General features: G+C 42.8%; 1 protein-coding gene and 1 pseudogene across 1 annotated transcript; one reads left to right on the top strand and one right to left on the bottom strand.

The window, feature by feature from the left end:
* Positions 1-58458: 58458 nt before the first annotated feature.
* Positions 58459-280393, top strand: LOC126424533 (uncharacterized). The gene is made up of 8 exons (XM_050087271.1): positions 58459-58590; positions 144112-144251; positions 170140-170170; positions 227998-228249; positions 236535-236921; positions 242609-242774; positions 260767-260868; positions 279717-280393. Exons 2-8 carry the CDS (start codon positions 144114-144116, stop codon positions 280303-280305), a joined length of 1665 nt encoding a protein of 554 aa, XP_049943228.1. The 5' UTR covers positions 58459-58590; positions 144112-144113; the 3' UTR covers positions 280306-280393.
* On the bottom strand, positions 145145-145262 carry LOC126425589 (5S ribosomal RNA; annotated as a pseudogene).
* Positions 280394-288358: the final 7965 nt, after the last annotated feature.

Raw genomic sequence — 288358 nt, 5'->3', positions numbered from 1 at the left:
AAATCTTCAAGATTTTTCGCATAAAAATTCGGAGACATTACTTTTCAGCATGTCCTGGGGTTTTCTATGGCGTTAATCACAATGTTCCTACGTGGTCATAATTCACGTTTATCTTCGAGGGTTGTTTTTTAAGTAAGGGTCGTTCGCGCGTATAGTCCCGTAGTTCGCGCGGACGCCGCAACAAGCCAGCGCGCCACTTGCCGGCATCCTTCCCGCTCACACTGATGCAAGTTGCAGCTCTTTAGCTGACGTGTACGCATCGCTGTGCTACTTTATAATGTTTACGATTATTGAATCGCCCGCCGCGTGTGAGATACGGTCAGTGATACGTTTTTTGACCGCGAGAAGCCTATCAGCTGCAGAAATTCATCGTCAGTTAACAGAAGTTTATGGCTTGAATGCAATGAGCGAAGGTAAAGTGCGTCAATGGGTTAGAGAGTTTAAAAATGGCCGTCAAAACGTCCATGACGAAGAACGCTCAAGCCGGCCCTCTGTGATCACTGATGATTTGGTGGCTGCAGTCGAAACAAAGTTTCGTGAGGACAGAAGATTCACAATTTCCACTTTTTCTTTGGAATTTCCAAAAGTTTCAAGATCGGTTTTGTACAAAATTGTGTCTAAAAACCTAAACTTTAAGAAACTGTGTTCTCGGTGGGTACCCAGACTCCTCACAGAGGATCACAAAGGGAAGAGATTTGCCACTTCATTGGACTTTTTGATTCGTTACAAGGAAGAAGAGGATGACATGTTGAGTCAAATTGTCACTGGAGATGAAACATGGGTATCCCATATCACTCCCGAAAGCAAGCGACAATCGATGGAATGGCGTCACACAACCTCACCCGTCAAGGTCAAAGCCAAACAGACGCTGTCAAAGCGCAAGATTTTGGCAACTGTGTTCTGGGACCGGCGCTGTGTTTTGCTAATGGACTTTATGCCACGAGGAACGACAATCAACTCAGATGCCTACTGTGCAGCTCTTAAAGAAGCTCCGCAGAGCAATTCAAAACAAAAGGCGCAGCATGCTGACAAAAGGAGTTTTGCTCCTGTATGATATCGCTAGGCCTCACACCTCTCAAAAGAATCGGGATCTGATTGATTCTTTTGGCTGGGAAGTTTTGGACCATGCACCATACAGCCCCGACCTTGCTCCTAGCGATTTTCACCTTTTCCGGTACCTGAAACACCATCTTGGCGGGCAGCGCTTCAATGACGACGGTGAAGTGAAAGCGGTCGTGAACTCTTGGCTGTTGGAGCTGGCGGCCGAATTCTTTGAAGAGGGAATTAAAGACTTAGTTTTACGGTATGACAAGTGCTTAAATAAACAAGGCAACTATGTAGAAAAATAGGTAAAAGTGTGTAGAAACAGAAAATAAAAGTTTTTTTACAAAAGTATTTGTATCTTTTTTTAAAAATAAAAACGGCCCTTACTTAAAAAACAACCCTCGTATGTTTGGTTATTAAGAATAATCTCTAAACTTAGCATGTTTTGTGGACATAATTGCACCTACTCACTAAAGAAGAGAAGTTTCTACCCTGAACTTTGAAGTTACACGTGTGTATCTTCATTTATTGTACATGTCATACGTTGTCGTTTGACATCCTGGCTGTGTACTTTTGTCCTTTCTGCACTCATTATTCTGCCTCTGTATCTGCATATGTATAAAACATTCGGCTGTCTCCTACTACGCAAGACCACGCTCATCCGCTATCTCGCCCCGAAATGAGATAACGCTGTAGAAAAATGGCGGGGAGGACGTGTTGCCTCGTTCCTGTAAAAGACACGCAAATAACGTTGGTCTATGGCGCAGCACTCGTAGGCCCTATTTGTTGTGCGTCTGACAGTCCGCTCCCGAAATACTGCGCACAATGGTTTTCTCTTTCGAAACCTGCTTCAGACTGAACAAGGAAAAATTGTTGTTCAAGATGTGAAGGCAACATTTATTATGGTATCGGAAAACACTATTCCATGGTGAACACTTTGTAATTACGTTAGTGACCGTATGTTTTTGGTGACGGCTAACTGATATTCACGCGTTCACGACTGCAGGAAGCGTGTTATATTACACTGTCCCAATCGTGAACTGTGGATTGGACAATCGTGCACGTGTAACTAGCTAGCTAAGCATTTGAAGCAACGTCAAGGCAATTTACAGACGAAAGGGTGTAGTTTTTTAAAGCTATTTCCGTAGCAAGTACGAACACATATGCTTTGATTTTCCTGCTCTATGTCATATCACCTGTTCTTGGCTTCCTCCAACAAAAAGTGATGCGCAATACTACAACCGTCTATTTATTTGTTGTAATACTCCGATTACAGACTGTAGGATTTGTATATGAATAGGAGTACAAAAAACGCATTTGCACTTCGCCTACCACCCTCCTCAATTTTACATCTTCCATTAACATTTGCATTAATTTTTTGTTACCCTGCCGGCCGGGGTGGCCGAGCGGTTCTAGGCACTACAGTCTGGAACCGCGCGACCGCTACGGTCGCAGGTTCGAATCCTCCCTCGGGCATGAATGTATGTGACGTCCTTAGGTTAGATAGGTTTACGTAGTTCTAAATTCTAGGGGACTCATGACCTCAGAAGTTAAGTCCCATAGTGCTCAGAGCCATTTGAACAATTTTTCTTTTTTTTGTTACCCTGTTTTCCCCCCCATGAACCAAGGACCTTGCCATTGGTGGGGAGGCTTGTGTGCCTCAGCGATACAGATGGCCATACCGTAGGGCAACCACAATGGAGGGGTATCTGTTGAGAGGCCAGACAAACATGTGGTTCCTGAAGAGGGGCAGCAGCCTTTTCAGTAGTTGCAGGAGCAACAGTCTGGATGATTGACTGATCTGGCCTTGTAACATTAACCAAAACGGCCTTGCTGTGCGGGTACTGCAAACAGCTGAAAGCAAGGGGAAACTACAGCCGTAATTTTTCCCGAGGACATGCAGCTTTACTGTATGATTAAATGATGATCGCGTCCTCTTGGGTAAAATATTCCGGAGGTAAAATAGTCCCCCATTCAGGTCTCCCGGCGGGGACTACTCAGGAGGATGTCGTTATCAGGAGAAGGAAAACTGGCGTTCTACGGATCGGAGCGTGGAATGTCAGACCCCTTAATCAGGTAGGTAGGTTAGAAAATTTAAAAAGGGAAATGGATAGGTTAAAGTTAGATATAGTGGGAATTAGTGAAGTTCGGTGGCAGGAGGAACAAGACTTTTGGTCAGGTGATTACAGGGTTATAAATACAAAATCAAATAGGGGTAATGCAGGAGTAGGTTTAATAATGAATAAAAAAATAGGAGTGCGGGTTAGCTACTACAAACAGCATAGTGAACGCATTATTGTGGCCAAGATAGACACAAAGCCCATGCCTACTACAGTAGTACAAGTTTATATGCCAACTAGCTCTGCAGATGATAAAGAAATAGATGAAATGTATGACGAGATAAAAGAAATTATTCAGGTAGTGAAGGGAGACGAAAATTTAATAGTCATGGGTGACTGGAATTCGTCAGTAGGAAAAGGGAGAGAAGGAAACATAGTAGGTGAATATGGATTGGGGGGAAGGAATGAAAGAGGAAACTGCCTTGTTGAATTTTGCACAGAGCATAACTTAATCATAGCTAACACTTGGTTCAAGAATCATAAAAGAAAGTTATATACCTGGAAGAATCCTGGAGATACTAAAAGGTATCAGATGGATTATATAATGGTAAGACAGAGATTTAGGAACCAGGTTTTAAATTGTAAGACATTTCCTTGGGCAGATGTGGATTCTGACCACAATCTATTGGTTATGAACTGCAGATTGAAACTGAAGAAACTGCAAAAAGGTGGGAATTTAAGGAGATGGGACCTGGATAAACTGAAAGAACCAGAGGTTGTAGAGAGTTTCAGGGAGAGCATAAGGGAACAATTGACAGGAATGGGGGAAAGAAATACAGTAGAAGAAGAATGGGTAGCTCTGAGGGATGAAGTAGTGAAGGCAGCAGACGATCAAGTAGGTAATAAGACGAGGGCTAATAGAAATCCTTGGGTAACAGAAGAAATATTGAATTTAATTGATGAAAGGAGAAAATATAAAAATGCAGCAAATGAAGCAGGCAAAAAGGAATACAAACGTCTCAAAAATGAGATCGACAGGAAGTGCAAAATGGCTAAGCAGGGATGGCTAGAGGACAAATGTAAGGATGTAGAGGCTTGTCTCACTAGGGGTAAGATAGATACTGCCTACAGGAAAATTAAAGAGACCTTTGGAGAGAAGAGAACCACTTGTATGAATATCAAGAGCTCAGATGGCAACCCCGTTCTAAGCAAAGAAGGGAAGGCAGAAAGGTGGAAGGAGTATATAGAGGGTTTATACAAGGACGATGTACTTGAGGACAATATTATGGAAATGGAAGAGGATGTAGATGAAGACGAAATGAGAGATAAGATACTGCGTGAAGAGCTTGACAGAGCACTGAAAGACCTAAGTCGAAACAAGGCCCCGGGAGATAGACAACATTCCATTAGAACTACTGATGGCCTCGGGAGAGCCAGTCATGACAAAACTCTACCATCTGGTGATCACGATGTATGAGACAGGCGAAATACCCTCAGACTTCAAGAAGAATATAATAATTCCAATCCCAAAGAAAGCAGGTGTTGACAGATGTGAAAATTACCGAACTATCAATTTAATAAGTCACAGCTGCAAAATACTAACGCGAATTCTTTACAGACGAATGGAAAAACTGGTAGAAGCCGACCTCGGCGAAGATCAGTTTGGATTCCGTAGAAATGTTGGAACACGTGAGGCAATACTAACCTTACGACTTTTCTTAGAAGAAAGATTAAGAAAAGGCGAACCTACGTTTCTAGCATTTGTAGACTTAGAGAAAGCTTTTGACAATGTTAACTGGAATACTCTCTTTCAAATTCTGAAGGTGGCAGGGGTAAAATACAGGGAGCGAAAGGCTATTTACAATTTGTACAGAAACCAGATGGCAGTTATAAGAGTCGAGGGGCATGAAAGGGAAGCAGTGGTTGGGAAAGGAGTGAGACAGGGTTGTAGCCTCTCCCCGATGTTATTAAATCTGTATATTGAGCAAGCAGTAAAGGAAACAAAAGAAAAATTCGGAGTAGGTATTAAAATTCAGGGAGAAGAAGTAAAAACTTTGAGGTTCGCCGATGACATTGTAATTATGTCAGAGACAGCAAAGGACTTGGAAGAGCAGTTGAACGGAATGGACAGTGTCTTGAAAGGAGGATATAAGATGAACATCAACAAAAGCAAAACGAAGATAATGGAATGTAGTCAAATTAAGTCGGGTGATGCTGAGGGAATTAGATTAGGAAATGAGACACTTAAAGTAGCAAAGGAGTTTTGCTATTTAGGGAGTAAAATAACTGATGATGGTCGAAGTAGAGAGGATATAAAATGTAGACTGGCAATGGCAAGGAAAGCGTTTCTGAAGAAGAGAAATTTGTTAACATCGAGTATTGATTTGAGTGTCTGGAAGTCGTTTCTGAAAGTATTTGTATGGAGTGTAGCCATGTATGGAAGTGAAACATGGACGATAACTACTTTGGACAAGAAGAGAATAGAAGCTTTCGAAATGTGGTGCTACAGAAGAATGCTGAAGATAAGGTGGGTAGATCACGTAACTAATGAGGAGGTATTGAATAGGATTGGGGAGAAGAGAAGTTTCTGGTACAACTTGACTAGAAGAAGGGATCGGTTGGTAGGACATGTTTTGAGGCATCAAGGGATCACAAATTTAGCATTGGAGGGCAGCGTGGAGGGTAAAAATCGTAGAGGGAGACCAAGAGATGAATACACTAAGCAGATTCAGAAGGATATAGGTTCCAGTAGGTACTGGGAGATGAAGAAGCTTGCACAGGATAGAGTAGCATGGAGAGCTGCATCAAACCCGTCTCAGGACTGAAGACCACAACAACAACAACAACAACAAAAACAACAACCCTGTTTTCTCTGTGGAGAAGTTAAGCGTTTATTGCGTTGGACTCCACACCACTGCTTTGAGATTATCGTTGTTGTTGTTGTTGTTGCTGTTGCGGTCTTCAGCAGGAGACTGATTTGGTTCAGCTCTCCATGCTACTCTGTAATGTGCAAGCTTCTTCACCTCCGATGACTTACATCGTTTTGAATTTGCTAGCTGCATTCATCTCTTGGTCTCCCTCTACGATTTTTACCCCTTCCCCCCCCCCCCCTCAATACCTCCCACTCCGCGCCGGGCAACCGCGTGGTTTGAGGCGCCTTACCACGGTTCGCGCGGCTCTCCCCGTCGGAGGTTCGAGTCCTCCCTTGGACATGGGTGTGAGTATTGTCCTTATCGTAAGTTAGTTTAAAAAACATTGTGTGTAACCCGAGAGACCGATGACCGCAGCAGTTTGGTCCCATAGGAACTTACCATAAATTTCCGTACCTCCCTTCAGTATTAGTGATCCCTTGAAGTCACAGAATGTGTCCAAGCAGCCGATCCCTTCTTATAGTCAATTTGTGCCATAAATTTCATTTTTCCACAGTTCAATACGCCTCTCGTTAATTATGTGATCTACCCACCTAATCTTCAGCGTTCATCTACAGCGCCATAGTTCAAAAACCTCTATTCTCTTCTGGTCTAAACCGTTTACAGTTCATGTTTCACTCCCACGTGTTACTACACTCCATACAAATACTTTGTGAAACACTTCCTTACACTTGAACCTATAGTCGATGGTGACAAATTTCTCTTCTTCAGAAGACTTCTCTTGCCATTCGCAGTCTACATTTTATATCCTCTCTACTTCGTCATCATTAGTTATTTTGCTGCCCAAATAAAAAAAAACTCATCTTCTACCTCAAGTGTTTCATTTCCTAGTCTTATTCCCTCAGAATCACCTGATTTAATTCATCTACATTCCATCCTTATTTTACGATTGTTGATGTTAATCTTGTATCCTCCTTTCAAGACTTTGTTCATTCTATTCAGCTGCCCTTCTACGTCCTTTGCTGTTTCTGACAGAATTACAAACCTTAATGTATTTGTTCCTTTTCTACTCCAAATTTTTCTGCTTTCCTTTATTGCATGCTCCATATACAGATATAACAACATCGCTGGTAGACAACATCCCTATCTCCCTTCTCAATCACTGCTTCCCTTCATGCCTCTCGATTATTTAATTGCAATCTGGTTTGTGTTTTTCAGACACTTTCTGTTGTGTACATAGTTCCGCGTAGTCAGCGCGTGCATAACTTTCCCACTAGAGCGCGTCCCGCTAAGCATAACAGCGCAGGTGCAGCGCTCGTCCGTCTCCGCACTACGAGATGGCGCTGTCTTAGAGACGGACCAAATTCTGCTTCCGTCGATCCGAGTATTAACATGTAACGCAGCCAATGAGATTCTTGCTGACGTAGAACCTTTTCTCCTTGCAGATCACACTCGCGCAGTGATACCTGAACGCGCGAGGTATTATAATGAGTGTACAGACCTCCGATTAGTCAGTCTGCATTAGCCTGTACCAGTCCATAGTCAAGTTTCAGTCTGCGCCTAATAAGATTATCATATTCCTGTACATAGCCATGAAGAGAAATGTATAGACACTTTGTCAAGTATCAGAGATAAGTGAGAATAAGATTAACGTACCAAGACCAAAGGAACTTCAGATTGTCAACTGTAAATAGCATCCAGAACCTAGTTAAATAGTTTTTAGGCTTGTTATTATTTTAATAAATGTGTGTGAAAATTAATCAAGTTCTGTTTAAAGTTTGTCACCGTCAATCTGCTACTCTAAGCGTGCAAGTGGCATTTCTATCGTCTGACCTAACGGCAGAAGATAAACATGCCACGATAAGACCACGAGACATATTGCTGACACTCGCCTACTTCGTTAGAGCGACAAGTCAAATAATCTGATGGTGTGTGTACCGAAGGTACACACTTTCGCTCCCCATATTTTACCCCTGCTACCTTCAGAATTTTCACAGTTTTCCACTCAGAATTGTCAAACGCTTTGTCAGTCTGCCAATGCTGTAAACGTAGGCGTGTCTTCCTTTAACCGACCTAAGATAAATCGTAGGATTGACTCCCATATTCCTATAGTTCTCCGGAATCTATACAGATCTTCCCCGAAGTTGGTTTCCACGCATCTTTCCATTCTGCGGTAATGAAATTTTGTTAGTATTTTGCAACCACTTATAGTCCGGTAATATTCACATCTACCAGCAGTTTCTTTGGAATTGGAATTATTATATTCTTCTCAGAGGTTGAGGATATTTCATTTGCCTCACACATTTTGTACATCAAATGGAAGACTTTTGTCATGCCTGGCTCTCCCAAGGCTGTCAGCAGTTCTGATAGGACGTATCTAAACAAGGTTCTTGTTACGACTTAGGTCTCTCAGTGGTCTGTTAAATTCTTCTCGTAGTGTCATATCTTTCATCTCATCTTCATCTACGTGCTCTTTCATTTCCGTAGTAGTGCCTTTAAATTCATTTCCCTTGTACAGACCCTCTATACGCTCCTTTCATCATTCAGCTTTTCGTTCTTTGCTTACGACTGGCTTTTCATCTGAGCTTTTGATATTAATGTAGCTGCTTCTCTTTTCTCCAAATACCTCTCTACTTTTCCTGTAGGCAGCATCTGTCTCTCCCCTAGTGATACATGCTTCTAAATCCTTACGTCCTGCTTCGCTATTTTGCACTTCCTGCCAGTCTCATTTCTTAGACGTTTGCATTCCCTTTCGCCGGCTTCATTTACTGCCTTTTTATATTTTCTTCTTTCACCAATTAAATATCTCCTTTGCTATCCTAGGTTGTCTACTACGCCTTGTCCTTCTGGCTATTTGAGTCCGCAGCTCGTGATCTCGAGGTCGCGTTCTCGCTTCTCGGCCACGGGTTCACGGGTTCCATTCCCGGCGGGGTCAGGGATTTTCACCTGCCTCAAGATGACTGCGTGTTTGTGTTGTCCTCATCATTTCATCATCATTCATAAAAGTGGCGAGACTGGGCTGAGCAAAGGTTTGGAATTTGTAGCCGACCGAAGTGGCCGTGCGGTTAAAGGCGCTGCAGTCTGGAACCGCAAGACCGCTACGGTCGCAGGTTCGAATCCTGCCTCGGGCATGGATGTTTGTGATGTCCTTAGGTTAGTTAGGTTTAACTAGTTTTAAGTTCTAGGGGACTAATGACCTCAGCAGTTGAGTCCCACAGTGCTCAGAGCCATTTGAACCATTTTTTTGGAATTTGTATGGGCGCTGATATCTAGATCTACATCTACATCCATACTCCGCAAGCCACCTGACAGTGTGTGGCGGAGGGTACCCTGAGTACCTCTATCGGTTCTCCCTTCTATTCCAATCTCGTATCGTTCGTGGAATGAAGGATTGTCTGTATGCCTCTGTGTGGGCTCTAATCTCTCTGATTTTATCCAAATGGTCTCTTCGCGAGATATACGTAGGAGGGAGCAATATAGTGCTTGACTCTTCGGTGAAGGTATGTTCTCGAAACTTTAACAAAAGCCCGTACCGAGCTACTGAGCGTCTCTCCTGCAGAGTCCTCCACTGGAGTTTATCTATCATCTCCGTAACGCTCTCGCGATTACCAAACGATCCTGAAACGAAGCGCGCTGCTCTCCATTGGATCTTCTCTATCTCTTCTATCAACCCTATCTGGTACGGATCCCACACTGCTGAGCAGTATTCAAGCAGTGGGCGAACAAGAGTACTGTAACCTACTTCCTTTGTTTTCGGATTGCATTTCCTTAGGATTCTTCCAATGAATCTCAGTCTGGCATCTGCTCTACCGACGATCAACTTTATATGATCATTCCATTTTAAATCACTCCTAATGCGTACTCCCAGATAATTTATGGAATTAACTGCTTCCAGTTGCTGACCTGCTATTTTGTAGCTAAATGATAAGGGATCTACGAGGCCTGTTCAGAAAGTAAGCTCCGATTGATTGCCAAATTGAAACCACAGTGAACATCAGAAATGTTTTACTTGTAACAATTAGCTACACCTTTCAGCTACTTCTCTACGTAGTCGCCGTTCTGACTTAGACTTTTGTCATAGCGTTGTACCAACTTTTCAATAGCCTCATCATAGAAGGCAGCCGCCAGTGCTTTCCGCCAATTCTCCATGCTGGCCTACACCTCGTTGTCTGTGTCAAAATGTTGTCTTCAAAGACAGCGGTTCATGTGACCAGAGATGAAACTCAGGGGGAGACAATTGCGGACTGTATTGTGGGTAATCTAACATTTCCATTTGAAAACGATGCAGGAGCATCTTCATTGCCCCTGCAGAATGCGGCTGAGAATTGTCGTGAAGACGAAACAGCACGACAGTTATGTAATAGCTTCAGGCGAAATTTCTCACCAGGCCCTCGTACTTGGCGGCAGACACTATTTTCTAGACATCTTTACGCACTCATTGCGAGCTCAGAAATGAGAAGAGCGACGTGATGCTAACTGGGGTTATACTAGAGACACTACCCAACACATCTGTGCAAAGCTTTATCGGATTTTCATAGTCGTTTCCATTTCGCGACCGATCGGAGCTTACTTTCTGAACGCCCCTCGTATCTTTCTATGTATTTGCAGCACATTACACTTGTCTACATTGAGATTCAATTGTCATTCCCTGCACCATGCGTCAATTCGCTGCAGATCCTCCTGTATTCCAGTGCAATTTTCCATTGTTCCAACCTCTCGATACACCACAGCATCATCTGCAAAAAGCCTCAGTGAACTTCCGATGTCATCCACAAGGTCATTTATGTATTGTGAATAGCAACGGTCCTATGACACTCCCCTGCGGCACACCTGAAATCACTCTCACTTCGGAAGACTTCTCTCCATTGAGAATGACATGCTGCGTTCTGTTATCTAGGAACTCTCCAATCCAATCACACAATTGGTCTGATAGTCCACATGCTCTTACTTTGTTCATTAAACGACTGTGGGGAACTGTATCGAACGCCTTGCAGAAGTCAAGAAACACTGGATCTACGTGTGAACCCGAGTCTATGGCCCTCTGAGTCTCGTGGACGAATAGCGCGAGCTGGATTTCACACGACCATCTTTTTCGAAACCCATGCTGATTCCTACAGAGTAGATTTCTAGTCTCCAGAAAAGTCATTATACTGGAACATAATACGTGTTCCATAATTCTACAACTGATCGACGTTAGAGATATAGGTCTATAGTTCTGCACATCTGTTCGACGTCCCTTCTTGAAAACGGAGATGACCTGTGCCCTTTTCCAATCCTTCTAGAGACCTACGGTACACCGCTGCAAGAAGGGGGGCAACTTGCTTCGCGTACTCTGTGTAAAATCGAACTGGTATCCCATCAGGTCCAGCGGCCTTTCCTCTTTTGAGCGATTTTAATTGTTTCTCTATCCCTCTGTCGTCTATTTCTATATCTATCATTTTGTCATCTGTACGACAATCTAGAGAAGGAACTACAGTGCAGTCTTCCTCTGTGAAACAGCTTTGGAAGAAGACATTTAGTATTTCGGCCTTTAGTCTGTCATCCTCTGTTTCAGTACCATTTTGGTCACAGAGTGTCTGGACATTTTGTTTAGATCCACCTACTGCTTTGACATCAGACCAAAATTTCTTAGGAATTTCTGCCAAGTCAGTACATAGTACTGTCAGTACTTTACTTTCGAATTCATTGAACGCCTCTGGCATAGCCCTCCTCACACTACATTTCGCTTCGCGTAATTTTTGTTTGTCTGCAAGGCTTTGGCTATGTTTATGTTTGCTGTGAAGTTCCCTTTGCTTCCGCAGCAGTTTTCTAACTCGGTTGTTGTACCACGGTGGCTCTTTTCCATCTCTTACGATCTTTCTAGGCACATACTCATCTAACGCATATTAGACGATGGTTTTGAATTTTGTCCACTGATCCTCAACACTATCTGTACTTGAGACAAAATTTTTGTGTTGAGCTGTCAGGTACTCTGTAATCTGCTTTATGTCACTTTTGCTAAACAGAAAAATCTTCCTACCTTTTTTAATATTTCTATTTACGGCTGAAATCCTCGATGCCGTAACCGCTTTATGATCGCTGATTCCCTGTTCTGCGTTAACTGTTTCAAATAGTTCGGGTCTGTTTGTCCCCAGAAGGTCTAATATGTTATCGCCACCAGTCGGTTCTCTGTTTAACTGCTCAAGGTAGTTTTCAGATAAAGCATTTAAAAAAATTTCACTGGATTCTTTGTCCCTGTCACCCGTTAAGAAAGTTTGAGTCTTCCAGTCTATATCTGGCAAATTAAAATCTCCACCCAGAACTATAACATGGTGGGGAAATCTACTCGAAATATTTTACAAATTATCCTTTAGGTGATCAGCCACAACAGCTGCTGAGCCAGGGGGTCTATAGAGACATCCAATTACCATGTCTGAGCCTGCTTTAACCGTGACCTTCACCCAAATCATTTCACATTTAGGATCTCCGTCAATTTCCTTCGATACTATAACCACGCACTGGAGCGCCCCACAAACCAAAACCAAAACATTTGCCTATTTGATCCTCAACTGTCATCACTATGTCATCTCTGAAATCTACCCTTCCGTCTTCTTCTGTATTCCTGTCCCCTGTTCTAGTCAAGTCGTTGCTAATCTACACCTACATTATACTCCGCAACCCACCTACTGGTGTGTGGCGGAGGGTACTTCCGGTGCCACTATCAGATCCCTCCAACCCTGTTCCACTCGGGAATAGCGCGTGGGAAGAATAATTGCCGGTAAGCCTCTGTAATGGCCCTAATTACTCGAAAGCTCTTCTCGTGGTCATTATGCGAGACGTATATGGAGAGAAGTAATGTGTCCTTCGACTCTTTTCGGAAAGTGCTCTCTTGAAATTTAAATAGCGGATCTCTTCTTGATGCAACAATGCCTCTCTTATAACATGTGCCAGTGGAATTTGTTGACCATCTCCGTAACGCTCTCTCGCCAGCTAAATGATCTCGTGACGAAACGCTCCGCTCGGCGTTGAGTGTTCTCTATCAGTCATACCTGGTATGGATACCAGGTAGATGAACAGTACTCAAGAATCGGTCGAACAAGCGCCTTATAAGCCACTTCCTTTGTGGATGAATTACATTTCCTTAAGATTCTTTCTACAAACCGGAATCTGACATCTGCTTTACCCACTATTAGTTTTATGTCGTCGTTCCACTTAACGATCGTTCTGGATTACTACTCCTAGTTATTTTAAGGTAGATACTGTTTCCAGAGGTTTGTGATTTATAGTGCAGCTGTACAACAGTGTGCGCAGTATGTAACATTTATTTACGTTTAGTGTCAACTGCCAGAGCGTGCAACATTCTTTAATTTTCTGGAGGTCATTCTGCAAATTGTTAGTACCTTCTGGCGTCCCAGCTGTTTTACAGACATCCGCATCATCTGTCAACATCCTTAAAGAGTATCCGACGCTTTCTACTAGATCATTTACACATACTGTAAACAGTGACGGTGCTACCACTCTTAGTTGGCATACACAGGAAATTACCTTTGCATCTGTCCATTTTGTTCTTACTGTACGAGCGATGTGTTGAGTTCTATTTGCAAGGAAGTCTTGAATCCAGTCGCAAATCTGGTCCGATACTCTGAAGCTCTTTCTTTTCTTCACTAAACGTGAACGTTATCTAAATAAATAAAAATATTGCCTGAAGTACTCTGTTTCTGATTGTAAGCTCAGCTATGATAATAAATCCACTGTCGTATTGTGAAAGCAAAGCTGCACTGTAATAAATACTATCGTAATGAAAAGGAAAGTTTTTCATACTGAAAAAGTTAGCAATCTGACTGAAAGAATTTTGAACAGTATAAACTGCCTGAATAATTAACTTCGACATGAAACCTAGAGTCATTGGCTTTGCAAAATTTGATCGAAAAAGATTTCTCTGAATAAGTTGGGCCTGATTGAATAAATAAAAAAAGTCATAATCTTATCTCCTTAACTCTGTTCTACGCATATATGGATACAGCGTTGCAGTACTGCTCTGTTTTGCGCGCCGCTATGCTAAAGCTGCAGATTACTGTATCTGCACAGAGAGACTCGAGAGGTGCAATGAATTCTCTGTTAATTGCAAATCGAACAGTTTATCGAACATACTTGGTTGGATGAGCCATTAAAAAGAAGTGTAAGAGAAAGGGTGGTAAGAAAATGAAAAGTGCCCATAAATGACAACACTATGATTTTTGGTCTACAGGGTGGTTCATTGATTGTAAGCCAAATATCTCACGAAATAAGCGTCAAACGAAAAACCTACGAAGAACGAAACTTGTCTAGCTTGATGGGGGAAATCAGATGGCGCTACGATTGCCCCGCTAGATGGCGCTGCCATAGGTCAAACGGATATCAACTGCAATTTTTTAAATAGGAACACCCATTTTTTATTACATGTTCGTGTAGTACTTAAAGAAATACGAATGTTTTAGTTGGACCACTTTTTTCGCTTTATGATAGATGGCGCCGTAATAGTCACAAACACATGGCTCACAATTTTAGACGAACAGCTGGTAACGGGTAGGTTTTTTAAATTAAAATACAGAAAGTAGGTACGTTTCAACATTTTATTTCGGTTGTTCCAATGTGATACATGTACTCCTGTGAACTTATCATTTATGAGAGCGCATGCTGTTACAGCGTGATTACCTGTAAATACCACATTAATGCAATAAATGCTCAAAATGATGTCCGTCAACCTCAATGTCTTTGGCAATACGTGTAACGACATTCTTCTCAACAGCGAGTAGTTCGTCTTCCGTAATGTTCGCACATGCATTGACAATGCGCTGACGTATGTTGTCAGGCGTTGTCGGTGGATCACGATAGCAAATATCCTTCAACTTTCCACACAGAAAGAAATCCGGGGAAGACAGATCCGGTGAACGTGCGGGCCATGGTATGGTGCTTCGACGACCGATCGACCTGTCATGAAATATGCTATTCAATACCGCTTCTACCGCAAGCGAGCCATGTGCCGGACATCCATCATGTTGGATGTACATCGCCATTCTGTCATGCAGTGGAACATCTTGTAGTAACATCGGTAGAACATTACATAGGAAATCAGCATACATTGCACAATTTAGATTGCCATCGATAAAATGGGAGCCAATTATCCTTCCTCCTTAATGTCGCACCATACATTAACCCGCCAAGGTCGCTGATGTTCCACCTGTCTCAGACATCGTGGATTTTCCGTTGCCCAATAGTGCATATTATGCCGGTTTACATTATCGTTGTTGGTGAATGACGTTTCGTCGCTACATAGAACGCGTGCAAAAAATCTGTCATCGTCCTGTAATTTCTCGTGTGCCCAGTGGCACAACTGTACACGACGTTCAAAGTCGTGGCCATGCAATTCCTGGTGCATAGAAATATGGTACGGGTGCAATCGGTGTTGATGTAGCATTCTCAACACCGACGTTTTTGAGATTCCCGATCCTCGCGCAATTTGTCTGCTACTGATGTGCGGATTAGCCGCGACAGCAGCTAAAACACCTACTTGGGCATCATCATTTGTTGCAGGTCGCGGTTGACGTTTCACATGTGGCTAACACTTCCTGTTTCCTTAAATAACGTAACTACCCGGCGAACGGTTTGGACACTTGGATGATGTCGTCCAGGATACCGAGCAGCATATATAGCACACGCCCGTTGGGCATTTTGATCACAATAGCCAGACATCAACACGAAATCGACCTTCTCCACAATTGGTAAACGGTACATTTTAACACGGGTAATGTATCACGAAGCAAATACCGACCGCACTGGCGGAACGTTACGTGATACCACGTACTTATACGTTTGTGACTATTACAGCGCCGTCTACAACAACGCGAAAAAAGTAGTCCAACTAAAACATTCATATTTATTTACATGTTGTTGTTGTTGTGGTCTTCAGTCCTGAGACTGGTTTGATGCAGCTCTCCATGCTACTCTATCGTGTGCAAGCTTCTTCATCTCCCATTACCTGCTGCAGCCTACATCCTTCTGAATCTGCTTAGTGTATTCATCTCTTGGTCTCCCTCTACGATTTTTACCCTCCACACTGCCCTCCAATACTAAATTGGTGATCCCTTGATGCCTCAGCAGTTATGTGATCTGCCCATCTAATCTACAGCATTCTTCTGGAGCACCACATTTCGAAAGCTTCTGTTCTCTTCTTGTCCAAACTATTTATCGTCCATGTTTCACTTCCATACATGGCTACACTCCATACAAATACTTCCAGAAAAGACTTCCTGACTCTTAAATCAATACTCGATGTTAACAAATTTCTCTTCTTCAGAAACGCTTTACTTACTACACGAATATGTAATAAAAATGGGGTTCCTATTAAAAAAAAAAACGAAGTTGATATCCGTTTGACCTATGGCAGCACCATCTAGTGGGCCAACCATACCGCCATCTGGTTTCCCCTTTCAAGCTAGAGAAGTTTCGTTCTTCGTAGTTTTTTCGTTTGATGCTTATTACGTGGGATATTTGGCCCAGTCACTATCAATAACCTAACCTAACCTAACCTAACCTAACCTAACCTAACCTGACCACTCTGTATTGAGAAAAAAGACTCAAGCCAGATTTTTAATTTAATGAACTTCCCATCATCCAAACAATACACTTTCCTATTGAAACGTCCCCTTAGAAAAATTTATGAATGACAGTGCTGATAAACCTCTTACGTCATTTGATTTTCAAGCAGCTGAGCAGAACTGAACGTACTCAGACATTTTTGTCTTTACTTATTCTGATCATCACTAAACTGACACACAATGTATTTAGCGCAACGGAAACTTTCAATAATCCCTACAAAAGAATGGCCCTGACTAACAATAACCTATACCTTTCATGAATCACTCGCCTCACAAAAATCTTCGTTACTCGAACTACTGCAATAAAAAAAATGGTTCAAATGGCTCTGAGCACTATGGGACTTAACTTCTGAGGTCGACAGTCCCCTAGAACTTAGAACTACTTAAACCTAACTAACCTAAGGATATCACGCACATCCATGCCCGAGGCAGGATATGAACCTGCGACCGTAGCGGTTGCGCGATTCCAGACTGTAGCGCCTAGAGCCGCTCGGCCACCCCAGCCGGCCACTGCAATACAGCGAGCGCCAATACCGCTAGCTAAATAAAAGATTCTAACTACTGAAGGCACTAACTACTGAAAGGCATAGTTAGCAAATGAAAGATTTTGATAGAGAACAAGCAATGTATTTACCTTAATAATATTCAAAAGTCATCGTATGTATATATCAGTTCACGATATCCAATATTACAAATTTTGTCTTTCTGATGGACACATGTCCAGATCGTCCGCTCTCAAAACTCTGCCATCTCTCTCTCCACATCCACCACTGCTGACGGCTCACCTCCAACTGCGCAACGCTATGCGCTGTTCACATCCAACTGCCCAAAGCTACAATAGCGAATATTCCAACAATGCAAACAGCCACAGACTGTACACAGCACAGTCAGTGATTTTCATACAGAGCGCTACGTGGCGTTACCAAAATATGAACCTAAACAGCTCCCCACAAAAAATTTACAAACTGTTTTGGGCAGTGGCCAATAATGATTTGATAAAATTTTTCATAATTACAATAACAAAGATATCAAATGCACACACTTATCGATGCAATGTTTGTAAAAAGCAAAAATTGTTCTCATAAAGACAGTCCTCATCATTCATCACAACAGTAATTACATTTTTCTTTTTTTTCTCAAAGTCTGAGCAGTAAAAGAAAATGCACACGTAAGTAGTGGATTTCCATGCAGTCTTGAAGAAGTACTTCCAACGGAAACACAGTACTGTCTCTTGACATGCAGACAAGTAATGGGCCACAACAGAGCAAACCCACAACAGTATCAGTTTTGAAGAATATTGGTAGGTAGGTCATCACAGAGCAGACCCACTGTAGTCCTGGTAGAGAATATGGTATTGGTGGGACATCAAAGGTGCAGACCCACTGCGATCCTTGTAGAAACGGCCAGCAGCCATCTGTTGCGACTGTGCAAGTGCACAATCACCATCGAAGAGTCTTGCGAACAATATAGCAAGTCCATAAACCACCACTTGTGCACTCACAAAGAGCTCGAACAGAAAGGTTTAGGTGTTCGTTTTTCCTGCGCGCTGTTCGGGAGTGGAATGGTAGAGAGATAGTATGATTGTGGTTCGACGAACCCTCTGCCAAGCACTTAAATGTGAATTGCAGAGTAGTCATGTAGATGTAATGTAGATGTGGAATAAAGTCATCTACCTCAAACGTACTTCAAAAATCATGATCCCTTACCAAATACGACATTAAAAGCTCTCATAGTATCACAATGGTTCCGAAAAAAATATGAACAGTTCACAGACAAAATACAATTTCATAAGTGTGAAGTTATCCAACTGCATAACTGCGTAAACATGTCTCACTGACATATTAAAAAAAATGTTTGTCTCACTCAGTTAAATAATCAGATAGCTGTGTAATTCTGTATTAGAGAAATATGGTACCGATGTGTAAAGTTGTATAAGCAAATACCATATTAGCTAGTGTAGCGCTCGTCAAACGCTTAGCACGCAAAGTAGGGGTGTACCCCCTGAGGATTAATGTACTTATAAACTCAGGTGTTACAGATTACAGCAATGGAATGAAATGTATCACGGAAAACCTTTGTAGTTCAAAAACCTTTAACAATAAATGTTTTAAATACAAAAATTAATCACTCAAATGTATGTCCTGTAGCGCTAAACTGTGCGTCTTGCTGTAAGAAATTCTGTCGAAGTGTCGTAGTTATCGTCCTCCATAACGAAAGTTCTGCAGAAGTCAATTTACTTACCTCATCATAAACAAAAGTTAAATGTTTTGTGTATAGATATCGTAGTTATTACGATTATTGCTGTGATGAGGAAAGTACTGTACTGTAACGTATTGTTGTGCTACAGAAGAGGCTGTGGTAGCTATACTACAAAGTTACTACTAAAACATGTTTTACTTTCCAGAATAATACAGAAAAACAGTGCAGATATAAAACAGATGCAACCCAAAAGCAATAACATAAATTGTGTAACTCATTGGTAGCGTCATGGTATAATCGTGTAGCTGTCAAATAAACTAACCACTGTGTCATCTGGTATCTCTCAGAAAGTACTTTAAATATTTGATTTTCAAGTATTTGTATTTTCAAGTAAACCAAAATGGTACATTAAAATCTCATTAGCAGTATCGGTATATGTTCTAAGTTTGTAAACCGTATATTCATTACATAATCGTGCAACTAACAAGCAAGAATGTACAAATAACAACACTGTGCCGCATGTTCACTATAACAATGCATTCGTAATTACTGTCTAAATAACTTCCCTACGTTCTTGCCTGTATAGTTGGCTTCAAAACATTGTTGCATATTAACAGTTTCTAAGTGTGACAAAGCATACTAGTAACGTGAAGTGAAAAATTTCATGGCAAAGACTAAGTTAAAAAGCAGATTATCTCTCAATAAATGGTTTTATATGTGAAATGTGGTGCAATCTTTTACCCTTTCTAGTGCACAGAGTTTCAACTTCAAAGCAGTTATCATGCTGTATACGTCGGTAAGGAATGCTAAAATTTTTCTCAAGGTTAGTGTCTATGTTATTTCTCTCTGAGCCAGCCGGCGGACATGGCTGCCTTCGGTGCGAGTCATTGTCTGTCTCCTTGTTGGCGTGCTTCGTTATTAGGATTAGGAGACCTAACCTCTACAAATTCACCTTTTTTGAGGTGGCCCTGCCCTGTTTAAATCTCGCCAGTTCTGATGAAATTCAGGTCTGTCGTTATGTTTATATCTTCTGTCGTCATGTCGGTAATTTCTTTTTTGTCAGTCATGTGGTGGAGAACTTCTCCCTGAGTCGTAACTGCACAGCGGGCCGTTGTGTCTGAAGTTATTCTGTCTCCTTTGATAATAATTGTTTTGGTTCCCATATTGTCTGTTTCTATGGTTGTCTCTGTCACATTCATTACTTTGGAAATGCGATCTTCCTCTGTAATTATTTTTACTCTGTCAACGGTTGTCATACGGGTAGTGTCTGTTTTGGTCACGATTTGCGTTGTAAGAATAGACTTGTCGTGTCCAGTTATTATTTCTGTCATCGCGGAATTGTGACGGATGTGACCTGTAGCTGTTGTGTTCTTGTTTTCACGTCCCGCGATTGTCAGTGTCAATTTGCAACTCTTGTAACAGTCCCTGAAAAGCTTCAATGTCGTCTTTGCAACGTCCTGCCAAAATAATACGTCTTAAATGTTCAGGCAATTACATTAAGCAAATGGGGATGAGTTCTGAGGGGCTGTATGGGTTTGACAGGTACTGATTCTTGTGCAACATATCTTCAAAATATTTGACAAGACTGGAAAATTCAGATTGTTCAAAGTGTTTCATCATCATGGTGCTATGTTTTACGCGATATTGAGTAGCTTGAGACCAATATGCTGAGAGGAAGTCATGATAAAATTCTCCTTCACTGTGACAATCGCGAATGACCGATCGCATTCTTGCAACTGGCTCATTCTCTAAGTAGCCACACATAAATTCTAACCTGTGCTCCAATGACCAGTTGGGAGGAAAACAATGAGAGAACTGATTAAGCTATGATTTGGATGAATGTCGTTGCCAGAGTTCTTAAATGTTTTGAATTTACGTGTAATAATGAACAGCTTATAGACAAAGTCATCGTGTAGGCGAGTCGCATATCGGTCGTTGTTACGTCGTGTCGGCAGTTCCATCTCAAAATTCGGAGCAGCTTGCCAATTTTTTTCATAATTTCCGAAATGCCCTATGTTATTATTTTGCGGCTTTTCCGTATTTCTAAGTCCCTCTTCCCGTGTTGGAGCGCGAGTCTCCTCTGAAATATGTAATTCTTACATTACTTGTGCCAACTGATCTCGTACTTCCCGGATTTCTCTTTTGTGTTGCGTATTGATTTGATTCTGGTTTTGTTTGAGTTTCATAATTTGTTCGTACTCTTCTGTGTCAGCCGGCCGCGGTGGTCTCGCGGTTCTAGGCGCGCAGTCCGGAACCGTGCGACTGCTACGGTCGCAGGTTCGAACCTGCCTCGGGCATGGATGTGTGTGATGTCCTTAGGTTAGTTAGGTTTAAGTAGTTCTAAGTTCTAGGGGACTGATGACCACAGCTGTTAAGTCCCATAGTGCTCAGAGCCCCCCTCTTCTGTGTCATTAAAGACTTCCGGTCTTGTGTCATTCAGATTAGCATCTACCTTCGTAGATATTTAGCTAATTCGAAAGTTCGACTACTTTCTCTGCTAATGAACTAATTTGCTCCATGAGTCTTTCTGAACCAATTTTCAGAGTATCTAGTGTGTCCTTTACGTTTTCCTGAGTTTTTGCAAGTTGCGTAACCGAATCCGTAGATGCAACTGAGTCAGTTTTAGCCCGCAAGGTCTCGTGGTTTTCATGAACAATAGTTTGTGGTTCTTTTATGGCTGCTTTGTGATTCTGTAATGCATTTTCGTGCCGCAAAAAAATAGGTTGAAAATGCTGACAAATTTGTGTTTTTACGTCATTGCAGACTTTTTGACATTTCGATTCGATGTTATGTAACTCAGTAGTTAAATCTTCACGTGTTTGTTGAAGTGTTTCTTTAATTTGTTTCTGATTTTGTTCCATTTGTTGCTGTGACTGTTTTCGATTTTGTTCCATTGCCTCTAACTGTTGCTGTGCTTGTCTTTGGTGTTGTTCCATTGTGTCTAGCTGTTGAAGATTTTGTTCTATTTGTTGCATTAATTGTAATAGCAATGCACTGGCGTCTGAAACATGTTTCTCAGTGCATTTGAACCGGCAATATTCGCATTTTGAAAAGCAGAAAATGTGTCTCGACTTATTTGAGAAAACGGTGAGGACGCAAAACCTGAATCTACAGTATTTGCAAGATTGTGTCTTTCGGAATACTGAGGCGAGCTGTTGCCGACCGATCGATCGATAATGCCTCCCTGTTCACTAATTGTTTCACTGTCTACACCATTATTTGCGCCCGCTCCATTTCCCTATGCACAATTACCAAATTACTACTTCGAATGTCTGTTAATTCATTACACGGTGGCGCAGATAAGCTATGCTCGTCGTCACTATCATTTCTCAGTTTACTTTGGAACCTAGTGTTACGTTTTTCACACACCATAATTATTACGTATTTCACACGATAACAAGAAAAGCACAATTTGAAGAGCAAACACATTAACATAGCAATGAAAATAATATCTACTTGGTGCAAATCTACATGCATGCCACAACTGTTTTACTGTACAACAATGAAAAACTACAACTACAAAAAAGATTCTTTCTACATTTACGCGCTAGCAATAAACAAAAGCTACACTAATTACCCAAACTACAAGAAAAAAAACCAGAAGATTCCAGTGAGGTATCCTCGGCTAAGGGTCGACATATGAAACGTCCCCTCAGAAAAATTTATGAATGACAGTGCTGATAAACCTCTTACGTCATTTGATTTTCAAACTGCTGAGCAGAACTGAACGTAGACATTTTTCTCTTTACTTATTCTGATCAACACTAAACTGATACACAATATTTTTAGCGCACCGCAATCTGACTTTCAATAATTCCTACAAAAGAATGGCCCTGACTAACAATAACCTATGCCTTTCATGAGTCACTCACCTCACAAAAATCTTCGTTACTCGAACTACTGCAATACAGCGAGCGTCAATACTGTCAGCTAAATAAAAGATTCTAACTACTGAAGGCACTAACTATTGATAGCCATTGTTATCAAATGAAAGATTTTGATAGAGAACAATCAATGTATTTACCTTAATAATATTCAAAAGTCATCGTATGTATATATCAGTTCATGATATCCAATATTACAAATTTAGTCTTTCTGATGGACACACGTCCAGATCGTCCGCTCTCAAAATTCTGCCATCTCTCTCCCCACATGCACCACCGCTGGCGGCTCACATCCAACTGCTCAACACTACAATGACAAATATTCCAATAATGCAAACCAGCCACAGAATACACACAGCACAGTCAGTTGGTTGGTTGGTTTTTGGGGAAGGAGACCAGACAGCGTGGTCATCGGTCTCATCGGATTAGGGAAGGATGGGGAAGGAAGTCGGCCGTGCCCTTTCAGAGGAACCATCCCGGCATTTGCCTGGAGTGATTTAGGGAAATCACGGAAAACCTAAATCAGGATGGCCGGACGCGGGATTGAACCGTCGTCCTCCCGAATGCGAGTCCAGTATCGAACCACTGCGCCACCTCGCTCGGTCAGCACAGTCAGTGATTTTCATACAGAGCGCTACGTGGCGTTACCAACATAAAAACCTAAACAGCCTACTTACATAAAACCAGCCACAGACTTCACACAGCACAGTCAGTGATTTTCATACAGAGCGTTACGTGGCGTTACCAACATAAAAACCTAAACAGCCTACTTACACTATTTCTCAAATATAACAACTTTCGGTAGAATAACCAAGCGAAATTTTAATTTGTTCTTACAAATTTAAGGTTTTCATTTGACTCACCCTCGTAGGTACAAATCATTGCTGGATATAAACATACTGTTACAAGTACAGTATTTGCTAAATATTAGGGTACACTCACAGTAGTGCAAACTGCATTACACGTGTAGACTGTTAGTACAGAGAGCCACGTGAATACATATATGCACTGCACATAGTAGTGTCCTAAGTACAAAGAAAATGTTCATCACCACCCTAGACTGCAGCACAAAAAAGTGTCCTGAGAACAGTATAACCTGTAAATAACTGCCAGCCATAAGTACGTAGGCAAACTATATGACACACTGAGGGAAAATCTAGCAGTCCCACAGACAGTTACAGTACAAGTATTATTTGAAAAGCACCGTGAGACAATCATGCAGACCAATTGGCACTGTCATGAGAAGTATTTGTTAGAACTGATCAGTGCGAGACAATCTACCAGTCCCACTAGCACCAGCAGACGTATGTGATAATGGCACAAATGAGGAGGTAGTAAGCTCAGAATGTGCTAAAAAAAATAGTCCATCCGCACTGTAGCAAGAACCTAACCGCTCATTACAAGCATGTCTGCATGAGACATCCACAGTTGTATAGTCTTAAGTGCAGTAGAGGCTAATCACAAGCCTGGGTATTATCCAAATATGAGAGCTAACAGTGCCTCCCAGTGAAAATATTTCAGTATCTGTGCAGTCTGCAAATAAAGTGCAAATGCTTCATATAAAACAAGAGGGTATGTCCAGGCAATGAAATAGAATGGTGAACTAGTACACACATTACATAGAGAAACAAAATGAGAAAGATATTACTTAAAGGGCAAAAAAAAAAAATGAAAATAAAAAAACAGAATACAATACACCTTAACACTGACGAAATGGCTTAAAACTAAGCAAATAATCAGTTTTTAAAAAGTATTTAGGAAGTCCATATGTCGGTGTAATGTTCGAACTTAGTCGCTATGTGGCAAGAATTTTTGATCTTACAGAGCAAAAATATCAGAATACTTAACACTAGAGAAGTGGCTTAAAACTAAGCAAATAATCATGGTAGCAATATCAGCAAGAAAAGAGTATACACAAACTCCAATATGAAACTTCCTGGCAGATTAAAACTGTGTGCCCGACCGAGACTCGAACTCGGGACCTTTGCCTTTCGCGGGCAAGTGCTCTACCATCTGAGCTACCGAAGCACGACTCACGCCCGGTACTCACAGCTTTACTTCTGCCAGTAGTAAGTAAAGCTGTGAGTACCGGGCGTGAGTCGTGCTTCGGTAGCTCAGATGGTAGAGCACTTGCCCGCGAAAGGCAAAGGTCCCGAGTTCGAGTCTCGGTCGGGCACACAGTTTTAATCTGCCAGGAAGTTTCACGTCAGCGCACACTCCGCTGCAGAGTGAAAATCTCATTCTGGAAACTCCAATATGTTATAATACATACAAATGGCATGGGAACACCCCGTTACATTTAGTGTAATGTGCAAGCTTAATTTCAGTATGACCAAAATCATTGCACACCAAGTTATAGTGGTGGCACGTGAAAAATTAGTTATCGAGAGCAAAGTATATCACATTCGGTAACTTGAGTAAATAGTTGTTCTGTACATTCAGAGAAGTGTGCAAAAATAGTTGCTTTATGACAGTATATTTTTTCGTATGATTGCAAGAACATCTCTATGTTTACATAAAAACTATTTATACTAGCATCTAGTCTAACTATCTCTGCAGAGTAAACGCACACAAGGTAAAAATAGGAGCTCCCTTAAATAAGGGATCAAATAGTACATGAGGAGAAAAAGGAAGGTTTGTATAGTGCACTAGGCATTTTGTACCTGTGGAAAGAAGTAATTTAAAGTCATTTTTTGTGCTTCAGTCAACACAGTAACAAGAAGAAATTGGCCAAAATAATGAATATATGTCAGACTTGACAAGATAAATATCATCACATAGCAGAAAAGGAGTAAACATCAGGCAACAAGAAATTTCTTTGAGAAGGTACTACTTTGAACACTCTGACAGGTGGCCACGTTTAGAAAAGAAGGTTGCACAAGAGCAGTGCTATACTTGTTCTTGATTGACAGGAGATTCAATGTTGAACATGGTTTTCACCAGTGGCATTATTAATAATACTGTAAAAGAGTTAAATGTTGTAGGGTCTGCCAGCCATCTATGCCACGTGATCATCTTCTACAAAAATCAATATAAATTCCTTAACAAAGATCTTTCTAAGCTCAGCTCGCTCTGGTCGTTCACGAGTTCTACAGAATCGTAGGCGAAAGCGCCCTTGGCCTCAGAAAGGCACTTCACACCGCCCTGCACTGTCATTCAGTAAAAACAGAAAAGAAAAGGAAAACGAGCTTGCCGAGTACCGGAGCAGATTTGTGACTTCATTCACGACTTCCTTGGAGATACAACTCAGCAACTCGCTCTTAACGGAACAAAATGAAGGAATGTAAAGGTAGTTCAGAAGTACCGCAGGGATGCGTTACAGGACTGTTACAATTTACAGTAAAAACATACGTGGTATGATGTGTAAGGTCAGAAGCTACACGAGGCTCTTGGCATGTGATGAGGTTGCCTGTAACAGGGCAGCAACGCCAGAGGACTGGTGAGTGGTACAGGATCGACATAAAAAAACGTAGCGCACAGTGGAGTGCGATTACACTGTTGCTGACAAGTCCCTGTAAACACAAAGTACTGTGAAATATCCAGGGGTAACAAAATGTTGTTACCGCTCTCCATGCTACTCTATCCTGTCCAAGCCTCTTCATCTCCGAATAACTCCTGCAACTTACATTCTCCTGAGCCTGCTTACTGTATTCATCTCTTGGTCTCCCTCTACGATTATTACTCTTCATTCTTCCTCCAGTACTTAATTAGTGATCCCTTGACGCCTCAGAACGTGTCCTACCAGCCGGTCTCTTCTTCTAGTCAAATTGTGCCACAAATTCCTCTCCTTCCCCAATTCTCTTTTAGTACCTCCTCGTTAGTTACGTAATCTAACCATCCAATCTTCAGCATTCTTCCGTAGCACCACATTTCGGAAGGTTCTATTCTCTTCTTGTTTAAACTATTTATCGTCCATGTTTCACTTTATACAAGGCTACACTCCATACAAATACTTTCAGAAAAGACTTCCTGACATTTAAATCTATAATAACAAAATTCTCTTCTTCCGAAACGCTTTCTTTGGCGTTGCCAGCCTACATTTTATATCCTCTCTATTTCGAGCGTCATCAGTTATTTTACTCTCCGAACGGCAACACTTATTTACTACTTTAAGTGTCTCATTTCCTAATCTAATACTCTCAGCATCACTTGATTTAATTCGGCCATATTTCATTATCCTCGTTTTGCTTTTGTTGATGCTCGTCTTGTATCCTCCTTTCCAGACACTGTCCATTCCGGTCAGCTGCTCTTCCAAGTCCTTTGCTGTCTGTGATAGAATTAAAATGTCGTCGGCAAGGGTCAAGATTTTTCTTTCCTCTTCATGCATTTTAATTTCTACTCCAAATTTCTTTTTGTTTCCTCTACTGCTTGAATAACAATGGGGTTGGCTGCAGTTCTGTCTCACTCCCTTCTCAACCACTGCTTCCCTTTCATACCCATCGACTCTTACAACTGCCATCTGCTACCTGTACAAATTGTAAATAGCCTTTCGCTCCCTGTATTTTACTCCTGCCACCTTCAGAATTTGAAAGAGAATATTCCAGTCAACATTGTCAGAAGCTTTCTCTAAGTCGACAAATTCTAGAAACTTAGGTTTCCCTTTCCTTAATCTAGCTCCTAAGATAAGTCGTAGGATCAGTACTGCCTCGCGTGTTCCAAGATTTCTACGGAATCCAAACTGATCTTCCCCGAGGTCGGCTCCTACCAGTGTTTCCATTCGTTTCTAAAGAGTTCGTCTTAGTATCTTGGAGCAGTGGCTTATTAACCTGACATTTCGGTAATTTTCGCACCTGTCAATACTTGCTTTCCTTGGGATTGGAATTATTATGTTCTTCTTGAAGTCTGTCTCCTATATCTTGCTCACCAGATGGAAGAGTTTGGTCACGGCTGGCACTCCCAAGGCTATCAGTAGTTCTAATGGAATGTTCACTCCTGGGGCCTCCTGGGGGTAAGAATATAGAGAAATGACTACAGAAAGCAAAGCAGATACCAGTGCGATATTCATTAGGGGACTCTTAATGAAATGTAATTCATCCACAAACCAATTGGTTTACAAAACATTTGTTCGATTGTTCTTTGATATTACTCATCAGTCTGCTACGCTAGCTAGGGTGGATTAGTAGAAGAGAGAGAGAGAAGAGAGAGAGAGAGAGAGAGAGAGAGAGAGAAGACCCAACGAAAAGTGGCGCGTTTCCCCATCGGATTTTCTCAGTTGCTCAACAAACCACAACTTCAGAGGCTACAAGGTAGCGTTATGCCTCACTAAGATGTTTTACGTTAAAACTGCAGGAGAGCACGTTCCGGAGAGATATGGCCAACATATTACTTCCTCCAAAAACGCGTGTCGCGAAATAACAACAATGAGAAAATCCTGGAAATTACAAGTCAAGTTTACCGACAATAATTTTTCCTCCGCGCCATTAGCGAATGGAAGAGGGAAGGGGGACCTGATATTCGTACCAGAAACACCCTCCGCAATACACTGTAAGGTCAAATGCAGACTATAGATGAAGATGTAGATGTGCAGATGAGGATACATGGCAAGAAAAACACGAGTAGGTTACTTCCTACTAAAAGAAGAAAGTTTAGGTTGCAGTTCTTGAAGGTTACAGAATATGTAAACTATGTTACACTGTGCATCAACTTAGAAATTTTTGTCCGTTAATCGGTCTGTCTGCGTACCTTATAAAATAAAGGAAATCATTCTTATAACGGTCCTGATTTGATTTTGTAGTTAGCGTAATAACTTTTTATGCTTTTTTTCCCGAATTTTCATCCGAAAATCTGATTCGTACGGCCAATGACTATTAATTTCATCCCAATAGGTTCGATGTAGTCACCCTTTTCCGCAAAAGGCTTTTTAGAACTTTTAAACAAAAAAAGGAGCTTTCGTAACTAACCTTCGGAAGGGTCTTTTCAGAAATTTTGCGACTATTTTTCGAGAGAGAGGACATTTATAACATGTTAAATTCCAATGAACGAGATAAGCAAATTATAATAAGTAGAATGCCGAAAAACAAACGCAAAACCGTCAAGGATAAGTTCAATTTACTAATAAGTGAGATGACAGGTTGTTCATCACTGTAGGAGTACGTGATATCAAATCCGGACCAAATGAAACACACGTGTCACACAAAAGGCTGCCCAAGCAGCCTCTCCTTTTCACACCGTACCCCCCCCCCCCCTTCCGTACACCCCTCAGGCAAAGATGCCGAATGACACCTTGTGACAGACTGCCCCAAGCATCTTGCGCTTCGGCAGTGGTTCTTGCAGGCCCTGGAGAGCGACTTAATCTCCCGCTGCATCGTGTCCTGTACGCGTTCAGTTGGAGACACCTGGTAATCTCGCTGGCTAGGCCAGTGGTTGTATACTACGAAGAACACTTTTCTTTGCTATAGCAGTACATGAAATTGCATTATCCTGCTGAAAAAGCACTTCAACTTCCTTTTGAATAAATGGCGGTATAACGTGGACAACAGCCTATGCAATCAATATGGTACCCTGCATAAACACGAATGCGACCGCGAGGTGGAACTGACTGGCCTCTACACCGCATAGCCTGGAGTCCGACCTCTGTGTCGTGGGCGAATGCTCTCGGAATAGGCTGCTCACAGCTCTACACCATACAGTGCACGTCCCTCACTAGCGTACGGACAGAACCTACCCTCATCACTGGAGACGGCAGAGCGCCATTACACTCTCCGGTCAGCTCTAAAAAAAATGGCTCTAAGCACTATGGGACTTAACTTCTGAGGTCATCAGTCCCCTAGAACTTAGAACTACTTAAACCTAACTAACCTAAGGACATCACACACACCCATGGCCGAGGCAGGATTCGAACCTGCGACCGTAGCGGCCTCGCGGTTACAGACCGCAGCTCCTAGAAAAGCACGGCCATTTCGGCCGGCCGGTCAGCTCTGTCACGACACCACATGAGCCGTGACTGCTAGTCTAAATTAGTGGTAGCGCGGCCAGACTGACACGTGTTGTTAGTTCTGATGCAACCAGGCGGTTCTGAGAGGTCGCTGATGACGCAGCAGGTGGAACACGTGCCGAAGTTTTGTCCCTGGATGATGTTCGGTCGGCTATGCTGTTCACATCGTGGGTCGATCTTGACACGCGTCAGAACGCAGAGCACAGCTGTGGGAGTGTTCCACAGAGCTGCGCCGATACGCTGTGTCCCATATAGGCAGCACTCCTTCCATATACACTACTGGCCATTAAAATCGCTACACCACGAAGATGACGTGCTACAGACGCGGAAATTTAACCGACAGGAAGAAGATGCTGTGATATGCAAATCATTAGCTTTCCAGAACATTCACACAAGGGTGACGCCGGTGGCGACATTTACAACGCGCTGACATGAGGAAAGTTTCCAACCGATATCTCATACGCAAACAGCAGTTGACCGGCGTTGCCTGGTGAAACGTTGTTGTGATGCCACGTGTAAGGAGGAGAAATGCGTACCATCACGTTTCCGACTTTGATAAAGGTCGGATTGTAGCCTATCGCGATTGCGGTTTATCGTATCGCGACATTGCTGCTCGCGTTGGTCGAGATCCAATGACTGTTAGCAGAATATGGAATCGGTGGGTTCAGGAGGGTAATACGGAACGCCGTGCTGGATCCCGACGGCCTCGTATCACTAACAGTCGAGATGACAGGCATCTTATCCGCATGGCTTAACGGATCGTGCAGCCACGTCTCGATCCCAGAGTCAACAGATGGGGACGTTTGCAAGACACTGCATCACAGACAGGAGCGCCTGCGATGGTGTACTCAACGACGAACCTGGGTGCACGAATCACAAAACGTCATTTTTTCGGATGAATCCAGGTTCTGTTTACAGCATCATGATGGTCGCGACATCGTTGGGCGACATCGCGGTGAACGCACATTGGAAGGGTGTATTCGTCATCGCCATACTGGCGTATCACCCGCCGCGATGGTATGGGCTGCCACTGGTTACACGTCTCGGTCACCTCTTGTTCGCAATGACGACACTTTGAACAGTGGACGTTACATTTCAAATGTATTACGACACGTGGCTCTCCCCATCATTCGATCCCTGCGAAGCCCTACATTTCAGCAGAATAATGCACGACTGCATGTTGCAGGTCCTGTACGGGCCTTTCTGGATAAAGAAAATGTTCGACTGCTGCCCTGGCCAGATCTCTCACCAACTGAAAACGTCTGGTCAATGGTGGCCGAGCAACTGGCTCGTCACAATACGCCAGTCACTAGTCTTGATGAACTGTGGTATCGTGTTGAAGCTGCATGGGCAGCTGTACCTGTACACGCCATCCAAGCTCTGTTTGACTCAATGCCCAGGCGTACCAAAGCCATTATTACGGCTAGAGGTGGTTGTACTGATTTCTCTGGATCTGTGCACCCAAATTGCGTGAAAATGTAATCACATGTCAGTTCTAGTATAATATATTTGTCCAATGAATACCCGTTTATCATCTGCATTTCTTCTTGGTGAAGCAATTTTAATGGCCAATAAAGTATCCATCCAGCTTCCCACAGGTCCACAATGCGCTCACATTGAAATGTCTGAAGCTGTTCAGCAGAAGTCTGTACTCGTCGGAAGGGCACGGTTGTATGCTGGAACGAACGTAGCGAACACCGTTCACCCCTATTCACAGCACAGTTACTTTCTGGAGTGTCAAAATAGGGGATGCATGGACGGCCCTCCTGGGCGCCACCCGGTCGCCGATGGCCGTCACAAGGGAATCACTAAGATTAAAACCCCTCCGTATGCACATATAACAAGCTGCTACCACTCAACACACTCACCCCTCTGTATGCACATATAACAAGCTGCTACCACTCAACACACTCCTTGAGTGTCTCGCATTTTTTCGGCAGTGTACAAGTGAATTCTAGCTCCTGTATTTTGGTAGTTTCAAGCAATGGATTGGGGTAGTTTCTACCGTTACAGTACTCTTTTCTAGTTTTTTAGCAACATACTTGACAGTTTTACCAGAACTCGGCAGCTATACATTTAATGTTTTCGGCTGTACACAAAAAAATTAAAATGAAGTTAAGAGATAAAGACATTGTTTGGTATCAACAAATGACGATACGGCTCTAAAACGAATATATATGTCCGGTACAAATACCCACACTACTCATACTTCGCTCACGTGACCCATGGGACACTGGGATTATAGATCCTGGTTATGAAGTAGAGAGAGCTGTTCATATGTGCATAAGGCTCTCCGTTCAGTTTTATAAAGTTATTGAGTTGCATGGAGTACTACATGCCATATGATGATGCATTATCTCACAGAATGTGTTAGGTAGTTTTCAATTAATAAGTCTTTTTTCATCAGTCTTCTGAATAGTTTGGTGCAGTTCGTTGTGTCTAGGAATTCTGCTTACTCGGTTCGCTAGACAAATCAAACAACTCGTATTAATGAGTTTTATTGCAAAAGACAATTGCAGTACTTAACTTGGATTACACGGATGTGTCGCAAGCAAAGGGTGACATACAAAATAGTCTTCTTCAGAATATGTAAATATAGGTCTGTGCTATACAGAGATTCCTAACGAAGTGGCTAACGTAGACGCTGCTCTCGAAGTGGGCTGCCACGTTTAAGTCCTCTTCACATAGGGGCCACTGCTGTCGCATTGTCGACCTGGAAGGGAGGTCCGGTCAGCGTGTGATTGGCTGACTTCTTCTCACAGCCTTCCCTTCCCTGTTGTTTCCGACTGGCGTGTCGGCGCTGACTTTACGCCGTAACACAGTCCACCACGAATTCCTTTCCTTCACTAACCTCTTCATCTCAGTGTACTGTTTGCAACTTACGTCCTGAATTACTTGCTGAATTTATTCCCCTCTCCGTCTTACTCTACAGTTTAATCCTCTACAGCTCCATCTAGTACCGTGGAAGCTTTTCCTGATGCCTTAACACGCATCCTATCACCTCGGCTCTTGTTCTCGTCAGTGATTTCCTCTTGTTCCCCGCTTCACCACCCCGTGGCTTTTCTTCAGATTCCGTATGTTACCGTTCCACGTAATTTTAAACATCCTCCTCTAGAATCACATCTCAATAGCTTCGAATCTCCTCCTTTTCCTCATTTCCATCACCCCACGATTCACTACAACGCCATGCTGTGCTCCACAACTAAATTGTCAGAAATTTCTCCCTCGAAGTAAAACCGAATTTTGATACTAGTAGACTTCTTTCAGCCACGAACGCTCTCTTCATCTGCGTTAGTTAGCTTGTTATGTCCTACTTGCGTCACGTGATATTTTGCTTGGAAGGTAGTGCAATTCCTTCAGTTCGTATATTTCGTGGTCTCCTATTTTTATGTTAAGTTCATCGTCACTCTCCCTCCGGCTATTCCTTGATTCCTTGTAACCTTCGTCTTTCTTCGTTTCACTCTCAAATCATACGCTGTACTCAGTAGACTTTCCACCGACCGCTCTATCGTCTGAGCTTAACACTGCTATTCCAATTGCGCTAACAGCACTGACGTCCTTGCTTTTAATTTGACTGAGAATTATTATCTGTCTGGTGATTTGGTGTTTCTACAACCGTTCCTCTTTCGATTTCTTCCGTTTTCGTGCACCCATTTCAATTTGGCTTCCCTGTTATTCCTAGTTATTTCATTCTTAAGCGATTTACATTTCTATATTCCCAACTTATGCTGAACACTTTAGCAATTCCTTCTTTCTTCAGCCAGATGAAGTAATTCTTCCATAACCCAACGTTTCTTCGCAGATACCTTCCTTGTAAATATGTTTCTCTGTTCAACATCTGTGATTTCCGTTTTTATTGATATACATTCATCTTCGACTTAACTGACTACTTTGGTATTCAGTATGGCAATTTCTACCGTCTTCCTTAATCATACCCCATTATTCCTCAGTATCTTAGTATCCCATTTCCTTGCACAGTGATTCTTGTAGACGATTGTCTTAAACTTCTGTCAACTTTCACTAAATTGAATATATATATATATATATATATTCCTTACGACTTATCTTAGAAGAAAGATTAAGGAAAGGCAAACCTACATTTCTAGCCTTTGTAGACTTAGAGAAAGCTTTTGACAATGTTGACTGGAATACTCTCTTTCAAATTCTAAAGGTGGCAGGGGTAAAATACAGGGAGCGAAAGGCTATTTACAATTTGTACAGAAACCAGATGGCAGTTATAAGAGTCGAGGGACATGAAAGGGAAGCAGTGGTTGGGTAGGGAGTAAGACAGGGTTGTAGCCTCTCCCCGATGTTGTTCAATCTGTATATTGAGCAAGCAGTAAAGGAAACAAAAGAAAAATTCGGAGTAGGTATTAAAATTCATGGAGAAGAAATAAAAACTTTGAGGTTCGCCGATGACATTGTAATTCTGTCAGAGACAGCAAAGGACTTGGAAGAGCAGTTGAATGGAATGGACAGTGTCTTGAAAGGAGGATATAAGATGAACATCAACAAAAGCAATACAAGGATAATGGAATGTAGTCTAATTAAGTCGGGTGATGCTGAGGGAATTAGATTAGGAAATGAGGCACTTAAAGTAGTAAAGGAGTTTTGCTATTTGGGGAGCAAAATAACTGATGATGGTCGAAGTAGAGAGGATATAAAATGTAGGCTGGCAATGGCAAGGAAAGCGTTTCTGAAGAAGAGAAATTTGTTAACATCCAGTATTGATTTAAGTGTCAGGAAGTCATTTCTGAAAGTATTCGTATGGAGTGTAGCCATGTATGGAAGTGAAACATGGACGATAAATAGTTTGGACAAGAAGAGAATAGAAGCTTTCGAAATGTGGTGCTACAGAAGAATGCTGAAGATTAGATGGGTAGATCACATAACTAATGAGGAAGTATTGAATAGGATTGGGGTGAAGAGAAGTTTGTGGCACAACTTGACCAGAAGAAGGGATCGGTTGATAGGACATGTTCTGAGGCATCAAGGGATCACCAATTTAGTATTGGAGGGCAGCGTGGAGGGTAAAAATCGTAGAGGGAGACCAAGAGATGATTACACTAAGCAGATTCAGAAGGATGTGGGTTGCAGTAGGTACTGGGAGATGAAAAGACTTGCACAGGATAGAGTAGCATGGAGGGCTGCATCAAACCAGTCTCAGGACTGAAGACCACAACAACAACATATATATAACAGATCAGAACGCGTTACGCTCCATTATCTGATTTCGTAATTTCCACGTGTCCATTATGCAACCCAGCTGGAATCTTGCAGTGCCCCTGGGTCTTTATCAAGCAAACATATTACACTTCTGAATTTACAACAGCTTATCGTGAAAATGCAAAATTTATTGTAGAACTCACTTAGCCTTTCTCGTTTCTCATTTGTCCCACCAAGCCGACCCGCTCTGTGTCTTCTACTTCTTCCCATACTACATATTTTTTCGATTATCATCTCCCTTTACGTGCTGTATTACCTGTGTAATATCCTTATATACTCTCTCCATCTCTTCACCTTCTACTTGTGACATCGCCATATGTATCCGAAATATTGTTGTTAGAGTTGTTTTGCTACCGATTTTGTTCAGAAGGACCATATCACTCAACTGTTCACAGTAAGTCTTAAAGTTTTTGTAAGCTCTTCGAATCCTTTCTTCATCTGCTACGAAGTACGTTCTTGTTTCCAAATCTAATAAATTCGCTTCACCGAATTAGTTATCTGCGAATAAATCTCATTACAACGGGTTATAGTGGTTCCACGATATAGTTGTTTTGCAAAAATAATTGATTCTAAATTTTGTTTCTCCGTGACGGCTCAACCGCAACGCTTGTAGTGTTGGGTAGATTGGAGATGTATGAGATAAAGTTAATTAGTCGTTTGGGAGAAACATTGCATTACCACAGATTCAAATCGGAATTATTATGATACTGAGCTTTGATTATTTTGCGCTAAAGCATACTATTCTTGTGTACTTTCGAACGTGTCGCAAAATTGTAATTACCAATGTCATTGACAGAAGAAACCAGAAGTAGCAGGAAATCTAAACTACTGTGGCGCAAGCAGGATAGAAAGCGGGAAGCAGACGTGGAGCCAATACGAGCAGAATCGCGTCCAAGAAAACACTGTTCGAGGAAGAGGTTATCTTGGGGTTCACGTTCGCAAATACACTCAGGGTCACCTCCTTCCTCTCCAGCGAGAAACTGTGGGACGCTTTTTACGCGCTTCACACTTGACTAGTACGAGGGACACTCCAAAAGAAATGCACACTATTTTTTTTAAAAAATTCATCTTGTATTCTACATATTTGAAAGTTTTACACTGTGTAGATACATCCTTTACGAACAATATTTTCATTTCTCCACATAATTTCCGTCCCTCTCAACTGCCTTACGCCATCTCGGAACGAGCGCCTGTATACCCGCATGGTAAAATTCTGGACCAACCTGTTGGAGCCACTGTTTGGCAGCGTGCACAAGAGAGTCATCATCTTCAAACTTTGTTCCACGAAGAGAGTCTTTCAGTTTCCCAAAGAGATGACAGTCACATGGAGCCAGGTCAGGACTGTAAGGCGGGTGTTTGAGTGTTCTCCACCCGAGTTTTGTGATCGCTTCCATGGTTTTTTGACTGACATGTGGCCGTGCATTGTCGTGCAACAGCAAAACATCCTGCTTTTGCCGATGTGGTCGAACACGACTCAGTTGAGCTTCAAGTTTCTTCAGTGTCATCACATATGCATCAGAATTTATGGTGGTTCCACTTGGGATGATGTCCACAAGCAAGAGACCTTAGGAATCGAAAAAACACCGTAGCCATAACTTTTCCAGCAGAAGGTGTGGTTTTCAATTTTTTTTTCTTAGGTGAATTTGCATGATGCCACTCCATTGACTGCCTCTTCGTTTCTGATGAAAAATGATGGAGCCGTGTTTCATCACCTGTCACAATTCTTCCAAGAAATTAATCCCCACCATTCTCGTACTGTTCCAAAAGTTCGCTGCATACCGTTTTTCTTGTTTCTTTGTGAGCCACTGTCAACATCCTGGGAACCCACCTGGCACAAAACTTTTTTAACGCCAACACTTTCAGTATTCTGTGAACACTTCCTTCCCCTATGCCAACGTAGCGTGACAATTCGCTCACTGTGATGCGTCTGTCAGCAGTCACCAATTCGTTAACTCTCTGCACACTGTCTTGAGTGTGTGCAGTACGAGGTCTGCCGCTGCGAGGACAATCCTCAATATTGCTGTGCCTGCTTTCATCACGTAACCTGCTTGCCCGCCGACTAACTGTACTGCAATCAACAGCAGCATCTCCATACACCTTTTTCAACTTCTTGTGGATGTTTCCCTCTGTCTCGTTTTCACAGCACAGGAATTCTATGACAGCACGTTGCTTCTGACGAACGTCAAGTGTACCAAGTGTAAGTGAAGCAGAAATTAGACATTAGAAAATAAATGAAAAAATTAGTTTAGTTTAACACTGGCAAACAGCGGGCAGAGCAGCAGAGGCAATGACCGTGAAGCCAGCACGTTCAGGAGAAGCCATCGCCCTCCCCACATAAGCGGACGCTGTCGATTCAGCCGTCAGGGCATCGCCCGACCGGCTCACATGCTTCTAAATTATCACATGTGATCAAAGGCCCTCGCCTACATTTCAAGAGCCAATTACCTACGTTAAGAAGATTCTTCGAGAAGCTATTCAACGTGGCAGAAGAGGCAATGACTGTGAAGTCGTTCACCTCCAGTGAACTGAAGTGAATAAATACGCGAGATGCAATGGGCCCGACAAGAGTAGTTTTCAGTTGAGTTTCGGTGCTGAAGACCGTCATGCAGGAAGAGACTACATCGTACACAGAAGCACCAAGTCCGTCGCTGTAATGGAATAGCAAGCAGCAGCCTCGCCGCCAGAAGACAGAAGTTAGAAGGTATTCGAAGACTGATTTTTACGTACCCAGGTGACTCGAGAGGACGGGAAGGAGACGGCCTCACATCAGCAGTCACCTGTGAGCTGGGATGAAGATATGACAGCCGAAGACTGGCAAACTGGAGTCCGTTGTTCGAGTCCGGGACACTGGCCTTCCTCCGCCGCGCCGCTCTGCTGGCCGACGCACAACACACGCGGCCTCATAGAGAAGAGAAATACTGGGACGCCACATCCAAGGTATCACCATCCGATTCACGACTTCATTCTCAATAATTAAACGGGCCACTGCATGGGGCGCGTCTCCAGTCAACTGGGCGAAACGGCGACACGAGATACACACTGCCACGCGTAACCAGACGCTGCCGCTGCCGCAGCAAAAGGCTTCACAGACGACACAGCTACCGCTCTCCCAGCCAGAACAATCCAGTAAGGAAACCGTTGTACAAAACTTTCAATAAAAGTTATCTTATGTAAAAATGCTGTTTCATTCTACCTCATACCCGAGCCGAGGAAGAACCCACCCTGCAAACATGTTGTTAAGAGAGAAAAAGTAATTTATTTAGTGTTTCTCACCCTGACATACTGCTTTAAAATCAAATGCCCTTTGCAGTAATGCTTATCCTGACAATTGAATAGCATCAAAAGAGGTTACCCAGTTACAAAAGCTTTTTCTAAGTGTACAAATACTAGAAGCCTAGATTCGCCTTTCCTTAACCTATCTTCTAAGATAAGTCGTAGGGTCAGTGTTGTCTCGCGTGTTGCAACATTTCTACGGAATCCAAACTGATATTTCCCGAGGTCGGTTTCTATCAGTTTTTCCATTCGTCTGTAAGGAATTCGTTTTGGTATTTTGCAACAGTGACTCACTAAACTAATTATTAACGTGTTCCATATATTCCATGAATAATTCAAGAGGTACAACCTAAATGGAAGAGGACACGAGCCAAAATATACATCAATAAAGGACAAGAAAATCACAGAAACTTACTGTATTAACAACACAGTGCACAATGCCATTCAGCATTATGCAATCCAAATCGAGTAAATCAGAAAGGAGGGTCCTACTTTGGAAAGAGTTTCAGACTCCTCGGTTCACTAGATATTTTTTTTCTATCTGCCATTCATGAATTAATATTTGCCTCATTAGAATGTTCTTTTTTTCTCAAAGAAAATATTTGTGGCTCGGTGTGGGTACTGAGTTCTGTTTGCAGCACATTACTACTTCTCGTGCAGCTGGACAACGAGAACTCATGAATATGGCTATTTCGATAACTTGTGGAAATACTGGCAAACGAAGGCTGTACTGAAATTTCTTTTTAACTGCTGGGGACTCCCAATATTCTGCTCCATGCTAGATGGAAGCCCGTTTAATATGTCCCTGTGAGTACGCATAACTACATTCCGAAACAAGGACGTTGAGGCAAAGTCTAGAAGAACGCCGTCTTCGTATCATGTATTGTAGCTGTGGAAATCCCAGTTCATCTGAAACTGGGTTTTATTGCCAGAGACGAAAACCATTAAGCACTAAATGTGATGGGAAATATTTCCGATTTCCTTATAAAAGAGTTCTGCAAGACTGTCTGCTAGACAACATTCTTATTGCTCGCTCCTCCTGAATGAACATTTTTGTTTACTGTAGCACAGCCTCTCAACGTAATTCCGTAAGGGAGCGAAAATACGCAAGCCAAGAACCTTGACTTTAGGTCAATACAACGAGAGACACTTCTAAGCACAAAAATGCTGAATAGAACTTCTTGATTAGTTTACCAGTCTGCTGACTGCTTTTCAACTTGTTATCCACTTGGACGCCAGCGAAGTTTACTCTCTTTTACTTATTTTATGTCCATTAATGCTTACTTGTGTTGCCAAATGGTCATTATTGCATGTTTGAAATCACATAAAGTGAATCATTGCCAAATACATATCGCTGTGGGGCGTCATACGTTACTTTCAAGCCATCCTGAGTTTAGTTTCGTGCCTGTGACATCCTGTGATTTATGTTATCATGTTGAGACTCCATCTGTGGAGGATGGGTGCCGTTAATGCCACAACTCGTTAGTTTGGCAAGTGGAACAATGCGATCCACACAATCAAAGAGTTTGGCAAGGTCACAAAATATACCAGGAGTATAATTTGTATTACTTTGCTCAGCATCCGCTTAAATTGTGAATTGCTGTACTCATTTCTCTGTAGAGAAATGTTCACGAAAGAAGTTTCGGTCAGTTAAATGAGTTAATATCCTTTCACATCCACTTTCTCGAATTTAATAGGTCTGTAATTAAATATATCTTCCCTATATGCAGTTTTATAAAGCACTGTTCCTACGCACATTTATATCTGTAATCATTTCATATTCACTTCCTATATTGTAGTCAGTCCGCCGTTCGTGGTCTCGCGGTAGCGTTCTCGCTTCCCGAATACGGGGTCACGGGTTCGATTCCCGGCCGGGTGAGGGATTTCACCTCCCCCGAGATGACTGGGTGTTCTTGCGTCGTTTTCATCATCATGATTCATCCCCATTACGGTAGAAGGAAGGCAACTGCAAACCGCCTCCATTAAGACCTAGAACGGCGGTGTGGGTCTCCTGTATCGTTCCCCTACACTTTGTAAAGAAGCATTGGAAGGCATTCCAGATATGCTCAATAATGTTCATCTCGGGGGGGTTTGGTGGCCAGCGGAAGTGTTCAAACCCAAAAGAGTGTTCCTGGCGCCACTCTGTAGCAATTCTGACGTGTGGCGTGTCGCATTGTCGTGCTGGAATTGCCGAAGTCCGTCTGAATGCAGATTGGACATGAATGGATGCAGGTGATCAGACAGGATGCTTACGTACATGTCACCCGTTAGAGTCGTGTCTAGGCAAAGGTCCCGAGTTCGAGTCTCGGTCGGGCACACAGTTTTAATCTGCCAGGAAGTTTCGTACCAGCGCACACTCCACTGCAGAGTGAAAATCTCATTCTGGAAACATCCCCCCGGCTGTGGCTAAGCCATGTCTCCGCAATATCCTTTCTTTCAGGAGTGCTAGTTCTGCAAGGTTCGCAGGAGAGCTTCTGTAAAGTTTGGAAGGTAGGAGACGAGGTACTGGCAGAAGTAAAGCTGTGAGTATCGGGCGTGAGTCATGCTTCGGTAGCTCAGGTGGTAGAGCACTTGCCCGCGAAAGGCAAGGGTTCCGAGTTCGAGTCTCGGTCGGGCACACAGTTTTAATCTGCCAGGAAGTTTCATATCAGCGCACACTCCGCTGCAGAGTGAAAATCTCATTCTGGAAACATCCCCCAGGCTGTGGCTAAGCCGTGTCTCCGCAATATCCTTTCTTTCAGGAGTGCTAGTTCTGCAAGGTTCGCGGGAGAGCTTCTGTAAAGTTTGGAAGGTAGGAGACGAGGTACTGGCAGAAGTAAAGCTATGAGTACCGGGCGTGAGTCATGCTTCGGTGGCTCAGATGGTAGAGCACTTGCCCGCGAAAGGCAAGGGTCCCGAGTTCGAGTCTCGGTCGGGCGCACAGTTTTAATCTGCCAGGAAGTTTCATATCAGCGCACACTCCGCTGCAGAGTGAAAATCTCATTCTGGAAACATCCCCCAGGCTGTGGCTAAGCCATGTCTCTGCAATATCCTTTCTTTCAGGAGTGCTAGTTCTGCAAGGTTCGCGGGAGAGCTTCTGTAAAGTTTGGAAGGTAGGAGACGAGGTACTGGCGGAAGTAAAGCTGTGAGTACCGGGCGTGAGTCGTGCTTCGGTAGCTGAGATGGTAGAGCACTTGCCCGCGAAAGGCAAAGGTCCCGAGTTCGAGTCTCGGTCTGGCACACAGTTTTAATCTGCCAGGAAGTTTCAAGCATTGCACTTCATTTACATTTACGTATTGTAGTCGTTACTATAACTTTGTATACTTACCCATTGCCCACGTTGTTCAAAATGGTTCAAATAGCTCTAAACACTATGGGACTCAACATCGCCGGCAGCCGTGGTCTAGCGGTTCTAGGCGCTCAGTCCGGAACCGCACGACTGCTACGGTCGCAGGTTCGAATCCTGCCTCGGGCATGGATGTGTGTGCTGTCCTTAGGTTAGTTAGGTTTAATTAGTTCTAAGTTCTAGGCGACAGATGACCTCAGAAGTTAAGTCGCATAGTGCTCAGAGCCATTTGAACCATTTTGAGCAGAATTCGTTTTAGATACTAACCAAACCAGAGGTAACAGTAGATTCTTTCGAATGGCCATCTTGCAAGCGTAGGGATGGAGCCCCCCCCCTCCCGCCCACCGCCCCTCCCACTTAATATTCGCAGAAAATGTGAGCCCAGGCTATAGTAGTTTATAGCGGCACTTCCCCTACGGCGGCTGCGCGAAGCCGCCACGCGTGCCCTACCAACTGCGCATCTGCGCGACCTCTTGTTCCACGTGTGTGACGCAGCCGACACCACGGAAAGGGCAGCACTACTGACGACCAACAAACAACAAAAGCGTTGATTTCGTAAAGGTCAGCCACTTGTCCACGAAAATTCAGTATTTGTAGAAAATTTGCGATTTTTCATACCTAGCGTGTATTTAGATATCACTGTAGGTAGTGGGAAGCGGGCGTGGTAACTACGACGATAAACAATCACTCGCACTCCCGTCACTTACTATGAATACTTTTATTCTCACAGCCTGTAGCATACAGCGCCTACTACAAGAACTGATCTGGCAAGGAAACATTTGTTCTTGCTACGGTAGGATAGCCATAGTATTGAGGAAGGACGGGAGGATGTGGTTCTCGTCCCTTCAAATATTACCTGAGAAAGTAGACATGATAACGTACAATAAAGTAGTTGGTTTGGTAATTGCTATAGACAGCAATGCGAGATCTACACTACTGGCCATTAAAATTGCTACACCACGAAGATGACGTGCTACAGACGCGAAATTTAACCGACACGAAGAAGATGCTGCGATATGCAAATGATTAGCTTTTCAGAGCATTCACACAAGGTTGGCGCTGATGGCGACACCTACAACGTGCTCACGTGAGGAAAGTTTCCAACCGATTTCTCATACACAAACAGCAGTTGACCGGCGTTGCCTGGTGAAACGTTGTTGTGATGCCTCGTGTAAGGAGGAGAAATGCGTACCATCACGTTTCCGACTTTGATAAAGGTCGGATTGTAGCCTATCGCGATTGCGGTTTATCGTATCGCGACATTGCTGCTCGCGTTGGTCGAGATCCAATTGTTAGCAGAATATGGAATCGGTGGGTTCAGGAGGGTAATACGGAACGCCGTGCTGGATCCCAACGGCCTCGTATCACTAGCAGTCGAGATGAAAGGCATCTTATCCGCCCCTGAGTCAACAGATGGGGACGTTTGCAAGACAACAAACATCTGCACGAAGAGTTCGACGACGTCTGCAGCAGCATGGACTATCAGCTCGGAGACCGTGGCTCCGGTTACCCTTGACGCTGCATCACAGACAGGAGCGCCTGCGATGGTGTACTCAACGACGAACCTGGGTGTACGAATGGCAAAACGTCATTTTTTCGGATGAATCCAGGTTCTGAGTACAGCATCATGATGGTAGCATCCGCGTTTCGCGACGTCGCGATGAACGCACATTGGAACCGTGTATTCGTCATCGCCATATTCGCGTATCATCCGGCGTGATGGTATGGGGTTCCATTGGTTACACGTCTCGGTCACCTCTTGTTCGCATTGACGGCACTTTGGACGTTACATTTCAGAGGTGTTACGACCTGTGGCTCTACCCTTCATTCGATCCCTACCAAACCCTACATTTCAGCAGGATAACGCACGACCGCATGTTGCAGGTCCTGTACGGGCCTTTCTGGATACAGAAAATGTTCGACTGCTGCCCTGGCCAGCACATTCTCCAGATCTCTCACCAATTGAAAACGTCTGGTCAATGGTGGCCGCGCAACTGCCTCGTCACAATACGCCAGTCACTACTCTTGATGAACTGTGGTATCGTGTTGAAGCTGCATGAGCAGCTGTACCTGTACACGCCATCCAAGCTCTGTTTGACTCAATGCCCAGGCGTATCAAGGCCGTTATTACGGCCAGACGTGGTTGTTCTGGGTACTGATTTCTCAGGATCTATGCACCCAAATTGCGTGAAAATGTAATCACATGTCAGTTCTAGTATAATATATTTGTCCAATGAATACCCGTTTATCATCTGCATTTCTTCTTGATGTAGCAATTTCAATGGCCAGTAGTGCAGCCTGTGGCATCGTGTAGCAACAAACTCCAGAGGAAAGGAGATCGGAGGATTTTTGGCTTGGATTAATCTGTGCCTTCTGGACGACTGGAATCGTAGACCAACTTTTGAAAACAGTAAAGGGAAGGGCAATATTGATTTAACTATCGCCACCTATTACCTTACCTACTGCCGGCGCTAAGCCAACGGACGAGCGGTGAAGAAGAGAGCTGCACCGACCGTAAGATTATTACTTTTAACAAGCAGTGTGGCCAACGGCACATCCTGGAAGCATAATTCAAACTAAAAAGTTTGTTGTCAGAGACAAAAACCTGAGATACTTTGAGCGGTACTTGTTGGAAGAACTTGAGCACAAATATCTACCATACACGGACCTACACATCATGAAGAAAATAGATCACAATTTGACAGAAAAAGTTCAAACGGAAATAAATTCTGAAACTCTTATCACAGAATGTGGTGAAGTTCTAGACGCTTTATGCAATGAAGCGTTCCCCTGGTGGCAATCTGAATTAACTTCAATGAGAAAAAAAGAGCGCATTAAGGTGAGTATTTTAAAGGACAACGAACTGCTGAGGGAGCCACGAAGGCAACAATAGAGTAAAGAGAAGAAGGAATACAACACAGCGACACAGAAAACAAAAATTCGGTCCAGGAAGCAATACTGCAGCTCGACCCAACAAATAATTCTTGGAAAGCAACCTATCCAATCGATCAGGGAAAATCAGAAGTAATATTCCCATGACAACTCTGAGGACAAGTGGTAACACGACAACGACGGAATCAACCGAACTGTGTCCTGTATGGCTGAACAGTGCGTGAGGACCATCAAACTCAAGACACGGAATACCATAAGCTAGTAAGAACTCAAACGCTACGCCCCCATCGGAGCGGTAGATGATGTAGCCTTCACACAGGCAGAAATAAAGGAAATAATAACGAACTAGCCTGCAAACAAGTCTCCTGGTGAAAATGGTGTTTATACTAAGATACTTCGTCGATTGCATAGCGATTTTCCCAAATATCTTACCGCTTTATATAACAGTTGCTTAAAGAACGATTGCTTTCCGAGACTGCGGGAAAGAGCCAAAAGAGTTCCGATTCTCAACCCTCGTAAAGGAAACAGAGTGGAAGTGTCGTAATTTCGTCCTATCAGGGAAAAGTATTGGAATAGCTATTAATTAACAGAATTATGCATCAAGTCTTCTCTAAGGATCTACTACGCAATAATTAGTACGGATTTGCTCCACAGAAAGGAACAATCGATGTATTGTTGGCTGTTAAGAACTCCGTAGAGCAAGTCATAACACAGGAACAGTACGTAATATTCGTTAGTTCTGATGTTCAGTGAGCTTTCGCGCACCTTGGTGCCCCTGCATCCTTAAAGCGCTACAAGAATTCGAATTTCCTAGGAACTTGTATAACGTAGTAAAGACTATTTCAGTGACAGAATAACAGTCTTGGCGTTTAACAGTATGGAACTAGAAAAGAAGGTGAGGGAAGCGTGCCCACAAGAGCCCTGCTGTGGTCAAGGTTTTTGGAATATCCATTACAATTTTCTGCTGATTTTGGACTACACAACTATCACAAAAACGGTAGTATTAGCAGATTACCAAATCGCGTTGATTAAAGCAGATACTGTCATTACTCCTGAGGAGCTCTATGGTAGAGAAATGGAAAAAATCATAGCTTGGACCCAAAACAACAAAATCATTTTTAATGAGCAAAAAGCGAAAGTAATACCAAGGAAAAAGCGTAAAGACAAAGCAACAGTCAGTATCGTTATAAACAATAATGTTTTGCACCAAGCTGCCCGATTAAAATACTTGCGTGTAGTTATTGATTCTAAATTTAGCTTTAATGAACATGACTGAAAAATGCACGAAACTTATTCATTCTTTATCTAAATCAGCAAAGCTCAATTGTTGACTTGGTCCAGGAGCACTGAAATGCAGCTCCTCTTTGGATTAGCGCACTAAGAACCGACTATAATTGTATGAAGATTTGAAGAATCCAGCGCTTGATCAACATAAAGATTGCTGATGTTTAAAGAACGACGGCTAATAAAGCGTTGTACATTCTAACAGGCCTTACACCAATAATTGCTAAACTACAGTCAATAGCTAAAGAACACAAACTTACAAAAACTGAACACACGTCCGTTTGTAGATACTCCGTTAGATAACTTTAGTAGAAAATTACGAACTGAAGGAATATCACATTCAGGTTTACACCGATGGGAGTTATTCAGATAAGGAACGGGTTCAGAAGTGGTAATGATCATTAATTGCACAACTGATTATCAGTTGCAGTACACACTAATGAATGGGTGAACCATTAACCACGCAGAACTATTAACAATCTTGCGAGCCTTAGAGAAACCAGAGAACTCACGAGAACTAAAGTGGCAGTTGTAATATGCACGGACAGTCGAGTCACGATGGATTCGTTAAGAAATTCTAGGACTCTTAAATATTTGATACAAGAGATCAGAAACAAAATTAGGGAATTGCATAGGTGGAAATGGCCTGTTAACTTCGAATGGACGAAAGCACGATTAGGAATAAGTGGGAAAGAACTGGCAGACAAGCTTGACAAACAAACAGCTCTAGAAAACGCAACAGAAAGCTACAAGAGAATCCCTTCGTCTGTGATCACAAGCAAGTTAAGATGCACCCGAAAGAAGGACAGGAGAGAGAATGGGCTGAAACTGCAAAGCGGGCTATCACAGAAGATATTTTTCCGACTTGTCAGCATCGTCTTTCCGTAAATTTACGGCAGTCATCTAATCTTACAACAGTGTTTACCGGCATGAAAAGCTGACCTCTTACTACTATCCGCTCGCGCTAGCCTCAACTGCTGCCTGTACGTGCAGAGAGGCTGATCAAGCAGCAGATGAGCTGCCGTGGGTGTTTCGCGAGGGACGCCCTAAGGAGGAGTATTACAGGAAAGGGAGGCAGCTGGCCCGTCCATAAACCAGTGTTAATAAAGCTATGCGGGAACGAATTTCACAAATTTCACAATTCAATAACATTTCTCAGGACATGAATATTTATGTTACTAAAAGTTAAAACAATATTATCTTTATATCGATCATACAGAAGTTCACTGTTGTGAATACTTTTCATTCACGCTATTGTATCTGGTAATAATTAGACTTCTTCTTCATGTATCTTGGTGTCTAAACATCTAGTATTATACAGGGTGTTACAAAAAGGTACGGCCAAACTTTCAGGAAACATTCCTCACACACAAAGAAAGAAAATATGTTATGTGGACATGTGTCCGGAAACGCTTACTTTCCATGTTAGAGCTCATTTTATTACTTCTCTTCAAATCACATTAATCATGGAATGGAAACACACAGCAACAGAACGTACCAGCGTGACTTCAAACACTTTGTTATAGGAAATGTTCAAAATGTCCTCCGTTAGCGAGGATACATGCATCCACCCTCCGTCGCATGGAATCCCTGACGGGCTGATGCAGCCCTGGAGAATGGCGTATTGTATCACAGCCGTCCACAATACGAGCACGAAGAGTCTCTACATTTGGTACCGGGGCTGCGTAGACAAGAGCTTTCAAATGCCCCCATAAATGAAAGTCGAGAGGGTTGAGGTCAGGAGAGCGTGGAGGCCATGGAATTGGTCCGCCTCTACCAATCCATCGGTCACCGAATCTGTTGTTGAGAAGCGTACGAACACTTCGACTGAAATGTGCAGGAGCTCCATCGTGCATGAACCACATGTTGTGTCGTACTTGTAAAGGCACATGTTCTAGCAGTACAGACAGAGTATCCCCTATGAAATCATGATAACGTGCTCCATTGGTGGAAGAACATGGGGCCCAATCAAGACATCACCAACAATGCCTGCCCAAACGTTCACAGAAAATCTGTGTTGATGACGTGATTGCACAATTGCGTGTGGATTTTCCTCAGCCCACGCATGTTGATTGTGTAAATTTACAATTTGATCACGTTGGAATGAAGCGTCATCCGTAAAGAGAACATTTGCACTGAAATGAGCATTGCCACATTGTTGGATGAACCATTCGCAGAAGTGTACCCGTGGAGGTCAATCAGATGCTGATAGTGCCTGCACACGCTGTACATGGTACGGAAACAACTGGTTCTCCCGTAGCACTCTCTATACAGTGACGTGGTCAACGTTATCTTGTACAGCAGCAACTTCTCTGACGCTGACATCAGGGTTATCGTCAACTGCACGAAGAATTGCCTCGTCCATTGCAGGTGTCCTCGTCGTTCTAGGTCTTCCCCAGTCGCGAGTCATAGGTTGGAATGTTCCGTGCTCCCTAAGACACCGATCAATTGCTTCGAACGTCTTCCTGTCGGGACACCTTCGTTCTGGAAATCTGTCTCGATACAAACGTACCGCGCCACGGCTATTGCCCCGTGCTAATCCATACATCAAATGAGCATCTGCCAACTCCGCATTTGTAAACATTGCACTGACTGCTAAACCACATTCGTGATGAACACTAACCTGTTGATGCTACGTACTGATGTGCTTGATGCTAGTACTGTAGAGCAATGAGTCGCATGTCAACACAAGCACCGAAGTCAACATTACCTTCCTTCAATTGGGCCAACTGGCGGTGAATCGAGGAAGTACAGTACATACTGAAGAAACTAAAATGAGCTCTAACATGGAAATTAAGCGTTTCCGGACACATGTCCACATAACATCTTTTCTTTATTTGTGTGTGAGGAATGTTTCCTGAAAGTTTTTGTAACACTCTGTAGATATTATAGTGGAGAATGTTGAACAAATGAAGTAAAAGAAAACTGTATTTCTAGATTTACTGTCGATTTGGTGCACGGCCCCACATATAAGACAGATATGAGTGTCACATTTTCACTAACTCATGAACAACTATTGTGTGATTTGTTTTTCAACTTCATTTATGAAAACAGCTGTCCATTGCACTTATGCAATGAGGAGCCAAAGAAGCTGGTATACCTGCATAATATGGTGTAGGGTGACCGCGAGCACGCAGAAGTACCGCAACACGACGCGGCATATACTCGACTAATTTCTGAAGTAGTGCTGGAGGGAACTGACATCACGAATTCTACAGGGCTGTCCATAAATATGTAAGAGTACGAGGGAATGGAGATCTCTTCTGAACAGCACGTCACAAGGCAGCCCACACATGCCTAATAATGTTCATGTCTGGGGAGTTTGGTGGCAGCGGAAGTGTTTAAACTGAGAAGAGCGTTTCTGGAGCCACTCTGAAGCAATTCTAGACGTGTGAGGTGTCGCAATGTGCTGCTGGAAGTGGCCAAGTCCGTCGGAATGTACAATGGACATGAATGGACGTAGGTGATTAGATAGGATGCTTACGTACTTGTTACCTGTCGCATCTAGACGTATAAGGGGTCCCATATCACTCCAACTGCACACGCCCCACACCATTGCAGAGCCTCCAACAGCTTGAACAGACCCTGCTGACATGCAGGATCCGTGGATTCATGAGGTTGTCTCCATTCCCGTACACATCCATCCACTCGATATAATTTGAAACGAACTCGTCCGACTAGTCAACATGTTGTTGTTGGTGTTGACGGTCCTAGGCGAGGCGTAAGGCTTTGTGTCGCGCAGTCATCAAAGATAGGACAGTGGGCCTTCGGCTTCGAAAGCCCATATCGATCATGTTTCGTGGAACGATGTTGCACACGCTGACACTTGGTCCAGGATTGAAATCTGAGCAATTTGCGAAAGGATTGCACTTCCGTCTCGTTGAAGGTTTCTCTTCTGTCGTCGTTGGTCCTGTTCCTGCAAGAACTTTTTGCTGCCGCATCGATGTCGGAGATTTTATGTGTTACCGGATTCCTAATATCCACGATACACTCGTGAAATGGTTGTACGGGAAATCCCCATTTTATCGGCACCTCGGAGATGCTGGGTCTCATCGATTGTGCGCCGACTATAACACCGTGTTCAAACTCACTTAAATCTTGATAAGCTGCCATTCTAACAGCAGTAACCGATCTAACAACTGCGCCAGACATTTTTGTCTTATACAGGCGTTTCCGAGCGCAGCGTCGTATTCTGCCTTTTTACATACTTGTATCTCTGTATTTGAGTTCGTGTGCCTATACCAGTGTCTTTCGCGCTTCAGTGTACAGTATGTATGACAAACAAACATCGAAATACCAATGGATGACGTAAATGAAAGAGAGGTCTAAATGCGAGATTAACATTCAAGTTGAATGGACGATATTGCCGTCCTCATTGAAACTTAAGAGTAATGACATGATCTACTGAATGGAATCACCAATTTAATGAGTACAGAATATGGACTGAGGTTAAATCGAAGAAAGACGAAAGTAAGAGAAGTGAGAGAAATGAGAACAGAGAAACATAACATCGTGATTGATGGCCACGAAGTACGATGAAGTTAAGGAATTCTGCTACTTAGGCAGCAAAGTAACCCATGATGGATGGAGTGAGGATGACATAAGAAGCAGATTAGTACTGACAAAAAGGGCGTTCCTTGCCGAGAGCTGTCAACTGGTATCTAACATGGGTATCAAACATTCAGGAAGGAATTTCTGAGAATGTACGTTCCGAGCACAGCACTGTATGGTAATGAAACATTGACTGTGGGAATTTCGGAAGAAGGGAAATTGAAGCATTTATGATTCGGTGCTACAGAAGAATGTTGAAAATGAGGTTAACTGATGAGGTAAGGAACGATGAGGCTGTCCGCACAGTGGGCGAGGAAAGGAATATATGGAAAACACTGACAAGAAGAAGGGACAGAGCGGTAAGACATCTGCTAAGACATCAGCGAATAACTTCCGTGGCACTAGAGGAAGCTGTAGAGGGTAAAAACGGTAGAGGAAGATAGAGATAGGAATATATCCAGCAAAAAATTGATGACGTGGGTTGGAAGTGCTACATTGAAACGAGAAGGTTGGCACAGGAGAGGAATTTGAGAGAGACCGCATCAAACCAGTCAGAAGACTGATAACTCAAAATAAAAATCCGGATCTTAGTTAGTGTAGCTTCGCTCCTTCAGTGACTTACGGCGCACTGCTGCTGGACGAGTTCATTCAGATACTCGATGTAGAATTGTGTTGGTATCCCGTTAGAACGAGTGGCCTTTCGTCTCTTGAGTAAATTTAGTTGCATTTATATCTCTTATTCACTTATTTTGATACCTGCAATTCAGGTGTTCGTGTGACGGTTTAAAAGAGAAAACACAATACGATCTTCCTGAGTGAGGTAATTTTGGAAAAAAAAGGTGACGATGTTTGGTTTGTGGAGCTCTCAACTGTCAGCACCCGGGCAAAGTCCCAGTTTTTCCCAGTACAAGCTCGCCACTGTCACGAGTGCTTATAATTAGATTTTCGCCGAGACATTTAAGTCTCATCTTCATCTACGGTAATGGTAGAAGCTGAAGAAACGAATTAAAATTTATGACACGGCTGGGACTCAAAGGCAGTTCTTCGTGCTCAGGAGACAGAAATGCTAAACCTTACGCCACCGCAGCACTACAGTCAGAGCTGCTCACGGACACTAGAAGTCGATCATTATCGTAGATAAAGACGAGACTTAAATGTCTCGGGGAAAATCTAATTATAAGATCTATGAGATCGCGTATGGTATAGGAATTCCCCGTTACGTCCATCGCTGGGCCGTTATTCCAATGTCGGAGAGCCCTGGCAATAGTGACAATGTAGGGGGAAATGAAGGTATGAACTGAAGTTTGTGTTGGAGAGGCCATTGGACTTGACTAGTTCGTGCCGAAGATCTGGGCCCGTGTGCCGGCCGTGGCAAAAAAAATTTGGTTCATTCCTTCAGCTTCCGTCATTATCGTAGAGAGAACTTTATTTTCGAATTTGTTGAACTCCTTGAAAGGTAAATCTTCTTCGTGTCGTCAAAGTATAAAACTTCGTATTTCGTTGATTTTGGATGAAGCACCCTAGTAATTTATTTGCTGGTCACTGAATCACTAAAAAAATTAATTGAGTTAATACATCCAATATGAATAATAATGTTTATTAATGCAGTAATATAGAAATCCACATCTAATAAATATTTATTGATATTATACAGATATCACTACGAAAGTGCACCTGCAAACATCCAGACTCCAGCAGCACTGTTCCTTCACTTATCCCGACGTCATATACGGCGACATATAATTTACACTAGCTACTTTCCTCTATAGATTGTTGAAAGAAAATGAGTTCTATGACTGTATTTATTCACAAAATTGCAGGTTGCTTAAGAGCGTGCGAATACTGACGATATTTGCCGCGATTAGTCAAAAACAGTTGTCTACGTCCATTGCTGCTTCGCTTCTCGCTAGTGCAAATTTAAATTACAAGTCACTGCTCAAAATCACTCACTGAGGCTGCGTTGAGAGTGTTTCTAATCCTGCTGAAAGCGACGATGTGAGGCTGAGCTCAGTTGAATTACGCCGAGTTCGACGCTTCGCACACGGGAAGCGCTGCTGTCAACCCGCACAGCCGCCTCGCGGCCCAGACACTGTCTGCAGGATTACCGCGCGTGAGCTGCCCCCGGAATGACTCGCCGCCAGGAGACACCGCTGCCGAAACCCGAACGACGGGAAGACACGGAAAGCGGAGAGGACGACGGTCTGCGGCTGTCGCTGCCCTCCGTCACGTCTCACACCGCTGCGTCCCAGTTTGATTCCGAGAGAAACACTCAAAATTAAAGCTTTCCTCTCAAGTATACATCACATTACAATAACTTTACATTCATCACTGTCATTTTGCGGCCTCTCTAGACGTGAACTATGTAACGTTCCCTGGCAGCACACACACTATTAATCAACTGAAACGACATGTAATTGTACTATGTACGCCGCTATGAAGCAATTCGTATATACTGTAATTGTTTAACAAAAAATATTATTTAATTTTGTATAAAGGACGTTGGTTATTATTGTAATATTTTCTGTAATAATATTCTCGATGTATTTGTGATTGTATTATTTCTATACTCGTAATGTAATTACGAAATATGTTAATATCTGCGATGAAAAAATGTAAAATATAGCCACAGAGGGAAATAATGTTGTAAGATTACAAAGAGATATGAATAATCAGCAATAATATAAATAGCACTACATAATGTGCATTCTTTGTCGTCTTCCTCGAGAGCTGAGAGAGAGAGAGGAACCTGTGACGTAGCATTATATGAATGAGTAGACTTCTTTTGTCTGTATCTATCTTTAGCCGCCATTAGAGGAGAAATTATAAAGGTGTGTAATTTTAATTACTGTTATGGTCTAAATACATTATAATTTATCAAAATTGTGTATTACTAATGTAAATTACCTTGCCTATGTTATCTATAATATTTCTTTAAAGAATTTTCAGCATTTTAACGATTATCGTTGGTGTTGCTGGGCTGTGCCGCGACCCAACGATTTGCAGCGGCGGCACATTTAAAAAATTATTCCGCTATAAAATTAACCAAACCCGTAAATCGGGAGCAGGTAAAATTAGCAGTGAATTACGAAATATTTTTCTTTTACAGCGATCCTGAGGCTGACTGAATTTATTACTGGTTTTACATTTGTGCATTCATAGGCGAATAAGTAACGTTGAAGTTGTTAATCTGTTGGTTCTTTCAATTTCTAAAGCAAATAACTTAAACGTATAGTGAAGTGTGTTTTGTCAATGATAATTAAACGTTCAGGTCGGCTTGGCAATATTTAACCATTTTATGGTAACAGAGACAGTCTTGTGTTCCATAGCTAACGCCGGGAAAGAATTCAGTAAATATTTGAAAACCCACTACATCTAGAAAATATGTGCCAAGGCCGAAATACGTAAAAAAATTGATTTAAATAATTTTCAAAGTCATAAATGTTATTAATCAGTTAGTTTGAATTTATCAGCATGAGAGGGTTGCTAAAGTTCACGTAATTTTAAATGTGCTTAATTCTGTCTAAATGAATTTTTATTACCACACGTAAAAAAAGGGGTTCTACAACAAAGTTCGTACTGAAAGAGTAAATAACGAAAATATTTAAAGCCATTTCTTCCCCATTTTCATCCATTCATTTTACATAATAAATATTAATTTATATATATATATATATATATATATATATATATATATATACACTCCTGGAAATGGAAAAAAGAACACATTGACACCGGTGTGTCAGACCCACCATACTTGCTCCGGACACTGCGAGAGGGCTGTACAAGCAATGATCACACGCACGGCACAGCGGACACACCAGGAACCGTGGTGTTGGCGGTCGAATGGTGCTAGCTGTTCAGCATTTGTGCACTGCCGCCGTCAGTGTCAGCCAGTTTGCCGTGGCATACGGAGCTCCATCGCAGTCTTTAACACTGGTAGCATGCCACGACAGCGTGGACGTGAACCGTATGTGCAGTTGACGGACTTTGAGCGAGGGGGTATAGTGGGCATGCGGGAGGCCGGGTGGACATACCGCCAAATTGCTCAACACGTGGGGCGTGAGGTCTCCACAGTACATCGATGTTGTCGCCAGTGGTCGGCGGAAGGTGCACGTGCCCGTCGACCTGGGACCGGACCGCAGCGACGCACGGATGCACGCCAAGACCATAGGATCCTACACAGTGCCGTAGGGGACCGCACCGCCACTTCCCAGCAAATTAGGGACACTGTTGCTCCTGGGGTATCGGCGAGGACCATTCGCAACCGTCTCCATGAAGCTGGGCTACGGTCCCGCACACCATTAGGCCGTCTTCCGCTCACGCCCCAACATCGTGCAGCCCGCCTCCAGTGGTGTCGCGACAGGCGTGAATGGAGGGACGAATGGAGACGTGTCGTCTTCAGCGATGAGAGTCGCTTCTGCCTTGGTGCCAATGATGGTCGTATGCGTGTTTGGCGCCGTGCAGGTGAGCGCCACAATCAGGACTGCATACGACCGAGGCACACAGGGCCAACACCCGGCATCATGGTGTGGGTAGCGATCTCCTACACTGGCCGTACACCACTGGTGATCGTCGAGGGGACACTGAATAGTGCACGGTACATCCAAACCGTCATCGAACCCATCGTTCTACCATTCCTAGACCGGCAAGGGAACTTGCTGTTCCAACAGGACAATGCACGTCCGCATGTATCCCGTGCCACCCAACGTGCTCTAGAAGGTGTAAGTCAACTACCCTGGCCAGCAAGATCTCCGGATCTGTCCCCCATTGAGCATGTTTGGGACTGGATGAAGCGTCGTCTCACGCGGTCTGCACGTCCAGCACGAACGCTGGTCCAACTGAGGCGCCAGGTGGAAATGGCATGGCAAGCCGTTCCACAGGACTACATCCAGCATCTCTATGATCGTCTCCATGGGAGAATAGCAGCCTGCATTGCTGCGAAAGGTGGATATACACTGTACTAGTGCCGACATTGTGCATGCTCTGTTGCCTGTGTCTATGTGCCTGTGGTTCTGTTAGTGTGATCATGTGATGTATCTGACCCCAGGAATGTGTCAATAAAGTTTCCCCTTCCTGGGACAATGAATTCACGGTGTTCTTATTTCAATTTCCAGGAGTGTATATATATGTATGTATATATATTCATAAAAACTACACAGTATTACATGAGATGTTCACATCTCCGTCCTCCGCGTTTTACGAGAGTGTTAATCGTGCTTCTGTTCGGGTGGTGAGGTGGCAGTTTGTGCAGGTGTCGGTCCACATGTGTCGGTATTCGATAAGGCCTCTCTGCCATACAGTCCCAGAGTGACGGACAGAATATAGCGCAGACGCGGCGTGAATACTATTTGTAAACCGACAAGGAAGATCAGAGAGTGTTTTAGGTCGACAAATGAGAAAAGGAACCGAATTACAACATCGGGAATATATCGCATACCATGAACATGAGGAAAAATTTATGTTGCAGGAACTGGACGATCGATCGACACCAGCTTCACAGAACATAAGCGGCATGTGCTGTGTGAGAGCGACCACATAGCAAAATTCGCTAACACGAAAGTTCTGGCTGTAGAGAGGAGCTACTACACTCGGTTGTTCTCCAGCTGGAATACGCTGACGAATAACTGGAACCACGCAGGGAAGGCGTACCGTACACTGCACGCAGACAAGCTCCACACATCCCCCACACAGTGTGATGATCTATGGCCGAACTCCCACTACTGTATAACGATCTTGATTGTTCCAGGAATGTAGCAGCTGCAGCAGCTGGGATACATCGCCATCGCTTGCCACGGTAATGATGCATGATACCCATACTAACAAATCGAACCTTGCATGAACTATCGCAGCTAGTAAGCCACTACTGCTCTTACTACCCATCCCACTGTCGCAGAGGTTTTTTTCCCACGGCACGAGCCATTGCACTTTTTTCCCTCTGCTCTTCAAATCGCTACGCTCACTCGCGTTTCGTCCACTAAAAACTATCACCTGATGGACCGTGTTAATGCGTAGTCTTACCCAGACGCACAGATAACATCACAGCCCAGCATCCTGTGATCCACTTACTAGATAACTAACATGTTTACGGAGGTGACAGTAGAATTTTTGGTTTGGTCACCACGTTGGTGCGGGTGTGGAGGGGCCCCATCTCTAAAAAAAAAAAAAAAAAAAAAAAAAACTCGGTTGTTCAGAGAGACTACAGAAGTACACAAACATGAGAATAGCTTCAACAAGCAAGTAGAAAGTCTCAAAGTGAACGGATCCTCAATTCCCGTCCTGTGGCCAACGAGCGTTGCATTGTGGCGGAGAAGCCCTCGGACGTTGGCGCGTCAGGTACATACACTGTGCGACCGCGAACCCGACTCCAGTCCACCACCAGCAATGGAGGGTGCAGCTATGACAATGCCAGCCACTTGTCAAACATCGGCCGAAGAACTCGAGACAGAAGCCAGCAGGCGGTTTGTCAACAAATGCCCACGAAATCCTCAACAATTTTGTATTGTTAAAAAATGTTCTCACACCACACTCCGTGTCCGAATGCATAAAACAAGTTTCATTTTGGTAATACGCACCGATGCATCGAACCAACAGGCTGAAAAGATGTTTTCTTTAGTTGTTCAATGCTTTACTAAAACTGACGGTATCCAACAGAAGATGTTGAAGGTTCAACCGTTGAATACGGAAACTTCAGAGACACTTGCAAAATCCATTAGATAAATTTATCGGTTTTTGTGGAGACAATATCACTAGTAGCTTCGGACGGCTTCATCGCAGCGGCCAGCGGAATGTGTTTCACCAAAAAAAGAACTTGGAAAAAATGTAGAAGGAATTGAATGTCCTGCCCATATTCTCCACAACACCATATCAAGCGCTGGTGGAGTCTTAGCAGCCGACACTGAAATAATCGTCATGAAAATATTTATTTTCCGATATACACGGCAAGGGCAGAGAAGCTGAAAGAAATGTTATAGGTTTTCAGTCATCAGACTGTTCTATCTCAGTCAAAAACAAGATTGCTGTCGTTAATGTCCGCAATTGGGAGAATTCTTAAGCTTTGGATTCTATTAAAACAATATTTTAGGTGGGCTGCCTTCGCCGTCATTTCATTGAAATTTACTTCATGTGTCTGCAGTCAGACTTGGCTGTTTGAAAAAAGTAAAATAAAAAGGGGGAGAAGAATGAAGTCTTGGTATTTGAAATAAGAAATATACTGACTATCAAAGATGTCTGAATGAAAGTAAGACCGGCAACTTTATTGGCATGCAATCCAAGATGAATTTGAAGAAATTAATAAATGTCATTTAATTAGATGACACTATGTGTTGCCCCAGTTGGATGGTAACTGAAAACACTTTTATATACCTTACTAAAAAAAGTTGGAGATTTTAGGCGGTAATAGTTTTCAGGAATACGTGTATCTGAAGAGCTTTTTAGAAACTACTCGTGACTCGGAAGAACGGAAGTCTGAAACCCCCGCTGAAGAAGCATGGATTTACATTCACAATAAAATCGAAAGTCCTGAACGCAGATGCCAAGAGCTAAAATTATGAGAGTATTTGATTTCTATTCCTGCACACGACGCCACTGTGGAAAGAGTATTTTCGCTGATGTCGGCCCAATGGACTGATGAAATAAGTCCACTTCTGTCAAGGACTGTGGAATCAATCTTACAGTTGCCAGTTTAACTACAAGCTGACTTGCATGGAATTTTATGAGTATCTAAAAGAGATAAAGAAAGACTTTCTGAAAAAGGTGAACAAGTTTCACGTAATTGTGTTCTAAACAAAACATAATTACATTGAATAACATCCCAGAGTGTTCTGACAAGGTCCCAGCTGTACATGGCAACCCTATGTAGAGGTTACTTTTTTATGTGCCGATATCTCATCATGCGCCATTGTATTTTAAGATACCGTACAGCGAATAGAAATTTTTGACGGCTTGTCTACGTTGCATGTAAGTTTTGATGCAAAAACCGCTAAATATGAGACAAAAATTTCGACAGAATGTAACCAAATAGTCGTCTGCGCGATCTGTTCCTCATGACTCAATCACAGAAGAGGTAACTGCCACGTACTTGAAGCCGTTAAAAATGAAAGGCACTAAAAACTGCGATAACTCCCGTCGAAAAATACCCATTCTGCTGACGTCGACACGATTGGAATCTTTGTACTTGCCGTTTCATGAGGGAATCGATGCGAAAAGCCCGAACGACACTGACAGTATTCGGCCTTGTGACGCAAGAAGTTTCTGAGAAAACGAAGTAGCGAAGGTCAGTCGCCTCGCACGTTCTTCGGACGTCTCGGGCTACCGACAGCGGCAGTCACGTGACCACAGCGCAGCGGCCGCGGCTCTTGAGGAAGTCAGTTGTTCGCGGTGCGTCGCAGTGATCAAGACGCGCGGGAGCGGAGAAGTGTCGCCTCTCTCAGCAGGTAGGAGCGCCGAGCCAGAACGGCTGTTACTCGACATCTTCCTCGGTTCTGAGCTCAGATTTAAAAGACACGAATTATGAACTGAAATTTCAATGTACTAACTACTGGAAAAGGCGACTAGCGAATTGGTACAACCAGATAGGAAGTGAGGGTTGTCTGCCCATCTCCAGTGTCTCCAGGTGTGGGTGGCTGTATAGACACCCCGCCCCTCCCCCCCTTCTTTGTGTGCGTTGCCCGCCAGACTCGGCTTCTTATGTCAGAGGTCTTCAGTTGTAATGCAAATCCTACTCGCGGAAATTAAACAACAGGGCGTGTTTGATGTCGAACTTTTTTCAAAGTGTGAACCATTCCAGACAAGGATGTGCTCACGAAGCAGAATGTCCTGTTGAGATAGAGACGCGACTTTGCTCTGATACAGGGGCGAGGACAACTTTTCTGATTCTGAAAAACAGCCATGTTCCGTTTCATTATGGCCTTTTGTGGCGGACAGCTGTGGTAAACTCTTCTTGGGAAATCAGACGAGGGCTGTGTTCGTGTAGCCGAGAGATAGCGAGCGAGAAACTTGTCGCTCTGAAATCAACATTTTAGTGGGCATATATCAGGACAAGAAATCATGTGTGGCAATTTCTTACCTCATCCAACGTGTAAACCACCTTCTCAAACCACAGAAAACTATGCACTGGGTGTATCACAAGGAATAATCCCATTTAAAATAATCATAACTGTTATGGTATTTGACATATGTGCATGAACAACTTACTGTTGGAAAGAGTAAACTAGCGAGTTTTACATGGTTCCCGCTAGATAGCCACACTATCATTTGGAAGTGCGGAAATTTTTAAGTGAAAGGATTACTGAACGATGGATCTGTCGCACTGGACCAAATCATTCGGCTTACATTATTGGCCTGACTGTCTGTAATTATTTCTTGTGCTGGTTTATAAAAGAATCTATTTACATTCCTCCGTTACCAACAACAATGAACGAACTAAGGCATCGCGTAACAGCAGGTGTGGAAGCTGTAACTCGAGACATGCTCGATGCAGTGTGGAAATGATTCGAATACCACATTCACATATGCCGTGCACTACAAGAGAGGCATATTGAACACCTAAGAAACGGTATAAAAAAAAAAAAATTTTGAGATTCCCATAATCATCAAAAAACAAAATTCATTGTATATGTTTATTAGTTTCAGAAATACAGACGTGGCAAATCAGATGATTATTTTCTATACGCCGTGTATGTCTATATGTGCCTGGAGTGCCGAAGTGGATCTTCCACAGTCAGTCGCTACTGCGCGTCTGACTTCAGACAGTTCGTGCGTTTGAGCGTGTGTGTGTGGGCATGTGTCCGTTAAATACACGGAGGCATTAAAGAATTGTCAGAATACTTAGACTAAACTGTTCTGCTAAAAAACCGTATTATAGTCTCGCTTGACTATTTTACAATGAAGTAGTTATATTCTCGTTGTCATTCATAGTTATTACGATTCTTGAAATTTATGGAACCACTTGTCTTAAATTTGTAGAGTCTGAGTTTAAGAATTGGTCGCTGCCTGCTCTGTAGCCGGTGCACTGAAGGTCGCATAGAAACTGTCGCTGATACATCGAAATTACTTTTGTAGCTGAAAGCAGTCTCATTTCTATTTCCAGTCTTGACTAAACGCGATCAATTGTACAGACTCAGACCACCTCACGCCCAGTGTCTACGTCTACTTCTATATCTCTGCTCAACTACGTGAGGTGCATGACAGAGGGTACATCTCATTGTACCAGTTATTAGAGTTTCTTCTTCTTCACGGGAAGAGTGATTGTACGAATGTCTCTGTGCTTGCAGTAATTATTCATCTCATTCTTACGATCCCTGTGCCAATGATACGTAGCGGGTTGTAGTATACACCTAAAGTAATCGATTGAAGCCGGTTCTTGGAACTTTGTTAATAGACTTTCTCGGGATCTGTCGCTGCAGCAACAAAAAAGCGTTATTTTTTCACCAGTCGCGTTTCGCTTTATTGAGGTAAAGCATCATCAGTTCTCTACATTTTGATTTGCTTTTAGATCGAAAAACAGGTCGTTAAGAATAAGTTGATTTCTTACATACATCGGGAAATGCCGTCTCGCAGCACATCGTTGCTTTTCTGCGTTAGGCACCGATAATTCTGGTCTAATATTTAGTTGTTCCGCAGCACTATGCATTTCTTCCGTTTTTCACAACACACTTTTATGCACACTACTGTATTTAGTTTGTTTTTGTACTTCAAGTACGTATTGTGGTTTGTGTTTTGTAGGGTTGCCAAAATAACCTTTCCACTAGTTTTTCTTTGACCTACGACATTTTTTAAAAAATTAGAAACTCCTCTGGTGAAAAAAAATGAAGCATTTTTGTAGCTGAAACGACAGAACAAAAATATCCTCAAGGATTATAAAGCAACTACAGACACTATGGCCACACAAATGAAGAATTTATCGGGATAGCCGGCCAGAGTGACCGAGCGGTTCTAGGCGCTACAGTCTGGAACCGCGCGACCGCTACGGTCGCAGGTTCAAACTACTTAAACCTAACTAACCTAAGGACATCACACACATCCATGCCCGAGGCAGGTTCAAATCCTGCCTCGGGCATGGATGTGTGTGATGTCCTTAGGTTAGTTAGGTTTAAGTAGTTCTAAGTTCTAGGGGACTGATGACCTCAGAAGTAAAGTCCCATGGTGCTTAGAGCCATTTTATCGGAATAGTTTACGTCTGTCCTCAAGAATCTACCATTTCAGTTCCTTCAGTATCTCTGTAATACCCTCACACTGATTAGACAAACCGATGACCTTTCTTGCTGCCCTTCTCCGTATACGTTCAATATCCCCTGTTAGTTCTATCTCGTACGGATTCCACACAGTTGAGCAATATTCTAGGATGATTCGCAGGAGTGATTTGTAATCGATCTATCTTGTAGACTGATTGCGCTTCTCCAGCAATAAATTGAAGTCTTCGACCGCTTTAAATATTATGAATTCCCTCCAGTATTTATGACTTTAAGAACGATATGGCAAAATTTAGGATTTTTTTTAAATTTTTGGTGATTTGTAAGTGTAAGTGTATAAAGTGCTCAAAAGGATGCACGAAGGAAAATCATTCTTTACAGCTTGAATACTCAACGATATTTCTTTTCAAACTCTTAATAAACTATTGGTATACTTGTCCTTTTCTGCCACTCATAGAATTTTGATTGCACAAAGTAGCATGTATGGTATGTAACTTTCCTCCTCGTAACGTATAACCGAGTACGTAGTGCTGTATCCTCCGCAGTTGTTCTCTTTGGTGGTTACATAATGACTGTTACTGGCGAGCTCCCGCACAGGTGTGTTTGTTTTGTTGTGATGACAAATCTGGAGTGAAGCTCTGTGTAGTGAATAACGTGCGCTGGTTTAACATATTAACAATCGTTTATCGCACTTACAAATTAACATAGAATGTCCTTCTAGTTAATACTAAGCGTGCGTCGAGGAAATATTTTCGAAAGATTTTGAAGTAAACAATGAAGCGCTTTCTGGTGCACCAGATGTGTGTGGTGACGGTACTGGGATTAGTGACACTGGTAAGAAACCAAGAATAGTTCAGAAATGTAGGGAGGAATACTCGAAAGCATGGCCCTGTTTACTGCACTCCACCAAATCTAACTGACATATGTTTTGTACATCTACATCGATATTCTACATATCACACGTGTCTGTCAGAGGGTCATCGAACCGCCTTCACAATGATTCTCTATTATTCCACTCTCGAACAGTGCGCGGAAAAAACGAACACCTATGACTTTCCGTGCGAGCTCTGATTTCCCTTATTCTATTATGATGATCGTTTGTACCTAAGTAGGTAGGCGTCAACAAAATATTTTTGCGTTCGGAGAGAACGTTGGTGATTGAAATTACGTAAGAAGATCCCGCCGCAACGAGAAACGCCTTTCTTTTAAAGATGTCCATCCCAGATTCTGCATCATGTTCGTGACGCTCTCTTCCCTATTTCTCCGTAATATGAAACGTGCTGTTGTTCTTTGAACTATCTTGATGTACGCCATTAATCCTATCTCGTAAGGTTCCCAGACCGCGCAGCAGTACTCCAAAATAAGGCGGACAAGCGTAGTGTAGGCAGTCTCTTTAGTAGATCCGTTGCATCTTCTAAGACGAAGTCGTTCGCTTCCCCGAAACAATTCCTGCGTGTTCTTTCCAATTTAAGTTGCCTGTGTAGGAAGGATTTTCCAGTTGCTCATTGTGGAAGAAACGATTACCATAACCACGTGGCTAGCAAAATTCTTTCATACGGATGAGAATTTAACCATTTTTCTAAATCCTCGGAAGACGAAAGTATGATAACAAATGCAGAGTTGTCATTTACGACATTCCTTGTAGAACACAACAAACGCGCTTCCGCCTCCCTCCTACCCACGCCGCCTGCACTATCTGACACATTACTAATTATTTTTCTTGAAAGTTGCCATCTCTGCGTGCTGTTTACTCTGAAACGAACGAGTGGTTCTCTCTCCCTTTTAGCTATAACAAAAAGAGAGAAACGTGTTAGACATTCTTTTGTTGACGGCTTCTGTGTGCTATCAGTTCATTTCGCGACTAAGTCACGGAACAAAAGTCTAAGGAAATTATTATGGGTTCGCTCAGAATGGTCCTTTTGTCTAAGAGTAGGTATTACACGTTTAGAGAACAAACGACAGATAAAAATTTTCTTGATGAATTAAATACCACAGTGCGAACTGATTGAAAAATATTTCATCTTAATCAGTAGCCTTTGTTACACTAAAAATGACACAAGCGATATCTCAAGAGCCTATACATAGTTTGAGAGGATACGACAACAATAGCGAAACGCCATGAACGCCGTTGGCTGGTGGAAACAAGCAGCAATGCAGAATTACTGACTTTACAAATGAAATGTATGAAATCATATAGTGGGCCTACTGTACTTGTGCGGTCAGGAAATGAGAACCAACTGCAGTTTCTAATCTGACTGCTCTAATCATTAAAACAAAAAAAACCAACCTTTGGTTATGTCATGTGATACGTAAACACATTTAATTTGTAGCTGGAATGAAAAGTTTGGTAGTAGATGTCGTTTCATTTCTGGATATTGTAACGTAATGGACAGTGACTTGTATGGCGTCTTCTATTCGCAATAAGTCGTATTCAGTTTATCAGTGCAACTAACGAGGTTCTGAAGCGAGCAATCGCTAGCCAGTCAGAGAAATCTAACGTTCGCTAAGCGGAGAACAAATGCGGATCCGAAAAGAGGTCTTTTTATTGTTCACGTGAAAAATAAAAGTTTTACTGAAAAACTTCGTTTAGATAAAACAATTATTTTAGAGGCACGGCAGCAAGGACGTAACGAAAGACCCTACCTTCCACCAAAGTGAAATTACTCACAACCTAGTTGCGATATAGCGACATTGAAAAATATTTTGATTTTCAGTCTCATTTCGAGGAACAGATACGCAGTATCGAAATCAACAACGTCATTGATATATTTAAGTTATGGAGATACATTGATACAACTGTCGCTATCGTCCAGCTATACTTGAGCCGTGGCAAATAACGGTACATTGTTTCCCTTACCTCAGCTCAGTTGTTGTCTTGCTAATCATTTCAATACTTACTCTTTACTGTCTAAAATGTAAGTGCTGTTGTTTATTGCATTTGTGCTGTATGCTGTTGTGACAGTTTCTAGTTATGGATAAGTTTGTGACAAGAAAATAGAGGAAAACCGAGCGTACTGGTAAGACAATTGTTTGTATGCACCTAATTACATATCTATTGCAGTTTAATGTTAGGACACGAGTAGTTATTTGGAGACTGGTAGAACTTTGGTGTTAAATTATTTCAGGATTTCACAAGGCAGCAGAGAGTAGTAGGGCAACGAGGACAGCAGTGCACTCTGCACTGTTGGCAAATTTATTCAAGATGGCGGTGATAAATGTGGGAACGTCGCAGTGACGTCCTGGCAAATTAAAATTTGGCTGGGAAAATAGGTCAAATGTGCTACCTCCACTAACACAACTCCCTTCCTTCACCTACCACCCCCTCCCCTAATGTCCCAAAGAAGATGGAGGGAAAATATTGGTGGGAAAAAAAGGTCAGTTGTGCTACCTCCACTATCCTATGTCATCCAACCACCACCTCTTCCTTGGAATTCACGGGAAAAGGACTCAGTCTGTGCTGCACTGTTGGATAGGATGGATGTAAGTCCTTATTTTGCATCCAGTGCTCATTTAAACAATTTGTCATATGCAGTAGCTCCATCCAGTGTGCTCACCATGAGGTCTGGAGTCTAACTGACCTAGTACACCATTCCGCCACTGGAGGGTGCTGTAATCCAAGATGGAAGTCTGGGGAGAAATTGTGGGAACAGGACTCAGTCTGTGTACAGCTGCTGGAGAGCAAGGAATGTACTTGATTTTCGGTAGGAAGTGGGAACAATTTATTTATGGACGGATTTCATATGGTTCATTTACTATGCTGATATGAAACACTTAGCCTGACATGCTTATGGTCACAATACATAGCCTACAGACCTGCAAACTGCTCGTAAATTACCGAAATAATGCAGTACACTGACGTAACGTACAGAGATGCAAACAATTAGTAAATTGTCAAAATAATTAATGCAAAATGCTCTGTAAACACGTTCACTAATGTAAAATGTTGAAATAAAGCATTGTACAGCCTACAGACATGTTCCCAAAATAATGCAGTACACCAATGTACAGACATGTTCACTATGCGTAAAATTGTCAAAAAAATGCATGTATAATGCTCTACAACAGCCGAAAATAAGGCAACAGTCGAAAATAATGCAGAGAACAAACTCTCAGTGCATGTAAAAACACTTTCAAACTGTCAGTAAGAAATTCGACTGCGACACACCAGCAAACTGTTCCCCACTGAGGTCCAAGGCGCCACACCTGTCCCACATGCGAGATGTCTCTCGCCACGTACACGTGTTGACCATTGCTGCTGCACTTGACGTGTAGCCTTCACACCTGCAGGTCCAGCGCAAAACTAATCGCCGAGCGGGATTTTTGTCTAGCGATTCGGCCCTGCAGGTGCAGCTAGGAGGTTGTCAGTGTTATACTGATGCCTCATGTCTGTGTAAATAAAAGCAAAGTCTCCCTCTGGACGCTCTGTGGAAATCTTTCATTATGCTTTCAGAAACTGTTTACAAAAAATATTACATAATAACACAGGAAGCCTTCTTCCTAGCAAACCTACTGGGACAGCCCATCTGTCACATGTTATGCTTCCTGGTAGTCGTATCGTCCTGCTTTCAACATATGTCTCAGAAACGGTACATGTTCACCCCTGTTCTCACTGCTAAAAGCCTTCATCATGTCTGCGCATGCTTGTGGAAACCCCATTAATCATAAAAGCATTCTTTTTGTTTGGAAAGAGAGCACTGTCTAAGCACAGACGGGAAAATGAGAACAATTCGCAAAAATTATTCGGGGTACTGTCGTACAGGAGAGGAAAATGGCTGGAATTTTCGGTGTCCTACAGCTGCTGGTCTGGAGATGTCCGAATGCCACAATGGCGGATCTAGGACAGCATCCCACCAGAGATGGATGACCTGCTTCAACTAGTCTTTGAACACTTGAACAAAGAAGACATCACGTTACTCTCAGAACTTTGTATAGATACCTTTGATTCAAATGGTTCAAATGGCTCTGAGCACTATGGGACTTAACATCTATGGTCATCAGTTCCCTAGAACTTAGAACTACTTAAACCTAACTAACCTATCACACAACACCCAGTCACCACGAGGCAGAGAAAATCCCTGACGCCGCCGGGAATCGAACCCGGGAACCCGGGCGTGGGAAGCGAGAACGCTAGCGCACGACCACGAGCTGCGGACTATAGATACCTTTCCCCCATCTTGTTCGAACCAGTCTGTAGAGACCCCTACACCCCTCACAAAGGACATCTTGTTAATGAATAGTGCATTCTGACTGACCCTGACTGAATTTACTCACCAAACTGCTGCTGCTGCCAGTGTGGGAGTACTGTCCGGCATTTTTTTTTCTGCAGATGACACTTTCAGCAGCAAACTTATTTTCTGCAGATTACCATACTGCACTGACACTTAAACCCTGCAAAAGTAGTCTACATATCGTTAAATATTTAAAGAGACTTCCTCAATCACACTGCTCTGCTACTGTCTAGGAAAGCTTGAATATTTCAGTGTGAAGTCAATCTCAAATCTGGCTATATCATCACATACCATATCGATGTAGTAAACACACAATTCGTATCCTGCGCCATATAAAATCACTACTTCTGTATCCTGAATATAGCTATCGACCACCAGACACTCGCACATGTACCACAAAGACAGATGGCATAAGCACATGCACCGTATATACTCCACGCAGCACTAGATATTTCCTGTGAGGTTGGGCGGTCACGCACCACTGTTGATGGTCACAAGTCATCTGACTTCGCACATACGCTGGCACAATGCATGACCAGAGCACCCTCAGCGGACCGAACTGTTGCACAAAGACTGGTTCGTTTCCCCTTGGCACAAAGGAGTTACTGTTTCTGACCCAGACCTGGTTACTTTCTACACCCAGCTCCAAACTCTGTGATTACAAGAACATACGTGTTTTCACATGGTTTGCCAGAATATCATACCATTTCCGTGATACTTCTCGATATCAAGCACGTGGCAATATCGTTCGCATAGCAGTATCGCTTGCGCAGTATAAGTCCGAAGATAAAGACCGGAAATTGTCTAGAAATCCGAAACTGTAGTGGGATGTAGCGAGGTGGAATGTGCCACAAACCAATGAGTAACTAGATACTTATCTTTTCTGCGTTCTCGTCTGCGAAGGCCTTTACGTGAAAAAAAAAGGAGGAAACTGATAATTCCACTCACGAATAACGATGTCGATGATATAACAGATTCCAAATTATCCTTGTAATTTACAAAGTCAACTAAGGTGTTTTTCATGTCTAGAGAACCAGCAAACATGTCTTCCACCCGTATTTCACCTGCTACAAGCACACAACAAAAACCACAATCGATGTTCTCTCAACGAAATAATGACGGGAAATGTGCAGAAGCGGTCAGCTGGACAATTTACATGGGAGAGAATAATGCTAAGGCAGAAACACACGTCCATATTGAATCTTCTCAAATTTCCATGGAGGACACACGTGATTACGAAGGCTATCCAACACATACTATTCATCCATCTAGAGGGCGACGCAGTTTGGTCAGCTACATCCTGTACCCCAACAGGCTGTTCCATTTAGATAGCTCCCTCTGTAAGCCAGAAACGTGAATCGTTTCTGCGACAGGCCACCGCCACTGTGTAACGCACCCCCAGACAGAATCGTCCTAGGAAACCGGCAACATATGTGCCTGGTCACTGTACTTACAATTAAATATTACGATTTCAGCCTCAATCGGACGACATCCGATGATGAACGAAGTATCGGAAACACCCCTTCCTGACGACTGTGGCTCTGGACATAGAAATATCTGTACCATTCTTATGACTTGACATAATTTTCCCTTTGCAGCTATCACAGTATTCCACACCAAATCCATACGTTCCCTCACGACAGGAGGTACCCATTTTTTTGGGACATGACGGAACATACACACTTCATAAGCCTGATGCTCAATCCAAATCTATCACGCAGCCCCTAGTACTAAGTGTAATACGTCGCCTACAAATGAATGCTGAAGATATGAAACAATACTGTGCAAAAAACAGTGATAGGATGGCATGTCTCATAAGTTTTTGTTGTGAGCGGTACCAATGTGTCTTATAAAAAGAGGAGTAATCGTTTTACAAGCCGCCAGATGTTAAAAACACGATCGACCATGTTACTGTCACAATCGGTCTTGGTTCTAAAAGTGCTCTCAAGTATCGCTAACGATGTCCATGTCAAAAAACTATACAAGCCTTATAAATCGAGGTATGGCATTGCCTCCAAATGTAGTAGTTTTTCCACAAAAATGCCGAGACACTGAATATAGACCAGAGTGTATATTATCAGACCAACGGTGCAGTTTCACATCGCCGATGGTGTGAGCTCTTAATAAAATCACCGAATTTAGAAGGTTATTCGGCTAAGGAACATGGTATGGAGCCAATATTTGCAACACCCTCGTGCCGTCACTGGACATTTCTCCAATATCTGTAACGCATTCTGTCTCGATACCACGTCAGAGGTTGTGCGATATATCCACTGAGTTATAGGTGATGGTTGATTGAGAGTGATCACATACAGTAGATGGTGTGCTCATTAAGGTCGCAAGAAATGTATACAGGCTTTTCAGATCTCTAGTGCTCCGGTAGAAATCCTGTCTGCGATTTGGAATCAAGTCTTTCCATTCAATCATATACCTGCGTTGGAACCTATGGAGAAGGCTTTTAATGCTTACAACCACTAGTGAATCATATTTGTGGCACTCTAATATCTCGAAACGAGTCACCTTTTTCGAACCTGTCAGTTACAGTAGTCCCTATGCATCTTATAACTGCTCCTCAGACTGCCCTGCTGTGGTGTCATCGCTAGACACCACACTTGCTAGGTGGTAGCTTAAATCGGCCGCGGTCCATTTAGTACATGTCGGACCCGCGTGTCACCACTGTGTGATCGCAGACCGAGCGCCACCACAAGGCGGGTCTCGAGATACGGACTAGCACTCGCCCCAGTTGTACGACGACTTTGCTAGCGACTACACTGACGAAGCCTTTCTCTCATTTGCCGAGAGACTGTTAGAATAGCCTTCAGCTAAGTCCATGGCTACGACCTAGCAAGGCGCCATTAACCGTATCTGAAGATAGTCTTATTTGTATTATCAAGAGCGATGTACCACAAGGATAGAATAAAGTTAAGTATTCGAGGAGCTGCATACTTTTCTTATTAGAATTCACTACTTATCCTGTTCCAGAATTCACGCCCGTCTGCGTTAGATAGCGTGCATTTAGGCCGCCTCTATCTACAAGGTGTTGGCACATTTACCAACACATCACCTGCCATCTCTGCAGCTTTGCTCATGTAAGCATTCCAGTTTAAGTCGGAAGTGAGCAGAAGTCAGAGAGCTGTATCTACCACATTCTACAACCCTTGTAGAAACAGCCTGAGTTAGTGCCACATGGCAGTGTTTTGACCATTCGATGGAAACAGGAACATGTTGTCGTAGCTCCGCCAACTGTGTATGATGTGTAAGGTCAGCACCAAACGAAGCCTGCTCCTGCAGCTCGAGGCAGTATAAAAATAATACGAATAGTTATGGTGATGTTTCTTATCGGGAAAATGAGGACGACTCATCACCGGGGTACTGCAGTCCAAAGCAGATCCACATCCCTCGGGGTCCATTCAAGTCTATGACTCCAACGTTCTATCATTGTTATTCTCTACCATTCATCAGAGAAAAATTGAGAACTATAAATGCTCCGCTAACTTCACTTGATACAGAACTCAGTAAGATTCTTAACGCATCTCTCTCTTCCGATATTTCAAAACAAATACCGTATCCATACCGGCATCATGCATATGTGGCATTAAACATTCAGGTATTGATCCATTGCATGGACCAGTGTAAAGTGTCAACTGTAGGAGGATGAGGACCATATCCGACAGACTATCATTCGCAAGAGAGGCTCCCTGTGACCTTGTGTCGTTGTTTGAAACATTGCTTTTTTCTGCTCTAACATGCTTTGTACACTGCCACACATTCTGTTTTTTCCACTATGACTTCGAGGTCTGTGTCAGGTTCAAAATTCCATTTCGATGCCTCTCACAGGGAACTAGACATCGCACAGTGTACATCATATTGTTGCTGCTGCTTCGACAAAACACACACACACACGCACACACACACACACACACACACACACACACACTGGATAATTGAAATGAAAGACAGTCATAACATATCGAAACATGAAGAGCATTTCCAAACTGCTGTCCAAAGGTGACTGACAGTCTCTACATTTAAACTCATCTATCACAGTGACAGGATGGTTGATGGCTCTGTGTTCCATTTCCATTGGTTCCTCCTATCGCAGTCATGTATGCGATCACTGTTTCCGTGCTAGCCGTCCCCAGAAGGTGTAGCCCCTCCAGCAAGACTCTTTCTCCATCTCACACAAGCGATGTCAGTCAATCATTATGTGGTAAACAACAGCGTACCAGTGGATGGATGGGATGGAAAAGACACCGTCAGTTTACTGTAATAATAAGCATCACAATTGATAGTGTGAACAATTTAGCAATTTTACGATAATTTCAACACCGACCAATGACACAGCAGCATGCATTCCAATTTCAGTATCATCGATAATCCATCCCTCCTCTACTTTGCGAGTACCATTGCGAATGTAGATAGGTGACTCTGCAGTATGTCCATGCATTGTTAATTGTCGAATATATACATGAAAGTATACCAGACAGCGATCTACATATTTCTAGCACTTGGTGAGTAGTGTGTAATTTACAATCTTTCTGTAGGGCATTATTGCGCTCTTAGGATAATGTTAGAGACTGCAAGATCCTCTCTCGCTGTCTTTGAACAACCCGCCCTGCAGCACTGTACTAATTTAATCTGGAACTGACCAGATGTAGACCGCTACATTCCACGTCTCATGCGAGAATGGAGGGTACCAAGTCCGTAACTGCTGTTGCCCACCCTTCCAAATGCGCATGGCTTCTCCAGATACACACATGTCGAGGAGGTCAGCAGCCCTTATCGGTGTTTAGTAGTAGTTATGAAAGTGTTGTGATGTAATAGCAGTCGGTTAAGAAGAAGAGGAAACAAGCGGTTTTTATGCATGTTGGAGCTCCAGACGGACGGAGTTCAAAGCATTTTATGTAAATCAACTACGCTATCAATATTAAAGTATTGTTCTAGTGTCTGAGATCAGTACCAGGAGGGTGTTGGTAAGACAGAACATAAACACACGCATTCCTAAGGCTACACGGTTCTGCACTTAAACAGACTGTAATGATAGATCGCTTTTGTTTCCAACCTATGAGTCATGTGGAAGGCAGCGCTGTTAACATTCCAATGCAAGACATACACTCCTGGAAATTGAAATAAGAACACCGTGAATTCATTATCCCAGGAAGGGGAAACTTTATTGACACATTCCTGGGGTCAGATACATCACATGATCACACTGACAGAACCACAGGCACATAGACACAGGCAACAGAGCATGCACAATGTCGGCACTAGTACAGTGTATATCCACCTTTCGCAGCAATGCAGGCTGCTATTCTCCCATGCAGACGATCGTAGAGATGCTGGATGTAGTCCTGTGGAACGGCTTGCCATGCCATTTCCACCTGGCGCCTCAGTTGGACCAGCGTTCGTGCTGGACGTGCAGACCGCGTGAGACGACGCTTCATCCAGTCCCAAACATGCTGAATGGGGGACAGATCCGGAGATCTTGCTGGCCAGGGTAGTTGACTTACACCTTCTAGAGCACGTTGGGTGGCACGGGATACATGCGGACGTGCATTGTCCTGTTGGAACAGCAAGTTCCCTTGCCGGTCTAGGAGTGGTAGAACGATGGGTTCGATGACGGTTTGGATGTACCGTGCACTATTCAGTGTCCCCTCGACGATCACCAGTGGTGTACGGCCAGTGTAGGAGATCGCTCCCCACACCATGATGCCGGGTGTGGGCCCTGTGTGCCTCGGTCGTATGCAGTCCTGATTGTGGCGCTCACCTGCACGGCGCCAAACACGCATACGACCATCATTGGCACCAAGGCAGAAGCGACTCTCATCGCTGAAGACGACACGTCTCCATTCGTCCCTCCATTCACGCCTGTCGCGACACCACTGGAGGCGGGCTGCACGATGTTGGGGCGTGAGCGGAAGACGGCCGAACGGTGTGCGGGACCGTAGCCCAGCTTCATGGAGACGGTTGTGAATGGTCCTCGCCGATACCCCAGGAGCAACAGTGTCCCTAATTTGCTGGGAAGTGGCGGTGCGGTCCCCTACGGCACTGCGTAGGATCCTACGGTCTTGGCGTGCATCCGTGCGTCGCTGCGGTCCGGTCCCAGGTCGACGGGCACGTGCACCTTCCGCCGACCACTGGCGACAACATCGATGTACTGTGGAGACCTGACGCCCCACGTGTTGAGCAATTCGGCGGTACGTCCACCCGGCCTCCCGCATGCCCACTATACGCCCTCGCTCAAAGTCCGTCAGCTGCACATACGGTTCACGTCCACGCTGTCGCGGCATGCTACCAGTGTTAAAGACTGCGATGGAGCTCCGTATGCCACGGCAAACTGGCTGACACTGACGGCGGCGGTGCACAAATGCTGCGCAGCTAGCGCCATTCGACGGCCAACACCGCGGTTCCTGGTGTGTCCGCTGTGCCGTGCGTGTGATCATTGCTTGTACAGCCCTCTCGCAGTGTCCGGAGCAAGTATGGTGAGTCTGACATACCGGTGTCAATGTGTTCTTTTCTCCATTTCCAGGAGTGTATATTTCCCTCCTTCCTGTAGGTTTCTCTACGATAAACCACGGTAACAAACTATAAAATGAAAATAAATACTTCCTTAAAATATCGATTCTGTGTGATACGTGCACAACATAGCTTTCCAGAGATGTACAGCGCCCACTGTTCACATCCAATTGCGGTTCAGAAATTATACTATGCTCTCATCAGTCCTATATAAAAATGATCGTTAGTAACGGAGAATAGCTCTCACGAAGAAACAGATAAACGTATAGCAGCGGCCTCCGACATGTGAAATTACACGTCATGCCACCACTAACTCTATAAAAAGGGCATCTGTCAAGCGGAAGAATACACGGGGCTTACAGTACCTCACAAACATCTGCCGCTAACTTAAAATCACCGTAGTTATGAAACTGGAGAGTTGATTTTACACCCAAGATGCTACAGGGGAATGGAGTACGTCGCATAAATGTTCGTTCGTTTAGAGGAAATAGGATGGTCACTTTTCAAGACACATGAGATGCAAGTCCTTTGATGACTGAGAGGTTTGCTGTTGACAATCGCAAATAGACAGTGCTCTACGCCATGCACACAAGACGTGGTTGTATGTGGGTCGAACGCAGACTGTCACATTATTTACTTTTATTGTATTAGTTTTATTTCCTATCAGCCCAATTCTCTGACAGCCGAGCCGCACTGTATCAACGGCCTCGTCCCCGGACAATACATGGCTATGTGACCTTTGTGTGTATGTGTGTTTGTGTGTATGATTGTATGAATGTGTGTGTGTGCTTCGCTTCCTTTCTGAAAAAGTCTTTGGTCGAAAGCTTAAGTGAACACTCATTTCGTCGTACATGCCTCCTGCTAGGCGTGTGATAAAATCTATCCGCTTCACAGTACAGCCATTCCTTGATTTTTGGTGTGAATAATCCACTCGAAATTCATCCTCTGGATCTGCAGCTCTTGTTGTTCTTTCCGTGTTTGCAGATAAATTATAGGACATAGGTTTACAGATGACAAGCAATCAGTGCAGAACATCATAAGATAGTCTTCCAAAGCCATATAATGTAAAAACGAATCAAAATTTTTCGTTAGTCGTCACTTTGTTAGATCTGTTACTACCTAAAGTATGTTCGCTTCTTACACTTTTCAATAAACAAAACCCACTGATGATGTCACAGAGGTGATGTTTGCGTAAAAAACAGTGTTTTTGCATAAAAGGTAGACGGTGTAACCTATAATCCATTCAACAGGCACGATGATGTACATAATTACAATGCCAGAAGCAAAAAAGAAGAAAAGCATTCATTACGCCCCGTGAAGGTTGTCTGTAGCACAAACAGTGGTTCAAAATACTGAAACCAAAAGTTTTGCTCAGTTACCCAGTGATATAAAATGCCTTATACACAGCAGAGTAAAATCTGATACTAAAGCCGCGGTCCGTTAGTATACGTCGGACCCGCGTGTCGCCACTATCAGTGATTGCAGACCGAGCGCCGCCACACGGCAGGTCTAGAGAGACTTCCTAGAACTCGCCCCCAGTTGCACAGCCGACTTTGCTAGCGATGGTTCACTGACTAAATACGCTCTCATTTGCCGAGACGATAGTTTAGCATAGCCTTCAGCTACATCATTTGCTACAACCTAGCAAGGCGCCATATTCAGTTACTATTGATATTGCTATTGTGAATCATGTACCGTCAAGAGCGACGTTCATCATGAATGGATTAAAGTTAAGTATTCCACCAGCTACGTCCGTTTTTCGGAAGTCTAATACCTTGTCATGCTCCAGACGTCAAGTCAGTATATTGCTTCCCTCCTTACGCTCGCCTGCGTGAGCTAAAACGCGTGCATTTCTGCCAACCACAACAGATAGAAGATTTTACAGTTGACCATCACAAACCGTGGAACTTAATGATTCAATAAAGTGGATATCATCACTTCGCAAGTTTTCACGGTTAAGTTTGCTTACCTCACTATTTCTGCATTGGAAGGAGATTTTTTGAGTTTCACTTTCATATTCTACACATATGGCGTAGTTAGAAGATTCCGTAAACTGGGTGCACTCCATTCGCGAGTTTTCACTGTTACGTTTGTTTACAGATCTGTTACTGCTTTTGAGATGGTGTTTTTCATTTTCGAATTTTTCACAATTACTGTATTCATGTCTCATCAGCGCACTATTTACTTCTTTCAGTAGTGCTATTTCTGATTTTAGATTGTCTATTTTAGTTTTCAGAGATTTAATAACTCGTTCTTTTGTGTTCACTGATGTCTCTAACGTTACGTTTTTCGTATGTAAACACTCCAAACATGAACATTGAAAATCGTCGCTGATGAATTTTAAACACGTTTTCCCACACTTTTAGTGTAGCCAGTAGTTGGACATCACACACCTGATTCATTTTATACCATGTTTTTGACATTTTTTACATTCTGAAGTATTTAACTTATTACTTTTAAAGAGCATTGTGTCACTGCACTTTTCTACTGCCGCCATCTTGATAGCGTAACACTGAAAACAGTACTGCTACTATGCCTCAGGAAGAGCTGCTGTACATGTCTTGCAGCTAAAATAATTGACCATAGCACAGTATCGATATGAATGCTGCCCATTTCTGGCATTTTCTGTGACGTTCATTAAAGGGGTTAATCCTGTGTTGATCCTACACCTCACAGTATGGTTTCATATATTGGATCTAATGGCAGCATAATGACCTGATCTCTTTATGTATGTCCATATGAGAACTGGAATCAGTGACCATAACGCGGTTGTGGCAACAATGGTTACCCAACTAGAAAGAATAAGTAAAAGAAGGAGAGAGATCTTCGCGTTCAGTAAACTAGACAAAAAATCGGAAGTGTCATATTTCACTGAGAAACGTGAAGCTTTCGGCACAGGACAGGAGCACGTAGCACAATTCTGGCTTAGAATAGTTGATAGATATGTACCCGGTACAACTGTCTATAATGGTAGGGAGTCTTCATGGAATAAAGTCACTATAAAGAATCTTCTTATGAAACAGAGATTACTGCATATTAGACGAAAAACAAAGCGTAAGGCTGTAGATAGAGAGATGATGAATGAAACTCGTTTGGCTGTCAAGAGCAATGCGTGATGCATTCAATGAGTACTGTAGCAGAAATTGTCAAGTGAACTTTCACAGAACCCAAAGAAATTCTGGTCACAGGTAAAGGCTGTTAGTGGCAGCAAAGTCAGTGTCCAGTCCCTAGTGAATGAGAAAGGACCTGTAACTGAGGGTAGCAAAGCAAAGGTTGAAATGCTTAAATAGATTTTCAAATGTTTATTACAAAGGAGAACGGAGGAAAATTCCCCCAATTTAATCGTCGTACCACGGAAAAGGTGAATGAAATTAGTATTGGTGTCAGTTCTGTTGAGAAACAGCTGAAAACGTTAAAACTGAGCAAAGTTGCAGGCCCTGATGGAATGCCTGTCACATGTTATACCGAATTTATGGCTGAGTTAGTCCAACTACAGTGTATCATAGATCCCTCGAACAAAAAATCGTGGCTAGTTCTTGGAAAAATGCACGGGTGACACGAGCACAAGCATAATCAGGTATCTTGAACATAATGACCTTCTACATGCCAACCAACATGGATTTCGTAAACATCAATCATGTGAAACCCAACTCGCACTTTTCTCACATGACATACTGAAAGCTTTGTTTTGGATTAAGGCAATCAGGTAGATGCAATATTTATTGATTTCCGAAAAGCATTTGAGTCAGCACCGCACTTACGCTTATTGTCAAAAGTACGTTCATATGGGGTATGAAGTGAGATTTGTAACTGGATTGAAGATGTTTTGGTAGGGAGGACACAGCATGTTGTCTTGGATGGAGAGTCATTGTCAGATGTAGAAGTAACTTTGGGTGTGCCCGAGGGAAGTGTGCTGGGACCCTTACTGTTCATGCTGTATATTAATGACCTTGCAGACAATATTAATAGAGAATGAGGCTTTTTGCAGTTTTACAGTTATCTGTAATGAAATACTATCCGACAGAAGGTGCATAAATATTCAGTCAGATCTTGATTTGAACGTAGTGCAAATATTGGCAGTTTGCTCTTAATGTTCAGAAATGTAAAATTGTGCAGTTCACAAAACGAAAAAATGTAATGCCACGTGACTACAATGTCAAAGAGTCATTATTTATTTATTTATTTATTTATTTATTTATTTATTTATTTAACCTGGCAAGATTAGGGCCATCAGGCCCTCTCTTACATCTAACCAGGCATTCTACTTATTTTACATTCATATGTTTTAGTAGGCATGTTAAACTAAATCTAGTACAAAAAGTGAAATAAACAATTTGAAAGGTACAACTGGAAGAATACATACATATAGAGTTTATAATCTTAGGTCACAAGTACTGTTATAATTAGACATTATTGAAGAGACAGATTTTAGATAGGAGTGCCGGCAGCAGGGAGTTTGAGGGAGACTCATGGTGAAGGGAGGAGAAGAATAGAGACATGATGAAACATAATTAAGGAAATATAAAGGAAAAGAAGATTGCGTGGCTAATAGAGAAAGATGAAGAGGAAGGCATCTCAGGAGCAAGATAGGAGACGCTAGCTTTGCTATTTGACAGATGAGGGGATTGTCCTTGTACATTAATTTTGTGGAGAACTTTGTGAGGATGATAGTAGGAAATGCTTCAACTTCTTCTTAAAAGCAGCAGGAGATCGAATTTTGCGCAAGGTAAGGGGCAGTTTGTTCCAGAGGCGGACAGCGGCAACTGAGAAGGAGTTTGCAAAAGTTTTTGTTTTGTGAGTGGGCACAGTTAGGATACCAAATAAGAGTGACCTCGTGTTTCGATTATGATGACATGACAGGTTTTTAATCTCTGAAGCAAGGTACTGGGGTGCTTGCGCGATGAGGCCAACTCATACAAATACCTGGGTGTAACACTTTGTAGGGATATTAAATGGAATGATCACGTAGGGTCAGTCGTGGGTAGAGCAGGTGGTAGACTTCAATTTATTGGAAGAATACTGGGAAAGCGCAGTCAGTGTACAAAGGCAATTTGTTAGATACCACTCGAGCAACCGGTTTTAGAATATTGCTCATGCGTATCACAGAGATACTGAAGAAACTGAAATGGCAGTCTTCTGACGACAGAGGCAAACAATCCCGAGAAAGTCTATTAACAAAGTTTCAAAAACTGGCTTGAAATCATCAGTCTTGGAATACAACCCCGGATATATCGGTTACCTAGGGATCGTGAGGATAAGATTAGTTTGAATGCGTTCAGTAATTATTCTATCATTCTTCTCGCACTCCATACGTGAGTGCAACAAGAAGAAATCCCAGTAACTGGCACAATGGAATGTATGCTCTGTCACGCACCTCGTGATGGTTTGCAGACTGTAGATGTAGGTGTCTTATTCGTAATATCCTTGTAAAGTGAGTGCAACTGTCAGAAGTGTAAAGTATTTGTAAATAAATGTCGTACAAACAGCAACGTATGTTGTACATCGTAGAGGTATTTAAAATCAAAGACTGTATAACCATATTATCACAGATAAATAGTAACTCGTTTATGATGACACATGGGTTAGAAGTCTACTTGTAATCAGTCAGTGTTAAGATTTCAAAATTGTAGCCACTTACTTGTGTCTTTTGTTTTGTTTTATAAATGAATAGTCCGCCTCCGTAGGCGAGTAGTCGTCGCGACTTCCCGGTGAAAGGACTGGACCCTGGTGGACTCGGCCCTCAGCCTCGTGATGCCTTTTGCTTTATAAATTAATTTTGTTGCCCTAGTCTCAATCTGACTGCAAATAATCATTTAGAAACAAGTTATTGCTCACTTAAGAAAATTGAAGAATTTTAATGAAGTGATACTTTAATAAAATTTAATACTGGATTGAGGAACTTGGGGTGTTTAGCTGTGGTGAAGGAAATCTGATCTAGTTTCTGGCAAGTCATAAATTCAAATACAAGGTTGCTGAAGGAATAGGATAGTATTGTCAAACGAGGTTTGAGTCCGTGTAACTTTATAAGCTATTCCAACCAACGTTACGAATCTGTGCTCTGCGATAGTTAACCGTATGTTAGAATTCTGACCTGTGTTTTGCTTCCAAAGAAGGAATACATTATATTAGAAATTTGATTCGTTTGGCAGTAAGTGGAATTGTATTGCCAAATAAAACCCACAACTCCTTCAAAAATCACACATGAGATTTTTCATATTCTTTTACTCGCTACTTGCGCACACACTTTTAGTTCTACAGAAAAGATGCACAGCACGTTTCTGTACAAAATTTTATGTACTTTAACTTTGTGCGGGGGTACGTTCTTGCTGGAGAGCACGGTTTTTGAGTTATTCAAGAAAGACGTATTTGAAGATCACTTGTATTAAGTTTTCTGGAATAATTCGAGAACAACGGCCTCTAGCGAAAACGTATCCCCTTACAAAATTTACCCGCATTAACCATTAACTCACGAGGTGTAGTCTCTGAGACCACGCCAGAGTTTCATTTTCCAACTCGTAGGTCAGTTATGGCGGAATGGTTTCATACACCAGCTACGCTCCTTTAATCACCAACCCTACAAATTATTACTGTTAGTTGCGTTATCGCCTTATTTGATTGTTGTTGACATGTGTTGTTGACATGCGATGGGGGGTCTCCCAGACCGCGTCTCGTGAATTACGCATCTCTTTTCGCCAATTTAGTACCAAAAGTGTTCGCAATAATGTGACAATGTTACGCACTCTAAGTTCGATTAAAAATTTTAGTCGGTGTATCGAGAATGATGTCAATGACATAGAACAAGAAGTAGACCAAGAAAACAACGATTTTTCAATATCCAGATTGGAATTCTGCCACCGAACAAGACGACCATTCAGAGGAAGAACTTGAGGAAAATGGTGATGAACTTCTTTCTGTTTCTCTAGTAAGATACTTACAGTGTTAGTTAAAATTAAATGAGTTCTGAGTGGTGGTAAAGAACGTAAAATACAGTTCTCCGACAGTTCGTTTGTGTGTACTATTGAAAACACTTCACAAAAATATGTGATTTTTGCGTGATGCCAAAATAAAAACTACTGGCTTTATTTCTGCGTGCGAACAGGACTTGGAAGGTCCAAGGTTACCGACTGGCCGCCGTGTCTTCCCAAGACCACAGGCGTCACTGGATGAGGATATGGAGGGGCATGTATGTGGTCAGCACACTGCACTTCCGGCCGTCTGTCAGTTTACGAGACCGGAGCCGCTACTTCTCAGTCAAGTAGCTCCTCACTTTGGTTCACAAGGTCTGAGAGCACCCCGCTTGCCAACAGCGCTCGGCAGACCTGATGGTCACCCATCCAAGTGCTAGCCCAACCCGACAGCGCTTCACTTCGGTGATCTGAAGGGAACCGATTCTGGCTTTATTTAGTGCAATAAAATGAACGAAGAATATTTAAACAACACTTACATAGTTGTAACCATATATGTTATACAGCAAAAATTAAATTTTCAAATGGTTTACAGCTTAAAACTTGGTTTAAAGCCGCGCGGGATAGCCGCGCGGTCTTAAGGGTATCGTCAAGGTCCGTGCGGCTCACCACCCCCCCCCCCTCCCCTCCTTGTCGTCGGAGGTTCGAGTCCTGCCTCGGGTATAGGTGTGTTGTCCATAGCGATGGCCTCAGCAGTTTGGGCGCATAAGACCTTACCACAAATTTCCAAAATTTTGGTTTCAGAGACGACGTCTCGTAGTATACGTTACAGAAAAGTCACCTCGTGAGTTAAGAGTTAAAATTCCTACAAAAAAGTCATGTTTACTTGTTTAAGACAAGATTTTCTTGTTTAATTTTATACACCGAATAGTATTGATTGGCGACTCCATGGAGTGTTCTGTGCACCACGACCAGATAATGGATATACTTGGAAGGAGAAACAGCATTGGTCGTATTTTTTTGTTTGTTTTATTATCCGCAAAATCGATTTTCGGTCACTTAGTGACCATCCTAAGTGCTGTAATATACAATTAAATTTGGTAGGCACTGGTATCAACAAGCTTAGAGCGATCACATAAACTCTAAGCTTGTTGATACCAGTGCCTACCAATTTTAATTGTATATTACAGCACTGAGGATGGTCACTAAGTGACCGAAAATCGATTTTGCGGATAATAAAACAAAAACAAAAATACGACCAATGCTGTTTCTCCTTCCAAGTATATACACCGAATAGTGTTTGTATGTAGGCCACCCAAAAGCCAATTGCGCAAATAAAATAAAAAAATTTATTTTCAGAATAAATGAAAAACACGAGCCTCTTTTATACTCCTCTCTGACAAATGTGGTCCCCCCGCCCGCCCGCTTTGACAAAATCCTGGCTACGCGCTCGGCGGCAGACGAGTGGATATTCGGGTTTCCACATACCGCTCCTCAGCCGACTGCGTGGCTGGCTGCCGGAATCTACGCGTCGCCGCAGCATGCCTTCCGCCTCGGAAACACGGGGCTCGTTTGCCGCGGCAGAGGGAGAGGTCAGGGGCGTCCGCGGTCAAGGCGCTGAGCGGTCGAGGTCGGCCGCCCCAGTTGAGCAGGCGGCGTCTACCTAACCAGGCAAGCCACCTCGCAGCTGCCATTCCCCCCGCGATCGCTGGGAAGCGGCTGTCGATGACGGCGAGTGGAGCAATGCAGACGTGACAGCAAACGTAACGACAGCCTCTGTCAGCCACCGCGGATACAGCCGGTTTGCGCGTAGTGTTGTTCGTTAAGCAGATGAAGAAATACCCTCAAACATGGGACACATCTCAGAAGGAGTCTGAGGGTGGGTTAACCCTTAACTCACGAGGTGACTTTTCTGTAACGTATACTACGAGGTGTGGTCTTGGTTCAAATGGCTCTGAGCACTATGGGACTCAACAGCTGAGGTCATTAGCCCCTAGAACTTAGAACTAGTTAAACCTAACTAACCTAAGGACATCACAAACAGCCATGCCCGAGGCAGGATTCGAACCTGCGACCGTAGCGGTCTTGCGGTTCCAGACTGCAGCGCCTTTAACCGCACGGCCACTTCGGCCGGCTGTGGTCTTGAGACCCCTATCTTTAAACCACGATTTAAGCTGTAAATCATTTGAAACTTTAATTTATGTTACACAACATTTATGGTTACAACTATAGTAGAGTTGTTTAAATACTCCTTATTAATTTTATTGAACTAAGTAAAGCCAACACTATTTTATTTTTGTATCAAGCAAAAATCACATACTTTTGTGAAGCTTTTCAGTAGTAGACAAAACGAACTGTTAGAGAACTGAATTTCACATTTTGAAAAATTATGGCATCTCTGTAGAGAGCAAATTTTCACATAAAACTAATTTCCGGGGTTTAAACTTGCATGTAAAAACTGAGCTCGATAGCCAGAAAAAGAAACGCTGAGAAATTAATAATCATTATTGAAATCTACATCTTTCTTTGCCACCACTCAGATCACATTTAATTTTGACTAACGCTTTAAGTATTTTGTTGGAGAAACAGAAAGATGCTCATCACCATTGTCCCCAAGTTCTTCGTCTGAATGGTCCTCTTGTTCGCTAGCAGAATTGCGATCACTAGCTATTGAAAAATCGGTGTCTTCTTCGTCTACTTCTTGTCCTGTATCATTGACATTATTTTCTCCATCCACTGGCTAAAAATGTCATCGAACTTAGAGTACGTAAAATTGTTACACTCTTGCTAACACATTTTCTGCTGAACTGAGGAAAGCAGATCCGTAGTTCACTAGGCGCGGTCTAGGAGAGCCTATCACATGTCAACAACACACGACAATCCAGTAAGGCGATGACGCAACTGACAATAATAATTTGTAGAGTTGGTGCTTAAAAGAGGGTAAGTGGTGTATGAAAGCATTCCACCATTACTGACCTACGAGAGCGACTTGGAAAATTCTGGCGCGGTCTAAGAGACCACACCTCGTTAGTTAAGGATTAAGAAGAAAGTTACATAGTTTCGAGTGTGTGAAGGAACTGTTTCAAAGAGTATATCAATGCCTGTATGCAGCTAGGGGTATTCATTTCATTGTATTTTTAGAGAGTTTTGCTGGGAAACTGGTACAGGAGAAAAATGGCATAGGTGTCGCTGCTAAACTTAACACTGTAAGTTACCTTGCTCCTAATGGTGGTGTTTTTGCTCCAGTGCAGACATTCAAAACTTCAAATAGCGCTAAGCAGCAAATGCTTTTTCCCGGTTTTCTCCCGGATGAAAAAAATCCCAATTTTTTTCCAGGATTTCCCAGTTGTTTCGGAGCGTATACATCCTATTTGAACAGAGTTTATTTTTAAACTTTCGATTTGTTCATTCAGCAAACTGTGTCAAAGGCTGTAGGACGATGGGTACGCAATACGGCGCATGCGCAGAGCTGATGTCCCGCACGAGCAGCGCCCTCTTCCACTTCTCGAGTTAGCGGTATAAACAGTAGCAGCATGCAACCAGATGATACCGAGAAAAACATTTGTAGTGTGTCCAAGCTGCCACATTGATGTATGCGCAGAGCAGTCGGAGTTGTAGTTGCGGAGCGGAGGTTGCCGTGTGTATCTTTCGTGATTTGCTATTTTCTCTTCGTTTACAGTTCTTACGTCAAATGAAAACAAAACACATTTCTGTGGCTGGGGAGTATCAGGCGGATTAACAGATTTTACTCTTGTGAATATAATTTATTAGTTTCAGTTTTCTGATTTCACTTTATTCCCACACTATTGGCAATCAAGCATTAATCGTCTAAATTAATTTTTCTGAAAATTTTCTGGTTTGGCAGAAAAATATAAACGCTAAATATCTTTTCCACAGAGGGAGCCATTTCATTTGAAACTAAGTATTTCATGCAACGCTTTTGGATAGTTTCAGCTGTTCGCTAAATTTCGAGTGTACATATTCATTTTCTGACACGTATGTCATAATAAAGAATACAATAATACAGAACCGATACTTCAAGAAAATTAGCATCCAAAAACCACACTGAATAGCTTAATATCAGGTATGGGCCTACTTCAATGTGAATCTGATCATACGAATGTGCTCTTTAATCCGAATTACGCATTTTAGTATTGTTCATAAGAATCAGATGCTCTCGGAGTATTCTGAGGTCCTGTTTCTTTTGCGACATGATGTAAGGTCTGTCAATGCTCTATATGTACGAACATCCGTAAATGCTCACTTGAAAATGACTAACCAGGCTAATTTGGTCAGTACTACTGAATAACATGTTTTGTTTCAAATATATTGACAACTTAAGCAGAATGTTACGAATCTTCCTTCCGTGTAACACAATGTTTTTCGATCACAAGACATGTTCAATCTCTAGCCTTGACATTATTTCTTAATTTGTGTTGTTTACTTCTTAAATTTACAGAACGCCATTCTTCGGTAAATGCTTTACTCGTGGCACACCGTGTTATATCATTGTAACTACCCACAAGGTTTCATATTTACTTCTGGAGATGAATGTGAACTGCCAGTTATACGGATTATTGGTTTCACAGGAAATCTTGTTCATTTATTATATTGTTTGAAAAAGTCATGAAAAACTTATCGTTCCTAGTTTTGGGGTACACAACAACCTGTTTTTCATGTTTTTTCAAGAAATTTGTATTCCTTATTACAAACTGTTTGCAGTGCTGTGTGGACGCAAACCTGATTTTAAATGCTAGATGACACTATTGCAGAGTTCCAATAAAAAAGAAATTTCTGTTTGTCAGAACACAGGAAATTTTTGGGGTACTTTGACTTCTGATGTCTAGTTTTGAAATGAATATTATGCCAAGGACTGCTTATTTTTTTCGATTCCTTATGTGGGTAGGGTATTCTAAAACAGTTGCCCTAAGTACAATATCTCCGTATGTGTCGTCCGAACAAGCGATACACAAGGTCACGTGATGCCCCAGGACGCACGAAATTCCAAACAAAAACGCGACGAAATCCGTATGAGCAGAGCAAACTCAAAGAAAGGGCTTTCTATATCATCGTAGCTGCGCATGCGCAGTAACGCTCTCTGGCAAATCTCCAGACGAACCTATTCCCAACACTTCGCAGGAAAATATTGGGAATGGTGGTTTGAGAAGCATTACTTCCAAAGTAAATTACTTGTTACGCAGGATGAATTACGTTACGTGTGAGAATGTGCGATTAAATCAGAGATCCGGCCGGGGTGCCCGAGCGGTTCTAGGCGCTACAGCCGGAAAAAGATCCTGCAAGAACGGGGCCAACGATGACTGAAGAGAATCGTTAACGTAACAGGAGTGCAACGCTTCAGCATATTGCTACAGATTTTCATGCTGGGCCATCAGCAAGTGTCAGTGTGCGAAACATTCAACGAAAAATCATAGATATGGGCTTTCGGAGTCGAAGGCCCACTCGTGTATCGTTGATGACAGCACGGCACAAAGCTTTGCACTTCGCCTGGGGCCGTCAAAACCGATCTTAGACTGTTGGTGACTGGAAACATGTTGCCTCGTCGGACGATTCTCGTTTCAAATTCTATCGAGAGGATGGACGTGTACAGGTATGGAGACAATCTCACGAATCCATGGACCTGCATGTCAGCAGGGGACTATTCAAGCTGGTGGACACTCTGTAATTCTGTTGGACGTGAGCAGTTGGTGTGATATGGGTCCCCTGATACGTCTAGATACGACTTTGACTGTGATCACCTGCATCAATTCATGTCCATTGTGCATTCCGACGGACTTGGGCAATTCCAGCAGGACAATGCGACGCACCAGACGTCCAGAATTGCTACAGCGTGACTCCAGGAGCCCTCTTCTGAGTTTAAACCCTTCCGCTGCCCACAAAATTTCCCAGATACGAACATTATTTAGCTCGTACTCTTACGGATTTATGGACAGCTCTGCTGGATTCATGGTTTAAATTCCCTCCGGCACTACTTCAAACATTAGTCGAGTCCGTGTCACGTCGTGTTGCAGCACTTCTGCGTGATCGCGGGAGCCGTACACGATTTTAGGCAGGTGTTCCAGATTCTTTGGCTCTTCAGTATATGTTAAGGGGTAAAAAACGCAAAAAATGGCCTATATTATATTTGACAGCTTGGCTTTGCTTAGAGTTGTACTATATGTATATTAATTTAAACTGTTAACTTTGCTTACTTATGTGTTCGCGCCACTTATCAGTGATGTTGCTATTGGATAACTACGTAACGTGTGCTATGCTCTGACCGTCTGCTCTCAATGACTGTCAAAATCACGTGACATGAGCTACGACAAAAGCACATTAAAATCTCGATTTCAGTGCTTCGGGAACTAATGTCTGTATTTGGTCTAATTCGTGTTTATACTTTCAGAATAAGAAAACATGCAGTGTACATGTTGCTGTGCATCAAAGATCTTTCAAAAACACGTTGGTTTTTTTGCTGTATTTCGTATCCTTTAGTGCAGGGAAGTTCGACGCCGGAGTACAAAACATTTACCATTCAAAGGATTGATATATTTTACAGTTCTGAGGGAAAGATATTGTCACTTAACACGGAAACAGTGTATTTTTGCCCGCGAAAAGTATATTTTCGCCCGGGAAAAAGTGTACCTTTAAACGGGAAATCCGGGAAACCCGGGATTTTTCTTTCTTGTCTACATACATACCAAACTTCACTGATTTACATGTTTTATTCTAGAGCATCTACAAAATGAATAATTGCACATTTTGCAATGCTGATACGCACTGAATTAACAAAATTCCTGGTATCCTCCCTAATATCTTGTCGGATGTCCTTTTTCCCGACCAAATGCAGCACGTCGACTTGGCACGCAGTCAACAAGTCGTTGGAATTCCCCCGTAGAAGTACTGAGGCATGCTGCCGTCCATAATTGCGAAAGTGTTACCGCACAGGATTTTGTACACGAACTGGCCTCTCGATTATGTGCCGTAAGTGCTGGATGGGGTTTATGTTGGTCAATCTGAGTGCAAAACATTCATTTGGACTGTGCAGAATGTTCTTCAAACCAGACGAGAACATTTGTAGCGTGGTGACATGGCGCCTTGTCATTCACAGAAATTCTGTTGTGGTTGGCTGAAGTGCCAACACCGTGTTACTAGAGGAGGCCGAAATGTACGCGTTTTAGCTCACGCAGGCTGGTGTGAGAAGGGAAGAACGATAATGACGTGAGGTCTGAAACATGACAAGGAATTTGAATTCAGAAAGTGGTCGTAGCTGGTGGAATACTTAACTTTAATCCATTAATGATGAACGTCGCTCTGGACGGTACATGATTCACAATATCAATAGTAACTGAATAAGGCGCCTTGCTAGGTCGTAGCAAATGACGTAGCTGAAGGCTATGCTAAACTATCGTCTCGGCAAATGAGAGCGTATTTAGTCAGTGAACCATCGCTAGCAAAGTCGGCTGTACAACTGGGGCGAGTGCTAGGAAGTCTCTCTAGACCTGCCGTGTGGCGGCGCTCGGTCTGCAATCACTGATAGTGGCGACACGCGGGTCCGACGTATACTAACGGACCGCGGCCGATTTAAAGTCTATCACCCAGCAAGTGTGGTGTCTGGCGGTGACACCACAAATTCCATTGTCTTTTGGGAACATGAAGTCCATGAGTGGCTGCAAATAACGGTCTCCAAGGAGCCGAAAGTAACCAGGTGGTCCATAGGATCCAGTGCACTGCGTGTGAACACAACACGCTCCACTGTGGAGCCACAGCTTGCTCAGTGGCTTGTTGACGTCCTCCCTCCATGGCTTCATGGGGTGTTTGCCACAGTAGAATTCTGCCTTCAGCTCTTACTAACTGAAATCGGGACTCATGTGACCACGCCACGGTTTTTCCAGTCGTCTAGTGTCCAACCTACAGTCACGATTCCAGGAGAGCCGCTGAGCACTATGGGACTTAACTTCTCAAGTCATCAGTCCCCTAGGACTTAGAACTACTTAAACCTAACTAAGGACGTCACACACATCCACGCCCGAGGCAGGAATCGAACCTGCGACCGTAGCGGTCGCGCGGTTCCAGACTGTAGCGTCTAGAACCGCTCGGCCACTCCGGCCGGTTGTTAATCCGGCTGTGCGGCCATAATCACTTCGGAAACCTTTTCACGTGAATCACCCGAGTACAAAAGGCAGGTCTGCCACTGCACTGCCCTCTCATATCCTGTGTGCTGCCACCTGTATACGAGCGTGTTGCTGTCCCATGAGTTCTCTCATCTTAGTGTAGATTAAACAGTACTTCATGTTTGGTAATAAATCGATAATTGTTACATACCATATTTACAAATATTTGTCTGGTCATGGTACTTTGCCAGTATGTCTTTAAAGTAAGCATTACATCTACTGTTACATGAAGTTCTGCCTTCGCTTGATGGGATTTCATTGTCAAGAGTACATAGTCCTTGTATGGTTAGGGTGTGTTCAAAGTTACGAGCATGTCTGCAATGGCAGTAGTTATGAAGGAACAGCAACATTTGATAATGTTCAGCTCGACAGGTCTCTGAAATATTACCCATTCATTCGTTAGAATTCTAAACGCACACTCCACATGTCTCGGGGCTCGACTTACATGGTAGTTAAGGATCCGTTTCTTGTAGGCGAGGAAAATCCCGGTGCACAGTCTTGTGGCAAAATGAGACAGATTATATTAAGCGCTAGTGAAAACCTCAGCGCATAGTCCCTTTTGGTGGGTGATTGGAGTTTTACTGTTAATTCATCAAACTATTGCACACTTATTTGAGCATAAAGAACTTTTGTCTACTCTTAAGCGTATAAAGAGTGAATGAACGCTCCTTTCAGAGCTGTGAACTAGCCAGCGGGCGAGTCCAAGTCCCAGTGCCGCATAAACGAGACGAGCAGACGGTGCCTGATTTCCTCTTCCAGTCCTATACTGCCTCGATGCCACCGTGTGAGTGGAGGGGAGGGGATTCCTGATACTACAGAGAGGCCCCCTCTGGGTACTCCTTCACACTGCTCGTTCTAGCAGTACCTGTGGTAAGGACCACTAGAGTCGAGCAGTGACTCAAACATAAAACCGTTTGGTAGGCGGGAGGAGGAGAGGCAGAGAGATGTGGAGAATGGGCATAAAGTGCCCACTGCCGCAGACGTGGTTCTTCTACTGCGACTGTGTTTCTATGTTTGTGAAGAGTCTGCCTATTTCTTAGACTGATAAACATTCAGCATAGTTTGTAACATCTTAAGATAGCTGTTATCTATCCGATTTGAGGCTTGAATACTTTCCATACAAATCAGTCCACACCTCTTCATTGGGAACTCTGCAGTGTAGCTTATACCATGCTAAAGCTTTCGACACACAAAATTTATGGAGCGTGCGTTAGATTCATACTGTGCTTCTCGGCGTGTCTGAAGCTGTGTTGTGCGGTGTGGGTGGATAGATCTGCTGCTAAGGACTAAACTCGAACGTCCACTGGTGACGTTTTCGTCTAACATTGTGTCAATACAGTCATATGACTACAGCTACGATTGTAGCGGTGCAAAAACAGTTTTGGCACACATTCCAGGTTCACGTGCAAAACAATTTTTTTCTTTTGGTTGACAGGTCCTTAACGTATTATTCTGCTAAGAGGATTATGACGCTCTGGAGATAATCTGTCCTTTTGATTGATAGGTCCCTAACCTATTGTTTGGTTGTTTCCCATGTTACCCCCACACCTTGACCTACCCTTCCCTCTCCCCCTCCCCCTCCCCCTCCTCCATCCCTTCCTCCTCCTCCACGATCCCTCTGTGAGCTCCCTTCACAAATACAAGCTCACTTTTGATATAAATTTGTTTGAGCAGTTAATTAGTCCGCCCCGATAGCTGAATGGTCAGCATGACGGACTGCCGTCCTGAGGGGCACAGGTTCGATTCCAGACTGGGTTGGGGATTTTCTCTGCTCAGGGACTGAATGCTGTGTTGTCTTCATCATCATTTCATACCCATCCGGAGCGCAGGTCGCTCAATGTGGCATCGAATGTAATAAGACCTGCATCCAGACAGCTGTACCTGCCCTGTAAGGGGCCTCTGGGCCAATAATGCCAAACGCTCATTTCTATTACCAGTTAATTAAATCGATCGATTAATCAACCCCTTCCCCTTGGAGAAATTACCCAGCCCTCCAGTTCCCCTCCCCCACCTGGAAATTGGAGGGAAAAAGACTCAGTTGATTCGCCATTTGTCGGGAAATCGACTACAGTGGATAAACACTGTTTAAACAATTTAGACCATTTGTGGAATATTATTTATTTAAACAGTTTATGAGATATAAGGTGACGGATGGACTATTTCAACAACTGTGGCGCTTTTTTATTCTGATCACATAGGAAATGTGTAATTACAGTGACTCAGACCACTTAAACACATCTGAAGAACTTTCTCAAGCCTCGCCGCCCACGCAGGCTGCCAGGAGTCAATGTGCACCAGAGGGCATTGAAAGCACCACCAGGATCACTGTACTGCTGTCAGCTGTCTGCTGCTATTTCATGTGGTCTGTACGTATGAACCAACTTGTCAGATACCAGTGCATGTAAGAGATGCCTTCCTTCCAAAGGAAGTATCTGACAAGAAATAGGTCCAGAAATACTGCTGAAGTGAATTAATAATTTCTGGTCACTTGATCATGTTGTAGGAAATATAAGACAAATGAGGTGGCTATTTTACACACACAAATTGACAGTGTCACAAAGCTAGTGGTAGACGGAATTAATATATAGTTTAAAAAAGATTCTTGCATACAGACAGAGAGAGAGAGAGAGAGAGAGAGGGAGGGGAGGGGGCGAGAGCTGTAGTTTGCTTTGCAGATGATATAGGAAATAGCATGGGGTATTTCATTCTGCCTTTGGCTCTAAACTGCCTCATCTTCCTGGCACACTTCCTTGTTGTGGTATTCCGCACCAGATTTAATAACTCCTGAAGCAGTTTATGAAATACACGTCTTGAAAATGTCACAAATGCGTCGGGAGATATGACTTCGGAAATATTAATTAAATCGACTTAACATTCAAACAATTTGCTTCCCGCAGTTTAAAACTACTCAAAATACAAAAGATCGACAGTGCACAGTAGTTTGCAGGCATAAACAACAGTTTTATGTTTTGATGAGAAATTTTATTGAATAATCCAAATATATTATTATTTGGCATCATGTTTGAAAGTGGTGATATATGGAATTGTAACTGGAATTTCAAATTTCGACCTTAATTTATACTGTCACGTTTATAGAGTTTTCTTTTCTAAAGTGCTATACGATTCTTAAGTTCCTTCCACTACTGCAGGACCAAGAAGAATGGAGGAAAAGGTCTGCCAGAATGGCAACAACAAGTACCTCTGAAAGACAGAACCCACTTCAATATATTGAAAAGCACTAAACATGGCACACTTAAATTGCGATCCGATCTGTAGTAGTAAGTTTTCATTGCTAGATGTCAGAGATTGCTTCAGTCTGGATTTTGACGTTGCGATTGCGTTTTTAATTCACTGTATAATTCCTAAACTGGTTCTCTCCCCTACATTCGGAAGCAGGAAGGCCTACTGTACGATAGGACAAGACAAAAGCAAATATCACTGCAAGACAGAGTCCACTGAAACATATTCAGAAGCACTAAACACGACACACTTATACCACAATCTAGTCTGTAGCAGTAGTTGCAATGGTTAGATGTCAGAGATCGCTAAAACACTCATACATCCCACGCACTCATGTTACAAGGTCTACATGCAGCGTGTCAGACCCCTCACTCGCATTCGGGAGGACGACGGTTCAATCCCACGTCCGGCCATCCTAATTTAGGTTTTCCGTGATTTCCCTAAATCGCTCCAGGCAACTCCCGGGATGGTTCCTTTGAAAGGGCACGGCCGACTTCCTTCCCCATCCTTCCCTAATCCGATGAGACCGATGACCTCGCTGTCTGGTCTCCTTCCCGAAACAACCCAACCCCAACCCTCAAACCCCTCATATGCCGCCAGCGCCAACGCTCTGTGGTTGAAGAAAATTACCTTGCCATTGCAGCTAGAGCCGTGGACGCATGTGTATGCCCGAGTGCACCACCCCCAGCCGTTGTGGGCATCCAGCGATGATTGGAATGGTAGGAAGTCAGATGTTATCAACACATCCAATGCAAACATCAGTCATTTTTGATCTCTCATGCAACACACAGCCATCCGCTTCTGTCGCACTCACACAGCACACTGGTCATTTCGCCAGCCCTCACTGCCATGGGAAAGACCTGACAGGTCAGTGCATTCTTTGTAACCACCACACACTGAGCTAATATACAACATCTGATCGCTCAAGCCTTGCGGCCGCCCTTGCAGCCAGGTGCTGTGAACAGCAAAACATGCAGCTTCAGCTTGGACATCTACAGTAGTTCTAAACAGTTCCACCCTGACATAGACCCACCAGTTTAAAAAATCATTCCGTGGCAGTGATGTTCAACAAACATCTCGAATTTCTCACGTGAAATGTAGATTCCTCCCGTTTATACAAATTATTTTCGAAGACAGAGGAAACCAAGGCATGCACGCGTTCTCACTTGACTAAAGTATCATTACTTGTTGTGAAAACCCTGTAACAGTATGGTATAGGCTTCATTTCCTCTAAGTATTTCCTCGTCGTGCACCACAGGGCTAGAACATTAAATCCATCTTTGACTCATGACGGAGTGCTAAGATCTACCTCTATCACAGGACACCTCTTAACTATATATGAAGTCTCTTAAGGTTCCAGCACAGAGAAGTTATTTTTATCAGGTTTATACTACGTATCCCTTTATAAACTCGGCAACACATCTGACTTTATTACGATGATCGTCTCTCCCTGTGCAGGTGAAAGGTATCACCACAACAGAAAAAACGTCTGTTTACTGCTACAAACCAAGTCAATGTTTGCGTGTCAAACGTGAATGAAAGCTGGGGGACGCAGCTCTCCTTGAGACTGCAGTACCTGTACATAGTTTGGAGACGCGTTGCAATGCAGCAGCAAAATTCTCATTCTGTATCTGTTCCACCATAGCCATCATTTTCACCCACCAGACGACATGTTACTGATTTGAAATTGACAGGCTAATTAATTAAATTGGTCATGAGAGTAACTTTGCATGGCGATTAAGTTTCTTCCAGCAGTCAGATTACACTCACCAGGTAGCTGAAATGGGAATCCCTGGAAGGGAGACGACGTGTTTTTCGAGGAACACCATTGAGAACCGTCATTTGAAGCTACTGAAGAAGGGTTCTACGACTATGAACAAACATTTCAAGTAAGGACTGCCCTATTAAAAATCACAATGCCTATATTACTGTCACACTGCATAAAAAGCAGTCATGGTTCTACAGGCACACACAAGAGTTGCTGATAGTCTTATGCTTTCTGGTAGAAATGCTGTTCATGATTTGGAATCATGTCTCTCCATTCAACTACATACTTGCGTTCTTCGTATGGAGACCTTTTATAATGATTACAGCCACTAGTGAATCATATTCATCAAATGCTCATATAACGAAACAAGTCACCTTTTTCTAACGTATCTGTTGCAATGAAACGCCAGCGTGGTATTTTAGACGATCCCTCTGCATCTTTTAATTGTTCCTCAATCTCTGGCCCATAGCTTTGTCCATGTGATCGTTCCAGCTTAAGCTGAACCTGAGCAGAAGTCAGAGAGCGCTATATCTAAGACACACCGCATCCCTGGGAAAAAAGAGTGAGTTGAATTAATGTGACAGGGCCGTCTTTTTTGACTACATGGTGGAAATGGGAATGTATTGTCCTAGCCCCACCAACTGTCTATGATGTGTAAGGCCATTGCCAAATGAAGCTTTCTCCTGCAACAGGAAGTAGTAGGAAAGATAATACAAGCAGTTGCTGGAAAAGGAAGAGAATGTTTCTTCTGCATTGCGATGCGTCTCCAAACTACATACAGGAGATTTGCATCTCCCAGGTTGCATTCACGTCCATCACCAAAACATTCTCTGTGTCATCCTTATTTTGTGCCATCCAGCGAAGAAAAAACAACTAAGAACTATAAAAACTCAGCAAATTGGAGCTGACAGAGAACTCAGTAACATTTTACCACTTCAGTCTTTTCCAATATACTCATATATGTATCGAAAACAAATACCATCTGTGTGCTGGCATCGACCATATTTAGCGATCCTATGAAATATACAGGTATTGATCCATTTGCAGATATTGATCCACTGGAGCAGGTGGCCAGTGATCAAAGTGACCTACACAAACCAATGTAAAGTTTCATCGCCTGTACTACAAGAGGATCATATGTCGCAGACTATCAGTCACAAGAGTGGGTCTCTGTTTTGTTGTTTGATACATTGTTTTTTTCGGCTGTAACACATCCAAGCAGTGTGTGACTGCAGTTTTGTACACTGCCATTTATTTTGTTTTTTCCACCTACCACAGGTTCAACGTCTGTATCAGGTTCTAAACTGACAATAACACTTTTCGATCCATTGGCTCACTGAAAGCTGGCCATCACATAGTGTAAATTATGGTGCTACTACTCTCACAACACACAGTGTGATAGAAATAAAAGATACTCACAACATAAAGAAATGGAAGATTTTTGTGGCAAGGGGGACTTTTTCCAAATGGTTGTCCAAGGGTGATTGATGACCTTTACTTTTAAAGTCACCTTTCACAGTGGCATGATAGCACATATCTAGGTGTTTTGTTTTGATTGATCCCTCACATTGCAATAATGTATGTGATCACTGTTTTGGTGCGGGCCACCCATGGAGGGTGTTGTTCTCACTAAGACTCTCTCTCCATTTCAATCAAGTGATGTCAGTCAATCATTATGTGCTAATCAACAGTGTAGCTGCGGACAGATGGGATGGAAAAGATACCATCGATGTACTGTAACAAGCACCACAGTTGATAGTGTGATCAATTTTAGCAATTTTATCAGTATTTCTGGAATTTCAACACCGACCAATGAGATGCCTGTATGCTTTCTAATTTCTGTATCATCACTAAACCACCCCACCATGGCGAGTACCATGTACTAGATTGCAAATGTAGGTACATGCATGAGCAGCATGTCCATTCATTGTTAATTCCTGAACGTGTGTATACCAAGGTATTCCACACAACATCCTACATCGCTCTACATGTTTCTAGCACTTCGATGATAGTGTATAATATACGATTACGATAGCCTACCTTCCCCTATGCAAGTGGGAGTCGCAGAGCATTCTCGCATTCATAGGATAAAGTTGGAGATGGAAAGAACTCCCTGCATTGTCGTTAACCAACCCTTCCTGCAACACTGTCACCAATTTCATTTGCAACTGAGTAGAAGCAGGAGGCTACTATATACCCTATGTTCCACATCGCGTAAAAGAACAGAGCAATCCATGTGTGGAACTGCTGTTCAGCGAAGACTGTTCCACACCAGTCTTATTCACAGCACCCATCCAAGTGTACAAGGTCTTTCCAGATGTGTGCATGTTGAGACTGGCACCACTTATTGATGTATAGTTGATATGAGAGTGCTGTGATGATATAACAGTGATTATGAAGGAGAAATGTATAGATTGCACGACGGGGTTTCAGACGGATGTAGTTCGAAGCATTTTACGTAAATCAGCGGCGCCATCAATTCTGAAGTATTGTTCTAGTGTTGGGGTCAGTACCAAGAAGGTAATATTAAAAGAGAAATGCTCATGGGTCACAAACAAATCCATTCCTAGGGCTACATGGTTCTACATGTAAAGCTCACTATAATGCTAGAGTGGTGTGCTTTCCAACATATTCGTCGCACAGAAAGCTACATTGTTAATATCCCAATGTAAGAAATACTCCTAGCACGTGACATACATCCTCAATGCAAGTTTCTCTACGATAAGCTATGGTGACAAACTGTAAAGTGATAAAACTCCTATGTTGTACACCAAAGAAAACATCCATTCGTTGTAACACAAACGCTACATAGGTTTCCAAAGGTGTATGACGCTTGCTGTTTACGAAGTTCAAGCTCAGTTACAGTTGGGAGATTATGATATGTTCACAACAGCCCTATAAAATGTTCACCGATAGCTGGAGATGCATACAAAGAAGCAGAGACATCTTACAAGGAAATAAACACCACAGTCAGTAGCCAGAGAGCTGCAACAGTCTTACTACAGTCTACTACTGCCCCTGGTAACCTTCATCTAACACACATTTTTAATGATTTTATTCAGTACTCTTTTAATGGTATTTACCTCATAATTTATGTATTCTCCATCAGTTTCTGCGATTTTACTGCGTTTTCGCGATTTTACATATTTCATGGTATTTTCCTTAATTTTTATGTACCTCACTTCAAATTTTCGTGATTGCACCAGGTTTCTCACGAATTTTACAGATATTACGTCATTTTTAATATTCTTTCCAGTTTTCCATATGGATATGGTCATATTGCCGACATACCCATTTGCTGTTTGGTGTGTCAGATGTGCAGATATTCTTATATAAAATCAACCTCCTAAAAAAAATCCCGAGACATGCCCTCTCTCTGATGGTCCACTTGCATGCATTTATGATAGGATGAACATGAAAAGTATAGTAACAGTCACTTCATACCTATGCGAAACTGAAGACTCAATTTACATGCAAGATGTGGCAGAGAAATGAGCTACTTCACATATGTCTTCATTCGTCTAGAAGAGGATACCGTAACAGGTGTTTCATCACACATTAGTTGGAAGTCCTCTGATGATTGTGGTTTGGAGAGGTTTGCTGTTGACGATCGCAGATAGTGCCCAAGGTCACAAATGCCAAACACAGTTGTATGCGAGTCAATCGCAATTTTGCACAACTGATACACCCTGACAGAACAAGGGAGAAAAATGGTTACATGAGTGATAAATGACCTGGAGCCACAGCTCCTTCTCTCCTTCACAACTGATCACTCCATCCACTTTCTATCATCCTTTAACACAGATCAATGTAAGTTTAGAAGCAGATGGTTCTCTTTGCCAGGAGATCATCAAAGACACCAGTTAACTTGCACACATCATGATTGCCTCAATAGACAGTCAGTATAATGTTGAAAGAACTGTACAGCAAGTGTTTGTTAACTGACTACACAAGGTTGTGACTGGCAGGGAGTACAGAGAAGCACATTCTAGATACTGGAGGTTAAGGTTTCAAACACACAATCAGTTGTGTAATTGTATATTGCTAGCTGGTAATACAACACTCTTTAAGTAAGGACACTTGATAAAAGTTTATAAGGTGATTGCCAATAACTTTGCGGTCACACCTGGACTTTTGATTGGATATATGAGAATTTATCACTCTAAATTTGGTTGTCATCCATCTTAAACATTCTATTCCAACCATCTTATCACTGTTGATGAAAAGTGTTTTCCAGATTCCCAGTGCTTCCATGTCAACTTTTTCTCATACTCCTCATGCTGTCACATACCCATTACTGTGTACAAGAGTTATCCTATACCAAGTAGAATACTTGCAAGTACTCACTCAATTTCTCATCATTTAGGCGTATTTTCCCCCAATTCATACGTATTTTCCATAATTTTTCGTAATTTTATTAATTTTATGTCACTTTTGCCCATGCAGTCATGCCAGCACTTCTTGTTTTGTATTCTAAAATTGCTTGTAAATGCAGTATAGTAGCCAACACCTCGTGTAAACACACCACTTTTCTGATCAGATGGCATAGTATAGCACTGTACTTGAATGCATCCAATCACCTCCAACCACATTTTTTAAAGTTGCAGTGCATTTACTCTGTTTTCTGTATGTCTGTGTCTGTGCATGCATCATCCATGCATCATCCACATCGAAATTTGGAATTCCAATTATCATTTCATGGATCACCACTTCCAATCATGACATCAGACAATAATAAATTTGGATTATTTAATGAAATTTCTCATCTAAAACATAACACTGTTGTTTATACAAGCAAACTACTGTGTAATGTCGATTTTTTATTTTGTGTAGTTTTAAATTGTGTGAAGCATATTGATTGAATGCTGTAATAATGTTACAAGTAACGTGTCCTGTGGCACATCTTCTGAATCATCATTTGTGACATTTTCAAGATGACATATTCCACACCAAATTTAATAGCTCCTGAAGCAATTCTTGAAACACACCACAAGAAAGTGTGGCAGGCAGGTAGGTTTAGTTAGTTTAGAGCTCATGGAAGAATGAAATATCATGTACTTGTTCGTATGTCATCTGCAAAGTAAACTACAACTCTCTCCATATCTCTCTCTTTCTCTCTCTCTCTCTCTCTCTCTCTGTGTGTGTGTGTGTGTGTGTATAAGAATCTTTTTTAAAGTGTATTTCGACTCAGCCATTACTAGCTTTGTGACACTGTCAATTTGTGTGTGTAAAATAGGTACTGAATCTTCGTTATATCCCCTACATCATGATCATGTGACCAGAAATTATGTATTAAGCTTAGCAGTATTTCTGGGTTGATTTCCTGTGAGAAATTTTCTTTGGAAAGAAGGCATCTCTTGTGTGCACTGGTATCCGACAGCCTCTGGCACCCTGTGCGGCTGGTGACACTTGAGAAAGTTTTTCAGGTATGTTTAACTGGTGTGTGATGGTGTAATTATGTGTTTCCTTTTGTGGTCAATATGAAAGTGTGCCCCAATTGTTTAAGTATTCCATATACCATTCTGTATCTTGTAAATTGCTTAAATAAACAATATTCAACACAAATGTAAGTTGTTTAAACAATATTCGACACAAGTGTAAGTTGTTTAAACAATATTCCAAACACTGCAATCGATTTACTGTCAAATTACTTAAATAAATTAATAATCAATATTTCATACACTGCCTTATATAATATAAATTGTTTAAATAAACGATATTACACACCTTTTTTAAATTGTTTAAACAAAATTCCATACACTGCAATCGATTTCCCACCAAATGGCTAATCAACTTAGTTTTTGCTACCAACTTCAAGGTTGGGTAGAGGAGGGCGGGGGCTAGGTGGCTTCTCGAAGTAGGATGGGTTAATTAGTAGATTGATTTAATTAATTAGTCAATCAAGTTGATATCAAAAGTCTGCTTGTATTGGCGAGGGGTTTCCCAGATGGATGGGGGAGGAGGAGTGCGAATGAGAAGGGTGTGTGGGTGACGTCGAAAAACACTTAACTGAACAATAGGTTTCGGACCTGTTATTCAAAAGAATTGATTATTGATAGGGAGTGATAATCTTCCTAGCAGAACAATAGGTTAAGGACCAGTCAATGGAAAGAAAACAATATGTTTGTCTCTGAATGTACGCTTGCCACTATGTGGGCACCCCACAATGTGTGCCAAAACTCTCTTTGCCCCACTACTGACAAAGCTCGTTCACCACAGCTGAGTAACTAAACGATACACAGGTTGCAGCCAGTGATTCAAGAGCCAACTGGAGTTTCATTTGACCAGACCACTATCAGTGTCAAAACTTGGACCAGTGCAAACAACGTTCAATAGATGCTTTTCTAAGACTCTATAAGTGATACAATGTGTGTTTGAAGTAGTGATTAGTAAATGGAGATAGCTGCAAAAAATAATTGAAATTCATAAACCTGATAATGTCGACATTGTACTGAAATGCATATGCTGGTTACGCAACATAGCAATTGAGGAGGAGGGGAAAGAACCAGCAGGTGCATTTAATCGCCGGCTAACGGAACCGACAAAAAGATACGCATCTGTTGGCGGGAACCGCTGTATTGGAGATGAGTATATGACGTTATTTTGCGCGTGAGACGTTAGCATATGAAATCGGTTTAAGTACTTCAGATAATACTAGCTATGCAGAGTGAGCGTATAATTGAACGAAATAAATTCTGATTTTAAATTCATTTTCCCGAAAGTTTTAAACATTCTTATTGAATAGTGTGTTTGCAGTTGGTCTTCGTTACACAAAAAGTGCAGAGAATTCAGTTAAAAAATACCACAGGATGTACTTTTTCCGAGACCTGTAATGTTTTTGTCACCACTCCGCACTAAGACGATCTGACAGAAGTAGCTAAGACAGGATTGTGGTGCGTGTTTATTTTCTTCTCAATTTTGTTTCTAAATTCAGTTTCTAGAATTGTTTCAACAGTGTTACTGAATGTACACTGTACGTTACGTACTACATCCATACAACTATAAAAATGGATGTCTGTATGTATGTATCATATATCCTTCTAAACCACTAGACCGATTTCAGCTAAACTTGGTATGAATATCACTTAACTGCCTGACAGGAATGTGGTTCTTACCCCCATAGCGACGATTTGCAAAGGCGTGGCGGTAAAAAAGCAGTGCGGCCCATGACACGCGAACAGCCGTATACGAGTAATCCAATGTTTAAGAATGAGAGCACTTGGTGACTTGGAAAAAACTTAACAGATTATTTCAAACCTTCACAAAACTTTTTCTCGTTGACAAGCCCCACAAAATGATGAAAATGAAAAAGTTTGTCGTTTACTACATCTTCGTTGATCATGCAGTAACGCTGCAGCACGAGGCATGACGTTTTAGTTTACTATTTGCTACTGACTTTGTTCACGATACATTTCGCAGACAGTAGCCACATGCACCAGTAGATTTTCCTCCAAAATTATATCATTGTACAGCACATAGATGAGATGATATGTCTTAAACAATAAGCTGCGCGAAAATAAAACTGCAGGTCAAAATCGCTGGAGATACTGGTAAAGTAGGGTAAATATGTGTGAAATACAGGGTATTTCACGAAGATCTGAAAATATTTTAATACGTTATTCTAGAAGTAAAACTAAAGAAAAAAGTTCATGTAAACATAGGTCCGCAAATTGTTAGTAACGGAGTTACGGCTAATAAAAGATTTTGCCTGTGGTGTAGAGACTTCACTAATATGAAGCCATCACAGAACTGTACGAGGTTAAAGTAAAGCACGATTTCCATTTATGTTGCTGTTACTGATCTGGTGATACTAATGAAACATGTCCCAATCGTGTATCTGCGGTAGTTTTCCAGAACATCTAGAGAAACAAAGATTATTATACAAGTAAATTTGTTTACTTCCCATTAAGAATGTAGAAACGTTTATGTCATTGTTGGCAACCATTAGTGAGTTGTTACAGTCGTTTCCTAGCCTTGTATCCACACTGTACAACTTCCTTAACACTGAGCTTTGTTTTTTTTCCGGTTTAACATGAATTCACATGTGTTATGGTATTAATAAAAGTAGATTATCTGACACATTCATACAGTTTCAGTTAACATTATTACCATCATATTTACAAAATTAAATTCTCTACAACTTATGTGAAAACTGTGTGCAATTGTCTGAAATTAAAAAAAAATGGATGGGGCCAGGTAGTTAATAAATTAAAATTTTACATAATTACTTCTTTGCTTCTGTGGATGTTCTGGAAAAATTACTGCAGATAAAAGTCTGGGGCTTGTTTTATTAGATTCACCAGATCAATGACAAGAAAATAAACGGAAATCGTTTTTTTTTAAACTATTACAGTTTTCCAATGGCTTCATATGAGCTAATTTACTAAATTTCAGGCAATATCTTTTATTAACCGTAACTCCGCAACTAAATATTTGCGGACCTATGTTTATCTGAATTTTCTCCTTTAGTTTTACTTGTAGAATAACATGTTAAAATATTTGTAAATCTTCATGAATCATCCTGTGTGGTTGACGTGTGCACACGCGGACGAAGCCACGGGTAAAAAGTTCATCCTGAACCCGTGGAAAATTTTAAACCAAATGTGGTACAATTATTAGGTACGATCTGAAAAGAAATATTGTGGTGTAAGGACCAGCAGCGTCCTGTTGGGGTGAGCGTGATAACGTGGAGAGGTAGGAAGAAGGAGGAGATGGACAGTGAGAGCAGGGGGAGGGAATAAATAGAGAGAGGGGGGAAGAAGAATGCAACATATACAAACCTGGGCAACGCCAGGGTCTCGTCTAGTACTGACTAAACCTGGTCACAGAGTACTACATTTTCTGCTACGTCACGATGAACGTTTTCAATTCTTTGCAGCTTTCATAGTTTCGTCAATCAGTCACGGTGGTGATGTCTCTCGCATATTCCGTAGTAACCTCATTCACAAATCTAGCAGGCTTCTGTACGTCCACAGTTGGTAATTTGGTTTGCAACAAGCGCAGACACAAGCAACAGCACTCACTTCCACCGACTACGTCCAACCAGTATCGTCTCACTGGGATCCGTCCGCCAGCCGGCCGAGCAGGGCCGTCATGGGACCGACTCGATCGCATGCAGTGAAGGTATGCCAGTGCCGCTTTACTGTCTCGGGATTAGCTGACGCGTGCGGTCGTATACGACCGTCTTACTAGTAAACGAATGCGGTTCCAGTTAGGTTAGGTTCAACTGCTCGACATGGAGCGTTGTAAAACAACAGGTTCAAAGTCTTGGTGAGCGAACTTTTTAAATTTTTTCAGTCCTTTAAGATTTCGTCCTTTATATCCCGATAATGGACAACGAACATCCATCGTTCTCATATTCCTTTACTGATAATTACACATCTCATTATGGCAGTAGCCGAAAACACGTTATAAATCAAGTAATTTATTAACTGATATAGATTGTTTCCTTCACAAAATTTCCACAACGATCGCAGACTCATTCAAGATATTTATTGCTTTAATTAATAAGGATACAAAGGTGCCCCGGAAATCGAGAGCCGTAAGTACCACGACCGTTACTGTAGAACGGGAAGTCACCATGGTGAAATTAGCCATTGTCAAATTCAGCGTGTGGAACTTACGGCACGCTGAATTTGTTTTTCATCCACGTATGGTATCTGATGATGAAACAGTATTGACTTGAAATCTTCTGTGGACGAAGTAAACATCTAAACAAATTGTGTAGTGAAACTTTATGGAACAATGGACAGTAATACCGGAATAAACTGAACAAGAAGTAATAAAAGCTTTGTGGATGTTCTGCTCCCAAAAAATCTTTGCGAAATAGTGTTTGCTTTCATACTTACGAGGGCTGTTCACAAAGTAAGGTACGACTGGGCGCGAAATGGAAACGACAGTGAAAACCTGATAAATCTTTACACAGATGTGCTGAGCAGTGTCCCTACTCTCTAGTATGCCCGTCGATCGCGTCACGTCGCTCCTTTCAGTAATGAGCGTACAATTAGCACATACAGATACCTAGACAAATAATGTCTCCTGCCAGGTATGAGGTCGGATTGCGCCTTGTGATGCAGGCGGAAGCAAATATTCTCTCTGCAAGTCTGGAAGCCGAGACCAAATGTGTTGGCCCTGCAAAGCAGCTGTTTGTCCTCAAGAAGCGGTATCTGCAGCTCGGCGGCTGAGGTCATTAGAGACCGGGGCTTCCCCGTGGGAGGGGGGGGGGGGGGAGGTGTGCTCCAGTGCGGCTGGCGCATCGGCGGCTGCTGCAGGATGGCCTTGGCGCGACACACACCTGCGTCACACATCGTAAACTGCCCGAGAAGTAGAAACGTGATTGTATATTTATTTTTGGAACATGCTCCACCACGATATCAATTATATAATACTTCATGTTTAGGTTTGATTTTTATACACGATATTTGACGCAGAAGGCAAAACATAAAGAATTGCGATTTTTGTGGATGAGAGTATACTGTTATATTTATAAAAGTACGTTGGCGTACACTTCATATCGTTTTATAGTGATGTGTCCCGCTTATACGGACACTTATATAGGCAGTATTGCAGCATAAAAGGTAACAGTGCACGCCAAATAAAATTTTCAGGTAGAATAATATTTCCAAGTTAGGACACCTTAATGTTTCAGATCGTATGAATTTTTGACATTGTATAGTCGTAATAAAAGTTTTTTGTCTTCTCGTGTGCTGCATCCCTTACATGTTATTCAAGCCGTCCGCTGTGGCCGAGCGGTTCTAGGCGCTTCAGTCCGGAACCGCGCTGCTACTACGGTCGCAGGTTCGAATCCTGCCTCGGGCATGGATGTGTATTATGTCCTTAGGTTAGCTAGGTTTAAGTAGTTCTAAGTTCTAGGGGACTGATGACCTCAGATAGTGCTTAGAGCCTAAAATATACTTTGTTACTACGCTTTTCTCGCTGTTAAGTTTGCGACATATCCGATAATGTACATCTGTTGTTACGCTACCTTCTGCAAATGCACAACCAGCACTGCAGACCAGTTCGAACAGCCGTTAGATTAGACGGCAAGGTAACTGTACTGAGAGGCGTCGTTGAACGGACGGAAGATTTTTGACTGCCATCGAATCTAGAACGGTTTCAGACCATTCTCGTACCATTCTTTTACAGCAGTACAGGCTAACTACCATTTCACTGCAGACGCAGGACTTCTGTCGTAACTTTCTATTGCCCATTCTGGATCTGCGTGCTTTTTTCAGGACCTTGTCTGCTATTTCTTTCGGAGGAATTCCTACTTTAACTTTTTTTTACATTCCACGTTAAGGTGCCATTTCCTCTTACACGATTCCAAAATTTTCTTTCTAATTTCTTCTGAAAAATTTTTCCTGGAAATTTTTAACGAATTCAGCGTAACTGGAGTGCTAATAGACGTGTTGTAACTGCTACTAAGCGCATATGGAGGTATGTGGAACACGTAGCGTTTTGTTAATTGCATTTTTAAATTCCAAAACTCCTTTTCTGTTACTTTGCTGAAACTATCTCGCTAATATAGATGCGGCTTCCATTTGATGTCAACGAATATTCACGTTTGTTTACAGAAATATGAGAAAACTATTGAAGTCTGTTACTGATGGATGATCATCGCAACTTACAATAGCGAAATCAAGTTCAAAACGAGACTGATTAAATCTATGTCATGACACAGCTGAACATTCTTTTCCAGACCTGATGCGATCCTCTTAAGGCATTTTAAATAGTTAGTGTTGAGAACTGGAGAGTTCTTACGAAGCAATGAAGTTATGTTTAGAATGTATCAATATTCCATTAACATCTCGTGAATCTGCATTTTCATGCACAGCGTCGTCAGGGAAAGAACACCAGTGTGCTCTCTAAGTCACTGACATACCTTGTAAGTGGTGTTGTTAACGCACTACTTTAGGATCCTACAGGATTTATGTCGCTGAACACTTTTATGCGCTTGGCTACTGAGCTAATAAACCACTACAGGGCTGACCTTGTGTTCATTGACTGAACTGATGTTCATTGATTGGACTGACGTCAGATACAGTACAATGGAATTCTGAGTAGTTATTCTATTCATCAGTTAGTCAATAAAAATTATAGGAGACCATGTCATCATCGTAAAGTGCATAAACTTTGTTATAATTTCTTATTCAGACTGTTGGATGCATGGCTGTAGAAAACGCCCTATTTGAGTGGTTTCCTTCAGTACGATTTGGTGTAGAGGAACTAACTTTATTTTTTACCCTCCTAATTCCTAGAAATTTCCTTATTCTTATTCTAGCTTGCTCTTGCTGGGTGATAAATTATGATGGAACGAGAACATGAGGCGAGACTCGCACACACAGGAAAGTCAGTCCAGTTACGCAACAGGGGAACAAAAATAAACTGTAGGGCAATATTCACACTTGTATGAGTATGAAGTGTATTCCCATGTATTAAAGACATACTTTACTTTCAGTCAACTTTTGTTCAGCTGTCATTCTTCAATCTTCAGCGTAGTCAGAATGTTGTGTATGAAAGTGTACCCTATTAATCATCTTCCAAAAAGTAGTTCCCGACTGCTTCCACAGTGTGTGTGTTAATCTGTATCGGCTTTTCAGATCGTGAACTGAATTACGAAAATATACACTCCTGGAAATGGAAAAAAGAACACATTGACACCGGTGTGTCAGACCCACCATACTTGCTCCGGACACTGCGAGAGGGCTGTACAAGCAATGATCACACGCACGGCACAGCGGACACACCAGGAACCGCGGTGTTGGCCGTCGAATGGCGCTAGCTGCGCAGCATTTGTGCACCGCCGCCGTCAGTGTCAGCCAGTTTGCCGTGGCATACGGAGCTCCATCGCAGTCTTTAACACTGGTAGCATGCCGCGACAGCGTGGACGTGAACCGTATGTGCAGTTGACGGACTTTGAGCGGGGGCGTATAGTGGGCATGCGGGAGGCCGGGTGGACGTACCGCCGAATTGCTCAACACGTGGGGCGTGAGGTCTCCACAGTACATCGATGTTGTCGCCAGTGGTCGGCGGAAGGTGCACGTGCCCGTCGACCTGGGACCGGACCGCAGCGACGCACGGATGCACGCCAAGACCGTAGGATCCTACGCAGTGCAGTAGGGGACCGCACCGCCACTTCCCAGCAAATTAGGGACACTGTTGCTCCTGGGGTATCGGCGAGGACCATTCGCAACCGTCTCCATGAAGGTGGTCTACGGTCCCGCACACCGTTAGGCCGTCTTCCGCTCACGCCCCAACATCGTGCAGCCCGCCTCCAGTGGTGTCCAGACAGGCGTGAATGGAGGGACGAATGGAGACGTGTCGTCTTCAGCGATGAGTGTCGCTTCTGCCTTGGTGCCAATGATGGTCGTATGCGTGTTTGGCGCCGTGCAGGTGAGCGCCACAATCAGGACTGCATACGACCGAGGCACACAGTGCCAACACCCGGCATCATGGTGTGGGGAGCGATCTCCTACACTGGCCGTACACCACTGGTGATCGTCGAGGGGACACTGAATAGTGCACGGTACATCCAAACCGTCATCGAACCCATCGTTCTACCATTCCTAGACCGGAAAGGGAACTTGCTGTTCCAACAGGACAATGCACGTCCGCATGTATCCCGTGCCACCCAACGTGCTCTAGAAGGTGTAAGTCAACTACCCTGTCCAGCAAGATCTCCGGATCTGTCCCCCATTGAGCATGTTTGGGACTGGATGAAGCGTCGTCTCACGCGGTCTGCACGTCCAGCACGAACGCTGGTCCAACTGAGGCGCCAGGTGGAAATGGCATGGCAAGCCGTTCCACAGGACTACATCCAGCATCTCTACGATCGTCTCCATGGGAGAATAGCGGCCTGCATTGCTGCGAAAGGTGGCTATACACTGTACTAGAGGCGACATTGTGCATGCTCTGTTGCCTGTGTCTATGTGCCTGTGGTTCTGTCAGTGTGATCATGTGATGTATCTGACCCCAGGAATGTGTCAATAAAGTTTCCCCTTCCTGGGACAATGAATTCACGGTGTTCTTATTTCAATTTCCAGGAGTGTATTTTCGAAGGCGTGTGACAATAATTCAAGCTTCATACAATGTCTACTACAAGTTGAGTTTTAATATAATGTGTTCTGAAGAAACTGCTTATAAAAGCGCATTCTTGTATTGCTTTCCAGATGGAACCTTTCTAACGTTGTCCCAACTATTATTTCCACTTTCCCACTGCGTTTATAAATGACCAAGAAGATCATGTCCGTCTGTTACACTGTTTTGATCTGCTTCCGCTGCGGACAGATTTCCGCACTGCCTCTTCTCAGTTTATTTCGTAATCGCACGACATCTGATTTATTACACTTCAATGTTCTTTTTAATGAAGCTGTTGCTGCATCCGGTACCGACTCGTTCCTTAAAGATTTTCGTTCAGAAGAGACCTTCAGCTTACTCACCTTTCCTGGCACAAATTCTGTTTGGCTAAGGCGACCAACTTTATGAAAAGTCAGTACGGGATATTTTTCGATGACGTCGGTAGGGAATGAAGATAAATAATTGAAGGTGTCCGTTGCCCTGAAATTAGGAAGGAAATGTGCGCTACTGACGTATTCGTTTATTTTTAAATTCATGTTTCTGAGACGTGTGACGTTTAGGTTATTAATTCGGGATTTTGGTTTAGAATTTCTTGTACGTTCCACACAACTGCACACATTACTTTTCACAACGACCACAGCACGTAGTTTGCCACATAAACGAAAATACCCGCTCGGCTGACGCTCTCGTCCTTGCACTGCACGACAGCCAGAAAGGTACTTCAGTTACCTGCCGTCCATTAAGCTGTCCAGACACCACCATCCGTTTGGCCACTGGCACCCTGTACACTAGCCCGGTTGAGTGTTTGTATGCAACTGCCAAACTACCACCATCCTATCACTTTAATTTTCTCCTCAGCATATATGCGTGCTGTTTGTCTGCAATGCTTGGCCACGCATCCTTTGCCACCTCCTTCAATGAATCATTTCATAACCAGTATGGGGCACGTCCCTCTTCTCTGTTACCTCCTGGAGTTCGCTTTCGGCTATTGCTTTGGCAGCTTAACGTCACGCTACCTGCCACATTTCCAGTGGGTGTCAACGCGTCACCACCTTGGCTTTGTGCGGCAGCCTGTGTTCACCTTGGATTTAATTAGCTTGCTAAGGATGTTACTCCAGATTCAAATTATCGCCGCAAGTTTCTCGATCTTTGCACGTAACTTGACTAAGGTACCTTTGCGTACACATATGGCTCTCGGACTGACTGTGGTGTCGGATGTCCCTTCGTCATTGGCGCCGACCATTTTCGGCATCGGTTTCAGAACACTGCTCAGTATTTACAGCGGTGCTCTTTGTTGTAGTTGGCAGAAGAGCCAACACCGTGTTACTAGAGGAGGCCGAAATGCACGCGTTTTAGCTCACGCAGGCTGGCGTGAGGAGGGAATAACTATACTGACGTGAGGTCTGGAACATGACAAGGAATGAGAATTCAGAAAGCGGACGTAGCTGGTTGGATACTTAACTTTAATCCATTAATGATGAACGTCGCTCTTGACGGTACATGATTCACAATATCAATATCAATAGTAACTGAATATGACGTCTTGCTAGGTTGTAGCAAATGATGTAGCTGAAGGCTATGCTAAACTGTCGTCTCTGAAAATGAGAGCGTAAGTAGTCAGTGAACCATCGCTAGCAAAGTCGGTTGTACAACTGGGCGAGCGCTAGGAAGTCAGTCTAGACTAGACCTGCCGTGTGGCGGGGCTCGGTCTGCAATCACTGATAGTGGCGACTCGTGGGTCCGACGTATACTAACGGACCAAGGCTGCCACCTAGCAAGTGTGGTGTCTGGCAGTGACACCACACTCTTCGCCCTGTATTAAGCCACGCAGTACATCCGGTGACACAGGCTTTTCAGTTGTGTCATCTGCTCCGGCTCTCTCAGTGCGCTTGAGAGCCTCTGCGTGCTGTACACTGTCCATCCCTTAGTGCAACAGGTGTAAGAAAGCTTTCACTTGCTCACTATCGATGAAGCCACTGTGGTGTTTCTGTGGTTTCCTGGTAACGTCGCTCTGATGGGAAACGAGGTTGCTGATGCTGGTGCCAAAGCTGCAGTCGTACCTCGGCCCGCTAGTTCTTCCGTCCCTTCTGATGATCTCCGTGTTGCCGTCTGTCAGCACATGGTGTCACTTGGACATCGCCACTGGTCCTCTCTTGATGGGAAGAAGCTCCGGTGAGTTAAACCTCTGCTGTTTGGCTGACCTCCTCTCGACCTCATGCCGCTGGGAGATCATTTTTGCAAGGTTGCGTATTGGGCACGGTCTTTGTAGCCATAGCCTTTTATTAAGGGGTGATCCCCCACCACATTGTGCCTATTGCCATCAACCTTTGACGGTTCACCATTTCCTGACCGAATGCCCTTTCTTTATCCACTTACTTTCTATTGCATGATTGCGGTCTGAGTTACCGGCGTTTTTAGTGACCGGTTTTACTTTCTAGCCGTCGTAGCAATATGACGAAGGATATTTAATCTTTATTTCACGACCTTCGTTGCCTCTACGGCGTATTTTGTGGACCTTTTGAAAGGTGTGTCTTATTTAAAATTCAATATATTTTTAATTATTATTTCTTCTGGCGAAGGACGTAATTAAATGTGTTACGTTCCATCTCTGACAATATTAGAACTATGATTGAGAAGAAGAAAAAAACCAGAGATTAATTACTCCTCCCACGAATCATGAAGAAATCAAGTCTCAACTGTTTGACTGCGAGTTTAAAATATTCTTTAACAACTCCCTACAACTATTCTGAAATGCTCCTGTGTATAACAGACAACTTACTTACTTCGCCGCGCGGGATTAGCCGAGCGGTCTTAGGCGCAGCAGTCATGGGCTGTGCGGCTGGTCCCGGCGGAGGTTCGAGTCCTCCCTCGGGCATGAGTGTGTGGGTTTGCCCTTAGGATAATTTAGGTTACGCAGTGTGTAAGCTTAGGGACTGATGACCTTAGCAGTTAAGTCCCATAAAATTTCACACACATTTGAACATTTTTACTTACCTCGTCTTGCCGCTGCAACTGCGTGATGAGCAACACGCAAAAATGTTTCAAAAGCAACACTGCGACCCATTCAGAATGAAATGTATGGACTAATTGCAACAATTACTGCCATATTTTTATACATAGAAACTGAATAATCAGGAGGGCTTTGCTGAACTAATCTTAAACGATGTAAAGAAAAATGAAAGATACCAATAAAGTCTATATTCTATCATATTTGGAAAATGTTATTGAGACACTGACAAAGTTTACACAGACGTTTAATTATTCCACAATGTCTATACTCAATAGCAGGCCAGAATGGCCGAGCGGTTCTAGGCGCTTCAGTCTGGAACCGCGCGACGGCTACGGTCGCAGGTTCGAATCCTGCCTCGGGCATGGACGTGTGTGATGTCCTTAGGTTGGTTAGGTTTAAGTAGTTCTAAGTTCTAGGGGACTGATGACCTGAGCTGTTAAGTCCCATAGTGCTCAGAGCCATTTGAACCATTTTTTACACTCAATAAACGGGTTCCTGCCGACAACCAAGATACTCTCAATGCATGGCTACACGAATCTGACAAAATCCGTCCAGTGCGCGAGCAACCAACAGCTACTTGCAGCAAAAATGCAAATTACCAAAAAATCCAAAGTTAATGCCAAAGTCTCCTCTGGCGCTACTGGCAACGGTCGCGGTAGGCTGGTGCATCTCGTGCCCCGCGGCTCCTCTCCTCCGCATGCTGCATCCGACCACATCCGACTCCTCTCAACAACTGTTCGCTCTTTACTACTCGCGATGGTAATATCCCAGACTCAGAATTTGTGTATACACAGCACAGGAGAATCATTGGTCATGTTTCCAAAGAAATATTAACGCCAGACTTTCACTTTCTCCAAGAGTAAATCCTTGTTTTTAGCTGTCTGTCTTTCCGACGATTGGACTTAGCGTGTAGTGGCATTTAACTTTATTCTTAGTTTTCTAAGGTCCTGACATGGTCGCGTATATCCTTGGTTGTTTTTTCGCCGTAAAAAAAAAGACTACGTTCTCGACTACATAGAAAGTGCTTGTATTGCTACAGTTCCTTGTTCAGTTATAAGGCTGGTTTACACCCTTATATTTTTCGATTGGTTTCCTACTTCCCGGATGATTCTGCAACTAGTTACCGAAAAGACGCACCGTTACATTCATGATACACTTAAATAAATCAGTCGAAGTAGTACAGATTAGCCGATGTTTAAGATAAGCATCACTTGTAGATCAGCAATCTTTGCATTGAACACTGACTCTTGCTGAGTTATTTTACGTACACTCTGTCATCAAAAGTGTCCGGGCTCCCCAAAAAACACGTTTATCATATTAGGTGCATTTGATGCCACCTACTGCCAGGTACTCCATGTCAGCGACCTCAGTAGTCATTAGACATCATGAGACAGCAGAATGGGGCGCTCCGCAGACCTCACGGACTTCGAACGTGGTCGGGTGATTGGGGGTCACTTGAGTCAAACGTCTGTACGCGAGATTTTCACACTCATAAATATCACCTGGTCCACTGTTTCCAATGTGATAGTGAAGTGAAAAAGTCAAGGGACATGTACAGCACAAAAGCGTACAGGCCGACCTCGTCTGTCGACTGACAGAGACCGTCGACAGTGGAAGAGGGTCGTAATGTGTAATAGGCAGACATCTATCCAGACCAACACATAGGAATTCCAAACTGCATCAGAATCCACTGCAAGTACTATGACAGGTAGGAGGGAGATGAGAAAACTTGGATTTTATGGTGGTGCGGCTGCTCATAAGCCGCACATCACGCTGGTAAATGCCAAACGACGCCTCGCTTGGTGTAAGGAGCGTAAACATTGGACGATTGAACAGTGGAAAAATGTTGTGTGGAGTGACGAATCACGGTGCACAAAGTGGCGATCCGATAGCCGGGTGTGGGTAAGGCGAATGCCCGGTGAACGTCATCTGCCAGCGTGTGTAACGGCAACAGCAAAATTCGGAGGCCGTGGTGTCATAGTGTGGTGGTGTCTTTCATGGAGGGGCTTTCACCCCCTGTTATTTTGCGTGGTACTATCACACTACAGGCCTATATTGATATTTTAAGCACCTTGTTGCTTCCCACTGTTGAAGCGCAATTCGAGGATGCCGATTGCATCTTTCAACACGATCGAGCACCTGTTCATAATGCACGGCCTGTCGTTACACGGCAATACTATTCCTGTAATGGGCTGGCCTGCAGAGAGTCCTGAACTGAATCCTAAAGAACACGTTTGGGATGTTCTGAAACGCGGACTTCGTGCCAGGCCTCACCGACCGACATCGATACCTCTCCTCAGTGCAGCACTCCGTGAAAAATGGGCTGCCATTCCCCAGGAAACCTTCCAGCACCTGATTGAACGTATGACTGCGAGAGTGGAAGCTGTCATCAAGGCTAAGGTAGGGCCAACACAATACTGACTTCCAGTATTATCGATGGAGGGCGCCACGAACTTGTAAATTATTTTCAGCCAGGTGTCCGGATACTTTTGATCACATAGTGTACATGGATTAACATCGAAGGATTGGAGGTATGTGCTGTCATTGTATCATAAAAATGTAATTGTTCTCTCACAACCCCTTTCCAGTTCCACGACAAACACACAGGGGTTAAATGTGGTTGGCCTTATTTTCCAGCTCCAGACTGGGTTGACAGTTTTTGTCTTGAACCACTTCCGTAATTACCAGAGATTGATTTAGCTAGTGTTATTAGCTGGTGTTACTCGGTTGCAATCTTCGGTGACTCTGCCACTCATTATTGTTATTCAATGGCAGGTAGCCAGATTGTTGATGTCACTTAATCTTGTGCCGACGGTTGTTTGTACTATATACTTCACCATTTCCTACATGATTGTTTCTGAACTTTCTGGTGCATCATTACGAACACCACGATCTTCAACAGAGCCATTGAATCCTCTGTTGTTGCTATACCCAGCTACCGATCACTGATTTGCTTATTTGCAGTTCTCGACCTTACATATTCATGGATTATGTCTGTTAAATCTGAAACTGACATATTCTCTTCGATGTAGGATTCGGATACACGCATTAACTTTTCGTGATCTCGGTTGGCAATATAGCCTTTAATATCCACGAAATATCTCTGCACAACACAGATTTATGCCAATACCAGGTTTTGTTAGTGTGTTTCTAAAGTATTTTCGTAAGCTTCCGTGCCTGAAGTGGAACTGCTTAGGGATGAAACTTTTCTTTCCCAACCGCTACTGTACTCCACAGGACCAGTATTTCGCCAAAAGTGCTCTCCCGATTTCATCATTGGTTTTGCAACTTTCAGTGTATTCTGCCGCCAATGTGTAGCAACTGTCGTATCCAACTTTTTTCGATTAAGTCAGTACCGCCATTAGACTGCTGTTTATTTACGGTGTTACATTTGCACTAAATATAAATATAACACTGTAAATAAACAACTGACTTTAAAGAAACATATTATGACTGTGGCCCCGCATTATGAGAAAACTGTTAAAGGTCGTATGTATGTTTCTATATTTTACCCTAGGATCGACACAGTGCGCCCCTAAAACCACGAATGAAAACTAAGGCATGTACCGCTTTCTTGTCAGAAACAAGAACGTGAAATCGCCTCTGCTTGAAGAGCTTTTCTTCCACCAGCGTAGTAGCGTAACTGATTCGGAGGTGACACGTTCACATCTGATTCATAGTTCAAACGTCGTGATTTATATAATAATGGAGCAGAGACTTGCGGCCATTCTGATTTCTAAGCTGTAGACTGATTGTCTTGTGGTGCTTCTTTGACTTTGGCCAACTCTACATGTTCACATATGGCAACTTGCCACTGCAAAATACTGGTTTCTAGTGTTACGTATTCCATGAGTAAGGTCTCGCCCTACACTATCCACACAGACGATATGTCATCAACAGCCACCTTCACTCCATCCTCAATCTGACTGGCAAGCTGCACATCTTTTGTAGACGTCCAAGTTACTAAGTTGCTGTTTCCATTTGTTTTACAATTCGCTCACAAATTTTTCGACACATCCTGACTAGCTTTCTATAACTCGAAAATCTCACAAACTCATATTCACCTCACTAATCTCTCTACGTAACGCTTCTTGCCCTTCAGAAATCTCGCTGCGCAAGGTTGCGTGCGATTGCTTAGTCTCTGCGTGAAGCTACTTGACAATAGATATCTTTTGCCAAAATGTCAATGGTTGGTTAGTATCTTTGTGTAAGGCTGTTAATTAGTGAGGCTAGCGTGTTTGTTCAGTAGTTCTTGTTCTTAATTTTGTTTTTGTGTTGAGTCACAAGCTCTAAAAGTTTTATAAAAGAAAACATAGTCCGTAACATGCTGTAATATTCTTAATTGTGCGATATGCCGCCATCGATGTTTTTTCATCTTCTAGCACATATGGATAACCATCAAATGATATATCACATTAAATGTGGCCCATAAATCAAATATGAGGGGTAGTAAATCGATTTATGTGCCGTGTCAAACGTGAAAAATCATGTGATGGTTACCAACATGTGCTTCAAAAAGACATAAACATGGTAATCGGCCGATTGCACAATTAATAAAGAATATTACAGCCTACTACGGACCAGGTTTTCCTTGATAAGATATTGTTGAGTTGGCGTAACCTCCTGTTTTTCGGATATAGTTTCTTGTTTTCATTTTTTAAAATTTTCTGTTTCTTTTCTGAAATAGTGACCACCTTTTTAAGAACGGCTTTCAGAGCTACGCTAATTCTGTCGATTTGACTGAATAATACCATTAATGGATCGCTATCCTCTATATGCTGAGTTGTGGGTTCTGTTTTTTCCACAGCGTCTTGAATATTACTTTCTTGTTGGTTATCCATTCTGGCTTGTTTTCGAATTTTTGCTATACTACACATAGATCCGAAATTATTAAATTCACATCAGTTTACTAATACAAGCAATTAACTGCAAACGCATTGAGTTATACGTCTACATATCTACATGTATACTCCACTACCCACCAAGCGGTGTGTGGCGGAGGGCACCATTCGCACTAATGTAATAGTCCCCCCCTCCCCCCGTTCCACTCGCGGATCTTTGAATGGTGATCATTGCATGATATGAAAGGTGGTGGTAGTAATAAATGCTCTACAGCCTCAGCGAAGATCGGATTTTGGAATTTAGTGACCAGCCCCTACCGTTTAGCGCGTCGTCTATCTGTAAGTGTGTCTCACTTCAAACCTTCTATGAGATTTGTAACGCTCTCGCGATGGTTAATGTACCAGTCACGAATCTTTCCCCTCTACTTTGGACCTTCTCAATCTCTTGAATCAGACTCAACTGGTAAGGGTAACATACAGACGAACAGTACTCTTAGACTGGACGAACTGAAGTATTGTAAGCAATTTCCTTCGCTGAAGGACAGCATCGCTTCACGATTCTACCAATTAACTGCAATCTAGAGTTCGCCTTACACGTTACTTGGGTAATCTGATCGTTCCATTTGAGATCATTTCGAATAGTGATACCCAGGTACTTGACGGATGTTTTGTTGTTGTTGTTGTGGTCTTCAGTCCTGAGACTGGTTTGATGCAACTCTCCATGCTACTCTATCCTGTGCAAGCTTCTTCATCTCCCAGTACCTACTGCAACCTACATCCTTCTGAATCTGCTTAGAGTATTCATCTCTTGGTCTCCCTCTACGATTATTACCCTCCACGCTGCCCTCCAGTGCTAAATTTGTGATCCCTTGATGCCTCAAAACATGTCCTACCAACCGATCCCTTCTTCTAGTCAAGTTGTGCCACAAACTTCTCTTCTCCCCAATCCTATTCAATATCTCCTCATTAGTTACGTGATCTACCCACCTTATCTTCAGCATTCTTCTGTAGCACCACATTTCGAAAGAGTGTATTCTCTTCTTGTCCAAACTAGTTATCGTCCATGTTTCACTTCCATACATGGCTACACTCCATACAAATACCTTCAGAAACGACTTCCTGACACTTAAATCTATACTCGATGATAACAAATTTCTCTTCTTCAGAAACGATTTCCTTGCCATTGCCAGTCTACATTTTATATCCTCTCTACTTCGACCATCATCAGTTATTTTACGCCCTAAATAGCAAAACTCCTTTACTACTTTAAGTGTCTCATTTCCTAATCTAATTCCCTCAGCATCACCCGATTTAATTTGACTGCATTCCATTATCCTCGTTTTGCTTTTGTTGATGTTCATCTTATATCCTCCTTTCAAGACACTTTCCATTCCGTTCAACTGCTCTTCCAAGTCCTTTGTTGTCTCTGACAGAATTACAATGTCGTCGGCGAACCTCAAAGTTTTTACTTCTTCTCTATGAATTTTAATACCTACTCCGAATTTTTCTTTTGTTTCCTTTACTGCTTGCTCAATATACAGATTGAATAACATCGGGGAGAGGCTACGACCCTGTCTCACTCCTTTCCCAACCACTGCTTCCATTTCATGTCCCTCGACTCTTATAACTGCCATCTGGTTTCTGTACAAATTGTAAATAGCCTTTCGCTCCCTGTATTTTACCCCTGCCACCTTTAGAATTTGAAAGAGAGTATTCCAATCAACATTGTCAAAAGCTTTCTCTAAGTCTACAAATGCTAGAAACGTAGGTTTGCCTTTTCTTAATCTTTCTTCTAAGATAAGTCGTAAGGTTAGTATTGCCTCACATGTTCCAACATTTCTACGGAATCCAAACTGATCTTCCCCGAGGTCCGCTTCTACCAGTTTTTCCATTCGTCTGTAAAGAATTCGCGTTAACGCTTTCAAATACTGGGTATTTATATTGTTCTCGTACATTAATGAGATTCTCGCTTTGTTGTACGCACTAGGTTACACTTACTAATATTGAGAGATATCTGCCAGTCATTACACCACACATTTATTTTCTGCAAATCCTCATTGATTTGTTCACAACTTTCGTGTGGTACTACATTCCTGTAGACTACAGTATCATCGGCAAACAATCTAATACCGCTGTCAATACCATTAACCAGATCGTTTATGTAAATAGTAAAAAGGAGCGGACCTATTACCCTGCCCTGGGCGCACCTGATGTTACGCTTGTTTCTGTTGAAGTCTCACCATTCAGGACGACATACTGCTCTTTGTCTGTTAGAAAACTTTCTATCCAAACGCATATGTCATCGGATAGACCGTAAACGAGCACTTTTTGGAGCAAGCGACAGTGCGGAACTGAGTCGAACGCCTTTCGAAAGTCGAGGAATATGGCATCAGCCTGGGAGCCGGTATCTAGAGCCTATTGTATATCATGCACAAAGAGGGCCAACTGTGTCTCGCAAGACTGCGAGTCTAGAAAAGTCATTATGTCTGAACACAACATACGTTCAATGATTCAACAACAAATCCATGTCAGTGAAATTGGCCGGTAATTAGGTGCATCTGATTTTCTACCCTTTATATAGATTGTTTCTGTCCCGTGGAACTTTCCGCTGTTCCAATGTTCTTTCATAGATGATGGATAAGAATGGTGCTATATCTGTAGCATAGTCAACATAAAATCTTACGGAGATACCGTCTGGTCCAGATGCCTTCCTGGCGTCTAAGGATCTTAACTGTTTTACAATCCCAGATACACTAAACACTATCTCAGCCATCCTTGCGTTTGTTCGATGATTGAAAGAGGGAATGGTGCTGCAGTTCTCTACCATAAACGAGTTTTTGAAAGCTAGCTTTTAGATTTTCGGCCTTCTGTTTATCATCATCCGTTACATTAGCCGTACTGTCAGCAAGAGAAGGTATTGAATTATTTGTAGCGTTCATAGCTTTTACGTACGACCAAACGTTTTTGGGGTTACTTTTACAATCTGTAGATAAAATATTGCTTTCAAATTCATCAAAAGACTCTCTCATTGACCTTTTGATATCTGCTTTCATTTCGCATAGTTTCTGTTTGTCAGCGGGGCAGTGACTACGTTTAAAACGACTGTGCAAAATTCTCTGCTTTCTCAGCAAGGTGGATCCTTTCCCTCCACTATATTTTTGTGAAGCACATATTTCTCTAGCACCAAAGATGCTCAATATCTTTGTTTCCCGCGTTGAATGCTTGAAGCTGGCTATGAAGATATTCATTAATGACACTTTTATTTGCTTTCCCAAACAAGGAAACTCTACGTTTTTTTCCCATCTTCCACAACGACATTATGTTCGCTAATACCTTCTTCTAGATTAACTTCCTTAAAAATGTCAGGTCTGTTTGTCGCCAAGATATCTAATACGTTCCATCTCCAGTTGGTTTTGTAACCAATTGCTCAAGGTTGTATGTTGAGAGCGCTCCTAGAATGGCTTCACACGAGTGTTTGCTTCTGACCCCTGTGATTTTCCCAGTCAATGCACGCCAGATTAAAGTCTCCACCTATAACAAATATTTAATTTGGATATTTATTTCCTATGTACTCAAGACTTTCCCTGAAACGTTCTGCGACGTTTGTTGCGGATAGTGGTGGTCTATAAAAACATCCTAATACAATGGTCAATCCCTGTATGATTGACAGCTTTATCCAAACTATTTTACAATCCGACCCAGTATCGATGTCAACTGCGTTTAACAGCTTTTAACTGCAATGAACACACCACATCACATAGCATCAGTCCTATCGTTCCTAAACATTGTCCAATGCGAGTTCAAAATTTTACTGTTATTTATGACTGGTTTCAACCTGCTATCGGTGCCTAATGCACTATTGGTATTACTACTGTTTATTTCGGAGAGTAACTCGGGGATCTTGCTACTCTTCGACAATTTACTAACATGAGAGTTAGCATATTTAAATCCTTCGGAATGACCTGTTTAGGAGAACTAACAATTTTCACTGTTGGCATACCCACATTAGTGTCATGAACTGCTAATTTTTCAGATGAACGGTTTCTTTCCTGTGGGGAGGAACTTAATCTAAAAAACAACAAGTACTGTGTGCTACCCATGTAGCTGCTTCCTGTGTGTAGTACACCCCTGATCTATCGACGGGTGTCCTACAACCTTCCACCCCATAGCGTAGATCGAGGAATCTACAATCATTTTCGCCACAGAGTCGATGTAGCCTCTGGTTTAGATTCACCAATCGAGGGCCCTGGTCCACTCTGGGTACGATGCTGCAAATCGTCAGCTTGGCTTCCACTCCTCGAGAGATGGAGGCCGCCTTCGTAAATTTAGCCAGATGTCAAAAGGACCCAAGAATTTGCTCGGAACCCCGATGACTGGCATCGTTGGTGCCGACATGTGCAACAATCTGCAGCTGGCTGCAAGCCGCATGCTCGATAGCCGCCAGAAGAGCCTCTTCCACATCTCGGACATGGCCCCCCCAGCAGGCACACCGAGTGAATGGTGGACTTCTTCGCCGCCCTAGCAGCTATGTTCCTGGGGGCTCCATCACTAGCCTAACGTTGGAGCTCCCAATAACTAACAGCCCTGCATCCCCAGACCTTGCTGAAGGAGCGGCCACTATCCTGGCAGAAGGTGCATTCTGATCCAGCTCAGCCTACCCCTAGCATCAGATATCATACTGAATCTATTAACAAAGTGCATGGGATTTATCAGGAGCCTGCGTTCCCCATGCAGCCTTCGCCTTGAGGCTGGAGACCTCGACACAGTCCGCCACCCACACTGAGGTGAGGGTGAGACAGCCAGCTCAGTCGCACCTGAGGTCGGCTCAGTGACAGGGAGCTGTGACATCTCTGCCGCCCCCCCCCCTATCCCTCGTATTTTCAATATAAATAAACATTTGAATACATGCGGAAATGATCTAAGAAGCTGCTACCCTCAATGTTTCGAGTCTAAATGACACTAATAAAGGTAAATACTGAGTATTGTAAACTGACAATACAGGTGCAAAACAAATCCTTAGATAAAAAAAAGAGTTCATAATGTAAAGCACAAATATGAACTCTATTTTATAGGAACCGATGGGCTTACAGTACACAGTCACTAAAATCCACAACAAACTAAGGAATTTAAGCAGACGGCGAGGTGTGTTATAGCTTTCTGCTAACTAAAACCGTATGTAAGAAGGACTCAGAAGTTATATTATAACACTGATTTACTTACATATTGTAGTGTAACACTAATTTACCACGTATTTTACGTTTGCTTAACTATTAACCCTCGCAGGTTGCGCTAGTCAAACTTATACAAGTGAGGTTAGAATTCACTGTCAGTTTCACTTTTCCTAATAAAACGTATAAAAACTGCTACCTTCAATGTACCGAGTCTAAAGGACACTAATAAACGTATTTTAAGGAACCATTTGCACTCGAGCACAGACAATATTTAATTTACTTAACTTAGATGATATGTATCGATTTTTTAAGACAAGAGAATGCAAAATAAAGGAATTAACACCACTCTCTTGACACAGCCACTAGGAATCAGCACACTCTTATGTCATTCGTTGTCCTAGAAGGACGTAACATTTTGTGTGGCTCCACAGTCAGCCACATTGATATTTATTTGCAGAAAAGAGGCGCAGAATTAATAAGTCGCCCTCATTTGTGAGTTATCTGCAATTATTTAGATAGAATTTTACGTGCGTTTCATTTATATCGTAATGTGTATGTTGTAATGAGTATATGTTTTATTTAATAGTATGCTTTTCTCTGTTTTAGTCACCCCATTGTCATAATTTAAGCTGAGGTCAACTATCAGATGTTGTCTACAAAAAATATATAATGAGCCCTGGCTAGGTTCCGTACATCTTCGGACGTACAAAGCTCGATAAAATTACGGCGTGAATTTAAATCTCTCAATTACTTATCCAACCAAACAATAATTATTATTACTACAAATTATTATTATATGTGATTATTTTATTTGTATTTGTTAAAGTATATACTGAGTATTGTACACGGACTTAATTCATAATCCCGCGTATTTAACGTCAGTTAAGAATGTAAACAAACGTTTGCGTACACACGAAACAGTCCTAACCAGGAACTTCGCTTTTCCTGTTTAGACGCAAATAAAAACTGAAACCTTCAATCTATCAAGTCTATCTGACACTAATGCACATAAATACTATAGAATATACAGCAAAAACAAATTACTAGATGAATTACTTATCTTGTAACACAGCAAGCGAAAAGCGCTCGTAGCCGGCGTCAGGGCTGCCAACTTCGCTCCCTCGAAACTGTATTCAGGATTGGAAAGACTTGTGCTCAGGTTTAGAAAAAGAAACTCTATAGGTGTAATCGGTTTATTTGTTATGGGGGATTACATGAAGAGGATTATCATGAACACGAGAGAATATAAGCCATCTCGAAGGAGAATGGAAAAATTCAAAGATGAAGGAACTACACCAATTTGCGTCTGTTCTGAACAAAAGTGTGTGTGTGTGTGTGTGTGAAAGAGAGAGAGAGAAATTTAACGTTTGCAGCTCCGGTAGCCCTCAATCTCAACAGTCACGTGATCTGGCGACGTGATTTGATTGGGAAGACGGCTTTGCTGGCGACGATTCGGCCTGTTCCTGCGTGAATAAAATTTAAGTAATAGAAATTAGTCGTGTTTGAGGCCTAGGGACGCCTTGTAGATTTCAATAATCAAAAAATTAAAAAAAAATAAACTAGGCATGCATAACTCTTTGGCAGTGTTCCCAAAATATTTGTCTGACTGAACACTTTGAGAATTGTGATACTTTCACGGAACACCTTCTTTGTTTTTAAGGCTAATAAGATTTTAATCCTTTAGCATAACTTCTTTTATTCGGTGTGATTACCTCAATTTTAAATCCTAACAACACAGGAATCGTTATGAAACTAAAAAAAGTAATCAGTACTGTCAAAATGTCCAAAAAGGAAAACACCTTGTTATTAATGATTTCCCATAGAGAACTTATTCACTTGCCACAGAACACAACTTGAGGAATCGTAGTCTGTTGCTAAGGGAAAGTGTCTCTTTGGTAAAAAATAATTTAAAGTTATACAAAAAGCTACAAAAATAGTATTGAATGTCTTCAGTTGCGTTTTGAATGGTTAATAGTGGGAGTGGAAAAGAAGTATGGCCCCTGACGACCGAGTCCCCAGAATTTATGTATCCAGCATTTGAGAAAAAGAGCTCTTGCAGCAAAATTGACACAACTTCCAACCTGAACGAAACAGTTTCCCACTGACAGCCCCCACAAAACGTTGAAAGAAAAAAATGTTATCGCTCACTTGACCTTTTAATTTATTATTTCTTCACTACTAACTATGCTCATTACAAACTTAACAGACACTACTCACATATATCATTAAATGTACATTCAAAATTACATCTTTGTAGACCATAAACATTGAAGATGAATGAAAAACTATCGCATTATGCACGATGTTTAAATTTATTAGTTGTTTGCAACTATATTAGCTATACAGTTTCCAGACAGTATCCACATAAGCTGCTAGTAGTAAATGGGTACGTTGAGCGCACTATGGGATAATTTAGTGAGCAAACGTAACCCACCCAAAAAAGCAGGATATAAAAACTAAGATAAGATTTAAGAAAATGAAATTATAAAAAAATTTATTCAAGCAGTGAACTCTAGATTGAGAAAATCATTATCATTATTGTTGTGTACATAGTTCAGCATAGTCAGCGCATACACAACTTTCCCACCAGAGCGAGCCCCCCCTAAGCACAACAGCGCAGGCGCAGCGCTCGTCCGTCTCCGCACTACGAGATGGCGCTGCATTAGAGACGGACCAAATTCTGCTTCCACCGATCCGCGTATTAATATGTAATGCAGCCAATGAGTGGATCACACTCGCGCAGTGATACCTGAATGCGCGAGGTATTATGACGAGTGTACAGACCTCCGATTAGTCAGTCTGCATTAGTCTGCATTACTCTGCATTAGTCTGCATTTGTCTGTACCAGTCTATAGACAAGTTTCAGTCTGCGCCTAATAAGATTACCATATTCCTGTACATAGCCATGAAGGTAAATGAATAGACACTTTGTCAAGTATGTGAGAATAAGATTAATGTACCAAGACCAAAGGAACTTCAGATTATCAATTGTAAACAGCATCCAGAATAAAGTTACATAATATCTATGCCTTTTATTATTTTAATAAATGTGCGTGAAAATTAATCAAGTTCTGTTTGAAGCTGGTCACCATCAATCTGCTGCTCTAAGTGTGCAAGTGGCATTTCTATCATCTGACCTAATGGCAGAAGATAAACACGCCACGATAATACCATGAGACATATTGCTGACACTCGCCTACTTTGTTAGAGCGACAAGTCAAATAATCTGATGGTGTGTGTACCGAAGGTCTTATAGTATGCACACCACAATTACTTTTAATTTTCTTCATTCCTTCATATTTGAGTTTAATATCACCATATTTAAAAACTAAAAGTCCCAGTTACTTACTATTTTATTAAATCTGTCAGGGAAAATAAGTTTAAATTTACTATCAAGCTCTATACACATTTTCTACCCCACATCTAGTTTTTAAAAATTCGCAATCAGTAATGTAATACAATTCATTTATTTCCAGCTCACGAATCTTTGTAAACAAATAAGAATTGCTTGAATTATTTAGCTTCTTTAGTAGAACCTCCATTTATACAGTAAAAATTTAATAAGATTATAAATTTTGATCTTATAAATATGACTAATGTCTGGGAGCAATTTAAATTTGACATTTTTGTCGATATAAATAATAAACCACAAGAGAGACAAGTTGAATGTAATGTTTTCAAGTATTATTTTAAACAATCTTTAATTATAGAACATTTGAGAAATCAGAACCATGATGTAGAAGAATATGATGAAAGTGGTATAGAAATATGGTGAGAAATACAAAATTCAGACTCTCTTTTTTATGACTGGAAAAATAATAGCGTAAAATAATTTACCTACAAATAATTTACCAACAAAATTACAAAATTACATTAAAACCATTATTTTTAAACTATCTCACTCTGCAACCAAAAATTAGATAACAATTAATACAACAAAAGATAACTAACTAATTTATTCTATTTATATAAGGAATATGGTATAATTATTTTATTAGAGATCCAAAATCCTTAAGGCACCATATCAAAATTTTTTAGAACAACTCTTTTATCATATTGAAATGAGAATTCGTTCTTAACTTGCTTGTTGACTAGGTTTTTAGTATCTGTATCTCTAGTTATCTGATTGTACTCTAGCTGTATCTTTTGTTTCACTTCACTTTCAATTAGCCTTATCATAGATTCGCCATTCAACATTTGAATATTCTTGTAATTTAGAGTAAAGCCTTTTACCTTCATCACACTACTCTTATCATTTTTCTCATAATAATAGCTTTTCGGTTCAGGGGAAGCCCAATTAGTAGTCCATTTATTTTTTCCCAACTCATCAGTCCATTCACTCATCATACAACCATTCTCTAAACTGGCTATGCCATCATCGATATATACCGCAGAATCAGTATCGAAATATATATTTTTTCCCAGTTTATCTAATCTATCATACAACCTAATTCTTGCATTTGATGTAGTAAATGCAGCTATAAATATATTAGTAGCTGTGTAGTTTTCCACATAATAATAATTGAAATTATATCTCATTTGAACCATATTCTCCATAATTAAATTCACATCAAAATTATGTAAGCAATAATCCAATAGTATCTTGTGAAATCACTGCAAATCTGTCATTAACTCATGTTTTATTCATATCTTGTCTTTGTCCAAAATTTCCCCATAACGAGTTAAGATATATCTTAGCAATGGCTCGTTTTCCAGGATTTTCCTTTATTCTTTCAGGATATAAGTCAGTCTCCAATTTCTGTTTAACTGTTTTGATATACTATTTATCAGTTTCAAAATTACAGGAAGATACAATCCTCTAAGAGCTAATACTTTGCATTTTATGAATCCATACCATTTCTTAGTATAGTATTTTGGTCTACAAATTCTTGTTTCGTGTTGTGCAGATAATAGTCATAATACAGTACTGTTGGATAAAGTCTACAGACATCATCATACTTAATTTTTGTTTGAACACCATCAGCTATAGCTCTTAATTTTATTGCATTTGTTCAAGAACCATCAAACCCGTCTCACAGATTCAATGGTTCGACAATTTCTGGCAATTTCTGGCAATTTTTTCAGAGCTTTCTACTTTTGCAAGCTAATCCAATTGCATTCCTACATCTCCCATAAATTATATCCAGTATTTCGTATTTCTGCACTTCTTTTCAGTCTTTTCATAAAGGTCATCCAATGTCTCCTTATTTTTATAATTAATCATCTATGCCAGAAACAACCATGGTATTGATAAACAGTATTACTTTCCTTATCAAATCCATCTACTTTTGCTCTAATTATTTTTACTTCTCCACCATTGAGAGCATGCAAGATATTATTATTGTTTCAACGGTTTAAACAAGCTATCGAGTGTTTACTGAAATTCGCTTTCTGTTCTTTATCTAATACAGCAACTGTATTTTCAGTTTATTTCCTGTGTAGATGGTGTATGACTTTATTGTATATAGCCATGTAAACTCCACCAATGGTTAAATGACAGAATGGATAGGTGTTTGCAATTTCTAGAAATTGTTCTCTTAGTTTCAATAGCCTATTCTCAACATATCTGCACCAGAATCACAGTACCTATTAATTTCTTTCTCCATATTGAACACATAATTTTCTTTAACTCTGGAACTACACTATTCAAGAAATGATTCTCTATCTTTTTGCTTCGTAGTGTCAGTACAGTAATATTCAGTATCAGGAATTGGTCCAATATAATTTTCATTTTCTGGTGTATTGAATAAATGTGGAAAGTAGCCTTTCCTCAATTCTTGTAAAACAACAAAGGGGGCTTTGGATGAAGTTCTTGCTCTCTATAATTTTTATGCCTAACTGTTTGATCTCCAATAACATCAGTTTAGTTCCTGTGTAGATGGTATATGGCTTTATTGAATTTCAGCACACTACTTCTAAATAAATTGTTAACCATTACCTATTGTGTAGTTAGCTATGAATGTTTTTTTGAGATAACATCCATCTACAGAATTCATCATTTGTCTTAAGTTTATAAACAGTATCACCTTTAAAATAGTGAACGATTATGAGATTTAGAATATGTGTTCCAGATTCTTGAGTTGCTTCATAATCAAACCACATGTATCTCTCAGGATGGGTACAATTCACTCTCTTAGGGAATCCATCTTCACAGCATTTAAACTGTTTACCAGCAACTATTTTATTGCATTCAAACCAATGGTAAACATAACAGTCTTTAAATTCTCCATTAATGTAACAACTATCTTTGGGGACTGATGACCATAGATGTTAAGTCCCATAGTGCTCAGAGCCATTTGAACAACTATCTTTATTACAATTTGGACAACCTTGGGCTATAAAATGCTTACTAAATTCTCTTTTACAAATACCACCCTTTTGCAATACAGATCACATATAACATTTATGGTATTTAATTATAACTACTTGTCTACAGTTGCTGCAAAGTTCAAAGTCACATTTATGTTTTTCAGATATAAGACAAATCCTATTACATTCTGTACATTTAAGAGATGTAGCACAAACTTGTTCATGATTGTTTCAGCATTCTTCATTATAACAGTATGTATTGCATTTGTTATAACAAACCTTATTTTCTTCACTTTTGTGTTCTGAACTTTTGCATAATATGCACACTTTTCTCTCTATTTTGTATCTGTGTTCATTCTTGTTGTTGTACAGTTTCTTACATGTACTGCAGAAATATACTGATCCAAGGAAAGCAGTCATACTGTTAATCAGATCGAAATCCTTGTGATCTTTATAAAAATATATCTTCATTTCTCTGGGCCACTATAGATAACTGCATTGAAATTTTCAGCACATACAACATTTACTTGAATATCTAGTAGTTGCTCTAGGTTTTTAATATCATCTGCAGAAAATCCTTCTTTGTTGTATTCACCGAACTGTTCACATAATATGTCAGTTAACTCTGTCTATTAATGTGTATTTATCTCCTTCTCTAATCTTCTTAATCTCACCTGTAGTTAATTCTCTTACCAAAATATTATTTGTACAGTGTGTTAAATCAACAATTACTGCTTTAGGACAATACAAATTATCACCAACCCTAATTCTTGTGAAACAACCTTTATTCTTTTTGTCTTAAGATAGATTTATTATTTTTTACCTTTACCTTACCTTTACCACCTCTAGGAATTGCTATCATCTGAATATTAAATGAGGTATCTGCTATATCAATAGTCTCATTAGATGTTACGATATCTCTCATTTTATTGGATAAAGTGTGAACAGATTCTCGAGTATTATCTGATGCTTGGTAATCTGTGGAAATTGGATAAAACATTTTTGGGTTGTTGATTGTTAAATTCAACTTATCCCGTTTTCTAAGCTACTACTAACAGCATAGTGAATGCATTATTGTTGCCAAGACACACACGAAGCCCACGCCTACTACAGTAGTACAAGTTTATATGCCTACTAGCTCTGCAGATGACGAAGAAATTGAAGAAATGTATGATGAAATAAAAGAAATTATTCAGATAGTGAACGGAGACGAAAATTTAATAGTCATGGGTGACTGAAATTCGGCAGTAGGAAAAGGGAGAGAAGGAAACGTAGTAGGTGAATATGGATTGGGAATAAGAAATGAAAAAGCAAGCCACCTGGTAGAATTTTGTACAGAGCACAACTTAATCATAGCTAACACTTGGTTTAAGAATCATGAAAGAAGGTTGTATACCAGGAAGAAGCCTGGAGATACTGACAGGTTTCAGATAGATTATATAATGGTAAGACTGAGATTTAGGAACCATGTTTTAAACTGTAAGATGTGGACTCTGACCACAATCTATTGGTTATGAAATGTAGATTAAAACTAAAGAAACTGCAAAAAGGTGGGAATTTAAGGAGATGGGACCTGGATATACTGAAAGAACCAGAGGTTGTACAGAGTTTCAGGGAGAGCATAAAGGAACAATTGACAGGAATGGGTGAAAGAAATACAGTAGAGGAAGAATGGGTAACTTTGAGGGATGAAGTAGTGAAGGTAGCAGAGGATCAAGTAGGTAAAAAGACGAGGGCTAGTGGAAATCCTTGAGTAACAGAAGAAATACTGAATTTAATTGATGAAAGGAGAAAATATAAAAATACAGTACATGAAGCAGGCCAAAAGGAATACAAACGTCTCAATAATGAGATCGACAGGAAGTGCAAAATGGCTAAGCAGGGATGGCTAGAGGACAAATGTAAGGATATAGAGGCTTACCTCACTAGGGGTAAGACAGATACTGCCTACAGGAAAATTAAAGAGAACTTTGGAGAAAAGGGAACCACTTGTATGAATATCAAGAGCTCAGATGGAAACCCAGTTTTAAGCAAAGAGGGGACAGCAGAAAGATGGAAGGACTATATAGAGAGTCTATACAAGGGCGATGTACTTGAAGACAATATTATGGAAATGGAAGAGGATGAGGATGAATATGAAAAGAGAGATATGATATTGTGTGAAGAGTTTGACAGAGCACTGAAAGACCTGAGTCGAAACAGGGCCCCGGGAGTAGACAACATTCCATTAGAACTACTGACAGCCTTGGAAGAGCCAGTCCTGACAAAACTCTACCATCTGGTGAGCAAGATGTATGAGACAGGCGAGATACCCTCAGATTTCAAGAAGAATATAATAATTCCAATCCCAAAGAAAGCAGGTGTTGACAGATGTTAAAATTATTGAACTATCAGTTTAATAAGTCATGGCTGCAAAATACTAATGCGAATTCTTTACAGACGAATGGAGAAACTGGTAGAAGCCGACATTGGGGAAGATCAGTTTGGATTCCGTAGAAATATCGGAACACCGGAGGCAATACTGATCCTATGACTTATCTTAGAAGCTAGATTAAGGAAAGGCAAACCTACGTATCTAGCATTTGTCGACTTAGAGAAAGCTTTTGACAATGTTGACTGGAATACTCTCTATCAAATTTTGAAGGAGGCAGGGGTAAAATACAGGGAGCGAAAGGCTATTTACAATTTGTACAGAAACCAGATGGCAGTTATAAGAGTCGAGGGACATGAAAGGGAAGCAGTGGTTGGGAAGGGAGTGAGACAGGGTTGTATCCTCTCAGCAATGTTATTTAATCTGTATATTGAGCAAGCAGTGAAGGAAGCAAAAGAAAAATTCGGAGTAGGTATTAAAATCCATGGAGAAGAAATAAGAACTGTGAGGTTCGCCGATGACATTGTAATTCTGTCAGAGACAGCAAACGACTTGGAAGAGCAGTTGAACGGAATGGATAGTGACTTGAAAGGAGGATATAAGATGAACACCAACAAAAGCAAAACGAGGATAATGGAATGTAGTCGAATTAAGTCGGGTGATGCTGAGGGAATTACATTAGGAAATGAGACACTTAAAGTAGTAAAGGAGTTTGGGTATTTGGGGAGCAAAATAACTGATGATGGTCAAGCTAGAGAGGATATAAAATGTAGACTAACAATGGTAAGGAAAGCGTTTCTGAAAAAGAGGAATCTGTTTACATTGAGTATAGATTTAAGTGTCTGGAAGTCGTTTCTGAAAGTATTTGTATGGAGTGTAGCCATGTATGGAAGTGAAACATGGATGAAACATGGACAAGAACAGAATAGAAGCTTTCGAAATGTGGTCCTACAGAAGAATGCTGAAGATTAGGTGGGTAGATCACATAACTAATGAGGAAGTATTGAAAAGGATTGGGGAGGAGAGAACTTTGTGGCACAACTTGACTAGAAGAAGGGTTCAGTTGGTAGGACATATTCTGAGGCATCAAGGGATCACTAATTTAGTATTGGAGGGCAGCATGGAGGGTAAAAATCGTAGCGGGAGACCAAGAGATGAATACACTAAGCAGATTAAGAAGGATGCAGGTTGCAGTAGGCACTGGGAGATGAAGAAGCTTGCACAGGATAGAGTAGCATGGAGAGCTGCATCAAACCAGTCTCAGGACGGAAGACCACAACAACAACAACCCGTTTTCTAGAATTACTTCTCTTTTTATCTACGTTTACCATAGAATTAAGTGCTTTCGTTATATGATTCGTTTTCTCACTATTGGTGTAGAGGTTGGCAATATTAGTATCGTTAACAGCAGGTTTTAGTCCACAGACCATGCTTTAAATTTTTTATAAAATCTCCATCAAATTTCTTTAATCTCGAATAATTTATTTTTAAATGGTTTAGCCTTCTTTTCTTGCTCAAATACCTTGCTACTGAATTTGTAAATTTGATCTAGTCTCACTATTTTTCTTCTCTTGGCAAGTGAGGCTTTTCAATAATGTCATCATGAAATCTGTAGAAATAATTTATATTAGGTACAAGATGTGGTCTTGGTCTTGTTGCTTTGAATACTCCTGGATGAAATGTAAACTCTTATAATCCAATGGCATTAATGAACTGCGATTTCCCTAATGTAAAGCTTCCTCTAATGGCAAGATTTTTATATAGAGTTTTGAGTTCCTTTACTCTCAGATTATCGAGAGTTCTTGTAGAAGGAGGCAGATTATTTGAAATAATTAAGTTAATTAAAGCAGCTTTTCTAAATCCACTATAAAGAGGTAAATTATTCCTTCTGCAATAATCACGAAGTTAGGCGACTGTAAACTTTGTCAACAGAGCAACAATAAGCCCTAAAAAACAAATAGCAAAATTAAGCTTCTTCACCTTCAGTTAATTTCTTGTGCCTGTTTGACTGTAAATGTCTTTTGAAAACGGTGTTAACTATTTCTTTTCCACAACACACTATTTTGTTTTTTCGCTTCCCTTCCAGTAGGCAAATCTTACATTTGCTAGAGAGCTTGTTCTTAGTTGAATGGTTAAAGCAAAAACAATCAAAATCCTTAATTTTTTGATAACCAATACATTTTTTACAGTCTGTTTGTTGTTCATCATCATAATCACACAAAGTTCTATTACTTTTATTTTTTTATTCATAATAATCAGGAATATAAATCTATCCCCTACTAGATAGTTTGCTTTTAGATGTAGGATTCGAGTAAAAAATAATTAAAATCTTTATTTCTGCAAGGTTCACAGGAGAGAAACGTCCCCCAGCCTATGGCTAAGCCGTGTCTCCACAATATCCTTTCTTTCAGGAGTGCTAGTTCTGCAAGGTTCGCAGGAGAGCTTCTGTAAAGTTTGCAAGGTAGGAGATGAAGTACTGGCAGAAGTAAAGCTGTGAGAACGAGGCTTGAGTCATGCTTGGATAGCTCAGTTGGTAGAGCACTTACCCGCGAAAGGCAAAGGTCCCGAGTTCGAGTCTCGGTCAGGCACACAGTTTATAATCTGTCAGAAAGTTTCATATCAGCGCACACTCCGCTGCAGAGCGAAAATCTCATTCTGGAAACATTGCCCAGGCTGTGTCTAAGCCATGTCTTCGCAATATCCTTACTTTCAAGAGTGCTAGTTCTGAAAAGTTTGCAGGAGGGCTTCTGTAAAGTTTGGACGGTAGGAGACGAGGTACTGGCAGAAGTAAAGCTGTGAGAATGGGACGTGAGTCGTGATTGGGTAGCTCAGTTGGTAGAGCACTTGCCCGCAAAAGGCAAAGGTCCCGAGTTCGAGTCTCAGTCTGGAACACAGTTTTAATCTGCCGGGAAGTTACGTCCTAAGAATTCAATTAAAGATCATGTTAAACAAAAATATTGTCAATCTTTTGAAAAATTTGGTTGCACTGAAATGTTGCTAGTTAAATTCAACGGAATTCGTCAATGAACCTGCCATATTTTCTTTAGTTACGAAATCCAATATGCCTTTCGTGGAAGATTTTCAAGATTGGGTTTATGAAGAAATTTCAACAGCCATTCGAAAACATGGAGAGTGTAAGATAGAGTTTCACGTAAAACAGCTGTATGAAAGTCAAATAAATCATTTAAAGCAACTCAATAAAATTAAGGATATCTATGTAGAAAAACTGGATGAAGTGTATGGTAGAACTGTTGAATTCTGCATGAAAGAAATGAGCAAATAAATACATTACTGCCCCATGTTGTTCCACAATTGAATGAGCAAAATTTAAGACCAATTTTTGTTGTTCTAAGGTGAAATAATTCTTGTTGTGAATACTATGATATTCGTGCACAATTTAGAAATGAACAAAGGCAAATAGATATCAGAAATGTGCACTAAACCAGTGAAAAAATTTTAAGAATTGATTATGTGGCGAATTCAATAAATGTATATCATCGAATGAATGAAACATTAAGAATTGTTTGCTGTCGAAATTATTTCAATGCTTTGGATAACTATACACAAGAAAAATTGATTAATGAATCTTTGCCAAAATTGAGTAAAAAATAGGTGGGCTCTATGCTGTCCCTCCACAAAAATTCAACTATTTCGATGGTCGATTTTTCCGACCATCATTATTTTCTGGAATTCTAGAAGGGAATAATTTCCCCTCTGCAAACCTTAAACTAATAAAAGTCAGCATGGCAATGTTTGCTGCTCTGATGCTGTGAACTGCATCTTTTCGTCCCCTCACAAAAATTCATCTTTCTGTATGGAATTTCAGGGTTTTCGATACAGTACCCTGTAAAATTAAAAAGAATTTCGTGCTTTATTCATTTTTGGAGTTTCAGAGGATCTGAGCATATCCTCTGAGAAAATAAAGCGAATAAAAGGAACACCTCTTCTGCTGATTTAAAAAAAATGCAAAGGAGATTATCTTTGGAATACCAGAGATTAAATATTTAATCTTTGCACAAGAAATTTTCTGCTTTTGTTCATTACAGAATTCCAGGGCCTATGAGCATTTACCCTGAAAATGCAGTCCTGGCTGAAACAATTAAAAAGTCTCTCATGCTTTATTCATGTTTCGAATTACAGGTCAGAAAGATTTCCTGTCTGTAGATGCAGGAATTTCACAGGAATTTAATTATTAGTCGAAAACCAGTGGACGAATTTTATGACTGCTGAAATAAAAATGAGAAAAGCCAAAGCCTAGAGAGCAGGCTGAATTAATATAAGAACTGAAAATTTCAATAAAAATAGGTGGGGTCTATTCGGTCCCTCCACAAAAATTCAACTTTTTCAGTGATCGTTTTTTCCAATCGCTGAATTTTTATAACATTTTTTAAGGTATTCATCAACAATACAAAATTTCATCTCCATTGTGATTGCATAAACAATTCACACTTTCATCAGTTAATTGATTTATGAATGTGGAGATTATATCTCCACCATCACCATCATGATCAGCATCAGGATAACATACAGATAGAATGAAAGTGTTAGTTTCCTCATTCGCACTATTTGGTACATTTATATGGAAAAATTTTATGTAATGATTATAAAAATTTAAAGGGGTGGGAGGACTGGCAGTTCCCTCACAAAAGTTAAACATTTTTGGTTGTTGAATTTTTATTTATTATGGCAATTCCGTGAAGAAATTTTTAAACCTCTTCACAATAGAGGTCTGACTTATAATGAAAATAGATCAATTTAAGGGGGGACTGGCTGTAGCCACACTAAGAGGCAATGAAAAATTCAACAAATATATAATAGTGGTCAATCACCAGCTATTACTTTACCTTTATTTACCCAACTGTTGTGTGAATTTCCAAATCCCAACCACTTAAGATAAACTTTATCTCCTTACTTTCTCAAAACTTTTTCAATGAGATCCACATCTGGATATTTCGTTTTCTGTAGCTCTTGCTCATAAATATTTCACCACAATATATTTCAGTGTATACGTCACTGGATTAGAATGGATAACATCTTTAGTTTCAAACATTTCTGTCGACCAATTAGCAGGGTATCCTTTTTCAAAGAGTCCTTTGAGTTTACTGATCCTCACTTTATCACTTTTTATAAATTAGGCGTAATGAACCCTACTTTATAGCTCTTCTCATTAACTTCTATTGCCCTCATTTTTATAGTTCAATGAACTGTGTTATTGTATTCATCAACTACACTTTTAGCTAAGTAATTTCCTTGAAGTGCAAATCTTTTCCACATCATTTCTTACGGTGTTCTCAGCAGTCTTTCGACAACTGATGCTTTTAGTTCTGTAAAAGTATGATAGGGATTAATGTTGCATTTTTTCATCAGTTCTTTAAAGTCTTTACTATAGAATTCTTTTCCATATCTGTTTGCAAATTTTTTGGCTTATGTCCATTTATAAATATTTTATCAAATGAATCAACTACATCCTTACCTGTTTTATCTGGAATAGCCCAAGCAAATTTAGAAAAGACATCAATAACAGTCAATAACTATTCATATCCTTTATTTATTTTCTAAATTCCTTTCAACTTGATGGAATCGATTTCGACTAGATTGGCTTGCCATTGTTCATCTGTACTGACAGAAATTTTAAGGGGAAGAAATGTCTTTATAAAATTTTTTCTCATTGGCTTATGTAGTTCATTTATAATTTGTTCACGAATATGATTTAGACCTTAGCCTACCAAATTTATTTAGTGAATTTACTTTTCTTCTTTTTACAAATTGTACAAATACTTTCAATTCTTTGTCTTCCATTGCTTGTGATAACTCTGTGAGGTTCATGAGTATTGGTAAATCTTTTACACTTCAAACAGATGTGTTTGACCATTTACATAGATAAAAAATTTAATAAAGTTTAAATTAATCTAACAACCTCAATACTTCTAGATCTTTGTCGACTTTTTTGTCCAAGACTTTATTAACTTATAAATATAATGTAAGTCACTTGAATCTAAAGCATGAAGGAGACTTGTTTTCGTTTTGCTTATTTCTTTATTACGATGTCCCATGATACCATTAAAAATACCATTTCTTTACCTTCAATCTGAGAGAATCTTATTGTGTTCGTTTTTTGTGACAAGATTTTTTAATTCTTCTTTATTGGCATAATTACTGAATTGTGTTAGAATATTGTATAGTCAGTTTTGTAACATTTTATTTCTAAACATTGTTTAGTAACAAAACCATAACCATTTACTGGATCTTTATATCTATGATTCTTCGACCTTTAAAATCAATATAACCTTTAGTTGCTTTAAAAAAGTTTTTTAATTCTTTCCAAAATTGTGTGATTGCATTATTAAGTTTTGGATTTATTTTTGATTGAAAGCCTTCAAATTTTGGTCTGATGACTAGAAATTCTTAACGAGTAAATATTATTAAACTTATAATAAACAAACACAAATAACCACAAATAAATTCATCAAAATTTTGTATTCTCTTGCTATTTTAGTACAAATCTTTTTCTCCAAATAGTTAATGATCTTTTGGGAATATTTCCCCCACATGAATAAAAAACGAATTTTTTATTCATATTCTTATAATAGCAAATCCAATGGGTGCCAGCATGGTCACAAATTTCTAAATGAATTATTCTACATTCAATTTTAATGGTTTATTTGGCAATTCATCAATCGTATATATACCTCAAAAGTATTTAATTTTTAATTGTTTAACTGGTTTTCCTATGTTAAAATTAGACAAAGGATTATAAAAATTTTCGATAATTTTTTGGATATTTCTTTTTTTAATCAGGCTCCTGCTTTCTTTTCCATTTCCAAATTAGGTCTTTTTTGTTCCTCTACCTCTTTATCAGCTTTCTTCTTGTCTATGACTGCAATTGTGATTGCTACAGATTTGCCACCAAGTGTGCTAATTGTTGCAAGAGAAGGTAAAACTGCTAATAGTAAAGGAAGAAAACCACCTTTCTGTTTTATTTATTTCCTTTTCATTAGATATTCAACGATTTTTTCACAACTGTAATACTTAATATATTAAGCAAATTTCGACCTTTTTTTTCTCTTTCTTTAAAAGTGGCTCAATAACATTTAATTGTTCATTATTAAAATTAGGTTTAATCGGTTTTTTCTTACTTTTGCCACTAAGTAGCGAAATATAATCGATAGAAAAGTTGACTGTTTGTACAGATAAAAAATTTAATAAAAAATGAACTCCCCAACCATTGTCATCCACGCCTAAGTTGGTGACAGCTGAAGCATTCATTGGAATGAGACCCATTCCTTATTTTCGTTTTCTGTACATTATTCCTCTAACTCCCGCTGCAGCTATTTTTCGCCAGTTGAAGTATCACTTGCATCATTATTTCTTTTGTAGGTAATTGAAGTTATTTATCTGCTTGGTATCTTTTTCCTAAATCTTTATTATACTGTGTTTTTTACATGTGTCATTTAGTTGAGTAATTCCTTGATCTCCCCTAGCTAATCTTTCTACTAATTTGGTTCCTGGCCCACAGTACACACAGCCTGGAAGATGAATTTCGAATGGTAATTTGTTAATCAATGTGTTTACTAATCCTATTCTATGTTTTTCACTTTTAAAAAATGTGTGTGGTAAATTATTCAAAAATCAAACCAAATGTGGAATACCTTTCAGATTATGGGTTATGAAATCTTTAACTTTATTGGTTAACATATGTGTTATTCCAATTTTCTAATTATGATAATTTTTATTTCCTGTGTGTTCTTCAACATGAATAACTGCTCATCTATCGATTAATTGATGGATGTCATCCAACCAAGCATACTCAATTGGTTTTTCTGTATATTTTTTAAATACACCTTCACCACTTTTTTCATCTGTATCTGAATGTGGTAATTTTTTGGAAAGATAAATATCGACAATTAATTTTATGAAATATTTGTGTTCATTAACTTCATTCGATTTTATTTCGTTTGGATTATTATCAGAATATAATGCTCCTGAATGAATCAATATATATGAATAATTTGACAAATCTGAACTAGTAAATAATGTATTAATATCATCCCCAGTTACTTGTTTTCTAGATAAAAGATTCATTAATCAGTCTGTACCTTCATATGTCCTATCACCAATAGTTAATTTATCTCCATCAAATTTTACTGGTAATTGACCAATGTATTTAAATGAACTAAAAGATCTTATTTATAAAACTTTATCTTCACTATGATTAATATATTCTAACAATATTTCACTTATATTTGTCTTTTAACATTTTTATCCTTTTTTCTTTCTCTCTCTTCTCCATAGTTCATTAATAAATCTTGTATTTCTGATTCACTTAAGGTACTGCCACACTGTGGTTCTTCATATTAATTGGTGGTACATCATTAAATACTTCTTAACTGATAATGAGAATAAGGAACCATTTGCTTTTCAACTTCTCTTTCAAAACATTATCACCTAACCCATCGATCCCTTGTTTAACTTGTTCAATGGCATCGAAAAATGGTTGATCATCTTATTTAAATTTTTTGTACTCAGCTCTTGGTCGTTTTTTTCAATTTTAAACTCTTCTTTTGATTGTTCCTTTCATATTTCGTCTGTTTCTTTTTAAACCTGCATATCATATTTTGCAAACATTTAATAAAGAAGAAAAAGATAAGTGTTTAGAAAAATTAGAAAGATAACGCTTTCTCATTATACACTTTTCGAAATACTGGCAACCACATGTATACAGACCATCTGTAGTTTCATCATCAGACCAAGGACAATTAGTATAATGTTCATTAACATTTTCTAAATTTTCATATTCTGCTATGTAATCAAGAGTGTCTTTAAATTCGCTTTTATGTTCTGTCAAATACCATCAACATGATCTAATAGACATGCAATGTCATTTCTTAAGCTGTCCATTTATATAGAATAAAAATTTAATAAATGCTGTATTTTATTTCTTCCCATCATTCAGTTTCCTTGTCATATCTATTGTAATAAAACCAAACTTTTCATTCCAACATTTACTACATATTTCTTTAAATTCATCAAACTTCGAAATCGCCTCCAACAAAGTCATCGTAAATGTGATTTAAATTAGTGTCATCTTGTCTAAAGATATTAAAAAAAAGTTTGAGCCAAATCAAAGCGATTTATTCCTTTATGTCTTCCCCCTTGTGAAATGTTCTTGAACTAAATCTTGATTTTCTGGAATGATGTCATCAAAAATAACAACTGATTTATCTTGACATTGATCTAATAGAATGATTTCTTCACTGTTTTCAGTGAAAGTGGCGACTACTCTTTAATTTTTTCTCATCTTCTTATAAATTGCGAATATTTTGGTTGATTGAACCTTTTAGAATAAATGTACCAATTATTGATTCTATTCCAGTTTAACCATCCTGGCACAAGAATATAAGTGTCATTCATTAATGTAGTTTTTCCACAACCACTTGGTCCTATTATTGCACATCAGATCGAATTTAGTAAGTTTACCAAGTTAATTTTTTAATTTTTTCTGGAATTCTTATTTTTGGTTCCCAATCAGTTTTCGTTTAATTAAATAAATTTTTAATAATAAATGAGTAGGTTATTTCAATTGAGTGGTAAGTAATTTGTTCTTAAAAAAAGATTGACTGTACCTTTATGAGACGCCTTTAGTAATATTATACTGGTTGGTTTTTATTCAACTTTTCTAACTCCAAATATTACATTAAAAATGATTATTTTTATGGAGAAACAATAGAATTTCCAATGGGTCAGTACTGTCTGAAAAACTTAGAAAAATTTATTCATTCGAAAAAGTCTAATATTCAGATTAAAGCAGATGAAATTCTAAATAGTCATTGAGAGTGATATAAAATTGTATATAGATATAAAAGATAGTATTGGAAGTGTGCTTGGTTTTAGTAACCAGGTTGCTGAGGCTAATAAACGACTGTTGCTAACAATGTTCCTAAAATTATTCCATTTGAATTAATAAATACAAATTTTAATTTGGCTCATGGTATGTTTGTGAACATTATGAGAATTTTCATCCAGAAACTAATATTATCGCTTCATTCAAACCTAATGCAGAATTTGGCAGACCGATCATTCATGAGCTGCATTATCTGTAAATATTCCAGTTTTTGATCCAATTTAAGATTTAGAAATTACTATAACAGATGAAAATGATAATTTGATTGATTTTAATGGTGATTGTGTAACAGTTATTTTAAAAAAAATTTAATTTTTTTACTCTTAAATAAAGTATGAACAAAGTCGAGAGTTTGAGATTTTTGGGTTCATCTTAATCATGCACAATTATGCATGAACTTCAGTATTACTGGAACTGATGGTACATATTATCCAACTTATGATGGAAAATCGACAAAAAAATTATTGATAATTATTTAGCAAAACTGTTTGATGTTATCATCATAAAGAAAGGAAACAATATTTTGTCTAGAATACAATTTCCATTTATTTCTTCATTAGCTCTTATTCGATTGACTTCGAGTCTAGCCAGTGTCCTAACCATGGAAGGATATGTTCTTAGTAACAGAATGATAAAATGTAAGAAAGATGAAGTGCTTTATCCATTACAGTTATTTGGCGGATTTCTTAATGATTATAAAGAAACAATCTGGGAAAGAGAGTTAACAGCAATTTTTACATGTTCATCAAGTGCTGGACATTGTATTCTTCACTGGGCAGATCCTACCCAAGCTGCAGTTGAAGATATGACAACACTTCCAAATGAGGGTAAAATTGTCGTAGAATCGATAGAAATTCGTGTTTTGTGGATAAATTTGAACCATAATATTCACTTGAATTAGAACTAGACAGACTAAAATTCCCATATATTTCTTTGAAAAACAAACTGTAGAGATTTCTGGTTTGTATATTAGAAATTTCTGGATTAGATATTAAAAATTTCTATAACTCTGCAGTATTTGATATGCCTTATTTCATCTTCGTTGTTTTCCAGACAAAAAGGAAAAATAATCAGTTAGTTGACACTTCCTTATTGGGTCATGTTAAATTACAGAATTTCTGCATTAAAAATGGAAGAAACGAAGTTTTCCCTCAAGTAATGTGTGATCTAGATCCATGAAATAATTATCTAGAAGCATATGATGCTTTCCTAGATTTTGAAAGAGCTACAAAATTGAATGGTGCTGTTAATGTGGAAGAATGACTGTTAGCTACACAGGAAACAACAATGAAATTAGTTGCCAATTTGAATGAAAAAATTCCGAAAAACGCAATTGCATATTTAGTAATGTATGGTGAGAAAAATTTGACATACGATTCATAACACAGAATTTTGGCAGAAAATTTTTAATTTTTACTTCTTTATAAACAGTGTTAGCGGCAGCTAAACCATTCTTTGACTGCTCATGTCAGCATTTTGAATTTTATAGAATTGGTTAATATTTCGTGAGTCATTAACGAAAAATCGAAGTATCACGAAGTATCGGCAGCCGCTGACCGCTGAATGCGCGAGAAATTGCGTAACTCTTATCCGTATGAGATCGTTAAATCCAATAGCCGCTAGAGGAAACAGCAGCCTGTTGTAGAGCAGCCGGTGCGGCCTTCAGATAACTAGCTCCACCTCCTTATCTCTGTCACTGTCGATCTCAGCTACACCTGTCGTGCAGCAGTTGAGAAAACTGTCAGTAGATGCCTGTAACTGCGGAAAATTAATATCACGATAATTTTGCTACTTCTAAACCGATTGTGATGATTTATACTTTCAAATGAAGCTGACACAATCTAAGATTTCTTCAGCAGTCACTGAATTAAACAGTTTCCTATAGTTTGTAAGTGATTAAAATCGATTTTAGTGATCATTATATGTTTCGAAATTTTTTTGCTCTCGTACCAACTTTGTCACTCAAATACCAACTACATATACAATCTTCAAGCCTTTTTACTCTGTCAAGCCTCTTAACGAAGTATGTAGACAGAAGGATATTGGCCAAGGAGACATTTTCTGTCCTCATTTCTCTATGATTTATCGCCATCGAGGAAGGCTTAAGGCCTGTCTGTTGGTGAGATGGCATGTTTCAGCCCGAAATAATGGAGCACTCTGTTAACTCAGAGGCATTTCTCTGTGATGGGCTGACATACAGAAGACAGTGATCACTGTGTGAAAATGTTCGATAGGAGATGTTTTGCACTTTTTTCTTACATTCCCCTCTGGAATGCAAGAACAAAATTTTTATTGATTTAATTTTCTTTTGTGGGTGGGTTTGGTTTGCACACTAAGTTACCCCTGAGTGCGCTAACATACCCACTTACTACTGCCGCTGACGGCAGTAGTTCCGATGATGTGACGTCATAAACATTGAGCTGGATGAAAATGAAACTGCAGAGTGAAAATCGCTGGAGATAAAGGCGAAATGTGTGTACAAATTTGTATGAAATTCTTTAAATATATGTGACATATGTGACATGTGGGAAAAGTTATTGGTAAAAAACCTCCTCCAATGGTGGCTCGATCGATTTCAACCATACACGGTACACAAATTAATTAAAGTCTGGAAAGAAATATTTTGAGGGTAAGAAAAACAACCTTCTATTGGGGTGGAAGTGGCAATGTGGAGAAAGGAAGTGGAGAGGAAACGTGGACGAACAGACTGGGGGATGATGGACACAGATATGAAGAAACAGAAGGAAATTTACAGAGGGAGGAAAGAGGACGAGATTGTCAGAGAAAGGAATGAGGAAGAGACGAACAAAGAGTTGTGGGGGAGGGGGATGAGATGCTCAGAAAGAGGGGGAGGAGGAAATGGAGAAAGGAAAGAGGCGAGAGATGGAGAAAGGGGGAAAAGATGGACAAGAGGTGGGAGGAGTAGGTGGACTGAGAGAGGAGGAGATGGACAGAGAGAGCGGTAGAAGGAGATGGACAGAGATAGGGGGCGGAGTAGGAGGACAGAAGGAGGCAGAACGAAGGTATGGACTAATAGAATTGTAATAGGTACAGACCTGGGGCCTCCAGGTTCTCCACTAGGTATATCATGATAAAATTGAAGATAAATGTATCAGATCCTAGGGCCACTAATACAAAAGTACAAATCCTATATCATAATTATGGACTGTCACTAAAAGGATCCGAAGGTTCATCGAGCAGTCAACAATGCATTCTTGACTTGCTCCTCTTGGTGACAACATTTTAATAGTCCGTCTTGTATCAGTATTCACTTTTATGCCGTTTCCACTTTTGTACCGTTAAGCTTGACCGTGTCCGTGCAAATGTGAGGAAGGGTGAGAGAGAACGAATGTTATCTTATGTAGCACCCCATGCTGTAATTGTATAGGCGTCGATAGCCACGATGTTGAACCCGCTACACAACAACAAAATCAAAAACAACAGCAGCCTAAGGATCACGCTAATAGCACGAAAAATAACATTTTGGGTACAAACAGTGAAAGCGTACTCTGGAGCAGAGTTAGACTTTTCGTCCAGCATGTAAAAATGTATATCGCAAAGTTACACATTAGTCCGTCTCCACAAACGTACCTGAAAGCACAAAAAATTTAAGGTAGGAGCAGCATAACAGATGGTGTCAAACGGTAACACAGAATACTCGTCACAACTCAATTTAACATAACGACCGTAACACAGTGGTCCAACGTACAGGTAAACAATAGAAATCGCTAAAACGACGTTAGACACCTGCTAGTGACCATCGAAGTTTATGACATTAGGTCACATGACGAGCATCACAAAGCCAATCATTTCTGCAAATCATACGACAAAAGCATCAGAGACATCTCTAGCGACACTGCCGCTAGTCACTATGGTCCAAATAAAAAATGCGACTATAAAAATTGAGAATACTACACTGAAGCGCCGAAGAAACTAGTTTAGACATGCGTATTCAAATACAGAGATATGTAAACAGGCAAAATACGGAAATGTGGTCGGCAACGCCTATACAACACAACAAGTGACTATTGCAGTTGTTAGATCGGTTACTGCTGCTGCAATGACATGTTGTCAAGATTTAAGTGAGTACGAACGTGGTGTTACAGTCGGCGCACGAGCGATGGGACATAGCATCTCCGAGGTAGTGATGGAGTGGGGATTTTCCCTTACGACCATTTCACGAGTGTACCGCGAATAACTTGAATCTGGTAAAACATGAAAACTACGACATCGCTGCTGCCGGGAAGAGATCCTGCAATAACGGGACTAACGACGACTGAAGAGAAACTTTCAACGTGACAGAAGTGCAACTCTTCTCCAAATCGTCACACATTTCAATGCTGGGCCATCAGCAAGTGTCAGTGTGCGGAACATTCAACGAAAAATCATCGATATGGGCTTTTGGAGTCGGAGGCCCACTCCAGTACCCTTGATGACTGCACGATACAAAGCTTTACACCTAGCCTTGGCCCGTCAATACCGACATTGGACTGTTCACGACTGGAATATGTTGCCTGGTCGGCCGAGTCTCGTTTCAAATCGTATTGAGTGGATGCACGTGTATGGGAATAGAGACAACCTCACGGATCCATGGACCCTGCATGTCAGCGGGGGACTGTTGAAGCTGCTGGAGGCTCTGTAATGTTGTGGGGCGCGTGCAGTTGGAGTAGTATGGGACGCCTGATACGTCTAGATACGACTCTGACATGTGTCACGTACGTAAGCATTCAGTCTGATTATCTGCATCGATTCACGTTCATTGTGCATTCCGACGGACTTGAATAATTCCAGTAGGAGAATGTGACACCTTACACATCCAGAATTTACACAGAGTGGCTCCAAAAACACTCTTCTGAGTTTAAACACTTCCGCTGGCCACCAAACTCCCCAGACACGAACATTTGTGAGGATATCTTGGATGTCTTGCAACGTGCTGTTCTGATGAGACCACCACCCCTTCGTACTCTTTACGGATTTGTGGACAGCCCTGCAGAATTCAGGATGTCAGTTCCCTCCAGAACTACTTCAGACTCGAGTCCGTGCCACGTCGTGTTGCGACACTTCTGCGTGCACATTAGGCAGGTGTACTTGTTTCTTCGGCATTTTAATGTATTTTAAGTTAAACCATTTTACTGGATACAGCGTCGGAGAATGGACGAAAGATGGCGAGTGATATAAACACGTGATCGGCTGCTGAAACGTTGAGAGTCGGTTCGCTTTACTTACACACGTTTCACGTGGACATGGCCTGTTGCAGGGATGTGGGCTGTGGCGCTGGTAGCGGCCCTCGCCGCTGGGGGCTTGAGCGGGTGCCTGGCCGCCGGCCACCTGTCGTGCGACTGCCGCCTGTGGCACCTGCGGGACACCTCCGTCGCCATCCACTGCACCAGCGGACAGGTGCGTATCTCCACTTGGAACGCGTTCGTCAGTTTAAGCCGTTCGTGTAGAGACAGTCCACTGAAATCGAATCTGAATGTCAAGCGATGCCTGTCAAATGTTTCGTTCCACCTACTTCCAACATCTACAGTGTGTTTCGGAAGATTTTTTCTAGTTCACTAGACTACACCACCACAAGAACGAAGTTACAAACTTGTACATTTTATCTTACGTATAAGACTACAAAATTTTTATTTACAAAACAACCAATGATTCAAATGGCTCTGAGCACTATGGGACTTAACAGCTGAGGTCATCAGTCCCCTAGAACCTAGAACTACTTAAACCTAACTAACCTAAGGACATCACACACATCCATGCCCGAGGCAGGATTCGAACCTGCGACCGTAGCTCTCGCGCGGTTCCAGACTGAAAACCAATGATTATACTGCCATGTTGAATCTCTTGTAATTGCCTTTCGAATCGAAAACACTTTTCACATTAACTGCTGTTGCTATGTGGCATCAGACTTTACTCAAAGTTCTTTGAATGGGAGGCAAATACACTGGTTCTACCAGAACCTCACCCTCTCTGCTCATTCCCCTCCACCACCCCTCAACCCCGCTCCTCCCCCAGAATATTCACATACTTTTTCTAAAACCTTACCACACTCATTAGAATCTGAGACAACATATACTCTCCGTACTCTATCCGAACAGGCCTTGGAAGGCCCAATGGTAGCGTCCAGCCGCCGTGTCATCCTCACACCACAGGCGTCACTGGATGTGGATAAGGAGGGGCATGTGATCAGCACACCGCTCTCCCGGCCGTATGTCAGTTTCCGAGACCAGAGCCGCTACTTCTCAGTCAAGTAGCTCCTCAGTTTGCCTCACAAGGGCTGAGTGCACTCCGCGTGCCAACAGCGCTCGGCACACCGGATGGTCACCCATCCAAGTGCTAGACTAGCCCGACAGCATTTAACTTCGGTGATCTGACTGGAACCGGTGTCACCACTGTGGCGAGGCCGTTGGCAAGACAACAAATACCTATAACGATATCACATAGATCAGTCACTAAACCTTAGTTGAATAAAACGTTTTGTGCATAAGGGATTTCACAATAATATGTGACATCCATAGTCATAACTAGAAATATTGCTGGCTAAATGGTTTACCTACCACCTGTCACCGCTTGGCGAGTGGTTTCGAATAAACTGGTTAATGAACTAACCAATTAGAAAAACCACGATCAACAGTGGCAAGCACTCTATGAAAACATCAACAGCGTTTCACTTCACTCTTATTATCTAGCGCTTGGTGATATTCAGTATCTAAGGTATTCGAGGAAAATTAATAGTAGACGTCTGAACTTTCAACTGGCACAAAAAACTGATTTGTTTTCAATAGAATTCAAATCCAGCACCTGTACCTAATGCCAACTAGGCAAAGCTTTCGTCTCTAACCGAGACACTAATTGCCCTGTAACCACAAATATGCATAAAATATCTTTTTTTCTAGTATCAGTTAGATAGCCTCAGTATGAAATTACGTGGCTATATTTTTTTTAACTCGACCGGTACTACTGTCCATCACGAAAGATGTTGATGGCTCTCATTATCAACTAAGAAACTGTTCGCAAGTTCAGACTTGAAATAATGTGATGTACGGTTTCGTGACCGATATGATTAGAAATAAATCCGACATGATTAGAAATGAATCGTACTTCTATGTAAGCACATTAAAGTGTTAGATATAACAATTTTTTTTTTTCCACTGGAGATGCCGAGACGAATAATTTGTGCCCACTGGGATTAGAATCCGGCAGTTACCGCCGTTTCTTTTTGCAGCCACAAATAGACGTTAAATTTCCTTCGCGTGCCTTTCACCAGTACAGAGATGAGCGCGTGTTTGAAATAGAAACAACTTGACGGTAGGTACTATTATGACTTAAGAGTTGAACCTCACACGTATCTTCGTCGTAGACTACTCACAAAGAGACTGTAACTATCGATTTCCTCCTGTAGCTGGGACCGACATGTTTGCACTGTAAACGATGTGACGGAAATCACAGAGTTACATAGGCAGACCGGCACCTATCTTTATTGCTGATAACGCATGGTGGCGTGTTAAAAATTAAATATTTTTTTCACCAGAAGTCAGCCGTGCACTTGTTAGAGCTTGAAGTGACACAAAGTTTTTGTGCCAGAAGAGGATTCGAACCCAGAGATGCGACTTTAGTGGAGACCTTGAGGTGTTTGGAATTCTACGAAACAACGAAATGATGGCTCTGTATCGTTATAAACGGGTCAAATCCCATGGAAAGACAGATTCCAGTTCGAATCCCATTCCAGCATAAATATCATCGACATATCATGTTCAGATAAAGTAAGAAATAAGTTCCCTGTTACTTTACCCACTGGCATTGGCTGCTTGAACAAAATGAAGTTTCTTGTGTAAGAAAGTTTGCTCATGAGTCAGTTCCTACTTGTCACGATTTACACATTTTACATTGGTAAACCTAAACCGACGTTTCTGTGGTATGGATATCACATTGAATATGGACCTGCAACCAGGTGAAGAGGTCTCATACAGACTGTCGTCTGGTCCTGATAACCGATTGTTTCAGGCCATTGCAGAACCTCCACCCCCCCCCCCCTCCCCACTCAAACACACTATTATCTGAGTGTAGTTCTCTGTTTTAGCTATGGTGAAGATATATTGAAAACAGGGCTTCTCATTGGTAACTGAACGAAATTGGTTATTTCAATCCTTGAACGGTTCGACATGTGTGAAATCAATGAAAAAGCCGGCAGACCATTAAAGTGGCAGGAATGAAACAAGACAGGGAACAACGCGATAACGAGCGGATACTGGCCGCCTGATCGACACGCTGTAGCACGTGCGCAACACGTGGGAACGACAGACGGTGGAGGTGGAGCGACAGAGTAACACGTGCAGTGAATAAACTAAGGTGTCAAACTGAGGCGTAGAGAATCCAGAACGAAGACAGAGAGTATAATACAATAGCACAGAGAAACCACTACTGCCAGTGGATCCAGCGACGCCAACCGCTGAAACTCAGAAGTCCCAACCGAGTACTTAAAATATACCTTTTGTTTATAAAGTGTCTCATGTTAAAGAAAAACAAGTGATGCCTACAAAAAAGGAAAAGAATGCAAAGAGAGAGAGAGAGAGAGAGAGAGAGAGAGAGAGAGAGAGGGTATAACGAAAGAAACAATGGACAACGATTCCACATGCAACATGATAAACTAGTAGCAGAGTTTAGGGTGTACAACTACAATATTTGAAACCACATTTCCAATTCTACAGAATAAAATGCAAAATTAGGACATAATTCAAGTGCTTGCTTTTCCATTCAGTAGATAAAGATTTCCTTTTGCAGAAATATTACTCCAGAAACACATACTCCTTCCTGTTTTAGTCTACATTGCACGCTTAAACTTTCATTTAAGGGGACATTGTACATGAAATTCGTTGAAATTTGACACTTTCTGTTTTCTACTCCATAATGTACTTTGGACTTTCCTGAACATTTTGGTATATAATACATTAAAATTAAACAATTGTGAGACCTTCAAATAATATTTTGAATGGTGATGTGTGACTGTCAAATTTTGCGGCTACGAATATACTGCCACAGTTGAGCAGTCTTATCTTGGTAATTACCAAGTGTATTAGGCTGTGAATTGCTTTGTTTTGTGGCTACTGCAACGTCTCACACGTCGGCATTACGAATAAACAAATCAGTCCTCTTTTCTGATACTAGCTTTCATTGAAAGTAATGTGATTATCTGATGGCAAGACAATAAAATGTGCTGGAAGACTAAAGGACTAAGTAACGAACTGCAGGAATATGATGGCAAGGCCATTAGAGATAACTGTGACAATTTAGAGAAGATGAAAAGAGCTGTGTGGAGCACTTTCGTTCATCGAAGATCAACCAATGAAAAGCCATGTCATGCTTTGTGTCCACCTCCACGAAAAACTCGGTGTAAATACAGGCAAGCTGAATTTTCTGGCACCCTGCATGAATTTACACATATACATTATCTTCCTTTGGCAGTAATGGAGGTAATCAACCTGTTTATAGAGATTTGGCAAATCCTGAGCTACTAAACAAGTGTTTACATAGGAAGACCCAGAATGTGAATGAGTCCTTCAATAATGTTATGTGGTGCCATGTGCCTAAAAATGTATTTCTTGGCCTTATGACTCGAACGTTAGGCGTGTCTGATGCTGTAATAACATTTAATGGTGGGGACTATGAAAGACAAAGTTAGGGGTAAGATTTGGACAGAACACAGCTAAAGGATTGCGAGAACTGGAAAATTTTAACTTGGTGTCTTAAAAATTTTCCAAGATAATTGTTCACAAAATTAGATAATTTAACATTGGCAGCATAGGACATATAATGTTCCCTTAATACAAGCTTGTGTTATTGTGAAGACCGAGATGTTTTGTTCCACTTCATGAGTTGTGCAGTCTATTCCGTTTGCTTCAAATGAAGACCTCACGAAATATGGAATTTAAGTTCTCATCTCCAGTTCTCTTCCCATTTTCTTGTTTTTACAATAGAAAATATTCTTTCGGCTTCAGCATTAGAATGTGGAAGTGAAAGAAACAGTTTAGCAAGTTTACTGATAATTTGATAACACTGCTGATCCTGGAGGTCTTTGAGATTTCACTACACATACAATGCAAGTCCATTTATAAAAGTGCCTTCTTACTATCCTTAGGCACAAGTGGTAGACTTGTTCATTCAACTGGTAATGTATTTAGATAAAATCCTCCAAACATTGATTAAACACTCGATATGTCCTTTAACTGGGACCTTCTGTCAAGTGGTAATGCAATATTTGGCTCAATGAATTTTAAGTTTCCAAAAAAAATTATGCCATATACAGAGACGTTTTTTTCATTGCTTTGGCTGCTGCAATATAGAAATCAAGGCATATAAGTCTTATTTGATGAATTCCCTTTCACATTATCTACAGAGAGTTTGTAATAACTGTTCACATTTGGGGCCAAAATAACTAATCCTTATAGGTGATAATGGCATGACTGAAATGTGTTAATCTTGTGTGTTTTAGTGAGTACACCAGACTTTAGAAAGTTGTGACCAATATTCAAAACAACAGACCCAAAGAATCTTCCGATAGATTATGAATTAATGTTTTCCTAGGAATAGCTCAGTAGACAGGACAATTAAAAGGACTAGACATCTCTACAAAGGGAGGTAACAGGAGTTGGAAATGAAAACATAGGTACGAAGTAAGTAACTGTGAATAAACCACAGGTAACAAAAGAAATACCTCAGTTGATCGATGAAAGGGGGAAGTGCAAAAATGTACTGAGAAACTCAGGAATACAGAAATACAAATCGCTGAGGGATGAAATAAATAGGAAGTGCAGGGAAGCTAAGACAAAATGTCTGCATGAAAAAGTCAAGAAATCAAAAAAGAAATGATTGTTAGAAAGGCAGATTCAGCATACAGGAAAGTCAAAACAACCTTCAGTGACATTAAAAGCAAGGGTGGTAACATTAAGAGTGCAATGGGAATTCCACTGCTAAGTGCAGAGGAGGGAGCAAATAGGTGGAAAGAATACATTGAAAGTCTCTATGAGGGGAAGATTTGTGTGATGTGATGGAAGAAGAAACAGGAATCGATTTAGAAGAGATAGGATATCAGGTCAAATAAGGCAGAAGGAATAGATAACATTCCATCAAAATTTCTAAAATCATTGGCGGAAGTGGCAACAAAGCGATTGTTCACGTTGGTGTGTAGAATGTATGTGTCTGACGACATACCATCTGACTTCTGGAAAAATATTATCCACACAGTTCCGACGACTACAAGAGCTGACAAGTGCGAGAACTATCAAACGATCAGCTTAACAGCTGATGCATCCAAGTAGCTGCCAAGAATAATATACAGAAGAACGGAGAAGAAAATTGAGGATGCACTAGACGAAGGCCGTTTGGCGTTAGAAAAGGTAAAGGCATGAGAGAGACGATTCTGGCGCTGCAGTTGATAATGTAAGTAAGATTAAAGAAAAATCAATATACACTCCTGGAAATGGAAAAAAGAACACATTGACACTGGTGTGTCAGACCCACCATACTTGCTCCGGACACTGCGAGAGGGCTGTACAAGCAATGATCACACGCACGGCACAGCGGACACACCAGGAACCGCGGTGTTGGCCGTCGAATGGCGCTAGCTGCGCAGCATTTGTGCACCGCCGCCGTCAGTGTCAGCCAGTTTGCCGTGGCATACGGAGCTCCATCGCAGTCTTTAACACTGGTAGCATGCCGCGACAGTGTGGACGTGAACCGTATGTGCAGTTGACGGACTTTGAGCGAGGGCGTATAGTGGGTATGCGGGAGGCCGGGTGGACGTACCGCCGAATTGCTCAACACGTGGGGCGTGAGGTCTCCACAGTACATCGATGTTGTCGCCAGTGGTCGGCGGAAGGTGCACGTGCCCGTCGACCTGGGACCGGACCGCAGCGACGCACGGATGCACGCCAAGACCGTCGGATCCTAGGCAGTGCCGTAGGGGACCGCACCGCCACTTCCCAGCAAATTAGGGACACTGTTGCTCCTGGGGTATCGGCGAGGACCATTCGCAACCGTCTCCATGAGGCTGGGCTACGGTCCCCGCACACCGTTAGGCCGTCTTCCGCTCACGCCCCAACATCGTGCAGCCCGCCTCCAGTGGTGTCGCGACAGGCGTGAATGGAGGAACGAATGGAGACGTGTCGTCTTCAGCGATGATAGTCGCTTCTGCCTTGGTGCCAATGATGGTCGTAGCGTGTTTGGCGCCGTGCAGGTGAGCGCCACAATCAGGACTGCATACGACCGAGGCACACAGGGCCAACACCCGGCATCATGGTGTGGGGAGCGATCTCCTACACTGGCCGTACACCACTGGTGATCGTCGAGGGGACACTGAATAGTGCACGGTACATCCAAACCGTCATCGAACCCATCGTTCTACCATTCCTAGACCGGCAAGGGAACTTGCTGTTCCAACAGGACAATGCACGTCCGCATGTATCCCGTGCCACCCAACGTGCTCTAGAAGGTGTAAGTCAACTACCCTGGCCAGCAAGATCTCCGGAACTGCTCCCATTGAGCATGTTTGGGACTGGATGAAGCGTCGTCTCACGCGGTCTGCACGTCCAGCACGAACGCTGGTCCAACTGAGGCGCCAGGTGGAAATGGCATGGCAAGCCGTTCCACAGGACTACATCCAGCATCTCTACGATCGTCTCCATGGGAGAATAGCAGCCTGCATTGCTGCGAAAGGTGGATATACACTGTACTAGTGCCGACATTGTGCATGCTCTGTTGCCTGTGTCTATGTGCCTGTGGTTCTGTCAGTGTGATCATGTGATGTATCTGACCCCAGGAATGTGTCAATAAAGTTTCCCCTTCCTGGGACAATGAATTCACGGTGTTCTTATTTCAATTTCCAGGAGTGTACTTTCATAGGATTTGTCGAAATGAAAACAGCATTCGACAATGTAAAATGATGGAAGATCTTTTAAATTCTGAGAAAAGACTAGTAAACTATAGGGAGAGATGGGTAATATACAATACATACAGGAGCCAGAAGGGAATAAGAAGAGTGGACGACGAAGAACAAAGTGCTCGTATTAAGAAGGGTGTAAGACATGTAAGTAGTCTTTCACCCCTCATGTTCAATATGTATATCGAAGAAGCAATGATGGAAATCAAACAAAGGTTCAGGAATGGAATCAAAATTCAAAGTGAAAGAATATCAATGGTACGATTCGCTGATGACATTGCTGAGTGAAAGTGAAGAAGAACTGGAGGAGCTGCTGAAAGAATTCTGCTACCTAGACAATAAAGTAACCAATGATGGACAGAGCAAAGAGGACATTAAAATGCAGACTAGCAATCGCAAAAAAGGTCATTACCGGCCAAGAGAAGCCTACTAGTATCAAATATAGGGCTGAATTTGAAGAATGTACGCCTGGAGTACAGTATTGTATGATAGTGAAACGTGGACCTTGGGAAAACTGGAACAGATGAGAATCGAAGCATTTGAGATGTGATGCTACAGATGAATGTTGAAAATCAGGTGGAGTGATATGGTAAGGAATGAGGAGGTTCTGCACAGAATCGGAGAGGAGAAGAGTATGTGGAAAATGCTGATAAGTGGAAGGGGACATGATGTTAGAGTACATATTAAGACTTCAGAGAATGACTTCCATGGTGCTAGAAGGAGCTACAAAGGGCAAAAACTGTAGAGGAAGGGAGAGACTGAAATGCATCCAGCAGATAATTGAGTACATAGGTTGCAACTGCTAATCTGAGATCAAAAGGCTGCCACAGGAGAGGAGTTCCTGGCAGGCCACATCAAACAAGTCAGAAGACTGATGACCCAGAAGGAGGAGGCTTTCGATCTTGTCTTTATAAATGGCTTTTTTATCATTATGAGATGACAATCTGACTTAGACTTCAGCACGGTGTACACCTCCTGACATCGCGATTAAATACTAGTTCGTCATACCATATGCGAAGATTGCGGTGGAGCACTAAAAACACCTCCATAAATGCACTGGAAGTAGTCTTTGATCATGGGGACACGTGATGCCACATGTCACACACCCTTAGCCCACCTCTGGGTGGCCCCATCTGCTGTACGATGTGCATACATTTTGGATCTACATTTTGTAACTACAGACTCCACAATCGGCAATCCGTTCCCCACAGCTTTAATTAAGCTGATAACTTTCTTGTTCTGAGGAACAATACTGCAACTATTACCACCTGCATATCCAGATTTGTCGCATTCATTACTGTGATACCTCATTACTTCATAAAGATTGCAGTTTTTCACCCAATAGAGGAAGCTATCTGTAGCCATATAAAGTAACTTTGGTTCCATGAAATGAATTTTGGGAAACTCTTAGTGGATGTGGTACATGTGAAGTTTGGAGATTTCCAGTATACACAACCCCAAATAGATAGGATTCGTAAACTATGCTGAAACCTTCTATATCTCCACAGCAACAAAGTTCTCATTGAAATTAACGACCAACTTCAAAGTTGGTCTGGCGATGCAATTTCTTATCACATAACGTCACTACCATTTGGTCCTAATCTAAGTATCATGTCCATTTCTTATATCCTGGATGGTTTTACCAAAATGGAATTATTGATTACTATATAAAAGTCTTTTTCGAAATCACTGGTCACATCCACTCACTTTTCAGTGTTTAGTTCCCCCTTCAACCAGGGGGACTGATTGAAGGAGATATCCCTGGTGACTCTACCTAGATCCATTCCTAAGCTGAGACACTACTAGAGATTATGACAATGAATTACATATCCCTGCTTGTGCCCACCAATTCAGGGACAGTGTTTCCTTATGGAACTTCTTGGTCTGGACATAAAGGCTAGTCACATGTATACATTTCATGTATACTGACAGGTATGTGAGGTCTAAATCCATCACATACCCTAGATCAGAATCAGCTGCCACATCCACCTCATCCCTCTAATTTGTCTTTGGGCACCCACTGAAATCCACCAACTGGCAATGGCTGCATCATGGCATGTCCATATATGTTATTCACATGAAAATATAGAATATAACTTAAAGCAAAGAATGTAGTGAACCCCACAGCCATATGTGGATTATTTCCCTTGCCTTGTCTATGGACACACTGGCAAACTGCCCAACGGATCTTGCACTCAAAGAAACGAAACATTTCGGCATCCATCAAAAGTTCGAAGCTGCATCTCATTTTCTTCAGCATTGTATCCCTGGGCAACGCAGGTGCTCTGTAATAAAAGGAGGGAGGTGTCCAGAGAGTATGTGACTGTGCATAAACTGTGGAACTTTTCAAAAAGATCTGCAAGCAACTGTGCATTGGAGTCCATGTATAGTCAAATTGGGAATGTTGAATTCTCGCCAGAGAGACATGGCATGCTCATAATCTGCACTAGTTATAGGATTGCCTGTGAGAGTCCTGTAAATGCAGCTATGTTGGATAAACTTGTTTCATAGGGTTTTGCTTTACTATATGGATACTCATAATGGAAAACACCTTTCCTAGTCATAATTTGAAATTTTTCCTCATTGGGGTATGCAGATCAGGTAATGTGAATATCCTCCTGAGGTAGAGTGTCAACAAGATTCTGGAGTGAAGTCTGCATAAAACATAGAGTCAAGGAAGAGGATCATAATTTCTGGAGTCATTCGTTTTGAGAAAGAAATATACTTCTCTACACTCTCAGGTAGGACTTTCCTCATACCGAAATTATCCAATTGCTCAACTAGAAAGTGAGCATCAAATCCACTAAAATTGTGAAAGAAGACGGGTATGTGTCATGATAAACTTCTACTTGCAAGCATTGTAAGCTGCACTACAGAACTGCCCCATAAGATGACAATGATCTCTATGGGGAATTTTAACTTTTCTGTCTAACGGCAGCCCACAAATATGACAATTAACTCTATCATTGTATAATTTTTTATCCTCAACTAATGCTGTCATGGGGATGTTGGTGCTATAAATCCTATCAAAATCTCATGAAACTTGTTAGAGCTCAGTGAAAAACTATGGGATTATCCCTGCTGTAAGTTTCGAAGTGGTTAAGACTTGAACGATATAAGCATACAAGTTGGTACACTGTCACATACATTATGTGTTTTTGTGTGAAGGTGGTATGTAAGGCTAAGGGGTTTCCTTCACTGTGGGTGATAGGAGCAAGTCAGCATATAAAACAAATGGACGTCATTCCTGGTGGTGAGAATTTCTTAGTTAACTGGTTTTCTTCTGTAGACATAACAACATGTACCGGTTCCTTGGAAGTGCACTCTACTAGAAGCGCTGTTAGTAACTTGTCTGAGGAAAAATAATTCAGATGCCTTTAGCAAATATGCTTTAAATAACTATCAGTTGACAACTGGGAGGAAAGGAGTTGGGCCATGTGTTTGATCCAAACAAAATGATAATTGTATCTCTCCTTACATTTCTCAGCGGAAAATAAGAGCATATTTACATCCATCTCAAGCTCACTGACAAATTTTGAGAAATGGAGGGGTCGGACAATGATATGTTCCGCACATTTGATTTGCGTTTCTTCAGACCATAAACGTGAACTGATACTCCAGCATTTTGTGCCTCAAACTAAAGTATATTCTGAATCTTTACGGGGAACTCGATACTGACAAACTTATAACATCCACAAATGTTAAGGCCTATTCCCTTTCGAGATGTGCACTCCGGATTCTGTTTAATTTTTCTTTCGGAAGTCAGGACTGACCATACAGAACAAGCCTGATCATTTTCATTTTGGACATTAATACACACCTGCTTATCAGCTATATCCTTAGGGAATTTTTATAACTGGACCCCCATTTTAATGGATGTCTGTGAATGATGAGGTGTTGTATTTGGCTGAGTGCTTTAGCTGACCCACTTACTTCTATCTCAGAAAAGTTGGCCAGTATAGTACCCATGGTGGATTCACGATACCCCACGGTGATTGATGTGCTCCGAGATATGACCCAATTACGGCCCCAGATGTAGTTCAGGCTTTTCTCTTCAGCAGCACCATGCTGTTGGGGGGGGGGGGGGGGAGGGGGGGCGGTGAGTCAACTTGCAGCAAAGTACTGCATCACATTTAATGGTCTGGTAGGAAATCTCAGATCATCTAGACCAGCACTGGAAGCCATGCTTCTAGAAACTGGGTCACAATACCCCCTGACTGGATACTCAGTTCTAGTGAAAGAAATACAATCCTCAAATGCCTTACCAACAGTCGACTATTCTAGAAGGGTCATGATGCCACTAATCTCATGTCCTTCACTATCAGGACAGGAGAGAGCACTATGGCTAGCCACAGATTCATTATCATTAATACTGTGTCTGGGAAATGAATCTGATGACTGCATGCAGCTAGTGGATGATGGTACTGGTGAGGAGGCTCTTGCTGGGTGGGGGGGTGGGGGTGGGGGGGAGTGGTATGTGCAGAGGCACACATACCTTTCAGTCAGAGCTGGAGTAGGAGGTGGTGGCGGTGATAAGGTGCAGTGGGAGTTATCAAGTTGCTTTGATGGTGTCTGGCAATGTGGCTGATGCTGCTGCTACATGCTAAAATCTCCACCACCATCAGCCTGGGGGGCGGGAGATCATTGCTGTTCTTCTTCGACTGATCTGTCCACAGAGGGTACGCAATGGTGTGGCGGCGGTGGGTTGTTGTCAGGAGCACACTGCAGCGACTGCGGTCATCTCTCTTACAGCCACGAGTAGTATCTTGCCCAGTGGTGCACGCTGCTTAGGCGTGTGTTTCGATCCTGCCTCCGCAACCACCACTCTAGACACCGGGTGCTGTCGGTGACGCCTCTGTAACAGATGAATAACAAAAAAATATTAAGTGCAATGCCAATTTTTTTTAAATACATGCTGTAAGCAAATAACAACAGCAATTACGTACACCAACATTTCATAATGGTAATTACATGTTCCAATGACAATGGTTGCATTATAATCACCTTTTACGCACTGGGTCCAAGGCTTGAACAGTTAAGTCGGGCTTTCTGGTAGTTCCCCCCCCCCCCCCCCAATCCAGTATTTCCTCCTCCTCATCCAAAAGGCGAGATGATGCTGCCTTTCAGCATAGTCAGCAGCCGCCATCTCATGCACCGTTCAAAAGCCCGGTAGTATGGAGGTATGCCTCTGCTGACTACTACCTAAATAATCGCTGTGAGAGATACTGAACTTATTGGGCAATCAGATACATTGAATAATAGAACAGTTAACTTACATGTCAGGCTACCCTGGCAAAAGCGTTTCCTGCTACTACCACTGCTGATCTGTCATTGGAATCTGAGTGCTTCTTTTCTCCCATAAAAAAAAAACTAATGCAAGGACACAAGCGAACACACAGGTGAACTGATGATGGCAGAATGAGAGGGACTGCACAACGATGAGGGTTTATATAACCTCTACCACCCGCAACGACCATTACACCGAGGGAAGCAATAGGAGGATGACATTCCTCCCCACCAGATGATGAATACTGGTCTGAGTACAAGAGACAAGTAGGTCACGGAATTCGCTCACGTTTGCACGTTCATTCTGGCGCACTCTGGAAATACGTACTCGTTCCACTGATCCATTCCTTGTGATGGACTCGCTCGTCAGTCCGGCCAGAGATCCCACCTCCAGTCACTGGTTCACTCTGTGGCGAGCTGCGACTGCTGACAGATGTGTCGCTTTGCAGGTTCCAGGTTATGACAGTATCTCGTGTAGCAAACTATTTAACAATATTTTTGCTTTATGTAGGATCGTTTCTACAGTTTCGATGTGATGTATTTGAGCTCATCTACTTTAGTTCCAGTTGATAGAGAATACTCCAGTGCCATGTATCTTCGAGTGTATTAGCAGTTATTTACTTTTAAGCGAAATATTTCCCTTTCACGTGCACGTGTGTAGACTGCCACGTTTGCAAGCAATGACATGAAGTAGGTACCGGATCTAAACACTTGAGAAGGCCGCCACTCTTTCCGAGATGCTTGGCCGTGGCTCGGTGCATTGCGCCTTCGAGCATAGGTATGCAACACTTGGCAGTTATAGTGCAGTGCTTTGTGCGCAAGTGTATTTGAAGAAAATTGTGTAAAGCTACATTTACAAGTTCAATTTCTTTATGCACAAATTGTTTACCGATTTCTTACGACACATCTTGAAGCAAACTACTGTGCAGCGATCTACTTGAATGTGTATTCAGAGACATATTCGATTGGAATTAATATCTTGTTAAGCAGTTCATGCTCAGAGACAATAGAAGGTTGGAGTATTTCTCATAAAAGTGCTCGAAGTCTCAGGGAGAAAGGCTGAGCGAAGACGGAGGCTTCACAAATGAGCCAGAACTGGCCACAATTTTCTTAGAGTCTGTGTTCAAGTGTGGCAGTATTCCTCGAAATAAAAACTATAATAACATCGCAAATTGTTTACATCTGTGCATCATGTGCAAAGCGCTCTCTCTCTCTCTCTCTCTCTCTCTCTCTCTCTCTTTCTCTCTCTCTCTTTCTCTCTCTCTCTCTCTCTCTCTCTCTCTCTCTCTCTCTCTCTCTCTCTCTTTGTGCAATGTTATATTTAGTTCATATGACATATTCAGTGTATAAACTGTGTGAAATGTTCAGCATAATGCTCAAATTGCTTAAAGAACACACAATCTTCCATAAACATTATCACTGAAAACTGTTTCAGTACTCCATGCAGCATTTAATTCAGATCTTTTTAGTAAGCCTGCTACTAACTGTGAATTTTTTTATTCCTTTGAAACAATATTCTGCATAAACAATATCCCTGCAAACAGTTTAAACTCCAGCAAAAATTTCAAGGTGTATTAGAAATAGATAATATCCATGCAAATTGTTTAATGCATTGTGATTGACACTATATTAGTCTACCATTGTGAGATCCTCTCTGTCCAACGTCCAAATGCAGACTGAGCGACTTTTCCTGCTATTTTTTTCCTGGGGTGCCATTTGGGTTACATCTGGATGGGGCAGAAAGGAGAGGGGGCTGGAAGTTCCCTGAGGGGGCTCATGTGCCAACTGGGGAAAATCCACAACATCATCCATGGGTGGGGGTAATTAATTGATCAACTAATTGATTTGCATATCAATTCGATATCAAAATTGCACTAGAACATATGTTTCTCCACTACTTAATGTCACCTCTGAAGCAATTTTGGAGTTGGGAAAGCATCTTTTAACACAGGAACAAGATCTTCCACTGTTGAAAATGCAACATTATGCTCCATGAAAAAAGTTGCTAATATTATTTTAGCTGCCTTCACTTTTTCACATTGTCGCTTTTGTCATACATTGTGGAAAAACAGTCCACAACAGTTCTATTACTTTGCACATTTTTAAAATTTTTGATGTGTTTAATTCGAGACGTGTGTTTTTTGAGTTCGCTTTTACCACAAGCAACAATCACGTTACACTTTTTATACTGTGCCTTTCTGTTGTCACTCTCAACGACCTCCAACCACCCTTTAAATTGTCAATTGATAGCAAGAGTATTGGAAAGTTTTAGTATATTTTTCCACATCTAATTCATTGCACTCAGATTTCGATTTCTTTGCACTTGAAGGACTACAGTCTGACATTCTTAAACAAGCAATTCAGAAACATTTATTATTTAATAAGATCAAGATTAACACAGAAGACTTCAAGTGACAAATGATGGGTAAGAACTTCGAGTGAGAGTGATCTGAGCAAATCAAACCACTTCAGACAGTACCGTATAATAATAATTGTTTACATCTTTGCATCATGTGCAAAGCCCCCCCCCCCCCTCTCTCTCTCTCTCTCTCTTTGTGCCTCTCGACTTGGCCTACCACCGAAATTTCACTGTGAGATGCAATGTTCATTGGGAAATTCGACAACGTTTCACATGTGTCACTCATACATAAACAATGGTGCTTTTAAGTCATACATATGAAAGGAAATTTGAACTAACGGTAGCTACTAAACTGGGAGTGCTGACTGCTGGTTGAATAAATGACAGGCTATGGGTGTCATACAGTTACTTCTGTGTCCTGTTTTACCTTATTTTCGCGGCATGTGACGATCATACCAATAACAGAGCAGGTGTTTTACTGTTTTGGAAACAAACCTATTTTGCCCCATAGTGAGCCGGTCACTGTGGCCGAGCGGTTTTAGGCACTGGAGTCTCGAACCACGCTGCTGCTACAGTCGCAGGTTTGAATGCTGCCAGGGGGATGGATATGTGTGATGTCCTTAGGTTAGTTGGGTTTAAGTAGTTCTAAGTCTAGGGTACTGATGACCTCAGATGTTAAGTCCCATTGTGCTTAGAGCCATAGTGAGAGTGCTAACTGCTGGCTGTGCAAGGACTGTTGGCAGATGTCATTTATTTTCGTGAAATGTTTATATTTACTGTTGCATGTTCTATAACCATTACTACACTATGTTAGAGACAGGAATTACCTTTTCCAAGAAAATCCGTTTGTACCTTCTTGAAAAATATCTGTCAAAATGTCCCACAATATGGGACAAATCCAACGTGTTGACAACACTGTGTGTAGACACTTTGCTGCTGGCTCTAAAGGGAAATCACGGGCGCCGGTAGACCGGCATGGTAGGCGTTTCCCTCGCAGCCACCATCACAAGGGCGGCAGCAGCGCTCGCAAATTCGGTAGCACCACCTACGGGCCGTCAGCCATTTCATACCGTCTGGCGGGCTTTCAGACTCGACGGGCTAGGACGCCACAACCCTTCCCCATCAAATGGACGCATAGGGTCGGTATCAACCGTAGATGCCGGCTTCGACTTTCAGGAACACACAAAACTTTCTTTGTAACTCTGTAGATCAGAGAAGCTGGTTCTAGTTGCGTATGCAGAATTCGATGGTTGCTGTTTCTTTGTGTATAGTCAACAACGATAGTGTGTATGGGATTTGTCTCCAGTCAGCATTGCACTTCATAACACGTTATTTACAGTTCAAACATGCGCCCACCGCGCTGCTGGTGAAAGAAACTGAAATTTAATATCTGTCTGTGAGTAGGAAACCGGTGGTTGGTGTCGTGTGCAATCCCAGTGAAGCAAAAATTTTTCGTCTCGCCGTTTCTGTTTCCAATGCCTTGCCACTAGTGAAACAATGCGATATCTGAATTTGATTATGCTTTCTAACAATCCGATTAGTCCCCAATCCAAATCAAAAAACTGTGACGTCGTTTCAGGTCTGACAAGGAGCCCCTCGAGTGCTAGGTCGCAAGTTCAATCTTTAATAAGGCTCGTTTGTAAGTATTGTGTTAACAATTACGTCAGGAAAAATGTCAGCTGCTAATGACTCATCACGTACATCAGAAGGACGAAAGAAAATGAACATCCGGAAGGAGCAGAGATCAACCTTGTATGAGGTGTATTTATTACACTTCACAGACTGGACGTCGTCGACATTCAAGTAAATTTGGAACAAACCATTAACTTGTTCTATGAAAACCGAATGTAAACCGGTGTGCCACAGTGAAAGGTGAACTCCTTGAGAGTTACAAAGCAAGCAGAAAGTTCACCTAGGTATCTACTCCTATCAAGTGCATGTAGAATCATATTGGTGTAGGGGTGATGAGAACTGATTGAATGTAACGGCATGCAACCGAATGCAAAACAGTCATGGAGCTTATCGCGAAACTGACTATCCTTTAAGGCGTAGCTGCAGGTAGTGCGATGTTGGTTTTTATACGCAAACCAGAAATCGAGCAAAATCTAATTATTTTGACCAGCTGTTAGCAAAAAGCAGTGCTCGTACCACAGTTGTAGTCCTCTTACGCCCACGTTCCCACTCTTTCTTGCTGTGACGTAAATATTCCCTACTGCCCTGGCAACGTCACGCACACCACAAACGATCGTAGGGGGCAGAGCACCTCCCACTAATTGCAGCACAATAAATAACTCTCCAGCCAATTTAATATCCAGATCAACAGTCGGCATAATTGTACACGAATTATTTAAGGCATTGACGTTAGTTGATCTTGATAACAACTGTCCTGGTACCTCTAATTTCCAGGGTTCCTTTAATATGCGTTTCCTCTTCAGATTCCGATTGGTCGGAACTGAAAAACAAATTCCTTACAGAATTATAGGATAAATTTTGTACATCTCATCTACAGATTTTCGCGCCGATTCTGCATTTTTTTGTGCGCCGTCAAGTTGGCGCTTTGTTTGATATTTCATTACCTTACATCTTCCAATTTTGTAGCACGGTTCGAAGTTATGTAACCATCCACTGCTTCCCTTGAAATAACTAATCTATGTTGCTTCCTTTCCGACAAGGATGGTAAACTATGTGGTTCGATACCTGTTCCAGTATCACTTCACTTGTTACACACGTATCATGATCATTGTACTCCTGACGTACGTTCTCTGCATAGTCGAGCATACACAACACCACACATTCCACGCACTCGTCTTGCAGGAACGCTAATATTTCGTCTATCGCTTCTTTCTCACTTCGCGAAATCCCTTGAGTTCCAGCCGGCCGAAGTGGCCGTGCGGTTAAAGGCGCTGCAGTCTGGAACCGCAAGACCGCTACGGTCGCAGGTTCGAATCCTGCCTCGGGCATGGATGTTTGTGATGTCCTTAGGTTAGTTAGGTTTAACTAGTTCTAAGTTCTAGAGGACTAATGACCTCAGCAGTTGAGTCCCATAGCGCTCAGAGCCATTTGAACCATTTGAACCTTGAGTTCCTTTCCGACGAAATGTCAACTTCGGCAACTGTTGTAGTAGATATAATGCAATGTTTGCTTTGTTTACCATTGCCATTGCTCTGCTTTGTGTCAACACCACCAGCATTGTAACAGTGTCAAAAAAAAAAAGTTCAGATGTGTCTGAAATCTTGTTGGACTTAACTGCTAGCGTCATCAGTCCCTAAGCTGACACATTACTTAACCTAAATTATCCTAAGGACAAACACATACACCTATGCCCGAGGGAGGACTCGAACCTCCGCCGCGATCAGCCGCACAGTCCATGACTGCAGCGCCTCAGACCGCCCGGCTAATCGCGCGCGGCTAACACTGTCCTGAAGTTACTAGTCGACTACGCTCCACAGCCTCACACTGCACTCACCACTGGAAACCCACTGTCCCACCCCCTGTTGCCATTAGCAGCCAACATTGTGATTGCCTGGCATACAATATGTGCGATATCCAACGCCGTAAACGTCATTGTCCTTTCGCGTCATCGCACTAAAAGGATTCATTGTGCGTATGTGAAGACTTTGTTACCTGTTTAAGAAACCATGTTCAGTGTCTTTCTTGGTTAGTTAAAATTAACAGTAGGCGATGAAGAAGACTCCAAATTCGAAAGTTTCTGCCGTGCAAATTTAAACTGAGTCTTGCTAACTGCTAGTGGCCAAAAATTAGAAATTTCATGTGCCTTCTCCATAATCAGCAATGACGACCGGTGCCGTGCTCACGCCTCTGTTAGGCACGGAAGCGTTACGTAGTGACCAGTGGTCATAGGTGCTGGGTTACATTCTATGTCCGAAGGAAATTATTCATCACATTTGAAGTTCACAAAAATACATATCTAGTTGATCATGTACACCTTGTATACTGAATGCCACTTGTGCTCCACAGCAATGTGGATAGATGTTCTCCGAAATTCACGTAGGTGAACAAGCCGTCACAAATACAGCGAAAGTAGCAATGATAAACTGTTGATATTGATGTTTACATACAGCGCTTGACGACGTTAACAGCGGTTTTTCTAACTGGTTACCTCAATAACCAGTTTATAAAAACCCGCTCTCCAAGTTACCGACAGTTGATGGGTGGTTAAGAAATCTTTTAGCGTGGCATTCTACATTCCTTTTGGCAGCCTAAATATTGATGAGATATCTGTTAACCAAAACAAATTGTGATCAGATTGAATGGTAATGAGAATGGTTACAAATGGTGTATCAAAAAGAATTATCCGATTAGGCACATGTATATTTCTGAAACTAATAAACATGTACAATGAATTTTGTTCTTCGATGAACGGGAAGCGCATAAAATTTTTTTTCTTACCTTTCCATAGGTGTTCAATACGCCCCACTTGAGATGCACACAATATGTAAATGTTGTTGTTGTTGTTGTTGTTGTTGTTGTCTTCAGTCCTGAGACTGGTGTGATGCTGCTCTCCATGCTCCTCTAACCTGTGCAAGCCTCTTCATCTCCCAGTACTTACTGCAGCCTACATCCTTCTGAATCTGCTTAGTGTATTCATTTCTTGGGCTCCCTCTACGATTTTTACCCTCCACGCTGCCCTCCAATACTAATTTGGTGATCCCTTGATGCCTCAGAACATGTCCTACCAACCGATCCCTTCTTCTAGTCAAGTTGTACCACAAACTTCTCTTCTCCCCAATCCTATTCAATACCTCCTCATTAGTTACGTGATCTACCCACCTTATCTTCAGCATTCTTCTGTAGCACCACATTTCGAAAGCTTCTATTCTCTTCTTGTCCAAAGTAGTTATCGTCCATGTTTCACTTGCATACATGGCTACAGTCCAAACAAATACTTTCAGAAACGACTTCCTGACACTTAAATCTATACTCGATGTTAACATATTTCTCTTCTTCAGAAACGCTTTCCTTGCCATTGCCGGTCTACATTTTATATCCTCTCTATTTCGACCATCATCAGTTACTTTGCTCCCCAAATAGCAAAACACCTTTACTACTTTAAGTGTCTCATTTCCTAATCTAATTCCCTCAGCATCACCCGACTTAATTCGACTACATTCCATTATCCTCGTTTTGGTTTCGTTGATGTTCATCTTATATCCTCCCTTCAAGACACTGTCCATTCCGTTCAACTGCTCTTCCAAGTCTTTTGCTGTCTCTGACAGAATTACAATGGCATCGCCGAACCTCAAAGTTTTTATTTCTTCTCCATGGATTTTGATACCTACTCCGAATTTTCTTTTGTTTCCTTTACTGCTTGCTCAATATACAGATTGAATAACATCGGGGAGAGGCTGCAACCCTGTCTCACTCCCTTCCCAACCACTGCTCCCCGCCGGCCGCGGTAGTCTAGCGGTTCTAGGCGCTCAGTCCGGAACCGCGGGACAGCTAAGGTCGCAGGTTCGAATCCTGCCTCGGGCATGGATGTGTGTGATGTTCTTAGGTTAGTTAGGTTTAATTAGTTCTAAGTTCTAAGGGACTGATGACCTCAGAAGTTCAGTCGCATAGTGCTCAGAGCCACTGCTTCCCTTTCATGTCCCTCGACTCTTATAACTGCCATCTGGTTTCTGTACAAATTGTAAATAGCCTTTCGCTCCCTGTATTTTATCCCTGCCACCTTCAGAATTTGAAAGAGATTATTCCAGTCAACATTGTCAAAAGCTTTCTCCAAGTCTACAAATGCTAGAAACGTAGGTTTGCCTTTTCTTAATCTAGCTTCTAAGATAAGTCGTACGGTCAGTATTGCCTCACGTGTTCCCATATTTCTACGAAATCCAAACTGATCTTCCCCGAGGTCGGCTTCTACCAGTTTTTCCATTCGTCTGTACAGAATTCGAGTTAGTATTTTGCAACCGTGACTTATTAAACTGATAGTTCGATAATTTTCACATCTGTCAACGCCCGCTTTCTTTGGGATTGGAATTATTATATACTTCTTGAAGTTTGAGGGTATTTCGCCTGTCTCATACATTTTGCTCACCAGATGGTAGAGTTTTGTCAGGACTGGTTCTCCCAAGGCTATCAGTAGTTCTAATGGAATGTTGTCTACTCCCGGGGCCTTGTTTCGATTTAGGTCTTTCAGTGCTCTATCAAATTCTTCACGCAGTATCATATCTCCCATTTCATCTTCATCTACATCCTCTTTCGTTTCCATAATATTGTCCTGAAGAACATCGCCCTTCTATAGTCCCTCTATGTACTCCTTCCACCTTTCTGCTTTCCCTTCTTTGCTTAGAACTGGGTCCAAAGGTCTCTTTAATTTTCCTGTAGGCAGTATCTATCTTACCCCTAGTGAGATAAGCCTCTACATCCTTACATTTGCCCTCCAGCAATGCCTGCTTAGCCATTTTGTACTTCCTGTCGATCTCATTTTTGAGACGTTTGTATTCCTTTTTGCCTGCTTCACTTACTGCATTTTTATATTTTCTCCTTTCATCAATTAAATTCAGTATTTCTTCTGTCACCCAAGGATTTCTACTGGCCCTCGTCTTTTTACCTACTTGATCCTCTGCTGCCTTCACTACTTCATCCCTCAAGGCTACCCATTCTTCTTCTACTGTATTTCTTTCCCCCATTCTGGTAAATTGTTTCTTTATGCCCTTCCTGAAACTCTCTACAATCTCGGGTTCTTTCAGTTTATCCAGGTCCCATCTCGTCAAATTCCCACCTTTTTGCAGTTTCTTCAGTTTTAATCTATAGTTAATAACCAATAGATTGTGGTCAGAGTCCACATCTGCCCCTGGAAATGTCTTACAATTTGAAACCTGGTTCCTAAATCTCTGTCTTACCATTATATAATCTATCCCCACCTTTTAGTATCTCCGGGATTCTTACATGTATACAACCTTCTTTTATGATTCTTGAACCAAGTGTTAGGTATGATTAAGTTATGCTCTGTGCAAAATTCTACCAGACAGCTTCCTCTTTCATTTCTTATCCCCAATCCATATTCACATACTATGTTTCCTTCTCTCCCTTTTCCTACACTCGAATTCCAGTCACCCATGACTATTAAATTTTCGTCTCCCTTCACTATCTGAACAATTTGTTGTATCTCATCATACATTTCATCAATTTCTTCATCCTCTGCAGAGCTAGTTGGCATATAAACTTGTACTACTGTAGTAGGCGTGGGCTTCGTTTCTATCTTGACCACAATATTGCGTTCACTATGCTGTTTGTAGTAGCTTACCCGCACGCCTATTTTTTTATTCATTATTAAACCTACTCCTGCATTACCCCTATTTGATTTTGTATTTATAACCCTGTATTCACCTGACCAAAAGACTTGTTCCTCCTGCCACCGAACTTCGCTAATTCCCACTATATCTAACTTTAACCTATCCATGTCCCTTTTTAAATTTTCTAATCTACCTGCCCGTTTAAGGGATCTGACATTCCACGCTCCGATCCGTAGAACACCAGTTTTCTTTCTCCTGATAACGACGTCCTCTTGAGTAGTCCCCGCCCAGAGATCGGAATGGGGGACTATTTTACCTCCGGAATATTTTACCCAAGAGGACGCCATCATCATTTATCCATACAGTAAAGCTGCATGCCCTCGGGAAAAATTACGGCCGTAGTTCCCCCTTGCTTTCAGCCGTTCGCAGTACCAGCACAGCAAGGCCGTTTTGGTTAATGTTACAAGGCTAGATCAGTCAATCATCCAGACTGTTGCCCCTGCAACTACTGAAAAGGCTTCTGCCCCTCTTCAGGAACCACACATTTGTCTGGCCTCTCAACAGATACCCCTCCGTTGTGGTTGCACCTATGGTACGGCTATCTGTGTCGCTGAGGCACGCAAGCCTCCCCACCAACTCCAAGGTCTATGGTTCATGGGGGGCGGAATATGTCAATACGGTACTCAAACTGTTCCCACACTACAGCGAGTATGTCTTGAGTAACAGCTATGCGATGTCTCACTTGATTCACTGTTGTTTGTAGCGGCGGCACATAAACGGAGTCTTTTATAAACCGCCACCATAATCAATCACATACAGTCAATGTAAGCCTCAATCATTTAGTCCAGTGCGACCGATCCATCGTTCAGTAATCCTCTGATATAAAAATTCCCTCGCTTGCAGATGCCACAATGGCGGTGCCCCATCCTGTTGGTAAAGGAAGTCGTTCGAATCAGTCTCCAACTGAAGGGAAAAGGAAGTTCTCTAGCATATGCGCCTCCTGTAACAGTGTTCTCAGGAAAGAGAAATGGACTCTACAACTCTTCCCGCGAAACCGCACAAAACACATTAAATTCTGGAGAGTCGCTCTTATGTTTTACAACTTAATGTGGTTCTTCCCTACCACATACTCTCACATTATGACGGTTCACCTTTCCATTTAAATGGAATGTTGCCTCGTCACTAAACACTAGGCGTGGAAGAAAACTGTCATCATCTCGCCAAAAACGAAATTACTCCACACATTGTTGTTTGTCACATTCAAAATGGTTCAAATGGCTCTGAGCACTATGGGACTCAACTTCTGAGGTCATTAGTCCCCTAGAACTTAGAACTAGTTAAACCTAACTAACCTAAGGACGTCACACACATCCATGCCCGAGGCAGGATTCGAACCTGCGACCGTAGCGGTCTCGCGGTTCCAGACTGCAGCGCCTAGAACCGCACGGCCACTTCGGCCGGCTTGTCACATTCACGAAGAGCTTGCAGTAGCTGAATTTTGTACGGTTTGATGTGTAAACGTCGACGAGGCACACGCCAGACCGACATCGGGGGCACGTTGAGCTGTCGAGCTCCACGGCGAACGGATTTCTGCGGCCTCCTTGTGAAACTATAGCGGATGCGTGTCTGTGTCAGACACTCGAGGACGCGCCGCCGGTTTGCCTTTGCAGAAGCAACCTGTTTCTCGGAATTGTTCACGCCATCGTCTAATGCTCTGTCCTACAGGAAGATCCACACCATACCTAGTACGAAAGTCACGCTGAACAGTTACTACTAACGCGCACTGCCCGAAACATAGAACACAAAACGCTTTGTGTTGTCCCGTCACCCTTTTTATTAGAACTGAAGTGGGCGCACACTGCTGCTTCCTAGCGGGAACCATGTAAAACTCGAGAGTCTGCTCTTTCCAACAGTCCCTTGTTCACGGACATGTCTCAAATAACGTAATAGTTATGATTTATTTTAAATCGCATGGTTCTTTTTGATACAGACTGTATTTTTGATATGTCGCCGGCCTGTGTGGCCGTGCGGTTCTAGGCGCTTCAGTCTGGAACCACGTGACCGCTACGGTCGCAGGTTCGAATCCTACTTCGGGCATGGATGTGTGTGATGTCCTTAGGTTAGTTAGGTTTAAGTAGTTCTAAGTTCTAAGGGACTGATGACCTCAGATGTTAAGTCCCATAATGCTCAGAGCCATTTGGACCATTTTTTTGAACACTAGTGGGCTCCTTTGAAATCATTTGTCGTTGTCAGATTTGTATCTAGAAATGAGGCGAGAAGAGGCACAGGACAGTTTCGTTATGAGGGGAAACGCAACAAAGGTCGTTCGGACGTCTTTGAGCGTGACAGTACGCAACACAGTGTGCGATCTTCCACGGCCGTGCGAAGAGTGTGTCAGTCTCCCAGGCCGCTGGGTTCCCGCCCGCCTGCCACTCCTCTACACTCAGTTCCCTACGTGCGCGTCAGCGGTGAGGCCCTGAGAGCCCCGGGCAGTGCTGGAAGACAGGACAGGACAGGACAGGACAGAGGGCCGCAGCGTGGGTGGGCCGCGGGGCATCTACCTAGGTTGCAGTTGGGATTCCCCAGCCTTCTTCAGAATATAAGTAACTACCGTTTGTCCACAGTGGATATCGTCAAGCTAAAACTGCAAATCCATAAATTATCGTCAGACTGTAAAAACGTATCTGAAACTGCCTCGGCCCCACTTCGCGACCGCGATGCGGCAGCCACGAGTGCTGTACTGGAACTCGCGAAGAGGGGCCGACGCAGTTTCAGATAAGTTTGTACAGTCTGACGATAATTTATGGATTTTTAGTTTTAGCTAGATGATATCCACTATCGACAAACGGTAGTTACTTTTATTCTGAACGAGGTTGGGTTATCCCGACAGAAACCTAGGTAAATCTAGGTGACCTGTGCAACTGAGGCTGTTGATTTTTAAAATCAAAATTAATATTCATACAGTTGCTGACATGGCCGTGAAATGTTGAAAATACTGTTACTCCTACCTAAGCTGTGATGTAATAACCATTTGCATATCCGAGCACACATATTTAACGATTGTTCCGTGGCGTATCCACGGTTCTACAATTCCAACGGTCAGCACCGTATATCGCATAGTACACACGGTGCCTCTTACTGCACTGACCGTTAGTTCAACAGCGGTTACCGTGCGGTGTTGTTATCGCGCCTCTGCGTTTGCGGGAGTCAGTGAACTACCGCACGTCTGTTAAATAGCGCACATTGAAGAGTGCAATTCTTTATCACTCTTTTTTGCAGATGCACAGTAACGGCAAGGATCCCGACACTGTCACCTACACAAAGTTATAACTGCTTTCGCTTTAAGTATGTGACACAACGTAACAAACAGCCTGTTATTTCTTAGTTTACGTATGTAAACAAATTTACAGTAGAAGGGAGTATGTAATATACCACGATCTTTTTGTAATTTTTCAGGATGGAGTCTCTGGGGTTTCATGCCAAAAGGGTGAGTACACTTAGAGACCAGTAAGAATATTGAAGAGAAATTCACGATTGTGGGCGTGATAAGTGAGATGCGTTGTCAATATTTTCGGAGCCCTACAATGTTTGTCAATAACCACTTTCAGCGTTACTCAAATCATTTCTCAACAGTGTCTCAGAAAAACACATTTTATCATGAAATATCATGTCACAAACTTTCCTGGTAGGAATAATATGATAATTAGAATTCCCCGCCCGCATGAACCATGGAACTTGCCGTAGGTGGGGAGCCTTGCGCGCCTCAGCGATACAGAAAGGCGTACCATAGGTGCAACCACAACCGAGGGGTATCTGTTGAGAGGCCAGACAAACGTGTGGTTCTTCAAGAGGGGCAGCAGCCTTTTCAGTAGTTGCAGGGGCAACAGTCTGCATATTAACTGATCTGACCTTTTAACACTAACCAAAACGGCTTTGCTGTGCTGGTTCTGCGAACGGCTGAAATCAAGGGGAAACTACAGCCGTAGTTTTTTCCCAAGGGCATGCAGCTTTACCGCATGGTTAAATGATGATGGCGTCCTCTTGGGTAAAATATTCCGGAGGTAAAATAGTCCCTCATTCAGATCTCCGAGCGGGGACTACTCAGGGGGACGTTGTTATCAGGAGAAAGAAAACTGGCGTTCTACGGATCGCAGCGTGGAATGTCAGATCCTCTAATCTGGCAGGTAGGTTAGAAAATTTAAAAAGGGGAATGGACAGGTTTCAGTTAGATATAGTCGGAATTAGTGAAATTCGGTGGCAGGAGGAACAAGACTTCTGGTCAGGTGAATACAGGGTTATAAATACAAAATCAAATAGGGGTAATGCAGGAGTAGGTTTAACAATGAATAGGAATGCGGGTAAGCTACTACAAACAGCATAGTGAACGCATTATTGTGGCCAAGATAGATACGAAGCCCATGCGTACCACAGTAGTAAAATTTAAACGCCAACTAGCTCCGCAGATGACGAAAAAATTGATGAAATGTATGATGAGATAAAAGAGATAAAAGAAATTATTCAGATAGTGAAGGGCGACGAAAATTTAATAGTCACGGGTGGCTGGAATTCGATAGTAGGAAAAGGAAGAGAAGGAAACACAGTAGATGAATATGGAATAGAGATAAGGAATGAAACAGGAAGCCGCTTGGTAGAATTTTGCACAGAGCATAACTTAATCATAGCTGACACCTGGTTCAAGAATCATGAAAGAGGTTTCTATACATGGGAGAAGCCTGGAGATACTAGACGGTATCAGATTATATAATGGTAAGACAGAGATTTAGGAACAAGGTTTTAAATTGAAATTTCTAGGGGCAGATGTGGACTCTGACCACAATATATTGGTTATGAACTGAGATTAAAAGTGAAGAAACTACAAAAAGGTGGGAGCTTATGACATGGGACCTGGATAAACTGACAGAACCAGAGGTTGTAGAGAGTTTCAGGGAGAGCATCAGGGAACGATTGACAGGAATGGGGGACAGAAATACAGTAGAAGAATGGGTATCTTTGAGAGATGAAATAGTGTAAATGGACGAGGGCTAACAGAAATCCTTAGGTAACAGAAGAGATATTGAATTTAATTGATGAAAGGAGAAAATACAAAAATTAAGTAAATGAAGCAGGCAAAAAGGAGTACAAATGTCTCAAAAACGAGATGGACAGGAAGTGCAGAATGACTAAGCAGGGATGGTTAGAGGACAAATGACAAATGTAAGGATGTAGAGGCGTATATCACTAGGGGTAAGATAGATACTGCCTACAGGCAAATTAAAGAGACCTTCGGAGAAGAGAGAACCACTTGTATGAATATCAAGGGCTCAGATGGAAACCCAGTTCTAAGCAAAGAAGGGAAAGCAGAAAGGTGGAAGGAGTACAGATAGGGTCTATACAAGGGCGATGTTCTTGAGGACAATATTATGGAAATGGAGGAGGATGTAGATGAAGATGAAATGGGAGTTATGATACTGCGTGAAGAGTTTGACCTGTCGAAACAAGGCCCCGGGAGTAGACAACATTCCATTAGAACTACTGATAGCCTTGGGAGAGCTAGCCCTGACAAAATTCTACCATCTGGTGAGCAAGATGACGAGACAGGCGAAATACCCTCAGACTTTAAGAAGAATATAATAATTCCAATCCCAAAGAAAGCAGGTGTTGACAGATGTGAAAATTACCGAACTATCAGTTTAATAAGCCACGGCTGCAAAATAAAAACAAGATTTCTTTACAGACGAATGGAAAAACTGGTAGAAGCCGACCTCGGGGAAGATCAGTTTCGATTCCGTAGAAATGTTGGAACACTTGAGGCAATACTGACCCTACGACTTATCTTAGAAGCTAGATTAAGGAAAGGCAAACCTACGTTTCTAGCGTTTGTAGACTTAGAGAAAGATTTTGACAATGTTGACTGGAATAATATCTTTCAAATTCTGAAGGTGGCAGGAATAAAATACAGGGAGCGAAAGGCTATTTACAATTTGTACAGAAACCAGATGCCAGATATAAGAGTCAAGGGGCATGAAAGGGAAGCAGTGGTTGGGAAGGGAGTGAGACAGGTTTGTAGTCTATCCCAGATGTTGTTATATCTGTATATTGAGCAAGCAGTAAAGGAAACAAAAGAAAAATTCGGAGTAGCAATTAAAATCCATGAAGAAGATATAAAAACTTTAAGGTTCGCCGATGACATTGTAATTCTGTCAGAGACAGAAACGACCTGGAAGAGCAGCTGAACGGAATGGATAGTGTGTTGAAAGGAGGATACAAGATGAACATCAACAAAAGCAAAACGAGGATAATGGAATGTAGTCGAATGAAATCGGGTGATGGTGAGGGAATTACATTAGGAAATGAGACGCATAAAGTAGTAAAAGAGTTTTGCTATTTGAGGAACAAAACAACTGATGATGGTCGAAGTAGAGAGGATATAAAATGTAGACTGGCAATGGAAAGGAAAGTGTTTCTGAAGAAGAGAAATTTGTTAACATCGAGTATAGATTTAAGTGTCAGGAAGTCGTTTCTGAAAGTATTTGTATGGAGTGTAGCCATGTATGGAAGTGAAACGTGGACGATAAGTAGTTTAGACAAGAAGAGAATAGAAGCTTTCAAAATGTGGTGTTACAGAAGGATGCTTAAGATTAGGTGGGTAGATCATATAAGTAGTGAGGAGGTATTAAATAGGATTGGGGAGAAGAGAAATTTGTGGCACAACTTGACTAGAAGAAATGATCGCTTGGTAGGACGTATTATGAGGCATCAAGGGATCACCAACTTAGTATTGTAGGGCAGCGTGGAGGGTAAAATTATAGAGACAGAGCAAGAGATGAATACACTAAACAGATTCATAAGGATGTAGGTTGCAGTAGGTACTGGAAGATGAGGAAGCTTGCACAGGATAGAGTAGGATGGAGAGCTGCATCAAACCAGTCTCTGGACTGAGGACCACAACAACAACAATTAGAATGAACTATTTTCTACCAGAAAATTATGTGAACCTTATGTAACTGAGTAGATCTTTGTGACAAACAAATTATTTCATTTTCCAGTGTGCAAAAAATGTTCAAATGTGTATGAAATCCTAAGGGACCAAACTGGCGAAGTCATCGGTTCCTAGACTTACAGACTACTTAAATAACTTATGTTAAGAACAACACACACACCCATGCCCGAAGGAGGACTCGAACCTCCGGCCTGAGGGGCTGTGCAGTCCGTGACATGCCGTGGCGTCTCAAACCTCGCGGCCGCTTCGCGTGGCTTCCGATGTATATTTCTCATGTCATTACAGAAGGTGATTTGAGAGTGGCACATGTACAGCCTGTACTAGTACTGTGACATTAGACCCCTGATACAAGGGTAAAGCATACGTTCTGTTACTAGCACTATTGTTAACAAATACTATTCCTGCAAAAAATGACGGGACAGAGCACCGAAACTCTTTTGCGTTTCAGTCAAAGAATGTGGTGTATTTGTCACCAGTGATGTGCAACAGGTAAAATTGAAAGCAATCAGCCGCCCAATATTTTTCTGTAATGTACAAAAATTGATATGTTTTTATGTGCAACTCTTATCTCCAGTTTCCGTTCTTCTCTAAGGATAAGTAATGCTAGGAAGAAACACCCAAGGCTTGAATTTATTGCTGAGGACAAATAAACAAGGCTGTGGCGAAAATGCGAGTGTGACTAGAACTCTTCTCGTTCATGATGACTGGATAGGTGTGTCTGCTGTAGTAGACACAACAGTAGTTGTTACCTGTCCTTTTTTCAGTAGCTTCACAATCTGGAGCTCCAATCTACCACAGTTTATGAATGCTTGTGACGTGTCATGGAACAGCCGTCGAAGGTAATGGCATCTTAAGTGCCTTCTTAGTTAGTATTGGTTTTCTGTCTTGAGCTCACTGCAATTTAAGTAAAGAGAACTTCACGGCAGACGCATTCCGCTTTTATTTGTGTAGCATCTTCCACGGTTATTCTGCAAATAATTATAACCACATTCAGTGTAAAATTCTCTTTAAATTAAATTGCAATAAGCTCAAGAGAGAAAACCAATAATAACTGATTTCAGCAGCTAATGTGGAAGATGGCCATGAAAGAAATGTAGTAAGTGTTGTGTCGGTATCTGGGCCGACACCGTGAAGTTGAGATGGCTGAAAAGGCAAGCTAGACTAACGCTGTAGCCGATAGGGCACGCAAGGCTAACGCAGACGGGCGTGAAGTCTGGAACATGAGAACTTATAAATGAATAAGAAGAAAGTATGTAGATGCTTATTACTTATCTTTTTATTAGTCCTTGGAATACATCTCTCTTGAATACTCGTAAGCTATAGGCACTGATACAAATGGCGCCTTGCTAGTTCGTAGCCATTAACTTAGCTGATGGCTATTCTGTCTCTCGGCTAATGAGAGAGAAAGGCTTCGTACATCTGGTCGGTAGCTAGGTTCTCGTACAACTGGGGCGAGTGCTCTCTCGTATCACGAGACCTGCCTTGGTGGTGGCGCTAGGTCTGCGATTACACAGTGGCGACACGCGGGTCCGACATGTACTAAATGGACCGCGGCCGATTTAAGCTACCACCTAGCAAGTGTGGTGTCTGGCGGTGACACCACATTCCTCCCCCGCAAATCGGCGAACGGTCGTGGGATAAGGCTTCCGCCCGCCGTGGGGAGGACCACATGTTGACGTATGCGATGAGGTGGGGAGCCTAACAACAGGCGAGGCTGTGCCACCCGCACCCGGCCATTCGGTCCGAGGGGAGCTAGGAAACGCCTGAAAAACTAGTCCAGGGTGCACGTCAACATGCGGTGTATGCGCCCGTAAAGAGACAGGAGGAACCGAAGGGTCAACCTCCATAGCGTCGGGGTAGCCGACGCGCGATGACGTCATGTGGTCCGGAGCGGGCGGGAGGTCCATGGCGGAGGACAGCTGGTCACGGGAAGCGATCGGCGGCGCGTGACCCTGGGAGGCGCTTGGCGGCTGCAGCGAAGCGTCTAATGCGGGCGGCGCCGGCGGGAGAACAAGCGGCGGCGGCGGCGGCTGCTGCTGCTGCGGCGGCGGCGGCGCGTCGCCATCGGGCAAAATGGAAGGCATCGTCGGTAACACCTGGGGATGAGGCGAGCCAGTAGATGGGTCCCCAGGGCGCTGACCGGACGGCACCGTCGCTGAAAGCAGACGGGGAGCGGCAGAACCCGAGCGACGACAGAGGCGCAGCTGATTGAGATGCCGACGCACCTCACCAGAGGCCCCCAAAACCAAATACATCGCGCGGCCGAGGCAGCGAAGAATGCGCCCTGCGAGCCAACGCCGTGAACCGCGATAGTTGCGATAAAATACAACGTCGCCTGGAGCAAAAGCAGGAGTCTGCCGCTGCACAGGAACCTGATGCGGCGGATGCAGCAAAGACATCAAGGTGCGATGAGGACGACCGTGGAGCAACTCAGCCGGCGAGCGACCATCGCGGGGCTGAGAGCGATACGAAGACAAAAAGAGCAACAATGCGTCCTCCCGAGAATGCGACTCTTTCAATTTCAACATCTGTGACTTGAAAGTCCGGACCATTCGTTCAGCGGCACCGTTGGACTGAGGCGAAAACGGCGCGGATGTCAGATGTTGAATACCATTGGCCTGGCAGAATGACTGAAATTCTGCGGACATGAATTGTGGGCCATTGTCGGAAACAATAGTCTGCGGAAGACCTTCAATGCAAAAGATAGCAGACAACGCTTGGATGGTGGCGGAGGACGTCGTGGAAGACATCCGGACAACAAAAGGAAAAGTACTGAAGGCGTCAACCAGAACCAACCATCGAGCATTCCAGAATGGACCAGCAAAATCAATGTGCAAGCGTTGCCAAGGGGAAGTGGCTTTTGGCCACGCAAAGACTTTCCGCGGCGGTGCGGACTGTTGTTCGGCACACGCCGGGCACGAAGAACACACATTCGTAATCGCAGCATCGATTCCGAACCAAGTACAGTGCTGACGAGCAAGTTGTTTCGTTCGCACTATACCCCAATGTCCTTGGTGAAGAAGCCGTAAAACAGAGGACGGTAACGAACGTGGGACCACGACTCTGGACTGATCATTATCAGAACGCAACAACAAAACACCACGTCGAACAAAAAGTCTCTCCTTGTGAGCAAAAAATCGGCGAACCAACGGATCCTCGATCCGAGACTTTGACAAAGGCCATTGCGTAGCAACAAAACGTAAAACAGTAGCAAGGACAGGGTCAGCAGCTGTGGCTGTAGCGACACGACGAAAATCAATCGGAAACGATTCGACCACTTCATCGGTTTCCGAATCAATGAACATGCAAGCAAGTTCGGAAGAATCGAATGCTTTATCCTCAGCAACAGGCAAACGGGACAACGCATCGGCGTTTCCGTGCTTAGCAGTGGACCGATACAAGATATCGTAGCGGTACTGCGAGAGGAAAATAGACCAGCGAATGAATTTCTGCGCTGTACGTGGAGGTACAGGCTTGGTCGGATGAAAAAGCGATGTCAAAGGTTTGTGGTCTGTGATGATGGTAAAGTGACGACCATACAAGAAATCATGGAACTTAGTAACACCAAACACGAGAGCCAAAGCTTCTTTCTCTATCTGTGAATAATTTCTTTGCGCAGACGAGAGCAATTTGGACGCAAAGGCAATAGGGCGATCATGTGAGCCAACTTTGTGCGCAAGCACAGCACCGATCCCGAAATCCGATGCATCGACCATCAACAAAAGGGGTTTCCGGGGATCGAAAGGCGTGAGGCAAGTATTAGAAAGCAACGCCGATTTCAACTGGCGAAAGGCGCGTTCGCATTCCGTCGTCCAGACGAACGGAACACCTGTACGGCGTACGCGATGAAGCGGAGCTGAAAGAGAAGAGGCATTGCGCACATTCACTCACACCTTGTGATTCTACATTGTTCAATGTTCTTGCGACCTCCTGACGCAATGCGTGGGGAACATTGCGCGCTCTGAAAAATTTCAGTTGCGCGTGTACCTTCAGTTCTAAATGTGCTTCATAGTTTTTAGCGCAACCTAAGCCCGGTGCAAAAATGTCTGCAAATTCGTCACACAGCCGAGAAACACTGTCTGTAGGCACAGTCTGATTCACTGATAGGACCTGATTTACAATAGACATGTTAAACAACTGAAATAAATCGAGACCAAACAAGTTCACCGCAGAAGAAGAACGAAGAACGTAAAACGACACAAGTTTTGTTTGTCCCTTGTATGTTGTAAGAAGGCTGCACTGTCCTAACACAGGAATTTTCTGTCCGGAATAGGTAGTTAGCGTAACATTTGCGGAACGCAACGGAGGTTTGCCCAGTTGTTTGTACGTGTCATGATTGAGCAATGAAACTGCAGCTCCGGTATCGAGCTGGAATGGTATCACTTTGCCTTCAAAGTCTAAGTCCACAAAAAGTTTATTGTTCTGCTGACGACAAGAGCGACTGTTTTGTGCAATTGGAACAGACACTGGTACAATCACTTGCTAATTGACGTGATTTCCGGCGACGTCGACGCACAGTTTTTGTGGGACGAACACAGTTACTGTTAGAGAAAGTGTCACTGGACGAAGTGGAATTAACGACATGAATGTCCATAGGCGAAGGTCCACGAGCCTGAGTGTCCTTGGTTCGATGCCGGCGCGAAGCAAAGGGCCTGGAATGATTGTGATTGTCTGATCTGAGCTTTTTCTGGCAAACACTTTGAACATGTCCTTTCTTATTGCAGAAAAAGCAAATAGCTTGGCGTGACGGGCAATGCTCACGCGAATGTCTAGTAGCACACCGCGGGCATGATTTCACTACATTTGTGGGCTGGCGCGGCACACGTGGCTGAGCGCGCGGCGGCAGCTGCGTTTGTTTGTGCGATGGCAGTTGTGCGGACGTGCGCGAGGCCCGGTGACCGGGCCGCGCAGCGCGTCCAGCGGGCCGGTTAATGTTACACACGGCTGGCGAAGTTTCAAAAGATTCCTGAGCACAGTCAAGTGTGTCCTGTCTGTCCAATATGTCTATCACTTGTTGAAGGGAGGGATTAACTAGTTTCAAAATTTGCTCCCGTATGCGAACATCAGAAACGTTCTGTGCAATTGCATCACGCACCATTGTATCGGAATAAGAAAGACCACAGTCACATTCAAAGGCACAGTCCCTAGTAAGTCCTTGCAATGTTGCTACCCACTCCCTATTAGTTTGACCGGCCGTACGTTTTGTACGAAAGAACGTATACCGTTTTGCAACCACATTAACTGTTTCTTTGAAATAGGCATCTAATGCAGACAAAATTTCCTCGTAGGACAGAGTTGCTACGTCGCGTCGGGGAAACAATTTCACTATCACACGGTATGTGGACACAACGACACAAGAAAGCAAAAACGGCTGCCGCTCATTACCTTGAATTCTGTAGGCAGCTAGATGAAAGTTGAACTGGCGAGACCACTCGTGCCAGGTCTCATCGGCTGCCACGTATGGTCGAAAGGGAGGTGCAACAGCGTTGAGTGGCAGCGGTAGCGAGGAAGCGGCGTCGGCCGCATCGGTTTGAATGGTACGTTGACCCTGGACGAGCTGTCCAAGGGCATCCAGTAACGCCTGCGTCTGCTGATTCTGCAAGCGATAAAATTCGGACAGTACATCTGGAGAATGTGGCGAAGCCATGACACAATTAAATGTAAGCAAGCAAAGAACTCTTTTATCTCGTCGCCAATGTTGTGTCGGTATCTGGGCCGACACCGTGAAGTTGAGATGGCTGAAAAGGCAAGCTAGACTAACGCTGTAGCCGATAGGGCACGCAAGGCTAACGCAGACGGGCGTGAAGTCTGGAACATGAGAACTTATAAATGAATAAGAAGAAAGTATGTAGATGCTTATTACTTATCTTTTTATTAGTCCTTGGAATACATCTGTCTTGAATACTCGTAAGCTATAGGCACTGATACAAATGGCGCCTTGCTAGTTCGTAGCCATTAACTTAGCTGATGGCTATTCTGTCTCTCGGCTAATGAGAGAGAAAGGCTTCGTACATCTGGTCGGTAGCTAGGTTCTCGTACAACTGGGGCGAGTGCTCTCTCGTATCACGAGACCTGCCTTGGTGGTGGCGCTAGGTCTGCGATTACACAGTGGCGACACGCGGGTCCGACATGTACTAAATGGACCGCGGCCGATTTAAGCTACCACCTAGCAAGTGTGGTGTCTGGCGGTGACACCACAGTAAGTGCTTAATGTTCAGTGATCTTCCTTCTAACAAGGAGTTGAACATTCGTTTTAAATAAGTTGCATCGAATCCCTCATCCACATAATTACTTATCCTGACATTTTGTTGGTGGTCGCGTTGGCTTCTGTGGGATAGCATGCTGGTCTCGGACGCTATTTCTGATAAGAAGAAAGATTAACTGGTGAAATGATTGTATTATTCAGCCTGCTTGCAATGATTATTCAATGAAGTAGTGTCTCTGAACTTTTAATCGGCTGCACAGGAGTGGGGAGAGGGACATTGTTGCATCCCGCTTATGGCGGCATTGTATCCAGGTCAAGCAGTCAGGGCTTGACGGGTGGGTGTCCAGGACTGACCTTAAGCGATAGAACCGGTAATTTGGTCAAGCAAAGAAAATATGGGGTGTATCAAAAAGAAGCAACCGATTTAAAAAAACTCGTAACTATTAATTTATCTGAGATACGTGCGTGAACAAAATACTGCTCGAAAGAGCAAACACTCGAGTTTTACATGGTTCCCGCTAGGTAGCAGCAGTGTACGACAACTTCACGTCTACCAAAAAATGGTGTCGGGACAACAGAAAGCGTTTTGTGTTCTACGATTTACGCAGTGCAGGTCAGTAATAACTGATCATCGTGGCTTTCGTACTAGGCATGGTGTGGATCCTCGTACAGCACAGAGCATTAGACGATGGCATGAACAATTCCAAGAAACAGGCCGTTTGTGCAAAGGCAAATCGCTGGGCCGTCCCCGAGTGTCTGACACAGACGTCGAACACATCTGCACAAATCCGTTCACCGTGCAGCTCGACAGCTCAACATACCCCTGATGTCCGTCTGACGTCTATTGTGTTGACGTATACACATGAAACCGTACAAAATTTAGCTACAGCAAGCTCTTCGTGAAGGTGACAAACAACAACGTGTAGAGTTTTGTAATTTCGTTCATGGCAAGATGGAGCATGACAGTTTTCTTCGGCTCTTAGTCTTTAGGTGTCGAGGCAACATTCCATTTAAATGGAAAAGAGAACCGTCATAATGCGAGAGTGTGGGGTACGGGAGAACCACATGAAGTTGTACAACATACGAGGGATTCTCCAGAATTTAATGTGTTTTGTGCAGTTTCACGGGAAAAGATGTATGGTCCATTTTTCTTTGCTGATAACACTGATACAGTCCTTTCATATATCACGATATGCGTCAGAAATTTCTTTTTCCACAGTTGGAGGCTGATTCGAATGACTTCATTTACCAACAAGATGGGCATCGTCACAGTGGAATCTGGCAGTGTGGGAATTTTTAAGTAAAGGGTTACTGAACGATGGATCGGTCGCAGTGGACCAAATGATTCGCTCTTTTATTACTGGCCTCCAATGTCGCCGGACCTGACTGTATGTGATTATTTCTTGTGTGGGCTTATAAAAGACTCCGTTTATGTGCCGCCGTTATCAACAACAATGAATGAACTTAGATATCGGATAACAGCATCTATGGGAGCTCTAACGCAAGACATGCTCGCTGCAGTGTGGGAGCAGTTTGAATACCGGATTGACATAGCCTATGCATCTCAAGGGGGCCGTACTGAACACCCTTGAAAAGGTATGAAAAACAACTATTTGAGTTTCCCATTCATCAAAAAACAAAATTCATTGTATATGTTTGTTAGTTTCAGAAATATAGACGTGCCGAATTGGATGATTATTTTTGATAGATCCTGTATATTGCAGTGTGTGAAATTCACAGTGCACGGCTAGAATAGGAAATTACCAGGTGTAAGCCAGTCTAGGAGGTGGCGATGGAAGGGGAGGCAGTTCATGTTAAGTTCTGCTGGCAGCCAGTCAGGCGGTGCTGAGCCAGGGGATCTGTCTCCCTAGACGAGGTCTGGATCGCAAGAGAAAGAAGCTTGTGTGCACTGCCCTGCAGAACTCTCCAGCGCCCACACACGTGACTTGCCCCTCCGTTCCGGCTCTTGGCTAAACCGATGGCTTTAACTGGCCAGCATACTTGAGCAGAGGGCTAAGGGCATATCTCGTCAGTAGCTTTAACTGGACAGAACTGCCTCGGTTGTGAAAGGGAAGGAACTTGTGTCATGTAGCCACAGCCAAGGTTGCTCAAAGGGAAAACTTGTAAAGACTCGGCTGGGCCTTTGAAATATATTTTTAAATCAGTTCCCTTATATATTCCTTGAGTGGCTGCCACTGTGTACACAACTACTTTAACTAATATTTGTGCACACTGAACTATTACTATAAGATACTTCTGGCTTCAGGAGTATTACAAAAGCCATTAGCGGCGTTTACAATAGCTCTTCTGCCAAGGCAGTCCTTTCACATTACATTCCTGCGAAGACTGTTACCATGGAAGGGCAGAGACATAGTACAAAATCAAAGAGTTGAAACTGTGTCATCAATAATCACTGGTACATCTTGGAAACAAAAAAATAAATTTTTAAAAATTTAAATAAACTGCTTCAACATTGGTAAAATATGTGTAATAGGAATATTTAAAAATGAAACAGCCATTTTTGTCAGTACATGTTTATCCGAAGTTATTTATATCCAAATGGAGAGATCGATACTCTCTGGCATCGTATGTTGCTTGTTGTGTTATTGACTCGATTACATTACACCAAGGAAAACATTACAGCTACTTTTGCGTAAAACGAGAAATTCAAAAGTTTTTGTTGTGTCATCAATAATTATTCTAGCAACACAGGTTGCTGTTGGCCAGATGTGTTTTCCTTTAGAATAATTCAGAACAATGCGCATAGGTTCAGAACAATGTTCTGCAGGTGGCAACAATAAGCATCAGATGGCACAGAAAATAACGAACACAACTACAGGTGTCCTAGCAGGTTGGTCTCGATGGTTATATCTCGGTAACTGTAATCCGTGGAGTATTTCCATCTGATGTGGCCTCACCTCCGCGAATCGTCGACGCATCTTGTTCTCCTGGTTTCAGTGGCTAGGTGAGTGAGTACAAAGGTGCACAGGAAAGAGACTTCGGCGTTAGTACGGCAGTGGGCGTTGTCTTAAAATATTCTTTTTTCTTTATGGCAGTGTACGAATGCGGAAGGTGTCTGTAACTGAAACATAACAGCTTGTTGCCTTTCGTTCTCTAAATGCCCATTTTCCACTCGGCAATCGACCTGGTGAAAGAGCAGCTTCTGCCTTTATCGTTGTGAACCTCAGATATTGTCGACAGCTGTGGCAAGAGTTTGGTATTTTCCACGTCAAACACTTAATTCAGGACTGTCCCTCAAAAATGTGTGCTGTAGCAAATAAGGAGCGTGCAAATGAAATTGAATGGCCCAATGCTGGGCATCAAAACTGTAGTAAATTCAGTATTATTCAAAGGGAATGTAGTAAAAAAAAAGCAATTACAAATGGAACAGAAAGGCTTTACATAGGACATCAAAAATAATAAAAATAAAATTATTGAAGTACCTCTAACAATAATTCTTGTAATAGGCTCGTCAATGTGTTAATGACAGAATTGTATGTTCTATCCAAGTAGACAACGAAGTCATGTGGCGACGCTCTAAGGGCGAGAATAACAGTCTGCAGGTAAACAGAGAGCTTAAGGCATTGTGATCACCTCAAACATCCAAGCGTTGCCCCTCTAAATATTAGTGGAAGCGCTTAAACGCGCACACCACTGCCAATGCTTCTAGTTTGATTGTCGAACAAGCCTGTTAACAATTATCGAAGATGCTGTTAACAAAACTGATTGTTCGTATCGTGGCTTGTCTGTCCTCTTGTTTAGTCTGAAATAGGCACCATCCTATCCCTATTTTTGAAGCATTAACTGCTAGACAAAAGTGTAGACTCGAGCAAGGATAAACTGACATCCGTCCTTCAGACAAGCTTTCCTCGAACTTCTCAAAAGCCAGATATGCACATTTTTCTTTAACAGACTGGTCAACATGGTACTGTTTAGACCATGCTCGTCGACAAAACATCTATAAAAAGAACAAAGGCCTAAAAATGACGTCAGTTTTCTCCTCCTCTGAGGAACTGATGATAGTTTTCATTTTCAGCTTATCAGGGATGTTGCCTTGCTGATTTCTATGTGCAAGAAATTTATGTTTGGATTGCCCAAAGTTATATTTCTCCAAGTCAGCTATAGTTCCTGCTTGCCTAAAGGCTTGCTTTTTGAATAAGCGTAACATCCACTGTCCAGGTGGCAGTGATAATTAACACATCATCCACATAGTGTTACTTTTTCCAGTAGTTCAGGGCCAAGCACCTAGTGTAGAGCTGCGATAAATATACCTCAGGTAACAGGCGGACCAAAGATTAAGACCAGCAAAAACAAAGACAGCGTATATCTGCGAGTCGTTCTCAAATGGAATCGTTTGTAACAGTCACAGCAGCTACATGTACATCGACATTCTGCAAATCACATTTAAGTGCCTGATTCCCTGCTATTCCAATCCTCTACAGCGCGCGGAAAGAATGAACACCTATATCTTCCCGTGCGATCTCTTATTTCCCTTATTTTACCGTGGTGATCGTTCTCCCTACGTAGGTCGACGTCAACAGAACGTTTTCGCATTCGGAGGAGAAAGTTGGTCATTGAAGTTTCGTGAGAAGATCCCGCCACAATGGAAAACGCCTTTGTTTTAATGATATCAACTCCGAATTCTACGTCACCCGCTCCTGTTTCGTGTTAACACAAAACGTGCTGCACTTCTTTGAACTTTTTCAATGTACTCCGTCAGTCTTGTCTGGTAAGGATCCCCCACACCACGCAGCACTATTCTAAAAGAGGCCGGAGAAGCATAGTGTAGCCAGTCTCTTTAGTAGATCTGTTACATTTCCTAACAATCCTGCCAATAAAACGCAGTCTTTGTTTAGCCTTCCCCCAACATTTTCTGTGTTCCTTCCAATTTAAATTGTTCGTAATTATAATTCCAATGTCATCATCATCATCATCATCATCAACATGGACAGTTTCGAGCCTCTGGCCGGGTCTGTTTGGAACATAAGCCTCTCCATCGTCTTCTGTCTTGCCACCATCACTCCGTCTTTACCTGGGTCCAGTCTTCTCCTTTCTTCTGGACGCACTCATCCACTCCTTTCAGCCATCTGTCTCTCGGTCTTCCTAATTCCTAGGTATTTAGTTGAATTTACGGTCTTCAGATGAGACTGATTTATCGTGTAATCGACGTTTAACAGATTCCTTTTAGCATTCAAGTGTATGAGCTCACACTTTTCGTTATTTAGGGTCAATTGCCAATTTTTGCACCATACAGATATCTTTTCTAAATCTGTTTTGCAATTTGTTTTGCCCGCATCTCGTGATCGTGCGGTAGCGTTCTCGCTTCCCACGCCCGGGTTCCCGGGTTCGATTCCCGGCGGGGTCAGGGATTTTCTCTGCCTCGTGATGGCTGGGTGTTGTGTGCTGTCCTTAGGTTAGTTAGGTTTAAGTAGTTCTAAGTTCTAGGGGACTGATGACCATAGATGTTAAGTCCCCTAGTGCTCAGAGCCATTTGAACCATTTTTGAACCAATTTGTTTTGGTCTTCTGATGACTTTATTACTCGATAAACGACAGCGTCATGTCCAAACATCCTAAAACACCTGCTCAGATTCTCTCCCAAATCGTTAATATAGACAAGAAACAGCAAAGGGCCTATAACACTACCTCGTGGAACGCCAGAATTCACTCCCGTTGTACTCGATGACTTTCCGTCAGTTATTACGAACTGTGAGTTCTCTGACAGGAAATCACGAATCCAGTCACATAACTGGGACGATATTGCATAAGCACGCAATTTCACTACAAGCCGCTTGTGTGTTACAGTGTCAAAAGCCTTCCGGAAATCCAGAAATACGGAATCAATCTGAAATCCCTTGTCAACAGAACTCAACACTTGATGCGAATAAATAGCTAGCTGTGTTTCACAGGAACAATGTTTTCTAAATCCATGTTGACTGTGTGTCAATAGACCTTCTCTTCGAGGTAATGCATAATGTTCGAATTCAAAATACGTTTCAAAATCCTGCTGCATATCGACACTAACGATATGGGCCTGTAATTAAGTGGATTACTCCTACTACCTTTCTTGAATATTGGTGTGACCTGTGCAAGCTTTCCAGGCTTGTGTACGGATTTTTCTTCTCGCGAACGATGTCTGTGATTGTTAAGTATGGAGCTATCGTACAAGCATACTCGGAAAGGAACCTAATTGTAATACAGTCTGGACAGGAAGACTTGCTTTTCTTAAGTGATTTTTAAGTTGCTTCATTATTCCGAGGATATCTGTTTCTACGGTACTCATCTTTGCAGCTGTTCATGACTCGAATTCAGGAATATTTACTTCGTCTTCTTTTTCGAATTCGTTTCGGAAGGCTGTGTTTAGGAACTCTGCTTTGGCAGCACTGTCTTCGATAGTATGTCCATTGTTATAGCGCAGAGAAGGCATTGATTGTGCCTTACCGCTAGCATACTTCACATACCACCAGAATCTCTTCGGATTTTCTGCCATGTTTCGAGACAAAGTTTCGTTGTGGAAACTATTATAAGCATCCCGCATTAAAGCCTGCGTGGAATTTCGAGCTTCGAAATCTTGGTATTTTGGGTCCGTTTGAATTTGATATCCTTCTTTCGTTGTTTCTGAAACATCGTTCTGACCCATTTTGTGTACCAAGGAGGACAGCTCCGTGGTTTGTTAATTCATTTGGTGTAAATCTCTGAATTGCTGTCGATGCTATTTCTTTGAATTCAAGTCACATCTCGTCTACACTTACATTGTTAATTTGGAAGGAGTGGAAATTGTCTCTCAAGAAGGCGTCAAGTGAATTTTTATCTGATTTTTTTAATAGATATATTTTTCGTTTGCTTTTGGAGGATATGGGGCTTAGAATATTGAATCTCGCTACGACAACCCTGTGTTCACTAATCCCTGTATCCGTTTTGATTCTCGTTATTATCTCGGGCTTTCTTATTGCTAGGAGGTCGAGTGTGTTTTCACAAGCGTTTGCTATTCGCTTAGTCTTGTGAACTAACTGCCCGAATTAATTTTCAGAGAATGCGTTTAGCACAATTCCGGATGACGTTTTATGCGTACCTCCGGATTTTAACATGTATTTTCGCCAACATATTGAGGGTACGTTAAAGTCACCACCAACTATAATTGTATGAGTTGGGTACATGATTGAAATAAAACTCAAGTTTTCTTTCAGCTTTTCAGGAATTGTATCATCTGAATTGGGAGGTCGGTAAAACGATCTATTTATTATCGTATTCCGGTTGTCAAGAATGAACCCTGCCCATACTAACTCACAGGAACTCCTATTCCAATTTCGTGGCGTGGAAACTACATGTAACAACAACCAACACGCCACCGCAAATTGTGTTTAGCCTAGCGTCTCGGAAGACTGTAAGGTCCTTCTGAAAAATTTCGGTATTATCTAGCTTTCAATGCCTATAACGATTTGAGCATCAGTGCTTTCATTTTGCGCCTGGTGCTCTGGTACCTTCCCAAAACAGCTACGACAGTTTACATCTGCTGTACCGATGATTCCTGCATCTAGTTCATCCTGTGTTCGGCCTGCAGCCTTTTAGACTGAAGCCCTGTCTATGTTTTGTCGTGTCCCTTTGCCCTCAAAAAACCGCCCAGGCCACGCCACACAGCCCCTGCTACCCGTGTAGCCGCCTCCTGCGTGTAGTTGTCTCCTGACATATTTAGCGGATCCCGAAACCCAACCACCCACAAGTTGAGGAATCTGTACACTACACGGTCGCAGAACCGTCTGACCCAGTGATGGGATGGCGTGGCCCGGCGACTGGAGCGTAGCGAGAAATCCTCGAGCCTCTAGTTCTCAAGCAATTCTCGAGAAGCTCACGAGAAACGGCTCGGCGGCGTGTGCCGCTGCGCGCCAGTTGGCTGCGACAACATACGCCGCGCCACTGTTGTTTATGAATTGAATGCCGCCGCTAGACAAACACGCTCGCTGCTCGCTGTGCTAGTAACTACACTCCTGGAAACTGAAATAAGAACACCGTGAATTCATTGTCCCAGGAAGGGGAAACTTTATTGACACATTCCTGGGGTCAGATACATCACATGATCACACTGACAGAACCACAGGCACATAGACACAGGCAACAGAGCATGCACAATGTCGGCACTAGAACAGTGTATATCCACCTTTCGCAGCAATGCAGGCTGCTATTCTCCCATGGAGACGATCGTAGAGATGCTGGATGTAGTCCTGTGGAACGGCTTGCCATGCCATTTCCACCTGGCGCCTCAGTTGGACCAGCGTTCGTGCTGGACGTGCAGACCGCGTGAGACGACGCTTCATCCAGTCCCAAACATGCTCAATGGGGGACAGATCCGGAGATCTTGCTGGCCAGGGTAGTTGACTTACACCTTCTAGAGCACGTTGTGTGGCACGGGATACATGCCGACGTGCATTGTCCTGTTGGAACAGCAAGTTCCCTTGCCGGTCTAGGAATGGTAGAACGATGGGTTCGATGACGGTTTGGATGTACCGTGCACTATTCAGTGTCCCCTCGGCGATCACCAGTGGTGTACGGCCAGTGTAGGAGATCGCTCCCCACACCATGATGCCGGGTGTTGGCCCTGTGTGCCTCGGTCGTATGCAGTCCTGATTGTGGCGCTCACCTGCACGGCGCCAAACACGCATATGACCATCATTGGCACCAAGGCAGAAGCGACTATCATCGCTGAAGACGACACGTCTCCATTCGTCCCTCCATTCACGCCTGTCGCGACACCACTGGAGGCGGCCTGCACGATGTTGGGGCGTGAGCGGAAGACGGCCTAACGGTGTGCGGGACCGTAGCCCAGCTTCATGGAGACGGTTGCGAATGGTCCTCGCCGATACCCCAGGAGCAACAGTGTCCCTAATTTGCTGGGAAGTGGCGGTGCGGTCCCCTACGGCACTGCGTAGGATCCTACGGTCTTGGCGTGCATCCGTGCGTCGCTGCGGTCCGGTCCCAGGTTGACGGGCACGTGCACCTTCCGCCGACCACTGGCGACAACATCGATGTACTGTGGAGACCTCACGCCCCACGTGTTGAACAATTCGGCGGTACGTCCACCCGGCCTCCCGCATGCCCACTATACGCCCTCGCTCAAAGTCCGTCAACTGCACATACGGTTCACGTCCACGCTGTCGCGGCATGCTACCAGTGTTAAAGACTGCGATGGAGCTCCGTATGCCACGGCAAACTGGCTGACACTGACGGCGGCGGTGCACAAATGCTGCGCAGCTAGCGCCATTCGACGGCCAACACCGCGGTTCCTGGTGTGTCGGCTGTGCCGTGCGTGTGATCATTGCTTGTACAGACCTCTCGCAGTGTCCGGAGCTAGTATGGTGGGTCTGACACACCGGTGTCAATGTGTTCTTTTTTCCATTTCCAGGAGTGTAGTATGTCTCAGGTTTCATTCGAGTAAAGTTGTTATTCAAATCAATATGGACACTCGAAAACGAACATCATGGTGCTGGCAATACTTTACGGAGGATGGAGATAACGTTACCTGCAACATTTGTCGTAAAAAATCTCCGTAATGTTGTAAGTAGGCCGTTTAGATTTTCTTATTGGTAACGCCACGTAGCGCTTTGTATGAAAATCACTGGCTGTGCTGTGTGCAGTCTGTGGCTGGTTTGCATTGTTGTTGGCCATTGTAGTGTTGGGCAGCTGGATGTTAACAGCGCGTAGCGTTGCGCAGTTGGAGATGAGCCGCCAGCAGTGGTGGATGTGGGGAGAGAGATGGCGGAATTTTGAGATTCGACGATCTGGGCGTGTCTCAATAAGAAAGAGTAAATTTGTAAGACTGGATGTCATGAACTGATACATATAATATGACTTTTGAACAATATTAAGGTAAATACATTGGTTGTTCTCTATCTAAATCTTTCTTTTGCTAACTGTGCCTATCAGTAGTTAGTGCCTTCCATAGTTTGAATCTTTTATTTAGCTGGCAGTAGTCGCGCTCGCTGTATTGCAGTAGTTCGAGTAACGATGATTTTTGTGAAGTAAGTGATTTGTGAAATGTATAGGTTAATGTTAGTCAGGGCCATTCTTTTGTAGGGATCTTTGAAAGTCAGATTGCGTTGCGCTAAAAATATTGTGTGTCAGTTTAAGCACAGTCTTGTATAATTGTTCAAAGGGGACGTTTCAATGTATAAAAAATACAATGGGCATAATTAGACATCATACTGCGCAATTTATCGAGCAATAAAACAGCGACGTCCGTGGATATAGAGGCTCATAAATCCAATAGTGCGAGGCAGACAAAATGTCCAGGTAAGTATGGTACAAAAGATGAATTCCGTGCAAAAGTTCGGATAGTGTCCGAAGCGGTCCGCCACGCTTAAAAAACTTTGATTTTTTAGTCGTACTCTGATAACATGCAACATACCCCAAAATCAAACCTATACTATCCTAGCTTTTGCACGATACGATATGTAATTTTATTGGACTAGTTGTCGAGCATAACGTATCCCCTTGTTGGATCCACAATACTCGATACCAAATCGAAAAAAGTTGCACCTCATGATTGAGGACGATTACCATAAACAGAAAGAGGCTGTAAACTTGGCCGTGGAAGAAAGACTCTGTGGTGTCACCGCCAGACACCACACTTGCTAGGTGGTAGCTTAAATCGGCCGCGGTCCATGTAGTACATGTCGGACCCGCGTGTCGCCACTGTGATCGCAGACCTAGCGCCACCACCAAGGCAGGTCTCGTGATACGAGAGTGGACTTACCCCAGTTGTACGCGAACCTAGCTATCGCCCAGTTGTACGAGAACCTAGCTACCGCCCAGTTGTACGAGAACCTAGCTACCGACCAGATGTACGAAGCCTTTCTCTCTCATTAGCCGAGAGACAGAATAGCCATCAGCTAAGTTAATGGCTATGAACTAGCAAGGCGCCATTTGTATCACTGCCTATAGCTTACGAGTATTCAAGAGAGATGTATTCCAAGGACTAATAAAAAGATAAGTAATAAGCATCTACATACTTTTCTTCTTATTCATTTATAAGTTCTCATGTTCCAGACTTCACGCCCGTCTGCTTTAGCCGTGCGTGCCCTATCGGCTACAGCGTTAGTCTAGAGTTCATTTTCAGCCATCTCAACTTCACGGTGTCGGCCCAGCTACCGACACAACATTTATTGGCGACGAGCAAAAGAGTTTGTATTAATTCGTTTCCAACATTGGCGACGATTTAAAGTGTTCTGATTGCTTACATTTAATTGTGTCATGGCTTCGCCACATTCTCGATGTACTGTCCGAATTTTATCGCTTGCAGAATCAGCAGACGCAGGCGTTACTGGATGCCCTTGGACAGCTCGTCCAGGGTCAACGTACCATTCAAACCGATGCGGCCGCCGCCGCTTCTTCGCTACCGCTGCCACTAAACGCTGTTGCACCTCCCTTTCGACCATACGTGGCAGCCGATGAGACTTGGCAAGAGTGGTCTCGCCAGTTCAACTTCCACCTTGCTGCCTACAGAATTCAAGGTAATGAGCGGCAGCCGTTTTTGCTTTCTTGTGTCGGTGTGTCCACATACCGTGTGATAGTGAAATTGTTTCCCCGACGCGACGTAGCAACTCTGTCCTACGAGGAAATTTTGTCTGCATTAGATGCCTACTTCAAAGAAACAGTTAATGTGGTTGCAAAACGGTATACGTTCTTTCGTACAAAACGTACGGCCGGTCAAACTAATAGGGAGTGGGTAGCAACCTTGCAAGGACTTACTAGGGACTGTGCCTTTGAATGTGACTGTGGTCTTTCTTATTCAGATACAATGGTGCGTGATGCAATTGCACAGAACGTTTCTGATGTTCGCATACGGGAGCAAATTTTGAAACTAGTTAATCCCTCCCTTCAACAAGTGATAGACATATTGGATAGACAGGACACACTTGACTGTGCTCAGGAATCTTTTGAAACTTCGCCAGCCGTGTGTAACATTAACCGGCCCGCTGGACGCGCTGCGCGGCCCGGTAACCGGGCCTTGCGCACGTCGACACAGCGACCGCCGCGTGCTAAGCCAGGTGTGCCGCGCCAGCCCACAACTGTAGTGAAATCATGCCCGCGGTGTGCTACTAGACATTCGCGTGAACATTGCCCGTCACGCCAAGCTATTTGCTTTTTCTGCAATAAGAAAGGACATGTTCAAAGTGTTTGCCAGAAAAAGCTCAGATCAGACAATCACAATCATTCCAGGCCCTTTGCTTCGCGCCGGAATCGAACCCAGGACACTCAGGCTCGTGGACCTTCGCCTATGGACATTCATGTCGTTAATTCCGCTTCGTCCAGTGACACTTTCTCTAACAGTGACTGTGTTCGTCCCACAAAAACTGTGCGTCGACGTCGCCGGAAATCACGTCAATTAGCAAGTGATTCTGTACCAGTGTCTATTCAAATTGCACAAAACAGTCGCTCTTGTCGTCAGCAGAACAATAAACTTTTTGTGGACTTAGACTTTGAAGGCAAAGTGATACCATTCCAGCTCGATACCGGAGCTGCAGTTTCATTGCTCAATCACGACACGTACAAACAACTGGGCAAACCTCCGTTGCGTTCCGCAAATGTTAAGCTAACTACATATTCCGGACAGACAATTCCTGTGTTAGGACAGTGCAGCCTTCTTGCAACATACAAGGGACAAACAAAACTTGTGTCATTTTACGTTCTTCGTTCTTCTTCTGCAGTGAACTTGTTTGGGCTAGACTTGTTTCAGTTGTTTAACATGTCTATTGTAAATCAGGTCCTATCGGTGAATCAGACTGTGCCTACAGACAGTGTTTCTCGGCTGTGTGACGAATTTGCAGACATTTTTGCACCGGGCTTAGGTTGCGCTAAAAACTATGAAGCACATTTAGAACTGAAGGTAAACGCGCAACCGAAATTTTTCAGAGCGCGCAATGTTCCCCACGCATTGCGTGATGAGGTCGCAAGAACGTTACACGATCTCGAATCACAGGGTGTAATTGAACGTGTGCAAGCTTCTCTCTGGGCCTCACCCTTAGTAATTTTGCCAAAACCTTCCGGAAAATTGAGACTTTGCGTGGACTTCAAGGCCACAGTGAATCCACAGCTAGTGACTGCTACTTTTCCTTTGCCCCGCCCGGAAAATCTTTTTGCTAAACTGTGCCCGGGAAAATATTTTTCAAAGTTGGACCTAGCCGATGCGTACTTGCAAATACCGGTGGACGACGAATCTCAGCGCGTATTGGTGGTTAACACGCATCTTGGATTGTACCGCTTCAAAAGACTGCCTTTCGGGTGTGCATCCGCCCCTGCCTTGTTTCAGCAATATTTACAAACTATTTGTGCGTCGGTCCCTACTGCAGCAAACTATCTGGACGATATAGTGATCTCCGGACAGACAGAAGAAGATCATCTTGCGAACTTACGAACATTATTTCAGGTCTTGCGGCAAAATGGTCTTCGCTTGAGGAAGGACAAATGTGTGTTTTTTGCTCGTGACTTACCATACCTGGGACATGTCATTAATGCCCACGGCATACATCCGAGTCCAGAGCACCTCCGTGCCATACAAGAATTGCCTTCCCCTCAAAATGTGAAACAGCTACAGAGTGTGTTGGGTAAAATCAACTATTATCATCGCTTTCTGCGCAATGCCTCTTCCATTTCAGCTCCACTTCATCGCTTACGCCGTAAAGGTGTTCCGTTCGTCTGGACGACGGAATGTGAACGCGCCTTTCGCCAGTTGAAATCGGCGTTGCTTTCTAATACTTGCCTTACGCCATTCGATCCCCAGAAACCCCTTTTGTTGATGGTAGATGCATCGGATTTCGGGATCGGTGCTGTGCTTGCGCACAAAGTTGGCTCCCATGATCGCCCTATTGCCTTTGCGTCCAAATTGCTGTCGTCTGCGCAAAGAAATTATTCACAGATAGAGAAAGAAGCTTTGGCTCTCGTGTTTGGTGTTACTAAGTTCCATGATTTCTTGTATGGTCGTCACTTTACCATCATCACAGACCACAAACCTTTGACATCGCTTTTTCATCCGACCAAGCCTGTACCTCCACGTACAGCGCAGAAATTCATTCGCTGGTCTATTTTCCTCTCGCAGTACCGCTACGATATCTTGTATCGGTCCACGGCTAAGCACGGAAACGCCGATGCGTTGTCCCGTTTGCCTGTTGCTGAGGATAAAGCATTCGATTCTTCCGAACTTGCTTGCATGTTCATTGATTCGGAAACCGATGAAGTGGTCGAATCGTTTCCGATTGATTTTCGTCGTGTCGCTACCGCCACAGCTGCTGACCCTGTCCTTGCTACTGTTTTACGTTTTGTTGCTACGCAATGGCCTTTGTCAAAGTCTCGGATCGAGGATCCGTTGGTTCGCCGATTTTTTGCTCACAAGGAGAGACTTTTTGTTCGACGTGGTGTTTTGTTGTTGCGTTCTGATAATGATCAGTCCAGAGTCGTGGTCCCACGTTCGTTACCGTCCTCTGTTTTACGGCTTCTTCACCAAGGACATTGGGGTATAGTGCGAACGAAACAACTTGCTCGTCAGCACTGTACTTGGTTCGGAATCGATGCTGCGATTACGAATATGTGTTCTTCGTGCCCGGCGTGTGCCGAACAACAGTCCGCACCGCCGCGGAAAGTCTTTGCGTGGCCAAAAGCCACTTCCCCTTGGCAACGCTTGCACATTGATTTTGCTGGTCCATTCTGGAATGCTCGATGGTTGGTTCTGGTCGATGCCTTCAGTAATTTTCCTTTTGTTGTCCGGATGTCTTCCACGACGTCCTCCGCCACCATCCAAGCGTTGTCTGCTATCTTTTGCATTGAAGGTCTTCCGCAGACTATTGTTTCCGACAATGGCCCACAATTCATGTCCGCAGAATTTCAGTCATTATGCCAGGCCAATGGTATTCAACATCTGACATCCGCGCCGTTTTCGCCTCAGTCCAACGGTGCCGCTGAACGATTGGTCCGGACTTTCAAGTCACAGATGTTGAAATTGAAAGAGTCGCATTCTCGGGAGGACGCATTGTTGCTCTTTTTGTCTTCGTATCGCTCTCAGCCCCGAGATGGTCGCTCGCCGGCTGAGTTGCTCCACGGTCGTCCTCATCGCACCTTGATGTCTTTGCTGCATCCGCCGCATCGGGTTCCTGTGCAGCGGCAGACTCCTGCTTTTGCTCCAGGCGACGTTGTATTTTATCGCAACTATCGAGGTTCACGGCGTTGGCTCGCAGGGCGCATTCTTCGCTGCCTCGGCCGCGCGATGTATTTGGTTTTGGGGGCCTCTGGTGAGGTGCGTCGGCATCTCAATCAGCTGCGCCTCTGTCGTCGCTCGAGTTCTGCCGCTCCCCGTCTGCTTTCAGCGACGGTGCCGTCCGGTCAGCGCCCTGGGGACCCATCTACTGGCTCGCCTCATCCCCAGGTGTTACCGACGATGCCTTCCATTTTGCCCCATGGCGACGCGCCGCCGCCGCCGCAGCAGCAGCAGCCGCCGCCGCCGCCGCTTGTTCTCCCGCCGGCGCCGCCCGCATTCGACGCTTCGTTGCAGCCGCCAAGCGCCTCCCAGGGTCACGCGCCGCCGATCGCTTCCCGTGACCAGCTGTCCTCCGCCATGGAACTCCCGCCCGCTCCGGACCACATGACGTCGTCGCGCGTCGGCTACCCCGACGCAATGGAGGTTGATCCTTCGGTCACTCCTATCTCTTTACGGGCGCATACACCGCATGTTGACGTGCACCCTGGACTAGTTTTTCCGGCGTTTTCTAGCTCCCCTCGGACCGAATGGCCGGGTGCGGGTGGCACAGCCTCGCCTGTTGTTAGGCTCCCCACCTCATCGCATACGTCAACATGTGGTCCTCCCCACGGCGGGCGGAAGCCTTATCTCACGACCGTTCGCCGATTTGCGGGGGAGGAATGTGGTGTCACCGCCAGACACCACACTTGCTAGGTGGTAGCTTAAATCGGCCGCGGTCCATGTAGTACATGTCGGACCCGCGTGTCGCCACTGTGATCGCAGACCTAGCGCCACCACCAAGGCAGGTCTCGTGATACGAGAGTGGACTTACCCCAGTTGTACGCGAACCTAGCTATCGCCCAGTTGTACGAGAACCTAGCTACCGCCCAGTTGTACGAGAACCTAGCTACCGACCAGATGTACGAAGCCTTTCTCTCTCATTAGCCGAGAGACAGAATAGCCATCAGCTAAGTTAATGGCTATGAACTAGCAAGGCGCCATTTGTATCACTGCCTATAGCTTACGAGTATTCAAGAGAGATGTATTCCAAGGACTAATAAAAAGATAAGTAATAAGCATCTACATACTTTTCTTCTTATTCATTTATAAGTTCTCATGTTCCAGACTTCACGCCCGTCTGCTTTAGCCGTGCGTGCCCTATCGGCTACAGCGTTAGTCTAGAGTTCATTTTCAGCCATCTCAACTTCACGGTGTCGGCCCAGCTACCGTCACAACAGACTCTACTTGTTTTTCTTTAACGACCTATATTTCGACCTCAATAGTGAGGCATATATTGCTGTAACTGGTCATTTCATTAACACAAATTGGCGCCTGAAAGCTTTAGCTCTCGAGACATTCCGTTTCCCGGCAAAGCATACAGCGCTAAATATTAGTGAGGCGTTAGATAACGTGATTTCAAAATGGAACATAGATAACTAAGTTGTAAGCATCGCAACTGACAACGGCAGCCGTACAACTTATTCACAGTGGCAACATAGATATGCAACATGTGCCTTGTTTAGCACACACCATCAATTTAGGTGTGAAAAGTTCTTTGAACAGCAACAGTGAGCTCTGCATAATGAGGGAAAAGGCCAGAAAAATTGTTAGCTATTTTGAAACAAGTTGCAATGCTAATGAAAAACTCCATGAGATCCAGGATCTAATGAAAAAACCTGTTCATAAATTCATTCAGGAAACCGAAACCCGATGTAACAGTACGTTTTCTATGCTACAACGTCTAGTGGTGCAAAAGGAATGCATTGCAGCCTGTTTATCATTTTTGTATTCAGGTGTAGAGAACCTCACAGCTGACGAGTGGCGAATTTTGAGCGAATGTTTATGTGTACTGGAGCCATTTGAAGTGGTAACAAGTAAAATCTCAACTGGAAACTATACCTCTCTTTCGAAAGCTATTCCAATAATCGGCCATGCTCGGGTCGGGTAAGATCGCCAACCGGAGTGAAGCTGTAGCAGCTCGCGAAACTATCGAGGGCTTCCTCGGGACAAGACTGTGTGCTGTTGTGGAGATATGGACCAGCAGCTCTGCCTCAGCATTTGATTGAGGACGAAATGGAGCGGCCGTAACGTGCCAAATACCAATTCTTGTACAAAAAAAATCGGCAAAATCCTGATTCACCTGCATATACGGTAATCCTTTCGAGCAAAAAAATCTTTGCAGATGCCGTGACTGTAATAGCTTTGGATATGGACGGGCAATGATAAAGTTCTGAGAAAGCGACCACTACAACAAGCGAAAACAAGCTAAGAAAGGGATATGCAAAATCAGCACAAATATACTCCCAGGGAGCGAGAGAGTGGGTGGTGGGGGGACGCGGCGGCGGACCACGGAGGAAGATAGGCCGGTGGTCCCCACTGATGGGTGACACACTTCGGGCATGCTGATGCAACACATGTGATCTCATTGTCAATACCCGACCGAAAAACGTGGTGGCAGGCCAACAGTTTTGTAGGAGAGATACACGCCAATGGTACAAGTGGAGCAGGCACATGACGTCACGCCGCAATGGGGACGGAATTACAAACGTGGGCGCCGACTCTTCAGTAGCCAAGAGTAATATACCATCTACAGCTGAGAGGCGGTGGCGGAGAGCATAATAATTAGGATCTGATGCTCGGCCTGGTGGTTTACCTGGCCAGCCGCAATGGACAAATTGAACAACTTGACGTAAGACAGGATCTGACGCAACAGTCCAAGAAGAGGTAACGGAGAAACCATCGAAAGTGTTTTGGGCTCCCACGTCTGAGTGGAAACAAAAATAGTTCATCCTGATCAAATGACGGATCGTGACAAATCGACAAAAACTGAGCCGAGCATTGCAGGTGATTTGCGACTTTGTCTGGAAGTGGTACTGAAGGATAGAAAAGAAAAACCACACGTTTATGATCAGTAATCAAATGAAATTTAGACCAGCGGAGCAAAACATGAAATATTTTGAAGGCGTGCACAATAGCAAGGAATTTTTGTTCTATCTGCTAGTAGCACTGGTGCACCTGATTCAGAATTATGGAAGTGTACACAATAGGACTTTGAGAACTGTCTGGATATCTGTGTGTGATTACGGCCATGAGGCCACACTAGGAGACGCCTGTGACCAGAACCAGATGTTGGCTGGTTGGAAGATAACCAAGGGAGATACCGAGTGTAATTTTGACTTCTGCAGGGTGAAAGTAAGCTCGCAGGTGGAAGGCCAGTGAAAACGAACACTCTTACGTAGCACGAAGGCGCTGAGCCGCGATGGCCGCATCAGGAAGAAATTAATGGTAGGAAACAATCTTCCTTAGAAATGCCTGCAAATCTGACATTGTTTGGGCGCAGCAAATTCGTAATTTCATCGCCAGCATGCGACACTTGTAAACTGATATATACGATGACAGCTGAAAAATTTTGATTTGCCCAAGTTACGTTTCAGCCCAGCTGCTTCCAGCACCGTGATTAAGGCCCAAAGTTGCCGGCCGCGGTGGCCTGGGGTTCTAGGCGGGACTGCTACGGTCGCAGGTTCGAATCCTGCCTCGGGCATGGATGTGTGTGATGTCCTTAGGTTAGTTAGGTTTACGTAGTTCTAAGTTCTAGGGGACTGATGACCTAAGATGTTAAGTCCCATAGTAATCAGAGCCATTTGAACCATTTTCCTGCAACAGTTCATTTCACGAGGAACCAGAGGCCACAGTATCATCGAGGTGGCTAGTGCACCGTGGCGCAGAGGCCAGGACTCGCTCCAGAAATCGTTGGTAAATAACAGAGACGCTAGGTTCGCTGAATGACAGGTGCTGGTACTGGTGTAACCCGAAGGCAGTGTCCACTAAGAGGGTATGCTGGGAATCATCATCTGCAGGCAGCTGCAAGTAGGCTCCGGATAAGTCTGTTTTGAAAAAATATTGTCCCCAAGGCAGCCGAGCTAAGAGTTCTTCCTGGTGGGGTTTGTTGTTGTTGTGGTCTTCAGTCCTGAGACTGGTTTGATGCAGCTCTCCATGCTACTCTATCCTGTGCAAGCTTTTTCATCTCCCAGTACCTACTGCAACCTACATCCTTCTGAATCTGCTTAGTGTATTCATCTCGTGGTCTCCCTCTACCATTTTTACCCTCCACGGTGCCCTCCAATACTAAATTGGTGATCCCTTGATGCCTCACAACATGCCCTACCAACCGATCCCTTCTTCTGGTCAAGTTGTGCCACAAACTTCTCTTCTCCCCAATCCTATTCAATACTACCTCATTAGTTACATGATCTACCCATCTAATCTTCAGCATTCTTCTGTAGCACCACATTTCGAAAGCTTCTATTCTCTTCTTGTCTAAACTATTTATCGTCCATGTTTCACTTCCATACATGGCTACACTCCATACGAATACTTTCAGAAACGACTTCCTGACACTTAAATCTATACTCGATGTTAACAAATTTCTCTTCTTCAGAAACGCTTTCCTTGCCATTGCCAGTCTACATTTTATATCCTCTCTACTTCGACCATCATCAGTTATTTTGCTCCCCAAATAGCAAAACTCCTTTACTACTTTAAGTGCCTCATTTCCTAATCTAATTCCCTCAGCATCACCCGATTTAATTTGACTACATTCCATTATCCTTGTTTTGCTTTTGTTGATGTTCATCTTATATCCTCCTTTCAAGACACTGTCCATTCCATTCAACTACTCTTCCAAGTCCTTTGCTGTCTCTGACAGAATTACAATGTCATCGGCGAACCTCAAAGTTTTTATTTCTTCTCCATGAATTTTAATACCTACTCCGAATTTTTCTTTTGTTTCCTTTACTGCTTGCTCAATATAGACATTGAACAACATCGGGGAGAGGCTATAACCCTGTCTTACTCCCTTCCCAACCACTGCTTCCCTTTCATGTCCCTCGACTCTTATAACTGCCATCTGGTTTCTGTACAAATTGTAAATAGCCTTTCGCTCCCTGTATTTTACCCCTGCCACCTTTAGAATTTGAAAGAGAGTATTCCAGTCAACATTGTCAAAAGCTTTCTCTAAGTCTACAAATGCTAGAAACGTAGGTTTGCCTTTCCTTAATCTTTCTTCTAAGATAAGTCGTAAGGTCAGTATTGCCTCACGTGTTCCAGTGTTTCTACGGAATCCAAACTGATCTTCCCCGAGGTTGGCTTCTACTAGTTTTTCCATTCGTCTGTAAAGAATTCGTGTTAGTATTTTGCAGCTGTGACTTATTAAGCTGATACTTCGGTAATTTTCACATCTGTCAACACCTGCTTTCTTTGGGATTGGAATTATTATATTCTTCTTGAAGTCTGAGGGTATTTCGCCTGTTTCATACATCTTGCTCACCAGATGGTAGAGTTTTGTCAGGACTGGCTCTCCCACGGCCGTCAGTAGTTCCAATGGAATATTGTCTACTCCGGGGGCCTTGTTTCGACTCAGGTCTTTCAGTGCTCTGTCAAACTCTTCACGCAGTATCGTATGTCCCATTTCATCCTCATCTACATCCTCTTCCATTTCCATAATATTGTCCTCAAGTACATCGCCCTTGTATAGACCCTCTATATACTCCTTCCACGTTTCTGCTTTCCCTTCTTTGCTTAGCACTGGGTTTCCATCTGAGCTCTTGATATTCATACAAGTCGTTCTCTTATCTCCAAAGGTCTCTTTAATTTTCCTGTAGGCGGTATCTATCTTACCCCTAGTGAGATAGGCCTCTACATCCTTACATTTGTCCTCTAGCCATCCCTGCTTAGCCATTTTGCACTTCCTGTCGATCTCATTTTTGAGACGTTTGTATTCCTTTTTGCCTGTTTCACTTACTGCATTTTTATATTTTCTCCTTTCATCAATTAAATTCAATATTTCTTCTGTTACCGAAGGATTTCTACTAGCCCTCGTCTTTTTACCTACTTGATCCTCTGCTGCCTTCACTACTTCAACCCTCAAAGCTACCCATTCTTCTACTGTATTTATTTCCCCCATTCCTGTCAATTGCTCCCTTATGCTCTCCCTGAATCTCTGTACAACCTCTGGTTCTTTTAGTTTATCCAGGTCCCATCTCCTTAAATTCCCACCTTTTTGCAGTTTCTTCAGTTTTAATCTACAGGTCATAACCAATAGATTGTGGTCAGAGTCCACATCTGCCCCTGGAAATGTCTTACAATTTAAAACCTGGTTCAAATCTCTGTCTTACCATTATATAATCTATCTGATACCTTTTAGTATCTCCAGGGTTCTTCCATGTATACAACCTTCTTTCATGATTCTTAAACCAAGTGTTAGTTATGATTATGTTGTGCTCTGTGCAAAATTCTATCAGGCGGCTTCCTCTTTCATTTCTGTCCCCCAATCCATATTCACCTATTATGTTTCCTTCTCTCCCTTTTCCTACACTCGAATTCCAGTCACCCATGACTATTAAATTTTCGTCTCCCTTCACAATCTGAATAATTTCTTTTATTTCATCATACATTTCTTCAATTTCTTCGTCATCTGCAGAGCTAGTTGGCATATAAACTTGTACTACTGTAGTAGGTGTGGGCTTCGTATCTATCTTGGCCACAATAATGCGTTCACTATGCTGTTTGTAGTAGCTTACCCGCATTCCTATTTTCCTATTCATTATTAAACCTACTCATGCATTCCCCCTATTTGATTTTGTGTTTATAACCCTGTAGTCACCTGACCAGAAGTCTTGTTCCTCCTGCCACCGAACTTCACTAATTCCCACTATATCTAACTTCAACCTATCCATTTCCCTTTTTAAATTTTCTAACCTACCTGCCCGATTAAGGGATCTGACATTCTACGCTCCGATCCGTAGAACACCAGTTTTCTTTCTCCTGATAACGACATCCTCTTGAGTAGTCCCCGCCCGGAGATCCGAATGGGGGACTATTTTACCTCCGGAATATTTTACCCAAGAGGACGCCATCATCATGTAATCATACAGTAAAGCTGCATGCCCTCGGGAAAAATTACGGCTGTAGTTTCCCCTTGCTTTCAGCCGTTCGCAGTACCAGCACAGCAAGGCCGTTTTGGATAGTGTTACAAGGCCAGATCAGTCAATCATCCAGTCTGTTGCCCTTGCAACTACTGAAAAGGCTGCTGCCCCTCTTCAGGAACCACACGTTTGTCTGGTCTCTCAACAGATACCCCTCCGTTGTGGTTGCACCTACGGTATGGCTATCTGTATCGCTGAGGCACGCAAGCCTCCCCACCAACGGCAAGGTCCATGGTTCATGGGGGGGCCTGGTGGGGTAAGGGATAGGTATCAATAATAGATGGAATTCACAGACTTGTTAAAACCGCCACAGAGAGGAAGGTTGCCGTTAGGTTTTGTAACAATTACCGTTGGAGTATGCTATGCAGGACATACGCGTGGCAACACCCAAGGGCGTGAGTCGAGAGAGTTCGGCTTTGCCTCGCTCCCATAAAGCAATGGGCATGGGGAAGACGGGGCCGTGCCGTCGATTTCGTTTTGATTTGAGCCTGGAAGTCGGTAGCACACACTAAGTCTGTCATAAGCAGAGTAACTCCGGGCAGAGCGTGTCCAGTTGTTGGTACAGTACTTGACCCTTCAAGAGATGCACTTTGTCAGAAATAGAGGGTCCAAAGATCTTGAAGGCTCCAAACACAATACGTTTTCTTTGTTGCCATCATCTACCTCTAGCGACATCAAAGGCATCTGCTTTATACACTAAAAGAATAGAAAACAATCCCAATATGAATACTTGTTGTTGTCCGCAGCTCGTGGTCGTGCGGTAGCGTTCTCGCTTCCCACGCCCGGGCTCCCAGGTTCGATTCCCGGCGGGGTCAGGGATTTTCTCTGCCTCGTGATGACTGGGTGTTGTGTGCTGTCCTTAGGTTAGTTAGGTTTAAGTAGTTCTAAGTTCTAGGGGACTGATGACCATAGATGTTAAGTCCCATAGTGCTCAGAGCCATTTCAACCAATACTTGTTGTAACTCACCAACTGGCAAGAGACAGGTAACGACACCAGTGATCAAACCTCCACACAGATTGGTGAATTCAACAAAGTCACTGCCACACCTACGTCTACTTGAAATTTAAACATTTTGTCGGTAACATGTAACACAGTTCACATCCATCTTAGTGTCTGATGAATAAGAGTGAGAGTCGCACACAGACGCAATACATCGCTTTTTTTTACAATTGTTCCATGTCGCCCAACTCTTGTCACGCGGCCCGCCGGTGTTCACAAACAATGAGGTCACGAGAGGGGGGGGGGGGGGAGGCCGTGGCCCCGCCGCTGGGACGCTGCTGAGCAAAGCGGCCGCACGGCCGCCGTGTCGTCCTGCCCCCGCCACCTAACCGACAGCAGCTGAGGAGAGCTGACAGCGGCTACTTCGCACCGAGCTTCTACCTCATTTCCTTCTTCCCCAGGTACTTCGAACGACTGGTCAATATTCAAAGCCTCTGATAGAGAGTAATTTTCTCATTGTTAAGCACGTTCGCGAACTTCTCTATCACGAGCCGATCGTAGTATAGCATCACGAACTGTCGAATCACAATAAGAGTCCCAGTGAGCTTCAGTAGCAACCTGGCGATAACGTGAAGTTCTGCTGCCCAAGTTCTGCATGACTGTTGCAGCCGCTTTTAAGAGTGGTAGAGCTCAACGAGAGCAGCTATAAGGTGAGTACGTTTACAATGGTAATTAGACACCAACTGACACACTTAATCTAAAGAGAGTGGCAGGTACCTGCAGGGGAGCTACGAGGCTTGTCCCTTAGGCACCCGGTCTGACCGAGAGACTGCAGTCGTGTTAAAAAATATCTCTGGATTAGAGTGTTTCAAGTTTGAAGGCGCCACATTGTTTAGTATTTGTTTGGCTGCCATCAATAGTGAACGTTTTGAGTGAACTTGTAAAAACGGAGAAAACTGGCCATCGTTATGTGATACATATGTTTTTTGAGACTCCTCGGGTCAACCAGCATTAAAGCTGAGCTAGATTCTACTTTGGGAGAGACTGCTCCTTCGTTTCCAACACTAAAATATTGGGTGGCTGAGTTTCAACGAGGCCGTACGAGCTCCCAGTAGGGCGTCGCAGTGGCCGACCAAATGAGATGACGACTATAGAAATGGTGAAGAAATTCCAGAAAGTGGTACTGGATGATCGTCGACTGAAAGTGAGCGAGCTAGCAGACATAGTAGGCATTTCCAAAAGTGCGTATTATCTAACAATTTGGACATGCAAAAATTGTGTGCAAGGTTTGTACCACGTTTGCTCACACTCAAGCAAAAACAGTCTCGTGAAGCTGTTTCACTTGACTGATTAGCGACGTTTCGCAGCAACAAAGCTGATTTTTTGCTCCGTTTCATAACCATGCATGAAGCATGGGTCCACCACATCGCTCCAGAGACAAAAAAAAAAAAAAAAAACAGTGAAAACGATGGACACAGATTTCAGAACCGTCTCCAAAGAAGGCGAAGACCGTTTCATCTCCAGACAAGGTCATGGCGTTGGTTTTTTGGGATCAACGTGGCATACCTTCCATTGATTACCTTGAAAAAGGAAAAACTATCAACAGCTAGTATCATGCAAACTTTTTGCAACGTTTGGGCTAATAAATCAAGCAAAAACGGCGTCATTTGACCCAGAAGAAAGTGTTGTTTCTTCAGGATAATGCACCAGCTCACAAGTCCGTTATTGCAATGGGCAAAATTAATGAATTAAAGTTTGAATTGCTACCTCTTGTACCCTATTCACAAGATTTAGCCCCCTAGTATTATTTTCTGTTCCAAACTTGAAAAAATGGCTCGATGGCCGAAAATTGTCAACAAATGAAGGCGTAATGTCGGCAGTTAGTGATTCTCGGTCCGGCACACAGTTTTAATCTGCCAGGAAGTTTCATATCAGCGCACACTCCGCTGCAGAGTGAAAACCTCGTTCTGAGTTAGTGACTATTTTGAGGAGTTAGGCAGTTCTCAGTATAAAAAGGGTATCGAACTTATAGAACATTTCTGGGAAAAGTGTACTGAGCTGAAACGAGATTTTGTTGAAAAATAAATACACTTTTTTCCTAAATTTTTGTGTTTTCTTTGTTGGGTCGGGTACTTATGGTGCCATCCTCGTACCTGACACGATAAACGCGGGGAGAAGTCCCTGACGGAAAGAAAGCCTGAAAGCTTTATTACACACTAGGGTCGACGACACAAACGATCGGAAATGTCGCCGAAGGCATTTCCGTATGCGACCCAACGTTCTGCTGCATCATCAGTGGGGGGTTGCGTCAGCGGCAGTGAAGCGTGCCACGTCAGGTAGGCTGGCAAATTGTTCAGTGCCGCAGAGAGGGCTCGCCGCTGATTGCTCAAAGCTCACTGCTGGTAAACGAGAGACTGAAGAATTTATTCCACCAACATATTGGCCACAGTGAACTGCGAAACGAAACGCATTTACTACACTCGTGGCTAGAAATACTGTAACGTTGCACATCACAATATTAGAATTCCCACCAACCGCCTTTTACTTTGCTTCCACGGAAAGGAAAATGCAGACATGATGAATGATGTAGTAATAAGTCCAAATACACAAAATCACCGGTTACATTATGGCTCGGTCTAACAGGCAAGTGATACGTGGTCACGGTGACATTAGAGTGGCTGAGAGCCTGGAGAGCCGACTTATACACTGAAGCGCCAAAGAAACTGCTACAGCCATGCGTATTCAAATACAGAGGTGTGAAAACAGGCAGAATACGGCACTGTTTTCGGCAGCGCCTATATAAGTCAACAAGTGTATGGCGCACTTGTTAGACCGATTGCTGCTGCTACAATGGCAGGTCATCAGAATTTAAGTGAGTCTCTACGTGATGTTGTAGTTGACGCACGAGCGATGGGACACAGCATCTCCGAGGTAGAGATGAAGTGAGGATTTTTCCGTACGACCGTTTCACCAGTGTACCGTCAATATCAGAAATCTGGTAAAACATCAAATCTGTTCAAAAAATGGTTCAAATGGCTCTGAGCACTATGGGACTTAACATCTATGGTCATCAGTCCCCTTGAACTTAGAACTACTTAAACCTAACAAACCTAAGGACAGCTCACAACACCCAGTCATCACGAGGCAGAGAAAATCCCTGACCCCGCCGGGAATCGAACTCGGAAATCCGGGCGTGAGAAGCGAGAACGCTACCGCACGACCACGAGCTGCGGACATATCAAATCTGTGACATCACCGCTGCCAGAATAAGATCCTGCAAGAAAGGGGCCAAGGACGACTGAGAAGAACCGTTCAGCGTGACAGAAGCGCAGCCCTTCCCCAAACTGATTCACATTTCAATGCTGCGCCATCACGTGTCAGCGTGCGAACCATTCAACAAAATACCATTGATTTGGGCTTTCGGAGCCGCAGGCCCACTTGTGTATCCTTGATGACTGCGCAACACAAAGATTTTCGCCTCGCCTGGGCCCGTGAACATTGGACTGTTTCCTGGTCAAACGAGTCTCGTCTCAAATTGTATCGAGTGGATGGACATGTACGGGTATGGAGACAATCTCATGAATCCACGGAACCTGCATGTCAGAAGAGGACTGTTCAAGTTGGTTGAGGCTCTGCAACTGTTATGTTCGAGTGATATGGGAACCCTGACACCTCTAGATACGACTCTGACAGGTGAAACGTACGTAAGCATCCTTTCTGATCACCTGCATCCAGTCATGTCTATTGCGCATTCCGTCGGACTTGGGCAGTTCAAGGAGGACATTGTTACACTCTACACATCCAAAATTGCTACAGAGTGCCTGCAGGAACACTCTTCTGAGTTTAAACACTTCCGCTGGCCTTCAAACTCCCGAGACATGAACATTATTGAACATGTCTCGGATGCCTTTCAACGTGCTGTTCGAATGAGATATTCACCCCATCGTAGTTTTACGTGTTTATGGACATCCCTGTAGAATTGATGGTGTCAGTTCCCTCCAGCACTACTTCAGACATTAATCGAGACCATGCATTGTCGTGTCGCGGCACTTCTGCGTGTTCGCGGGGGCCCTACACGATATTAGGCAGGTGTACCAGTTTCTTTGCCTCTGAAGTGTATATGGCTGTTTGCACGTGGCGTAGCCCTTGTTCCGTCTGAGGCGATGTGAGGCGGCCTCTTTAGGCTGGCATTGGAGGCACGCACCACTTTCGCTATGAATTTCTTTTTTGTTTGTGGCACCAGTAGATATTACATTCATTTTGAGTGGAAATTCAGTCATCAGTTGGCTCTATTATTTATGTACTTGCTCGTTGAGCATAGCTGGACATTTGTTATCGCATCGAGGAAATTTCTTCATCAAACTCCGACATGTTTTTCTATCGTCCATAATGCAGTTCATTTCTCGATACAGATTTTTCAACAATTTCATGTGTTTTAGTTTGCTCACTGGTCAAGTGGCTTGTCTGAGGTTTGATATGAGCAATCGCTTTTATTTTGTGATCTATTCGACTGATTTTCTTCACTCTACACTCTACTGCACTTACTTTATCCTCAGTGGAATCCATTGTGCTGACTTTTTCACAGCTGAGTCTTGCTCTGTGTTCTCACGGATTTGTTATTTACACATACTGGTTGTTATACATTCGAATTTTGGCAACAAACAGTACAGGATTAGTTTTCCTAACATATCTTTCATTTTTTGCTTGTGTCATTGACGCAGTTGTGCTTTCACATACAACTTCAAGTTTAGTAGCGAACGAGTTCTCGTTATTCGATTTGGATGTAGTACAACTATGCAAATCCATGTTGAAATTAGGATATGCATGAAATTGCAAAAATTCAGGACAATCACTTTAATGAATATTACACACTCATTTAAGCTGAATGGTGTTAACCTTGTCACAAATGCTGATTGAGTTCAAGGCTGATGAAATTACTGAGATAATCTCACAGCATTATGTCCAACATACCTTAAGTACACTTTGAAATCTGTTTAAATTCACTAAGAAATACCATGGACAATTAACTAAGTTTTATGCTCTGATGCTGTTGCTATTTGCCAATGAAACTAAAATAAAATCTGAACAGTTATGAGTCAGTGCAGAATTTTCTACAGTGAAGTTCAACATAGGAATGAAAAAAAAAATTGAGATAATACAGCTCCAACATTGTTTCAATTGTTCAGCACCATTTATTGCTCTATACTTTTTAATATGATTTAAAACAATTGTGTATAAAGCCATCAGTTCCACAAAACTTAAGTATTCCTATGTGAGAAGCATGATATATAGTCAGATGCCTTGGGAAAAGAAGTACCATCTAGCGATTTGTTTATTATTTAAGTTGTGTGATATGTGGTGAGTGAATTTACAAATACCATTCTCAGTCAAACAACGCTTCTGAATTCCCAACTGTGATATGTAAGTAAATTAATTCCACTTAAATGTTAAACTACTCTCGAGTACATTCCTTTTCAGAATACAGTGGAAAACGAAACAGAACAATACTTATTTGACGCTTTCTTGTCACTCCGCTTATAAAGAGTTTTAACAACTGCTTCTTTCATTAGGCCTAGGAAAATTCCCAATGCCAGTGACTCATTACATATATCACTAACACCATTGTATATTAACAAAGTGCCATTTGGCTCCTGTCTCGGGTGTTTTGGTCAACCTTTGATGATTTTTCAAAGCTGGGGTAGAGCTCGCGGCCGCACATTAGATGTGCCTACACACTAACGACCAAGGGCTTTTCCATGGTATTGTAACACCCCACCCGTCTCTTATCTGGTTTTGGCGTGTGTTCGCCCCAGATAACTGACTAACAGATCAACAAAGAGTGCAAAACTGCCGCAATATCGGATAACGCAAAAAAAAGTAATGTGGCCCTGTGACTTCTCATTGAACTGCGGTGGCAGAATTGATCACTTTTAATTAAAAAGGGGTGCACATTGATGTTATATTCAGCTATTGAACACCAGATGCAAATGTTGAACATAAAATTAATTAAGAAAGTGGGGATTTCAACTACTTGATTGAAAACAGATGCAGTCCATTAGCACAAATTTATTTTAACTCCCGACTTTCAATCATCACATTAAAAGACTCTCCTATCAGGCAGTGGTAATAAATTGCGTTTGCGTGGAGTAAAGCGCGATAACTCAAAAGTAATTCCTGTCGACTGACCCAGGCGTAATGCGAAGTGTGAGAAGAATTCTACAGTACATGGTCCATGAAACCCTCGTGGAAACTTTGCCGATGTCATCCAACAAATTAATCAGTGGCCAGAGCGGGCGCAATATCATCGAATACAGCGTGGCGGAGCGTCGTCGTTGTGCGGACGTCGGCCGACCTCGTGGTGCTGCAAGGCTGCGCTCGTGTATTCACTCTTGGCTATCTTGCTCAGTAAATAGCTGAACCGAAACTTCCTATCTCCAAGCTAGGACCATTTGCTAAGTCCTAAACTGCAGAGATGCTAACTCTTTCTCAGGCAAGCTGAGTAAAGAACGCCACGTCCGCACTCTAGGCAAGCTGGGAACAGAAACCACTATGGAGACTTCTCCCAGTCCGCTCTTCGCCTCGGTTTCCCCTCCAGCAAAATCACTTACGCCAATTGCTGCGCAACTCGCGTTAATTATGCGTCGCTTCCCAGCGCCGACCTATGCCTGCTCTGGGAAGTGAACACATTCCCACATAATTTTCCTTCCTCTCAACTTCTGCTATTTAGCTCCTCCCAGGCCACCCATCAAGGTTATCGTCTGCACAAAACACCAATATTTTCGGAGTTCTGACTCCCAGGAGAGTGAGAATTAATTCCTTGGTCCTACATTCCCATCGGAGGCCGGCGTGTTTCATTCCGTCGCTCTTCACCTGATATACTTAGACTCTGCGGACCGTGAATTCAGCGTGAAGCTGCTATAGTCACGAACACGCATATTTTGACCCCTGTTGACCGGTCCACCGTAGCTTTGCGCGGCTTTTCCCCATGTTTCACTGAAAACGGGACGACGGACATTTATCAACAGGCGTACATGTTCTCTGTCTGCTTCTCGGTGCACCAGCATGGGATCAACCACCCACTCACTGTCACTCATCTTAAGGCAGCTGGAGGCCACACCCCATTACCGCTTTCTCAGAGCTTGAGCCGCCCTAAGCTGCCTATTGTCGCTACCCTTCGCCGCTCCCCAGCCGGCCACGGTCTATTCTGAATACTTCCCTGGGATAAACTAGCCTCCAGTAAATCGACATGTTTCCACAAAGTTTTCATGTCGTGTGTATTACTTTAAAACCATCACCCGACATTAATTATTCCAATACGTCCATACTATACCCTCTACAAGATGCATTGTGCCTTGTCAGTCATTTTTGTTCAGCCCCACTGTTCGCTCAACGTGAGTTCGGTGATCTTTTATGACTTCATATAAGGGGCAAAGTTCTTGCCATCTTACAATATTACCTCTGGCGCTCTCCCCTTGCTACCTGTAACGGTCATCCACTGCAGCACAGTAGTCCAGGATCCATTCACCATGAGGCTTTTTTATTTTTTGTTGAAGATACTGTCATTTCTGCGGGTAGCAAGGCGAGAACCACAGTGGTAATATCATGGAAAAGCCCTCGGACGTTCGCACACCAGGTACAGTGTGACGTATATATATATATATATATATATATATATATATATATATATATATATATATATATATATATATATATATATATATATATGTGTGTGTGTGTGTATATATATATATTTATTTATTTCGGTGCCCACATTTTCACGTCTTTCAGTGTCACACAAATTTTTATTTTTAAAGGGGATCACTTAAGACTATATCCATGGGTTCGCCCCTCAAATTTCTCCCTCATATCACAAAATTGTCGTCTGATGTAGTACAAACTGAAAAATAAATTCCTTTTGAAGCACAGTTTCGTATATAATTTATATTCAAAACCTTACACCTGTGTCACAGAACAAATCCTACATCGAGAATACTTTACACAAGTTTAAGGGAAGAAATGCTTCTGATAATTACTACAGTATTTGAAGAACATCAAAATATTCACAGGCTGGAATGAACATACATGAGACTTTGTAAATCAATTCACCTGTAAAAAGCTAAGGAACATATTATTAGCAAAATGAGAAATATGCAAAACTGAAATGCCAAAATGAGCACTTCTCAATTGGGAGTAAATCAAAACAATCAGAATAGCTGAAAGAGAGTACAATAACATAAACGAATAAGACCTAAGCAACTAAGCAAATAAGAGAATAGGCAAAAATAAGATGCCAACAAAATGAGAGCTGGCCGATTTTTTTTTCTTTATTGTTATTTTTAAACCCGTACAAACAGGCAGGCTGTCAGCAGCATGTTTCGCTGCTCTTCAGCCATAGAATAGACAAAGAAACAACAGAAAGAATACACATAAGTTACATAACGGCGGGTAATAAAACAGTAGACACATAAAGACAAACACGGAGCCGTTCACTCTCCACGATTCCACACTACAAATTGTTGACACGACGCACAAACACTGAGGATGTCGATGGCACAGGTGAACGATGGAGTGCGACGGTGAACACTGAACACTAAAACACGACGGCACACACGAGACACTGATGGCGATGATCTCCGGCGCGCGAATGGCCACGTAGCGTGTATGAGTCCGGGGACCTGCAAAGAGGGGATGAGGGGTGAGAGGGGGAGAGGGGAGAACAAAGATGCCAATGGCTGAGGAGATGGGAGGAGGACTAAATGGACAGGGGAGGGGAAGCCCGGGGGAGGTGTGGGGAGAAATGTGAGGGAGGAAAGGGGGAGAGAAGAGAGGGAGGGTGCCCAAAGGAGCAAACACAGGAAGAGGCAGGGAGGATCAAAGTTGATAGGAGGGGTAGATGGAGGGGAGGATGGCATCATCAGGGAGAGGGAGCTGGCGGAAGCCACCTTGGGAGAGGGTAAGGAGGGTGGAGAGATGGAGACCGGGTGGGACGTGGGAATACAGGTGCGGCAGTGGGCGGGGGTGGGAGACGATGGGGGAGACAAGCAGATGAGGAGGATAGAGTTTTTGGGAGGTGTACAGGATCCGTATCCATTCAAGGAAAAGGAGGAGGTGGGGGAACGGAATGAGGTCGTACAGGATCCATGTGGGGGAGGGGAGATGGATGCGATAGGCGAGGCGGAGAGCATGGTGTTCAAGGATCTGAAGGGATTTGTAAAAGGTAGGGGAGGGCAGAGATCCAGGCAGGATGGGTGTAACAGAGGATAGGGCGGATGAGGGATTTATAGGTGTGGAGTATGGTGGAGGGGTCCAGACCCCATGTACAGCCTGAAAGGAGCTTGAGGAGACGGAGTCGGGAGCGTGCCTTGGCTTGGATTGTCCTGAGATGGGGAGTCCAGGAGAGGCGACGGTCGAGGGTGACGCCAAGGTACTTAAGGGTGGGGGTGAGAGCGGTAGGACGGCCATAGATGGTGAGATAGAAATCAAGGAGGTGGAAGGAAGGGGTGGTTTTGCCTACAATGATCGCCTGAGTTTTGGAGGGATTGACCTTGAGCAACCACTGGTTGAACCAAGTGGTGAACCAGTCAAGATGGGATTGGAGAAGGTGTTGGGATTGCTGCTGGGTGGGGACGAGGGCAAGGAACACGGTGTCATCGGCAAACTGGAGAAGGTGGAAGGGGGGGTGACAGTGGCGGCATGTCCGCCGTATACAAAAGGTACAGAAGGGGGGAGAGGACGGAGCCTTGGGGCACACTGGCGGAGGGAAAAAAAGTGTAGGAATCCGTGTTATGGATGGTGTCATAGGAAGGACGGTGGGAGAGAAAGGAGCCGATCAGACAGACGTAGTTAATGGGAAGGGCGAAGGTTTGGAGCTGGAAGAGGTGACCGGAATGCCATACGCGGTCATAAGCACGTTCGAGGTCCAGGGAGAGGAAGATTGCGGAGCGACGGGAATTAAGCTGGTCGGAAAGGAGATGAGTGAAGTGAAGGAGAAGGTCGTTGGAAGAGAAGGACGGTCGAAAGCCACACTGGGTAACGGGAAGGAGGCAGTGCTGGTGGAGGTGCTGGTGGATACATTGGGTGAGGATGGATTCCAGGACCTTGCTGAAGACAGAGGTAAGGCTAATGGGACGGTAGGAGGAGATGGCAGACGGCGGTTTACCGGGTTTAAGGAACAGCAGGATTCGGGAGGTTTTCCACACGTCGTGGTAGTAGCCGGTGGACAGGACTACATTGTAGAGCCTGGGCAGGGTGGAGAGGAAAGAGACAGAAGCTTCACGAAGGTGGCGGTAGGAGACACAATCGGGACCAGGAGTGATGTTGCGTTTTGTGCAGAGTGTAGCAAAAAGATCCTGTGTAGTGATAGGGGCATTGAGTTCCGTGTGTGCCATGTTGTCCAAGTACTGGAAACCAGGAGCGAGGGGAGGGACAGAGCTGTCAATTCAATCGCAGACATCTGGGAAGAGGGAGTAATTGAACTGGGGATCGTCGGGGATAGAGCAGACATCGGAAAGGTAGGAGGCAAAGTGATTGGCCTTACTAAGGGTGTCAGGGCAGGGGTGATCATCATTGAGAAGAGGATAGTAGGGGGAGGGTGGTAGTTCCGGTAAGGCGACGGAAGGCGAACCAGTACTTGGACGAGTTTGTAGGTAAGGTAGTATTTAAACGGGTGCATGTCTGTCTCTAGTCCCGCGTTTCTTAGCCACGAGCAAGTTTCGGATGTGTCGCTGGAGTTGCCAGTGGCATTGTAGTGTGTCCGGGTCACGCGTGTGGAGGAAGGCACGGTAGAGGCTGCAGGATTCACGGAGGAGGAGGACAGCCTGTGGGGGTAAGGTAGGATGGTCGGGGTGGATGGCGACAGTAGGGATGTGGGCCTCCACGGCCTCAGACAAGGTCTGCCAGAGAAAGGAGGTGCATGGGCAGCATCGTCAGGGTAGTGGTAGGTGAAGGGGTGGCCTTCGACCCAGATGGAGAGGGTATCCCGGTACGCATTCCAGTCGGCATGGGAATAGTCATGGACGTACTTTGGGGGAGGGTCAGTACGAGGGTCGGTTGGGGGGCGACGACCTTCTGAATTGGTGAGGAGGACAGGGAGATGGTCGCTTCCAATGGGGTCCAGGACATCCACTGCTATGTGGCCAAGGAGGTTGGGGAGGAGAGGATGACATTGGGAGTGGAGTTGGATTCGGGGTGGGTGTGCTGGGGGATGGGGATGAGGTCGCCTTGGAGGGTGGAGAGGAACCGATGCCACCGCCATAACTGGGTGGTGGAACGACTATGGACGTTGAGGTCAGCGTCGGTCACGTAGGAGGAGAAGGTACGATCAATGTGGGAGAGGAAGTCGAAAGGAATAAGGGCGTTAGCGCAGACATAGATGGTGGCGAAGGTGACAGTAAGGCCGGGGGAGAAGAGACTAAGGATCAGGTGTTCGGTGGGGTCGGGAAGGAGAGGTTGGAGCCGAACCGGGATCTGGCGGTGGTGACCATTGGCAACTCCGCCACGCACAATTGGGAGGGGATTATCGGAGTGGTGGAGAAGGTAGGGCGAAGAATGGACGGTGTGGTGGGGTTGGAGGAAAGTTTCATTAAGGAGGAAGGCATCCACGCGGTGGGTTGCTGGGGTGTGCATGAAGAGGGTCTTGTTGGCAGGAAGGGAATGGATGTTGTTGAACAGGATATGGTGCTGATGCACCATGACAGGGATTTAGACGAGGGTGTCGAGACGGAAGAAGCTGAAATGGGTGTGGTTGTGGGAGTAGGTGGCATACATTTTTAGGTGGAAGATGGAACGGGCAGCTAGGGAGACCTGTTGGAGGGTGTGAGGGCGCTGGAAAGGGTGGACTTTATGCAGGACAATGGTGAGGAAGCTGATTATGTCCTCAGCGGGGGGGGGGGGGAGGGAATTGCAAGGAGGGGTGGGGGCGTCCAGAGGATGGACAGGGACGGTGAGTTCAGGAGTCGTCAGAGGGGGTTGGGCTTTACACTTTTGGGAGTAGGTGGGATGGGGGAGATTGCAGGTATTACAGTAGGGAGGGGAATGAAGGTTAGGGCACTACCGGAGGAAGTGCGCTTGCCTACAGTGGAGGCAGGTGGAGGCCTCGCGGCACTCAGCTGTTGGGTGCACATTGTAGCACAGACACCTCTGGCAGCGAAGGGATTGAGGAACGGAATGGGAGGGGTAGACCTTATAGCGCTGGTTGAAGAGGAGGGCACCCTCCTTCAGGAGATGATCAATGGAGGGGGCGTCCTCAGAGAAAACCCGCATAGGGCGGGTGGGGCTGGCCGAGTTAAAAATGTGGCGGACCACCCGCACTTCCAGCGAGGGATGCGCCTTGAGCTCCGCCAACACCTCCCCATCCGTGATCGTCGGATTAAGCCAAGTGATCATGGCGGTGAGGGGCTGTGGGCGATGCGGGGGTTGAGGTTGGCGGCTAGGAGATGGAGAAGGAGCAGGGGTGAAGGAGGCATTAGGGCCAAACCGGGTGATGGGGAGGTGGGGGAGGATGTCAGTATGGAGGGTGGGGCTGGGTGAGGAGATGAGAACTGAATCCTGTCTGGGAGTGAGGAGTGAGATGGGGGCACCAGGGAAGTGAGAGGGAGAGGTTCTGGGCCTCGAGAAGGGAAGGATCAGGATGGGAGAGGAGGTTTTTTGTATAAAGAAGGGGGGGAAGAGGAGGGGGAGGAGGCGGAGGGAGCAGGGCCAGGCGGGGAGACATCCATGGCATCCTGGGGGGGGGGGGGGAAGGAGGATGGGGCAGCCTTTTTGCGAGCGGAGTAGGTGGTGCCACTAGGGCGTTTAACGGCGGCAGAAGGGTGGGTGGTGACATGAGGGACAGGATCTATAGGGAGGTGGCGGGAAGTGGCAGGTCGCGGCGTGGGTGCAGCAGTCGGCGCCGGAGATGGTGATGGTGAAGGCGACGGCGACGGCGGTGGCGGTGGCGGTGGCGGTGGCGGTGGCGGTGGCGGTGGCAGTGGCGGTGGCGGTGACCGTGATGGTGAAGGCGATAGGGAGAGCTGGGCATGGGCAGTGACCTGACGGGCCACTACCCTAGCTGGAGATGCAGTGACAGGCTGGGGGAGTGGGGGGAAGGGATCAGAGGGAAAGGAGTGGGAGGAAGAAGCTGGGGTGGGGGGCGACAAAGAGGAGAGTTAGAAGAGGAGGGATGGAAAGAGGGGGGGGGTGACTGGGCACACCATTTAATGGTGGTGGTGGCGGCGGAGGGCGAAGTGTACACAATGACAGTGGTGGTAGTAGTGGCAGTGGTGGGGGGGCTGACATGACGACAGGGATGAACGAAAACAGCACAGGACGAAAAGGAGAGGAAAAAACTGGGGACGGACGAAGACGAGGACCAGAGTCCCACGTTGCTGGCGCTGGCGCTGGCTGGCAGGAACGCCGCAGCTGCTGCTGCCGCGGACGGAGCCGGAGCCAGGGCTGCTGCTGCTGCTGCTGCTGCTGCTTTGTCTGGCTGGCTGGCTGGCACCTGAAACTCTAACGCTTCGATTAGTGCTGGAATGGCACAATCGAAGGGCGGTATCCTTTCGAATTACCGCCGGAGATGGATCCGGCCGAACTCCGTCGGCATTTATATGCGGTTGCGCTCGTGGCGGCACCTCGTGGCCCGTACGCACCACGCGCGCTTGCGATCGCAATGCACCCTTAGCGCTCGCGGCGGCGTCTAGCGGCCCGTACACACGTTGTGCGATTGCTGTCGCAGGTCTACCCTTAATCTATGATGTACAACTGGTAATCCGTAGCCGCGAGGTCGACTCGAGTCCACCACCAAAAATTTAGGGTGCAGCTTTGACAAGGAGTTCGATAAACTAACAAACAAATGGCGACCGAAGAACCCAAGACAGAAGCCAAATTGCAGACCGACGTTCTCGCAGACGAAGTATGGAGCGTGCGAAACATATAAGTTTAGCCCAAGAAAGAATGAGCGCCTCCCCCGCCAGCAGTAGCGGAGTGGGGCTTCGTTCCCAGTCTCCTTCGTAGTTTCTCCGTACCCTTTACTCTGTGTTTCTCGTCGCCTTGTCCGTCCCTCGTTTGCTTCTTTGTCCTGTCCTGTGCTTTTCCCTTCTCATAATGTCCACCCCAACCACCGCCACTACTGCCACAACCACTGCCATCATATACACATCCCCCTCCGCCGCCGCCACCACTATCACGTGGTGTGCCGCATCACTCCCCCCTCAGTCCATCCCCCCACTCCTCACTCTCCCATCTCCCTCACTATTTGTCGTCCCATCCCCGGTTCCTCCCTCCCGCGCCTCCTCTGATCCCTTCCCTCCACTCCTTCCCTCTGCTCCTTCCGTTTCTGCGGGCCCCGCTAGGGTGGTCGCCCGGAGGGCTACGGCCCACGCTCAACTATCCCCTTCGCCTTCATCATCATCGTCTTCACCGTCGCCTTCGCCATTGCCCTCACCATCTCCGGCACCGACTTCAGCACCAGGACCTGCCACTCCCCGCCACATTCCAGTCACTCCCATCTCCCACACATCCTCCGCCGCCGTCAAGCGCCCCATTGGCACCCCTGCCTCCTCTACTCCCAAAAAGGCTCTGCCTCGTCCCCCTTCCCCAGCCCATGATGCCATGGGTGTCTCCCCGCCTGTCCCTGCCCCCTCCTCCTCCTCCCCCACCCCCTCCTCCTACCGCTATTTCCTCACCCGTCCTGATCCCTCCGTTCTTGAGGCCCAGAATGTCACCCTCTTCCTTCGCCAGAATTTTCCTGGTGCCCCATCTCCTTCCTGACTCCTCGCCGTGATTCGGTGCTCATCTCCTCCCCCAACCCTACTCTCCACACAGACCTCCTTTCCCACATCCCTGTCACCCGCTTTGGCCCTAATGCCTCCCTCACCCCTGCTCCTTCCCCGCCTCCCTCCCGCGAACCCCAACCTTCGCGTTGCCCACCAACACTCACCGCCGTGATCACTCAGCTTAGTCTGACGATCACGGAGGAGGAGGTGTTGGCGGAGCTTCAGGCACATCCTGATCTGGAGGTGCGTGCGGTTCGCCGCATCCACAACTCTGCCGGTCCCACCCGCCTTATGCGGGTCTTTTCAGAGCATGCCCCCTCCATAGACCATCTCCTGAAGGAGGGTGCCCTCCTCTTTAACCAACGTTATAAAGTTGACCCCTCCTGTTCCCCTCCTCAATTCCTCTGCTGCCAGAGGTGCTTGCAGTATAACGCACACATGACATCTGAGTGCCGTGAGGCCCCCACCTGCCCGTACTGTAGACTGTAGACAGGCCCACATCTTACGGCAGTGCCCCAATCTCCAGTCCCCCCCCTCCCCCCCTCTTGCAATACCTGTAACCTCCCTCATCCTACTTACTCCCAGAAATGTAAGGCCCAACCACCTACCACTCCTGAACTCACCATTCCTGTCCGCCCTCTAGACGCCCCCACCCCTACCAGCAATTCCCTTCACCCACCCCCTACTGCTGAGGACATCATCAGATTCCTCACCATCGTCCTTCATAATGTTCATCCTTTTCAGCGCCACCACACCCTCCAACAGATCTCCCTCGCCGCCCGTTCCGTTTTCCACCAAAAAATGTGCGCCACCTACTCCAACAACCAGGCCCATTTCACCTTCTCCCGTCTTGACACCCTCGTCTACATCCCTGTCATGGCGCGACAGCACCGTACCCTTTTCAACAACATCTACTCCCTTCCCGCCAACAAGAACCTCTTCCTGCACACCCTTGCCACCCACTGTGTGGATACCACCCTCCTCAATGAAACCTTCCTCCAACCCCACCACACCATCCACACTTCGCCCTACCTCCTTCACCGCTCCGATAATCCCCTCCCGATTGTGCGTGGCGGAGTTGCCATTGGTCACCACCACCAGATCCCCGTTCGGCTCCAACCTCTCCTTCCTGACCCCACCGAACACCTGAACCTTATTCTCTTCTTCCCCGCCTTATTCTCTTCTGCGCCACCATGTCCGCCCTCACGCCCCTATTCCCTTCGACTTCCTCTCCCACATTGACCGTACCTTCTCCTCCTACGTGATCGCCGCCGAACTCAACATCCATAGTCGTTCCGCTGCCCAGTTACGGCGGTAGCATCGGTTCCTCTCCCCCCTTCAAGGCGACCTCATCCCCATCCCCCAGCACACCCGTCCCGAATCCAACTCCACTCCCGATGTTATCCTCTCCTCCCCCAACCACCTTGGACACATAACAGTGGATGTCCTAGAGCCTATTGGTAGCGATCATCTCCCTGTCCTCCTCACTGTTTCAGACGGTCGTCGCCCCCTCCCTGACCCTCGTAATTACCCTCCCCCCAAGTACGTCCATGACTATTCCCGTGCCAACTGGAATGCCTACCAAGATACCCTCTCCACCCAGGTCGATAGTCACCGCTTCACCTACCACCACTCTGACGATGTAACCCATGCCGCTTCCCTTCTCCAGCAGACCTTGTCTGAGGCTGTGGAGGCCCACGTCCCTACTGTCGCCATCCACCTCCACCGTCCTACCTTACCCCTACCGGCTGTTCTCCTCCTCCGTGAATCCCGCCGTCTCTACCATGCCTTCCTCCACACGCGTGACCCGGACACACTACGATGCCACTGGCAACTCCAGCGACACATTCGTAATATGCTCGCGGCTAAGAAACGCCAGGACTGGTGACAGACATGCACCCGTTTAAATGCTTCCCTACCTATCAACTCGTCCAAGTTCTGGTCAGCCTTCCATCCCCGTACCGGAACTAAACCCTCGCCCTACTATCCTATTCTCCATGATGATCACCCCTTCCCTGACACCCTTAGTAAGGCCAATCACTTTGCCTCCTACCTCTCCAATGTCTTTTCCATCCCCGAGGATCCCCAGTTCGATTACTCCCTCTTCCCGGATGTCCGCGATCGAACTGACACCTCTGTCCCTCCTCTCGCACCTGGCTTCCAGTACTTGGACAACATTGCAGACACGGAACTCAATGCCCCTATCACTACACAAGATCTCATTGCTACACTATGCACCAATCGCAACATCACTCCTGGTCACGATCGTGTCACCTACCGTCACCTTTGTGAAGCTCCTGTCTCTTTCCTCTCCACTCTGGTCAGACTCTACAATGTAGTCCTGTCCACCGGTTACTACGCCGACCTGTAGAAAACCTCCCATATCCTGATGTTCCTTAAACCTGGCAAACCACCGTCCACCATCTCCTCCTACCGTCCCATCAGCCTTACCTCGGTCTTCAGCAAGGACCTGGAATCTATCCTCACCTGACGCATCCACCATTATCTCCGCCAGCACCGCCTCCTTCCCGTTACCCAGTGTGGCTTTCGGCCGTCCTTCTCTTCCGACGACCTTCTCCTTCACTTCACTCATCTCCTTTCCGACCATCTTAATTCCTGTCGCTCCGCAATCTTCCTCTCCCTGGACCTCGAATGTGCTTATGACCGCATATGGCATCACGATCACCTCTTCCAGCTCCAAACCTTCCCATTAACTACGTCCGTCTGATCGGCTCCTTTCTCTCCCACCGTCCTTCCTACATCACCATCCATAACACAGATTCCTTCACCTTTTCCCTTCCGCCGGTGTGCCCCAAGGCTCCGTCCTCTCCCCCCTTCTGTATATGGAGGACATGCCGTCGCCGTCACCCCCCGTCCACCTTCTCCAGTTTGCCGATGACACTGCCTTCCTTGCCCTTGCCCCCGCCCTGCAGCGCTCCCAACACCTTCTCCAATCCCATCTTGACCGGTTCACTGCTTGGTGCAACCAGTGGTTGCTCAAGGTCAATCCCTCCAAAACCCAGGCGATCATTGTAGGCAAAACCACCCCTTCCTTCCGCCTCCTTGATTTCTATCTCACCATCTATGGCCGTCCTATCGCCCTCACCCCCCCCCCCCTCAAGTATTTTGGTGTCACCCTCGACCGTCGCCTCTCCTGGTCCCCCCATCTCCGGACAATCAAAGCCAAGGTTACGCTCCCAACTCCGTCTCCTCAAGCTCTTTTCCGGCCGTACGTGGCGTCTGGATCCGTCCACCATCCTCCACACCTATAGATCCCTCATCCGCCCTATCCTTTGTTTCGCCCACCTGGCCTGGATCTTCGCCCCCCTACCTTTTATAAATCCCTCCAAATCCTTGAACGCCATGCTCTCCGCCTCTCCTATCGCATCCGTCTCCCCTCTCCCACGCAGATCCTTTACGATCTGATCCCCTTCCCCCACCTCCTCCTCACCCGCATGTGTCACCCATCCTCTCCCACCCCTGCCCGCTGCCACGCCTGTATTCCCACGTCCCACCCGGTCGCCATCTCTCCACCCTCCTTACCCTCTCCCAAAGTGGCTTCCGCCAGCTCCCCCTCCCTGATGATGGCCTCCTCCCCTCCATCTACCCCTCCTATCATCTTCGATCCTCCCCCCCCCCCCGCTTCCTGTGTCCTTTCCTTTAGGCACCCTCCCTCCGTTCTCTTTCCTTTTCCCATCCCCCTTCCTCCGCCCCTATACCCCCGGGCTTCCCCTCCCCTTCCTCCCTCCCCCTATGTCGCCTGCCCATGGCATCTCTGCTCTCCCCTCTCCCACTCCCCTTCCTCCTCCTCCTCTCTTGGCAGGTCCCTGGACTCGCACACGCTCAGTGAACATTCGCGCGCTGGAGATCATCGCCACCAGTGTCTCGTGTGTGTGCCTTCATTTGTGTTTAGTGTTCTTTCGCCGTCACGCCACCACTGTTCACGTGTGCCGTCGCTGTCAGCCATGTTATGTGCGCCGTGTCAACTAGTGTTACTGTTATTTCTCGTCCAGCGTGAGCGGCTCCACGTTTTTTGTTTTTTCTGTGTCTACATTTTTTTGCCCGCCGTTTTGGTTGTATACTCTGTGCCACCTATCTGTAATACTTATTGTAAAACTCAAGGCTGAAGAGCGGCGTACTATGCTGCTGACAGCCCGCCTTTGTATAAGATGATCAAAATAACAATAAAGAAAAAAAAAATACGAAAGAATGAGAAATGCTGCTGACAGCCTGCCTGTTGTACAGGTTTCAAAATAACAATAAAGAAAAGAAAAAGAAAGAATGAGGTTATGGAATCCATATCGTAATCGGGATATATTTCGGAATCTATGGATTGAAATCGAAGGTTTGTTCGAAGCCTCAAACAGGCAAAACCTGTAATGAAAATTTTAGGCATAGATTACAGCATCAAAAATAATTTGTTCAAGTGAAGATGGTGTCATATCTTATATGCTTGCAGCTACTGTACTGGATCTCTTTTGTGGCAGATCGTCGTTACTTGTTTACAAATTATTATTACTGTTTACTGGGCAGTAGGGTAGTGATCCTGTTAATATGGAGTGGTTTGCAAATGTGGTGTTCGGTATGTGTTTCCACATTTAGGTGCTTTAGGTTGCTACACTTTATGTTTGTCGTCTTCTCGTGTGCTAAATGACAGTCACTTAAAGTTTATTGACGTACGTCACCAAAACTGTAAATAAATACAGTGAAACAGAGTGTTCGTTACTTGCATTTCAAGTTCACCACAAATTATCTCGAGTAAGTAACAGAGCGTTTCCTCTGTCGTCTCATGTATTCGTAAAACGTGTCTGGTTATCCCGACAACTGAGGGCAGAGTGTATAGTACTCGCCGCGTTCTTTACGAGGCCGGAAAGCTTCTTTGGGTGTGGGATTATAACCTGGAAAAATAATTTGTTCAGGTGACAAGGATGGCTTATTTTTGATTAAAGTTACTGTGGTGCATCTTTTTGGGTAGTGGTAGGTGGTCATAGGCTGTCTACAAATTATCACGCTTACTGGAGTTGTTTTTATGGCAATAGGACCGAGATTCCGTTACGTGAAGTGGTTTGCACTTTTCAGTGCTCTAGGTGTTACGAGTATCTTAGACTAAACTTTGTGTACTGAATGACGGTCATTGAAGATTATCAAGTAAAACCAGAAGTGACACTTCAATATTTGACATCTGTCGCTTGCAACCTCCTGATAACACGTTCTGAAAAGGCGAGTTTAAAAGTTTTTATGTGATATGTTAGATGTTATTTAAGATGCTCTAAATACTAATTTAAAATCCAATATTTTTACTCTTGCACCTCAAATACGTCTTGTACGAAATTTTTGCTTTTTATAAACTAGATTTTCAAGCTGTGCAAGTACACTAAAAGTCACTGTAATATTGATTTTCTTTATTAAAAGCAACACTGAATCTGAAATAATACTGCTACAAGGAATACTGTTACTTCCTTTCTCAAATCCTGTGGATAAGTGTTTAGAGAGCAGTGAAGTGTACTAGAATCTGATTATCTGAATATCCAGCCAGTACTGCATTAATTTTCACCGTTCTTAGGAGAAAGAAAGCTGCTTTAGTTGGTCAGATAATACCTGCTTTCTTACATACAAATTATATCCGTGCATCGTATAATAGAAACATATATTTTCGCCACGTAAATTAACCATTTTCTCGTCATAACCTCATTGGCAAAAACTTTACAGACCGAAGACGCACATCCTGCCACTGTAGCATAATAAACCACGATCTGAAAAAAAAAACGTGTAGTTTCTAAGGTGGTGGTCCCTTCTAACGCTAATCGCTGGCGAGAGAAGGAAAGTAGCTTCACAAAGTAAATGCGTTTTAAACTTTTGTGGCATGTTTTTCCCTTCATCTCGTATATTCGTAAAACTTGTCTGGTAATTCCAGTAACTGAGGACAGTGTGTACAGTACCCACCACGTTCGTTTCGAGACCGATGCAGCTCGTTTACAGGTACCTCACACTGGCAAAAGCCGCACTGCAGCACTCGTCTCCAAGCACAGAGGCGACGTGGTATCCGTCCCGTCCTTGGACGTTAAGATATAGCCTAGATTCTAACCTAAGCTAACCAAGCCTCCTCGATCCCGTCAAAAACTGACGAATGAGATCGGACACACAGTGATCAAGCTGTCGGCCGATGTTACCGTGTGGCCTCTGGCGACCATTGCTGGTGTCACTGTGGACGCAGCCTAAGGCGTGTGATATCGGCACTCGCCTGCGCCTGGCTCGTGTGTAATTCACTTCCTACTTTGCGTGTATCTGACCTGCATGCGGTCGGTTAACTGCAATATTGGACAGATACTGCCCAGAAAGACGAAATGCCCTGTACTGTAACTAAAACAGCAGTAACATCGTGGCCCCACCACTGATGCTGACGCCAGAGTGCTTAGAGCGTGCGACAAACTGCCGTGACCGCCGACTGCACATTTCCTTTAATTTCGTCGAAACTCAATTTCTCATCGTCATTTTAACTTTTTCAATGGCAGGTAACATCCAGTTAAATGCATTTTTTGTTAAATTAATTAGCATGCTGTATCTCATAAGCTTCTGTCTTTTCAGTCAAATCAGAAGAACCGCTTCCTTCACATTGCTGAGCTTAATTCAAATGTTTTTATAATTATGTTACCAATAGCCAATGAATGCTTCATAAATCGCAGAGGCTGTTTGAAAATACTTCTTTATTTCATGACAGTCTAGTTTCGATCTCAGATTGTCAACACATTGTTCTCAACTTGCAGACAAAACAGAAAAGCATATAAGCCTACATAATGATATTACCCTTATAAATCAGTTAACATAATGGAGCTAGGGTTTACAATATTTACTGTTTTTTTTCAATTTTGCGAGTGCATCAGAATTTTATACTGTGCGGTTGTAAACAAAAGTATAAGATCTAAATATGTATTTATCAATGTGAGACCACATGAATACCAGGTAACATTATAAGTACATTAATAACGTTTCAGTCTTCAAAATTTTGATACTTAGAATATCCCAAACAATAACTTCTACAATATATGACTGCTAAACAGTACACGATTTATTATCACAACCACATCCGTTTTGTGGTTACGTGCTTAAGCACGATTTGTTCTCTTCGGGTTGTCATTCCGGTATGAAACATTCAGTGGCGGACATTATAAGACGGTCGGTTAGGCGATTTTGATTTAGCGACACAGTACTTCATATTTGACCTGGCTGTATCATCTCTTGTGCCGAAGATATTGCAGAGTTTATGGGGAAAAGTACTAGGTGTAGAAGTATGGAATCGGAATTTCCCTATAGATGGTGCTAGCCGTCAGTATAGGGCCCGTGAAACCGCGTCGGCAGCGCCATCTGCTTCCTGTAACGGCTGACGACGAATGTCAACCAACAGTAACCCAAGTTCCATGTATCGGTATCTGTTTAAACCCTTAAACATGTCGAGTTTTGTGCCTGCGAACTACGATTTGCTGACAGCATTGATTTTCTGTTATCATTTAAAGAAAACTGCTACAAAATCTCAACGAACGCTTGTCCAAACTTTCGACGAACATGATCTTGGGAAAACTGTTTATAGTGGTTGAGAAAATTCAAAAGTGCTGATTTCGACGTGAGAAACGACGAGCGCGCGAAACCACCGAAAAAGTTTGAAGACAACGAATTCCAGGCCTTATTGGATGAAGATGATACTCGAACTCAACAGGAATTCTCGGAACAATTGAATGTGCCGGAAAAGCAGTTTCTTTTCGGTCCAAAGCTATGGGAAAGGTACAGAAAGTGGGAAAGTGGGTCCCACATGAACTGAATGAAAGACAGCAAGCAAATCAAAAGACCACTTGTGAAATTGTAGTCTCCAGGCACAAAAGAAAATCGTTTCTACATCGGATAGTGACAGGTGATAAAAAATGCATATAGTATAAGAATCGTAAGCGTCGTAAATCATGGGCGAATCCAAGCAAACCATCGACATCCGCGGCCAGATCAAATTGCCTTAGAAAGAAGACAATGCTCTGTGTCTGGTTGGATCAGAAGGAATATGGAAAAAGGCAACTCAAAGTCATATTGCTGCACGACGACGCTCCATTACACACAGCAAAACGGGTCAAGCAGACGATCGAGGCCTTCAGTTGGGAAACAGTAGTGCTCATTCTCCAGACTTGACCTGATCCGGTTATCATCTATTTGCATCTCTGCGACACGTTCTCGCTGAACAACGCTTCAGATCGTATGAAAATATACGAAAATAGCTCGCTGACTGGTTCGTTTCAAACGAAGAACTGTTTGTTTGGCGTGGCATTCACAGCCTGCCAGATAGGTGGGAGAAATGTATAAATAGCAATGGAGATCATTTTGAATAAAGTACTGTTTATCAGTTTCAAACAACAGATGTGTAATTGTTGTTGTTGTTGTGGTGGTCTTCAGTCCTGAGACTGGTTTGATGCAGCTCTCCATGCTACCCTATCCTGTGCAAGCTTCTTAATCTCCCAGTACCTACTGCAACCTACATCCTTCTAAATCTGTTTAGTGTATTCATCTCTTGGTCTCCCTCTACGATTTTTACCCTCCACGCTGCTCTCCAATACTAAATTGGTGATCTCTTGATGCCTCAGAACATGTCCTACCAACCGATCCCTTCTTCTAGTCAAGTTGTGCCACAAACTTCTCTTCTCCCCAATCCTATTCAACACCTCCTCATTAGTTATATGATCTACCCATCTAATCTTCAGCATTCTTCTGTAGCACCACATTTCGAAAGCTTTTATTCTCTTCTTGTCCAAACTAGTTATCGTCCATGTTTCACTTCCATACATGGCTACACTCCATACAAATACTTTCAGAAACGAGTTCCTGACACTTAAATCTATACTCGATGTTACTCTATACTCGATGTTAACAAATTTCTCTTCTTCAGAAACGCTTTCCTTGCCATTGCCAATCTACATTTGATATCGTCTCTACTTCGAGCATCATCAGTTATTTTGCTCCCCAAATAGCAAAACTCCTTTACTACTTTAAGTGTCTCATTTCCTAATCTAATTCCGTCAAGCATCACCCGACTTAATTCGACTACATTCCATTATCCTCGTTTTGCTTTTGTTGATGTTCATCTTACACCCTCCTTTCATGACACTGTCCATTCCGTTCAACTGCTCTTCCAAGTCCATTATTGCTGCCTCTGACAGAATTACAATGTCATCGGCGAATCTCAAAGTTTTTATTTCTTCTCCATGGATTTTCATATCTACTCTGAATTTTTCTTTTGTTTCCTTCACTGCTTGTTCAATATACAGATTGAATAACGTCGGGGATAGGCTACAACCCTGTCTCACTCCCTTCCCAACCACTGCTTCCCTTTCGTGTCCCTCGACTCTTATAACTGCCATCTGGTTTCTGTACAAATTGTAAATAGCCTTTCGCTCCCTGTATTTTACCCCTGCCACCTTCAGAATTTGAAATAGAGTATTCCAGTCAACATTGTCAAAAGCTTTCTCTGAGTCTACAAATGCTAGAAACGTAAGTTTGCCTTTCCTTAATCTTTCTTCTAAGATAAGTCGTAGGGTCAGTATTGCCTCACGTGTTGCAACATTTCTACGGAATCCAAACTGATCTTCCCCGAGGTCAGCTTCTACCAGTTTTTCCATTCGTCTGTAGAGAATACTCGTTAGTATTTTGCATCCATGACTGTTCGGTAATTTTCACATCTGTCAGCACCTGCTTTCTTTGGGATCGGAATTATTATATTATTCTTGAAGTCTGAGGGTATTTCGCCTGTCTCATACATGTGTAATTATTACGACCAAATTCCGGTTTCATACTTCTACACCTGGTAGAATGGCCTATTTGTGCTAGCACTGTTTCACGGACGGGTACAAAGAATATGGCGCATGTTATTAAAAAGGTAAACTTAATATTCATGCAATATGGCTTCTTTCGGCTGTTGAGTGCACATCAAATTAATGTCTGCTCCATAAGTAAGCAAGAAGGATCGTAGAAGAGAATTTTCCGCTAGTTAACACCTCCAAAAACCCCAGTTTACTGAAGCACCCATAGGGGTGGAAAACTCCATTCTCAATAAACTAATAGTCTGTCCCACAGTTAACAGTCTTTAGTACCTATAATCGGTAAGTACGTGTGCCTCAGTACAGTAGAACTGTCATCTGCTACAGTGACGCGTATCCGATCTGGTGCGACTTCCGCTGTTGCAGCCGAGGTGGTGGAGATCCCGCGCGGCTACCACCACGTGCCCGGCTATGGACTCATCAGGCTGTCCCGCATCTTCAAGCCGTGGGCGGCAGCCAAGAAGACCTGCGAGGACGAGCGGGCACACCTGGCCGTTCCGACAGGCCACCACGACTACGACGGGCTGAAGCAGATCTTCGCGAAAGTAAAAGGGGTTTCGTACGCCTACCTTGGAATCACAGATGGAGCCAAAGAGGGTGAATTTGTAGACATACATGGTAATACCGCTTACACTTTTAGTATGTATATTTGGATTTTCTGTTGTTTCGATACAATACTTACACATGAAGTTTCAAATCCCGTGGTTCTTCATTGTTTATCTTGGTGTACATTCGTCTTTTCTCGAGTGGCTATAATTTTTTCACTCCGAGTGGGTGCAGAATACGTTTTCTATCAGCGCAGATTTCTTCAGATTTTATCAAAATAAAATGGTACATTGCGTGAACTATATGACATAAAATGCACGGAGCCTGTGGTGTTTTGAAAGATGTCATCAGATTGCTGCAAACTTCCATACTCATATACTTGACTTTTGTGCATGTAACACGTTTCAGCACTAACGGGAAACAGTCTGTGGATGAGATCATGCAGTGGCTAAGACACTGCACTTACAATAACAATGGGTGCTGTGAAAGCCATCGTACGACTTCCGAGCTGTAGGTTTAATGCAAACATTTCAATGAGTGTCACACTCGTCAGGTTATATTGAAGTGTCAAGATATTGCGAATTTCACTGCATTTATAGACATGGCGTGAGTGCCGCCGCCCCCCCCCCCCCCTCTCACCATCCCACGGATGGTAAGGCTCCCCAGTTTGCGGATCACTTAAGCAGCACTCTATATGGGTTCACTCTGAGTCGAGATCATGAAGACTCTTTGAATGTGCGACATCAAAACCGTCCACAGGCTTCTAGCAAAGACGACGAAAGATATTTTTCACTCGGTGAAGGATCTATTGAAACTATGCAGCAGTGGAACGTAACAGCCTCTGACAGCTGCTACACTGGGCAAATGCAGTGTTGGCTCGCAGAATGTTACGAGCAGAAGTTTGGTGTGTTTTGCCCCAGACGAACACAGATGTCATCAGCGGCAGAGTACAGAGTCACTTTCGCCAGTGTGTTTCATTTTGGGAGCACCAAGTTGCTGCGTCCAGCTATCGCCTGTTGGGAAAGCGTAATAGAGGAGTCTGTAGAAATAAAGTGGCCGACAAAAGGCGATCGGAGACTACCGTGAGGGCACGGCCTCTGAAGACGGGCTGCCCCTAAAGCAGACCAGTCCTCGAGAGAACGACGCTTCGTACCACGCCGTGCTCTGCTGCTGTTCTCTCGCCAGTGGGCTGTCATTGCCTGCCTGTTAACGTGGATGTCTCTTAGGGCTGCTAACTACTCTGCTCCAGAATTCTTTGTGATATGGTTCTCTGGACAACGGTCTTAGCTTTGAGTTCCTTTCGGCTACTGGCACTTACTGTATTTTGTGAACTCCCAGTGTCACTTCTGTAGTAATACAAACTGTGCGCTGAAGTATATTTCTTACACCTTAGTGGGCGTAACAAGTATGACATTCGTCGACTTGCTGAGGTATGTAAACACTGCAATCCTGCTTTAAGACCCAGGACTTGTCTATTCTCTCTTCTCTGATTATTTAAATATGCTAGGCCTAACACAAGTGAAACCGTGTTCTATTTTCGTAGAGCCAAAGTCTCTGCACGTATACATAATGTTACGACTCGAAGAGCTCCCAGTCAGTCAGCTTCTCTCCCATTCTGTATTTCAGTAGTACCGTCTATCAGAAAACTTTAATGAGCAAATTACTTATCACTTCATGTGATACATCTGTTACCTTCTCTAAGTGTTTGATGTACCAAATATTTCTTACCTTTGGGCAAAGTAACTGCGCTCTAACTGTTAACGTGTTTAAACATAATTGGCAACAGTACGGTACAGTAACTTCTCAGCATGAAGCTTGCACGATTGTTAGCCTGCAATTGACTCGACGGATGTTCACTGCGCCTGAAATGACGATGGCGAAATGCTGGACACCTGGGCAGACCAGACTAAACTGAAATTGATACATGACCCAAAGTTGCCTGCATCATTTAACAGCGGAAGATGGAAACTAGGATATAATCCAGATAACATCTTTGTCTCCGAAAAGGTATCCCTGCAAACTGTAAAGCAAATCGAGGACCCAATTCCAAGATCGCAACACAGAGCAATAACTTGCTGCATTACTGCAGTAATCAAATCAGATGTAATGCCCTTCAAGAGACGCTTCAATTTCAAAAAAGCTCATTGGGAACTTTTCACAGTGGACCTTGATAAGGAGATCCTGGAAATTAAACCAGAGATACAAACATATGAAACTTTTATAGACCTTGTCAAGAAAATCTCTCGTCGGCGCATACCTAGAGGGTGCCGCACCCAGTATATCGCTGGACTCAATGGTAGCAGCAAGGAAGCTCTGAAAAAGTATGAAGAACTGTACAATAAGGACCCCTTCTCAGAGGAAACGATCCAGGCAGGTGAGGTACTCATGTCTGGTATCTCCGAAGCGAGAAAGGAAAAGTGGTGCAACCTCCTACAAGAGACGGACATGAAGCACAGTAGTAGGAAGGCATGGAAACTGGTCAAAAGTCTCAACAACGACCCAACAGAACCACAACCAAATTACAGTGAAGTTACACCTGATCAGATAGCTCACCAACTACTCATGAACGGAAAAACTAAAAGGAAGATCAGGAATGGCAAAATTAAAAGAAAATTGAATGAGGAGTTTAGCTTGCTAGCTCACCCGTTCTCCATTCAGGAGCTACAAGATGCCATCAAAGATTTGAAAAACAATAAGGCCGCTGGCCTCGACGATCTGAGATCTGAGCAAATTAAACATTTTGGACCGGGAGTACAAGCATGGATCCTAGAGCTAATGAATAACTGTATTACAACAATGCAAATTCCTAAACTGTGGAGGAAAGCCCGGGTTATTGCGTTACTAAAACCAGGGAAAGACCCAGCTGAAGCTAAAAATTTCCGGCCTGTCTCACTGCTTTGTCATTTATTTAAAGTGCTGGAGCGAATGATCCTCAAACGCATAGCTGATTATGTGGACAAAGTCCTCATTAACGAACAAGCTGGATTCCGACCAGGAAAATCATGCTGTGGCCAAATCCTGAATCTCACACAGTACATCGAAGACGGCTATCAGAGAGGAGAAGTAACTGGGGTCGTATTCCTGGATCTGTGCTGCATATGACACAGTTAACCATAAGTTGCTTACCCAGAAAGTGTATAATGTCACTAAGGACTACACCCTTTCTATGTTCGTGCAATGTATGCTACAGAACAGACGCTACTATGTAACCTTACAATCTAAAAACAGCCGATGGAGGACACAGAAAAATGGATTTGCACAGGGCAGTGTTTTGGCTCCAATATTATTTAACATCTATACCAATGATCTTCCCATCAGCCACCAGACACGAATGTTCATATATGCTGATGATGCAGCAGTGGCCACACAGGACAAAACCTTTGAACAAGTGGAGGAGAATCTCACAGGAGCCTTAACAGAACTTGCTACCTATTACGACGGCAATAATCTCAAACCAAACCCCAGTAAATCACAAGTATCCGCCTTCCATCTTAGGAGCAAACAAGCCAAACGGAAACTCCGAGTCATGTGGCAAGGGGAAGAGCTGAAACATACAAACAGCCCAAAATACCTGGGAGTAACACTGGACAGAGCACTTACTTTTAAGCAGCACTGTCACAACACTAAAAAAAAGGTCTGTGCCAGGAACAACATACTGCGGAAGCTAACAGGTTCATCGTGGGGAGCTCAACCACATGTTTTGCGCACCACAGGTCTGGTGCTGAGTATCTCAGCTGCGGAATATGCGGCACCAGTTTGGAGGAACTCTGCCCACGCTAAGCAAGTTGACGTCGCCGTAAACGAAACTGTACGTATTGCCACAGGATGCCTCAAACCAACTCCCACAGACATTATTTACCCCATCATAGGCATAGCACCACCCACTATCCGCAGACAAGTAGCCGCCGAGATCGAAAGATCAAAACAAAAGAATGATCCTCGACACCCGATGTATATGCACCGAAAACAACGTGTCCGGCTGAAATCCCGCAGGAGTTTCATGGAAACTACTGAAGAGCTCGCCACCAAGCCCGTCGCAAGGCGACTATCTCTCTGGGAAGAAATGGTGCCACACTCCACAATGGAACTACTTTTTGAGGAGGGATCTGCAGGATTTCAACTACCTTTTACAACTTGGAGGTCATTAAACCGGCTGTGCACTGGAGTAACTGGGTGCAAATCAAACCTATTTAAATGGGGTTACAGTGATAGCGATAGGTGTGAATGCGGAGCAATACAGGACTTGGACCACCTAGTGATCTGCCCAGACATGTCTATGACATGCACTAAAGATGATATTTTGAAAGTCAATGACAAAGCAATCTATGTTGCTAATTACTGGGAAGGGAAGATATAATTGGTGCATCCGGACACGGAAGAAGAAGAAAACTGCGCCTGAGAACCGAATTCAGACACACCATTGGTACACTGCTCTCAACCGCCATCAGCTCTATATGAACCAAACAGTAACCTCATACTACTTTTGTTATAACGTTAAAAATTGGAAAAAGTAGCTCAAGTAGGAAGTATGTAAGCATACAGAAACATACCAGTGATCACATGCTACTAAGACAGGTAGATTTCATGATAATATTAACAGCTAGTCCAATACCTTCTCAGTAAAAATGTAGGATGGTGTTCAGAATGTGTATTTCTCATATTAGTGTGTTTCGGAGACCCAGGAGGATATTTTATGGTTTCACTATGTGTCACACGAAGGAGAATAGCCTGAAACAAGCGGCTTCACTGGAGTGTGCTCACACTCCGTGTACGGTGCGTCATGATGGCATTTTGACGTGTTACCGACAGGACTGAGGCAGAGATTATGGCGGTTCTCCACTGTGGATCGCCATGTCACACGAATGGAATAGAATTCTGTTGATGGTATGTGGAGAAGTATGACCGTCGACTGCATGACTGTCACAAAAAGGAATACAGTTATCTCAGTATCTCAGAGAACTGTAATAAAGTTGAAGCATATCTTGCGTACAAATAAGAAAATTATAGTTAGGCTCGAAATGGAACAGTCACGGTTGCAAAGTTATTTTTATTTAAAAATAATGTGTTTTGCTGTGGTTGAGCACCATCAGACTAGGTAAAACTGTAAAATAAAGTTTATTGTGCTGGCTATCAAAGCTCTATGTCAAGCACGTACACATGAAACAGTCTGGCGGAAAATCCCATCGGAATTACTAAAAGGAGCGATGCGGACCTTTAAATGGCTGGATCAGCAAATAGAGCACATGCGTACATCATATTGTTCTAGATGACAATCAGCTAGGTGGTCGAACTGGCAACGGAACTGGAATTCTGGTGACTCGCTCGATTTTCATCCAGATGGTCTTAAGTGTATGTGGTCGAGTTTGAACTTAGGTAGCCAGTGCATTGAATTTCATGTGACAGTTTTATATAATCTGATGGTGCCTAACCATGGCGAAGCGTGTTACTTCTACATAAAAATAACTTTGCAACAGTGACTGCTGTATTTCCAATATAACCACAAAAACCGGCTGGTGGATACTATGAAAACTATAGATGTCAGGTATGCATTCCTATTGGTGGATGACTTTCATATTTAGGCAGGTAAGACAGGGCGGGGTTCCATAAAGTAGAAAAATTAGAACTTTTCCTGTGAAGCAGAAGCTCAAAGTGAACACCTCTGCCAACAATATCACGTTACCCATAATATGGGACACAAAAGAAATTTCGTGGTGAACGCACAGCGGGAATGAGATGTCAGGATGAAAACCTGTATCTGACGAATGGGACTGCAACCGATGGGTTTCATTATTGCACGTGATAAAGCTAGTAACCCCACTGCACATAAAACAACAGCTCCTCTGGGAAGCATAAGTTTGACACATGGATCATGTCCCCATACATTTCACATATTTGTGTCGTGTTTTCCCCGGATCGAGGAGAAATTTATCTGTACACCAGTTAAGCGCCAATATAGACATAGAAAGCACAGAATGTAATGATATGTAGTTTATCTAGATGTTGTTGTTGTTGTTGTTGTTGTGGTCTTCAATCCTGAGACTGGTTTGATGCAGCTCTCCATGCTACTCTATCCTGTGCAAGCTTCTTCATCTCCCAGTATCTAGTGCAACCTACTTCCTTCTGAATCTGCTTGGTGTATTCATCTCTTGGTCTCCCTCTACGATTTTTACCCTCTATGCTGCCCTCCAATACTAAATTGGTGATCCCTTGATACCTCAGAACATGTCCTACCAACCGATCCCTTCTTTTAGTCAAGTTGTGCCACAAACTTCTCTTCTCCCCAATCCCATTCAACACCTCCTCATTAGTTATGTGATCTACCCATCTAATCTTCAGCATTCTTCTGTAGCACTACATTTTGAAAGCTTCTAATCTCTTCTTGTCTAAACTGTTTATCGTCCATGTTTCACTTCCATACATGGCTACACTCCATACAAATACTTTCAGAAACAACTTCCTGACACTTAAATCTATACTCGATGTTAATAAATTTCTCTTCTTCAGAAACGCTTTCCTTCCCATTGCCATTCTACATTTTATATCCTCTCTACTTCGACAATCATCGTTTCTTTTGCTCCCCAAATAGCAAACCTCCTTTACTACTTTAAGTGTCTCATTTCCTAATCTAATTCCCTCAGCATCACCCGACTTAATTCGACTACATTCCATTATCCTCGTTTTGATTTTGTTGATGTTTATCTTATATCCTCTTTTCAAGACACTATCCATTCCGTTCAACTGCTCTTCCAAGTCCATTGCTGTCTCTGACAGAATTACAATGTCATCGGCGAACCTCAAAGTTTTTATTTCTTCTCCATGGATTTTAATATCTACTCCGAATTTTTCTTTTGTTTCCTTCACTGCTTGTTCAATATACAGGTTGAATAACATCGGGGATAGGCTACAACCCTGTCTCACTCCCTTCCCAACCACTGCTTCCCTTACGTGCCCCTCGACTCTTATAACTGCCATCTGGTTTCTGTACAAATTGTAAATAGCCTTTAGCTCCCTGTATTTTACCCCTGCCACCTTCAGAATTTGAAATAGAGTATTCCAGTCAACATTGTCAAAAGCTTTCTCTAAGTCTACAAATGCTAGAAACGTAGGTTTGCCTTTACTTAATCTAGAATCTAAGATAAGTCGTAGGGTCAGTATTGCCTCACATGTTCCAACGTTTCTACGGAATCCAAACTGATCTTCCCCGAGGTCAGCTTCTACCAGTTTTTCCATTCGTCTGTAGAGAATACGCGTTAGTATTTTGCATCCATGACTTATTAAACTGATTGTTCGGTAATTTTCACATCTGTCAGCACCTGCTTTCTTTGGGATCGGAATTATTATATTAATCTTGAAGTCTGAGGGCATTTCGCCTGTCTCATACATCTTGCTCACCAGATTGTAGATTTTTGTCAAGACTGGCTCTGCCAAGGCCGTCAGTAGTTCTAATGGAATGTTGTCTACTCCCGGGGCCTTGCCGGCCGCGGTGGTCTCGCGGTTCTAGGCGCTCAGTCCGGAACCGGGCGACTGCTACGGCCGCAGGTTCGAATCCTGCCTCGGGCATGGATGTGTGTGATGTCCTTAGGTTAGTTAGGTTTAAGTAGTTCTGAGTTCTAGGGGACTGATGACCGCAGATGTTGTCCCATAGTGCTCAGAGCCTTTACCCGGGGCCTTGTTTCGACTTAGGTCTTTCAGTGCTCTGTCAAAATCTTCGCGCAGTATCATATCTCCCATTTCATCTTCCTCTACATCCACTTTCCTTTCCATAATATTGCCCTCAAGTACATCGCCCTTGTATAGACCCTTTATATACTTCTTCCACCTTTCTGCTTTCCCTTCTTTGCTTAGAACTGGGTTTCCATCTGAGCTCTTAATATTCATACAAGTGGTTCTCTTTTCTCCAAAGGTCTCTTTAATTTTCCTGTAGGCAGTATCTGTCTTATCCCTAGTGAGATAAGCCTCTACATCCTTACATTTATCCTCTAGCTATCCCTGCTTAGCCATTTTGTACTTCCTGTCGATCTCGTTTTTGAGACGTTTTTATTCCTTTTTGCCTGTTTCATTTTTATATTTTCTCCTATCACTTCACAAATTCTGTGATGCATGTGACAAATATCTTAGTATTCTTGTCGCGGTGTTTTAATTTTCTCAACGAATGATCTCGGCAAAACAGTGTGAAGTAAAATTGTTACTGAAGTACTTTAATGTACGTCAGCTTCCAAAATGTCGTTTTGCTGCTAGGCTTGTGCCCAGGTTTATTTTGTGGTTCGATTGTAATGTCTGTTGTAGTACTTACGTTATGATCTACGTTTTTGTCTGGCGTAAGCCTGTACCTTACTAACACTCCCGTACTGCACCAGGTCGTCCCGTGTCGGGTCTGCCATCACTACCTAGTCGGCCCCACAGTGCAGACGACGAGGACTGCGTCATCTTGGACAGAGACGGATCCACGGGCGTCGTGTCCTGCCAGAACCCTGCGCCGTTTTTCTGTGAGCGCCGGCTTTCGGTGGGCGTACCGGACAGCTACGTGTGGATCGAAGACGCCGGCCGCTTCTACAAGGTGCACACGGAGTTGGGGGCCCACGCGCCGGCAGCCAGTGCGTGCCGCTCCGAGAATGCGACGCTCGCCGTCCCCGACACGTCGCGCCGCGCCGAGGCAGTACTGAGCCTCTTACAGCCGAAAACCCAACTCTACCTGATAGGCTTCACAGATAAAGCCGTCGAAGGTGACTTCATTACTCAAACAGGTTCGTATGTTATATACTTCTTGTGTATATCCATCAGCTCCTCGAAACATTACATGCGAAGCAGATTAATGTTTGTGATCAGGTTTATCACTATTTACAAAGATCGTGTACGGGTTCTTTCCCGATACCTACATATCGGAATGCAACACAGAAAGCCATTAGAGTTCTTTACTACCGCTGTTGCCGGAACTACTCTAAGGTGGCAAAAGTCGTGCGGTAGCGATACGCGTGTATCCAGATGGAGGCAGCGTCGCTTACTCGAGATATAGAAGGGCATTTCCTCTGCTGTTTCTTTGTACCCTGGAACGCTGGGCAACTTTTATTTGCCCCACCCTGTTTACTACTCAACTATCTGTAAAGCTTTCCCCTATTTTTCAAACATTGGAAACTCTAGGATGGAATGGTATAGTAATGAATTAGAGAATTACCCCTTTTTTCGCAAAATTTCAAAAATGTTGCACCATTTTACATTGTCGAATGCTTTTTCCAGGTCAACAAATGAACGTGTCTTGACTTTTCTTTGGTCTTACTTCCATTACCGACCGCAATGTTGGAACTGTCTCTCTGGTGCTTTGACCTTTCCTAAAGCCTAACTGATCACTAGCTAGCACATCCTTATTTTTCTTTTCCATTCTTCTGTGTTTCTTGCTAGCAAATTGGTTGCATGAGCTGTTAAACTAATTCTGTGATAAGTCTCGCACTTGTCAGCTGTTGCAATCTTCAGAACTGTGTGGATGGTGTTTTTGTGAAAGTCAGATGGTATTCTATTCGCCAACATAAATAATCATTTTGTTGCCACTTCCTCCAATGATTTTAGAAATACTGATTGGGTGTTATCTGTCCCTTATCCTTACGTCTTCCAAAGCTTTTTTAAATTTGGTTCTAATACTGGATCCCTTATCTCTTCTACATCAACTTTTGTTTCTGCTTTTGTCCATCATAGTTTTTTTTTGTTTTCTCGGAAGCCCACGACTGTGAACATAATGGGCTTGTTTATAAACAACTTTTCTGCTACCAGTCCCTTTTTCCTTTATTCATATTTTACATAACGCATTTTGGGAAAAGATTCCCATGTGCATGTGTGTGCTTCCTTGTACTATGCCATTTTTAAATTTTATCCATGTATGAGGTTCTGCTCTATGTTTGTGTCTCTTTTTTTTTTTTTTTTTGATGCAGTCTGCCAGAGGGTCTCTTGAATTTTTTGCAGCCTGAGTATCTAACCGTGGAGCATTGTGGCCTGCCATGTTTCCCTCCAGGGTTGTTATTTTGGCTTGGTGTTTCGGCCAGTGGTAGGGGTAGCTGCCGAGAGTCACGGTGGGCCACAAGGTCGGCATTTCCTGGTGGTGGATACCGTCAGACAGCAGCTGATCCGTCATGCAAATCAGTTGCTCCCATGCCCTGATGGGGTCTCATCATTGCCGCTTTCTGGTGAGCTGAGTGGCAAGACTGGTCACAAGGTTGTTCCAGAGGTCGGCTCCCACTTGTGGAAGCACACCTTCCATTCCATCCCGATTCACAGCATAGCTATAGTCCCATCGCCTCCAGCCTGAGTCCTTATTATGCCTCATGCCTCTGCCTACTGGGCTGGAGTCGATGGGTTTCGAACTGCCCCCGACTTTCTACTTCTTTCCCCTTTCCCTGACATGGGTACACTCGTCCTCGCTCTCACCAGTGGATCCGCCACTGCCCCAGCCTCCATATCCCCACACCTTTCTGGCAGAGCATGTGGCACCGACATTGCCTCCTTCGGTGGTCGGACCTCGTCTGGTTTTTGCAGTCCGCGAATGACCATTTTCGGCCCTGCATGGCCTTTTCACGGCGGAGAGATATCATACTCCTGCCAGTGGACATTCCAATGGTGGTAGGTGAAACGTTTACATCTCCGGCAACTGTAAGCCAAGTGGATCAGTGCTTATGCCAAATTCAACCACTAAAGACCTTGCCCTGCACTTCGGCTGAGTGCTGTTATTGTGTGTTCAGTCGTTAACCACTTGCATGAGCTGTGGGCTGAGTAATTTGCCGTGCACATCTCTACAAGGTTTCGAATGATCTGTTTCCCAAAGATCAACCTCCACAGCAAGTTCGTTTTCTCCTACAGGATTCTGTTACCCTCTTGTCATTGAGCCACCATTGGCTTGTGAAGTAACTGCAATGACAGTGTAGAGCAACAGCATTGTCCTCCTGTTCATATGCTAAAAAATAAGAAAAAGAAGAAGGAGAAGAGGAACAAGAAGAAGAAGATGTAGAAATATATTACTGCCAATTGTGTTCGTTTGGGAGGAATGAAACGTACAATTCAAAATGTATAGCCACATGTTTAATTTGAATGAAGGGCTATTCCTGGAATTGTAAATTCCTCTAGATTTTCCCAAATCGAATTGCAGTTGGCACACTGGCAACATGCTCTGATCTGACTGAATACAACCATGAGTTTTACAAAGATCTGACCTTGTCAATGGACAGGAAATAAAATCAAAGATGGACCATATAATTATGTAGAACTTAAGTTTTGCATTATATTTCCTTGTTTTGAAGTCATTCACGTTTGGTATGTTTCATATGTGTGAACACTATTAATGTATATCCTTAAAGTAACTTGCCATGGATTCTTTAAATCAGCAACAACATGTTTGTAAGATAATGTGATGAGACTGTATGTTTCTTCTCAATCTGTTGTACGTGTACCTGTTGATTAGAATCTTTGATGTCATGCGAAGATAGCAGCAAACTTTACAGTTTGATATGGCATATTTGGAAGTAGATAGTATTTTAATTAAAGTTGTAGACATCCTGAATGTGTACTATTTTGTCGTGAGATGTATGTATAGCAATTTGAACGCTGTCATTCATCCACACTGAATCCAGTTTGTGCCTTTATATCACTCACAATAACGACAATAAAAGTACAGGTTGCTGCAACGCATTTGGCACCTATCATGTATTCTCATCTCTCCGGGATGTATAGCAAGGTTTAATACAGCAAGCATCTTCTTCCACAGTGAATACATTCTATTGTTTATTTCACTGACTGCGGAGTGAAATAAACAACTTTGTTAAAATTCTCTAAGTGTCTCTCACTGTAATTCATGCTTAACAATTATATTTTTATGTAGAAAGTGGTTATGAGTAAACGAGCAAGGTGGTACTTGAGGCAACGAGCGGTTCTAGGCGCTTGGGTTCGGAACCGCTTGACTGCCACGGTCGCAGGTTCGAATCCTGCCTCTGGCATGGATATGTGTAATGTCTTTACGTTAGTTAGGTTTAAGTAGTTCTAAGTTCTAGGGGACTGATGACCTCCGATGTTAAGTCCCACAGTGCTCCGAGCCATTTGAACCATTTTTTTTAGGCAACACTGTGTCATGTATTTTAGTTGAACAGCCGAAAATTTTTGCGACGCTATTTATGTTACCTCTCAGATTCAAATGATGAAAGTACCAGAGGTAGTAATATAGTTTGTCATGACTCCACAGTTTTCTATTTCGTACAAGCATTTTACCTAAATACCGGTTGTATGGTCATTACTTAGTGTTAATGTACAGTTGATTTTCGTTGTGCATAGAATGGTGACCCTTTTAAATATTATTCATGAATAAGTATAAAAATCCCACATTATTGATATTATCAGATCAATTTGTACTTCAGCAGACATACTTGTACAAATTTTGGTAAACATTTTTGGAATTCAGTGATCAATTAATTGTTATATCTAGATTAAAGTTCAGTCTTGATCACGTTATGTCTGTTTTAATGAGTAACCGGTTTCGGTTTTTTTCTATAAAACCATCATCAGACCCATTGGCTCCCTTGGGTTGGTAGGTGGAGCTCTCCTTGCTGCTGTGCAGTCAACTGATCAGCAGCAAGGAGAGCTCCACCTACCAACCCAAGGGAGCCAATGGGTCTGATGATGGTTTTATAGAAAAAACCGAAACCGGTTACTCATTAAAACAGACATAACGTGATCAAGACTGAACTTTCTAAATATACTTGTACAAAATTACATAGCCTCAATACTACACACTTTTCAAACTCTCATGTACTACTTTCACTGCAGCATGACTTTTGTCATGAAATTATAGCTGAACCTAATGGCTGGCTGTAATCATTCAGGGATAGTACAAAATAAGATGCATTAATTACGATCTTTTCAGTTAACCCTAGTAATAACATGTAACAGATCCAACTGGAGGTAAATTTTAGCTTTACGATTGCTTTCAACCGCAATCATGGCTCTTCTACATCTACATCTACATTTATACTCCGCAAACCACCCAACGGTGTGTGGCGGAGGGCACTTACTAGACACTGTTTAATTTCTGGCTCATGTAATTATATCTTCAGTTGCCTCCAGCCAGCACTTACGCGGATGACACACGACAGCATGCCAGTCGGATTTGTGAATATTGTCTTTCTCCAGAAGAGGGTGTGCTGATTTGAAACTTCCTGTTAGGTTAAAATTGTGCGAGACCAGGACTCGAACTGGGCCTTTCACCCGAAAATGGCCTTCTGACTCTGCAACCCAGACATGACTTACGGCCCATGCTCATAGCTTTAATTCTTCCCACATAACATATACCATATGTCCTAGCTACCCAACTACACAAACGTTCTCCCACATAACTTGCGGTCTAGTATGTCAAGCAGAAAGGTTATTGTGGAGCAATGGCTTACATTTAGGCTAGGGGATTACTTTACTCTACACTGGTGTGTGTGCTAGTTGGAAACTTGCTATGAGATTAGAACTGAAAGCTGAATTGGGATTAGAGCCTGCAACCTTTGCCTTTCATAAATGTTGTGCTGTGCAGGCACTACTCGTGACCCAGTCTCATACCTTTAATACTGAGATAATTTGCTTGTATCAGTTGTTGATTCATTTGCCTGTGAGAAGCAAAGGTTCAGGGTTCAAGGCTGCTCTGGCACACAGGCACGTCACGGCTGAGTATAAACTCACTCGGGAAATAATCCCTTCAGCTGTGGCTAAGTCGTTTCTCTACAATAGCCTTCCTTCCAGGACTGCTGTTCCCACAACGTGTACAGAACTTTGGTGAAGTTAGCACGGTAGAGCAGAGGTATTGATGGATAAAAAGATGTGAGGGTGAGTCACGTTCTGCCTGGATAGTCTTACTAGTTAAACATCTGTGTGTGAATGGCAGAGGTACCTGGTTCGAGTCGTGGTCCCGGACACAGTATTAATATTCTAGGAGGTTTCAAAACAAAGACGAGATTTCATGACACCTTCAGTTATTCTGAATGGGCTATAAATCAATATATATATCAGGAATGTTAAATGCTTAATTACTACTATGATGATTTCCACAATTACATTGTATGTTATGACCTTGTTTACGTTTTACCGATTTTGATTGCAATAAAATGTTGAAGAATTTTCTCTGATATGTAACTCTCATGTCTTAGAATTTGTATCTGCTGCTATCCTTCTCCCCCTCCCTCCCTCACCCTTCATTCCCTCCCCCCTCTCTCTTGCCTGCCTGTGCCACTAGTGTGTGTATGTGTGTGTGTGTGTGTGTGTGTGTGTGTTTTGTGAAGGTTGGGTGTGAGAGCTGGCTGAGGAAGTATTCATAATGTGTCACAGGAATTCCGTCTTTTTCATAGCAGGTTTATGCCCCAGTGATATTTTGTGTCATATCTGAACATATTTGTAGTGTCCATAGCTTTTTTATTTTTCACAGGCAGGCACCTAAAAGACATGGAATTTCAAGTGTGGAAGGCTGGTGAGCCAAAAAACAAGACCCGAGAGGACTCCGAGGACTGCCTGGCGCTGTCGGACACGGGCTTTTACGACGACGTGCGCTGCGACCTGGAACTGCCCTTCGTCTGTGAGATAGTGCCCATAAAGTGAGTTGACATCCCCGGAACACAGGTATGAGGGTGCAACTCTCTCCTTGCTGCATACAAAAATAAAGGAACAAAGGCCTCAACAATCTGTGCAACTGAAATATGACTAAATATTTCTCATTTTGCCCTAGCAACTGTCAGTTTGTTCTTAACCACTTTAAGAATGAGCTATGCCATTTCGTTTTGGTCTTCGAGCAGAACACTTCGCTAGTGTGCTGAGAAATGCATTTGTTGCTTTATAAACAGTTACATCCTGCATACACATTCTGGACGGCAGATGTCATTTCTTAATAGCTCTGCTTGTGCTGGGTTTATGCATGATTGGGAACATATTCGTTTCCTTGGTAACAATTAACAGAAGACGAAAGGTGCAACAATCAGCAGTGCTCAACCACATGAGGATGCATAAGGCAATGGAAAGCACTGATGCAGAAACGTATAACGCATACCAATAAGAGATATGACTCGTAATTGAGAAACAGTCTCCATTGGTAAAACATCCATGATTAGTCTCCCATTCGGACCCGGTAGGGAACTACCAAGGAAGGGATGCCAATGAGAAAAAGCTAGAGCGAACATAAAAAAATGAGTAACATTCTATAAATTTGAGAATAAAAGCAAAATCTCGTTCTAGACCTGCTGGGAGTCACTGAAATCAATAGGGGTGAAATCAACGACTTCTTGTCCTATGAATATGGGTAATACAAAGAGCAGCGGAAAATGGTGAAACAGGAATTAGATTTGGCAAAAATAGGAACGTAGGGCAGAGATGGAGTGACTACAAACAGTTAAGCTATTGGATTATTCTCACTATAATGGACAGCAAACCAATGTCAAGTACAAGAGATCAGATATACATAGTGATGTAACAATTTAGTGATAGTAAAGGGTAGACTTGTGGCTGAAGAAAGTCGTACGAATTATCATGTGAAAGCATTGTAGTAAAGAATTACAAGCGAACGGGTAGGCACAGTTGAATTTCTTTAAAGCTAATATACTGCTATAACGAATACCACAATAGGCTTTTCAAGTGAAGAGGACTGGACATATCTAAAAACAAAGTTGCAGACAAGTATAGATACAAAGAAGTTAAATGCAAAGGAAAGTAGTTATTAAGGGCATCAGGTGACACATCAGTTCCACTGATGCAGGGTGTTTGGCAATCTCCTGTTAGATAGAGGTTGTAGAGTGAACTTAGAGGATCAGGTTTTACATAGGCACCCACGTCTGGAAACGATATCCACTGATGCTACAGAGCTAAGTTGTAGGTACTGGCGCCTGTATAAATATATCAGCTTGAGGTAAGATTCCCTGCACCTGTTATGAACGAGTCGAAAGTTATAAACGAAAATCATTCTGATACCTCTAACAATGTGCTGGTTATACTCTCGCTAAGACTGTGTGATAAATAACTTTCAGAAGTGGTACCATGGACGAAAACAAGGAAACGTGTCCAGCAAACATTGGCTCTAAACCAATGAGCTATGAGCACGCATTCATCTTCGCTACATTGAAACACATCTCCTCCATTGAACAAGTGTTAATAGCTCTTAAGATATACGTTTTAGAGCCAATGTTTGCTGGACACGTTTCCTTGTTTTAGTCCATACTACCATCTCTGAAGGTTGCCTACTCTACAGTCTCAGCGACAACAGTACCAGTGCCTGTATTCCACTGTCGCAGATATAAAAACAGTTTTCACTTATTACTTTTGACTTGTCCCTTTCAAGTAGAGAGATCCTTACCTCAAATTGGTACAATTATCCTTCTCCATGATCCTAGAGAGTTTGTAACATTATCAGAGTTTCGCCCTGTATATACAATCATTTAAAGACACTGGTGCCAGTAACTTTGACGATCTATGCCATGGTTGGATAACGTTTCCAGATATGAGGTTATATGTAAGAGTTGATCTAAGTGCCCTTTACAACATCTAGAAGAATATATCATAAATTGTGAAACACCCTGTGTGATAATGTCGCAATGAGAAGTAGTAGGATAGCAAGGAGAATTCAGTTGAAGATAACGATCTTGTCACTTGTGACTCAGGTTACCCATTTGGGTGACAAGCAGTCGAGGTCAATTGAAGGTAATAGAGTGAAACCCCCGTGCCTGCTCCCCTCTCTTGCCCTCTCCTCTGAACCAACAAGAGCACATTAAAATTGTGGGAAACCCCTCCCATCCCCCAATCTCTCTGAGACAATGGGAGCACAATAAAATGGTAGGAAACCCAATGGACCAATCTTCCCGTCCTCTCTCTTGCCATCGTTTACAACTAACTAAGGCTGTGTAGGCCTCTTTGGTTGAGGTATGTGCAACATGGGGAGAGGTTCATATATTTTATAAACAGTAATTCTACAGTGGAAGCATTTATAAATAACAACTGTGATATAAGAAACTAATTTTATAGTTTATTATTAACAGTTTCTTTTCTGCAACACAGTTTTTTCCAAGAACTTTTTATTATTTGTTAACAATATTTTCTTTTATTTACAAAGCTACTCCTATTTTTTTCTGATAACATATCTCATTGGATTGTTCTATCAGGCTATTTCCTGTACACAGTAACTTGCAAAAGTAATTTACGATGTATATGCTGTGGGACAACCGGGAAATCTGGGAAACTCCTGCAAGTTTTTTCATTTGGGAGAAAATAGAAAAAAACATGATAAGTTTTCAGAATTCTGGGAACTGTTTAAAATTCTGTGTATTTTTCATTGTTTTAGTTTTCAGTTACCTTTTTGGAATTTTGACTTGTAAGAACTGATACTCTAACAAAGAATTTTACTTTAGCCTGCTGCTACTGAATAATACTGCAGCAACAACAGACAAATGCAAGAAAAACTCCAAAATAAAACTTAAGTTGCAAAGAAAATGCTCCATTTACAACAAAAAAAACACAGTTTGCACATAAACGTCTGCCGACAGCAAAATTTGGCAAAGGAAAGTATTTAGGATGAAAAGTGTTCAACACTTCATAACGACGAACATCTTTCGACGAGCATCCCCTCACAACTGTTTAATTTCCAACAGATTGCAGGAAAATAGTATGAATGGTGGTTTGAGAAGCGTTACTTTCAAAATAAGTTTCCTTTTATGCAAAATGCGTTGTGTTATGTGTAAGAATGTGCAGTGAATTTCTTAAATCACAGAGCATTCAAAACTTAACACTTTGAGGAGCAGCCACTTCGCAAAATTTCGGATCCAGAAGACCAGACATTCATGTAATTATTTAAAATTTTACTGACACATCTGTGTTTGGTATTTCCCAAAGGATAATACAAGCAAAAAAAGATCATAATTCTTTTAGCTGTACATAGTAATTTAAACCATTAATTTTTTCTATTTGTGAGTTTGCGCTGCTTAACAGTGATCCTGCTGCTGGCTGACCACATCACATGTCCTATGCTCGGAATATCAGCTGTCATTGGCTGTCGAGATCACGTGATGTGAGGTGAGATTGACGAAAACGCATCACCATATCGATTTCAACGCTTCGGAAACTTTCGTGCTGTGTTTGGTGGAATTCGTATTGATATTTATGTAACGCAGTGTACATTTTGGTGCACATCAAAGACCTTCCCAAAACGTCTTTTTTTTCTTTCTTATTTTTAATTTTTTTTTCTTTTTTTTGCTGATTTTCATGTCCTAAAGGGCCGGTACGTTCTATGCCGGTGTATAAAACTTTTACCTTTCAAAGGATTGATAAGTTTTACAGTTCAGAGGGGAAGTATACTGTCTGTCAACACAGAAAAAGTGTATTTTCACCTCTGAGGAAGTTTATTTTTAACCAGAAGGTCCCTAAGAAACCGTTTTTCTCCTCTGCCATGTATACATCCTGTAATCTTTTTACTAATTTTTGTTGATGTGTTACAGCTATTTTCTTCTTACACATGTATAGCTTTGTTTTATTAGCAAAGTTATATATTTCTGATGGCTTATAGTTATCTAATTCATGTTTGTATGATAAAGCTAGTATAGAGGAGAAGAACCTAAATACTACATTTTCCTTCCATACAGCCTAACCGACCGTGGCCTTCACAGACTGTAATTACGTTCCCAACCTTGAACAGAAATACATGAATAGATCTGTCTAGTCACCCTCAACCTCTCAAAGTCCCACCGTTCAGCCACAAGGAAGCAATCCCCTTGTGTCTCAGAACCACTTAGGAATTGAGCAACTGAATCACATTCTCTGCCATGGTTTTGACTACCTCCCGTCGTGCCCTGAAATGAGGAATGTCCTACCTACTATCCTTTCCATCCCTCCGATAATGATATTCCGCCGCCCACCCAACCTACACAATGTCCTTGTCCATACCTACACAACCCCTGCTCCAAGACCCTTGTCTCATGGCTGATAGCCTTGTAATAGACCTGGATGCAATCCCTGTCCTATCAGTTCTTCCACCGCCACCTACTCCAGTCCAGTCACAAGAAACACCTGTCCCATCAGAAGCTACCTGTGAATCCAATAATGTGAACCACAAGTAAAGCTGCAACCACTGTGCTGCACTCTACGTAGGTATGACATCCAACAAGCTTTCTGTCTGTATGAATGACCACAGACAAACTGTGGCCAAGAAACAGGTGGACCACCCATTTACTGAGCACGCTGCCCAACATAGCATTTTCATTTTAATGACTCTTTCATATCCTATGCCATCGAGATACTTCCTACCAACACAGCACTGAGTGACATAATACTCAGGTCGATGACTTCTGTGCTACCAAACATCTGCAAAAGGTGCACTACTAAAATGTGTGTGGTATACCTTGACAGCATTATCTGATGCAACAGGCCTTGACAGCATCCGTACACTCTTCTTACTGTTTGAACAGCATAATGGGGCCTGCATGAAAGACCAGTATGAACCTGTACTGAAATATAATCCTATATGGAAAAGAAGCTGGCAGCAAGTGAATAACACCCGTTAATTTTGCTCGAAAATTCACATGAATTTTGGAGGTGTTGTTAAGCATTTAAGCTATTTTATACGAGAAGTGTGTTGCGAATCACTAGTGTCATTTAGCGTTTCATTTTGAAAATATGTAACCTGAAACTGAATTTAAAATGATTATCTGTGTAACAACACGCAGAATCGTCAACAGGCAGTCGGGAGGCAGTACTGGAGTCGAACCAGCACCAGGGGCCGTGGTCACACCGCCCAACATCTCCGACGTCACCACATTAATGAAGCCCGAGCTGAGTGTCATGCTCCAGGCACAAGAAGACACGCTCGGGATGGTTGTACAGACCATCACTGATGGGGTCACTGGAGTAGTGATGACCAGAATACGGGAGACCCTGGAGACAAATGTGAACGAGACTCCTGCATTAACAGATCCTTAAAAGAAGCTGAGGGTAGGGCACAATTGCTCTAACAGGAGCTGGTCGAGAAATCTGATGGGCTCAAACAGTACCAGAGATTCGATGATCTCAGAAAGTTCAGGATTCCTGAGAACAGCAGGGAGAATAAAGATGATTAAAATATCAGCCTTGTCTGAAAGAAGCTAAGCTTGCAGGTGACACTGAATGATACAGACAGGTGTCATGGAGTTCGGCATAAGACGTCAGGATCTTCAAAACCTAGACTCAAAACAGTGAAGTTCATGTCTTACAGGAAAAGATCTGATACCTTCAAAGAGAAGAAGAAACTCGTAAGTCAGGTCTGACAGTATAGGAGGATCTCAACTCTCAAAGGCTAAAGCTTTTGAATACTTCAGTCTTGAGATTTTGGCTACAAAACACTTGGGCAAATGACAGCAGGATAATGGTGAAGACGGAAAATGGAGAAAAGATCAGTCTGTCATGCATTCGTTTAGATTTAATTTTAATACTAATTATATATTTTCTGTTCAGTTTTCATACTTCCAACACCATTATACTCGTAGTTTCTTATTTCACTATTACTTCACTACTCTGACGGGGTTTTCATTCAGGCGATTAATTTACTGTCTTGCTTCTAGTTCTGCGTTGCAATTTACAATGTCTCTGTTGTTACTTATCATTATAACCATTGACAGTTCAATTTGTTTTTATTCTGTTTAGCTTGTGTTCAGTACTGTTGAGCACAAATCGTCTTAGGTCTGTTTAGTGAGTTGCTGTCCCTGACACTTGTCAGCTGTTTAGTAACCACTGCCAAAACCTGTTGGTCTCGGCCATACAATCTCCCTTCTCCCTGAAGGTACCAGTGCTTTCATTTCTGGAAACCTGTCCTCTCCTATCACCCATCATGTTTTGTTCTCCCACCCTCACTGGCCCAGAGTGGCTAACATCCAGCAGCGAAAATCTTTGTGAGATTTGCACCTGAGTGCACAAAACTACATATTGCACATGAAAATGTTCAATCTCTGCCAACTCTTATTGAGTTCTGTTAAATATTTCAAGATGTATACATCCATGTAATATTTCTGTTGGAAACATGGATTAAACAAAGTATTTCCACAAGTCCAGTAAGCTTAAACAGCTACACCGTTAGAAGACATGACAGAGGGGTGGAATAGGTGCATACAGGCGCTACGGTTAATCACCTAATACCTGATATGAGTCATTTACAATCCTCCTAAAGTAGTCGGGCTTACCTGCTTTGAAACTGCTCTTTCAAGTCTGGAATCGGTTCACAATCGGATGATTATAGATAGTGACACCAGCATGTGTTTTTTATACAATAATCCATTCAGTGTGAAATATGAGCGGATGCTTTCGTCTTCAAATGTGTTGCTACTTCAGCTTGTTCTACTCTCACTGATATATCTCCAACAAAATCCTCAGAGTAATTTCTACCTCTCTGATATCTGCCCCTGGCATGTGTGTGTACGACTTAATTTTCAGATGAACTCACTGGAATATCCCAGAAGGGAAAAGCAACTGACAGAATACTGAGACTTCAAATGCATTAGTTTATCCAAACTTGCAACTGAGACACAATAAATAGTGTGGGGGACATCTTTCATTCTCTTCTCAGGTGTAAATGAAAAACTTCATGGATTCACAACGAACTTACTCAGTTGTATGACAAATATGCTCCCCCAAAGACCATAAAAGTAAGAAGTAACCTGAATCTTGGATAACTCAAGAACTAAAACAGCTCATGAATCTCAGAGATGCTGCAAATCAGGCATACAAATTACACCCCATGCCTGAAAATCATATTGCTTACAAGCAGAAACGGAAAAGTTAGTCAAGCATGAGAAATTCAAAGCTCAGATGTGCCCATACATTAACCGAGAAGAGCTGTCTCAAGGACAACACACATGTGTGATCTCGGTATAGACAAAGGAAAAACTGCAGCTGACCCCATTGTCCCTAGTCAAAGAACTGAACCAGCACTTCTTACCTACAACCACAACTGAACCACAAACAAAACAGAGACTCATTTATTACTTCACGGGGCTAAACGACTTCAACCATGAAAAATTGTGAACGTCAAAAAACCCATCATGCGTATCAGATCAACATCTACTGGACACGATGGTATCACAGTCGAAACGACGAAGCTTACTACTGATCCATTTATGCCCACTATGAGGCATCTTCAACCCTGAGGCCTGGAAACAGGGACTGGTTAAGCCACCATCTAAATAGGCATTGCGACAGCTCCCTCCAATTACCGACCTATTTACATTCTTCCTGCACTCTCTAATTCCTTAAAATATATAGTCCATGACCGGCTAATAAACCACCTACCTACAAACAACCTACTAGATGAATACCAATCAGGCTTCCATAAATATTGAAGTATAACATCTGCAATAATGAAGATAACGTATGACCTGAATCTTGCCACGGATGCACAAGAACCAACTACTATGTGCTTCTTAGACTTCAGAAAAGCCTCTGACACTGACGTAGCATATTAAATTTCTCGCCAAGTGCATTGCATTGCTTTCAATCATACGTGACATCTCCACAGTAATGTATTATGTCTGGCACTGTAAAGTCACAATGCAGGCAGGTTGAAACAGGCACCCCAGGCTTCATTATTAGGTCGTGCACTCTTTTCATTGTACGTAAATGCTGCGTCATCACTTTTGCCCTACTGCAAATACCACATGTATACAGATGACCTCCAGTTGTATCTAAGTGCAAAACAAATAAATCTGAAGACTGCAATCAAGAACCTCAATACTGCCGTGTGTGCACTGCCAGAATGGACACTGGGTATAAGGTTAAAGCTCAATCCAATCAAAACCCTGGTGATACTGGTTGGTCATTATAGGCTAATTATCCCAAAATATTGGGAATCCCTACCATCTTTGACCACAAATGGGACAAATATCAACGTTTCCGCTTCAGAAAAAAGTCTGAATAATACAGATGAAGATCTAAACTGGACTGAGCATGTAACTGCAATGTGTAAGAAGGCGTCAACATCTCTACATGTTCTACAAAACTATAAAAGGCTGAAACTTCCTGGCAGATTAAAACTGTGTGCCCGACCAAGGCTCGAACTCGGGACCTTTGGCTTTCGCAGGCAAGTGCTCTACCATCTGAGCTACCGAAGCACGACTCTCGCCCGGTCCTCACAGCTTTACTTCTGACAGTATCTCAACTCCTACCTTCCAAACTTTACAGAAGCTCTCCTGCGAACCATGCAGAACTAACACTCCTGAAAGAAAGGATACTGCGGAGACATGACTTAGCCACAGCCTGGGGGATGTTTCCAGAATGAGATTTTCACTCTGCAGCGGAGTGTGCGCTTATATGAAAAAGCTATTTCCTCTTCGTATGATGAGAAAATTTGTACAAACACCCATACATTGAGTTACTGATTACAGCGATGTTATCTGGAAAGACCTTTCCAAGAAAGCTCATTGCGCCTGGAACTTGTTATGAACACCTTTATTCATGATATCTGTGATGTTCAGCTCTGTACTCATATTTCATCATCTTATGCACAGCTATCCTGGCTGTGTGCAAACAAGTGCAGAGATTTCCATACCCTCTGGCTTCTGTACTGTCTTATCAATGTGCAGTGTCCCTCATACCTCCCCTTGACTTTAACGCTCTTACCTGAACAACATGGCTGAAAACTCATTCCCATTACAGCAAAATCCTATCTGTCCCTCTCCATCATTTAACTACTTTCTCTAAGTTCTTCTCAGTAGTAGGAACATGACTGGAATAACCTCCTGCTTTGTGTTGGCAGAATAACATCGCCAACTACAGAACACAGTAAATGTCGTACCTACTAAAACAACAGTAAGGATTACTGTTCTTTGTCTACCAGGATACAGATTAACTGGCAGTTTTTCAAGGAATTCTTTGCGGAGTTTGGAGTGGCCATGTACGTAAAAAATAGTTTGCCATTTGAATCCATAGACGTATCACAGCACTGCACTGAACAGATATTTGAACGTTGTGAAGGGCAGTTGAATTTAGCGAAACTAAACTTCTAATTTTTGTTGTTTATTGGTCCCCTAACTCTGACATCAGAGCATTTATGCTCAAGCAAGAGAGGGTTCTTGATGCACTTTAGAGGAAGTACCAGAAATTATATGTGGTGACTTGAATATTAATTTTGTATATAATAGTGCAAGAAAAAAGATGTTGGTAAATCTCCTAAATTCATATGATTTGATGCAGACCGTGTTTTTTCCAACTAGGGTGCAGGGGAACAGTAGCACAGCAATAGACAATATATTTATTCATTCTTCATTACTAGATGGGCATTCTGTTAGTAAAAGGGTGAATGGCCGTTCAGACTACTATGCACAAATTTTAACACTAAAAGGCTTTTGTGCTCAAACAAATGTTACATATAATTACAAACTATGTAGTAAAGTTAATCCAACAGCAATAGAGAGTTCTTTCAACCGCGTCAAAAAAAACGATTGGCAGGATGTTTATACTGCTGATAACATAGATAACAAATATAATGCTTTCCTTAACACATCTCTCATGCTCTTTGAGAGATGCTTTCCATTAGCAGTAAAAGGCAGCCTGCGTGGCTGACTAGTGGGATAAGAATATCATGTAGAACAAATTGGGAATTATATGAAAATGTTAGAAGTAGCCACGATCAAGCTACAGTAGCTCATTAAAAACAGTATTTTAAGGTGTTTAAAAATGTCATTAGGAAGGCAGAGAGTATGTGGTCCGCAAATAGAACAGATAATTCACGGGATAAAATTAGAACCATGTGGTCAGTTGCGAAGGAAGTGTCCGGTCAACAGACAACGTGAAGTCAGTTCGTAGTAAAAATACGAATATTTCTGTTACTGATAAATCAGATATATGTACAGTATTTAACAATAATTTTTGGAGCATTGCTGGCGAATTATATAAAAACTTAGTTTTTACTGGGAATCATATACTCTCTTGGAAAATGCCTTTCGAGACTGATGTCTGACATACTCCTCAGTGATACAGACGAGGGGAAGATTGAGTAAATAATTAAATCACTGAAGACTAAGGACTCTCGTGGACATGATGGAGTCTGTAACAGGATATTGAAGTACTGTGCTGCACATGTTAGCTCTGTACTTAGCCACATTTGAAATTTTTCCTTTAACAGTGGTTAGTTTTCTGAATGATTAAAGCAAAAGTAGCAAAGCCGCTTTATAAAAAGGAAGAAAGGCATATTGTAAACAATTTTAGACCTATTTCTATGCCATCAGTGTTTGCTAAAGTTATGGAAGAGGCTGTGTTTGTAAGGATAATTGATCATTTTATATTACATAATTTGTTATCAAATGAACAGTTCGGCTTTAGAATTGATTTAACAACTGAAAATGCTATATTCTCTCCCTCTGTGTAAGGTACTGGGTGGATTAAACAAAAGGTTTCGAACGCTAGGCATATGTTTGTGATTTAACTAAGTCGTTTGATTGTGTTGATCATAAAATATTACTCCATAAGTTGGACCATTGTGGAATAGGGGGAGTAGCTCACAATTGGTTCACCTCTTACTTTAGCAACAGACAGCAAAAGATCGTTACAGTGTTGGGAATGACTGTGATGTGGGGCCTGAGTGGGGCATAGTCAAATGGGGGATGTTCCAGCGATCCACGTTGGAGTCACTCCTGTTCCTTATTTATATAAATGATATGCCCTCTAGTATTACGTGTAACTCTAAAATATTTCTGTTCCTTTATGACACTAGCATGGTCGTAGAGGATGTTGTGTGCAATATTATCTCTGTTTCAAATAGTGCAGTACATGACATAGTTCATGGCTTATGGAAAATAAACTAACGCTAAATCACAGTAAGAGTCAGTTTTTACAATTTCTAGCACACAATTCAACAAAACGCCACGTTTTAATTTCACAGAATGAACATATGATTGATGATACTGAACAGTTTAAATTTCTAGGTATTCAGATAGTAAACGGTCGTGGAAAGTGCCACATTCAGAATCTTGTTCAGAGAATTAATGCAGCCATTTTTACTATTCGAACAATATCTGAAGTAAGTGATTGTTCAACACGAAAATTAGTCTACCTTGCTTATTTTTCAGTCACTTATCTCGTGTGGTATGATATTTTGGGGGAACTCTTCCCATTCTCAAAGGATATTTTTGGCCCAGAAGCGGGCAGTTTGGGCAATAATGGTTTAAGTTCACGAACCTCTTCTCGACCCTTGTTCGCTAGTCTGGGTATTATGAGATTGGCCTATCAGGGGGTATATGTATTCTTTACTGTCGTTTCTTGTTAATAATATCAGCTTATTCCCAAGAATTAGCAGCTTTCTCTCAGTTGATACTAGACGGAAATCCAGTATGCATTTGGATCGCTCTTCCTTGATTGTTGTGCAGAAAGGTGTGCAGTATACTGCTGCATCCATTTTCAATAAGCTACCACAAGAATTAAAAAATCTTAACAGTATTCCACACACTTTCAAAACGAAACTGAAGAGTTTCCTCATGGGTCACTCCTCTTATTCTGTCAAGGAGTTCCACGAAAAATTAAGCTGATTCCTTTGTTGTATTGTTGATTATGTTTACTTAAGCTTATGGCTTGTCTATTTTTGGCTTCATAAGTATTTTATTTTTTCTGTAATTACTTTTACATTGTAATTTGGAAATTTGCTCCTGAATTTGGTCCTACTGAACTAGACTTGTAAAATAAAATTAGGAATTGAACTTGCGACCTCGCACACAGTTGGTTCTTCGTGAGATATTGTTTGCTGATTGCATGAAGAGTTTAAAAGTTGTAAATTCAAAGGTTAATGGTGTTAATGTTTACTCACTGTGAATTAGTTTTATAGATATTGAAAATATTGTGTCATTTGATGTGTCTTATTTTTAAGACATCAAAGATGCATTCAGATTTGCTTTAGTATTCGACCGTGAATTACTGCCGAATTTGAAAGAGTTTAAACTTAGCCATCTTTAAGATTGTCTGACACTCCAGTATTGCTTGGAGCATTGTCTGTCCACTTAAGCAACTGAGCATCGTCAAAATTCTCCATCCTAGGATTTGCCCATATCCAGTCTCGTTTCTAGTCTGTGTACCTCTCTCACCTAGCACAACAGCTGCAATGCGCCCTCAGCCCTTGGGCTATATCTTCAGCTAAGAAAACAAATTCACCTCCCTCACGCCAACTCGAGGCAGCCGAATCGCTTGCCTACTTCCATGTAATGTGCAATACTCATTTTCATGCTCACCTCTTAGATGATTTCGGTTTTAAGTATTTTAAAGTCAGTGTTATCTCTGATACCGTTGAGAACAACATATCATTTTCTGTGTGAATCATGTGATACTGCTCTTATTACTACACTCTCCTCATGCACGTGTCTCATTGGAAACTTGCTGAGACAACGCTTCTGAAGGACATGCATTTCATCACAACCACATAACCCAATGATGCAAAGTTTCACCTTCTGTTGGCTTCATTAGGGATATTCCATGAAACCACATTCCCAGATGTAACGACAATCTCCAGTAAACTAATAAAGTCATAACAGATGGGAAATATTAGTATGCTATAAATGTTTGGCAGGAGATCAGCATCCTCGATGTGATCCTGCCCTGTACTGCACCATTCCAGGGATTTGAAGGGATGAGATGTTAAGGGAGATGTGTAAACACTGACTGTTGGTTGAAGTTGACATGCTGTTCTTCTTCAGATGCTAGATGGGTGGTGGACTTTGCCAATGCATGTGCAGGTATGAGAAGATGAATAACCCATGAAAGAATGGGAAGAGTACAGGCCATCTGACGATTTGTTACATCCTTTACTTGGATGTAAACAATCTCAGCAGGTACGCCACACAACAAAAGCTACCACTGAGAGTTCCATTGGCTGTTGAAACAGGAAATCACTATACCAAAGCAAAATTCTGTGATGTGCCAGCGGATTTTGGTGGAGGACGTGTCTTGGAGGTAGGTCTGGCATATCCCATCAGTTTGTATGAATTTGTATGATGCACACAGCACCTAACTACTGTATCCAGAGTGCCTAGTCCCACATAATGGTTCTGTTACAAATCTGTTATGCTAGGGAACAAGCAGCAATATGTCTGCTATTCAGAGACTTTCAGCTGTGTCTGAGGTTGGGGATGGAACTTGTTTGTATAACCAGTGACACCTTCTTCAAGCAGTGTTGCTGATTGAAGGAGTTCATGATTTTAACACCAAATAGAGTGCTCTCATGACGTGATTTTTTTACAAGTTAATGAACAATTCTATTTTTGGAAACACCATGGAAAATGTTAAGAAAATACTGTGAAATTCATTTACTTTACTGGTGGGATGGGCGTTTTGGCACAAGCAGTTTCATTGCCACACCAAATTTGAAATGGGTCACCATCTTCAATGAAGGAGTAGTCACCGTGGAGAAGTCCAGGGTTTCCATGCGATTCACAAAGCCTGTCTGCCAGAATATGTGTTCTGGACGCCCCATGTACTGCTTTCACTGTTACTTTGCAATGTCAAACTTCGCTGATCCCAGTGTACATTATATGGGTATAAACAGGTTCGTCTACTGGGTGAAAGGCTGCAATCCATATTAGTACTTAGGCACAACCCTGAAACATTTGACACATCTGTATATGTGGCTTTTTGTAATGACAGCTTAAAATAAGAAGGTTATTGGCCTGATGGATGACATGGTGAATGGATTGCAGATTGTAGAACGTGTAGGCTCGCATCCAAAATGTACACATGCCACATGGATGTAGATGCCATCCAGAGCAGGGCTTTGGATGTGCATAGTGCTGCCTCAAAGGCTCTCACGATTGAAGATTACAGGACGTGCCCACTCGAGGGGGTTGGTTCTGCTCCAAATGTGATGCATCAGCTAATATTTCAGTCAAGAGCTCATGAGGAACATACTGCACAGTATGTGTGAAAGTAAGGCTGTCAGTTATTCATCTGTAGGGACTGAATCGGCGGCCTACTGTACTCGCACTATTTGTTGGAGCAATTGAGTGGATGGCTGTATATTTACTTGTAAATAGTTGATATGTATGTGACAGTGTGCACAGAATAGTCGGGTGAATCACTTGTCATAGTTATACTTGCGTGTGGTAAGAGGGTGGAGGTGGGTTGGTCCTCAATTGCTGCTGCTAGTCTTCGTTTCCCATGTAAATATTACATAATAAGAAGTGATTTAATTTAAATATTGTATATAGAGTCATCAGAAATAAAATGTAAATAGTGGATATAGAATGATCAGACATAAAACATATTGTATAAAAGAGTAAGAAGTGTGCACAGCAATAAATGCCTATGATAGTTATAAGCCATCAGAAAAATTAAAAAATTACTACTAAATCCAAGGGATTATATATGTAAAAAAATAGCCATGTAAATACATCAACAAAGAAACTGAAAAAATTTGCATTTAATGATAACAAAAATATATTTGTAAAAAATCATGAGATATGTCATCAGAAACAATAGGTTTTAAATAAAAGAAGAAAGTAAATAAACAATAAAATTTTTTGGAAAAAATTGTACTGAAAATAAGAAACTGTTAATAATAAACTATAAAGCTAGTTTCTTACATCAATGTTATTATTTTGAAACCATTTCACTATGAAATTATTATTTATAACAAATCTGAAACTCTCCCCATGCAGGACAGACCTCGACTGAACAGGCCTATACAATTGACACGTAAAGGTAGTAAAGGAAGAGCTAGGTCCATTGGGTTTCCCATCATTTTATTGCGTTTCTAGTAGCAGAGAGAGATAAGTGGATGGGAGAGGCTTCCCACCATTTCCATGTGCTACTATTTATCCAGGGGAGAGCAGGAGAGGGAGCAGGGGCGAGGGTTCCTCTCAGTGACATGAATGGACCACATACACATACTGGTGGTTGCTCTGGTGGAGAGGAGTGGGGGGTGATCATGATTGTAAGTCACCTGAGCGCGTAACCTGACACTGGAAGTATAGACTCAAATGGAAGTGATGAGATAGTTGTTTTGGCTTGGACTGACGTTACTATCTCACTGCATATCAGTTTCGATGTTATCACATAACCAGGAGTGATGTGTTACCCATATGTTTACCTGTCCCTGAACCGATCATCGATAGCTGTTCAGAAATACTTCAGTGGACTGAATAAAACGAAAGTACAGAAGTGTTCGGGGAAACACAGTAATACAGCATCTACGTTACTTAGGAATGAAATAAATAGGAAGTGCAGGGATGTCACAGCAAAGTGGCAGCAGGAAAAATGGGAAGACATCGAAGTAGCAATGGTTGTGAGAAGAACTGAATCACTATATAGACAAATCAGTACAGCCTTCAGTGAAATTAAAAGCTGTGGTGTCAACAGCAAAAGGGCAAAAAGAATTTGATTCTTAAATGCAGAAAAGAGAGCTAAATGATCACAAGAGAACACTTAAGGCCTCTACAGTAGGGAGGAAACCTCTGATAATAGGCAGAAAACGAAATAGGGCTTGGTGGGATTTCTAAAATTATTGGGGAAAGGGAACAGAAGTTGGTTTGTACAACATATGGGTCTGGAGACATGCCACCTGATCTAAGACAAGAGCATCTATTATACAGTCAGCTTAAATGCTCAAACCTACAAGTTGCTAACAAGAATAGTGTACAAAAGAATAGAAAAAAGTTGAGTCTGTTAGATGACTATTTTGGCTTTAGGAATGGTAAACTCAACAGGGAGGCAGTACTGAGGTTCCGTTTCATAATGGAGGTAGGACTTAAGAAAAATCAAGATTCGTTCACAGGATTTGTCATCCTAGAAAAAAGGTTTCTTGAAGTAAAGCAGGAAAATAAGTGTAAGCTATGGGGAAAGATGGGTATTACGCAATATGTACAAGAACCAATAGGGAGAAATAAGAATGGAGTATGAAGAATGAAGTGTTCAGATTAGAAAATGTATAAGACAGGGATGTAGTCATTGTATCCTACTGTTCAATCAGTGCATCGGAAAAACAATGACGTAAATAAAAGAAAGTTAAATGAATGTGATTAAGCTTACAGGTGAAACGATACTGCTGATGACATTATTATCCTCACTGAAACTTAGAAAAAATGGCAGTACCTCTTGAATAGAAGTAAGTCTAAGGAGCACGAATTATGGACGGGTTGTTTGGGGGATCAGCGAGGGGGGAACAGCGAGGTTATCGATCTCATCGGATTAGAGAAGGACAGGGAAGGAAGTCGGCCGTGCCCTTTCAAAGGCACCATCCCAGCATTTGCCTGGAGCTATTTAGGGAAATCACAGAAAACCTAAATCAGGTTGGCCAGACGCGAAATTTAACCGTCGTCCTCCCGAATGCGAGTCCAGTGTGCTAACGAATGCGCCACCTCGCTCGGCTCGAATTGTGGACTGAAAGTTAACGGAAGAAAGTCAAAAGTAATGATGAGCAGCAGAGATCAGATTTGCAATAAACTTGGCATCAACAATGGAGACCACGAAGTAGACAAAGTGCAGAAATTTTGCTACAAGTGAACTACAATAACAAACAATAAAGGAGGGCATAAAAAGGTGACTCCAGCAGGCATTGGTAGGATTCCTGGCCAAAAGCAGTTCAGTAACATCAAACGTCGGTGGTAATTTGAGGAATAAATATCAGATAATACACATTTGGAGCACAACATTGTATGGTGCTTAGCTATGGAAAACAAGAGAATGCAAGGGTTTGAGATGTGGTGCTGAAAGTGGGTGTTGAAATTTAGGTGGCCCGACGTGAAAAGAAATTAGGTTCTGCACAGAAATGTCAAGGAGAGGACCGTGTGTGAAATATTGGAAATAAGATGGGACGGGATGGTTGGCTTTCGTTAAAGACATCAGTGAGTAACTTCCATGGTACCTGAGGGAGCTGTAAAAGTTAGAAACTGCAGGGGAAGACAGAGATTGGAGTTCGTCTCATAACTAATCTAGGACGTTGTGTGTGTCATTCTGAGTGGAAGAGGCTGCTCATGAGAGGTAGTTGTAACAGGCTACATCAAATCAGTCAAACGATTTGTAATTTAAATAATGGAGTCTTGACACAGTCAAGCGCCAAGTGTTCCATTGCTCATTGGTCATGACAGAGTTGACATATTGACAGCTCAGTACATGTTGTGCACACTTTTGAGGAGTTCCATGATTGCACATGTTTTATGTTAATGTGAAATACTACAGCAAAGCGTGGCATATTTATTTTACATTTAGTTTCGTGTGTATGAAAGCATTCAGTTTATAACAGTACCGCATTATGTACCTTTAAAGGTATTTGCAGTTTTAATTTCCCTGTAATTGTTTTTGTTATGTTTTCAAACTGTGCCGTCCAGCTGATGCATATCACTTTAGCTTCATTGTCGAAACTTGTGCATGTCTTTACTTCGTGCTGTAATTTTGTGCAAATTCATGTTTGGTACGCTAAGCAACTGGTAAGAGGCCGTGTGTAAACTGATTACATCAATGATTACTCGTTCATATTAGCCAGCCCACTATTTTCTCGGGCAGTGTGTGTTCTGTCACGTGTGTCTGTGGAGAGTCCCTCAGCGATACTGTCTGTAATGGTGTGCCCTCTGGTCGCCACGTGAATATGCTTCCCATGCCACGTCTGTCTGTCTGTCTTTGCAGCCCCCTAGCCGCCGCACACAGCGAGGCCAACGCTGTCACTCGCCCAGACACTGCCGCCTGCCACACTCCTCCACCTGACGACCCCACCGTCTCTCTCATGCGGTGAGTTCCGTCACTCGGTGTGCACGTTTTCCACATTCACAGTACATCTTATGAGAGCTGCAACTGTTATGGTCAACTAATATAAATGTAAGTGTGTATGTATGTATGTATTATGTATGTATGTTCAACATCTCATAAACCGCTGCATGATTTTTTTTTAAAAAATGTATTTGCAACATATCCAAAGTTACTGTATTGATTTCAACCAAATTTGGTACACATATCACTTCCTATCTAGCCTGAAGCTTATGGGAGTAACAACGACCAACCTCTCAAATGGCGAGTCAGTGAGTGTGGACGAGAAAAAGAATTGTAATATGCTGCACAAATATCCAGACTGTATTCGTCCACTATTTGAGAATGAGAGCACTTAGTGACTTGCGATCAAACTCAAAATGTAATTTCAAACTTTTCAAACTTTTTCTCCTGACTTCCCCACTCCCTTCAATGATAAGGAAAAAATTATCACTTTTTGCACTTTCACTATTCCGGCAATAAAACTGCCAATTAGGACAGGAACTTTTAAATTTATTGCTTCTTTAATACTGACTCCATTCGTAATGGCTTTTGCAGACAGTATTAAAATATAACACAGAATGTGCCTGAAAAGTTATATAACTCTACAACACAAAGTTCAGGACATATAACATCACAAATATGGTGATGCATGAAAATCTGCCGCATCAGGCATGATGTTTTAATTTGTAACTTCTTTACCAGTAACATTTTTGCAGCATATTTTGCAGATAGTATCCACATACACAAATGAATGAGACACCTGAAAAACTAAGTTTCCATAAAATTAAGTTGAAGTTACCCAGAGTACACTAATCCACTGTTTCATAACGAGAGCACTTAGCCAATTCCAACAAATTTTAAACGTAATTTCAAAATTTTTCTATACTTTCCCTCGCTGACATTCCCGACGTCAAATATTTCACACATAAACTCGTTTGTACAATAATCAAGAGTTTAATGCTGTTTTAACCAGGCGTGTCCAATTCCTTAACAACTGGAAGTTGACTTGTTATATCCTACGTGGAAAGAAGCACTGTAGGTGACCTGTAAGTGTGTCTCAGGCACACGTACAGAAATGTCAAAGAAATTTGTTAGATATGTGACTTATTAATTTATAAAAGTACAGTGGGAGGGAGACTTCCGACTACCGCTGTAGGTGGGGATGTTTTTCGGAAGAGGCTATGTAACAATATTTAAAAACAGAGTGTTGGTATTTATTTTCTTTATTTAGTTGAGTTTGAACACGTCAAAATATGGAGTGCAATTATCTATTATTTGTGCTGTTTAGTGTGTAAAGCAAATCGTGAGATTCAACACTGTAGTGAGCGAGTAGTTTTCTCAGTCAGTTTCAGGACCTAAGATCAAGCCACATGGCTGAATACCACACATAAATTAACATTCCCGCTCGAATCTTAACGTGTATAACAGCAGAGAATCAGACAAAGAGCAAAACCTCGATTATCTGCTTATCAGTGTACCGATTCCTCAGATTACTAGACCGTGTGTCTGACCATCTGTCTGTGCTCTGCACGGAACACCATGACATCATAACCGCTTGATTTTACTCCTGTAACATGAGGTGTCCATGGGGGTCTCGCTGCTCGTGCAGGCTGTTTCGAACCATATAATTTCATTTGCTTAAAGCATCTATGCCTGGGTTTCAGGCAGGATCCCTTGTTTCGTTCGATACTGATGTGCTGTTCCGGTACGGTTGGAGAACCTATGCATTACTGTTTGGGTTTAGGGGAAGTACTGAGCAGACTGAAGCCTGCATGGGAATTTGGATTGAGAAGAGAGGGGTGCTAAGGTAGCCCATGGTGTTTTGCAAAGCCACTGTGCCATGGTGGCGTAGTGGTTCTAGTGAGCAGCAGACCTGGGTTCAACTCCCAACCTTGTTACAAATTTTGTTAGTCACTTAAGTCTGCATTTACCCATTACAAATGTTTCAGACTTTAAAGAGTCTTTGGAGCCGTACATTTTCATTTGCCGGTCAGTAATATTAAACAGAGTGAACATGGTGTCCAGGAAAGGACTTTAATTGATGTAACGAATAGTAAAATCGAATCCAGTAGAATATCGGTAGAGAATGTGACAGAAGAGAAAGCAGAAAGTAAATTAAAGGAATGAAATCATAAAGAAGACATGGAAACGAGAAATTTACACCACAAAAGCATCACTATAAAGAATGAAGACAACACGCTGAAAGCAACCAAAAAGGTTACAAAAAACCGAAAAAAGCTATAAGAAAAGAAGGAAATTTGTTTAATGTCCCACCATCAATGCAGTCATTGAGACAGAGCAGAGTCGTAGATTATGAAACTATGCCAAAAGAAATCAGCCACACCGTGTTCAAAGGAAACATGCAGGTATTTTCCCGTTGCGATTTGGGGAAATACTGGAAGAACCTAAATCTCAATGGTGAATGGCAACTAGAACTATCGCCCAGTGTGCTAACCACTGTGCCATCACATTTGGTGAATGCAATAAAGAATCAGTTGCAAGAGGAAATAAAGGAAGAAGCTAAAATGAACTAAGACAGGACTTTAAAAAAAAGGAGAAAAAACGTTTTTGATAAAGAGAATAGGTAAACCTGGTTGGAGTGCAGAATGTGTACTGAGCGACAACATGTAGGCATGGCACTAATAAGAATAACGGTGTAAGGGTGAAGAAAGTGAACCTCTGTGATTAGCAGTAGACAGTTTTGAGAATGACAAAAAAGTCTTGTATAAAATATCACAGGGCGTGAAAAACTAAAACCAACTAGTTTAAACGTAAACTGTTTACAGTCATAGGTAAAGGTATAAACTCTCAAAGACTATCTTTACACAGCGGAGTTAGGTATAATTTTCTTACAAGAAATACAAAACAATAAAATTAAATAGACACAGTATGCAATGTAGGTGACATGTGTGGAAAAATAAGTGTTATTTGGAGATACAGTAAAGTGTAAATCAGTGCCATGGCTTATTAAGTGTAATATGATAGATTGACGATATTACTTAATACCTCGTACAAACTTTAGCATGATTATTAAATGGCAAACTAAAACTACTTGTGAAAAATAATGTGCTCCTTGATAACTACAGTTAGATATACTGGCAGAATATAAAGATATATATTAAGTCTCACTCAGTGTGTGGATCATAACTAGCCACAATGATCGTGGACTTAGACAAAGTGTATGATTGTGTTAAAACCGTTTCTGTATTAGGACAGTGAGCAAAGTGGGATGTAATGAACAGATGGCAAATGTTATACATAACATCGTATGGATGAGGCATCCAGTACCAATGTCAACGAAAACTTACGACATCGTTATCAGTAAAAAATCTGATTCGACAGGGCTGTTACATGTAAGTGATATGAAACCACATCTATAAACATTACAAGCACTCTAGGGTTTTCATTGTGAAGATAATATGTAAGGAATATCCTCATGAAAGCAGTCTTCTGACCAACTACAAGGAATATTTGCAAAAAAATACAAAAAAAAAAAATTAACATATATCAAAGTGACATGTGAGAAAGCTGACTATAAGAATTTCCTGACTAATGGAACTACCCTAAACATGAAAATCTTAATGTAACTGCGGGGACTGTACTGTTGGGACTTCTATAGTTCCCAGTCTGGAAAACTTCGTTTCAGTTAACTCGGAGTATAATAAACTTGAATATTAAACTTGAAGCGATCAAGGATTATGACACGATAATTTTTGGTACTCAGTTGAGGATGTAAAGCTTGTAAACAAGTCTGCAATCATATTTGACACTTTATTCATAAATTCAAAGTTGCTTATTTCGTGTGACTGCCGTAATCAGACCAGTTACAAAATAGGAAAAGAAATAATAATGGAACAATATGTTCTGTTGGCAGAGAGTTAAGTGTATAGAAAAATCTTCAAATATGTAAAAGGGTATGAAGGCTGAAAGCCGTAACATTGTATGATGAGTACTCTCATATCAATATCAACATTACACAACTTGTATATGCAAGTATGTGAGCAGTAGCTAGCAAAGACCTGAGAGCATCCTGTGCTTACACAAAAAAGAGCTGTAGTTAGTAGAGGGCAATTTCACGAGGTAGTTTAGGTGACAAGCATAGGTTAAAACAGAATACTTACAGTTATTAATTAAAATACTTTCCACGTGGCTAGAGTGTCTTAACAGTAAATGTACAATACGACGTGTAACAACAAAATCCATACTTGTTGTTGTTGTTGTGGTCTTCAGTCCTGAGACTGGTTTGATGCAGCTCTCCATTCTACTCTATCCTGTGCAAGCTTCTTCATCTCCCAGTACCTACTGCAACCTACATCCTTCTGAATCTGCTTAGTGTATTCATCTCTTGGTCTCCCTCTACGATTTTTACCCTCCACGGTGCCCTCCAATGCTAAATTTGTGATCCCTTGATGCCTCAGAACATGTCCTACCAACTGATCCCTTCTTGTAGTCAAGTTGGGCCACAAACTTCTCTTCTCCCCAATCCTATTCAATACCTCCTCATTAGTTACGTGATCTACCCACCTTATCTTCAGCATTCTTCTGTAGCATCACATTTCGAAAGCTTCTATTCTCTTCTTGTCCAAACTAGTTATCGTCCATGTTTCACTTCCATACATGGCTACACTCCATACAAATACTTTCAGAAACGAGTTCCTGACACTTAAATCTATACTCGATGTTAACAAATTTCTCTTCTTGAGAAACGCTTTCCTTGCCATTGCCAGTCTACATTTTATATCCTCATTACTTCGGCCATCATCAGTTATTTTACTCCCTAAATAGCAAAACTCCTTTACTACTTTAAGTGTCTCATTTCCTAATCTAATTCCCTCAGCATCACCCGACTTAATTTGACTACATTCCATTATCCTCGTTTTGCTTTTGTTGATGTTCATCTTATATCCTCCTTTCAAGACACTGTCCATTCCGTTCAACTGCTCTCCCAAGTCCTTTGCTGTCTCTGACAGAATTACAATGTCATCGGCGAACCTCAAAGTTTTTATTTCTTCTCCATGGATTTTAATACCTACTCCAAATTTTCCTTTTGTTTCCTTTACTGCTTGCTCAATATAGAGATTGAATAACATCGGGGAGAGGCTACAACCCTGTCTCACTCCTTTCCCAACCACAGCTTCCCTTTCGTGCCCCTCGACTCTTATGACTGCCATCTGGTTTCTGTACAAATTGTAAATTGCCTTTCACTCGCTGTATTTTACCCCTGCCACCTTTAGATTTTGAAATAGAGTATTCCAGTTAACATTGTCAAAAGCTTTCTCTAAGTCTACAAATGCTAGAAACGTAGGTTTGCCTTTTCTTAATCTTTCTTCTAAGATAAGTCGTAAGGTCAGTATTGACTCACGGGTTCCAACATTTCTACGGAATCCAAACTGATCTTCCCTGAGGTCGGCTGCTACCAGTTTTTCCATTCGTCTGAAAGAATTCGCGTTAGTGTTTTGCAGCTGTGACTTATTAAACTGATAGTTCGGTAATTTTCACATCTGTCAACACCTGCTTTCTTTGGGATTGGAATTATTATATTCTTCTTGAAGTCTGTGGGTATTTCGCCTGTCTCATACATCTTGCTCACCAGATGGTAGAGTTTTGTCGGGACTGGCTCTCCCAAGGCTGTCAGTAGTTCTAATGGAATGTTGTCTACACCCGGGGCCTTGTTAAGACTCAGGTCCTTCAGTGCTCTGTCAAACTCTTCACGCAGTATCTTATCTCCCATTTCGTCTTCATCTACATCCTCTTCCATTTCCATAATATTGTCCTCATGTACATCGCCCTTGTATAAACCCTCTATATACTCCTTCCAACTTTCTGCCTACCCATCTTTGCTTAGAACTGGGTTGCCATCTGAGCTCTTGATATTCATACAAGTGGTTCTCTTGTCTCCAAAGGTCTCTTTAATTTTCCTGTAGGCAGTATCTATCTTACCCCTAGTGAGACAAGCCTCTACATCCTTACATTTTTCCTCTAGCCATCCCTGCTTAGCCATTTTGCACTTCCTGTCGATATCATTTTTGAGACGTTTGTATTCCTTTTTGCCTACTTCATTTGCTGCATTTTTATATTTTCTCCTTTCATCAATTAAATTCAATATTTCTTCTGTTACCCAAGGATTTCTATTAGCCCTCGTCTTTTTACCTACTTGATCCTCTGCTGCCTTCACTACTTCATCCCTCAGAGCTACCCATTCTTCTTCTACTGTATTTCTTTCCCCCATTCCTGTCAATTGTCCTCTTATGCTCTCCCTGAAACTCTCTACAACTTCTGGTTCTTTCAGTTTATCCAGGTCCCATCTCCTTAAATTCCCACCTTTTTGCAGTTTCTTCAGTTTCAATCTGCAGTTCATAATCAATAGATTGTGGTCAGAATCCACATCTGCCCCAGGAAATGTCTTACAATTTAAAACCTGGTTCCTAAATCTTTGTCTTACCATTATATAATCTATCTGATACCTTTTAGTATCTCCAGGATTCTTCCAGGTATACAACCTTCTTATATGATTCTTGAACCAAGTGTTAGCTATGATTAAGTTATGCTCTGTGCAAAATTCTACAAGGCGGCTTCCTCTTTCATTCCTTCCCCCAATCCATATTCACCATCTATGTTTCCTTCTCTCCCTTTTCCTACTGACGAATTCCAGTCACTCATGACTATTAAATTTTCGTCTCCCTTCACTACCTGAATAATTTCTTTTATCTCGTCATACATTTCATCTATTTCTTCATCATCTGCAGAGCTAGTTGGCATATAAACTTGTACTGCTGTAGTAGGCATGGGCTTTGTGTCTATACTGGCCACAATAATGCGTTCACTATGCTGTTTGTAGTAGCTAACCCGCACTCCTATTTTTTTATTCATTATTAAACCTACTCCTGCATTACCCCTATTTGATTTTGTATTTATAACCCTGTAATCACCTGACCAAAAGTCTTGTTCCTCCTGCCACCGAACTTCACTAATTCCCACTATATCTAACTTTAACCTATCCATTTCCCTTTTTAAATTTTCTAACCTACCTGCCCGATTAAGAGATCTGACATTCCACGCTCCGATCCGTAGAACGCCAGTTTTCTTTCTCCTGATAACGACGTCCTCCTAAGAAGTCCCCGCCCGGAGATCCGAATGGGGGACTATTTTACCTCCGGAATATTTTACCCAAGAGGACGCCATCATAATTTAATCATACAGTAAAGCTGCATGTCCTCAGGAAAAATTACGGCTGTAGTTTCCCCTTGCTTTCAACCGTTCGCAGTACCAGCACAGCAAGGCCGTTTTGGATAGTGTTACAAGGCCAGATCAGTCAATCATCCAGTCTGTTGCCCCTGCAACTACTGAAAAGGCTGCTGCCCCTCTTCAGGAACCACATGTTTGTCTGGCCTCTCAACAGATACCCCTCCGTTGTGGTTGCACCTACGGTACGGCCATCTGTATCGCTGAGGCACGCAAGCCACCCCACCAACGGCAAGGTCCATGGTTCATGGGGGGAAAAATGACAATAAAACATGTAAAAGTGGTACACATCTACATCTACGTGTACATATATACCCTGAAAGCCACCGTATGATGCATGGCAGGGGATACTATGAACAACTACTAGTCAGTTCATTATCTGTTCCACAAGCAAATAGAACGAGGGAAAAGCGACTGTCTGTAAGCTTCTGTAAGAGCTCTAATTTTATCCTTATTGACCTTATGGAAAATGTACGCTGACTGCAATAGAATCATCATTCATTCAGCTTGAAATACCAGTTCTCGAAATGTTCTCAATACTGTTTTTGAGAAAAGGAAAAAATCAGTAATAGTTGAGTGTTCATCGAATGAACTAGTAGCAAATCTATCAGCATGTCTCTGCTGACAGGAAAGATAGTCTGACAATGCAAAAAGAACATGATGCCGTGTTGAAGGAAAAGTTTAATTAAAAGTCTCGGCGGTCAATAGTGCATTTTGAGGACTTTTCAAGCGGGCTGTGTGAGGGATGGTATGTTCTGGTGGTGCTGCGGCAGTTAGCTGATTTTGTATCTTTTGAACGCGTTTCATTCTTGGACTATCGACGGATTTTTCTTTTACATGTTGTAGATTACGTTTTGCTGCTAGACGTACACTTTCGCCTTACGAAAAGGTCTCCGTTTGACTCTGCCCAGTTAATTCTAAATAAGTGAATTTCAACTCTCCGAATTTATTATATTTAGGAGTTCTTTTGTTAATCTAGTGTTGTGCATTCGGCAGATGTGGCCATAGAATTTCGAGCATCTACTACTATTTCATCAGTGAGCTTGTTTATAGGCCTGTAGTTTCTATTTCAATCCACATGTCTGTTACATTAGTGAGTCCACAATTTTCTCTTGGAAATATTGTCGCTTCTCTTGCGCTGTCTTCAATTTTAATCTGGAAATGATTTAATTAATGGCTTTTCTTTTTGAGTGATCAGTCTTCTGACTGGTTTGGTGCAGCCCACTGTGAACCTCTCTCCTGCACCAGTTCCTTCAGCACTTGCACCTGACGGCCTCAGTTATGTATTGGATGTATTCCAGTCCCAGTCGAAGGCTATATCCTCTTCAGCTCCCTCTGGGTCCATGGTGGCTCTTCCCTCATGTCTCTGCATATTTCCTTCTCCTTTCGAGTGTTTTCTGTACGTTCCTTCCTTCACCGATTCTACGGAGAACCTCCTCGTTCCTTATCTTATCGGTCCACCTACTAGTCTTTTTCTTACGTCCTCCTCGCTTCATCTGTCGTCGGTTATTTTGCTTCCGAAGTGGCATAATTCCTTAACTTCACCTGTGTCGTGATCACCAGACTAGATGTTAAGTTTCCCACTACTCTTTTCTGCTGCTTCTCATTGCTCTGGTACTTTCCTGTTTTACTCTCAGTCCACATTCTATACTCATTAGACTGTTCATTTCATTTGACATATCCTGTAATTCGTATTCACTTTCGCTGAAGACAACAATGTCATCGACTAATGCTGTCGTTCGTTCGTATCCTTTCGCCCTGAATTTTAATCCAGCTGTCAACCTTTCCTTCACTTTTGACATTGCTTCTTTGATATGTAGATCGAACAGTGGTAATGAAAGGCTGCATCCCTGTCTTACACCCTATTTAACCCAAACATTTTGATTTGATTTTCCAGTCTTATACGGTATTTCACCCATCATTTCCTGTAACCTATTCCAATGTTCCTCAGAATATCGAACATCTCGCGCACCTTTACATTGCTGAACACATTTTCTAGGTCCACAAATCCTACGATGGTGTCTCCATTTTCCTTTAGTCTTGCTTCCGTTATCAAATGTGACATTAGAACCACCTCTCTGGTTTCTTTACCTTTCCTGAGGACCAACTGATTTCCATCTAACAGATCTTCAACTTTCTTTTCCATTCTTCTGTATATTATGCTCATCAGCTGCTTGAATGTACAAGCATTTAAGCTGATTGTGTGATAGTTCATTCAGTTATCGGCCCTTGCAATCTTTGGAATTATGTGGATGATATTTTTCCGAAAGCCTGACAGTATATCACCAGTCTTGTACATTCATCTCGCTGATGAGAACAGTCCTTTTGTTGCTTCCCCCAATGATTTTAGAAATCTATGTATCCCTTCTACCTTATATGTTCTCACGTTTTCCAGCTCTTTTGAATTCTGACTCTAATAATAGACACCTACCTCTTCCTTATCAACTCCTGGTTCTTCTTCTATCACACTGTCAGACAAGTCACCCCCCTTGTAGAGACCTTCAGTGTGCTTTTATACCCCTCAGCTCGCTCCTCTGCATTTAAAGTGGCATCCCTGTTGCACTCTTATTGTTACCACCTTTGCTTTGAGTTTCATTGAAGTTTTATTTTACTTGCCTGTATGCTGAGTCAGTTCTTCCAGTGAGCAATTCTTTATCGATTTCCTCACATTTTCCATGGAGCCATTAAGCATTGACTTCCCTACACTTGCTGTTTACTTCATTCATAAGTGATTTATATTGCTGTATTCCTGTTTTTCCCTTAACATTTTTGTGCTTCATTGATCAGTTGAAGTATTTTCTCTGTTACCGAAGGTTTCTTCACATTTACCTACCTTGTACCAATGTTTGTCTGTCCAACAAGTGTGACGATCTTTTATTTATAGACGTCCCCTCCTCTTCAAGTACACTGCCTATTCTGATATTCCTTATCACAGTATCGACACCCTTAGCGAACTTCAAACTCATCTCATCATTTCTCAGTACTTCAATATCCCACTTTCTTCTACACTGGTGCTTCTGGATGCTTCTCCTGAACTAGTGTCTACTCATCATCATTACTAAATTCTGATCTGCTCTCCTGCGAACCATGCATGACTAGCACTCTTGAAAGAAAGGAGAGCTTCTGTAAAGTTTGGAAGGTAGGAGACGAGGTATTGGTGGAAGTAAAGCTGTGAGTACGGGGCAAAGGTCTCGAGTTCGAGTCTCGGTCCGGCACACAGTTTTAATCTGCAAGGAATTTTCATGTGTGGAAGTGTTTAGTGTTGGAACCACAAGAACATAGCAAAACCCCAGCTGGTGTGGATTGTGAGCTTATAAATACCCAACAACTTTTGCATTTGAAACATTGTTGCGTTGGTTCCACAACAGCATCACTGTAGGGCAATCATTTGAAGTGACGTCTGAAATGCCGCGCAGGTCCTCAGTTCGACCTCGCATCACGGAAACTTGTCCTGAGACACGAGACGCAGTGCTGCCACCAGCTCGTGCCCGCCGAGCTCTCGAGTACTAGCGCAGTGGCCAGAGTGCTTCTGCAGTGGGTCACGGCTGCCGCAGTACCGGGGATGCTGGCCCCTATGTTAGCCACAGAGCTCGAAGGATGTCACTGACAGAAGCAGAGGTGTTACAGAGCCGCTCGGCCATGCTGTACTCTGTCAGCGTTGAAGGACATTGTGTACACACATGAGGGTGGCAGCTTGGAGCCTCGGTCCTGTTCCAGTGTTTGAAATGTATTACGACAGAGAACTGCAATAAGGGAATTTTAAACCACAAATCAAGGCTACTGACTTCAGTCCTATTTCGTATCTTTTCATTTTGTCGGAATCCCCTAGGAAAGACTTTTCAATGAATATAGGCCTGACAAATCACAATTGATTTATACTAACCATATTACATGAATGCCACTGACAAGGGACAATACAAGCAATCCCATGCCGACCACAAAAATCCAAGTCAATGGGGAGAACATATTTTTTGGTCTGGTCTGTATCGGAGACATTATACAGATTCTAGGAGGTCCCCAGCTTCAGTGACTGCAGTACCTTGTCGTAGGCTGAGCTGGATAGTGGGACAAAAATAGCTTTCAACACAAGAGGAACATAGACAAACATAGAGTTTGAGAAAATCCTTCAACTGAATTGGACGAATCACTCTCACACTGAACAACTATTTTATTGGGATAGGAAGGTCAAAGAAACTCCTGTTTTGAGGAATAAACGGATCCTTTTAATTATCTCTCAAAGTGAGAGATTAGAAAAGAACGTTAAGATGAGTGCTCACAATGAGCAGAAAAACCTCGATTCTCGTCCAAGGTCTGGCACAAATTTTAAACTGTCGCCAAAGGTCCACAGCATTACATCCCAGGTTCAACAAATCTGCCTGGTTTGCACTGACATGATTTGAATCCAGTGTATCTTCATTGATTTCATTGTAATTGAGTCATTCATTCTCTTCAGTATATTATATTCATTTCACCTAATTATTGCTTATGTAATGTACTGTTTCTTAAAGCTAGTCATTACATCTGGATAGCGTTTTTATATTAGCTTATTGTTCTGCCACCTAATATCATATGAAACATTGTTATAGTAATTTTCACCAGTAGAGAGAGAGAGAGAGAGAGAGAGGAAAAAAATGTATGATAAAAATTACAAATGAAAAAAATTTCTGGAACCACGTAGTAAAAAATACTTCCAAGTAGAATAATATTTTTGGTAATGTCCTTAGTTTTCTGCCTAAATGATAACATTCAATTGTCTCTTGTTAACATTTCGAAACTCAGTAATTTAAATATGGCTTAGCAACCCACGATAACACTAGATTATTTTGGACTGAAACATTGTTATTACGGAAGACATTTGTATGTGGTATTTGAGGAAATTTTTTTTTTAAAAAGGCTAAGAAATTTTATGTCATGACAATCGTGCTTTGATATGAGCGATTTTTCATCAGGTCAACAAACTGTCCATTAGTGCCAGGAAAATTACTCACCAAACTACCTGTTGTGCCATGTCCTGTCAGCCTACATGGGTGTAGCGGGAGGCACACCCACACAAATTGACGCTTCTGCCATTCCCAGTAACCTCACACGTGTAAACTGGATTCCCTCCCACTGTTGGTGGGTGCTTCAGCAGTACAGAGTTGCACAGTGCAGAGCTGTACATCTTTTAACAGCCAAAACCTTCGAGAAACTGAAGCATGCATACGATTTTTCTAAATGAGCGTAAACTTTCTTTGAGAACGGCTGTAGAAGTGGTGCAAGGGATTTTTCGTTCTGGAAGTGATGATGAGGTGACCACTTGTTAGGAAGGCCCAGAAAAAGCAGAGTAGTAATAAGGGAACGTGGTAGGCCAGCAAAATATCTTAAAATACCAGTGATCCTGATTCGAAGTACAATATCAGTAGCGGTAGACCACATCCGTAGGTGAACCAAAATGGTTCAAATGGCTCTGAGCACTTTGGGACATAACCTTTGAGGTCATCAGTCCCCTATAACTTAGAACTACTTAAACCTAACTAACCTAAAGACCCGTGGCCTAGGGAGCTACCCGTGGTCTAGGGGTAGCGTCTTTGATTCATAATCAAAACGTCTTCGGTCCCGGGTTCGATCCCCGCCATTGCCTAAATTTTCATAAATAATCAGCATTGGCGGCCGAAGACTTACGGCCTTGTCAAAGAGGGCGGAGGAGCGGATAGAGGTTCAGGGCACTCTCTTGTCCTAGAGGTGGGAAATTGCCCCTGAAGGCGGAAGAATCAGCAATGATCAACGACATGAGGATGCAGAAGGCAATGTAAACCACTGCATTAAAGACACGTAACGTATATCCACAGGACATGTGGCCTGTAATTGAAGAAGTGTCATGATGATCCCTCCGTTGGCAAAAGATTCCGGAATAGTCCCCCATTCGGATCTCCAGGAGGGGACTGCCAAGGGGGAGGTTACCACGAGAAAAAGATTGAATAATCAACGAAAGGATAACGTACTACGAGTCGGGGCGTGGAATGTCAGAAGCTTGAACGTGGTAGGGAAACTAGAAAATCTGAAAAGGGAAATGCAAAGGCTCAATCTAGATATAGTAGGGGTCAGTGAAGTGAAGTGGAAGGAAGACAAAGATTTCTGGTGAGATGAGTATCGGGTACTATCAAAGGCAGCAGAAAATGATATAACAGGTGTAGGATTCGTTATGAATAGGAAGGTAGGGCAGAGAGTGTGTTACTGTGAACAATTCAGTGACCGGGTTGTTATAATCAGAACCAACACCGACAACGATAGTTCAGGTATACATGCCGACGTCGCAAGCTGAACAGATAGAGAAAGTGTATGAGGACATTGAAAGGATAATGCAGTATGTAAAGGGGGACGAAAATCTAATAGTCATGGGCGACTGGAATGCAGTTGTAGGGGAAGGAGTAGAAGAAAAGATTACAGGAGAATATGGGCTTGGGACACGGAATGAAAGAGGAGGAAGACTAATTGAGTTCTGTAACAAGTTTCACCTAGTAATAGCGAATACCCTGTCCAAGAATCACAAGAGGAGGAGGTATACTTGGAAAAGGCCGGGAGATACGGGAAGATTTCAATTAGATTACATCATGGTCAGACAGAGATTCCGAAATCAGATACTGGATTGTAAGGCGTACCCAGGAGCAGATATAGACTCAGATCACAATATAGTAGTGATGAAGAGTAGGCTGAAGTTCAAGACATTAGTCAGGAAGAATCAATACGCAAAGAAGTGGGATACGGAAGTACTAAGGAATGACGAGATACGTTTGAAGTTCTCCAACGCTGTAGATACAGCAATAAGGAATAGCGCAGTAGGCAGTACAGTTGAAGAGGAATGGACATCTCTAAAAAGGGCCATCACAGAAGTTGGGAAGGAAAACATAGGTACAAAGAAGGTAGCTGCGAAGAAACCATGGGTAACAGAAGAAATATTTCAGTTGATTGATGAAAGGAGGAAGTACAAACATGTTCCGGGAAAATCAGGAATACAGAAATACAAGTCGCTGAGGAATGAAATAAATAGGAAGTGCAGGGAAGCTAAGACGAAATGGCTGCAGGAAAAATGTGAAGACATCGAAAAAGATATGATTGTCGGAAGGACAGACTCAGCATACAGGAAAGTCAAAACGACCTTTGGTGACATTAAAAGCAACGGTGGTAACATTAAGAGTGCAACGGGAATTCCACTGTTAAATGCAGAGGAGAGAGCAGATAGGTGGAAAGAATACATCGAAAGCCTCTACGAGGGTGAAGATTTGTCTGATGTGATAGAAGAAGAAACAGGAGTCGATTTAGAAGAGATAGGAGATCCAGTATTACAATCGGAATTTAAAAGAGCTTTGGAGGACTTACGGTCAAATAAGGCAGAAGGGATAGATAACATTCCATCAGAATTTCTAAAATTATTAGGGGAAGTGGCAACAAAACGGCTATTCACGTTGGTGTGTAGAATATATGAGTCTGGCGACATACCATCTGACTTTCGGAAAAGCATCGTCCACACAATTCCGAAGACGGCAAGAGCTGACAAGTGCGAGAATTATCGCACAATCAGCTTAACAGCTCATGCATCGAAACTGCTTACAAGAATAGTATACAGAAGAATGGAAAAGAAAATTGAGAATGCGCTAGGTGACGATCAGTTTGGCTTTAGGAAAAGTAAAGGGACGAGAGAGGCAATTCTGACGTTACGGCTAATAATGGAAGCAAGGCTAAAGAAAAATCAAGACACGTTCATAGGGTTTGTCGACCTGGAAAAAGCGTTCGACAATATAAAATGGTGCAAGCTGTTCGAGATTCTGAAAAAAGTAGGGGTAAGCTATAGGGAGAGACGGGTCATATACAATATGTACAACAACCAAGAGGGAATAATAAGAGTGGACGATCAAGAACGAAGTGCTCGTATTAAGAAGGGTGTAAGACAAGGCTGTAGCCTTTCGCCCCTACTCTTCAATCTGTACATCGAGGAAGCAATGATGGAAATAAAAGAAAAGTTCAGGAGTGGAATTAAAATACAAGGTGAAAGGATATCAATGATACGATTCGCTGATGACATTGCTATCCTGAGTGAAAGTGAAGAAGAATTAAATGATCTGCTGAACGGAATGAATAGTCTAATGAGTACACAGTATGGTTTGAGAGTAAATCGGAGAAAGACGATGGTAATGAGAAGTAGTAGAAATGAGAACAGCGAGAAACTTAACATCAGGATTGATGGTCACGAAGTCAATGAAGTTAAGGAATTCTGCTACCTAGGCAGTAAAATAACCAATGACGGACGGAGCGACATCAAAAGCAGACTCGCTATGGCAAAAAAGGCATTTCTGGACAAGAGAAGTCTACTAATATCAAATACCGGCCTTAATTTGAGGAAGAAATTTCTGAGGATGTACGTCTGGAGTACAGCATTGTATGGTAGTGAAACATGGACTGTGGGAAAACCGGAACAGAAGAGAATCGAAGGATTTGAGATGTGGTGCTATAGACGAATGTTGAAAATTAGGTGGACTGATAAGGTAAGGAATGAGGAGGTTCTACGCAGAATCGGAGAGGAAAGGAATATGTGGAAAACACTGATAAGGAGAAGGGACAGGATGATAGGACATCTGCTAAGACATGAGGGAATGACTTCCATGGTACTAGAGGGAGCTGTAGAGGGCAAAAACTGTAGAGGAAGACAGAGATTGGAATACATCAAGCAAATAGTTGAGGACGTAGGTTGCAAGTGCTACTCTGAGATGAAGAGGTTAGCACAGGAAAGGAATTCGTGGCGGGCCGCATCAAACCAGTCAGTAGACTGATGACCAAAAAAAAAAAAAAAAAAGAACCTAAAGACATCACACATTCATGCCCGAGGCAGGATTCGAACCTGCGACCGTAGCGGTCGCGCGGTTCCAGACTAAAGCGCCTACCGCTCGGCCACCCCTGCCGGCTGTAGGTGAACCATCTTGCTGGCGGTATACCAACGTGTCTGGTTCCAAAGCTTACGGCCTGACTCGTTTTTGTATAATTTTTTGATTCTGCGGATGTGACTTTGCCATCTGTAAATGCTCTGTGTATTTTAAAGCTAAGTATTCCATTTCGCTGGTCAGGGTGAACAGGTGCACACACCAGATGCACGCAATGGCGCATCACCTCCAACTGGGTGTCAACAATTAAAAGAACATGGTGGTCAAACTGACATCCAGGCTGTCGGCCACCATACACTCAGTCATAACTCACATTTTATGTCTTCATATTTGATGAAGAACATCGAAAAGTATTTCGCACAGTTATCAGGACACCACGTTCCATTTGAGTATATGGACTGTATGGTTTTCAGTTGAAACAGCGACATTAGCATCTACATGCACTTATAATACTTGTAGAAAAAGAAAGTGAATATTCAATTGATGGGCGGATATTGCATTTGTCTGCAGTAATATCTCACTTGGCAGCATAATACAGAGAAATTATTTGTAGTTGGCGTAGTTTATAAAGATCTGCAAAATATTACTCCCAATGACATGGAACACACAGTTTGTAGTACCATAACTGTGGGTACTGTGTCTTTGACTCATTGTAGTGAGGCAGTCACATACAAATGAGATGATGTGTTCCTCAGAATACAAGTGGGTAGTGCAATGTCTATAGTGTGTTCACGAAGCAAAGATTCATTTGGAGTTTTATGTCGAATGGTAGTCTAGAAGGATGTATGATATATAAAATTATCCTCATAAGTTGCAGGATGCTGTTGTCTTTAGACACATTGCAGCCACAAGAACTAAAGTTGAAAACTGTGTATGTGAGTGCGTGCGTGCGTTTGTGTGTGTGGTGTGTGAGTGTGTGTGTGTATGTGTGTGTGCACGCGTGCGTGCGTGCATCGAACCATAATCATACTATCTCTCTACCATTCCACTCCCGAACAGCGCGCGGGAAAAACGAACATTTAAACCTTTCTGTTCGAGCTCTGGTTTCTCTTATTTTATTTTGATGAAGATTCCTACCTATGTAGGTTGAGCTCAACAAAATATTTTCGCATTCAGAAGAGAAAGTTGGTGACTGAAACTTCGTAAATAGATCTTGCCGCGACGAAAAACGTCCTTGCTTTAATGACTTCCATCCCAACTCGCGTATCATATGCGCCACACTCTCTCCCCTACTACGTGATAATACAAAACGAGCTGCCCTTTTTTGCACCCTTTCGATGTCCTCCGTCAATCCCACCTAGTAAGGATGCCACACCGCGCAGCAATGTTCTAACAGAGAACGAACGAGTGTAGTGTAAGCTGTCTCTAGTAGATTTGTTGCATCTTCTAAGTGTCCTGCCAATGAAACGCAACCTTTGGCTCGCCTTCTCCACAATATTATCTATGTGGTCTTTCCAACTGAAGTTGTTCGTAATTTTAACACCCAGGTACTTAGTTGAATTGACAGCCTTGAGAATTGTACTATTTATCGAGTAATCGAATTCCAACGGATTTCTTTTGGAACTCATGTGAATCACCTCACACTTTTCGTTATTTAGTGTCAACTGCCACCTGCCACACCGTACAGCAATCTTTTCTAAATCGCTTTGCAACTGATACTGGTCTTCGGATGACCTTACTAGACGGTAAATTACAGCATCATCTGTGAACAACCTAAGAGAACTGCTCAGATTGTCACCCGGGTCATTTATACAGATCAAGAACAGCAGAGGCCCCAGAACGCTTCCCTGGGGAACACCTGATATCATTTCGGTTTTACTCGATGATTTGCCGTCTATTACTACGAACTTCGACCTTCCTGACAGGAAATCACGAATCCAGTCGCACAACTGAGACGATACTCCATAGGCCCGCAGCTTGATTAGAAGTCGCTTGTGAGGAACGGTGTCAAAAGCTTTCCGGAAATCTAGAAATACGGAATCAACTTGAGATCCCCTGCCGATAGCGGCCATTACTTCGTGCCTTGCACAAGAACGATGTTTTCTGAAACCATGCTGATTACGTATCAATAGATCGTTCCCTTCGAAGTGATTCATAATGTTTGAATACAGTATATGCTCCAAAACCCTACTGTGAATCGACGTCAATGATATAGGTCTGTAGTTCGATGGATTACTCCTACTATCCTTCTTAAACACTGGTGCGACCTGCGGAATTTTCCAATCTGCAGGTACAGATCTATCGGTGAGCGAGCGGTTGTATATGATTGTTAAGTAGGGAGCTATTGTATCAGCGTAATCTGAAAGGAACCTAATCGGTATACAATCTGGACCTGAAGACTTGCCCGTATCAAGCGATTTGAGTTGCTTCGCAACCCCTAAGGTATCTACTTCTAAGAAACTCATGCAAGCAGCTGTTCGTGTTTCAGATTCTGGAATATTCCATTCGTCTTCCCTGGTGAAGGAATTTCGGAAAACTGCGTTCAATAACTCCGCTTAGAAGTCGCTTGTGAGGAACGGTGTCAAAAGCTTTCCTGAAAACTAGAAATACGGAATCAACTTGAATGGGAAAATTGTATTTAGTTGTCACTGGACAGGTCTGGTTTCGTAACTAATGTAGTTTCCTCTGTAAGTGTGCATTTCGACAAAAATTTTAGAACTTGCCTTTTCTGCACAGGAGTCTCTCTGCAGAGGTGAAGGGGAGGAGGCTGATCCAGGCAGCTAAGGAGGGGGCAGTCAGCGAGCTGCAGAGTTTGCTGGCAGCCGGTGCAGATTTGGAGGCGAGGGACGACGACAATTTCAGGAAAACTGCCCTGCTCTGGGCAGCAGAGAAGGGGCACGTGGCGGTTGCGAGGTGTCTCCTGAGGGCCGGAGCGGAGGTCGACGCCAGGGACGGCGTCTATCAGGCCACGCCCCTGCACTGGGCTGCGAGGGAGGGCCACGCGGCCGTGGCACGGCAGCTGCTCGAGGCCAGGGCGGACGCCAACGCCAGGAACGACATTCGCAGCACGCCGCTGCTCCTGGCAGCAGAGCACGGCCACCTGGCCCTGGTGCGGCTGCTGCTGGCCCACTCCTCCTACCACAGTGCGAAGAACCGGTACGGCTGGACACCACTGCACTTCGCGGCGCGGAATGGCCATGCAGAGATGGCAAGTACGCTGCTGGAAGCCGGGGCCGACAAGGGGGCCAGAAATGACAAAGGGAAAACGCCGTTGGACCTCGCCAGGGAGAACAGCCACCAGCAGCTTATCGATCTGTTAAGCTGATATCCGACAGACATCTGTGGACTCAAATGAAAGGAGCTTCCTTACATGTTTTTCAGTATTTTTCAAATAAATAATATGAAAATGTTAATCACGCAATCTGTCCTTTGTACCCATGTACTGAGGTACATTTCCCAGGTTTTCACGTCTCGCCAGACACGTAAAATTCGTTTAGTAGATCTTTTATACGAATTTTAAGTGATGCCATTCGTTTTTGATGTGGTGCATATTTTTTATTATATTATAAGAAATACTTACTAAAGTTAAGGTTTCTCAAACCGAAAACATGTTCCAAGGTACACTCTAATAGTGGACCTAAGAACAAGTGCTATCCTGAAACTTAGAAGTAATTCAGTCAAGAAATTCTCATAAATACCGAATTTAATAATCTCTCTGCTACATTATTAGTTTATTACACTTTAAAAATGAATAAGAAAGGCGATATTAAGAACAGGATTTATTAAAGTGCAGCTACACATTAAATACTTTTGAAATAGTACACTACTGTCCATTAAAATTGCTACACCACGAAGATGACAAGCTACAGACGCGAAATTTAACCGACAGGAAGAAGATGCTGTGATATGCAAAAGATTAGCTTTTGTCCACAGCTCGTGGTCTTGCGGTAGCGTTCTCGCTTCGCACACCCGGGTTCCCGGGTTCGATTCCCGGCGGGGTCAGGGATTTTCTCTGCCTCGTGATGAATGGGTGTTGTGTGATGTCCTTAGGTTAGTTAGGTTTACGTAGTTCTAGTACCATAGTGCTCAGAGCCATTTGAATCATTTGATTAGCTTTTCATAGCATTCACACAAGGTTGGCGCCGATGGCGACACCTACAACGTGCTGACATGAGGAAAGTTTCCAACCGATTTCTCATACACAAACAGCAGTTGACCGGCGTTGCCTGGTGAAACGTTGTTGTGATACATCGTGTAAGGAGGAGAAATGCGTACCATCACGTTTCCGACTTTGATAAAGGTTGTAGGAATTGTAGCCTATCGTGACTGCGGTTTATCATATCGCGACATTGCTGCTCGTGTTGGTCGAGATCCAATCACTGTTAGCAGAATATGGAATCGATGGGTTCAGGAGGGTAATACGGAACGCCGTGCTGGATACCAACGGCCTCGTATCACTAGCAGTCGAGATGACAGGCCTCTTATCCGCATGGCTGTGACGGATTTTACAGCCACGTCTCGAACCCTGCGTCAACAGATGAGGACGTATGCGAGACGACAACCATCTGCACGAACAGTTCGTCAACGTTTGCAGCAGCATGGACTATCAGCTCGGAGACCATGGCTGCGGTTACCCTTAACGCTGCATCACAGACAGGAGCGCCTGCGATGGTGTACTCAACGACGAACCTGGGTCCACGAATGGCAAAACGTCATTTTTTCGGATGAATCCAGGTTCTGTTTACAGCATCATGATGGTCGCATCCGTGTTGGGCGACATCGCTGTGAACGCACATTGGAAGCGTGTATTCGTCATCGCCATACTAGCGTGTCACCCGGCGTGATGGTATGCGGTGCCATTGGTTACACGTCTCGGTCACCTCTTGTTCGCATTAATGGCACTTTGAACAGTGGAGGTTACATTTCAGATGTGTTACTACCGGTGGCTCTACCCTTCATTCGATCCCTGCGAAACCCTACAGTCCAGCAGGATAATGCACGACCGCATGTTGCAGGTCCTGTACGGGCCTTTCTGCATACAGAAAATGTTCGACTGCTCCCCTGGCCAGCACATTCTCCAGATCTCTCACCAAGTGAAAACCTCTGGTCAATGGTGGACGAGCAACTGGCTCGTCACAATACGCCAGTCACTACTCTTGATGAAGTGTAGTATCGTGTCGAAGCTGCATGGGCAGCTGTACCTGTACACCCCATCCGAGCTCTGTTTGACTCAATGCCCAGGCGTATCAAGGGTGTCATTACGGCCAGAGGTGGTTGTTCTGGGTACGGGCAGCTGTACCTGTACACCCCATCCGAGCTCTGTTTGACTCAATGCCCAGGCGTATCAAGGCTGTCATTACGGCCAGAGGTGGTTGTTCTGGGTACTGATTTCTCAGGATCTATGCACCCAAATTGCGTGAAAGTGTAATCACATGTCAGTTCTAGTATAATATATTTGTCCAATGAATACCCGTTTATCATCTGCATTTCTTCTTGGTTAGCAATTTTGATGGCCAGTAGTGTAACTATTACGAACAGTTAAGTCACTAAAAAAAGGCAGATCATTTGCAAATACCACGTGTTCCATTCTAGTAGCCCTGCAACCTTTCCGAGGTACGGGATGCTGCACCACTGGAAAATTATGATTTAACTCACCACAAGTTATGTAACTAGTTCTAAAAATATACTGAATGTTACAGGCAATAAAACTCTGTACATGAAAAATTTACAATATATTTCAAATAGCTTTAATATATTATACACAACTGAGACATGCAAACACGTAACTGATTGCAAATGTTGCATAAATCACATCCTCATTTCTGAGAACTTCAGAAAATGGAAGAAACTGCTTATTCTGGTCTCCACAGTGCATTTCCTCTTGTAAATATGAAATCAGTTGCTGGATTGAAGTACTAACCAAAATACATCATGTGTTCCTAGGTACACTCTCGCTATACGTAAGTACGCAAGTATGATCAGAACAAGAGCGAAAGGTACGTATAAAATTACGTAAATGACTGGAGCCAAGCTTCCTTTTTTGGAAGCTCAATGAAAAGCAAAAGATCCTCTATTATTAAGAAACACCAATACTTTGCAATGTTTGTTTGCTGAAAAGTACTTAGCATTTCATGGTTTGTGCCGTGTGAAAGTACTGTAACTTTCCCCATACCCAGATTAATGCCATATAAGCTCTGAAATTTGAATGCAAATTACTTTTGTATCTCCTGTTCGGATGATGCTATTATTTGTGTCTGTAGGTCAAGTGTGATGTCATGGAAGTATTCACACCACATTATTTTTTAACCTAGACCAAATTTACCCATGTCTCTGCAGTACAGATGATGTGATAGCTAGTGTGTTTATTTACAATGTTATGTTGATAGCAATATTCACATCAAATTACCTACTTATAATCTGAAACCATGTCAGCACATGTGAGGTAGAAGGACCATCGCTATCACATTACAGAGTCACTCGGCGAATTTTCCCTCTTCCACATTTTCCTCGTGTTCATCTAAACTACATTTCCTTGAGCAACGCAACAAGACAGTTAAAATGGTCCAATAACCGGTGCAAAGAGTCTATTCCAAGTGACCAAACAAGAAACATATCGTCAACATCTCAGAAAACACGAAGGCTTCAACAAAGATGTTTTCAGGGCCATATCCTCAAGGTCCTCCATAAAAATTAGCAACTATGGGGGATAAAGGACTCTCGATAGCCACACCGTCGGTTTGTTGAAATTACTTGTCATCAAATAAAAAATAGGTGGACTTCAGAACATGTCGGCAGAGATTCATCATTTCCATATCAAAGTTTTTCATTCATTAAGATCAATGACTTTTCCAGAGGGACCCGAGTAAAAAGTGACGGCACATCAAAACTAACAAGTAAATCAGAGGCACCAAGATGAAGCAACTTTAAACGCTGAATAAAATCCATGGAGTTGGAAATTAGTGTTCACATTTATCCACATGAGGGCTGAGAACGGACGCTAAATATTTTTCCAAGTTGTAAGTACGTGCACCCAAATTAGAAAACAATAGGGCGCAATAGGACCCAATCTTTGGATCTTTGGCAAACCGTATACGTGGAACGGCCGCACAAGGACGTAGTTTTTTGATAGTGTCCTCAGGGAAGGATCTCTTCCTCAGAAGTGAAATCGTAGTCCGGTTTATGCGATCCGTGAGATCCTTCTGTACTATACAATATGACGGATCCTTAAGTAAATCATACATCTTATTCACATAATCTGCCTTTGAGATTAAAACTGTAGCATTACCTTTTTCCGCTGGTAAAGTTAACAGTTCAGGGTCCTCTCTAATCGACCCAATGGCTGCTCGTTCAGCTGATGACATGTTGTGAGAAATGTGGTGTCACCGCCAGACACCACACTTGCTAGGTGGTAGCCTTTAAATCGGCCGCGGTCCGTTAGTATACGCCGGACCCGCGTGTCGCCACTATCAGATATTGCAGGCCGAGCGCCGCCACACGGCAGGTCTAGAGACACTTCCTAGCACTCGCCCCAGTTCTACAGCCGACTTTGCTAGCGATGGTTCACTGACAAACTACGCTCTCATTTGCCGAGACGATAGTTAGCATAGCCTTCACCTACGTCATTTGCTACGACCTAGCAAGGCGCCATTACCAGTACTATTGATGCTGTAAAACATGTACCGTCAAGAGCGATGTTCATCAATTATGGATTAAAGTTAAGTATTCTACCAGTTACCTCCTTTTTTGCTAGTCTCATTCCGTGTCCTGTTCCAGACCTCACGCCAGCCTGCGTGAGCTTAAACGCGTGCCATTCGGCTTCCTCATAGTGGCTTGGCTGTCTTGCCTAGTCACAACAAGAAACATCCTGTCTAATCTCTTCCGCCTATTCTTTCGGAAGACGAAACACAACTCGTTCAATAGAAGAAATGAATTTCATGGTGGGAATTCTTCTAGGCGTGGGTGCGAAGTTAAAACCTTTTTCCAACACTGACACCGTGACACCATGCAGTTCCTTACTTGTGAGATTAATCACAGTCCGTCGACAAGTATCGTTTCCCGATATCAAATGTTGACGACAAAGACTTTGAAATTTAGAGCACTGCCTACTAGGGGCACTCCTGTGCACCCAATCTGATAAGGCCCAGAAAGAGAGCTCAACCCACTCCCAAGATATTATAGATAGCAGTGAAGAAATCTCCAAGTGAAGATAAAATAATTCTTCGGATATAATACCCAATCGTCTACGAGTAAAACGGATGCGTTTTCTAACTAAAGTCGTCGGCACACGGACCGTGCTGTCGAACGTTAACATTGAGCGTGCCAAGTTCAACGTGCTGCTGAACGCTCAGGAACGATGCGACTCGAGCATACGGTACGTGGGCCCCAACGTGGTACACGCGATCGCAACGCACTCCAGCGGCAGTTGAGGGATGTTTCTAGTTCGTAAATCACACTGTTTACTCAACGAACGTGCGTAAAATTACCACGTTAGCTCTATTAAAACACACATTTCGTCCATCGTCCACGAAAAGGAAAGTACCATGTCCGATCAATAAGAACACAGGCTTATAAAAGTTCCATTACAAATAGCGCGGTACGGATTTGTAATACTTCTCTGCATCAGATAAACATTATTTCATTGTTCCCACTTTTTAGTAAAACCCCAAGGTCAGTCTTACTTGATCACTGTTTCTACCAAGTAGCAGAATCTTTGCAACATGTGAATTACGAAGCATAAAAGAAAAAGGAGCATCTGTATACAAGTAGCGCAAGCTGTCCTGTAGATTAAGCCAAACCAACATAGTCACCCCTCAAAAAAAGGTGAACTTATATTTACATAACATCAAATATTTTAGCGTATACTTATATTAAACTAATAATAAAGTATCAGAACCTAATAAAAACGCGAATGTTAGGGTAAAAAAAATTGGAACTGTTACGACGCGAACCCCCGCCCCAACAAAATCTCACTCGTCGATAGAGACGCTACTCATTACGCTAAACCAACAACTTCCATGTTTATATTAACCATAATTTCTTAGCGCGTGCTAAAATCTTTATTCGTAGATAATTATGTTACTAACTGAAATTTAATTATAACAAATTGTACCAAGAACAGTGTGTTTTTGGTGGATCTTCAGCGTATCCCTGCCTTCAAATAGCCATCTCTCATAATACGCAAGTTACAATAACTCTTTTGCTATGAATATGTTGTTTCTCATTATTTTATTGGAACGAATCACACAACTAACAACGAGTTTTCCAGTGATTCTCAATTTGCTGGTGCTCAGAAACGGCATATATACATATAGGCTTGAAATGAACGCCAATATGGCGCCTCACAACTCTGTACTGAAGGGAGACGGCGTGCGTGTGACGTAGGTGCCGTTGTGCCATCTCATTGGTCAACGCTCAGACGCACGCTCAGAATATCTGACATGCCAACTATTGCTCTGCACTTTCGGAAAGACTCCCGAACGTGCTATTCCACGCTATGACGTCAGAAACTCGGCACGCTCAATGCTCGACGTTCGGATGCACGGTCCGTGTGCCGACGGCTTAAGGCCAAACTAGCTTGCCTCTTAATACTATTGGCCGCTTTTGTATTTACGTAATGGACAAATCTGGCAAATTTTGGCATAATACCTTCGCCACGACATCTCAGTAAATAACTGTTTGTCATATGTTCTGTGCTACGCAAAATGGCTCTGAGCGCTATGGGACTTAACATCTATGGTTATCAGTCCCCCAGAACTTAGAACTACTTAAAGCTAACTAACGTAAGGACATCACACAACACCCAGTCATCACGAGGCAGAGAAAATCCCTGACCCCGCCGGGAATCGAACCCGGGAACCCGGGCGTGGGAAGCGAGAACGCTACCGCACGACCACGAGCTGCGGACTCTGTGCTACGCACAGCGCGTATTTCGTTGTATCTTACGTGTTTCTCTATAAAGTACTACGTTCCACAACTCGTGTTTGTTCATGTTATAGCAAACTTGGCAACAAGGATGCGATACATTTTCTTCTTCGTGTTAGTGCCAGTGTAAAGTCGCCGGACAAACATCTCGGTGGAAGAAACACTCCAGCGCCCCACTGCCCAGCGGCGAGCTGTCGCCCACGCCGCCGCTCTGCGTGCTCGTAGCAGGACACTGCCCCCTCACTACACCCGCCGTCCCTTCCGACACACGATGAATTGGCTGAAGATTTGGACCGCGCGACCGCTGTGGTCTTAGGTTCAAATCCTGCCTCGGGCATGGATGTGTGTGTTGTCCTTAGGTTAGGTAGGTTTAAATAGTTCTAAGCTATGGGGGACTGATGGCCTCAGAAGTTAAGTCCCTAATGCTCAGAGCCATTTGAAGATTTAGATACGGTTACGCAAACATTTCCAGATTTTTTGTGTGTGTGGGCGATTCAAACCTGTGCAGGGCTTTCTTTATTTCTTGGCTTTCGCCGCGCGTTTATCAGTTGTTGTGTCAACTTGTGCCTTTTGAGAACGGGTCAGCTTATTATTTGACAAAATGTGCAAGTTTCTCTCAACCTGTTACTGTGACAAAACGCATATCAGTCCTACACGCGTTGAATTTTATCATTGTCAGAGATGCCAGACCCGTCTTACAAAGCCAGGGGTGCAGAATTACAAGGGTTGAGCCGTCGTTGTAAATTTGAGACTGTTACTCGTCACTAACAATGCACTGATCGTACGGTGTGTGATGTTATTATTCGTCTGGCCCCGGGTAGGGTAGTCCGTCAAAAAGCAATTTGATGGGAGAACCAAACATTTACGGATGTGCTCAATATAGCGCAGCCCTTTGAAGTGTCATGTGAAGCCAGCCATCAGATTGCGACTTGGGGAGAGGTATCAGAAGTTGGTCATTGAGCCCCTGTTTGGCACACTGCAGGTGTTCAGGATGACAGGGAAACCGCCTCAGTAGCACAATCTTCGACTTGACGTCGCATGGGGCAGCATCGCTGCGGCTACAAGAGGAACAGGCAGCGTCACAACAGGACCCGCGTCACCCCCTTCCGTCTTGCCCGTGCGGTGCTGCTTCGTGCAGCACAAATGTGCTGTGTGCCCTAGGCGTTGGGCCGTTTGCAACAAGTGTGGAAAGAAAAATGGCCCTGAGCGCTATGGGACTTAACATATCACCTCATCAGTCCCCTAGAACTTAGAACTACTTAAACCTAACCTAAGGAGATCCACGACCGAGGCAGGATTCGAACCTGCGACCGTAGCAGTAGCGCGTTCCGGACTAAAGCGCCTAGAACCACTCGGCCACAACGGCCGGCTGTGGAAAGAAAGGCCGCACTGCATCGGTGTGTATCTCCTCTTCAAATGTGGTGGATACATCAGTAACCATGGACACAAACTGTATA

Source organism: Schistocerca serialis, chromosome 10 (assembly GCF_023864345.2).
Source record: "Schistocerca serialis cubense isolate TAMUIC-IGC-003099 chromosome 10, iqSchSeri2.2, whole genome shotgun sequence".
NCBI classification, from domain to species: Eukaryota; Metazoa; Arthropoda; class Insecta; order Orthoptera; family Acrididae; genus Schistocerca; species Schistocerca serialis.
The sequence above is the reverse complement of the archived record's forward strand: the minus strand, read 5'-3'. Positions and strand labels throughout refer to the sequence as shown.

Bases quoted from the DNA above. Each gene is read 5' to 3' on its own strand.
- LOC126424533 (XM_050087271.1), top strand. From the start codon at position 144,114: ATGTGGGCTGTGGCGCTGGTAGCGGCCCTCGCCGCTGGGGGCTTGAGC. The intron at 170,171-227,997 runs GTGAGTACACTT...CCGCTGTTGCAG, and splicing joins TGGGGTTTCATGCCAAAAGG to CCGAGGTGGTGGAGATCCCG. The intron at 260,869-279,716 runs GTGAGTTCCGTC...TTTTCTGCACAG, and splicing joins CCCACCGTCTCTCTCATGCG to GAGTCTCTCTGCAGAGGTGA.